This window comes from Myxocyprinus asiaticus, chromosome 12 (assembly GCF_019703515.2).
Source record: "Myxocyprinus asiaticus isolate MX2 ecotype Aquarium Trade chromosome 12, UBuf_Myxa_2, whole genome shotgun sequence".
In the NCBI taxonomy this organism is placed as follows: domain Eukaryota; kingdom Metazoa; phylum Chordata; class Actinopteri; order Cypriniformes; family Catostomidae; genus Myxocyprinus; species Myxocyprinus asiaticus.
In genome coordinates, this window is record NC_059355.1 from 21,560,230 (window position 1) to 21,794,665 (window position 234,436).

General features: G+C 40.8%; 6 protein-coding genes across 17 annotated transcripts; 3 read left to right on the top strand and 3 right to left on the bottom strand.

Moving 5' to 3' along the window:
* Positions 1–3,877: 3,877 nt before the first annotated feature.
* Positions 3,878–11,985, top strand: LOC127448712 (glutamine synthetase-like). Its single transcript, XM_051711459.1, has 7 exons — positions 3,878–4,035; positions 4,627–4,810; positions 7,896–8,057; positions 10,293–10,439; positions 10,535–10,662; positions 10,758–10,957; positions 11,050–11,985. The coding sequence occupies exons 2-7, from the start codon at positions 4,645–4,647 to the stop codon at positions 11,363–11,365; spliced, it is 1,119 nt and encodes a 372-aa protein (XP_051567419.1). The 5' UTR covers positions 3,878–4,035; positions 4,627–4,644; the 3' UTR covers positions 11,366–11,985.
* A 97,238-nt stretch (positions 11,986–109,223) lies between these two features.
* znf648 (zinc finger protein 648) lies at positions 109,224–115,250 on the top strand. Its single transcript, XM_051711458.1, has 2 exons — positions 109,224–109,276; positions 109,789–115,250. Exon 2 carries the CDS (start codon positions 109,905–109,907, stop codon positions 111,315–111,317), a length of 1,413 nt encoding a protein of 470 aa, XP_051567418.1. The 5' UTR covers positions 109,224–109,276; positions 109,789–109,904; the 3' UTR covers positions 111,318–115,250.
* On the bottom strand, positions 111,735–138,006 carry sec16b (SEC16 homolog B, endoplasmic reticulum export factor). 5 transcript variants are annotated; one of them, XM_051711447.1, is made up of 23 exons: positions 137,947–138,006; positions 136,639–136,946; positions 136,381–136,481; positions 136,134–136,236; positions 135,935–136,025; positions 135,719–135,863; positions 134,776–134,921; positions 134,488–134,549; positions 133,904–134,042; positions 133,476–133,718; positions 132,564–132,661; positions 126,774–126,855; positions 126,180–126,297; positions 125,934–126,045; positions 125,642–125,747; positions 125,277–125,414; positions 125,048–125,161; positions 123,438–123,522; positions 122,461–122,790; positions 122,270–122,298; positions 121,824–121,916; positions 121,640–121,732; positions 111,735–113,178 (listed from the first exon to the last, which is right to left on the bottom strand). In XM_051711447.1, the coding sequence occupies exons 2-23, from the start codon at positions 136,905–136,907 to the stop codon at positions 113,170–113,172; spliced, it is 2,706 nt and encodes a 901-aa protein (XP_051567407.1). In that variant the 5' UTR covers positions 136,908–136,946; positions 137,947–138,006; the 3' UTR covers positions 111,735–113,169. The 5 variants fall into 5 exon arrangements, with proteins under 5 accessions (XP_051567407.1, XP_051567410.1, XP_051567409.1 ...); XM_051711450.1 differs by lacking the exon at positions 137,947–138,006 and adding an exon at positions 137,452–137,604 and having other exon boundaries at positions 135,719–135,839; positions 136,639–136,941; XM_051711449.1 differs by lacking the exon at positions 137,947–138,006 and adding an exon at positions 137,452–137,604 and having other exon boundaries at positions 121,824–121,913; positions 136,639–136,941.
* A 4,020-nt stretch (positions 138,007–142,026) lies between these two features.
* On the top strand, positions 142,027–144,549 carry LOC127448715 (growth arrest and DNA damage-inducible protein GADD45 alpha-like). Its single transcript, XM_051711463.1, has 4 exons — positions 142,027–142,201; positions 142,689–142,790; positions 142,902–143,115; positions 143,758–144,549. Exons 1-4 carry the CDS (start codon positions 142,152–142,154, stop codon positions 143,869–143,871), a joined length of 480 nt encoding a protein of 159 aa, XP_051567423.1. The 5' UTR covers positions 142,027–142,151; the 3' UTR covers positions 143,872–144,549.
* A 3,404-nt stretch (positions 144,550–147,953) lies between these two features.
* On the bottom strand, positions 147,954–223,926 carry LOC127448716 (guanine nucleotide-binding protein G(I)/G(S)/G(O) subunit gamma-12-like). 7 transcript variants are annotated; one of them, XM_051711467.1, is made up of 4 exons: positions 223,615–223,926; positions 174,067–174,190; positions 154,738–154,850; positions 147,954–150,148 (listed from the first exon to the last, which is right to left on the bottom strand). In XM_051711467.1, exons 3-4 carry the CDS (start codon positions 154,828–154,830, stop codon positions 150,023–150,025), a joined length of 219 nt encoding a protein of 72 aa, XP_051567427.1. In that variant the 5' UTR covers positions 154,831–154,850; positions 174,067–174,190; positions 223,615–223,926; the 3' UTR covers positions 147,954–150,022. The 7 variants fall into 7 exon arrangements, with proteins under 7 accessions (XP_051567427.1, XP_051567430.1, XP_051567428.1 ...); XM_051711470.1 differs by lacking the exon at positions 174,067–174,190 and adding an exon at positions 196,386–196,502; XM_051711468.1 differs by lacking the exon at positions 174,067–174,190 and adding an exon at positions 221,193–221,352.
* A 1,070-nt stretch (positions 223,927–224,996) lies between these two features.
* On the bottom strand, positions 224,997–232,769 carry LOC127448713 (protein Dr1). 2 transcript variants are annotated; one of them, XM_051711461.1, is made up of 4 exons: positions 232,518–232,769; positions 232,043–232,418; positions 228,325–228,488; positions 224,997–226,179 (listed from the first exon to the last, which is right to left on the bottom strand). In XM_051711461.1, exons 2-4 carry the CDS (start codon positions 232,260–232,262, stop codon positions 226,033–226,035), a joined length of 531 nt encoding a protein of 176 aa, XP_051567421.1. In that variant the 5' UTR covers positions 232,263–232,418; positions 232,518–232,769; the 3' UTR covers positions 224,997–226,032. The 2 variants fall into 2 exon arrangements, with proteins under 2 accessions (XP_051567421.1, XP_051567420.1); XM_051711460.1 differs by having other exon boundaries at positions 232,043–232,769.
* Positions 232,770–234,436: the final 1,667 nt, after the last annotated feature.

The following is a 234,436-nucleotide window of genomic DNA, read 5'->3' on the forward strand; positions in this document are numbered from 1 at the left end:
CAAATTACAGTCGTTGTAATATTCAGAACAATAGTATTCTTGCTCTTGTGATATTGCTTAATTATTCTTTAATTCATCCATCCATAAATAAGCAATGAAAGTTCTCACACCAAATGGCATCATCCGAAGACTAGGATCTAGTTATGTTCTTCATAGACATGTAATACAGTGAAGCAACAGGTTGCACCTGTGATTCGATTTCCCAGTTATGTCAGCCAACACAAAGAAACAAACTCCTCTTTGATTTCACATCAGACTTAAAGCATGCTGTGGGCATTTTCATTGTTGTGGCATTTTGAAAATCCAGTGTGTAACAAAAAACAAACAAATTAACAAACAAAAGCACATAAAAATTAAAAAAAAATAAAATAAAAAAAGCCCATTATTCAAAAATACCATAAGGGTGCAACTTAGTTGGTGTCTATATTTGAAACAAAGCTCTCATGGGAAGCTTCTGTCAGTCTCCACCCTCCCTCAGTATAGGTTATTGTGGTGCATTGCAGGGTCTGATGATGACTCATCCACAGGTTTCACTGATCACAGCAAATTCAGTGGTGTGAGAACATAATTTATTAACATTAGCATTTAAACCTAGAGCATAAAAAATGAGAAACTGATGCTACAAGTCAAAAAGGACAAAGAGTATATACAGTATGTGTGCGAGAGAGAGAGCTGAGAAATGATGCATGTGAGCATAATTATGTATCGTTGTGCAGTTATTATCCACAATCATTTTAAAACCAAACCAGTCTGCAGTGTGTATCAATGTGAGATTCAGAACACAGATTAAAACAGCAAAGTAAAGTCATCCTGGGACAGAAAATCAGCACTTTTGAGTTGTCAATAACTTCCCCACCCAACACACAAGCCCTACTCTTACAATATGTCTAACACCTCTAATTTTTCTGATTCTGTTCGGATTGTTAGTGTGACACTGAGGCTGTGGTTAACTGCACTCAAGTGCTTAAGTTAGTTTACAGAAAGTGTAAACACAGTGCATTGACAGAGTCCTACAATGTGACCACAGCAATATTCATATTCAAACCCAACTAGCTAATTATCCAACAGAAGGTGAATGGGAAAACTGGCCCCTCTACTGTATACTGTATCTACTAACCTCCCTGCTCATTGGTCTCTCTGCATTAATTAAGGAAGTTTGTTCCACACTCTCCTGGGTTCACTGTGTGCAGTCTTCTCTGTAATGCTGAATTGTAACCTTGGTTTTACTAGAAAGCATTATAAAGCTAAGATTGGCACCTTGTGGACACAACATGTAATTGTTGGGTTCTCAAACTGAGAAACATGACCTGTGCAGGCTAAAATTTTGTAAATTAGAAAAAAAATGCCTTGATTTCCTTCCATCAAAACTAATCTTGAGGAAAATGTTTTGAAAGATATGGAGATCTGCAAAAACATTTTCTAACTTTGAATGTATATTGGTACAAATATAAAATTTAAAGGAGAGAACTAAACAGAACTGTGTTCTTCTACCAACATTGTGCCCAATTAAGACATTTAACCCCAGGTGGATCTAGGGAGATTGTCCCTGTATCTGACAAATTTTCTCAATACCGAATAAATAGCTCAAATCAGTGGTATTAAGAGTCATTGCCTGCAATATGGTTTGTAGACTCAGTTTGCTATCCTACCCCAGAATTATGTAAAAAGAGCAATAAAACATCACATAAAAAAGGTAAAGCTCGTTCCACCTATTTAATTTACCATTTACAATAAATCAAGTGTCCTGTTTTGTGGGAAATATTTGCTATATTGTAAAAAGTATTCTTTGAGAACCAGATTTGTGCAAATCTGTAATAATCAGTACAGTAGTTATCAATTATATTGATGCTTTCACTAAAATGAGGAGGCAGAGTGCCATCTCAGCCTTTTTTCTTTCTTTTTTTTACAAGTCCAATATAAATTCCTATTTCAGCTCCAGTTGACTTTTAAATAGCTTTCAGGTTAAACCCATACAAATCTGAAATCAGATTTATCACAACATATGAAATGAAAAAGTAGGCCTGCATAAAAATATATAATATAAAAAGTTACATATTTTCCTTATAAATGCAACAACATAATAACAAAATACTAAAAATGTCTGTTGTTCTATATGTAACATATTTTTCTTAAATCAGTTTATTACTATCAAATTTGTATAGGCTGCTTTCTCTGAGAAATCACAACTGGCCCATTTAGATCCAGGTAATAGTAGCAAAAGTTTGATTCTTTTATCATGTTTGAATGTCATTGAATTAGAAAACCAGTGGCATTTATTTTAAAGCAAGTTATTATAAGTACACATTTCTAGCAAAGCATTTCACAAAAAATAATTTTGTAAGATTTAAATGAGAAAATATTAGATATACTGTTTAAAATAAAGGCAAAAAATATTGTTTCTGGACCAGACACTTTGTGGTCTTAATGGAACATACCCATTTATTTAACATAATGAACTGGTTAACTGACTTCACACATCCACAAAAAATGACCGTAGGACCAGTTGTTTCATTGTAAATACAATAAAAAGGGCTACTAACAGTGAAGTTAGTTCTAATGAATGTGTTACTTGTTTGCAGATGCAATTTGGTTTGATAATTAGTTATCTATACAATTAAATTCATACAAGTGCCATGAAAAAGTGTTTAAATATTTGTAGAGGCACTGTATATGAAAATTAAAAGTTTATTAATTAGCTTTATTAATTATTAAATAGCTACAACATTGATTGATAAGGTGTAGCCTACAATACCTCTATTATTCAATGGACCAATTGAAGGGCTTGCCTGATTTTTGGTCTCAAATCTGAAGTCTAATTGGGTTAATCTTGGTGCAACACACAGTTATGGCTTTTGGGGTTACACCATCAGAGGAGCAGTAATATTGAACCCCATCTGACTCATCAAACTGGCTGAGATAGATAAGTAAGCCACTCTTCTTTTGGGGTCTACAATATAATGTGAAACCAGCCAGCTTCCCGTTTTATATATGTTCCTATAATTCTCCACAGACAGCCTCGGTTTATTATATTATATTATATTTAGTTTAGATTTAATTTTCCTGCTGTAGAAGTGTTGTAGATTACGTGGTGTTTTCCATAACACCGCTAAGAGGCGTGATGGGGCAATGCTTTAGTTTTTTTTTTTTTTTTTTTTTTTAAATCGACTGTGGTTTCACAGGCAGTATGTTGTAAAACAGCATTTCCTCGATGATTAGACGGAAGTGTACGCTCATCTAAATATTAAAAGAGAAGGTGAAGTTTCATCCAGAGATGGCCTTTGTCAGACAAAAGAAGACTCGCTCTAGGGATGGGCGGATCGATCCTTAAGTATCGATACTTCCGATATTGATGTCGATCCTCACACAAAAATATAGATTCTAACATACTTTACCGCTCATCTTAACATACATGCTGAAAGACACAAGCAGACAAGCGCTTGCGCCGTCACAAGGCTCGTGCAGACAAGAGGGATCAGTGCATTGTAGAGGTGTAGATGGTAAATTTTTGCAAGGGTAAACAAAATAGAAGTCTAATAATTTCCTGTTGAGGCTCACAAATGTAAAATAATAATAATAATAATAATAATAATAATGACTTGAATTATGACAAAAAATATATTATATTATATATTATATTACCCATTTACCCCAAGAAATCACACACACACACACACACACAAATCAATTTAATAGAAGTATCGGTATCGACGATATTGGACTTGAAATTATTGGTATCGGATGGAAAAGAAAATAAGTGGTATGGCCCATCACTAACTCAGGAACACGTTTGGAAAGAAACGTCCATTTTTTTGGAGGCATCCAATGAAACACTGCTTACACATTACTACACGCGAATCACGTTTATCTCCATCCAATCAGCAGCAGAGAGTTCTGAGCCCGACTATAAATACTCGCCCAAGGAAACAGTTGCGGTTTAAAGCGGTAGAAGAATGAGAGAGGAACACGCAGGGTTATCATCTAAAACAACCTGGAGATACAGGCACTCATATAGTGATTATTCATACTCGTTGATAGGTATGTATCTGTATGCTTTGACAAAAATATTACATGATCATATACCAGCTTTTTTATTATTGCTTAGTCGCTGTTTATATGATTGTCTTAATCGGAAGGGTTGATTTATCAACACTGCGGTTTGACTAAATGTGTCACCAGGAACTTTTTTTTTTTTTTTGGTAAGCAGTCTGTTGCATCAGTATCGATCGAAGTATTTAAACTGCTTTTTTGTTTACTTTCTAGCATTGATGCCTTTTTAAATATATATATATAATATAACCTATAAGTAATCCGTAGTAGTGATGGCATTAATTTGATCAAATTCACGACCGTGAATACAAGAGTCCTTATTCAACATATTAAGATTAAGAGTGAACAGCTTGCTCTCGGTGCTTCATTGTCTCTGGTCTATTGCGTAATGACCTGATCATCTCTTCTCCGGCCACGTTGTTTCTTACAATAGGGGTTCCCTGTGAAATCCGCTTGAGTGAGATGTGTACGCTTTGGTTTTGGGGACAGATTCTAGATGTGATAGAAGTTCTGTTTCTATATGATGCATTTATTTAAAGAATATGAACCATGTGTTTAAGTAAAAGTGCTTTACCTCAGGTTGGATATAGCCCAAACATGGCCACTTCATCCAGTTCCAAGCTGAGCAAAGCTGTGAAACAGCAGTACATGGCGCTCCCTCAGGGAAACACGGTTCAGGCCATGTACATCTGGATTGATGGAACCGGAGAGGGATTGCGGTGCAAGACTAGGACTCTAGACTCAGAACCCAAGACCATTGAAGGTAGGAACTGTGTACACGGGATTTTTATTATTTGACAAAGTTGTTAACCAAGCCACGATTAGTGTTATTAAAATAATATTCTGGGTTCATTATAAGTAAAGCTCAATTGACATCATTTATGAAAAAAAAGAAAAAAAGAAAAAAAAGAAATCTGACTCGTCCCTCATTTTCTTTGAAGAAAAAAGCAAGAATATAGGTTCCAGTGAGGCACTTACAACGGAAATAAATGGGTCAAATTTTCTGGAGGGTTTAAAGGAAAAAATGTGAAGATTATTATTTTATAAGAATACTTTTATTCTTCTGTTAATACAAATAAAATCACTTTTATTGTCACACAACCATATACACAAGTGCAATAGTGTATATACACAAAATTACACAACACAATATACAAATAATAATACAATGTACATTATACAATACACACAATATAGAATACACATTATACAATAAAAAAATAGTATATATAGTATATATAAAATGTACAGTAGGTTGTATTGTACTGTATTGACATTCAGGCTGTCGGTTGATAGTCAGTTGCCAGTGTGTTGTTAAGAGAGAATATAATTTATGACAGTCCAGTGTGAGATAATAAGATTAAAAAAAAGTGCAGTGCTGATGTATATTGATTGTGAGAGATCAAGAGTTCAAAATTCTGATTGCTTGGGGGAAGAAGCTGTCATGAAGTCTGCTGGTGCGGGTCCTGATGCTGCGACGCTACCATCAGGCAGGTGGTTGTGAGAGCAGCCCGTGGCTGGAGTCTCTGATGATCCTCCGAGCTTTTTTTTTCACACACCGCCTGGTATATATGTCCTGGAGGGAAGGAAGCTCGCCTCCAATGATGTGTCTGGCAGTTCGCACAACCCTTTGCAGGGCTTTGCAGTTGTGGGCGGTGCTATTGCCGTACCAGGCGGAGATGCAGCCAGTCAGGATGCTCTCTACAGTGCTGGTGTAGAACCGTGTGAGGATGTGGCGGTTCATTCCAAACTTCCTCAGCCGTCTCCGGAAGAAGAGGCGCTGATGAGCCTTCACAACGGCCTCGATGTGGATAGACCATGTGAGTTCCTCAGTGATGTGGACATCCAGGAACTTGAAGCTGCTGACTCTCTCCACTGGTGCTCCATTGATGGTGATGGGGCTGTGTTCTCTTTCTCTTCTCTTGAAGTCCACCACAAGCTCCTTTTGTCTTACTGACGTTGAGGGAGAGGTTGTGCTCCTGACACCAGTGTGTCGGAGTGTGCACCTCCTCTCTGTAGGCCGTTTCATCATTGTCAGTGATCAGACCTACCACCGTCGTATCATCCGCAAACTTAATGATGGCATTGGAGCTGTGTGTTGCCACACAGTCATGTGTGTACAGGAGTGGGCTGAGAACACAGCCCTGTGGGACTCCAGTGTTGAGGGTCAGTGATGAGATGTTACTGCCCATTCTAACCACCTGGCGTCTGCTTGACAGGAAGTCCAGGATCCAGCTGCACAGTGAGCTGTTTAAGCACAGAGCCCGGAGTTTCTCATCAAGCTTGGAGGGCACTATGGTGTTGAATGCTGAGCTGTAGTCTACAAACAGAATTCTCACATAAGTGTTCTTTTTTCCAGGTGGGAGAGAGCAGTGTGTATTGTAGATGCAATGGCATCATCAGTGGAACGGTTGTTGCGGTAAGCAAACTGCAATGTGTCCAGTGATGGAGGCAGCACAGAGCAGGTGTAATCTCTGATTAGTCTCTCAAAGCATTTGCTTTCAGAGCAACAAGATGGCAGTCATTTAAGTGATTTTGGATTGCTTTGGTACAGGCACAGTGGTGGACGTTTTAAATCATATGGGGACTACAGACAAGGAGAGGAAAAGGTTGAAAATGTCCTTAAAAACACCAGCCAGTTGGTTCGCACACGCTCTGACGTGGCCCGGAATGCCATCTGGACCCACGGCTTTACGGATATTCACCCGTCGGAAGGATGGGGATACATCTGCTACAGAGACGGAGAGTGAACTAACCTCTGTAGCTTCGGCCGCGAGAGCTCTCTCTGTGAGGGCGGTGTTCCCTTGAACTGTGCATAAAGTATTTAGCTCATCCGGGAGAGAGGCAGCGGTGTACACGGCGGCGTTTTTATTTCCCTTTAAAGTCTGTGATGATATCGATTCCCTGCCACATGCTTTTAGAGTTGGTGGTGTTAAACTGTCCTTCAGTCTTTTTCCTGTACTGGCGTTTTGCTGCTCTGATAGTTTTTCAGAGGGGATAACTGGCTTGTTTATGCTCCTCCGCATTCCCAGAATTAAAAGCGGAGGTCCATGCATTAAGTGCTGCGTGAACATCGCTATTAATCCAAGGTTTCTGGATTGGGTAGATCCGTGTTGTTTTGGACGGAACAACATCCTCTACGCACTTTCTGATGAAACGCGTTACGCTATCAGTGTGAACCTCGATGTCATCATCAGAGGGGACCGGAGCATCTCCCAGTCCGCGTGATCAAAACGGTCTTGTAGCATAGAGTCTGATTGGTCCGACCAGCACTGGATCATTCTGAGGGTCGGTGCTTCCTGTTTCAGTTTCTGCCAGTAAGCAGGCAAAAGCAGAATGGAAGAGTGGCAAATCGGACCAAATGGTGGTCGGGGGAGGGATTTGTAGCCATCCCGGAAGGGAAAGTAGCAATGGTCCAAAACCCAGTCCCCTCGTGTGTTAGAACTGATGTATTGGTGGTATTTTTGGTGCGATTTGATTTGAGATTGGCATTGTTAAAGTCCCTGGTCACAATGAATGCGGCCTCAGGGTGCGCGGTTTCCTGCTTGCTTATAATCCCATACAGTTCCTTGAGTGCCCGGTCTATGTCGGCTTGTGGCAGGATGTACACAGCTGTGATAATGACCGCTGTGAATTCCCTCGGTAGCCAGAATGGTCGACACAGAAGCATGAGAAATTCCAGATCAGGAGAGCAGAAAGACTTGATAGACTGTACGTTCCTCTGATCACACCAGGATTTGTTGATCATAAAACTTACACCACCACCTCTGCTTTTACCTGAGAGGTCTTTAGCTCTGTCCGCTCGGTGCTACATAAGCATTTGTAATTGTTCTGCTGTTTCTCTTTAGAACTCCCTGAGTGGAACTTTGATGGCTCTAGCACATATCAGTCTGAGGGATCCAACAGTGACATGTACCTGATCCCTCAAGCCATGTTCAGAGACCCCTTCAGGAAGGACCCCAACAAACTGGTCTTGTGCGACGTTCTCAAATACAACCACAAACCTGCGGGTGAGTATCTGTCACAAGTACTTTCAGTACAATTGCAGGGTTTCTGCAGGTCTGAAAAAAGCCTTTAAAAGTCTTAAATTGCCCTTTTGCAAATTAAGGCCTTTAAAAGGTCTTAAATCAGAGCAAGAATTCTTAAATTCACAAGGACATGGTATTAAATGTTGCATGAGCAATTGGTTTCTCGTTGCTTTTAAAGTCGTTTTAAAGTGAAGAGTAATTACTGGGCACGAATAGCCCCCATACCAAATTTAGGGTCTTTAGGACACTAGCTCCACCACCAGTTCAAAAATTAACTTCTTTTGCATGTATCTTTTAAAACATTTGTCCTAGAAACAAAATTCTTTGCACACCTCAAGATGATACAAATGGAGCGCATAAATAAAAGCTCTGTCCATTACAGTGGCCGCCATCTTGGATTATGACGTTTATCATTTATTTGCTACTATTCCTTCAAACTTTGCCTAATTTGCCTAGACAATGGCTCAAAATATCTCCAGATTGATCCTCACAGAATGAATAATAGAGAATTTTGATTTTGTTTGAAGTTACGATAATACCCATTTAACAAGGTCGACGAAAAACCGGAAGTGAGGCTATATCTGTGTGTTTTTATTTTTTAGTAAAATGAAACTTTTGTATGCTTCATAAGTACCATGATCTGAGGGTACATGCAAAGTTTGGTGACAGTGCCACCTATGGGTCAAGAAATTAAATGTTGAACTGGTATGTCCTAAAATCATGATGGTATATGGTTTCTTGAGGATTTCAATGATACTCATATCAGCCATATATAATGTTTCCCACGTCAGCCATACTGCATCTCCGGCATATACAGTACTGTGCAAAAGTCTTAGGCACATAAGATGTTTCACAAAAGCATTTGTCTTAAGTTGGTTATTTATATCTTCAGCTTTAGTGTGTCCATAGGAAATATAAATGTTAGACTCCCAAACATTACTTTTGCAAATAGAAAAGATTAGAATAGAAGAACAGGGCGCTCTGCAAGAATTGTAATGGCCCCCACAAATCCCCCCACTGAACATTGTGTCAGTCGGAGATTACATAAAGAGACAGAAGCAATTGAGACAGCCTAAATAGATAGAAGAACTGTGGCGAATTCTCCAAGAAGCTTGGAACATCCTATCTGCCAACAACCAAGAAAAACTGTGTCCAGGTGTACCTAGGTGAATTGGTGTTTAAGGCAAAGGTGGTCACACCAAATATTGATTTAGATTGTATTATGTTTACTGGACTTTGACATTAAGTGATAAATGAAAACTATTTATGTAATTATTTTTGAAGACATCCTCACTATGCAACATTTTTCACAAGTGCTTAAAACTTTTGCACAGTACTGTAGATGTTTATCAAAAAGTTAAATATCTTTTGGATGCATTGTCAAATTTATAAGAAATATGGTATACATCATTGATATGTCCTGAATGTACCGGAGCAGCTTGGACACAGTGCCACCTATTGTTCAAAAGTTAACCCGCACTTATGTGCTGACTCTAACCTTGGCATGTCTCTTTGCCGTTCGTGAATCATGTCAACTGAGTGGCACAGTTTGTACATTTCTGTAAATTCATTTATTATTGGCTAATCTAGGACAAAGGATTTAGATTGCAGAATCATAGGGAGGTTCTTTTAACAAATGAAAATAATCTGTGTATATATATTATTAAAATATATATATATATCTCACACACACACACACACACACACTTTTTGTTGAGATTCTAGATTTAATGACCAAAATGTATTTGAATAAAATATTGCTTTTACATGTTTTTATTGATCACTTATATTTTATTCCATAGCTTTGAGGTATATATTTGGGTGCTGTTTAAACGCTTCAAATGAAACAGAATTGTCATAGAGGAATATAGCTGGTACAATTGGTCCGATCAGAAGGTAAAAGTTATTTCCACATTCTGGTGATTAGGGGCAGAGGTATTCAAGCCATGTTACTTTTTGTAAAATGATTTAAAAAGTAATGGAGGTGTTAAGTTGCATTTTTAAACTTTGAAATGTTACTGCTGTGTACAGTAAATGAGTGAGAACGATGCAATGACATTGTGTTCCCTTGAACTTTTACTTAAATTTTCTTTAGTTGGTCCTAAAAAGGTAGTCTAAAATTTAGCTTCATAAAACATGCAGAAACTCTGAATTGTCATATCAAAACAAAATCAGCTTGTTTTTTACTTATTAATGTTAGTTGTATTTCTCCTTCAGAAACCAATCTACGTAGGACATGTAAAAAGGTCATGGACATGGTGCAAAACCAGCATCCTTGGTTTGGAATGGAGCAGGAGTACACAATTCTCGGCACAGATGGTCATCCATTTGGTTGGCCCTCCAATGGTTTCCCTGGTCCTCAAGGTACGCGTAATGTACTGTATGTTGGCTTAAAGACATTTAAATTGCTTTGAAAACCCTTGCCGGTTCCAGGATGTTAATTAGCTTTGTTTGATTAGGTCCATACTACTGTGGTGTGGGAGCTGATAAGGCCTATGGACGTGATGTTGTTGAGGCCCATTACAGAGCCTGTCTGTATGCTGGAGTAAAAATCTGCGGTACCAATGCTGAAGTCATGCCTGCACAGGTAAAGTTTTCCTATTGGGACAATAGACCGTAATGATTAGATGTTGGATATTTTTGGAAATTAGTTGCTAATATTACTGTCTTGTTGATATTCAGTGGGAATTCCAAGTTGGCCCTTGTGAGGGCATTGAGATGGGAGACCACTTGTGGATTTCCCGTTTCCTCTTGCACAGGGTTTGTGAAGACTTCGGTGTTGTGGCTTCTTTTGACCCTAAGCCCATCCCAGGCAACTGGAATGGAGCTGGCTGCCACACCAACTTCAGCACCAAGGAGATGCGTGAGGAAGGTGGTTTGAAGTAAGTATTTATAAGAAACTGGAGCATTTTTAAAATAGAGCTGACTTCATCAAAAGACTTCTGTTAACTAATCAAACACACTTTCATGTTAGACGCATTGAGGAGGCAATTGATAGGCTGTCCAGGAGACACCAGTACCATATCCATGCCTATGATCCTAAAGGAGGGCTGGACAATGCCAGACGCTTGACTGGTCATCACGAGACCTCCAACATCAATGAGTTCTCTGCTGGAGTGGCAAACCGTGGTGCTAGCATTCGAATCCCACGTTCTGTGGGCCAGGAAATGAAGGGCTACTTTGAAGACCGCCGTCCTTCAGCCAACTGTGATCCATACGCAGTTACCGAAGCTCTTATACGCACATGTCTGCTCAATGAAAAGGGTGAAGAGCCTGTGGAATACAAGTGAATAATTGGACCAAACCAATCATATTTCTACTCCCTTTGCTCTGCGAAGTGACAGAAGTGTCATTTACTTTGAGTACTGAATTATTTTACTGCCACCTTGTTCACTGGTCTGTCTAAAACAAGGGATGTAACTAGATGAATTGCTCACCTATTTGTGGGTTGTCCTTAGAAATGCACATTGGGCCAGTTTGTCCCATATTTCTTAGCTTTCTCTCTACTGGTGTTTTCCTGTTTATTTAGAATTGATTCAGTGGGTCCAATGATGCCAGAATCTGGTATCTGGCAGAAATCTAGTTTCATAGAGACTGAAGTTGCACCTAAGATTACTACTTGGCCTTTATAACTACAGACATTCTTGTGTATTGACCTGTTGTTTTAAGATTTTTATAAACTCACTGTATACATGCATTTTAAGGCTTTTTGTTGTCAATTTGAGAATTTTATTCACTGGTTTGTATATTTTGGTATTCTTTCAGGGACCAACATGCATAGTTTATACAGATATGGCTCTGTTTCTTGGTGTTCAAAGAGCAATTTTTATTATTGCAATTCCAGTCATATTTCAGAAAACATGAATAACTTGTCTCTATACATTAAAAACACTAAAGGATTTGACTAAAATGTGAGTTGTCTGCAGTATTTTTGTCTTCACTGACAAATTCCCTATATATATATATATATATATATATATGCTTTTTGGGAGCATTTGAACAAGAATTGAGGTAAAAATCCACAGCTGTTTAAATATTCTGTGGTAGGCATATTCATTCTGCATGGCTTGGTTTTAAAGACAGGTGAGTAAAAAAAAAAAAAGACGACCATTATGCACTCATTTCATCTTCGTGTTGACACTGAGGTGTTTTATACGGGGAAAAAACCAAACCAACAATATACACCGATTAGCCACAATGTTAAAACCACCTGCCTAATATTGTGTAGGTCCCCCTCGTGCCACCAAAATATGCCGACCCACAATTTTAGCATTCTGAGATGCTATTCCTCTCACCACAATTGTAGAGCAGTTATCTGAGTTACTGTAGACTTTGCCAGTTTGAAACAGTCTGGCCATTGTCTGTTGCCAAAAACAAAAAAACATCCAGTGAGTGGCAGTTCTGTGGACAGAAATGCCTTGATGAGACCGGTCAACAGAGAATGGCCAGACTGGTTCGAACTGACAAAGTCTACTGTAAATCAGATAACCACTCTTTACAATTGTGGTGAGAAGAATAGCATTTCAGAATGCTATTCTGAGATGCAGATTGGCACTGTTTGGCGGCACGAGGGGGACCTACACAATATTATGCAGGTAGTTTTAATGTTGTGGCTGATCGGTGTATTTTATATAGACTCCAACACATGTCTGTTGAACATCAACGGGATGTGTCATCATTTGATATAACTCTTAAATGCATGTGATGTGATGTGATTTCCCAAACACTCTTACATACTCAGGTCTTTAGAGACCTGGCACTTATATCTTAAATATCACAAATGGATCTACAAAATGCCCAGATAGTGTAACATTTTCAAAATATTAAGACAATTAGAAAAAATAGAATAAAATATATTTTGCTGTTTTATTTTTCACAAATCAAAGAGATGCAACAAATCTAGAACAGGATTCATTACTTTCACGCTGAAATTTCATGAGATGCAACTGGCTGTCAAACACATATTGAGCTACACAACATAAGCTACACATAAGTTACACATATGTATTTTCTTAGGCACTCAATGAGTCTTAATAGATGCACAACTTACATAATTTTAGTGGTCCACCCACATGCCAATAGTCATATCATATTGTTCATGTGTTGTATTTGCTATAGTTTACTTTCATGTTGTTTCTTCATCAAATAACAATGTGAAATGTAAATCAAGTCAATCACTGAAAAGTGCATGTATAATATGTATGTGCACACGCATATGGGGTACTGATGATTCACCACTGCTAATAGTTCATTGTTTCACATAAAATCAATGTGATGTATTTATTTGCATGAATATAGCACTTACAGTATTTCTCTTTTAATAAACAAAGAAATAGATATCCTGTGATAGTAACATATAGATATTAAATAATCAAAATATAATTTATGGAAGTGCAGCAAAAAAATACAAAAACAACACTCTTACATACAATGACCCTATACTTTTTCCGAGGTATGCATATAAGGGTTAAACTGTAAACACTTCTCAAAAGGCACCAGGGAGATTTAGCCTGTAAGGAATTATCAAGGTAAGTTAGATGTTTCAATGAACCTGCAAGTTTTTGCATGTGTGGTTTCATACCTTTCACCTAATTTCTTGAAAAGACAGTGGGGTAGAACAGTTATGTTGTAAAGCTGGAAGCATGTGGTTTGTTATTGGAGGGAAGTCCCTAACCTTTTACCTCACGAGGATATGTTGTAGCTATATTGAGATGACCGTGATTTGGCAGACAGTGGAAGCAGAAATACCCTGGCTCTGGACATCATGTTGGACCAAGAGGAAGTCTGTTAGAGCTTGAATTACCACGCTGCATTCCAAAACACATAGGTCTGATTTATATACGGTTAAGTTACATGTTTTCTGGATCACATCTGACAGAGCTTTCACATCCCTTTCATCCCAAGTCACTCAGAAATACTCTTGAGGTTTGTAAAAAATAAAATAAAAAACTGTCTGATATGATTTTGTTTGAACAAACAAGAAGGAAAATTAAAAAGCTTGAAAAACACTGTTTTTTGTTTTTTTAATTTTATTTATTTTTATTTGAAAACAAACACATTTTATTTTGAAGAACATGATGAAAAACGGGATTAAAACCCCTTTTACCTGTTCCAAAGTGAAAACTTTAAGTTTTTACATTTTAAAATGCTAGTCAATAATAAACATTTTTTTGTTACAATACTTTTTGTGAGTCTAATGCTGTAGCTGAATTCAAGAAGGCTTAATAGCATGAAAAATTTAGCAATGATTGATCTGATGTAATTATTTCATATAAAAGCTTATTAGCACAGTGCACTCATTTAAAATACAAACAAAAACATTAATAACAGTTCTTTTATTTTGTTTTAACCAGTTACCCTTTGGAAAGGAGGCCATGGAACATTGGAAGTCCAAAAAAATAAATAAATAAATAAAATACTGTAAAACTACACTTTCTGTTGTTCAAAATACAGGTGACTAAAGACACAAACCAAATGTCCAATAAACAGAGCCACATGTTTGTGAAAATGCACAGCTGCACACCAAATAAAAGTATTTTCATACAAAATTACAACATTCAATGAAGATGATGTCCCAACAGAATTCACAAAATAAACAACAGAAAACTGCTGCACCCACATCAAAATTCCATCATTGACTTTACTTTCTGAACACTACATCTTTCAAACATGATGCACACTTCTAATATTTGATTAGTTAAATTTCCTTTGAATGTCTGTACTGGGTGGTCTTATTCCAAAGACTGAAAATGATGCAGATTGTGTATTAGAGCGGCCAATGTAAATTAATTCACAGTCAGTGTTCATACCTTTTGACAGAAGACAGACTCTACAGTAATCATAAACAATATCGACTGACAATAAAGTTTAATAAATGTGTACTCTGTTGTGCTGGAAACCAAGTATTGGCCTTAAGAAACACTCATGACACACATAAACAGTCTTAAATCAGGCAGGCCGGAGGTTGCTGTAGCTACTGTTTGTCTTGTGGAATACTACATAATGGCACTGTGAGTGTGTCTCAGTTCAGCATGAGCAGTGGAGGTCTCAGGCCTGGACCAGAACAGTCTGGATGAATCTCACCAATCAGCATTCAGTTAGTTTCATGCTCTGAATGATTATCAAGGCTGATTAGGCTTATTAGAATTCTGAACTCCGAGATGGCAGCAGTGCTGACCCATTTGAATCCATTTTCAACCCTGCAGAATTTTGAAAGGTTAGTGCATCTTCTTCTCTCCTGTTTATGGGATACAGAGTTATGGCACAGAGAGTATTGTGTAATGATAATTAAATATTGTGTTCCCTTAGCCTTTTCCACAACTCCTCCCATGCGCATGCACATGGGCATACATATTTACACACACACACACACACACACACACACACACACACACACACACACACACAAAAAGTGGCAGAGCATGGCTGAATGCCATCATGTGCAAATCACATGCAGCATCAGTAAGAGCCATGTGGCAGAAATGCAATTACACTCTTCAGTCCACAAAGACAATTGCCACTAAGTTGGAGAGCCGTGCACACACACATGCAAACATAAAATGCAGGCAATTGTAGGACAAAATGGACTGCAAAAAGTGAGTTTCACAAGATGGTAGAAGTTGTGACAGATGTAACACTGCAAAAATAACAAAAGCAATATGGAGAGAACGAGAGTTTTGGAGCTTAAGGGGAGGTTAAAATGCAAAATGTGGCAGAGGAACAAGGCAGGACCAAATTTGAACAGTTGCCATGGCAGCTGAATAGAGCCAAGACAATGTATGTTTTGTGTAGCAAAGGTGGAAGATGGGGGTGGGGCGTTGGCAGTTATGTAATAAATCTGGGTCAAACACACATTACCCCACTAACAAAGACCTGGTCATCTGCTTGGATGAACAAGCTAAATAAAAATGAGTAAAATATTCAGGAATCATCATTTATGGAAAGCTGCACAAATTAAAACAGGTCCTCGTTGCAAAGGCTATCAATGATCATATCAGTGCTAATTGTACATAATTGGGAGGAGGGAAATCCACTGTAATCAGTCTATAGGTCAACCAAAATGCATATAGCGTGATCTGCATTGGATCCTGGTAATGTCCTTTTACAAACAAATTAATCACCATGCTTAACCAGTTAAGACCTGTTTGCCTACATCCACATCATACGAAGAGCACAAGAACCTTAGTCAGGAGAGATGCCATATTTCATTTGAGGTGAATGAAAATGAGTTTGTGAGGAATATGAGGACAGGCTGTTCAATGGGTTGTACTGTCTTATGGTTCTAGGACACATCCCATTTCCAGAGGTTTTAGTCCACTGAAAATTTTTCGGAAACAGTGTTTTGTCGGCTGAGCAAAAAGCAGCAAGGAACACAATAGAACAACCCACTGAACAGACTGGACTTCTATCCCTCCAGCCTTGTTTTCAATTGAGTCAAATTTAATATAGCATCTACCCTGACTGTGAGGATGAAAATTTTTGGGATAGTCCACCCAAAAATGAAAATTATGTCATCAACATCGAACAACATGAGAGCAAGTAAATGTCACGCAATTTTTAGTTTTGGGTGAACTATCTCTTTAAAACATCTGAATGTAAAGTTGTCTAAAGCTAAAACAAATAGGCAAATAGCAAAAATTATGATATACAACCTTTCAGTATTCTCAGTTGTGCTTTATTTGGGGAAAACATTGGTATGATGCCAAGGACAAGACTGTTTGCAGCTGAAAAAGCAGTTTGCTGGGAGGATAAAACAGGACAAAATGTCCATCATACCCAGTAACCTCTGAGTCCACTGCAGCTCACTAATTATCGGAATGCTCTTTAGAGGAAAGAGACTAAACAGGGGCATGACTGTCCAATAGGCACAGTGGTGACAAAGGTATGTTGTGTGAAACTTTATAAGTTACTATATAAGGTTCCAACCTTTTGAAGAACCTGTATTTTTTCCACATAGAAAACATATTTTGCAGAATATGAATATAAGAAATACATATAGTACATACAGTCAGATATGCAAACACAGGAGCGGCAGGGTTTGTTGTCTCAGCGATGCACTGTTTTGACAGCTGTGCTTTTCCCAAGACTGTCTAATTGAGATCAGACTGTCTGGGAGATGTAGGCTAGAGCAATGAGAAAGATTTCATGAAGTTAGGACTTTTAATTCATTAAAAAGTGGTGATTGAAAAATCAGTCAGTCAATTCAATGTTGAATTTAGGAACAACATTTTGGTGTTCAGCCCCTGTTCTTAAAAGTCTTCATGAGGTTATACAGCATTCGGCTACCATCTTGCCAAATGGCAACAAAAGAAACTGCTGACATTTTAGGTCAAGGCCCAATAAAAAGGGCATGTGAGATCAGAGAACTTTTACTGACATGGAATTAGCATCCAAACAGCATAGATTTATTTACATCAGTCTTTTGTTAACTCTCCACACTTCACACAACAGTATGTTCAAGAGTACTAAGCGAGCTAAGAATCTAAATGTGTACTCACATTTGTTCTGACTTTAAAAATGTTAACTTTTATAAAGTAAGTCATAAGTGGCAATAATAACAGGTCCAGACATAAGACATAAAAGTGCTATTTCATGATTTTAAAATTAGTGAGAGGGCACTCATTAGACATCTGGAATGTCTAACACACCTGTGCCTAGGTCCACATTCACTTTTTGATTGTCAAAACATGAGTAATGATCTAATGAAAATATATACAATAAAAAATAAAATAAAAAAATCAGCACTTACAAGGACATTTCTAGCCTTGAGGTAACAAATGATTACACTCTTTTTTTTACCCTTTCCGAATATTCATGGAAGGCAGAAATATCCCTCTTTTCATCTTGTTTTACTTTTAGGTACAAATATGACCCTTCCTAAGGGTATGTAACCCGGGTTCCATGAGACGGGAATGATATGCTGAGTCAGTAGCTGATGCCATGGGAACACCCCCAGCTGGTCAAGATGGTCTGAAGCCCTATAGAATCACGGCAATTTATCGGCTGACGCCTACTAAAGAGCTGTGTCATGAGCTCCTTTTAAGCGTCCGCTTGGCGCCATTTCCTCAGATGAAACTTGTAGTAAACTTCATTTACTACGGATTGAAATATATGTGATAACTTATTAATCAAACTTTAACTAAAATTACTGAACTCATTTGGATGGAACTACACTAAAACGTTTAATTGCAGAACAGATGACTATAGTGCAAGAACAGTGGCTAACCAGGAGGAATTGGACAACTCCATATGACTTTGCATGTAAGAAATGTGTAAAAATGGGGAGTCACGTGATGCCATGCGAGGTTCGAACGTGTGAACGGTGACCTCTGTATTATTAATGTCATAAACCAGTGAGATTCGATACACTCTGTTCCATAACTGTTCTACGAGGACAATATGTCAAAGAATTCAAAATACTTGGGCTTTGGAGACATTAAAAGACACTTACATGCTCAAGCTGATGTCCCTGAGCAGGAGGCCGCAAGCCCGGGAGTCGATTTGGTCAGAGAAATGAGGGAATTTCGGCGAGAAATGTTGAACATGTCGGCAATGCTGGCAAAGGTCGTTGTTGACTTGGAGGATCTTGCTGTAATACGTTGACCGATCACTGCCATGGAGCCAAAATTCACTGAGGTGGTTACAAGAGTGGGGGATGTCGAGAAACGGACCTATTATCTGGAGTCATCGGAGAGGGAATTATCTGCTAATCCACTGGCGACCAAGGTGGATTTGGAGCATGTCTGGGAGAAGTTGGAAGAAAAGAAACGTAGCCGGCGGAATAACGTCTGTATTGTTGGAATTCCTGAGGGAGCACAGGGTCAGGATATGGTGAAATTCCTGGACGGGCTCTTTCTGAGTCTGCTCGACATAACAGGCCATAAGCTGGAAATCGAGCGAGCTCACAGGGTTCTGACTCAGTGATCCGCTGAGGGAGACAGGCCCTGATCAATTCTGGCTGCATTTTTGAGATCATCCGATAAAGATCTCGTGTTACACGAGGTGAGGAGTAAAGGAAGGCTTTCTTGGAAGAACCACAGCATTTTCTTTTTCCCAGATTTTGAGAATTCGACAAGAAAGAAACATGATCGATTCAAGGAATGCAAGAAACTCTTAAATCAACGGAAGGTCGCTTTTGCACTGACGTTCCCGGCCAAATTAATAATAGATGCTAAGGATGTCCATAAAACATTTACATGTCCACAGCAAGCGATGTCCTTCATAAAGTCAGTGGACTGAGTAAGTTATTTTGTGGTACTTATGTTGCAGCCGAATGGACCGACTCACTGAACATCCACTTGACTGTCAGAAGAAACTGAGCGCCTTTTTTGTTTCTTTTTTTGCTGGTTCCACCTAGCGGCTGGAGTTTGTTTTGTGAAGTAACACTCCTTTGGGACAGTTATGTGGATGAATCTGCACGTTCTTTGTGCTTATGCCTCCTATTGGCTGGAGTTTGTTTTGTGGAGTATTTCTTGCAAATCATTGGAGTGATTAGGTCATTTGTTGCACTCATGTAGCAGCCGAATAGGCCGGCTCACTGAACATTTGTTTGACTGTCCGAGGAAACTTTTTTAATTTTTTTATTTTTTATGCTGGTTCCACCTAGCAGCTGGAGTTTTGTGGAGGACCACACCTTCGGGACAGTTATGTGGATGAATCTACATGTTTTTTGTGTTTATTCCACCTATTGGCTGGAGTTTGTTTTATAGATTATCTTTTGTTGTGTAATTCTGTCTCACAAAATGTTTATAGAAACACAGAACTTGAGCAGTCTGACAGCAGAGTTGGACTGTTTGACTTTAGAGGGATGGACACCAGTTGGTGCTGTCATGCACGGGGTTAATGCGCACGTTTTTCTTTTTTCTGTTTGTTTGGTTCGGGGGGAAGTTTGATTGTTGCACTAATGTTGGAATGTGGTCTTTATAATTTTGCTTTTGACAAACAATCTATTTTTCTAATATGTCAAAATGTCATATGTTAATATGAGTGGATTGTCTCTCTCCATGTGGAATGTGAATTGGTTGGCGCACTCCATAAAAAGAAGGAATGTTATTTCTCTTCTTAAGCGTAAGAAATATGATATAGTGTTTCTTCAAGAAACGCATCTTTTCCCGCAGTAAGCTGAAAAATTTGGGAAGATATGGGGTGGACATGTTTTCTTCATTACACTGGTAAGTAAGCATCTACAATTCAAATATCTCAAACAGATTAAAGATAAATTAGGAAGAGTCATTATTGTTTTAGCAGAAATTCAGGGGCAAAGTCTTATTTTGGCTAATATTTATGCACCTAACGTTGATGATCAGGGTTTTTTTATAGATCTTCAAGGGATGTTGCAAGCCGCTGGCTCCCCTCACGATATAATATTGGGAGGAGACTTTAATCTTTTGATGGACTCAGTCCTTTTTCATAGTGAAGCAAAAGTGTGTAAGCCCCCTAGAGCAACATTGATGTTTCACAGGATGTGTCAAAATCTTGGTCTTACAGATATTTGGACCCATTGAACCCATCTGATAGGGACTATAAATTTTTTTCATCAGTCCATAAGATTTGTTCTAGAATAGATTTATATATATATATAAGACCCTCATTTCATCTGTTGTTGATTGCTCAATTGGAAACATTAGTCTCAGATCATGCCCTGATAAGTTTAGAGGTGTTGCCACATATGGAGAAAAGGAAATCATATAGTTTCCGCTTTAATATATCCCTTTTGCAAAATCCTGAATTCCAACAAATGTTAAAGGCTGAAATCAATGTTTATATGGAGACCAACTGGTCCTCAGTGTCCTCTGTGGGTGTGGCTTGGGAGGCACTTAAAGCGGTTCTTAGGGGCCGGTCATACAGTATGCCTCATTCACCAAAAAATCCACAGCACGAGAACTCGTGGAGTTGGAAGGGAATATTAAAAGTGCAGAGGCTGAGCTGAAGTGCCGATTGTCGTCTGATGGCCTCAGAGAATTGACCTGATTGAAATACAGATAAAATACTATTTTGTCATGGAAGGTGGAGTTTTGGCTATTCAGGGCAAGACAGTTATACTTTGAGTCAGGGGACAAGGCAAGAAAACTTCTGGCTAGATATATAAAACAGAGAGAGTCTTTTTCTACCATTTCCTCAGTGAAATTTGCTGGTGGTGAAATATTTACCTCAGCCATTGATATTAATAATGCTTTTAAAGAATTTTATCTTGATTTCTATAGTTCCACATCTTCGTTTACTGGTGAGGATATTAGAAACTTTGTGGAACCATTAGAACTACCTAAACTGATGGCTGAACGAACATTTTGTATTGACTCTGAGATAACCTTGGAGGAACTTGGCAAGGTAATTGGGCCAGATGGCTTTGCCGCTGAATTTTTTAGATCTTATGCTACAGAATTGGCTCCACATTTGCTATAAGTTTATACAGAATCATTAAAGAATGGAAAGCTTCCGCCAACCATGACGCAAGCCCGGATCAGTCTGATTCTTAAAAAGGACAAAGATCCAAGTGAGTGTAAGAGTTACCATCCAATTTCCCTGATCCAGCTAGATGTTAAAATATTGCCCAAAATTTTGGTTAACCGATTAAGTAAAGTTATGACATTTCTTATACATATAGGTCAGGTGGGGTTTATTTGGGCCATAGCTCTTCTGATAACATTAGACATTTCATCAATATCATGGGGTCAGTGGCGAATGATCAGACTCCGGTTGTGCATAAGCTTTTGCTTTACACAGATGATATTTTATTATTCATCTCCGACCCTACAAGATCTATGCCTTGCCTCCACAGAATTATTAATTCCTTTTCTGAGTTCTCGGGATACAGATTTAATTGGTCTAAATCCGAAGCTTTGGCTCTGACAGCGTACTGCCCGGTAACAGCTTTTCAGCCGGGCGCCTTCCAGTGGCCCAAACATGGCATTAAGTATTTGGGTATTTTATTCCCAGCAAATTTGTGTGATTTAGTTAGAGTTAATTTTGACCCTTTAATACATCAAGCGATGTGGGCAGATGGGCTTCATTACATTTATTTATGATTATGAAGGTTAATGTTATTAAAATGAATTGTATTCCAGAATTCAACTACCTGCTACAGTTTCTCCCTATAGATGTCCTCCTCTCTTATTTCAAGCAATTTGATAGCATAGCGATGTCCTTCATTTGGAATGGTAAACGTACCACATTACATTTCAGTAATCTGCATAGGCCGATTGACAAAGGTGGGCTAGGCCTACCCAAGATTTTGTTTTATTATTATGCATTCGGTCTCAGACATTTGGCTCATTGGACGCTTCCACCTGAGAGAGCCCCTCCCTGGTTTTGTATTGAACAGGAAGTTCTTGCCCCTATTTCGCTTTCTGCTGGTCAGAGTGGATTGTGAGGGGGGTTACTACACTTGGTGACCTATATGAGAGTGTTGAGATCCTTTGAAAATTTGGTTCAACATTTTGGTATTCCCAGATCTCAGTTTTTTAGGTATTTACAGCTGCGCCACCTGCTCTGTACTATTTTTGGGAGTAGCATACACCCCCCTAAAGTGGCAGACACTCTGGGAGTGGTGATTACTACTTTTGGAAAAGGTCATGAGGCATCAGTGTATTACTACCTGCTAATTCAGAATCTGGGGGTCGGAGCTTTAACTTCTATCAAGAGATTCCAAACTTGGTATTGGAGGAGGGAGTGTGGGCTAGGATTCTAAAAAACAACAAGTCTGCATGTAGAGATGCAAAGGTGCGCCTTATGCAATTCAAGATATTACATCGATTCTATTGGACCCCCTCTAGATTGTATAGGCTTGGTCTTAAAGACACACCCACCTGCTGGTGAGGCCAATCAGAAGATGGAGACACAACCCATGTGTTTTGGTGGTGTGTTGAGATCCAAGAATTTTGGTTGAAGGTTCAGAGTTTTATGTTTGATGTATTGGACACTCAAATTTCATTTTGCCCCAGACTCTGTATTTTAGGCAATGGGGTGGTCATCAATATAGAGAATAAACACATAAAAAATTGGGTCCTAACCAGTGTCACGATCGCCAGACATATAGTTTTAAGGGGATGGAAGTCGGCCGGAGTGCCCCCATTTCATGTGTGGTGCTCGGAGATGGGGAGGGTGGCGGCTTTTTGAGGGTCAGGGTGGTGTTGGGAATTTGGAGGGGTAATAGTGGGGGTTAAATATTGATTCTGTGTATATATGTTTTGCGTTTCATTGTTTACAGTTTTTCTCAATTGATTTTACGCATTTCTCTAAACTCAGGTCACTGCTCTCAATACAGTTAACACAGCCATTTGAACACTTTGCAATTGTCCTAAACAGATTGTGCATTTTTCTCGATTTTCCAAATTTTCTCGAAACACTACATACAAATTTCTCTGATCTAAAATTCATGTTTTCAAAACAGTTAACACAAACAACTTAATTAAAGTCATACTCTCAAATGCACATGTCAGGTTGTCAAATGCCTTCATATTGATATCTGCTGTGTTAGTAATGCACACAGCAAAGAAAATGCAGTTTACTAAATGTTTCACACAACTGTCATGACTTTGCTATCTATAAAAGGGGTCAAATATGAAAATTCAGAGCAAACTAACAATGAGGAAGAAGTAGAAGAAGAAGAAGAAGAGGAAGAACAACACAAAATGAGGTGCAAAATGAGAAGAGGTAGAGTGGGTAAAGGAAGAGAAAATAGGAGGAAGACGAGATGAGAAAAGGGGAAGGTTTTCTCAACCCATTCAGGGGTGAGCACTGCATTGAATGAGTTGAGGAAAGACCAAATGGAGATGGTGTAATGATGGTGAACAGAGAGAAAGAGGACAGCAGGGTGGAAGAGTAAATAAGACACAGAAGAGGCTCAAATGATCTGATAGTTCCTCTAATATATCATATTATGAATCACAGTCTCTCTGAGACACACAAAGTGTTCGGCTTAATGTTAGCAGATCTACAGTGACTTCAATCTCAACAAAAAAGAAGAGGGAGAAATGCCATTCCTCTGCATGCAGTCAATCAATGTCCACAATTACTGTACCATCTGTGTTTATAGTGCTGCCTTATGTCCATACAATTGAGCAAAACTGCTATTTTTTTGTTGGTTGGTTTGTTTGTTTGTTTGTTTGTTTGTTTTACAGTAAACTAGAAATTTAGAGACATTTTATGAAAACAGATGGAAAAAGGTCTTTATTGTGATTTTTATGATAAATATGTTATTTCAATCATAGAGTTGTGTGTCTATAGCTGAAAATGTTATGAATTAAATAGAGAACACATCTATAGTTTTGATGTTAGTATTTAGTTTAAATGAATGCATTATCAGGGAAGAATATGTTGCTTCATTATGCAGTGAAATGTAATTGTTTTGCAAAACTGAGTGCCTGTTTCGTTCGCTGTGTGAATTGTTTTGAGAGCACTCATTATAGATTGGAGAAATGTATAAAATCGACTGAGAAAAACTGTAATGTATGAATCAACAAAAAAATTTTAATCACAAAAAAGAAATGTGTAAAAATGGACATGCAAATGTGAATTTTCTGTTTACATGTAACACATTGCTAGTTATGGCACCTTGGCAGGCACTTCAAGAGCATGGGTGCATGACCTGTTTGTGTCTCTACCACTGGTGCCTGAAAATCAGATTTAAGGGATCCTAAATATCAGTATCAAGGGATCCACCTGTGGTGATCCTGAGGTACAGTATGTGTCTCATTAAGGTGTCTTATGTCAGCCTGCCTGTTCCTGGTCCACAGACTTGTTGGTAATGTGATCTTGTGACTCTCTCTCTCTCTCTCTTTCTTTTCTAATAATAATAATAATAATAAAAATAATAATTGAAATGATGATTGATGATTATTGAAATATAGTTGAGCTCATAGGACTTATTATTACTATTCCTTACACTAATCAGCATTCCCTTGATTTCTTGAGTGGAGGTAAGGGGTAATCCCTTCATTGAGGTCATCAGGTGGCACCCTCCTTCATTGGTGTTTCATTGATAAGACAACACAACACCTCCAGAGGGCTCAAGGGCGACATCTAGTGTGCCAGATGTGCCCCCCTCAGCTTTTGCCCCTTCCTATAAGTCAACTTACAGGCCAAAGCCAGTTACTACTACACTCGGCGGCCTCTGACAATGACCCTGTGGCTTGCCTTAGGGCCCTCCCTCGAACTCCCATCTCTTTCAGGAGCCTTTCAGGAGCCCGGTGGTTGATCTGGCCACAAAACATCTGCAACCCACCTGCACTGGTAGCACCCATACTCTCCAGCCCCGCTGCCCTGCTTCAGCTGTAATATGTGTAATATATCCTTTGCTCCGGGATATTTGCTAGTTGCTGGAGTACCTGATTGTGTCTCCAGGTATAGCGGCCTTGGGAAACACTGGTTTTACAGCCGGTAAGGATGTGCCTTAGAGTTGCCATTTCTTTGCAGAGCGGACATGATGGATCTTCTCCCTTTCACTGGTTTAGGTTCATGGGAGTGGGAAGCATGCCATATGTGGCTCTGATGATGAAACTGAATTGAAATATGATGAAAATAGTTACAACGATACCAATAATAATAGTAATGATAATAATAAAGAATCCTAAAAAAATAAGTATGAGATAAAGAGATTGATTATATGTTTGTGTATAGGGTGTTAGATGCAGAATTTAAATTTTTAGAATCATAGGTTAAATAGTATGAAGAAATAATAATAATAATATACAACATTATAGTATATTGTGCTATATCATAATGTCAAATTATAACAGCTCGTTTACATGGACACCAAGCTACGAATATAAGATATGAAAGCGGTGTTCACATTTACATGCACTGTGTTAGCGGCTTTCTCTTTACTCCACATAGAAAGAGATGAATGTCACCCAAACCCCTACTTTTATGGACTAGTAATTAAATACAATTAAATACAAATTAAAAAAATAACAAATATGTCTTATTATTACATACCAGTTATTGCATACAGTATTCCGATTGCTCACTTTTTAATTGTTCAATAGTAGCCTATATTAATTTGTAATAGTACTAAATTATATTAAGCTTTCAATTCAAATATATATAAAAGCTTTAGTCCCACTTTATATTAGGTGCTTTCAACTACTATATACTTAATTATTTGATCAAATGTACTTATTATGTATAAACGTGTTGTTGCATTGTACTTACATTTGAAGTATCTGCATTTAATTACATTTGTAGTTACACTGTTAACCTTACCCATAACCCTAAACCTAACCTAACCCTTACCCTAAAACCTACACTGGTGGCCAAAAGTTTGGAATAATGTACAGATTTTGCTGTTTCGGAAGGAAATTGGTACTTCAATGCACCAAAGTGACATTCAACTGACATTTTTGATCAGATCTAGACAGGCCCCATGTGGCAGCGGGGGCATGGTCAAGCGTCCATACCGGAGAGAGAGAAAGCAGTAAGGGCACTTGCACCAGAGCTAGATTATGTTTAACACCTGTTTCTAATTCCAGTGAGCATGGGGAGAGTGGCATATAAGCAGCCACACCACCAGCAGAAGGAGAGAGAGAGTCTGGCACAAGGAAGGCCATGGTGCTCCTGAAGATGTTACATTTATTCTGTTATGTTTGTGAAGCTAATGAGTTGAAGTTACTACGTGCCTGTGAAGTTGATGGGTTTTGAAGTTGTAAAGCACTGAAGTGGCTGATTAAAAGTCTTACCTGAGCCTGGAAAACCCACTTCCCTGTGTTCTCCTTTCACTCTAACCCCCAATTTCCAGCAGCCATCACTCCAACACCTAATCCTTGAGTAATCATGCTAAATTGCTAATTTGGTACTAGAAAATCACTTGCCATTATATCAAACACTGCTGAAAGCTATTTGGTTCGTTAAATGAAGCTTAACATTGTCTGTGTTTTTTGTTTTTTTAGTTGCCACAGTATGCAATTTCACAGTAACAGCTTTCTCTAGAAACTCATCAGTCAATCATTGGTTTGAGGAATGAAGGCTATTCAATGCTTGAAATTGCCAAAAAACTGAAGATTTCATACAAATGTGTACACTACAGTCTACAAAGTCAAAGGACAACTGGCTCTAAAAAGGACAGAAAGAGATGTGGAAGGCCAGATGTACAACTAAATAAGAGAATAAGTACATCAGAGTCTCTAGTTTGAGAAATAGACACCTCACATGTCCTCAGCTGACAGCTTCATTGAATTCTACCTGCTCAAAACCAGTTTCATGTACAACAGTAAAGAGAAGACTCAGGGGTGCAGGCCTTATGGGAAGAATTGCAAAGAAAAAGCCATTTTTGAAACAGAAAAACAAAAAGAAATGGCTAGAGTGGGCAAAGAAACACAGACATTGAAAACAGATAATTGGAAAAGAGTGTTATAGAATTTAACCCCGTTGAGCTTTTTTGGGATCAGCTAGACTGTAAGGTGCGTTAGAAGTGCCCGACAAGACTACAGAAAGCGTGGGGTGTAATGTCACCTGAGTATGTGGATAAACTGACAGCTAGAATGCCAAGGATCTGCAAAGCTGTCATTGCTACACGTGGAAGATTTTATGATGAGAACTCTTTGAAGTAGTTTAAGTTTTCTTATTTTTTTATTGTAATAGTCATTTTTCATGTTATTAATGTCCTGGCTATACATTGTGATCAGTAGAAATGCCACTTTGGTGAATAAAAGTGCAAATTTCTTTCCATAACACCAAAATCTGTACATTATTCCAAACTTTTGGTCACCTGTGTAACTCTAACCCCTAACCCAAAACCCACCCCTACTCCTAAACCTACCCATACCTCAACCTCAGTAGCAGCAAGTGTGAATCTTGTGAGAATTTTGCAAACAACACGTAGTTACTCAGTAAATACATTGTATTTTATGTATTTTAATGTTAGTACATATTATTTAAAGACACCTAATATGTGAACAAAGCTTTTAAACTTTAAATAAAGCTCCCTTTCGTAGGAACTTGAGCAGCGTAATCGCATTGGGACAAGCCCTGGGTGGTCTGAAGCCCTTGTAAAATCACTCACATTGCCAATGCTCAGCTATGCCTCGTTGGCCACTTCCTTTTTCCCTGGACCTCCATCGTGAGATTTCAAAGTTCCAGGATCAACCTTACTCGACCAGGATCACAAATCAATCGGCCTGGGAATTTTCTAATGTGTGCCGAGCTTCCGGATTTAGACGAGGGAGCTGGACTGGATGCTGAGGCTGTCATGGAATTGCGCTGAGCTTCTGATTTGGCGCTAAGAGCTACCAAATATATTGCTCGTGCGGTTGGTCAGAATATGACGGGCCTTGTGGCGGAAGAATGCCATCTGTGATTACACTCACAGACATGTGTGAAAAGGAGAAGACCTTCCTAATAAATGCCCCTGTGTCACAATCTGGACTGTTTGGTGATGCAGTCCAGTTGGTGGTGGAAAAATTCCACGCTATGAAATAGCAGACTGCTGCGTTCCAGCAAATGCTTCCTCACAGAGAGAAAGAAAATCCCACTGCAGCTCCGGTGCGTTAATGTTTGGTATCATCGCAACGTCCCACCAGAGATCTGCATAAGGTGCCGGACATGAGTTTTACACCTCCTCAGAAGGAATGGGGTCCTCGTTCAATCTCACCATCACCAGCGAACATAGGCATTTAGATGTTGGACCAGCCGGCAGGACACCAGAAGCAAGCCTGACGGACTTGCAGTGAAATGAAGGGTGAGCCCCCATTCGGTGAATGAAACCGGACCGTACAAATGTATCCATGTTGTTCCTGTTTGCCCTTCCAACAGCATCAGGTTGAGTTTGTTGTTTTTCACACCTCGAACACCCGACAGCCAGAATATAGTTCAGTTTCCCCCCGGCAGCTTGCGCTGGGGAGCAAACAATAAGAAATCACATTCCGTATTCAGCTTCTGTCTCCATGACCAAGGGTCTCGAGACATGCATAACATAATTCAATGTCCATCAAGCACACACAGTGAACATAAGCACCACATGTTGTCCCACCATAAAGAATGCTGGGACCATTGTGGCAAACCAGTTTTCTCAAATAAACATTCCCCCCAATGTTCATAAATTTTTCCTCATTTAAAATAGCAGGGAAATGGTTTATTCTGTCAGTGTCCCTGCTGTAGATACATTCCAGGGCACTCATTTTTTATGCCTAGATTCAATAAAGGCAAAAACATTATCAATATCCCTTCAACCAGCCATAGTATTGGAGGAGCGAAGGCCTCTCTCTGCTGTGATGCTGGTTCTGGGGCAGCCACCAAAAGTAAGCCAAGCACACCATCTATTGGTTACAAGTCACACTGCAGGCAAGAGCCATGCATTAATCCCTCTGTCTGCCTGTCTGTCAGCTTGGCAGCAGCTGAAGGGCATTTCTAACTGGATACTTTGAATGATAAAGCATGGTTATATAATTCAGTTCAGGCGAACTCCGCCGGTGTTCAGTGGGGTTGTTCCTAAAGATGTTTCTGTTAGGGAAGCCCCATTTTTGATTCAGAAAATTCATTCTCTCTTAGAAAAAGGTACAATAGAGGAGATTCCCCCCTCTCACAGAGAATGTGGTTTTTACAGCTGTTATTTTCTGGTCTCTAAAAAAGATGGCAGCTTGTGTTCCATTCTGAATTTGAGACATTTGAATTACACTCTGATGAAATGTCAATTCAGAATGCTGACACAGAAGCAAATAATGTCACAAGTGCAGCCAGGGGACTGGTTTGTGATAATAGATTTGAGAACACTTATTTTCTCAGGTGCTTTCTCAGATTCACTTTAGGGGGCAAAGCGTATCAGTTTTGCATCCTTCTGTTCGGACTTGCACTGGCACCACGCATTTTCACAAAATGCATGGATGCAGCTTTGACGTCCTTGATGCTTCAGGGCATCCGTGAGCTGCACAACACTGAGATGTCATTTTCAGCCATTTGAGCAATCTAGGGCTGTGAGTAAACCTAGACGGGAGTGTCCTGTTGCCAAGGCAACACACTTTGTTTCTAGGGGTGGAGCTGGATTCACGGGCGATGCAGGCGCATCTGTCTCCAATTTGCATTCTGTCATACCGTTATGTCTGGCAATGTTCAGAATGGAACGTGTTCTTCCTGTGAGAACATTTTACAGGCTTTTGGGGCTCATGATTGCAGCTTCTGCTGTCATTCCCCTGGACAAGTTGCATGCGAGACCTTTTCAGTGCTGGATGAACTCCACAAAGGGACTTCAACCATTGATGCATGTGTTCCATCTCTTCAAAGTGAAGCATGGGTGCTACCATGGAAATGTACCCACCTTATGTTGTTGGCCATTCTGTTGGGACATGTGTGTCGCTGCAAAGTTATAATGACAGATGCCTCCTCCATGGGTTGGGGTGCTGTATATGAGGGTCATCAAGCCTACGGGGTTTGGACAGGCCAGCGGCAATATTGGTACATAAACTGTCTGGAGATGTTCATGGTGTTGCTGCCGTAAAAGATTTTCCTCCCGGAGATTCAGGGCAGCCATGTCCTCATCCGGTCGGACAACAGGACGGTGGTGTCCTACATAAATCGCCACGAAGGAGTGCGTTCTCATGCCATGCTGAGGCTGGCATGTCACATTCTTCTGTGGGCATGGGACAATGTGCTGTCTCTACGAGCTGTGCATGTCCTGGGAAATTTTAATTTGGGGGCGGATCTCCTGTCCAGACAGGGCTTGATGCCTGGAGAGTGTACATTTCATCCTCAGATTATGGATCAAATCTGGAGAAGGTTCCGCAGAGCGGAAGTGGACCTGTTTGCTTTGTGTGAGACATCACACTGTCCCCTCTGGTTTTCCCTCTCAGCCCCGGTACTGCTGTGCATCGATGTGTTGGCGCATCAGTGGTCGACAACTTATCTTTACGCGTTCCCACCGATCAGTCTGCTGCACACAGTTCTGCAGAGAATTCAGGAGGATCGGGTTTGGCTTCTGTTATTGGCGCCATTTTGGCCATCTCAAGTATGGTTTTTGGCTCTGGTCTCTTTCCTGGAGGAAATGCTTTGGGAGATTCCAGACAGAACAGATATGTTGTCTCAGGCACGGAGCAGCATTTGGCACCCCCGGCCAGACTTGTGTAAGTTATGGGTATGGCCCCTCAATGGGCACTCTTTTGAATGATGGGTTATCCCCCGCTGTGGTTGATACCATTCTGAATGCTATAGAGCTCCAACAACTAGGAAGCTTTATACATTCAAATGGTGTATTTTTGCTTCTTGGTGTACAGCATGAGGTGAAAATCCAGTTCACTGCCCTATTGGTACATTGGTACAGTTTTGCAAGAGCGTTTTGGGGCTGGGGTTGCCCTGGCAATGATTAAAGTCTATGTTAATGCTATAGTGGATGAGCATATCAGTGGAGTATCTGTCGGTAGACATTCTTTTGCCTCTCATTTTATGCACGGAGTATGCAGGCTTAGACCTTTTCAAGCCATCCGCTTTCCCTTATGGGATTTATCTGTTGTTTTAGAGGCGCTCTTGGGTGCTCCGTTTGAGCCCTTGGCAACAGTCGCTGATAAGTTTCTGACTCTTAAAATGGTCCTACTAGTAGCATTGGCATAATTTAAAAGGGTCTGTGATTTTCATGCCCTGTCGATCAATGCCTTATGTATGGATTTTGCGCCAGGGTGTTCAAGAGTGGTCTTAAGACCTTGTTTGGGCTATTTACCCAAGGTCATTTCTACATCATTTCGCATGCAGACTATACATTTCAGGCTATCTATCCTCCCCCATTTGAGTCAGAGGAGCAAGAAAGATTGCATATGTTTTGCCCAGTTCAGACGCTGCGAGTTTATGTTGACAGTACTAGCCAGTGGCATAAGTCAGAGCAGTTGTTTGTGTGCTTTGGTGGCCACAACAGGGGTGTTTTGGTGTCCAAGCAAAGACTGTCTCATTGGCTTAATGATGAAATTTCAAGTGCTTACAAAGCGCTCGGTTTACCTTCGCTTTTGAGTATTCAAGCCCATTCTACAAGGAGCATAACATCCTCATGGGCTTTGGCTAGAGGTGCATCCTTGGAGGACATTTGTATGGCGGCAGGGTGGTCCTCTCTGCAGACATTTGTTAGATTGTATAGTCTGGATGAGGGTTTGACTCCTACTTCTCAGGTTTCCTCTGTTGGAACAGGAGTAAACTCATAATTTTCTCTGTTTTATTTAGACACTTTAGCTTGCTTGTGTGCCGCTATATGCTTTTCACACGGGTGTAGACAGTTGGCAGCTACTGTTCACATGGCATGAATGTATATAGTTCCTAATGCGATTACGCAGTTCGAGTTCCTACAAAAGGGAACGTCTTGGTTTCGTGAAACTTAACCCTGGTTCCCTGAATGGGAACGAGACGCTGCGTAAGCTGGCCATACTCTCTAGCAGCTGCATAGGCTCATGCCTTCCTGCACAGAATCTGACTGGATGGCGCCAAAGCAAGTGCATTTATGGAGCCCATGGCATAGCTCCCTAGGGGCGTTGCTTAAGCGCCACCAGCCAATAAATTGCTGTGATTGTACAAGGGCATCAGACCACTTGACACACAGGGCATGTCCCAATGCGATTATGCAGTGTCTCATTCCCACTCAGGGAGCCAGGGTTACTTTTCATGTAACTGATATGTTTTCAAGATTTAAAAATGAATACGCCTGAGTGTTCTTGTTGTGGGCCATTCTGAATTCACTTACACATTGATATATCTGCTGTTCTATATTTTTATCACATTCAAAATTTGTTTCTAGTCCCTTGAGCTCTCGCAGCAGCCGGGGTGTTTCTTCTCGCTGTGTGAATTTCTTTAATTCCTTCTTAACTGTACAGTAATCCATTGTGCTGTAAATCATGAGTTTTAATTCTTCATGATGTTATGGTAATCTCTTGTGCAGTGTAAATGTGTTTTAATTTTTAATATTTTTATAACAATCTCTTGATGTTCTGTTTAACTGTATTTAAATACTTCATATTTTCATAATGATCATGTTCTCTCTCTCTCGCTCACTCTCAGTTTCATACCACGCTCTCTCTCTCTCTCTCCATGTTTCACACGATTCGTAGCAAAAATCACTCATTCATGTGCGTGCGCATTAACTAGTTGTAAACTCAGGATCAAAACAGAGAATTAAGCCTGATTGGATTGGTTTTGTCAACTCGAAACCAGTCCTGTAACACTGAGTTTGTTTAACTAGCTTCATGGTACAGGCCCCTGGTCTGTAATTTGTGATGGCTGCTCACTCAGGACTGTAAACAGAGGGGATAGAGAGTCTCACCTGTCTTCCCCCAGCAAAGTCTTAACACCCACCATCCCTGTTTCCTGTAGTCCTGTAAACTCCTCCACATCATTGTCAAGTAGCACAAACCCAGAACAAAATGTTCAGGGTTCGTCATTCCCCTGCACGTCATTCCTGAGTTCAGTTCAATGAGTATAAAGTACATGAACAAAAACAAAATATGCCTGATTTCTTATTTTTATTGATGCCATCCTATTTTTTATTTAGGCCTGAAGCCTATGTATAAAACATTTTCTCTTTTGATATTTCTTACACTGGTTTATCATGTGGTTAGAATTACAATACTGTGATGCACTACTGATCTGTTGAGCATTATATAATACATAATGACTCATTATAGAACATTATTTATTTGAATGACAATGAATAAGTAAGGTTAAATGTTCAGTCAGATCATCATTATCGCAAAATAAACCTACACAGGGTGATCCGGACCCCAATGCAATGCTATGACTAAGCCAGATGATCTTCTGAGCTCCTGTTGTTGAACTGACACTATCCAGACTGCCAGGAAAGGTCATTGTTTTTCACTGACACTAACCAAATAGCTAGGAGAGACAGACACATCCATTTGTTCTCTCTTATCCACTCAGATTGAAGACTACGGGTGGAAAAATGCATCGATGCATCTGAACATTCATATTTTCATTAATAATTTCAGCATATTAAATAAGATATAGGGTTTGCCCCACCAGGAACTTTAGTGCTTGTGCATAATCTTCTTATTGTTTGATGAGTGGTCAGTCAACTGTATATGAGTCATGATAAGGTAGAAACTATTCTTTAAACCTTTGTGCACTGTATGCATTTCTGATGCAAGATTGGCCCATGGCATGAAGTACAGGTATATATTCCTTCTTACAACATGGAAAATTGGTGGATGGATGGATGGATTACAAGTCAAATACGGCAAAGGCCAACACACAAAATTGCTTCAGGTGTCTCTCCCAGTCACACACACACAGCACACACTCTCTCCCTCACTCCCTCACTCTATGGACTGGGCACCTTTTATTTCCCTCATCTCTCACTGCGAACATAGAAACAGAAATTACCAGCAACTCATCTCAGGTGAAAACCCTTACTGCTTCCTCTCTTTCTTAAATAAATGTGACTGGTGGGCAGACATTGGCTGTGAACGAAAACACTCACTCGTTAATTAATTGCCTTTATAGTGAATGCTACAGAATGGGGAGCAAATTCAGACTGTTCTGAAGGGAACTGACCAGTTGATTACAGTCACCTGTGATTGGTCAATGACACGCGGCAGCCGCGAAATATAAAAAAAAAAAAATCTTTCACAGTGTGTGCTGCAGACAGAATTCTCGTGAACGGGTTTGACAAGTGGAGGCGTCTCCGTTTAGCTGCTGGCGCCTCTTTTCCTATCCCAAAATGAATAGGGAACTTATGGTTACCACATCCAGTGTTACCGCCTTTACATGCTACTATTAGACAGTTTTTCATTCTATGACCCTCATCGATTAAAACCTGGATCGTATCTGCCTGCATATGACATTTCTTCTGTAATTACTGGTTTCAGATTTCATGTTGCATCACGATGCATTGTAATTGTTAAGTAGCGAATCGCAAACGAATCAAATCATTGTCAGAGCGAATCGTCATACCCTTACTACTGACTTGAAAGGGAACCACAACAAACTAGTTTACAGTACTCTGACACAGCCTTTTGCAGTTCCATTCTCAGTGAAATGATCTCTGATATCCTTAAACACAGCAATGGTGTCAGTGTGAGGCTGATTAGAAATAAAGCTAGTCCATATACAGTCTAGTAATACCAGAGTTGTCTGTTGAATAACACTCAACACAATTTCCAATCTCATGAGCATCTAGTTTTAAGATTTAGCTCCTCAGGAGTGGAACACGGTCTGCATGAGTGAGGCATTCATTTTTAACTCCTCTATGATGTCAGAGAAGAATTGTCCATGAAAAGCTAGACCCTATCTGGAGGAGCCCAGTGAACACACACACACACACACACACACACATATGCAGACACACATACACACAGGATGGTTATTGATGATAAAACACTTGTTGGGGGAAATGTGCAAATTGTGACCGCTGAACTGCGATTTAATGAGCCGGGTCAATTTGACCCGCTAAGGGCTGCTGACATTGCTACTTGATTGCCAAATGCACGGAAGGGTTAAGCAGGTCAGGCAATGACCTTCCAAGGAGTGACGCTGGAGCCCAGCAATAAATATATTAATAAACAGCAAGATATGTAAATTCATGCCATGTCATGTCACTGATAGTGTGATTCATGTTCGGCTTTTCATACAGTCTGTTTTGAATAGAGACAGACAAGAAAGAATGAGAAACATGAGACTACAGCATATTATGTTGACACACAAGTAGATGTACTTTGACAGCAGTAGACAACAGTATTGTATTCAAGCACTCTTCTTACACTCACTCAATGTCTTTTTAAGATTTGCTCCTCATACATTTTCCATACACTCTTAAACTGTAACATATTGAGCAAAGCAAACATATATATTCTTTCAGAATAATTGAATCCTACAAAACAAATTAAGGCTTGTAAACAGTCTTGTAAACATTGTTGCTGCATATTAGAAAATGTTCTGTCATATATTTTTAATGACATCACAAAATCAAAAACATATATATATATATATATATATATATATATATATATATATATAAATCACATCTTAAGCTAGTGTCTCTCTCACTCTTCAGAAAACATGACACATGTCAGATGTAGTTAAGCTTTGTGGCAGGTGTGACTGCATATCCTAGTGAAACCAGTCAATCTGCCCCGGGCGGTTCACGTCACACTAACAAATAGCTGAGCTGTGCACGTCAAACCTAGCCCACATGAATAGCTTACTCTTCAAACAGTATACATTTTCATACTGTAAATTGTTTGAAAAACACTGATACAACTAATAATACATTAAACCACTAATAAAGCACAATTGTAAAACTGTGTGTACAAGTTTATTTCAAATCAGAAACACTATAAGGCACTTTTCACAAATATGCTTCAGTTTGGTGTCCCAATACTTTTTTTTTTTTTTTTTAAAGCATTAGAGGCGCAAAAATCCTATGTTTTTGCTGTAAGAACTATTAGATATGTTAGATAAGCTATTATCGGACATAAAATGAACCTAGCATTAAAAGTAGCTAGCCTTTAACACATCAAATGTCTGTATCCCCAATACCCCCCCCCCCCACCACCACCACCACTACTATTTTGACATAACCTGTTGAACTGATAATCAATATACTGTAGTAAAAAGACAATATTTAACTAATTTTATTTTTGGTTGATTAATGTTGGTCCCAAAACTGGTCCCAAACTAGTTTGCCCCCTATTGTTTTAATTTAACAATGTGCCCATTTAATTTAGATGTTTATTTAGGGTGTATAGATACAAAATACAAATTCACAGAAACCAGGGTTTTAAACTGTATTTATGCCCCAAAATTTCATAATAGGGTTTCAAAAAATTTTAAAACCTCATGCAAAATGAATAGAAAATACAACAACTCATAGTCTGACCCCCGGAATTTTTCTCAAGGTTTAGAACCTTCTTTTACTGACCATTTGTTAATGGACTTCATGCTTATGTACTTAATTTTTTTTAAGTTTCAGGCCTTGTTTTGTGCCCTATTTGTGCAAAGTGCCATAACCAATTTTCCATGGTGTGAGCAGGAATACACTGTACTTCATACCAGGGGCCAATCTTGCATCAGAAAAGCATGCAGTGAACAAATGTTTAAATAATAGTTTCTGACTTATCATGACTCATATTGACTGACCACACAGCAAACAATAAGATATGTTATACGCAAGCACTAAAGTTCCTGGTAGGGGCACACCCTATATCTTATATTATATGCTGAAATTATTTATGAAATTATGAAAGTTCAAAAATCACAATCACAAAGGCAACATCAGCAATGAAATATATATGTTGTTCTTTATATAGCATTCTAATAAACTTCTCTGGTTACTAGTTATTTAATGAGCAAAACACAATAAAAATGATAAAGCTGATAATAAAATGAAATATGCAAATACAAAACAGAAAACAGTATTATGATTAGTAAAATGGCCTCTCTGAAAATTAATACATTATTCTTCCTATTGTGTATACTTCCTCACTCAACACAAAGACACATCATTGAAATTCTGGGTAACAGTCAAAGAATAATTACACAACATAATGCTTTACAGTAAGTATTTTTTTTCCCCAATGATGCTAGTAACCAATCAAAACACAAAAATAAAAAAAAATCACACATTCCATCATGGAACTAATTCAAACTGTAATTTTGCCTATTCATAACACCTCTGCTCTTAAGTCAAAGTCTTTGTGGCAGAAGACTTTATGTAAGAAAAGGTTTAATATTTGACACTTTTGACATCATAGCTTCAGTGCACACCTCACTCATGCCCTCCTGTGACATCACTTTGAGTATGCGTGGATCGACTATTATCATACGTCAGCAGACTTAGTTTGTTTGCTTCTGCCACAGACATCTTATTATATTTATTCTCAGTGAACCGATCCCAGTTATGTTAAGACTTCTCACACCCATTTAGTGAATACAATATAAAGAAGCCACTCAGCCAGGGTTTGACCTAAACAGGCCTTGGCTTTTATTTACAACACACAAATACGCATGCACACACATGGTCCTGCAGCAGAAGTTCATGAATATGTCAACTTGGATCACATTATTTTAGAAACATCAAACTTTCCATGGCTATCTAAGAAAGTGGAATATATGGCCAATCATTATGTTTATGATATAGATTTTTAAAAACTGTCTGAAACGATCTATCTGTCTTAAGATTTACTCAACAAAGGTCAAACTTCAGTTATGCATTTTTAAGCCTCACTTTACATGTTGTGAACTCACTGAATATCACCTTCCCTTGAATAATGTGAAAACAATTTCTCAGTATAAGTTATGACAGCTCCAGAGCTTCATGCTGAAATGTCAGTTTTGTTCATTACTGTTATTACATTCAGTTTCAGCTCAAAGCTCTTTAGCCTTCTATCTACTTTGCCTGTCTTTTACAGGTGCAACATTGCATTCAGAATTGAGTTTATAAAACAAGTGGCACAGATTTAGACAACCCACAATGTCTGACATCAAACCATTTAAGAGTTTAAGAGTTAGAGCTGATTAACAGGTATTAAGAATAAATATGGACTTGGATCCAAATGGATCATTTTGACACTGTTATGAATGGATTAGATGGACACTGTTGGATCTCATGTATGTAGCACAAGTGTAAAATACTTTTACAGTACACTGCCTTAACCATTTACATTGAGGTGGAATCATATTCGGATAGTCAAGATATCCCTTTTAGACACTGTGAAGTCAAACACAGAATACAGTCAAATATTTTGCATGGTAATTTGACTCTGGTGTGGGTGGGGTTTTTGAGGAGGTGCTGTTTAGGCATATGCCAAATATCCACAGAAATGCAGCATTTCATTTTCTGTCTCAGAACTTCTGCTCAACTTCCTCAAGTTCCTCAAGTCTTAAAGACCCCATTAAATGACTTGACAAGTGCAGTTTTCTGTCCTATGTTAATGCATTTCCTATTGAAACAGGGCATTTTGGTGGGACATTTTTTATTGGCTAACAGGCTTTAATTTAATTATAGCCATTAACCATTTGCAGGGGGAGGGATATTCTCATTGTAGAGAGCATTTGATCGGACAAACATCAGTGTAGTGCAAATGCGTATATCAGCTAAAAGTTTCTTCAAAACTAATAGACATCGGCTGCAATAACATTGTAAAAAAAATGTTTTTAAAAAATGATTTTTTACTCACATCTGACACAGATTGGATATTGTTGCACACGTGTAAATAACAAAAACAAAATCCTTGTATTTCTGACATTAAATTAAGCTAAAACAGAGTTTTCATTTATATTTGTGAATGCATGATAACGTTATTCTGGAGGTACGAGGCATTTTTCCCTCGAGGAGTCGGGGCATCATGCAACAATTTTTTTTGAGGGGGCAACAAGGTCAGCCTCTGCAACCCAATCCAGTATAAATCAAGGGAAACAATATTACTTTTTTAAATATACTGTAACTATTAAATTTAAATGAAATTAAATTTGCAGTTGTTTAGTTGGAGTGTATGTCTGATATCTTCAGGTGGTGTTACATATATTTTTTGCGATCTTGCCACCTCTTTTGTGCAGGCAATTCCATACATAACAGGAGGGGAGAGGTGTTGTAAAAGGTGCCAGCACAAAAGCAACGATGCCCACAACTGCTTCAGCTCAATAGAGAGTGAAAACATGTAGCCTACCTCTGAATGTGGCAAAAATATTGTATTCAATATATATTGTAATAAAATGGTTTGTATTTCTCCTAGAGTGTGCTATTTACATTTACATTTATTCATTTGGTAGACGCTTTTATCCAAAGCGACTTACAAAAGAGGAACACATAAGCGAATCATCTTAAGGAGACAGTGGTACAAAGAGTGCCATATTACAAAGTTTCACTAGTATCAGAATAGCATTCAAAACAGATTAAAGTGCAACAAGGTTTTTTTAAAAAAAAAATTTAGTGACTGGTTAAGTGCTCATGGAAAAGATGTGTTTTTAGCCGTTTTTTTGAAGAAAGAAAGTGAGTCAGCTTTACGGATGGAGTTTGGAAGATCATTCCACCAACATGGTATGATGAAGCTGAAAGTCTGGGAAAGTGTTTTGGTGCCTCTTTGTGTTGGTACAACAAGGCAACAAGTGGGCGCATAGCTCATTTCTCCATAAGATAGTTTAACCTCGAATAGAACTCGGCAAAAATGTGAAATCACTCACTCTTCCACTATTCTCGATGTAGTGATTGCCACACAATATGGTGCGATCGATCAGATCAGACTGCTTAAAGGAAAGTTATCTATGTCAGATGGTCAATGACACGCAGCAGCCGCAAAAAAAGATACAATATTTTTATCTTGCGCAGTGTGTGCCATAAGCATTCATGCAAGACTTCGCTAATGGCACAAGCTTTACAAACAGATATTCTTTTTTACATGCAATAATCATTTAATTTAATTATTGAAGGTACAAATACTTTTCTGGTGGTTAAAATAATCCATTCAAAATCCTCTTTTGCCACCTCAGACTTAATGGGCATGATGCCTCTGGCAAGGAGACATTATAAAGATGAAAATAAATTTGCATAGATCAATATACAAACAGGTGAAAGCCTTGAAAATCTATCAGAAAGTTTTATGATACACTCGAGGCTGATTGTGTGCACACATATTTTACCATAGTCTGGAGGACATCGATAATAATTATTTAGTTAAATTACATGTGCAGAATTAGTGAAATGCAGTGTAATAAATGGCAAGAGCAAACCTCTGCTGTATTTCCAGAAGAGAATAGCGGGAAAAGAATGAGCATGTTTTAGTTCATCCATAACCATGTGCACAGGAATATTCTGAACAGATGTACACTGTATGGACCAAGTTAACTTCTTTTTGGAACAAAGGTTTAACCAGGATAATTACCTTAATCAGAAATGTGGATATACATGTGGTCAAAGTTACGTGACAGACAGGCTATGTAATCATCACTCAGTGTCACTCAGGTAATGTTAATGAATGCATGCATGGGAATTCTTACTTGTGAATTGTGGAGAGAGTCGCCTTTGAAGAATTAAATGTTTTCTTGTGATATTTCCAAGAATAACTGCAAGTAAAATGCATGTTCGTTTCCATTCATACAGTACAGTAGTTCTAACAATGCAAAATATTGCTGGGTGACAGCCTAGTGCATCTTGGCGCACACATGTAAACACAATCCAATTAAGTGCATTGGTGCAATAATCCAGTGCATTAAGTGAATGTATACAGGTGGGACCAAAAATCGGATATGGTCAAAAGATCAGATTTGTGCACTAAGCATTGCAGTGTAAATGAAGAGATGGACTAAAAGCAACAAAACTCCAGTTTTGATTTAATGGGATCTTTGGGAACATACTGTTGCAGTAATGTCTGTGCTCAAATGCCTTTTGAAAAAACCACGTCTGAAATATTCCATAAGCATCAGGTTTGGGTATATAACTGAGAAGAATAAATTTTTAGATCCTCTTTTATACTGGCTTCCTTCTTTGATCTAGACTTTCCATGAAAACTATGCTGATCTACAAATTAAAACCGTGGTTCAGGCGTTGACTTTTATGCTGTGGAAAATTCCACTAAAGCATCTCACATTCAGACAAATCTCAGCAGTTGCTTAGTGTAATGTGGGTATGCTTTCTATTAAACTGCTTGCATAACCAGTATCTTCACATCAGTTAAACATAACCCTAATCAAATCTGCCATTGATCCATTATATATACAGAGCTATTTAATTCAGAATTGAAAGGCGAACATTTTCTCCTTTTGTTTTGGTCACACTTTATAAACTAGAGGTATTTGTAGCTTTTGCACTCCTTAATTAGAGTTGGAGTGCAGCATAGAAAAGTCCCCTTTAGTTAATGGATTACAGGGCCAGTTTTACCAAGCATATGCATTTATTTAAGTGTTCTTGATGGGGATAGGACATTTTGTGGCCCCTGACTGGGAAGCTGCTTTTACTTCTATTTAAAGAGTGCATGTGTGAGTTTGCATATGCCTTTTCCCACATAAATTAATGTGATAAAAGGATGTGTTTAAGTGTAGCCTATGCCCTGAGTAATCTCTGTCCTGCTTTTGGATCTGTCATCAAATTTAAAAACAATCACTCCTCAAAGCTACAGTTCTCCAGCTTTTATTGAAAAATAAGAATGGCATGTGAATTTTGCATGTGCACCAGACATGGGTTCAAGACATTTTACAATTTGAATTTGTTTGTTATTGGCCACCAAGCAACATAACCAAGATTAACATAGGTTATACCTGTTAAAAAGAAATTGACAAATTATCATGTAATTGATTGCTTATGTACAAATTACTATTTTTGAATACTGTTTCAATTATATTTGGATTGGTCAGTGTAAGAGTTCTCAGAGTGGGTGGCAAGAAGGAAACAGGAGCCGGCGTCACAGTCCATGTGTGTATTCTTTTATTCTCTAGGCTTAACTCAACATAGGCTTTCCAGCAAGAATTTCAATTTTCACACACAGTTTCAATGATAACTGTCAACAAAACTCAATAATTACATTATTCAAATGGCTTTTCAACATACAGCTTTGGTCTGTGTGATCTGTGTGCGTCTCGAACTCTCTCTCCTGGTCTGGCGTTCCGCCAGCCTTTTAAAGCCCGTCTCCGCCGTCACTGAAATGAGACACAGGTGTTTAGAGTCAACAATCACCAGGGTAGAGTTGCACCAGCTGTGCGTAGGTCTCACTTAAATTGAGACGTAAAGTTCACACTAAGGCTTAGTAACTACTAGTTAGTTCCCTATCTGTCACTCACTTGACGTTGTGTCGATGTAGTAACACTAGGGGTCACTCTTGGGAGCCCGAGACACCTCTGGTCTTTGATAAAAGGCCAATGAAAATTGGTGAGTGGTATTTGCATGCCACTCCCCCAGACATACGGGTATAAAAGGAGCTGGTATGCAACCACTCATTCAGATTTTCTCTTCGGAGCCGAATGGTCATGCTCATTGAGCTGAATCCTACTGTTCATTCACCTCTGCTGGATCTGACGCCGCATTTCAGCGGCTTCTCCCTCCTCTGCACTGGTGCACTGCAGAGAATGCCCCTGGGCACTTCGGCAGAAAAACAAGAGAGTATATTTTCTGAAAGAGCTTTTTTCTTCTAAAAGAGTATATATTTCTTTAAAAGAGCAGCACACACGGAACGTCTTTTTAAAGATGCGTCTTTTTAAAGATGCCTTTCCGATTGTGTGTTATTCCTGGTTGCGGTCGTTATCTCTCAACTTCGGATGGTGATGATCACTGCCTATCGTGTCTGGGCGCGACCCACACGGAGGCAGTGTTTGTGGATAGTTCATGTTCTCATTGCGAGAACATGACCATGGCCACGTTGCGGTCGCGGCTCCCTACCACGGTTCTTCTACCTACGGGTATGAGGCCAGCGCGGCTAGCACTGGGGGCAATTTGGGGACCTCAATGGGATCGTCTCCGCCGGGTATCCCCCTGTGGACCTCCCATTCCCCAGCACGCTCGTCTGCCTCAATCGGGCTTCCAGATGAGTTCGCCGGCTCGTCTCACGGCGAGTCTGGCTTCTTGTTTGGAGTCCGCGAAGATGATGAGCTCTTGAGCGCAGCATCGGAGAGCGGTCTTGTCCAGTCGGATGCAGAAGCCTTCGGGGACGATTGCCCAGTCACAGGCCGATGCAGAAATGATGGACATGCTTTCCCGGGCGGCCGCAAGCGTCTGGTTAGAGTGGAACCCTCCGCTCTCCCCTGAACCCTCGTGGCTTGATGATTGGTTCCTGGGCTGATGAAATTGTGCGAGGCACCTTTTACTGCCCGGCCCCAATTCCGCAGTTCCCCCGCTCTCACTACCCTCGATGGCGGGGCGGCCAGGGGCTATACGGCGATTCCCCTGGTGGATAATGCGCTCGCAGTGCACCTATGCCCGCAGAGCGCCGCCTCCTGGCGCGGACGCCCTAAGCTCCCGTCCAAGCCCTGTTGGCTCACATCGTCCCTGATGGCTAAAGACTACAGCGCTGCTGGACAAGCCACCTCTGCCCTGCACACCATGGCTCTCCTGCAGGTCCACCAAGCCAAGGCGTTGAAAGAAGTTAGGGTAGTTCCGCCACAGATTTGATGCAGGAACTGCGCTCGGTGACCGACCTCGCTCTCCGAGCGACGAAAGTCACGGCGCAGACTCTCGGGCGGACGATGGCCACACTAGTGGTCCGGGAGCACCACCTTTGGCTCAACCTGGTCGAGATGGGGGAGGCCGACAAGACGCGGTTCCTTGCTGCCCCCATTTCCCAGGCTGGCCTATTTGGCAACACCGTTGAGGACTTTGCCCAGCAGTTCTCGGCGGTGAAGCAGCAGACGGAGGCAATTTGGCACATCCTGCCCCGGCGTGGCTCAAGATCCCGCACCCAGTCTGCTTGTCACCAAGGGTGTCCCCCTGCAGTGACTGCACTGGCTCCACCACAGCCCGCCCCATGGAGGTCATCAAAGCGCCCCTGAGACGGGCGACCCAGAGACGAGGGAACCCACTCACTTGGAGCTGGTAAAAAGACCACTCCATACCTGGTGGAGGGCCAGGCGGAAAATCTTTTGTTGCCCTTTTGTTTGATTTCGCCGCATGCCCAAGTGGCTGCGGTACCCAACAGTTCAGCAAAAGAGCGGCTTCTTTCCTCCCTGGGTCACATACCTGGTGTGCACGGTCGTCACCACAACTACCATCCACAGGTTTACTCTTGCAGGATTGGTGGCCTTTCCGCCCCTGAGCGCCCAGCTGTGGCACACAGCCGCCCCCGATGTGGCAGTCTCCACGGGTTACGAGGACAGGCCTCTTCCTCCCCCGTCCCAGGCTGTTCCAGGGGTGGTCACAAGGAGCCAGGTAAGTGCTTCAATGTCCCTAGACTCAGCATGGCCACAATGTGGTGTGGCACCTCGAGCACCACCCCGCCGCGAGGCCCCAACTGCTGGTACGTCCGATGACATTGTCCCGTTGATCCCCCTCACGTGGAACTTGGATGCGTGGCTCGCACTTTCCAATCCGTCACAATGGCTGATCCGGACCGTCCGACTCGGCTACGCGATTCAGTTCGCCAGGCGCCCACCCAGGTTCAGCGGTATTCACTTCACCTTGGTCAAGAGCAAAAATGCTGCTACCTTGCGTGCGGAGATCGCTACCCTCCTACGGAAGGGCGCGATAGAACCTGTCCCTCCAGCCGAGATGAAGAAGGAGTTTTACAGCCCCTACTTCATCATTTTGAAAAAAGGAGGTGGGTTGCGGCCAATCTTGGACCTGCGAGTACTGAACCAGGCCTTACTCAGACTCCCGTTCAAGATGCTGATGCAAAAACTCATTATGGTGAGCGTCCGGCATCAAGATTGGTTCGCACCGGTAGACCTGAAGGATGCGTACTTCCACGTCTCGATCCTTCCTTGACACAGACCCTTCCTGAGGTTTGCATTTGAGGGTCAGGCGTATCAGTACAAAGTCCTCCCTTTCGGCCTGTTCCTGTCTCCTCGCATCTTCACGAAGGTCGCAGAGGCTGCCCTTGCCCCGTTAAGGGAGATGGGCATTCGCATTCTCAACTATCTCGACGACTGGCTAATCCTAGCTCACTCTCGAGACATGTTGTGCGCACACAGGGACCTGGTGCTCTCACACCTCAGCCAACTAGGGCTTCGGGTGAACTGGGAAAAGAGCAAGCTCCTCCCGGTTCAGAGCATCTCTTTTCTTGGTTTGGAGTTGGACTCAGTCTCCTTGACGGCGCGCCTTATGAATGAGTGCGCCCAGTCGGTGCTGGCCTGTTTGAAGGCGTTCAAACAGGGAACAGCGGTTCCACTGAAACTTTTTCAGAGGCTTCTGGGGCATATGGCATCCTCGGCGGTGGCCACCCCCCTCGGGTTGATGCATATGAGGCTGCTTCAGCACTGGCTCCAGACTCGAGTCCCGAGATGGGCATGGCGTCATGGGACACATCGCGTGGTCATCACGCCGGTTTGTCACTGTCTTTTCAGCCCTTGGACCGACCTCTCGTTTCTATGGGCAGGTGTTCCTCTAGAACTGGTCTCCAGGCACGTCATGGTCATGACAGACGCCTCCAAAACGGGCTGGGGCACTGTTTGCAACGGGCACACAGCCGCCGGCCTCTGGACGGGTCCGCAACTGCATTGGCACATGAACTGCCTCAAGTTGTTGGCAATTCTGCTCGCCCTGCGGAGGTTTCGGCCGTTGATCCAGGGCAAGCACGTGTTAGTTCGGACAGACAACACGACAATGGTAGCAAATGTCAAACGCCAAGGTGATCTGCGCTCTCGTTGAATGTCACAACTCGCCCGCTGTCTCCTCCTCTGGAGTCAGCAGCACTTCAAGTCACTACATTGCCGCCATAGCAGCACACCCTGATGCAGTCGACGGTAAGTCCTTAGGGAAGCATGACCTGATTATCAGGTTCCTAAGAGGCGCCAGGAGCATGAATCTCTCCAGACCGTGCCTCGTTCCCTCATGGGACCTCTCTGTAGTTCTTCAGGGTTTACAGAGAGCCCCCTATGAGCCTTTGCAGTCAGCCGAGCTTAAGGCACTCTCTTGAAGACTGCCCTCCTGACTGCACTCACTTCCATCAAAAGGGTAGGAGACCTGCAAGCATTCTCTGTCAGCGAAACGTGCCTAGAGTTCGGTCCGGGTTCCTCTCACGTGATCCTGAGACCCTGACCAGGCTATGTGCCCAAGGTTCCCACCACCCCTTTTAGGTAGCAGGTGGTGAACCTGCAAGCGCTGCCCCAGGAGGAGGCAGACCCAGCCCTGTCGTTGCTGTGTCCGGTGCGTGCTTTACGCATTTATTTGGATTGCACTCAGAGCTTTAGAATCTCTGAGCAGCTCTTTGTCTTCTTTGGTGCACAGCGGAAAGGAAGCGCTGTCTCCAAGCAGAGGATCGCCCACTGGCTCGTTGATGCCATAGCTATGGCACATCTCGCCCAGGACATGCCGACCCCGGTAGGGTCATGAGCCCATTCTACCAGGGGTGTAGCAGCTTCCTAGGCCCTGGCCAGGGGTGCCTTTCTAACAGACATTTGCAGAGTAGCGTGCTGGGCAACACCCAACACCTTTGCAAGGTTCTACAACCTCCTTGTGGAACCAGTTTTGTCCCAGGTAGTGGCACGCAACACAAGCGGATAAGTCTGGAATAGCCGGCCAGGTGTATCGCTTGCACATAGTGCCTTCCACCTCCTTTTGAGCTGAAGATGTGTGCCATTAATTCCCAGTAGTGTTCATAAGTTTGTTCCCTGGTTGACTTCCTCCGAGCCCTGTGGCAGTCGAGTTTTCTGAGAGATTCGCTGCTGGCCCAGTACACGTGCTAACTAAGAGTCCTGTTCTGGGGTAGGTGCTCCACATGTGGCGGTCCCCTGTAAGGCTAACCCCATGCGATATATATCTTCCACTAATTCGTTTCCCTTTTGGCAAACTGCGTCTTCCTTGGGCAGAGCCCCTCTGCCCCAGTCTCCATGTTTGTAATAACTCCTCCCCATTGAGCAGGATCTAGCCTGAAGACTCTCCACATGGTTGGAAAGACCATGTGGTGTATCCTTCCACTTAAATATCCTCCCTCTCTTTGGGCGAGGTTTGTTCTCCACTGTGTCTTCCCCTTGGGAGGGACACCCCCCGACTAGACCTGGCGGCCCAGTTGGATAATCCCCCTTCTTTTTTAGGGAGTGGAAGAGGAGAAGGTGAAAAGAGGCCACGACTGGGTTAAGCCTGTCTCTATCTCTTAGGTAGTCGACTTGTCCCCAAAAAGGGCCGTTCGACACTCATCACTATGCTGGGGGAGGTTACGTGTCGACCTGGTGTGCTGGCTATGAGGCACACAGTAGTCTGCCCACCAGGCACCGCCAGTACATGTAACACAGTTCAGCCAATTGTGGCGTTTCGTATTGGGACCCCTAGTGTCACTACATCGACACAATGTCGAGTGAGTGACAGATAGGGAACGTCATGGTTACTTGTGTAACCTCCGTTCCCTGATGGAGGGAACGAGACATTGTGTCCCTCCTGCCACAATGCTGAACTACCCGCTGAAATGGCCGGACCTTATATTGGTTCCTCAGCATAAAACCTGAATGAGTGGTTGCATACCAGCTCCTTTTATACCCGTATGTCCGGGGGAGTGGCATGCAAATACCACTCGCCAATTTTCATTGGCCTTTTATCAAAGACAAGAGGTGTCTCGGGCTCCCAAGAGTGACCCCTAGTGTCACTACATCGACACAATGTCTCATTCCCTCCATCAGGGAATGGAGGTTACACAAGTAACCATGACATTTGTAACTAAGTCAGAGCTTAATTTGGATGCACCACCTGTTCTTAAGGCAAGACTTAAATAGTAGGTCATAAGCTCTCCGTAAAGTATTGCGGAGTCGCATAATATTATGTTAGCATTTTGCACCCTTGGCCGGACTTATCCCCTTAAGTTGTAGGCCTCTCAATGGGGCACTCTCTTGAATGTTGGTTTATCCACTCTTTGGTTAATACCGTTCTAAATGAGGCAGTGTTTAAGAGGGTTGGTGATTTACATGCCCTGTCGGTCCATCATGTATGAATTTTTCATTAGGCTTATCAAAGTTAGTTTTGAGACTTCACTTGGGTTATTTACCCAAGGTCGTTTCTACCCTGTTCCAATCGCAAGTTATTATTTTGCAGTCCTTCCCTCCTCGCCTAGTTGAGTCAGATGAGAGTGAGAGGTTGCATATGCTGTGCCCTGTCAAAATTTTGTGAGTCTATGTTGAGAACTAAGTTGAACTAGCTAGTGATGTAAGTCAAAACAGCTGTTTGTATGTTTTGGTGGCCGCAACTGAGGGTTTTCGTTCAGTAAGTAGAGGCTGTCTCATCGGACAGCCTCTGCTGTGCAGGCAATCTTGTGCAGGCAATTTAAAGATGCACGAAATTTGCCTTTGCCTGAGTATTTGGGCTCATTCTACAAGGAGCGTGGCATCCTCGTGGGCTTTGGCTAGAGGTGCGTCCTTGGAGGAAATCTGTATGGCGGCATGTTGGGCATTTCCGCATACTTTTGTCAGATTTTATAATCTGGATGAGGGTTTAACTCCTGCTTCCTGCTGAAACAGGGGTGAATTTATAATTACTGCGTGTGTAGTTTTCTTGTGCGGCACTATATAATTGCAACATGGGCTGATACAGTTGGCAGCTACTGGTCATATGCCATTATGGTATACTGTTCCCAATGCATCAGCTCTTACGTGTCGTCGAAGTGAACTATGAAAGGGAATGTCTCGGTTACATATCTAAACCTGGTTCCCTGAATAGGGAAAGAGACCCTGCATAGCTGGCCATGCACCCTGGTTACCGCACTGGCTCGTGCCTCTTGCAAAAAATCTGAGAGTGTGGCACCAAGCAGACACTCATAAGGTCACTAAAATGTGTGTGACTGCATAGGTCTTCAGACCTCATGACAACCTGAGTGCTATTAATGCATAAGCTCTGGCACAGCATCTCATTCCCTAGTCAGGGAACCAGGGTTACATGTGTAACTGAGATGGCTTCCTCCTGACCTGCCTGTCTAAAACTCTTTGACAGTGACCTTCAGGAAAGGCCTTTTCTGCTACAAGTTTAAAGCTGCACTATGTAAGATTTTTTGGGTTAAAAATGAACTTATTGCCATTATTGATTAAGTAAATAAAAAATCAGTGTTCAAAACAATGTCATTACATTTACTACAGTGAGCCTATAAAAATGATTTGTATTTTGAGCTGTCGGTCGTTCGTCATGTCTGAAAACACAGGAAAGAAGGACTGGCTGTCTTGTGTTTCGGTCGAGGGCACTGTTTAGTTCATTCAGCCACAATCACGCAGTTCAGGAGAGCAACGCTACAGTCTGGATGGATGTTTATCTGTTATCCTTTTGGCAAAGTTGTTTACCTGTTATAATGCTTGGATTCAGTATGTTGTCTGGTATGGTAGTCATGCTTTTATGAATTGAACATTACCCATTGTAACAAAGGTCCGGGTTGGGCAGATAAAGGAGGAAGCAAACCGATTTCCACAGTTCACGTGAGTCCATTTTATTAACAAATAAACAGCAATCGCTGTACAGTTTCACTCAAAACACAAGACGGCTTTTCAGCGTCACTCAAATAAACAGTCTGCTTTTCAGCTTCACACAACACAAGACTCTCTCTCTCTCTCTCTCTCTCTCTCTCTCTCTCTCTCGGGCAACAGACACGAAGACTCTGGTCTGACTGTCTCTCTCCTCTCTCTGTGGACTGGCAATATTTTATCATCCCCGACTATCACTGTGAACATAGAGATGGTAATTAGTCACAATTCATCTCATATGAATGTCCTTACCGTTTTCTCTCTCCCCAGACTGGCGCTCAACCATGCTCTTACCTCCACACCCGTGTGTTTACCGATCGCGATGTATCTACGTTGTGCTGTGAAGTTACTGTACATGTTTACTAAATGTATGACTTCTGAAATTGACCTCTTGTCATTGTTATGTTGCATATTTAAGCATATTATTTTCATGTTTAATCAAGCAGGCCTATATTATATCCCCATCATTATTGAATCCTTATTTTATGTTTTTAGTTTAGTGTTATTACAGTTTCACTTGTTTTATCATCTGAAGCTGCCCTAGTGTAAATTTTTTCACAGCTTTTCATTTTAGTCATCGTTTGTCTTTTTACAAAAATGTCCTTTAAAAATAGTCAATATTTCAACCTGTCATATTCATTTATAATTTATAATTTAAGCTAGCGAAAATAATATATTTTACTTGATGATGTGCAAAAGGGACAAAAAAGTGTAAAACTGTAACAGACCAAACTTTAATCAAATACTCAAACATTTAGAAAAACAAATGTATAAAAATTTTATGTAAACATGTATTAAGCATATAGTATAAATGTAGGCTACATGCTGTCCTTACTACATACTGAAATAATAATGTATAGACTTATGTATTAGCTACTTTTTAGAAGTTATCCTACTGTTTTCTGAATTCTTCATGCTTTAGAGACATACATTTTTAGTGAAAGGATATAACATTGCATGTAGTGTGTTTCTTATGGAAACAGCTTATTCACAACGCAAATTGCAAGTATGCAATTATACATATTCTGACTAGTGCGTCGCTTCACTGTGCAGATGTAAGTTGTTCCATAAATGTGGTGGATATATTGATGAATCTCATGTATAAATAGGATATGTTGAATGAGGTATTTTCTCTGTTTTAAAGCGGTTCATTTAGCCAGTGTTAACACGTTCAACTCACGCAGCTTAAGCGGAGAAATGCCCAACAAACTGGAATGGATTAGATGAATCCATATCTCATATCTTCTTCTATATACAGATCCTCAAGATGTTTCTTCTTCTGTTTATACCTTGCACTGTTAATATATTGCAGTATAATTTTTATCATCATATTTTCATCAACAGTATGCTTTAATAAAATAATTTAATAATCTTCATGATGCGCCTTTTTCGTCTCGTCTTTTTAATGCTGACGAAATCAAAAAACCCTTTTCATCAGTGATTTTGTTGACGAGATTAACACTGGGCTTTATATAATGTACAAATAATAGTCTTCCATTGAACTTGTATCAGCCATATCACAATTTTGTTTAACATAACAATATATCAACATGAAAATAGCACATTATGACTCTGGCTCTGAATATCTTCCAGTCATGATCACACACAGGCAATTACAGGTAAGTTCAAATCATGAGATTCATCCACAAGTGGAGCAGTGTCGAAACACGACTGATGTAAATTCCGCAAATTGCTTGTAATTTTAAATTTCAACCACAGATGTCACTAGAGAGCACAAAGTTACGTAGTTCAGCTTTAACAACACTCAGTTAAGTTTACCTATTGTACAGCAGGGTTGCTTACACTTTTATCGCATGAGATCTACTTTTCCATAATGATATTACAATAAGATCTACCATGCACAATTTAAATATACACTGTAGGCAGTGTTGTCACGATACCAACATTTCAGTAGTCGGAACCAATACTGTATTAAAAAAGTGATACAGTAAAAAAAAGTGGGGTGTGCAGGAGTGAGAATGTATGAATAGGGAACAGCTGTTAAGTGTGGTGAGGAAGTATGTGAGAGAGGAAAAGGAGTGGGAAGGAAGGATATCCGTTGACCCACTCGGTCCTTATCCAGGGATTTCTAGAGAGGGAATGATTGGGGGAGCGAAACTATACCAAGATAGGCGTTGGAGGGGTGGTTGACGCAGTCTCACGGCTCACCTCTCACTTGGCTCTCCTACTTAATCTGTTGGGGAATGGGTTTATACATAGGCATCGGTAGGGTGTGGCATCGTCTGGTAGCTTGTCTTTTCTAACAAAGAAGAGAACTTGAATGTAAAGTAGGACTACTCATGGGAGGGAGTGGTTATTGATCCCTGGCTGCATGTTATGATTAATAAAGGAGAAATGTTTTGATGGGAAAGCAAGAATGAATAAGGTATGGATGGAATGGAAGGATACATTGTCCAGCTGCTGGGGTTGACAGGAATACTTCCCTGACCACTGCCTCACCACCAGGAGATGTTCCAGGATTTATGTGGTGAAACATCTATGATGGGTGGCTACTGGCTAATGATCCTGTAGCTGCACGACTGAAGGCACTGGCAGAGATGTGGCTGGCAATAATGTGCAGCACATTGTAACAAGGAAGGACACCGGGAACTGGATTCTTCAAACACAGGTAGGGAACTTTTAATTGACCACTTCTCTGGTTTACAGCTTCACAATAACACATCAGCTTCACACTAACTCATCAGTTTTACACTAACACATCAGCTTCACAATAACACATCAGCTTCACAGTAAGGCTCTCGACCAAATCTCTCTCTCTCGATCTGGCGCTGGCATGGTCCTTTTATGCTGCTCTCCCCAATCTCACTACAATTAGAGACAGGTGTTAGTCATAATTACCGCTCTCTCTCTCCCAACGGACGCTCGACCATGCCCCCGCTGCCACATATCCCCACCGCCTGGCTGGGGAGACAATCAGACTGCCTACCACTCCACCCCCCCCCCCCATTTCTGGACAGGAAGTCGGTGACAGCCACCTGCGCTCCCAGTCCACCTTGAATTTAAAGGGCTAGAGTGACAGATACCACCGGGTGATCCGCGCGTTGGTATCCTTCATGCGGTGGAGCCATTGGAGTGGGGCGGGATCTGAGCAGAGAGTGAAGGCCCGCCCCAGCAGGTAGTAAAGGAGAGTGAGGACCACCCACTTGATGGCCAGACACTCCTTTTCCATGGTGCTGTCCTTTGTTTCCCTCAAGGACAGCTTGCGGCTGATGTACAGCAATGGGCGCTCCTCCCCCTCCACCACCTGCAAGAGTACGGCCCCCAGCACCCTGTCTGAAGCGTCCGTCTGTAATACAAAAGGGAGAGAGAAATTAGGCGCAGAAATTAAAGCGCCCCCCCCCCTGCAAAGTGCGGCTTTACCCTGTGTAAACGCCTGTTTGCACTGATCTGTTCACTGGACCAGGTCTGGAGCTCCCTTTTTAGTGAAATCAGTTAGCGGGCTGGTGACATCTGAATAGTTAGGCAGAAATCTCCTATAGTAGCCAGCCAGCCCCAGGAACTGTCTCACCCCCTTCTTGGTCTTGGGTCTCGGGCAGGTCACAATCACCAATGTTTTGTCAATTTGGAGACGCACCTGCCCGTGGCCCAAGTGGAACCCCAGATACCGTACCTCCACCCGCCCAATCACGCACTTCTTAGTGTCTGCTTTGAGCCCCACCCATTGCAGCGACCTCAGAACCACCCTCAGATGCTGCATATGCCACTGCTAATCATCGTTATAAATGATGATGTTATCCAAATAGGCAGCGGCGTAAGCCGAATGCGGTCTGAGGATTCTGTCCATTAGGCGCTGAAATGTGGCCGGAGCCCCAGACAAACCGAATGGAAGTGTCACAAATTGGTGTAATCCAAACAGTGTGGAGAAAGCCATTTTTCACGGGAAATTGGTGTCAAGGGGATCTGCCAATAACCCTTTGTCAAATCCAGTGTCGAGTAAAAACGAGCAGTGCCCAACCAATCGAGCAACTCATCAATATGAGGCATTGGGTAGGCATCAAATTTAGACACCGCGTTGACTTTTCTATAATCCACACAGAACCGTACAGACCTGTCACTCTAGGGAACCAGAACAACCAGGCTGGACCAGTCACTGTGGGATTCCTCTATTACTCCCTTATCGAGCATTGCATCCAATTCTTCCTGAACTATGTTTTTTTTATGTTTGGGCAATCAGTAGGGATGGGTACGTACCACCACCTCCACCACCCCCAGCTCGGTCTCGATGTGGTGTCGGATGAGGGTTGTGCGACCCGGTAGAGGGGAAAACACATCAGCGAATTCTTGTTGTAGTTTGGCAACATCTGCGAGTTGGTACGGTGAGAGGTAGTCTCCATAAGTGACCAGGGTGATGTGATTGTGTTTTGTGTATACATCCGGCCCGAGCTCCGCCCTCTCCGGAACTACCGTAGCCAACGTAACCGGGGCCGCCTCCCTCCACAATTTCAGGAGGTTGAGGTGATAAATTTGACGTGTGCCCCCTCTATCGGTTCGCTTTACCTCATAATCGAGTTCCCCCACTCATCGGTTTTATTAAATCGCTCCACCAGGCCATCTGTTTGTGGATGGTAAACGCTGGTGCGGATCGATTTAATGCCCAATAATTCGTAAAGCTCGGATAGTGTTCGTGACATAAAGTTTGTGCCCTGATCGGTGAGGATTGCTTTCGGAATCCCCACCTGGGAGATTATTTTGAAGAGTGCCTCCACAACACTTTGTGCTGAGATGTTGTGCAGAGGCACTGCTTCCAGATATCGTGTTGCACATTCCACTAGGACCAATACAAAGCGATGTCCGCATGTTGACCGCTCTAATGGCCCGACGAGGTCCATGACAATTCTCTCAAAGGGGTCCTCGATCAGCAGAAGAGGGCACAATGGCGCTTTTGGGGTGGCTGGTGTATTCACCAGCTGGCATTCACGGCATGCCGCACACCACCTGCGGACATCACTGTCAATGCCCGGCCAATAAATACGGGCTATTAGGCGGTTCAGTGTTTTTCTTTCCCCTAGATGATCCTCCATGGGATTATAATGAGCCGCCTGGAACACCATTTCCTGACGGCTCCGCGGTATTAAGAGCTGGGTTGTATCTTCCATTGTTTGAGCATCCTGCGTCACTCTATACAACCGCTCGTTTATAATTGTGAAATAAGGATATGAAAGTGTGACATTCGGCCGGAGTTGCTGACCATCGATTACTCTCACTTGGTCAAAGGCGTGCTTGAGTGTTTCATCTCACAACTGCTCCAAAGGGAAATCCCCTTCGGGAAATCCCATGAGGATGGGAGGGGATGCAGCCTCTCCCCTCCTCACGTCATCCTGACGTGGAGCTGATGAAGACAGCCCTGGCTCCGCCTCCCCTGCCAGAGCGTCACACATTTCACATCTCGGTGCTTTTGTGCAGGACCGTGAGGCATGGGCGAGGCGGGAACTAACCGCGGCCTCCACTCTATGCTTTGTTCCCCTACATTTAATAACAAGGGTCACCACAGGGTAGTTGTGAATATCCCCATGTACACATTTCACTCTCACACTTTTAGTTGTGCCCAAAGCATCGTGTTGAACCAAGCATTGGTGGACAGTGGTCTGGTTACAACCTGTGTCCACCAAGGCTTGGTGTGTACTCCCCTTGATTCTTACTGGTATCCTGTACCCTCCAGCCTGACCAGGGGCAGCCTGTTGTGCGTCAGGGATCCGGACTACAGTTCCCAGCTCCATCACAAGACACTGATCCCAGAAGTGTTCCAGATCCACGCCAGCAGGCCGGCCCAGGTGCTGCACTCGCACTTGTGGGGGCAGGTACATCCACCTGAGGGGGAGAGCAGGTAGACCCTGAATTCGCTGGGAAAGGGATAAACTGGCACAAGCGAGGAGCCGGCTTCAGCGGCGGGTTTCCATGCCTCCGGGGTGCAGGAACAGGGACTGGAGAGAGGACAGAGTGAGAGGGGAGAGGGGAGTGGAAAGAGACGGGAGAAAACAGGGGAGTGGAGAGAGAGAGAGAGAGCCCTCTTCTGCTCTTGGGTACACCGCCATATGGTCCTCCGCCAGCTGGACCGCTTCCTCCAGCTTTGCCGGGTGATGGCACTGGATCCACTCCGCCATCCCTTCTGGAAGCTGGCGGATCAGCTGCTCCAGCACCACTTGTTCGACCACTCCCTCGACATCGCAGTCCCCTGCCCACAGCCATTTCCAGCAGGCATCACGGAGCTGCTGAGAAAAGGCAAATGGGTGACTGGCCCCTTCCATCTCCATCGAGCGGAACAGTTGATGGTATTACTCTGGGCTCCAGCCGACCCACTGCAGGATGGTCTTCTTCAGGTCGCCGTAGACCAGAAGATTAGCCACCAGTAGTTGTTGTGCTGCAAGCTGGGCTTCCTTGGACAGCAGAGGGATGAGCCGGGCCGCTCACTGAGAATGCGGCCAGCCCCAGATTTCAGCAATACGCTTAAACATGTTCAAGAAAGCTTCAGGGTCGTCTTCAACCCCCATCTTCAACAGCATGGGCGGGGGCAGGGGGCTGCTGTTGTCCGGTGTCGCTGCCGGGGCTTTCTCCTGGGTGAGGAGGCTCTGAATGACCTGCCGGTCCTCTTCCTGAACTCTAAGGACCTCAAGGAAGTGGCGTTCTTGATCCTGGCGGAGTTCAAGCAGAGCCTGTTGGTGGGTGTGATGTAGGTTGGTGAGGGACTTGATGATGTCAGACAGTGGGAAGGACTCCATGGGGTGTGCAGTCTTCAAATCAGATCCCGGGTTTCGGCGCCAGTGTAACAAGGAAGGACACCGGGAACTGGATTCTTGAAACACAGGTAGGGAACGTTTAATTGACCACTTCTCTGGTTTACAGCTTCACAATAACACATCAGCTTCACAATAATTCATCAGCTTCACAATAACACATCAGCTTCACAGTAAGGCTCTCGACCCAGTCTCTCTTTCTTGATCTGGCGCTGGCATGGTCCTTTTATGCCGCTCTCCCCAATCTCACTATAATTAGAGACAGTTGTTAGTCATAATTTGGCTCAGGTTTATGCACCCTTACCCCTCTCTCTCTCTCCTGACGAACGCTCGACCACGCCCCCGCTGCCACACACATTTAGACAGCAACCTGTGTACCTAATTAATATTCTGTGAGACCAGAGATTACTGGGAATAGGGCAGTTGGAGTCTAGGGAAGACTATAGGACAGTCAAGACTGCAGGAAAGTCTGCACAGGGGATGGGCAGGCTAGTTACCTTACACACAGGTTCTCATATAGGGAACACCCAAACCAACTACGAGCATAATACAAGGAAAACAGTTCAGTGGTCCTCCGAGAGGCAGGATGGAAGATGGACCAATTAGGATGGACTCTACAGATAAGACTAGAATGGCCATCGCTAATGAACATCAAGGAAGGATGAAATGTGGCAAGAACAGCCAGACACAACCTTGTGCTGCAGCAGCAAGTCAGGCAAGAAGGATACAGAGCCTGGTTGAACATCACAGCGCTACTGAATCCATTGTTGTGGAGGGACACCAAGAAGACCAGTATCACCAGCAGACAAGTCAAGCCCATGAGGTGAGCTGCAGGAGTATACAACCATCAACCCACAGTCAAACTATACATGTTTAGTGACATTGTTTGTGAGGAATGCATCAGTAGATTTGGCGAAGCATTAGTGAGGAAGAGTGGTCCCAGGGTGATGGGTAAGAGACAGAACAAAATACTCCAGCTGGTGAAAGAGCGCTGGTAGCTTTGCAAGTCATGGAGGAGAGCAGAGGAGCATGAGAATGAGGGCTTGAAGGTATTGTGGCATGCATAAAGCCTAGGTAGGTTTTGAGGAGGGCAGAGTGAATTTGAATGCACAGAAGAAGGAAGGAGTATGAGAGGGTGAAGTTAATCAAGGATCCTTTTCAATTTGCCGAAAAGCTGCTGGAAGAGAAGAGGAGTGGAAAGGTGGTAATGGTGAAGCAAGAACTAGAAGACCACATTAAACTGCAACTTGGTGATCCCCATAAACACAGCCCACTTGGCTTTGATGTAGTGCCACCTAAGTTGAGTAAGATCAGGCAGGTGGTAGAAAGAGCCCATGGCCAAAATGGGATACAGTATAGGCTGTATAAGAAGTGCCCCACAGTTTTTGAACTGTTATGGAGACTACTAAGATTTGCCTTGAATAAGCACTGAATACCCTTGGAGTGGCAAAGGGCAGTGGCCATATTTATACCCAAGGAACAGAAATCCACCAACATTAGTCAGTTTAAGAGCACTGCCCTACTGGATGTGGAGGGAAATATTTACTTTTAGGTGGTAGCAAGAAGCATGTCTGATTATTTTCTGATGCACATCAGTATTTCTGATCATCCTAATTGGTGCTAGACAGATGGCCCAAGGAAACTGTGCACAGTCTGGGGTGAGATTGCCAGCGCTGTGTGGCAATATGGAAAACATCACAAGCATCCTCCAGACTGCTGATTTTGGCATGGGCCAGGATGACGATTAAGCCAACAAAATTGCACAGCCTTTCTATTCCTAAGGGAGTTTGGAATAACCAGATATCATTTGAAGTGGGTGGGGAAAGAATCTGCTGGCAGAGCAGCCTATTCAAAGTTTAGGGAGAGAATACACAGCAGATCTTTCATATAAATACATGGCAGGGTTGGTTTAGAAGCAGCTGACAGAAGGTCTGGATAAGAAAGACAATTGTCATCTTCCAGGCAAATTCAAGGTATGGTGTTACCAATTTACATCGTACCACTGCCTGATGAGGCTGCAAAAAATGTGTGATACCACTGTGGCAGCAGTGGCAAGGATGGAAAACAAGGCCAGCAGTTACACTACCAGTCAAAATCTTAGGGTCACTTACTCATTCTTTATTATTATTATTTTTCACACTTAAGGATAATAGTAAAGTCATTAAAACTATGGAAGAACAGAAATGGAACTATAGGAATTGTGTTGTTTCTTAAAAAAAAAAAATAAATAAATAAAAATCCAAAATAAATCAAATATGTAAAAGTCTTCTATGTAATATTTTAGCATATTCAAAGTAGCTACCCTTTGCATAGACTTTTCAGAAATGTACTCTTGACATTTTCTCAACCAGTTTCTTGAGGTATCACCCTGGGATGATTTTTAAACAGTGTTGAAGGAGTTCCCATCAATACTGGGCACTTATTAGCTGCTTTTCTTAATTATTCGGTCCAAGTCATCCATTTCAAAAACATTTTTTTTAATATAAAATTTTTGTTTGTAATGAAATAAATTAATAAGTTGGCACAATTATATTTTTGTCTACAAAACTAATTTCAAACATGTAAGCATATGCCTTCAAATCAAAAGGTTTTTGAGATCATGAGAATCATTTCAGTCAAGTGACCCCAAACTTTTGAACGGCAGTGTACATCAAGTGGCTGTGCTTGCCACTTTGTCTTTCAGATGTAGCATTGTTTGGAAGAAATGCCTTACAACTGCCACTAAAGACCATCCCCCTGGGCTACAAGCAGGAAAAGACCAGGCTAGTCTTAGAGCTGATTTCATAGACTTAAGAGTCTATGAGGGCTGGTCAAGCCCAGGTCCGAACAGGTTGCACTTGGAATGCAGAGGAGGTTGTGAACAGGGTGGTTTCAAGACTGAAGCATCAAGAGATTGTTGGAAGAACCAAGTCCAGATGATCAGGCCTTGAACAGGGTGGGAGGGTACAGGCCAGGCTAAGTTTTTTTAATAAGATCCAACTATGACACCCTTTCGAGCTCTAAAAATTTGTCACTGTGGAATGGCAAAGAGGAGAGTTGTCCCCTCTATGAAGCCCCAAGAGAAAATCTGCAGCAATTTTTGGCTGGGTGCAAGACTGCTTTGGCACATGGATGGTACAGGTGGTATGATCAGGTCCTGAACAAGCTGGCAGAGATCTGAGGGATGTGCAGAGTAAAGGCAAACAAAAGCCAACATGCTCCTCAAAGGCAGTTTATTAATTTTGTAAAGAAGGGAGGCACCACACAAAGCACTGCACGGAGGCAGGCCAGAAAATCCTTCACCACAGAGAATGTTTCTCAGGCTGTTACTAAATAAGGTAGAACTATCCAGCATATACAGTATCAATCCTGCACACCATCTCAGCTCAGCATATTACATAAGCTTTGGCATCAAGCCCAATACAAAACCATCTCATTATCTTGAGACTTGTGAAGAATTTAGGCCTCTTTATTAAAATTGGAAATTCAGAAAATGGTCAGTAATTCTCAGAACACAAACATCATCAGGTAAGAAGCAGTTTTATACTGGCACAAAGTCAAGCCTTTGCTTTTTCTAAGACTTTAGGTTAAATAGGTTCAAGTTTCCTTTACATATGTAAATACAATAATATTTTTGCTCCTGCTAGATCACTACCTATGTACCTATGTACATTATACACTATACCACAATATAAGGTTGATTCTTCAAAAAGAGGCGCTTTTGACTATTTGAAATCTTGTAAAATTAAACCTTTTCATATATTGTTAAATCTATATATACAGTAAACATTGTCACATGCCCTGGAATAAATATCTTATTAAGGCCTTGATCAACCGTTAAATGAATTTTGGTGCATGATGGAAACAACATTTTTCAGTTTTCGGAAAAGTTTATGACAAGTCCAATATCTGTATCTATTATTTATTAGTTCCCCTAATTGAGGAATAACTCATAAATAACCACAAAATACACAATACATAATGTATGTACAGCAGGCACGTGCCATGGGCTTTGAGACTGGGCAAGCATAAAATATTTTTAATGCATTATTAAATGCTGCACCCAAAACACATTATACAGGTGAATGTAATGTCGTGGAAATGTAATTGATGGTTGCCTTAGAACCCACCAGTCAATGGAAACAAATGTTACAGTGGCAAACTTCATGACCAAATTGTTTTATATTCAAGACAGTAATATTGCTCATATCACACAAATAAAAGATTGTCATATATTGAGCTGAGCATGTTTATGTCCATTAAATCATACAATGAATCATAGTGCCAGAAGAGCTTGTTTTGACATACAACAAAAAGTAAAGATTGCAAGTTACTAGTTTCACTACGTCACTCTTTCCAAAGTTCAGAAACACTGCAACGGACAGCAGTAATTAACTAATTTGACCAAAAAAGACAACAATCTTAACCTGAATGCACAAGGCAAATGTAACATAAACACGGCAGTCATCCCTTAATATATTTTTTTAAACAGACACTGTGCCCTAACGTTATAACTATAAAGCAGACAGAGCATAACACAAGGATATGATTCAGAAGAGAAATGCTCAAGATGGCGCCAAGTATTGCTGCTTCGTTGCGAGCTCTGACCCAATGTTGCAGTTTTTTGTTTGTTTTGTCTACAATTCTTATGTTTTTTGTCTTGGATGTTGTCTGCCTTATTTTCTATGACAGACAAACACTTTTGGACATTGGTTCTGCAATAGCACACCAAAAACCAGACTTTAAATACCTCAATACCGACCCGCTGTTTACAAACACGACAGCGGAGCTCTTTGTCTGGGCAGCCCGGCCACAGAAACACAGCTGGAAAAGGGGAAGGAGAGCCGGCGTTCTCGTTAGACTAAGATGTCATGCAAATCGACCCCCGATACCCAGTATCCTACAGGCAAATGTTCAGTCTCTGGACAAAAATCTCGGTGAGCTGAGAGCACGGATCTCTTTCCAACGAGAGACAAGGGACTGTTGCATTATCTGCCTTACAGAAACTTGTATGTCTGTGGAGATTCCAGACTCAGCCATCGAACCTGTGGGGTTCTCCGTACACCAAGCTGAGAGAGTGAAAGACCTTTCAGGTAAAAGCAGAGGTGGTGGTGTATGTTTAATGATCAACAAATCCTGGTGTGATCAGAGGAACATACATTCTATCAAATCTTTCTGCTCTCCTGATCTGGAATTTCTCATGCTTCTGTGTCAACCATTCTGGCTACCGAGGGAATTCACAGCGGTCATTATCACAGCTGTGTACATCCCGCCACAAGTCGACATAGACCGGGCACTCAAGGAACTGTATGGGAGTATAAGTGAGCAGGAAACCGCACACCCTGAGGCCACGTTCATTGTGACCAGGGACTTTACAAAAGCCAACTTGAAGTCAGTAGCACCAAAATACTACCAACACATCAGTTTCAACACACGAGGGGACTAGGTTTTGGACCATTGCTACTCTCCCTTCCGGGATGGCTACAAATCACTTCCCCACCCACCATTTGGCAATCAGACCACTCTTCCATTCTGCTTCTGCCCACTTACAGGCAGAAACTGAAACAGGAAGCACCTGCCCTCAGAACGATCCAGTGATGGTCGGACCAATCAGATTCTATGCTACAAGACTGTTTTGATCACGTGGACTGGGAGATGTTCAGGTCTGCCTCTGATGACAACATCGAGGTCTACGCTGATACCGTAACGTGTTTCATCAGGAAGTGCATAGATAACATAGTGCCAACAAAAACTATATGGATCTACCCTAACCAGAAACCATGGATTAATAGCGATGTTTGTGCGGCACTTAATGCGCGGACCTCCACTTTTAATTCCGAGAACACGGAGGAGCATAAACAAGCCATTTATGCCCCCCGCAAAACTATCAGAGCAGCGAAACGCCAGTACAGGGACAAGATTGAAGGACAGTTCAACACCACCAACTCTAGAAGCATGTGGCAGGTAATTAATATCATCACGGACTTCAAAGGGAATAAAAACCGCCTCTCTCCCAGATGAGCTAAATACTTTTTAGAGAGAAATAACACCACCCTTGCGGAGAGTGCTCCGAGAGTGTTCACTCTCCATCTCTGTAGCGGATGTAACCCGATCCTTCCGAAGGGTGAATATCCGTAAAGCCGTGGGTCCAGACGGCATTCCGGGCCACGTCATCAGAGCATGCGCGAACCAACTGGCTGGTGTTTTTACGGACATTTTTAACCTTTCCCTCTCCTTGTCTGTATACCGCAACAACCGCTCCACTGATGATGCCATTGCATCTACCCTACACACTGATCTCTCCCACCTGGAAAAAAAGAACACATATGTGAGCATGCTGTTTGTAGGCTACAGCTCAGCATTCAACACCATAGTGCCCTCCAAGCTTGATGAGAAACTCCGGGCTCTGGGCTTAAACAGCTCGCTGTGCAGCTGGATCCTGGACTTCCTGTCAAGCAGACGCCAGGTGGTTAGAATGGGCAGCAACATCTCCTCATCACTGACCCTCAACACTGGAGCCCCACAGGGCTGTGTTCTCAGCCCATTCCTGTATTCCTTGTACACACATGACTGTGTGGCAACACATAGTTCCAATGCCATCATTAAGTTTGCTGATGATACGACGGTGATAGGTCTGATCACTGACAATGATGAAACAGCCTTCAGAGAGGAGGTGCACACTCTGACACATTGGTGTCAGGAGCACAACCTCTCCCTCAACATCAGTAAGACAAAGGAGCTTGTGGTGGACTTCAGGAGAAAAGACAGAGAACACAGCCCCATCACCATCAATGGAGCACCGGTGGAGAGAGTCAGCAGTTTCAAGTTCCTGGGTGTCCACATCACTGAGGAACTCACATGGTCCGTCCACACTGAGGCCGTTGTGAAGAAGGCTCACCAGCGCCTCTTCTTCCTGAGATGGCTGAGGAAGTTTGGAATGAACCACCACATCCTCACACGGTTCTACACCAGCACTGTAGAGAGCATCCTGACTGGCTGCATAACTGCCTGGTACAGCAACAGCACCACCCTCAACCGCAAAGCCCTGCAAAGTGTGGTGCGAACTGCCAGACACATCATCAGATGTGAGCTTCCCTCCCTCCAGGACATATATACCAGGCGGTGTGTGAAAAAAGCTCGGAGGATCATCAGAGACCCAGCCACCCGAGCCATGGGCTGCTCTCACTGCTACCATCAGGCAAGCGGTATCGCACCATCAAGACCCGCACCAGCCGACTTCATGACAGCTTCTTCCCTCAAGCAACCAGAGTTTTGAACTCTTGATCGATCACGATACATATATCAGCACCGCATTAGCCTCAGACTGGACATTTTATACTTCTCTTAATAACACACTGGCAACTGACTATCAACCGACAGCTGAATGTCAACACAACACTTCATATTTATTTTCCCTGATTACATGTGGGGGTGGGTACAGTGTATTTTTGTTGCATACAGTCTTCTTATTTTGTGTATACTGTATATTGTATATTATTGTTATTATTTTTGTATACAGTCATCTTATTTTGTGTATACTGTATATTGTATATTATTAGGTGTTGTGTTGTTTAACAGATGTATAAACTGTGTTATGTGTAAATCAGATGTTTATTGCAATTGTCATACTGCTATGTTGCTTGAAACCGCACCCAAGACTTTCACCCACTGTTGCACTTGTGTATAAGGTTGAGTGACAATAAAGGGATTTGATTTGATTTGATTGATTGATTGCCAGATCACAATTTCATAGCCTTAGACTAATCAGAAACAATGACTTAGTATCTATGACCTATTATCAATAACGCAGATGTTTAATAAACATATTAACTTACCTTTACTGGAACACATCTTTCCTTGCGAATGAACATCTGTGTCACTTTGTTGTAAAAGTCGCCCGCTTGTTAAAGTTTCGATAGCCTCTCTTTCACAATTTTTAATTGAAATTAACTTTGCCAAATCCACGTAGGTCATCGATGCTTACACTATATCCATTTTAGCGCTTAATAACGCATTAGTTACGTGAACTTGAATGTGTTGATGCAAAACAAAAATCTAGCCTATCAGATAGCATGACTGAAGGAAGGAGCTTCTGATTGGCTTACTTGTTTAGGTAAGCATGCTTATCTTGGTCATTTGTAGTAGCAGGCATGATTCAGTTTGAATGAATGTATAATGTTGAATGAAAGGGTAAACAATGCTTTAAATCAGAGAAAGCATAACATAAAGTGCTAATACCTGAGGGTGGCACCAAAGCAAATAAATGAATAACTGTCTGTGCTGCTCAACTGGGATGAAAGATGACAAATTGAAATGAAATCAGTAGTTTATATTAACAGTTGTATTTAAATATTTCATAGTGTCATTTTTCTTTTCACTCTTCTGTTAGGTAAGCACTGCTTACCCTGCTTATATGGACGGCATGTCCCTGGCATACAGTACATCAAGCTGGGTAGGGGTCCCTTCTAGAAAAAAGCTAAGCTTATGAATTCAATGCTAATCCAGCCTGGTTTATGCTGGTTATTGTTTTTTTGTTTTGTTTTTTTTGTTTGTTTTTTTGTTTTTTGTTTTTTCTTTCAGGTGGACAAACACCAAACTGGCAGGTGTTGGTTTACCAGCATGATTTTTCTTGTGAAGTTAGATGAAAAATCACTTTTGCTGCTTAGGCTAGTGAAGCAGCCAGTATTTGCTAGTTAAGTTGTCAAATTTAACTGGGGGTTCTGGGATAGTAGTGACCTCTGCTGGATACAAATGCAATACCAGGATGTTTACTAAATTTGGATTGAGTGTTGATTTTAAACAAAGGCTAGTACATGAGCCAGCATGAGGAAAAAGAACAGAATGTCTTTTTCATATGGAACAGGGCCTCTACATATTCATGTAGTATAATGACCACAATGTTTATTCTGGCCTTCAAAACCATACAAGCTTTAAAAAATGTTTTTTTTAAAAAAAGGCAGAAAAATTTAGAATTTCAAACACATTAAAAATATATATATAATCTATTTATAAGACCAAATAAATGTGGTTCAAAGCAGATTCAAACACCAGTAAAGACTGAATGTATTATATAGTAATTAAGCCCCTTATGACTTAATTTATATCAGTTAAGGTCACATGACAGAGGAAAAAGGAGGACACTTGTTGAATAAAGGAATAATCTTCTTGGGCTTACACCCATCAGTCATTTTAGCTGAATGTCTGATTCACTGAAGTCCTCTGTTTCAGAAAATGTTTTTATACAAACACTCCAGTTCATTCACTTTCACCCTATACGTCTCTTTTAAGTTGCGCTTGGCTAAGGTCACTCAATAAACAACACATCATCATTTGGGTAGGACTATTCTTGCAACCACTAAAGATAGCTTGACTAATAATCTTCCAGATCTGTCCCAAATACTGAGTATGCCAAAAATGTCAGAAGAACTTGATGTAGTCAAAGAAACAATAAATACAGTCTTTTCTAGAACTCTAGATAGTGTCGCTCCGCTTCGATAAAAGAAAGTTAAAGGAAAAAGCCCTGCACCGTTGTTCAATGATTACACTCACGCTCTTAAGAGAGCAGATCGGAAAATGGAACGCAAGTGGAAGAGTACAAAATTAGAGGTGTTTTGCGGAGCATGGAAGAATAGTGTCTCTAGCTAAGCTCTAAAAGATGTCATATCTGCATACTGTAGCATACTCATAGAAAATAACCATAACAATTCCATGGCTAAATTACCAAGGAACAAAGCTTTGACTTTGATTACTCGCAGCATAGTAATAATGACTATATGAATTTCTTTACAAATAAAATTGAGAACATGAGAAAGAAATGTGGAATTATGCAACCATTTGCAACAGCACCTCAGAAGACAGTGTTTCATAGTATTCTCTGCATGGCAGGGCTCGAATGTCGTAATGTTGAATGTCCGTAAAATAAATCAAAGTAGAGGATTGCTCGTTAAGCGCCATCTGCACATTTTTTTATCTGCATCACATTGCACACAGTCAACACTCAGCAGTTCAATGCTATAACTCCCTGGCAGGTGGAATTCACATTCAATATGGCACAGTGTCCCCTAGAGGTTTGGGATAGTATTGCAACCTAGGAATGATAGCACAGATCGCAACATCCCCCTCTTACTTTAAAGCGTTTTACCCATAATAAGGGAATAATTCAGTTTAACTAAATAACAGCAACTTACTGATTAATTATAATTCCAATGACATCACCAGTTATAAATGTACTTTCACATTATGTACTTTCATTTACAGGTTTATTATACAAACAAAACAATTACTCATGCAGTACATTCAATAACAAGAATTCAACACAATAACATTTTAAACAAGCATACTCCAACCTTGTTTTTTATTTTTATTTTTATTTTTTTAAGTGTGGCAGGGAGGAGGGTGGGGTTGGGTCGTGATGCTGCACACCCGGCCCCTAATCAGGCTAATCAAGCCCTGGAGAGGGATAAAGGCAACCGGAGGCAGCAGTTCCAGAGAGAAAGAGTTACGGGCAGCTGCCTGGCAAGTGTAATAAGATAAAATGGAAAAGAGGAGGCGAGAACCGGCTTAACAACATAAATAATAATTTAATGATTAACATAAACAAAAAGACAAACACAAACACATGCCGAGCAGCTGCCCGTAACTCTCTCTCTCTCTGGAACTGCTGCCTCCGGTCGCCTTTATCCCTCTCAAGGCCTTGATTAGCCTGATTAGGGGCCAGATGTGCAGCATCACGACCCAGCCCCGCCCTCCTCCCTGCCACAATAAGTCTCTTATACACCGACAAGAGAGCAGGAAATTTCATTCCAGCTTTTGGTACATGCATTGGTTTTCTTACACGTACTGGGTCTCCACATCTGAAAGGTGGTGGTTTGGTGGCCCACATTTATGATCACAGTGTACTGTTTCCAGTTGGGATCTCTGTACACATTCACACATGCCCTTTTTTGCATTCTCATAAAGCACTGATGTAACATTCAACTTTGTATGCATTTTCCTCCCTCTCAAAAGCTGAAATGGTGAGACCCCCATTATTGCATGTGGGGTAGCTCTATAGTTCTGGAGGAAAGCTGTGACTGCTTTTTTCCAAGGAATTCGAAGTGACTCAGCCACTTGGATACAGTCCTTCAAGACACGATTCCATCGTTCCACAGCACCATTTGCTTGGGGCCAGTAAACGCTTGAACAATGTGTTGTATTCCTCTTTCTGCAAGGAATTTGGCAAACACTGTAGATGTCATCTGAGTACCATTATCAGTAACTAAGGTAAGCTGTTTTCCTTACTTCGCAAACACAGAGGCTAGGAACTTTGTAACAGTGTCTGTCGTAACATTTGAGATGAATGCAACTTCAGACCACTTACTAGAATAATCCACCAGTATGATAGCAAAACGGCAAACATATGTGGCTTTCTCGAAGGGTCCCACAATGTCTATTGTGATTTTTTAAAATGGACCATCTGGCAAGTCAACTGGATGTAAAGGGGCTGGGCAAGTTCAGGCAGTCTTATCACAAGACTGGCAGGCAGAACAAGAGGAGATGATGGAATGTACATAAGAGTCCATGTGCGACTGCCAGTACAATTCTCTTAACCATTGTTTGGTTCGTACCTTTGGTTTGAACCAGCAATTCTCTTAACCATTGTTTGGTGTCCTTCATGTGCCAAGTGAACAAATCTGGGGTACAAAACAACTGGCACAATCAGTCTCTGGCCTCATGATATAAGTGTCATCCACAGCTAATTTGTGTCTAGAATGAAAGTAAGCTGAAATGTCTGAATCAATGTTTTTCTGTGTTTTAGGCCATCCCTCTCATATTTCCGCATGCAGCTTGGATAGTTCTGGGCAGGATTCACAGGTCTGAATGTGTTCCTTAACAGGTAAGGCTCTTGTAATGTCAGTTGAGATCTCCGCATTTTCATGGTCAGTACAGGGAACGAGCAGCGGTAAGCGTGATAAGCAATCAGCAGCAAAGTTTGAGTTACCCAGTCTGTACTCCAGGTTGTAATTGAAACAAAGGAGTCTGGCTGACCAACGAGCAATTCTCATCCCTGCTCTGGTCATTCCTCTAGTGGCCAAGAGTGTGATCAGTGCTTGATGGTCAGTTCTCAAGGTAATCCATCTTCCGGAGGTAGGTTCTTCAACGTTCAACTGCACAGACACAAGCTAATGCCTCTTTTTCTACCCTACTGTATTATCTTTCAGTGTCAATGTCTGGGAGGCAAATGCTAACGGACGATCTGTATGGTCTGGGTTGATCTGTGTGATGACACCTCCAATGCCACAATCTGAAGCATCGGTGGACACATACTGTTGAAGTTAGAAGTTTACATACACCTTAGCCAAATACATTTAAACTCAGTTTTTCACAATTCCTGACATTTCATCATAGAAAACATTCCCTGTCTTAGGTCAGTTAGGATCACTACTTTATTTTAAGAATGTGAAATGTCAGAATAATCGTAGAGAGAATGATTTATTTCAGCTTTTATTTCTTTCATCACATACTAATCCTAAGAACAGCGAAAGCCAAACTGTCCCGGGCCATCAGAGAGGCAAAGTGCGCACACGCCCAGAGAATCCACAGTCACTTCCAGGACAGCGGCGACACGCGGCGCATGTGGCAGGGCATCCAGGCCATCACCAACTACAGGACAACATCAGTTGCCTGTGAAAATGACGCCTCCCTTCCAGATGTGCTGAACGACTTCTATGCTCGGTTTGAGGCGCAGAACGATGTGGCGGCGAGGAAGACCACCCCTCCTCCCAACGACCAAGTGCTATGTCTTACCACGGCTGATGTGAGGAAAACTCTACGTAGAGTCAACCCACAGAAGGCTGCTGGACCAGACAACATTCCTGGCAGAGTGCTCAGAGGATGTGCAGACCAGCTGGCGGATGTTCTTACCGACATCTTCAACATCTCTCTGAGCAGTGCCATCGTTCCAACGTGCTTCAAGGCCACCACCATCGTCCCAATGCCGAAGAAGTCTTCAGTGTCCTGCCTCAACGGCTACCATCCCGTCGCACTCACACCCATCATCATGAAGTGCTTCGAGAGGCTCGTCATGAGGCACATCAAGACCCAGCTGCCCCCTCACAAGACCCACTGCAGTTCGCGTATCGTCCCGACCGTTCAATAGACAACGCCTTCACCACCACCCTCAATCTGGCCCTCACCCACCTGGATAAAAAGGACTCATATGTTCGAATGCTGTTCATAGACTTTAGCTCAGCATTCAACACAATCATTCCTCAGCATCTGATTGGAAAGCTGAACCTGCTGGGCCTGGACACCTCCCTCTGCAGCTGGATCCTGGACTTCCTGACTGGGAGACCTCAGTCAGTCCAGATCGGGAACAGCATCTCCACCGCCACCAAACTGAGCACTGGGGCCCCCCAGGGCTGTGTGCTCAGTCCACTGCTGTTCACTTTGCTGACTCACGACTGTGCAGCAATGCACAGCTCAAACCACATCATCAAGTTCTCTGATGACACGACCGTGGTGGGTCTCATCAGCAAGAACAATGAGTCAGCATACAGAGAGGAAGTGCAGCGGCTGACGGACTGGTGCAGAGCCAACAACCTGTCTCTGAATGTGGACAAAACAAAAGAGATAGTTGTTGACTTCAAGAGAGCACAGAGTGACCACTCTCCACTGAACATCGACAGCTCCTCTGTGGAGATCGTCAATAGCACCAAATTCCTTGGTGTTCACCTGGTGGAGAACCTCACCTGGTCCCTCAACACCAGCTCCATTACCAAGAAAGCCCAGCAGCATCTCTACTTTTTTCGAAGGCTGAGAAAAGTACATCTCCCACCCCCCATCCTCACCACATTCTATAGAGGGACTATTGAGAGCATCCTGAGCAGCTGCATCACTGCCTGGTTTGGGAGTTGCACCGTTTCAGACCGCAAAGCCCTGCTGAGGATAGTGAGGACAGCTGAGAAGATCATCGGGGTCTCCCTTCCCTCCATCAAAGACATTTACACCACACGCTGCATCCGCAAAGCAACCAGCATTGTGGATGACCCCACACACCACTCACACAAACTCTTCACCCTCCTGCCTTCTGGCAAGAGGTACCGAAGCATTCGGGCCCTCATGGCCAGACTGTGTAACAGCTTCTTCCCCCAAGCCATCAGACTCCTCAATACTCAGAAACTGTACTGACACACACACACACACCTGTACACCATCCAACTTTTGCACATGTTCAGAGTTGCACTTAATTCATTGTCACTTTATACCTGGCTGCTACCTCAATAACTGCTATGTCCATAGAACATTATTTCATAGTATGTTATGTTTACATTCAGCATTTTTAGAAAGTGTCATCTTTTTGCACTACTCAGATTAGAAATGTGTACTGGTCGGCGCTGCACTGTCTCTCACTGTCTCTTACTGTGCCTTCCTGTTTCCTTTTTAGTAATTATTGTACTGTCCTGTACTTTTTGCACACACTTGCACGTGCACTTTATGTAGGAATGTGTAGGTCTTATTCAGTCTGTGTAGTCTCATGTGGTTCTGTGTTTGTACTGTGTTGTTTTATGTAGCACCATGGTCCTGGAGGAACGTTGTCTCATTTCGCTGTGTACTGTACTAACTGAATATGGTTGAACGACAATAAAAAAAACACTTGAACTTGAACATTCCCAGTGGGTCAGAAATTTACATACACTTTGTTAGTATTTGGTAGCATTGTCTTTAAATTGTTTAACTTGGGTCAAACGTTTTGGGTAGCCTTCCACAAGCTTCTCACAATAAGTTGTTTACATTTTGGCCCATTCCTCCAGACAGAAATGGTGTAACTGAGTCAGGTTTGTAGGCCTCCTTGCTCGCACACACTTTTTCAGTTCTGCCCACAAATTTTCAATCAGACTGAGGTCAGGGCTTTGTGATGGCTACTACGATTCCTTGACTTAGTTGTCCTTGAGCCATTTTGCTACAACTTTGGTGGTATGCTTGGGGTCATTGTCCATTTGGAAGACCCATTTGCGACCGAGCTTTAACTTCCTGGCTGATATCTTGGGATGTTGCTTCGGATATCCACATAATTTTCCTTCCTCATGATGCCATCTATTTTGTGGGCAGTGACTGGCCATCACTGCTGACCTGCCAACTGGAGGGCATTGTGGTTTAGGGTCGAAATGTCTGATGAAAGTTGGATGCCACCTGATGACATCTTCTCCTGGCTGAAAGCTAGTCATAAACAAGTGACTGAAGGTGTTAACATCTAGATGTATCTAATAGTGTGAAGTGTACCAGTCCCTCCTGCAGCAAAGTACCCCCACAACATGATGCTGCCACCCCCATTCTTCATGGTTGGGATGGTGTTCTTCAGCTTGCAAGCCTCACCCTTCTTCCTCCAAACACAACAATGGTCATTATTGCCAAAAGTTACATTTCTGTTTCATCAGACCAGAGGAAATTTCTCCAAAAAGTAAGATCTTTGTCCCCATGTGCATTTGCAAACTGTAGTCTGGCTCTATTATAACAGTTTTGGAGCAGTGGCTTCTTCCTTACTGAGCAGCCTTTCAGGTTATGTCGATATAGGACTCATTTTACTGTGGATATGTAGATACTTGTCTACCTGTTTCCTCCAGCATCTTCACAAGGTCCTTTGTTATTGTTCTAGGATTGATTTGCACATTTCGCACCAAACTACGTTCATCTCTAGGAAACAAAATGCATCTCTTTCCTGAGCAGTATGATGGCTGCGTGGTCCCATGGTGTTTATACTTGTATGCTATTGTTTGTACAGATGAACGTGGTACCTTCAGCCGTTTGGAAATTGCTTCCAAGGATTAACCAGACTTGTGGGGGTCCACAATTTTTTTCTGAGGTCTTGACTGATTTCTTTTGATTTTCCCATGATGTCAAGCAAAGAGGCACTGAGTTTGAAGGTAGGCCTTAAAATACATCCACAGGTACACCTCCAGTTGACTCCAATTAGCCTATTAGAAGCTAATTGGCTAATTGGCTAAAGGCTTGACATAATTTTCTGGAATTTTCCAAGCTGCTTAAAGGCATAGTTAACTTAGTGTATGTAAACTTCTGACCCACTGGAATTGTAATTTAGTCAATTAAAAGTGAAACAATATGTCTATAAACAATTGTTGGAAAAATTATGTCATGCACAAAGTAGATGTCCTAACCAACTTGCCAAAACTATAGTTTGCTAATATGAAATCTGTGGAGTGGTTAAAAAAACCATTAACCTAAGTGTATGTAAACTTCTGACTTGAACTGTGGGTACATAAGTCCATGTGAGGTATTCTCCACAGGTTAACCTCCCTCTGGTAGGATGTGGTTTCCGTAGTGCCCTCCCTCCTGGAGAGGGAAGAGCACTTCCCAGTGCTATTCTAGAAAGTGCTCGGCGGGAAATTGCTTAACAGCAAAAATCAGCAAAGGCCACTGCCTGTAGCTTCCTTGGGTAAGTGCCTCCTCCCCCCTTAATGGGACTAGGGAGACGCCTTACCTAACTCACTGGAAGGTCACGACGTGGTCGAGCGCTCGCTGCAAGGCACGCAGCAGCTTGCCCATGTCCACTCTTCCGTACCTTGTGACATGGTTCAGCGCCTGCGGCATTTCCTATAGGAACGCCTAGTGTCACTACATCAATGCAACATCGAGTGAGTGACAGACAGGGAATGTCTGAGTTGTGTCCCTCCTGCCGTGGCGCTGAACCGGCCACTGACATGGCTAGGACTCTCTATCGGCTCCTCAGCATAAATCTGAATGAGTGGTGCACGCCATCTCCTTTTATACCCGTATGTCCGGGGCAGAGAGTGGCATGCAAATTCCACTTGCCAATTCTCATTGGCCTTTTCTATTTTAAGCAAAGTGTCACTATATTGACACAACGTCTCGTTCCCTCCATTAGGGAACAGGGGTTACACCAGTAACCCAGACGATTTTTTCTTTTTGATTAAATTAGACACAGAATTGGGCCTGAGAAAGTGGACTTGCTGTGGACTGACTGTTGACACAGGAGATATGGAGAGAGATTTATTTCTAAGGTGACAACATGTCTTTAGAGGGGGCCATGGCCTTCAGAATGAGTCTCACAGCAGACCATGAAAACAAGACAGAGAAGAGGTGAGAAAATCGTTCTAAAACTGAAGTGTCTTTACAAAAAGGAAATTCAAGTGGTTCAGATGTACAGTAGACCACTGAAAGAACATGCAGTAGGTTGATAAAACAGATGCTGCCAAGTACAGATGAAAGACAGGTGACAAATTCCCAAATAATGTGGCCAGACGAACTTTCACTTACTGTACATCTTAGTTACTGATGCTTCCTCACAGAACGCCCCATAGGAATGAACTGGAGATTTACGTGAACAGACTGAATAAGCTTATTCAACTGAGTTAGCTGAAAAGAGAAACACCTAGTGACTAAAACTGATAACATTTGTGATCGTGAAAAGAACATTTGTTAATGGTTCTCTAACATAATCTCAACACTATGACCTGAATCAATATGTAAATTAATTCATGTAAACATCAGATGTGGGTGTCCTTACTTACGTTATAGATTTTCTTTTTGGAGACAGGGCTTACACAATGTGTATTCCACAGCTTACACTACTCAAGTTTTGGTAACTTGTATCACCCTGCAACAAAATTTTACTTTGTTTTTAAGTAATTTCTGTACAAATTCCCACTCTCCAAACACACAGAATAGAAGAGCAAAATCTTGTCTTGAAATGCAACAGCTAATATGAAATGCAACATTTAATGTAGGATTAGCCAGTAATGCTTTAAGGTGGGTCCTAGTAAAGGTTTATTCTGTGACACATTGTCAAAATAAATGTCTAAAGAATGCAACATGATCTCACAGGAGATTGCTGTGTTAATTCAAAAATGTATTCACCCAAATTCGTACTCGATGTGCCAAATTTCAACCGCCACCAGGTGGCAGCTTGTGCCTTTGACATGCAATTCTTTTTGATCTCCAGCTAATACAACATTTGCAAGGAGAAAGTGAAATAACACTGTTTGGTCTCAGTATTGTTACAGTTAGGTTTAGGGTTTGGGTTAGGAGTATATAAATGTAATTACCACGCAAATATTTCACTCGGATGTTTGCTTATGTCTTGCGCTTGTAGAGTGCATCGCATGAATGTATGCACATTCATTCAACTGAAGTTAAAAGTTTTGCCACTGTGGCAGTTTGGACATTCAGAAAGCAGACACTGATTTTAGCACAAAATAACATTTGACCTCCTGCTACCTATTTCCTCCAAGATCCAGTTAAAATTTTAGAAAGTTAATTACAAAGTTAATTAGATATTTAATTGTTGTCAACACAATCTGATTGATTAATCAGTGTGATTTCTTCTTCATCTACATTTGAACAGAAAATAGACTCCAGATTTGGTGAACCTGAAAAAAGCAGCAGAAGTTATTCCAAATATTTACATGCTGTTGATCAGTGGCGCCTGCAGCCGTACGGCAGTATGCACTGTGCATACTATGTGACTGACCTGAGAAACATTTTCTCTCAGAATATTTCAGCTATAATGATGTGTGTCCTGTATTTCTGTTTCCTGTTCAAAACTATAATTAGTAATGCCCAATTCAGGCCCAGAAGGAATATGCACACCTAATCTGCATTTTCAGTGCAAATCTTTTTGGGAAAATCTACGGAATTCTGCGGAAGGGATTTAAAACATAAATGTATTACATGGACCTACACTCTTTCTGGTGTTGGGCCTCGTGTATTCAGATAGAAGACAAAGGCAGGCCTAATACAGTCGTAAAAACCTAACTCAAGCCCCCACCTTCAAAGTCGTAAATCTTACTGATAAAAATTGCACCAAAATCAAATAAATCCAAAGTCCAAAAACAGTCCAAAACAGACTACAAATCCATGAAGCCTTGCTCACTAAAGGATCGAACTCTCAACTCCTATTGGATGAGGCACACAACAGAACGTCCCTCAAACATGACATCATCAGGAGTTGAAATACCTCTGAAATGCTTCGGGGATTTGCTTCCACCAACTTTGTTCACCGAGAATAGACGCAGTTCATTGCTGCTCTCAGGTGCAACCTCGTGGCACAAGGAAGTAACGTCCGACTTGAAACTGTGGCCATACAATCTCCATCTCGCTGGACAAGTTGAGATTACTCTGTGTTCAACCGAACACTCTAACGGATCCGAAGGAGACCGCCGAGCAATTCGCATCCTCATCCGTTTGCCTACAGAAGTGAAGAGATTAAAGATTTCTCTTCCATCTTCAATCAAGTCGACATTTCTGAGTTCTCCGCCAGCCCGCCAAGAATCAACAGCCGTACCGACCGCCGACAGAGCGAGGAAACGGCCTCCCGTCATCACCCGAGCCTCAAGGAACCGGGTCAGAGTTAAAGGACGGAGTAAAACACATTCTACCTGTGTCCTCATGCGATTCAAGTAAGAGGTTTACGTATGGGCAGAGATAGAATATTATAGTGTGTTATTCTTGTGTTTCAAGGTTTTTGCTTGTACAGTGTATGGACCGCCATGTCCGCTCATTATTAATACTCCTGGTATTAATTATCACAAATTTGTTTTGCTGTATTGTGGTCCAACCAAATTGGACTGTTGTAAATTTCGCCATCGCGGGTGAGACAGCAACTGAGTTCATCCATTAAAGAGTCAAATAACGCAGGACTTTTACGAGCCATCCACCGCGTCTCTGAGTGATGAACTAACAGCTGCTTTCTCTCCAACGATCGCAAAATCGGCTTTAGGGCTGTCACTTAATTCTCTCTCTCTCTCTCTCGTACTAACCACACACACATACCTTATGTGTTATAGGATTATTTTTATTTCCATATCTAATCATATCACTGTTTAATTTGTAGTTGTAAGTCAGAAATTTATTGACTGCACTGTATTAATTATTAACTGATATTACTGCATAAATAAACTTTGTTTATATTACAAAGAGAAGTGTTTTGGTTTGTTTTGCATACGCCTGTGTCATGCTGATGGGATGTCAGTGCTCGGATTCAAACCTTCATTCATTGTTTTCTTTTCCGAAAATCGGTATTCTTCAGATGTCGATTTTCCTAAGAAAACAATCTAATATTGAGACTGTTTTACTATTTGGTTATTAGTCCCTGATTTCAGGGTGGTGCCCCGTCAATGTTAATCCTTATTAATATTCTATAGATTTTTGATAATTGATAATTATCTTTGATGATTGTTAAATTTGAATGATCAATAAGCTAATGTTAATTTTAATTAATGTTTCATCGATGTTAACAATTAAGGATTATCTTTGATAACTGTTAATTTAAAGGATTAAAAAAAGCTAACATTGATTCTCATCAATGTTCTATTGATTTTAATAATTAATAATTATCTTTGATAATTATTAATTATTGCTAATAACCAAACTTGCTCCTAAACGTAGCACACTACATTTACTGGAGCCCCATATGAGGTTTTAATGAATTAGATTCAATTGATTAATTTAAATATTAATTCATAACTACAGAAATAATTATTAATTATTTCTGATAGTAACACTGATCTAAACAACCAGTAAAGCCCTACACAGGTAAACAGGACGTTCCCTATCTGTCACTCACTCAACGTTGTGTCGATGTAGTGACACTAGGGATTCCTATACGAAACGCCTCAACTGGCTGAACTGTGTTACATGAACGGGCGGTGTGTGATGGGCAGACCACTGTGTGCCTCGTAGCCAGCACACCAGGCCGACACGTAACCTCCCCCAACGCTGTTATGAGTGTCGAACGGCCCTTTGGGGACAAGTCGACTGCCCAAAAGATAGAGACAGGCTAGCCCAGTTGTGGCCTCTTATCCTCTTTTATTTCCTCTCCCCAATAAAAAAAAGGAATTATCTGACTGGGGCCACCAAGTCTATGTCGGGGGGGGGGGTGTCCCTCCCAAGAGGAAGGCACCACGGAGACCACACCCTGCGTCAATGGCGTCAATGAGCCAGTGGGCAATCCTCTGCTTGGAGACAGCACTTCCTTTCCGCTGTCCACCAAAGCAGACAAAGAGCTGCTCAGAGACTCTAAAGCTCTGTGTGCGATCCAAATAGATGTGTAAAGCGCACACCGGACACAGCAACATCAGGGCTGGGTCTACCTCCTCCTGAGGCAGTGCTTGCAGGTTCACCACCTTGTCCCTAAAAGAGGTCATGGGAACCTTGGACACATAGCCCGGTCGGGGTCTCAGGATCACGTGAGAGTACCCCGGACCGAACTCCAGGCACGTTTCACTGACAGAGAACGCTTGCAGGTCTCCTACCCTCTTGATGGAAGTGAGCGCAGTCAGGAGGGCAGACTTCAAAGAGAGTGCCTTAAGCTCAGCTGACTCCAAGGGCTCAAAGGGGGCTCTCCGTAGACCATGAAGAACTACAGAGAGGTCCCATGAGGGAACGAGACACGGTCTGAAGGGATTCAACCTCCTGGTGCCTCTCAGGAACCTAATGATTAGGTCGTGCTTCCCTAAGGACTTACCATCCACTGTGTCATGGTGTGCCACTATAGCGGCTACATACACCTTCAAGGTGGAGGGGGACAGCCACCCTTCCAACCTCTCCTGCAGGAAGGAAAGCACCGATCCGACTGCACAACTCTGGGGGTCTTCGCGTCGGGAAGAACACCACTTAGCGAACGCACGCCACTTCAAGGCATACAGGCACCTCGTAGAGGGAGCCCTAGCCTGAGTGATCGTGTCTACCACTGCGGGTGGTAGGCTGCTTAAGTCTTCCGCGTCCAGACATGGAGATTCCAGAGGTCTGGTCGCGGGTGCCAGATGGTGCCCCGTTCCTGAGAAAGAAGGTCCTTCCTCAGGGGAATTCACCGGGGGGGCTGTCGCGAGGAGCGTGAGGTCCGAGAACCATGTCTGGGTGGGCCAGTAGGGTGCTACCAGGATGACCTGCTCCTCATCCTCCCTGACCTTGAACAGAGTCTGTGCAAGTAGGCTTACTGGGGGAAACGCATATTTGCACAGTCCAGGGGGCCAGCTGTGTGCCAGCGCGTATATACTGAGAGGTGCCTCGGTCAGGGCATACCAGAGTGGGCAGTGGGAGGATTCTTGGGAAGCGAACAGGTCTACCTGTGCCTGCCCGAATTGACTCCAAATCAGCTGGACCACCTGAGGGTGGAGACTCCACTCTCCCCTGAGGGTAACCTGCCGTGACAGCGCATCCACTGCAGTGTTGAGGTCGACCGGGATGTGTTGAGGTGGCTCATAGTGACTTGAGGTGTTGCTGACTCCAGAGGAGGAGACGGCGGGCGAGTTGTGACATACAATGGGAGCGTAGACCGCCTTGACGGTTGATATATGCTACCGTTGCTGTGTTGTCTGTCCGAACTAACACATGCTTGCCCTGGATCAACGGCCGAAACCACCGCAGGGCGAGCAGAATTGCCAGCAACCCATCCAGGAGTCGGCGGCTGCATGCCCGTTGCATACAGCACCTCAGCCCGTTTTGGAGGCGTCTGTCGTAACCACGACGTGCCTGGAGACCTGCTCTAGGGGAATGCCTTCCCGTAGAAATGCAAGGTCGGTCCAAGGGCTGAAGAGGCGGTGACAGACCGGCGTGATAGCCACGAGATGTGTCCTGCGGCACCATGCCCATCTCGGGACTCGAGTCTGGAGTCAATGCTGAAGCGGTCTCATATGCATCAACTTGAGCGGAGTGGCCACTGCTGAGGATGCCATATGCCCCAGGAGCCTCTGAAACAGTTGTAGCTGTCTTCTGTCTGAATGCCTTCAAACAGGCCAGCACCGACTGTGTGCGCTCATTCATGAGGCGCGCCGTCAACAAGACTGAGTCCAACTCAAGCCGAGAAAAGAGATGCTCTGAACCGGGAGGAGCTTGCTCTTTTCCCAGTTGACCCGAAGCCCTAGTCGGCTGAGTGCTGTGTGCACACAAAACATCCCGAGAGTGAGCTAGGATTAGCCTTAAGGGTCTGTACTGAGGTAGAATTGAGACGTGGAAGTACGCGTCCTTCAGGTCTACCGACGCGAACCAATCTTGATGCCGGACGCTCGCTAGAATGCGGTTTTGCGTCAGCATCTTGAACGGGAGTCTGTGTAAAGCCCGGTTCAGTACTCACAGGTCCAAGATTGGCCGCAACCCACTGCCTTTTTTCGGTACAGTTAAGTAGGGGCTGTAAAACCCCTTCTTCATCTCGGCTGGAGGGACAGGCTCTATTGCATCCTTCAGTAGGAGGGTAGCGATCTCCGCACGCAAGGTAGCGGCGTTCTCACCCTTCACCGAGTTGAAGTGGACGCCACTGAACCTGGGCGGCGCCTGGCAAACTGAATTGCATAGCCGAGTTGGACGGTCCAGACCAGCCATCGCGATGGGTTGGAAAGCACAAGCCACACGTCCAAGCTCCGAGCTCCGGGGACCAAGGGGACAATCTCGTTGGACGTACCGGCCTCGTGGCGGGGCAGAGCCTGAGGTGCCATGCCGTCTCATGGCTGTGCTGAGTTCAGGGACATCGAAGCACTTACCTGGCTCCTTGTGACCACCCCCAGAACAGCCTGGGACAGGGGAGGAAGAGGCCTATCCTTGTGACCCTTGGAGACTGTCACATCGGGGGTGAATTTGTGCCACAGCTGGGCGCGCAGGGGCGGAGACCACCGCTGGAGCACCAAACCTGCCAAAATGGAATGGTGGATGGTGGTCATGATGACCGCAGTGCACACCGGGTATGTGACCCAGGGAACAAGGAAACCGTTCTTTTGCTGAACTCTTGGGTACCGCAGCCACTTGGGCATGCGGCGAAATTAAATGAAAAGGCAACAAAAGATTCTTGGGCAGAGTGGAGGTGGCTTGTCCAGTGGCACTGTAGGCTTTGGCCATCAGGGATGACGTAAACCTACAGGCCTTGGACGGGAGCTTTGGGCGCCCGTGCCAGGAGGCGGCGCTCTTCGGGCATAGGTGCACCGCGAGCACCTTATCCACCGGTGGAATTGCCGATCGGGGGCAGACGAGTGTGCTGGGGAATGGGAGGTCCATGGGGGGATACCCGGCGGAGGTGGTGCCATTGGGGTCCCCAAATCACCCCCAGGCTAGCCGCGCTGGCCTCATACCCATATGTAGAAGGACCGAGGCGGGGAGCCGCTGGGGTGGCTTGCTTTCTTACGAAGGCAAGCCGCGACCACAACGTTGCCATGGTCATGTTCTCGCAATGAGTACATGATCCATTCACGAACGCTGTCTCCGCGTGGGTCGCGCCCAGACATGAAACACAGTGATCGTGACCATCAGAAGGCGAGAGATAACGACCGCAACCACGAATAACACACAAACGGAAAGGCATTTTTAAAAAGATGCGTTTTTAAAAAGACGTTCCGTGTGTGCCGCTCTTTTAGAGAAATATACTCTTTTATTTCTGCCGAAGCGCTCAGTGGCGTTCTCTGCAGTGCACCAGTGCAGAGGAGGGAGAGGCCACTGAAATGCGCCATCAGATCCAGCAGAGGTGAATGAACAGTCGTGGAATTTAGCTCAGTGAACATCAACCGTTCGGCTCCTAAGAGAAAATCTGAATGAGTGGTTGCATACCAGCTCCTTTTATACCCATATGTACGGGGGAGTAGTATGCAAATACCACTCACCAATTTTCATTGCCATTTTATCAAAGACCAGAGGTGTTTCGGGCTCCCAAGAGTGACCTGTAGTGTTACTACATTGACACAATGTTGAGTGAGTGACATATAGGGAACAGGGGATTCTTAAGAACACAGAGAACAAACAGCGCTATATGAAGAGGATATTTACCTACAAGCAACTGAAACAAAAGGCTACCTTTTAGAGAAGTAACTTTGAGAAACTTCAATGAGTGCTGTAACATGTGAATAAGGGGCCATTCACACCAAATGTGTTTTTGCATCCGCCTGTGCAGTTTTTCAATTGTTTTCCAGGTAAACATTTGCTAAATGTATGTCTTTGACCACCTTGCTATGTTCTGCTGTGTTTTTAGCATCTCTCACAGCAGCGCTGTACTTTTAGACACCGTGTCAAGTTAAACTGTTAAAAATGTGTCTTGAGACACTTGGATTCTGCTCTATCTGTTGTGCTGCATCTTGCTTTTTTAGTGCGAGAATATGTTTGTTTTGTTATGGTTACTGTCTTTTAGAAATGCTTTAGCCAATAGTTACATAAATGCTACAGTACATATATTCAATAAAATAGAATAAAAATGCTTCTCTCCAAGTCATCAGAATTGAATACTTTGGGGTTGTTTTTGCATGAATGTCTCCTGGGGGACCAGGCCCTCGGACCCCCCTAGCATATAAGGTTACACTTCTTAGTTCGATTTCTGTGCGTACCCTCAGATGGAATCCTGCAGGTGCTCATGCTGTTGATGTTTCAGAATGATATAAAAGAGAGATCTTACAATTCTTACAATTAAATTCAGAGAGATTCTTCTTCAGATCTGAGGTGATATTCTTAGATCTAACCCTATGCAGGAGTATACAGTATTTGTGTAAAACTAGTGTACACAGTGTGTACAATGATTTATAATTTTAAAAGGTTAAAGAAACAAGCATCATCAGAGGTGAAATATCTTTTACAGTATTTTAAATCTAAAAAATGTGTGTAAATTGTATGAAGTGTTGATTTGTTGGACATTGTTTAGTATTTTTCCATTCAGAACTTATTCAATTTTTAAGATTTAATTGTAAAGAAACAAATAAAACCGAACAAATAGTGAATCTTGAGTAGAGGGAAAATTATGGGATTGTAGTCTTCCAAAGCCAAACTATAGATTATCTGTAAAATGTCTAGTCCACATTGTATCATATTCTGTCCAAGAATCATGTCAGGAAGGGGCCATATGACTGACATGATATGTGATCAATCTCAGTTCCCTTTCAAGTCAGTCACTTTGACGCTGCATCAGTAGCTGATGCTATGAAAGCTCCTCTCAGGATTGACAATTTCTCATACCCTATCAAATCACAGCAATTTCAATTTGTAGGTGCTGTTTCACACTCCACCCCTATGTGTGCGCCATAGGGAGCATATAAACTAGGGCGCAATGTCACATCGCCAGACTTTTTCTCTTCAGTATTGCAGGAATTTCATGCTCTGGAACCCAAATTAACACTAATTGTTGTTTGGATCTGCATCCTTTCAGGGAGTGGATTATCTTTTGAATTATCCCTGTGTGCTCCGATGGACAGCGTATCCTTTAAACACTTCTGTGTTTAAAACGAATTGCATTGTCTTGCTTTGTGTGATTTTCTATCGCTGAAAAAAAAATAAATCAATAAAAGAGCCTTTAACTTAATGACCTCATTTTAAATGTGGCATTTTGCAAATGTTTCCACAAGCACATGAAAATGAGCACTGTTTTATAAGCGGTGCTCAGTGAGATTGTGTTGCCTGCGAGGGCCTGGGTAGCTCAGTGAGTAAAGACGCTGACTACCACCCCTGGAGTCGCGATTTCGAATCCAGGGCTTGCCGTGTGACTCCAGCCAGGTCTCCTAAGCAACCAAATTGGCCCGGTTGCTAGGGAGGGTAGAGTTACATGGGGTAACCACCTTGTGGTCACTATAATGTGGTTTGCTCTCGGTGGGTCACGTGGTGAGTCGTGCATGGATGCCGAGAAGAACAGCGTTAAGCTTCCTCACGCGCTATGTCTGCGCGTTAACGCGCTCAACATGCCGCGTGATAAGATGCGCAGATTGATGGTCTCAGATGCAGAGGCAACTGAGATTCGTCCTCCATCACCCGGATTGAGGCAAGTCACTACACCACCACGAGGACTTAGAGCGCATTGGGAATTGGGCATTCCAAATTGGGGATAAAAAAAAGACTCTCTGCCTGCTTTTGTTTTGAATGCTGAAGCCGTATCCCTCTCCTCCCACTATACTATTTCTGCAGCTTCTGAGGTCCCACATGAGGGAGGCATGCCAGGACAGTATGTAGAGCTTTTTAAAGGATTTGTCGCAGGACCAAGCCTTGCATGCCTTCTCTCCTCCATATCAAGCCGCTTTGCCAGTTTTGTGCAAACACTTTTTATTGCCTGGGCTGTGCCCATGGTGACACAGTGCTTGCTGAGATTGATTATGTTCACTGTGAGCGCATGAAACTCAGAAAGCTTCACCTGCTCAATATGTGCATAATAAAACCATGTACAGCTGCGATAATGATGAAGGGGATGCTATATTGCTGCATATAATCCCTGTTAGGCAAAAGAAGCACTGTTTATCACCTGCACTGAGTCAACCTTGACAAAGCACTCATTGACACATGATATTCAAAATGCTACGCACTCTGCTTGTTTTATGGGAAATCTGACACAGGTCCCCTCTCCTCCCTATGTCTGATGAGGATGGGATACAGAGCACGGAGAGTTTGTGGATGATTTGTCACCGGCTTGAGCCATGCATCTCTCCTCTTCTCCATCTCAAATTCTCTGCCCAGGAATCTGGCAGGTCTGTGGGCGGCCTGGTGTCTGTAGAGTGACGACCCTGGTAAAATGTGTCAAGAATTCGCATCTCGCTTTCCCCTGCTGTGTGAGCCCTGGAACAAGAGCATGTCATTTCCTCTGTAACACAGGATGGTTTTTTTTCTTCTGTTTTTGCTATTGTTTTAAGCATGGCAGAAGTCTGTTGGCTCCATGCCATGTTTGTCATGTTCCAACAAAGTTTTTGGAACCCCATTATGGTTGCATGAGGCACAAAACAACACACAAACAAGAGCAAATTTCAAGCTTTAACTGAAAAGCACAGTTGTGCTAAACGACCACTCCCAAAGGGGGCACAATATGATTGTTGCCGCCAGTGCTTAACAACATACTGCAGGCCAGGGCCCCCTCAACGAGGCAGCTGTATGCCTATCCTTGCCAAAGATGCAATAGTGAACATGGCTTCTACAGCTGCTATTTTCTGGTAGCTCTAAGAAGGACATAGGGCTATGGCCTATACTGGACTTTAGATGCTTTAATTGGGCAAGATGTTTAAGATGGTTACTTAGACACAGATTTTGTCTCACATCCATCCTCTGGACTGGTTCGTGTAGATTAATCTGGAAGACAAAGACAGTCATTTGCAGATAGCCCCTTGTCTCAGGCCATTCTTGAGATTCACCTTTGAGGAGACTGCATACCAGTTCAAAGTCTTGCCCTTTGGTTTGAAGCTGGCTCCACACACATTTATGAAATGTGTAGATGTGGTGCTCGGTCCACTGAGGCTGTGCGGTGACTGCGTATTGAACTACCTCGACGACTGGTTACTTTAAGCATAATCCGAGGAATAAAGATACAAGCACAGGGATTTTCTGCTTACAAATCTGGAGCATTTGGGCCTCAAAGTCAAATGGACGAAAAGTGTGTTGGTGCCCAAGTGGCAAGTTTCCTTCTCTGACCAACAAACAAACTCAATCTATGCTCCAGAGCTTGAAGAGATCAAGTCAGGACAATGCAAAAAGCTAAACCGCTGCAAAATTTCCAGTGGGTTTTGTTTTTTAATGGCTGCTGCATCTGCCATAACCTTACTGGGCTTACTACATATGAGGTCTCTTCAATGTTAGGTCAACTGGAGATTCCCTTATCATGTGTAACATCATGGTCTCTTACATCTCCCAGTAAGAGTTCCAGAAACTGGTAGAGCTGTTGTTGCTCTCCCATGGGCAATTCCTTCAGGAGGCATGTTCTCTCTCAAACTCAAGGCACAATCTGGCATCCCCAGCCAGAGCTCTGGATACTCTATGTCTGGCCCCTGAACGGGGTTCGTTTGGCACAATAGTGTTGTTGCAGCTGGTGCTAACTACAGGCCAGGGCACCCTCAACGAGGTGGCTATATGCTGTAAAATGGCAACTTTTTGCAGACTTGTGTTCCTCCCGTGGTGGGGACCCAACACATCCCCCTGTGCAGCTGATCCTCTGCAGGACTTAGTCCATCCTTAATCCATCCATACTTAGTCTAAGTGTATGATGGTGCTATGCTTGACAGGCCATGACCCCTTGAGTAGTTTGTCTGTGGGCAAACACCCTTTGTTTAGGAAATGTATGCATGCTGCAAGATGGCTGAGACCCTCTCACTCTGTTACCATCCTGGTCTGGGATATAGTGCTGGTAATTAATGCACTAATGGGTTACCCGTTTGAGCTATTAGAAACTGTAAGTTTAAGCATACTTTCTTTGAAGGCTCTCGGGCCACAAACAGCAGTGTTGTCTGTTCAGATAAAATTGTGAACCTGCATGTCTGCTATAAGCATAAATGTTTTATTTCTTGTACCTCTTTTTACATGATTACCACATGCCCATTGTACATAGGGGCCACAGTTTGTTCCTGGCTGGTTGGCAGTGACACTGTTTTCTGTTCCTGTTGCTGCTAGCGCTCGTGTGTGTAGCCTGCTAGCCTGCTTAGCATTGCTTATCTTTCTATTTTCAGCGCTTAATCTTTAATATCTCCCATTTCTTTGTGTGCATTGTTTTTTTTCACTTTCAAACTTTTAATGCAATACAACTACGTGCATTTTACTGCGCACACCTACCTTTCTACTTTTATCGCACTTAAACTGTGAGCCTCGCCACACGCATTTTTTTACATGGATCTTTACATCAATCTCATACCACTGGTGATCAGGAACCACCACAACAACAACAATTACATGAGGGATTCACATTGATCTCAAACCCCTGATGATCAAAAACCACCACCACCCAAAAAAAAAAAAAAAAACATTGCGATTAGTCATGGCATCACCTCATGTTATCGTTACTTGCACCACATATCACATGTTTACTATAGCTTCTGCCATCTGCAGTGAGGGATTACATGTGATAAATGTAATGCTGACAGAGAATATAAATGAGTTAGAGACACGCATCCGAACGCTAGTGGAGGTCAGTGTGAAAGAGAAGCCAGTAGATACTGCTTTGGATGTGGGTAATACAGCAAGCAACTCTTTGGTTCTGGCTGTAGAACCCCTGCAGCAGAGCGTTTGGGTGACGTCTTGGCAGCATACTCATAGGGCAAAGCTACACCACTATCCCATTCCTGTTAGGGTTTCCAGTCAATACTCCCCACTCTCTATTGTAAGGAACGTGGAAATAGAGACTCCAGCCACCATTGTTAAATGCATTTCGGGTGCCAGAATGACTGACATCAGATCAAAGTGCTGGCTAATGCTAAACGTAGATCTAAGATTGTTATTCATGCCAGCACTAAAGATGACCGGCTTCGCCTGTCGGAGATCACTAAAGATAATTGTGATGATGGCGGCATGGTCGTGTGTCTGTCTGCGGGAGAGAGAGTGGTAAGGCTCGTCACCTGGGTTGTCATTATCTCCAACACCTGTTTCTTGTTGTAGTGATGGCGGAGGGAGACATAAAAAAGCACACGAGACCTCAAAGTGACAGAGAGACCAGAGAAAGAGACTGTACCTGTGTGTGCTCGATAGAATTCATTACTCATTTGTGTGTGTGACTACTTGGCCACCGATTGCCTTTTTGTTTATGTTTTATGAATGACACTGAAGAGTAATAAAAATACTCACATTGACAGTTCGCTGCCTCCTGACTCCTTCATTACCCAGCCAATGAACCTTCAACAATTGTTAAAGAGGTGTATGAACTTGCAAAATGTCAGACACTGTAATATGCTCTGGCCCCTCCCTGCTCATCATGGTGAAGAGGTTTATAGTAGATTAGTGTCACTGAATGGCTGGATGTATGAGTGGTGTCCAGAGAATAGCATAGGATCCATAGACAATTGGAAGAGTTTTGGGGAAAGATCTGACCTCTTACCTGGTGGCGCTGTGTATGCAGCAGCCTGTTGCAGCAGCTCTGTGTAGCTTTTATGTTTTATTTTATGTTTTATGTGTTTTAGGGTGTTTTTAGAGTATTTCTTTGTTTTTAAGTAACTACAACACCTAGAGAATCAATAATCGTTTTGAATGAGGCTAAAATGGACATTAAATTGCTTCGCAAATCCTGAGGGAGACAGAACAGACCAAGCAAACATGACTCCATTTTTTACACCAGAGATCAGCTACTCAAGTTGTGGAAACCGGCAGTGTTTATGGGACTAAGAATGGAAATTCCTGGCGAGTTAAAGAAACGTACAATGGGATGCAGAGCAGGGTTGAAGTGTCGGAAGCAGAGAAGAAAGTTTAAACCCACTCTGCCTTCAGTTATTACTGGAAACGTAAAGATGCCTCACTAATAAGATGGAAGAGTTCACGTGGGTCAGTGGCAAGAGTCAGTGGGAATATCGCGAGTGAAGTATCGTGTGCTTCACAGAGACATGGTTGAATGGACTGATCCTGGACGCAAACGTGGACATTGAGGGCTTTCAAATGGTGCGGGCATATCGGAAACCTAAAGAAAGTGGTAAGAGGAGAGGAGGAGGACTGGCAGTGTTTGTGAACAATAAATGGTGTAATCCAGAACACATCACAGTCAAAAAACAACTTTGTACAGTGGACATAGAACTGTTAATGGTAAGCCTATGGCCACACTATCTACCCAGGGAATTTTTGCATGTGTTACTGCAGTGTATGTACCACCTACAGCCGATGCAGCCTTAGTGTATGATGTTATTCATAACCACGCAGCTGGACTACAGACCTTGCATCCACAAGCACTTTTCCTAATAACAGGGTATTTTAATCATGTTTTGCTTGCGTCTGTTCTGCCATCTTTTACCCAGTTTTTAAAATGTCCAACCAGAGACATTAAAACTTTGGACCTTTTATATGCCAATCTCAGTGATGCATACAGTGCCTCTCCACTCCCACTGCTTGGAAAATCTGAGGCTGAGATCTTTTGGAGTTCCGGGGGTAAAGCTCAATTCCTTCTATGAGTCTGTGTTGGCAGCAGTACTCTTTTATGCTGTTGTGTGTTGGGGGAGCAGCATTAGGGCTGGTGACTTGAACAGACTGAACAAACTGATAAGAAGCTCTGTTTTGGGGATCCCTAGAGGTGGTGATGGAGAGAAGAATGCTGGCTAAGTTCTCAGCTATTATGTACAACACCTCTCACCCATTACACAGTATTGTTGATGCACAAAAGAGCACATTTAGTAGGAGATTGATTCCTCCTTGATTTAAGAAAGAACACTACTTTAGGTCCTTTATATCTGCAGCAGTAAGGATGTACAACAGTACACTGAACTGAACATATTAAGCACACTGTTTTAATTGTGTATATACTGTGTAAACTGTTATGAATTTATCTACATACAGTACTGTGCAAAAGTTTTAGGCACTTGTGAAAAATGTTGCATAGTGAGGATGTCTTCAAAAATAATGACATAAATAGTTTTCATTTATAACTTAATGTCATACAAAGTCCAGTAAACATTAAAAAGGAAAATAAGTATTCGGTGTGACCACCTTTGCCTTTAAAACAGCTCCGATTCTCCTAGGGACACCTGGACACAGTTTTTCTTGGTTGTTTGCCGATAGGATATTCCAAGCTTCTTGGAGAATTCGCCACATTTCTTCTATCTGTTTTGACTCTCTCAATTGCTTCTGTCTCTTCATGTAATCTCAGACTGACTCGGTGTTCAGTGGGGGGCACTGTGGGTGCCATGACATCTGTTACAGGGCTCCCTGTTCTTCTATTCTAATCTTTTCTATTTGCAAAATTAATATTTGGGAGTATAACATTTATATTTCCTATTGACACACTAAATCTGAAGATATAAATAATCATCTTAAGACAAATGCTTTTGTGAAACATTTTATGTTCCTAAGACTTTTGCACAGTACTGTATATATATATATATATATATATATATATATATATATATATATATATATATATATATATATATATATATATTTGTCTATATAATTTTTTATATATATATATATTGGGTTGTATGCATTGATTAGCATTATAATGAGCAGCAAGGTTGTTGGATATACAGTATATGGAATGACATTTTGTGTGTGTGGGGGGGGGGGTGGGTGTGTGTGTGTGTGTGTGTGTGTGTGTATGTGATGTGATTTACAAGCACTGTGATTTTTTACAGAAATTAACACTGTCTGCCATGCTTACATAACATTTCTACAAGTTAATTTTTTTTATTCTATTATTATTATTACTGCAGCATGATAAGGTTTGATTATGTATTTATTTAATGGGTGTGTGTGTGTGTGTGTGTGTGTGTGTATATAAATATATATATATTATTATTATTATTATTATTATTATTATTATTATTTATATTTATTATTGTATTTTGTTACATTTATTATATTGCTATTGTTTTGTTTTGTGGTATCTACTGTATGTCTGTGCTGCTGTAATGCCTCAATTTCCCTCCGGGGATAAATAAAGTAGTATTGTATCGTAAAGAGAGACGGACTCCGTCCCTCCAGGGAAGGTGCTGCTCTCCTCTCTAGTAATATAGCTCATAGTCTTAATAGTGATAATATTTGACTAACTGGGGCCCAGGTCAGTTAGCAGACAAACTGGCTAATCAGAACATCTGCTAGTTGCCTTGAAACATCACACAGGTCACATAAACTACAACACATAGAGAATAAATTACCTATATATCACATAACTGTGTCTGTTCCCTGAACTACCAAACACAAAACCCTCATTAAGTAATTTAGAAAAAAAAAAATTAATCATGTCAAACTTGAAAATAACAAAAAAACTAAAGATAAACATCATATAAAAGTACGGCTACTAAACATTAGATCACTTTCATCCAAATCACTAATTGTAAAGGAAATTATTACGGATCATAGTTTGGATTCGTTCTGTTTGACTGAAACCTGGATTAAAACATATGAATACATTAGTTTAATGACTCTACTCCCTCAGATTATTGTTAAAAACATGAGCCTCATCTGAAAGGTTGAGGAGGAGGTGTTGCTACAATTTACAGTGATATTTTTTGTGTTACTGAAAGATCTGGATATAAGTTTAATTCTTTTGAATTGATAATGCCTAATGTGACATCGTCATATATAATATTTTTGTTCAAAATGGCACCGAGTAGGGCTGTTGCGCTGTGAGCTCCGACCCAATATTGCAGTTTTTTTGTTTGTTTTGTCTACAATTCTTATGTTTTTTGTCTTGAATGTTGTCTGCCTTATTGTCTACGATAGACAAACAATTTTGGACATTGGTTCTGTAATAGCACACCGAAAACCGTACTTCCAGTGAGAGTCACACTAAGACATTGTGCAAATCGACCCCCGCTACCCAGCATTCTACTGGCAAATGTTCAGTCTCTAGACAACAAGCTCTGCAAGCTGAGAGCGCGGATCTCTTTCCATTGAGATTCCAGAGTCTGCGGAGATTCCAGACTCAGCCATTGAACCCATGGGGTTCTCTGTGCACCGAGTGAACAGAGTGAAAGACCTTTCGGGTAAAAGCAGAGGTGGTGGTGTATGTTTTATGATCAACAAATCCTGGTGTGATCAGAGGAACGTACATTCTATCAAGTCTTTCTGCTTTCCTGATCTGGAACTTCTGGTGTCGACCATTCTGGCTACCGAGGGAATTCACAGCGGTCATTATCACAGTTGTGGCAGGCTGGGCACTCAAGGAACTGTATGAGAGTATAAATGTAAGGCAGGAAACCGTGCACCCTGAGGCCACGTTCATTATGACCAGGGACTTTGACAAAGCCAACTTCAAGTCAATAGCACCGAAATACTACCAACACATCAGTTTCAACACACGAGGGGACTGGGTTTTGGACCATTGCTACTCTCCCTTCCGGGATGGCTAAAAATCCCTCCCCCGCCCACCATTTGGCAAATCGGACCACTCTTCTGTTCTGCTTCTGCCCGCTTACAGGCAGAAACTGAAACAGGAAGCACCCGCTCTCAGAACAATCCAGTGCTAGTCGGACCAATCAGATTCTACACTACAAGACTGTTTTGATCACGTGGACTGGGAGATGTTCCGGTCCGCCTCTGATGACGACATCGAGGGCTACATTGATACCATAACGTGTTTCATCAGGAAGTGCATAGATGATGTAGTGCCGACCAAAACAACACTTAACGCGCGGACCTCCGCTTTAATTCCGGGAACGCGGAGGAGCATTAACAAGCCAGTTATGCCCTCTGCAAAACTATCAGAGCAGCCAAATGCCAGTACAGAGACAAGATTGAAGGACAGTTCAACACCACTGACTCTATAAGCATGTGGCAGGGAATTAATATCATCACAGACTTCAAAGGGAATAAAAACTCAGCCATGAACACTGCTGCCTCTTCCGGATGAGCTTAATACTTTTTATGCTCGTTTCGAGGGAAATAACACCACCCTCTCATAGAGAGCTCTTTCGGCCTAAGCTACAGAGGTTAGTTCACTCTCCATCTCTGTAGCGGATGTAACATGATCCTTCCGATGGGTGAAGAGCCGTAAAGTCGCGGGTCCAGACGGCATTCTGTGATGCATCATCAGAGCATGCGCAAACCAACTGGCTGGTGTTTTTATAGACATTTTCAACCTTTCCCTCTCCTTGTCTCTGATCCCCACATGCTTTAAAATGTCAACAATTGTGCCTGTACCAAAGCAATCCAAAATCACTTGCTTAAATAACTGGCATCCTGTTGCTCTGTCCCCCATCATCAGCAAATGCTTTGCAAGACTAATTAGAGATTACATCTGCTCTGTGCTGCCTGCCTCACTGGACTTATTGCAGTTTGCATACCGCAACAACCGCTCCACTGATGATGCCATTGCATCTACACAACACACTGCTCTCTCCCACCTGGAAAAAAGGAACACATATGTGAGAATGCTGTTTGTAGACTACAGCTCAGCATTCAACACCATAGTGCCCTTCAGGCTTGATGTGAAACTTCGGGCTCTGGGCTTAAACAGCTCGCTGTGCAGCTGGATCCTGCACTTCCTGTCAAGAAGACACCAGGTGTTTAGAATGGGCAGCAACATCTCCTCATCACTGACCCTCAACACTGGAGCCCCTCAGGGCTGTGTTCTCAGCCCACTCCTGTATTCACTGTACACACATGACTGTGTGGCAACACACTGCTCCAATGCCATCATTAAGTTTGCTGATGATACGACGGTGGTAGGTCTGATCACTGACAGCAGCTTCAAATTCCTCGGTGTCCACATCGCTGAGGAACTCACATGGTCCGTCCACACTGAGGCTGTTGTGAAGAAGGCTCACCAGCGCCTCTTCTTCCTGAGACGGCTGAGGAAGTTTGGAATGAACCACCACATTCTCACATAGTTCTACACCAGCACTGTAGAGAGCATCCTGACTGGCTGCATCATCGCCCTCAACTTCAAAGCCCTGCAAAGGGTGGTGTGAACTGCCAGATACATCATCGGTGGTGAGCTTCCCTCCCTCCAGGACATCTATATCAGGCGGTGTGTGAAAAAAGCTTGGAGGATCATCAGAGACTCCAGCCACCCAAGCCATGGGCTGCTCTCACTGCTACCATCAGGCAGGTGGTATCGCAGCATCAGGATCCGCACCAGGCGACTTCATGACAGCTTCTTCCCCCAAGAAATCAGACTTTTGAACTCTTGATCACTCACGATACATATATCAGCACCGCACTTTATTAGCCTCAGACTGGACGCACATTTTATACTTCTCTTAATAACACACTGGCAACTGACTATCAACCAACAGCTGAATGTCAACACAACACTTCATATTTATTTTCCCTGATTACATGGGGGGAGGGGGAGGGGGGTGGTACAGTGTATTTTTATTGTATACAGTCTTCTTATTTTGTGTATACTGTATATTGTATTTTTATATATACAGTCTTCTTATTTTGTGTATACTACATATTGCATATTATTAGGTGTATATTGTATATTGTGTTGTGTAACAAGATGTGTAAACTGTGTTATGTGTAAATCAGATATTTATTGTAATTGTCATACTGCTATGTTGCTTGGAACTGCACCCAAAACTTTCACCCACTGTTGCACTTGTGTATATGGTTGAGTGACAATAAAGGGACTTGATTTGATTGATAAATAAAAACATGGTTAGGAATTTACCAGGGGCGCCGTATCATGGCTGACCCTGCACTCTGACCCCAGCTTAGCTGGGATATGTGAAAAAAAGAATTTCACTATATATGTGCAAATGTATAATGTGTGATAAATAAATAAAATAAAAATTAATAAAAAAATTTAATTAATTAATTAAATTAAATTAATTTAAAAAAATTATTACAATTATTAAATTAAATTAAAAAATATTTAGTTTTTGCAACAGTATATAGACCACCAGGGCCATATTCTGAATTCCTTTGAGAATTTGCTGATTTTCAGTCTGATCTTCTAGTTACTGTGGATAGAGCTTTGATCGTTGGTGACATCAAAATCCACATAGATAATGAAAATGATACACTGGGATTAGCATTTATCGATATTCTCAACTCTGTTGGGGTTAGACAAAATGTGATAGGTCCAACCCATTTCCAAAATCATACGCTAGATCTAATTTTGTCATATGGAATTGATGTTGATAATATAGATATTCTGCCACAGAGCGATGATATCTCAGATCATTACCTCATCTCTTGAATGCTGCACTTAGCAAAGGTCACTCAATCTATGCAACGTTATCATTCAGGTAGGACTATTCTTTCAACTACTAAAGATAGCTTCACTAATAATCTTCCAGATTTGTCTCAAATACTCAGTATGCCAAAAAGTTCAGAAGAACTTGATTTTGTCACAGAAAATATGGATACAGTCTTCTCTACCACTCTAGATAGTGCCCCCTTCAATTAAAGAAAGTTAAAGAGAAAAATCCCGCACCATGGTACAATGATCACACTCATGCTCTCAAGAGAGCAGCTCAGAAAATGGAACGCAAGTGGAAGAATACAAAATTAGAGGTATTTTGCGATGCATGGAATGAGTGTCTTTAACTATAGTCAGGCTCTAAAAACTGCCAAGTCTGCATATTTGAGCAAACTCGAAGAAAATAACCATAACAATCCTAGATGTTTATTCAGTACTATGGCTAAATTGGTTAGGAATAAAACTTCTACTGAACCAGATATTCCATCGCAGCACAGTAATAATGACTTTATGAATTTCATTACTGATAAAATTGAAATCATCAGAAACAAAATTGGAATTATGCATCCGTCTGCCACAGCACCCCAGAAGACTAAATCTATTCCCTTCATTCCTTCACTGTTATTGGTCAGGAAGAGCTAACAAAAATGATCAAAACATAAAAATCAACAACATGTATATAAGACCAAGCACTGACTAAAATCATAAAAGAGGTGTTTCCTGTAATCTCTGAACCTCTTCTTAATATTATTAACTCCTTATTATCCTTAGGGCATGTCACAAGAAACTTTAAACTGACATTTATCAAACTGCTTATCAAGAAACCACAGCTTGATCCTGGAGAATTAGCTAATTATAGACCAATTTCAAATGTCTCATTGATGTAGAAAATACTAGAAAAGGTAGTGTCCTCCCAACTATATTCATTTTTACAGAGAAATGGTATATATGAAGAATTTCAGTCTGGATTTAGGCCCCATCATAGTACAGAGACTGCACTTATCAGAGTTACAAATGACTTGCTCTTATCATCTGATCGTGGTGGCATTTCTCTTCTAGTGCTCTTAGATCTTAGTGTTTCCTTCAATACCATAGATCATGACATTCTCTTGGATAGGCTTGAAAATAATGTTGGCATTTGTGGACAGGCATTAGCTTGGTTTAGGTCCTATCTCTCTGACCGCTACCACTTTGTATGTGGAACTGCCAGAACAAATTAAAGTTAAGTATGTAGTGTCACAGAGATCAATTTTAGGGCCTCAGCTTTTCTCCCTATATATGCTTCCCACGTGAGACATTATCAGGAACCATGGAATTAGTTTTCACTGTTCTACAGACGATACTAAACTTTATATTTCTTTGAAACCCAACAAATTTTCACAATTTTCCAAATAAACAGAGTGTATAAATGATATCAAAAAGTGGATGGCTATACATTTCCTTCTACTCAATTCAGATAAAACAGAAGTACTAATTACTGGAACAAAAACCTAAAAAAATAAGATGCTAAAATAAAATCTGACTCTTGATGGATGTACTGTATCTTCAGCTTCTACAGCAGAAAATTTTGGTGTTATATCTAACTTATGAAAACAAATTTCCAATATTTGTAGAACTGCATTCCTCCACCTCAAAAAACTGCTAAGTTATGACACATGCTATCTGTTTCTGATGCCGAAAAACTAATTAATGACCTCAAAACTAGATTATTGTGATGCATTACTAGGTGGATGTCCTGCAGGTTTAATAAATAAACTTCAGTTTGTTAAAAATACAGCAGTTAGAGTGCAAACTAGAACCAAGAAATATGATCATATCAGCCCAATTTTATCAGAGTTACTGTATATTGGCTACCTGTTAAGTTTTGTATTAATTTTAAAATTTTGTTAATTACCTATAAAGCTTTGAATGGTTTAGCTCCAAACTATTAAGTGACCTTCTATCACGCTATAATCCATCAAACTCACTACGATCGCAAAATTCCAGCCTGTTAACAATACCGAGAATATCAAAATCCACAAAAGGAGGGAGATCATTTTTATATTTGGCTCCTAAACTATGGAATAGTCTTTCTAGCAGTGTTCGGAACTCAGACACACTCTCTTAGTTTAAGTCAAGACTAAAGACTTATCTATTCAGCCAGGCATACACCTAATTTATCCCTCAATTCATAGTTATTCTGCTTTAGTTAGGTCTGCCAGAAACGAAAACACTTCTCGTATTCTATAACCCTGCTTTAAAGTGAATGGTATCTACACTAATTTTATTCAATTTCTTTCCCTGTCTAAACCTCGGGATTTTATCCTGAGGTTACCAGAGCCTGCCAGATCTATCTCCGATCCTGCCTGATGTCCGATTCCCACTGTGTTGCTGAGTGATTATGACCAACTGCAGCATGCGCCAGCCAGACTTCACTTCAGTCTACTAAGACAGACTTCACAGAGGATGAATTGATTCAAACTCAAAGACAAAGGATTCTTCATGAGACTCTGTCTGAAGCATGGGCTCAGGATGGAGTTCACCAAAATTACCTGCAATGAGTTTACAGACGGACTGCAATGCTCCTCACTGAATTATACCTATATCAACTTGGTCAAAGGAGGGACAAAACTCTCTTATAAAAAAGAACTACATAGAAAATGAATTAACCACTAACAAAAGCCTTCATCGGCCAAAATCAAAGGACAATGCATCTACGTGTATTTCCTCAGTTAATCTGGGATGACTTCAAGGATTTTAACACTAAAACTTATAGATCATACAAAATCATTTTGTTTAACCATTGACCCACAACACTTAATTAGTTTACTAATTTTAACCACTAATAGTTCTAAACATAAATAACTAATATTGGCATTATATTCATTAATTTTCTGCTATACCATAATTTCATGTACAGCTGCTTTGAAGCATTGCCTGTTGTGAAAAACACTATACAAATAAATTTGACTTTACTTGACTCTTCCTTCAGTTTTTCAATACAAAGGCATTAACGCACATAGGGGTGGAGCGTCAATTGCTACTTACTGATTGACATGATTTTATAGGGTTTTTAGTGACAGCGCGTCCGGTGCGGTGTTGAGGTCGCCCAGGATGTGAGTGGCTCGTAGTGACTTGAGGCGCTGCTGACTCCAGAGGAGGTGACGGCGGGCGAGTTGTGACATGCAATGGGAGCGTAGACCGTCTTGGTCAACTCTCGAGAGTGAGCTAAGATTAGCCAGTCATCGAGATAGTTGAGGATGCGAATGCCCACTTCCCTTAGCGGGGCAAGTGTGAAGATGTGAGGGGACAGGCCAAAGGGGAGGCCCTTGTACTGGTACGCCTGGCCTTCGAAGGCAAACCGCAGGAAGGGTCTGTGTCGAGGTAAGACCGAGACGTGAAAGTACACGTCCTTCAGGTCTACCGCCGCGAACCAATCTTGATGCCGGACGCTCACTAGAATGCGTTTTTGCGTCAACATCTTGAATGGGAGTCTGTGCAAATCCCGGTTCAGTACTCGCAGGTCCAGGATTGGTTGCAACCCACCGCCTTTCTTCGGTACGATGAAGTAAGGGCTGTAGAACCCTTTCTTCATCTCGGCTGGAGGGACAGGCTCTATCACACCCTTGCGCAGAAGGGTTGCGACCTCCGCACGCAAGGTAGCGGTGTTCTCGCCCTTCACCGAGGTGAAGCAGATGGCGCTGAACCTGGGCAGGTGCCTGGCGAACTGAATCACGTTGCCGAGTCGGACGGCCAACCTGGGAGATGGGGGCATCAAGGAAACGTGCCTTGTCAGCCTCGCACATCTCAACCAAGTTGAGCCAAAGGAGGCGCTCCTGGACCACCAGGGTGGACATCGCCTGCCCGAGAGACCGCGTCGTGACCTTCATCGCCCAGAGAGCGAGGTCGGTCGCCGAGCACAGTTCCTGCATCAATCCTGGGTCAGAACTACCCTCATGCAGTTCTTTCAGCACCTTGGCTTGGTGTACTTGCAGGAGAGCCATGGGGTGCAGGGCAGAGGCGGCTTGTCCAGCGGCACCGTAGGCTCTAGCCGTCAGGGATGACGTAAACCTACAGGCCCTGGATGGGAATTTCGGGCACCCATGCCAGGTGGCGGCGCTCTGCGGACACAAGTGCACCCCGAGCGCCTTATCCACCTGGGGGATCACCGAATACCCTCTGGCCGCTCTGCCATTGAGGGTAGCGAGAGCGGGGGAGCTTAAAGAGCGGGACCAGGCAGTAAAAGGTGCCTCCCACGATCTTGTCAGCTCCTCATGCACTTCCAGGAAGAAAGGAACGGGGGCGGGGCGTGGCCGTGGGTAGCGACCCGAGCCCAGGAACCAATCGTCGAGCTACGAGGATTCAGGGGAGAGCGGAGGGTTCCACTCTAGCCTGACGCTCGCGGTCGCCCAGGAAAGCATGTCCGTCATTTCCGCGTCGGCCTGGGCGACCAGAGAAAGAGAGCGTGATGGGGAATGGGAAGTCCATGGGGGGATATCCGGTGGAGGTGGTCCCATTGAGGTCCCCAAATCGCCCCCAGTGCTAACCCTGGGCTGGCTTACTTTCTTACAAATGCAAGCCGTGACCGCAACGTTGCCATGGTCATGTTCCCACAATGAGGACAAGACCCATCCATGAACGATGTCTCCGCGTGGGCAGCAACCAGACACATAAGACAGCGATCGTGGCCGTCAGAAACAGAGAGATATCGACCGCAACCAGGAATAACACACAGACGGAAAGGCATCTTTAAAAAGACTTTCCGTGTGTGCCGCTCTTTTAGAAATAAAATATACTCTTTTTTGAATATACTCTTATAGTTGTTTCTGCCGAAGCGCCCAGGGGCGTTCTCTGCACTCCATGGGTGCAGAGAGGGAGAAGCCGCTGAAATGCGCCATAGAATCCAGCAGATGAGGTGAATGAACTTCGCGGATGAATTCAGCTTCAATGAATAGAACCGCTCGGCTCCGAAGAGAAAATCTGAATGAGTGGTTGCATACCAGCTCCTTTTATACCCATATGTCCGGGGGAGTGGCATGCAAATTCTACTCACCAGTTCTCATTGGCCTTTTTCCAAAAAAGCAGAGGTGTTCCAAGAGTGACCCCTAGTGTCACTGCATCGACACATCATCGAGTGAGTGACAGATAGGGAAGCACAAGCACAAGTGTGATATTCATGAAAGTACTGGGACTACACAACAAAATAGCATGGGACCTATGCATGGCCCATCACAACTCATAATGGACAATCCACCATTATATATGCATAGTCTATAATACAAACATTTGGCTGCTGTTGATATACTGTATAGTGAAGTTTACTATATTTTGATATGACTGGATTAGCCATTTTTTGATTGCAAAGGCAGTACAATTAAATGACACCCTTTCACAACATCCATCCATCCATCTTCTAAGAGTATGGTTGATTACATTAAGTGTATGATTCATAATCAAGTGTTTGAAGTAATACAATGTGCAAAGGTGTCATGTCATGAGAAATCAAATTTTCCTTGATATTTTGACATAACTGGTCACAGTACTATAAAAACATACTGTACCTTCTAGAAATTCCTCTCCAGCCCAAAAAGAACATTTATTGTTTCCACCTTGCAAAACGACTCATTTGAAATCTCCCCTCTTGTGATGTAGAAGATAGGATTCATTTGAATAGCCCCGTCTCCATACGTAATCGTTGCACAAATTCAGAGAGAGAGAGTGGATGAGGGACGTCAACAGTGGAAGTTGCACAACTGTTACTATAGTTTGCTGCTTTTAACCAGCGAAAAGATGTGAAGTAACGTACCCAGATGTTATTGTGTTCATGGCTGTGGACAAACTGCATCTCTGCATAGCCTTCTGAAGGATCTTAACATTATGAACGAGTGACTTATTCAAATGAAGCGTCATTGTGGAATTATACCAATTTTTTTGCCACATTTTCTCTATGAATTCTTTTGAGAACCATGATTCAGGCTTTGCAAAGAAACTTGTATTGAAAGATGGAGCAGTGCCAACTATATTGGATATGACAGTAATGCTGTTGAATAACAAATGTAATTCTAATGTTTAATTTGCCTGAGTTTGCTTGATATGTAAGGAATTTTGTATTGCATAATAACCCATGATCAGAACTCAACAGGGAGCGGATCATGCATATTACACGGTTACTCATCAAATAAATACATAATTACTCATGAAGTTTCGATTTGAGATTAAATTATTTATTATGTTAGAAGAAAGCGAAAGGCATAGAAAGACAGTGGTGAAGTATATGCTAGTAAGGCTGCAAGCTGTCTTAACTGTCTCGTGTTAGCAAGGACGTCCTGTATTTTGGCTGAAATTAACATAGCAGTGCACCCTTCGTCCCATGATTAAGCAGCTATTCAATCAAGGGAGACCCCCACTCCAGGTCGACTGGGAAATCGATCATGCAAAGGATTCCCCACCTGGCGAACATCTCTTATTTGTCATATAGGAAGCTGTGGCATGGGGGTGTGGTCATGTGTCAGTCTACGGGAGAGGGAGAGCGGTAAGGCTCGTCACCTGGCTCATAATTATCTCTAACACCTGTCTCTCATTATAGTGATGGCGGAGGGAGACTTAAAAGGCACGCCAAAGCATCAGAGAGGGAGAGAGTGTCCAGAAAGCATGACAGCCCCGAACCGAGAGAGAGAGTGTGTTTGTTTATGATTTGGAATGCTTTCAGTTATTTAAAAAAATATTCCTTTGTTATCGACGGTTGCCGTCGATTGTGTGTGGTTAAGAAAGAGAATAAAAGGACTGACCTTGAACCTGCTTCGCTGTCTCCTTGCCCCGAACTAAGATCCTTTTACAGTGGTGCCGAGAACCCGGCTTTGGAGGAGTACGATGTTATGGAGTCCTCATTGCTGGGCGAGGTCTTCAAGACCCTCACCAGCATCCAGCAGTCACAACATCAGGCCCTCTTGGAGGTATGCCAGGAGCAGGAACAACGCTTCCAAGTCCTGCTCCAGGCACAAGCGGAGGACTGGCAGGTGCTCCGGAGCTTGATCGCCATGGAGGGGGCTGCCACTGCGACCTCCTCGGAGCCTGTTCCACCGGTGGCCCTGAAAAAGATGGTGCCAAATGACGATCCAGAGGCCTTCTTTGACCTCTTTGAAAAGACCACAGAGGTTTGGAGGTGGCCTTCCAATCAGTGGGCGGCCCGCCTGTTGCCCCTGCTCTCCGGGGAGGTGCAGCTGGCAGCACAACAACTTCCCACTGCCAGCCTCCTGGATTACAGCCACCTGAGAAAGGCCATCCAGCAACGGGTCAGTTGGACCCCGGAGCAGAGTCAACAGCTTTTCCACTTTTTGTGTTTCAGGAAGGATGGCCGCCTGTTCACTTTTGCGCAGCAGCTCCGTGACACCTGCCGGAAATGGCTGCTGGTGGGGGAAACCCGCAGCGTCATGGAAGTCGTCGATCTGGTGGTACTGGAGCAGTTCATCTCCCAACTTCCCCGAGGCATGTCCAAGTGGGTCCAGTGCCACCACCCGGCATCATTGGAGGAATACCCCCCTGTACCTCAGGTCCCCTTCCCTCCCCCCATGCCCCTCACACCTGCCCAGTTCCGCCTCCTCGGAGGTGGGGGGTAGCCCCACCCAAACCCCACCCCCGGTCCAGAGGACCCTTCCCCTTGTCTGTCTCTTGTACTCCCCCTGTCTCCCTCCGCTATCCCCTCCAGGTTGGTGAGACTGCCCCCACAAGTGCGGAAGGAAGACCTGGGCCGGTCTGCTGGAGCTGCGGGGAAACTGGACACAGCCAGGAGCGGTGTCCAGTAATGGAGGTGGGGACACAGGTCCAGATCCCCGATGCTCCACAGGCTGCCCCCAATCAGGCAGGGGTGTGTCGGATACCGGTAAGAGTAAAAGGGGATACACATCAAGCTTTGGTGGATACAGATTGTTCTCAAACCTCGATCCACCAATCCTTGGTGCAAGGCGGGGCATTGGATAAAAATAAACTGGTGAGGGTGAGGTGTGTGCATGGTGACATTCACAAGTATCTGGTGGTTACCATTGAGATACGATTCAGGGGAAAACGGCATAGAGTCGAGGCTGCAGTTAATCCCCACCTCACCCATCCACTAATTCTGGGAACCAATTGGCCTGGCTTTAAAAATCTATTGAGGGTAATGTGTGTGGATGGGTCCTGCAAAATAGTGTTGCAGAGTGTGACATGCGATATGATGGCTGGTCAACATCTGCTCCATGTCAGGATGATGCAGACGAGGGAATTCCCATTCTCAGGGGCTTCCCTGAGGGGGATTTCCCTCTGGAGCAGTCATGTGACGAGTCCCTCAAGCACGCCTTTGACCAAGTGAAAGTAATTGATGGTCAACAACTCCAACCCAGTGTTGCGCTCACATACCCGTACTTTTCTATTATCAAAGAGCGGTTGTATCAAGTGATGCAGGACACTCAAACCAAAGAGAATACAACTCAGCTGTTAGTACCAAAGAGCCGTCGGGAAACACTTTTCCAGGTGGCTCACTATAATCAAATTGCTGGCCACTTAGGTCACGAAAAGACTTTGAACTGTATAATGGCCCGTTTCTTTTGGCCGGGCATTCACAGGGACATTTGCAAGTGGTGTGTGGCATCCCGTGAATGTCAGTTGGTAAATCCACCAGCCACCCCAAAAGCGCCATTGCGCACGCTGCCCTTGATCAAGCTCCCCTTTGAGAGAATTTGCATGGATCTTATCGGGCCATTAGAATGGACCACACGTGGCCATTGCTTTGTATTATTTCTGGTGGATTATGCAACGCAATATCCGGAAGCAGTACCCCTGCGCAAAATCTTAGCACGTAGTGTTGTGGAGGCACTCTTCAAAATTATCTCCCGAGTGGGTATTCCAAAGGAAATCCTCACTGATCAAGGCACAAAGTTCATGTCACGTATACTTTGCGAACTATATGAATTATTAGATATTAAATCAATTCATACCAGCGTTTATCAACCGCAAACCGACAGGTTGGTCGAACGATTTAATAAGACCTTAAAAAACATGATTCGTAAGTTTATACACAAAGATGTGAAAAATTGGGATAAGTGGCTCAAACCCCTGCTGTTTGCAGTACAAGAGGTCCCGCAAGCCTCCACCGGGTTTTCCCCATTTGAGCTACTGTATGGGTGCCGCGCAGCGTGTTTGACGTCATACAGGAAGCTTGGGAGGAAGGACCTTCGAATAGTAAAAATTTAATTCAATACGTTCTTGAACATAGAGAAAAACTCCACACTTTGGGGCAGGTAACGCAGGAGAATTTGCTCCAAGTGCAAGAACGTCAACGCCGACTGTACGACAGGGGCACTCGACTACGGGAATTCGCACAGGGAGATAAAGTGCTTGTATTGCTGCCCACTTCGAGCTCCAAATTACTCGCCAAGTGGCAAGGACGCTTTGAGGTCACTCGACGAGTCGGAGATCTCGATTATGAGGTTAGGCGAACAGATAGGGGAGGGGCACGTCAAACCTACCACTTCAACCTCCTCAAACCATGGAGGGAGGCGGTACCTGTAGCCTTGGCAATGGTAGTTACGGAGAGGGCAGAGCTCGGGCCGGAGGTATCTCCCAAATCAAGTTAATCCACCCATAGAGCACCCTTGCGGAGACCACCTCTCACTGTCACAGCTTACAGATATTGCCAGATTGCAAGCGGAATTCGTGGACGTGTTTTCACCCCTACCCGGTCACATGAACCTCATAGAGCACCATATCGAGATCACCCCAGGAGTGATGTTTCGTAGCCACCTCTATCATCTTCCCGAACACAAGAAAAAGATTGTTCATGAAGAATTAGAGGCAATGCTCGAAATGGGCATAATACAAGAGTTGTACAGCGATTGGGTCAGCCCGGTAGTTCTGGTACCGAAGAGCGACGGCTCAGTCCGCTTCTTTGTTGACTACCGGAAAATGAACGTGGTGTCCAAATTTGCCGCTTATCCAATGCCGCGAATTAACGAGTTACTCGATCAATTGGGCACGGCTCAATTTTACTCAATGCTGGACTTAACAAAGGATTATTGGCAGATCCCTTTAACTCTAATGTCCCGAGAAAAGATGGCTTTTTCCACACCGTTCGGATTACACCAATTTGTGACTGAGAGCGCTGAGACAGGCAGGACTCACGGCCAACCCGAAGAAGTGTGCAATTGGGCGGGTGGAAGTTAGGTATCTGGGGTTCCACTTGGGTCACGGGCAGGTGTGTACACAGGTTGACAAAGAACAAAAAGGGGGTAAGGCAGTTTTTGGGGCTGGCTGGCAACTACCAAATGTTTGTGCCTAGTTATTCTGATGTCACCAGCCCGCTGACTGACCTTACTAAAAAGGGGGCTCCCGATCTGGTCCAGTGGACAGAGTCATGCCAACAGGCCTTCCTTAAGGTAAAGTCCGCACTGTGTGGGGGGCCGCTTTTACATGCACAGGCTCATAATTATCTCTAGCACCTGTCTCTCATTATATTGATGGCGGAGGGAGACTTAAAAGGCACGCCAAAGCATCAGAGAGGGAGAGAGTGTCCAGAAAGCACAACAGCCCTGAACCAAGAGAGAGAGTGTTTGTTTATGATTTGGAGTGCTTTCAGTTATTTAAAAAAACTATTCCTTTGTTATCAATGGTTACCATCAATTGTGTGTGGTTAAGAAAGAGAATTAAAGGGCTGACCTTGAACCTGCTTCGTTGTCTCCTGACTCCTCCATTGCCCCAAACTAAGATCCTTTTACAGAAGCGTATAAATGTGGATAAAGAAAGGGGAAACCCGCAACACCACTGTCTCTTATAACTCTCTTTACAGCTGAATACAGATGTATTAGCCTTTCACATTCACTGCTTGTGTTAGTCTGGACTATTTTCACTGTTGTCAGCCTTACATAGCATTATTTTATCACCAAATCTTGTATGTCTGATAATAAAAGTATTAGGGAAGCAACAGTGTGTCGACTTTGTTCAGTTTTAAGTTATTCAGTCGAACAACTGTTGTAATTTGATTGTGTGCTTCACATATATTGGGAAATATAGCCATCAATAATTGTCTGGAGTGCTTTTAGTGGATTTTGTAAATCGCTTGCATGTTTTCATTCTATAATTTTTGGAAAATACAGTTCCACACGTGTAATGGAAGGAGGGTGTTTGCTCTGCAAAGATTTTAGCCAATCAGAACAGTGGGTGTGTCTTAAAGCTGTACTACACGTAAAATGGAGCGTTTTAGACAGAGGGCTAAACACAGGCTATAAAAAGGTCTTGTAATATTACAATATGACTGTTTGTCTTATGCAAGAAAACTTTACTAACATAATAAGTGAAAAAAATCCATGACATGACCCCTTAAGTATAACATAACTACACATACACAGACAGACATTCATTAGCTAATTTACCAGAACTAACAGATATATACTGTACAATACAAAGGCATTAGCGCACATAGAGGTGGAGCGTCAATAGCCACCTACTGATTGGCATGATTTTATAGGGTACATATATATACATATACAGGTGCATCTCAATAAATTAGAATGTCGTGGAAAAGTTCATTTATTTCAGTAATTCAACTCAAATTGTGAAACTCGTGTATTAAATAAATTCAATGCACACAGACTGAAGTAGTTTAAGTCTTTGGTTCATTTAATTGTGATGATTTTGGCTCACATTTAACAAAAACCCACCAATTCACTATCTCAAAAAATTAGAATATGGTGACATGCCAATCAGCTAATCAACTCAAAACACCTGCAAAGGTTTCCTGAGCCTTCAAAATGGTCTCTCAGTTTGGTTCACTAGGCTACACAATCATGGGGAAGACTGCTGATCTGACAGTTGTCCAGAAGACAATCATTGACACCCTTCACAAGGAGGGTAAGCCACAAACATTCATTGCCAAAGAAGCTGGCTGTTCACAGAGTGCTGTATCCAAGCATGTTAACAGAAAGTTGAGTGGAAGGAAAAAGTGTGGAAGAAAAAGATGCACAACCAACCGAGAGAACCGCAGCCTTACGATTGTCAAGCAAAATCGATTCAAGAATTTGGGTGAACTTCACAAGGAATGGACTGAGGCTGGGGTCAAAGCATCAAGAGCCACCACACACAGACATGTCAAGGAATTTGGCTACAGTTGTCGTATTCCTCTTGTTAAGCCACTCCTGAACCACAGACAACGTCAGAGGCGTCTTGCCTGGGCTAAGGAGAAGAAGAACTGGACTGTTGCCCAGTGTTCCAAAGTCCTCTTTTCAGATGAGAGCAAGTTTTGTATTTCATTTGGAAACCAAGGTCCTAGAGTCTGGAGGAAGGGTGGAGAAGCTCATAGCCCAAGTTGCTTGAAGTCCAGTGTTAAGTTTCCACAGTCTGTGATGATTTGGGGTGCAATGTCATCTGCTGGTGTTGGTCCATTGTGTTTTTTGAAAACCAAAGTCACTGCACCCGTTTACCAAGAAATTTTGGAGCACTTCATGCTTCCTTCTGCTGACCAGCTTTTTAAAGATGCTGATTTCATTTTCCAGCAGGATTTGGCACCTGCCCACACTGCCAAAAGCACCAAAAGTTGGTTAAATGACCATGGTGTTGGTGTGATTGACTGGCCAGCAAACTCACCAGATCTGAACCCCATAGAGAATCTATGGGGTATTGTCAAGAGGAAAATGAGAAACAAGAGACCAAAAAATGCAGATGAGCTGAAGGCCACTGTCAAAGAAACCTGGGCTTCCATACCACCTCAGCAGTGCCACAAACTGATCACCTCCATGCCACGCCGAATTGAGGCAGTAATTAAAGCAAAAGGAGCCCCTACCAAGTATTGAGTACATATACAGTAAATAAACATACTTTCCAGAAGGCCAACAATTCACTAAAAATGTTTTTTTTATTGGTCTTATGATGTATTCTAATTTTTTGAGATAGTGAATTGGTGGGTTTTTGTTAAATGTGAGCCAAAATCATCACAATTAAAAGAACCAAAGACTTAAACTACTTCAGTCTGTGTGCACTGAATTTATTTAATACATGAGTTTCACAATTTGAGTTGAATTACTGAAATAAATGAACTTTTCCACGACATTCTAATTTATTGAGATGCACCTGTATGTGTGTGTGTAAAAAAAAAAAAAAAAAAAAAAAAAAACAACACCACTTAATAATTTTTATGGATAAGTTTATTGTTCTAAAAAAATTAAATAAAATACAAATAACATGGTAAAAGTTCTGGGTAAGTTAATAGAAGTATCAAAATAAAAACCAGTAGTAAAATAGTAACACCAGAGTAATTGTTGAGATCTTGTGAGTTATCTTTTTCATGTTCTGACACAAGTAACTCAATGGGCTCTATTTTCATGACCGTGCTTAGGGGCAGCTCTACATGCAACAACCACTCGCTATGTCGTATCCAATAATTGTGACTGAGTTAATTCTAAGAGCAATTTTCGAGTCAACACAAAATGCCAGTGGACATGGGTGGGAGTGTTTGCGTTATCTGTGGGGGTATGCACGCAAACTGTGGGTGTATTGTTTGTTCATGAAGTGGCACAAAGCATAATTTTATATTTTCCTGAGAAAAAAGTAATTGTGCTAAGATGTCTGAGAAGCACGTCTAATCTTGGCGCAAAGTCAAAAATCAGTACCTGCATTTGAAGTTTGGGGATTTCACCAGCAGATGATAGTTAAGAGCTATTGAGCACTTTTAAAACCAATATTTGTACATCAGTAGATCAGTAATAACAATAATTATTAAATTATAATGTATAATATTATATAAAATTTTATAAATAATAAAGTTTGTATAGCGCCTTTCCAAAGCTCAAAGACACTGTACAGAAATAAAACACAATGTATTAAACAGAGAAACATATAACACATATACATTACAAAACAATGAACAATGGGAGAGAAGCAAAACATAATTTCAAGCATGCCATGCCCCCTGACTTTGCGCGTATGACGTATTGCATAGCGCTGTGCTTCAGGCACTCTTAAAATAGGGCCCATATTGTTACTGGAATAGTTTATTTTTTAATTTGAAATGATTCTGTCAATATGCATGGCATAAAAAGTTCCATTACTCTTTAATGTAACCCTAAACAATCCATCTCACAGTCGTATTGGTCCATATAGAGTATGCCTCAATGTCAGGATATCCCTGCTATCAGCATTTACACTGAAGGTCAGATCAAACCTTAAGCAGCAAACAGGTGTCTTGTACTACAGTCCACCAGTTTGCTGATCCACAGTATGTTGTCTTCCTCTCATATTTCTTCTGACACTTATTTTCATGATCTATATGTACTCCTGCCAGTTGGGTATCGGTTACGCCTGGAATAAGCAGGTTATTCCTGCTCTTAAATCCCTCACTCAATAAGTGAACTAAAGAGTGTACAATGTTGATACATCTCCCCTGTCAGATAAAGACCTAAGTATATACCCTTATACTAATGCTAAAATGTGGATAAATAACAATTGAAAATGAATAAGTGAACAATCATAAACACAAAGCTTGCTTTTTTTCAGAGGTCTATTGGCTGAATGAGATGGCTGAAAATGTTTGCATTTTTTAAAAATAGACTAAACCTAAAAAAAAAAAACACAATTTTGTTAGCAGTTAGTCTATTTAAACAACTTTCATTTTAAATATGTGGAATACCTGCATCAGAGATATGCAATTGCCTATACATCTAAAATACATAATTTTTAGCTCACAATTAGTGGGTAGAAATAATCCTGATGAATTGGAATTGTTTCTGTATCTGTTTGTCTTCCTCAGGAAATCTCCCGTAGGCCTTACGCTCAGTATGGTTGCCTGGGTCAATGGGTTAATCTTTCCCGACAGCAAATGGTTTTGCTAAAGTGCTGACTATTGCTATAGTGATGCTGCACTCCCCCATGTGAAACAAGAGTTACACTGTGCTTTGACTCCTCCTATGGTATCTTTAACGTCTGCCTTAAAATCTATCATCAAGAGGAAGTGGATCAATTGCTCTCTGTGAAATCAACATTACTGGACTAGTAGTACCAAGGTAAGAAACTCTTTGCACACGTGGGATGCTTGAATGGTTCTTCAGTATAGTACATACTGGCACACAGTGACAGCTGAGAATACTAACTTCTTCCAGTTAGTATAAATGTATGCTGTACAGTACATCTTAATAGCTCATGTTGTCATTACTCACAGATCCAAAGAAATTAATTTGTAAGCTAAAATAAGGCAAAAAAGAGCCTCATAGAGTTTCATTGACTGTAAATGAGTGATCTGTTGTATAGTGCATGATTGCATCTGTAGCTATACTGATGGTTATTGACATTGTTGGCAGTTTTGGTTAGCATGTGGTCATTGTCTGTCTTGCAGTTTTTTATTTATTTATTTGATGTTCAAAGAAATGTTCTGAAGGATTATAGCATGCCATGTGCAAGATAAGTCTATACAACAATTTTCCTCCACCCATTTTATCAAATTGTGACATTTGATATCAACTGTATATTCTAGACAGCTAAAACTTATCACTAAAATTATGTAAACTCTTGTTTTCAGGCATTGCAAAGGTAGATTATACAAAATCTATCTTAGCACTCTCACTTTGGTAATAAGGGTCAATGCACTAAAACCTGAAAATTCAACCAATAAGGATATCATCTACAATAGCACAAATGAATGATCAGTGGAATTCAGCAGTGTTTACAGATAACGCCTACATATCAAAAAGAAGCATTAGAAAGATTCTCATCCGTAAAAAGCAGTATGTGCCTGTCGAGAGTAACAACACTGACCATGGCACCATGGAAGCGAGCCTTAATCTAGCCAGTGTTGATGAGGGAAATGCTTCTGTCAGCTGTTATGATAGAGAAACCACAAAACCAAGTATCGAGAAAGAGATGGTCTCCCTAAATCTCTCCGAGAGATGTTCTGAGCAGCAGTATATGCTTCTCCCGAAAGAAGTATATGAAGCTGATAAGCCTGGATCTGACCCTAATTCCCTACTGGAAGTGACTAGCTTCTCCAAAATGAAGGTGAAACAGGAGGTAGACATCATTAAGTCATGTGCACTGGCAGTGTCTCCAAAGGAGCAGCAGGGAGCTGCAGAAGACAAATGCAAGGTGGAGGGAGATGAACCAGACAGACCAAACCCTCCACAGAAGAAGCAAAGTCAGTTTGTGTTTGCTGCTATGAAGAAACGAGGAATGGAGGGAGACACGGAAAACCGTCCGTACAAGTGCCCTTATTGTAACTGGGCTTTCAAAAAGTACAGTAACTTGATGAGCCACATTGACACTCACCGTGGCCTTAGGCCTTATGTTTGCAACATGTGTGGAAAGGCCTACTCGCACCAGGGTACTCTTCAGCAGCACAAACGGCTGCACACAGGTGAAAGACCGTACCAATGCCCTTTCTGTGTGAAAAATTACATCTGGTCCTCTGACTTTCGCAAACACATCCGAACTCATACAGGAGAGAAGCCCTACACCTGTGAGGAGTGTGGCAAGGACTTTGTGCGCTCCTCCGACCTACGCAAGCACGAGCGCAATATGCACACAAACAACAAGCCCTTCCTCTGCAAGCAGTGTGGCAAAACCTTCAACAAACCCTTGTCTCTCCTTCGTCACGAGCGCACTCATTTGGGTGATAGGCCCTTCATTTGCCCAGAGTGTGGGAAGGCATTTGCCCTGGCAAGCCGCATGACAGAGCACAGAAAAATCCACAGCGGTGTGCGTCCCTACACCTGCCCAGTTTGCTCCAAAGCATTCACCAAGTCCTCCAACCTTGCCGAACATCTCACAGTTCACAGTGGAGTGCGGCCACACAAGTGCTCAGAGTGTGGGGTGGCATTTGCCATGGCGTCCCGTCTGGTGCGCCACCAGCGTCTTCATGTAGCTGTGCAGCCTTATCGCTGCCAGGGCTGCGACATGTCATTCAGCCACTATGTGGCACTCAAGAGGCATCAGGAGCAGCATGGTGAGGGCATGATCTTTGTTTGTGGGCAGTGCAGTAAATCTTTCCCTCAGAATGAAATGCTTATAGAACACATGCAGAGTCATGCTGACACTCAGATAAGCATTGCGTAAACCTGTCCCTTTCTCCCTTAAGTAACCCAGGGGCTTGTTCAAGTGCACAATGACAACAAGGTTCTCTCAGTTAGATAAGTCAAAGTTCAATGTCTATCCATCCATCCATCCATCTATACTTCAGCTTTAACAACATAGCTATTTCATAAGAAAATGGAAATTCACAACCATTTTTTTTTTTTATGATTTATTTTCACATTTTAAAGATGTTGATAAACTTTGATATCAATTACATCACTGTGTATATTATTAGAATGTAAACACACTGGAGACACATTTATAGAAAATAATTTGGCACATGATGATCTCTTGCCTACTGAAGCAGATTATTTGCATGCGAGTTGGAATAGCGTGAGTGCTACTGGTGGTGCCAAAATGCAAAGTGCTATTTCAAGTTGTCAATAATTTCTTTCTTTCTTTCTTTTTTTCTTTTTTTTTTTTTTTTTTTTTGCTGTCCATTGGTATTACTTGTATTTGGGACTATAAACAAGCAGCAGGACAAAATTGTGTTTCAGATTGTTTTAGATTTGTGTTATATGCTATAAACATGTTTATAGTGATTCAAATAAATGCACAAACTGTTACCCCATATTTTATTAAACTAAAAACCTTTACATTAGATTCTTTGTTGTACAGGAGTGAAAGAGAATATGGCACTGTCAATTAAAAGCAGTATTATTGAGGAGTCATGTGTCCCTGGGTGTGAAATGTGGTGTTGGACATATGCTAGGGTATAAGATGGAATCCTGTTGTTCCCTCTGTATGTCTCTCTTGAGGATGTGTGACCCTAATCCCCAGAGTGCCACACTATTGCTAACATTTGTCCATGTGCTCCAGACCTGCTTACTCATGGTAAAAAGAGATGGCATTCCTCTTGTCAAATTCCACTGCTCCACTTGATTTAACCAGAGTCACTGGCTGACAGTGCCATATTTTTTGTTATATTTTATGTAACTAACATTTATTGTTGTTAATCATATACATTTACATTACTTATACAAATATTACAAAAAAATATTATTATTTAGTACTGCCATCTTTTATTAGAAATAAAAGGTGTGGTCAGATATTTAAAAAAAAAAAAACATCAATGGCTTGAATTACACTTACACAATATAATTGACAGTGCATTAAAAAATATTAAATACTGTAGAAAATACTGTCCCTTAGATAGCATTAGGATATGTAAATTAAATAATAAAACTGGACCTCCATCAGTGTCAGTCATGACCTGATGTCAGTATTATCTTTGGAACATACTGTATGTTCCAAAGATAATCTTTTTTCTCTTACATTTTTCTCAATTTATACATGTCCCATATATGCACTGCTCCTATGGGAAAGCTTTAAATTGTGAAACCACTTACAAATCTATTTGATTTGCTTCTTTCAGTGATGATTAAGCATAATCACTGTTGTTGGGGGTGGATTACAAGTTATACAGTTATATAATTACTGACATTACCAGCTGTGGTGATATTTTAAGTTCATCATTCCATGAGTCACAGCACTTTTGTCCAGCACCCATTGCCATTATGTCCCCTCCTTCCTGCAGGCCAAGATGCAAATCCCAAGAGTCAGCTCCCTGAGCTGTGCTTCAGCTGTTCAATGTCTTCATTTAAGAAAGTAAGTAAACACCAAACATTTAAAAAACTATTTTTAGAACTGTCCTCAGGGTATTTTTGTAGCCTCACTTGCAATATGGAAAAACAGACCATTTAAGGTGAAGTAAAATAAAATAACTGCAGGGGTGGGCTTGGCCTCAGTATGTGCATCAGTCTTGGGGTGCATCAGTCTTGAACACCATGCTGAAGTCCATCAACTGGTGAATACTGCCCAAAGTAGACCTTAATTAGGGACCCTTTAAACAAAACAACAAACCCTGAATATTTGCAAGACCATTACAAACAGTGCTGTGAAAAATTATTTGCTCCCATCAGTATTTCTTCAATTGTGTGTATATCTCACAATAAAAAATAAAAAAAAATCAGATATTCAAACATAATTTTACATAAAACAAAGACAATCTGAGTATACACAAATTATAGTTTTAAATTACAGTGTTATTTACTAAAGCAAAAAAGTTATCCAATACCAATTGACCCATCGCTAAGCCCTGCCATAAAAGCGTTTCTGACCAATCCTGTCTTAGCAACTGTTGACCCGCCGCTATTACTCTGACAAGCGTTTGCCTTTTTACAATGAGAGCCTATGGGAGTGAAGTGTGTTTGAGTAGTTTTAAGTGGGATTTTATCAAAATGATCAAAAAACACAGCTGGGTCACCTGTAACAGTGACATGAGGTACATAGAGAGGATACACTAAGTGTTTTTTTGTTCTTTTTTAACAAATCTTTAAACAAATATTGAGAAGAGCATACTATGGATTAAAGTGTGTCATTCCTCATTCCCAAATGAGCATGTATAACATCGAGGACACCTACATTTCCTCAAAGGTAAATAAAAGCTAACAACTTCACATTAGTTCATTTACGTATTGATTCAGGTCTTAGTAAAGGTTATTGTAAAGAGTTCACAGAATCAAAATGAGTGTGTTATAACTTACACTAATGTTATGAGGTTTATTATCACTATCAAGTGATGCTATTCTCTTTTTATGTGACTGTGATGCTCGTTTGCCTCAATTCTGATTCACAGTCTGTACAGTTTTCAATCAAATTACTGTGTAATTTAGCAATTTATTTTACAAAAAACATCAGATAAATATGCTTTACAATAACGCTCTTCATTCCAGCCCAGGTAATAATACCATCCATTCCGTTTATGAGAATATTTTGCCAAAAACCGCTGCGTTTACGGCAGTCTCCCATTTATTCCTGTGGGGAGTTCTGCAGAGCTTGTCAGGGCAAACAACAGTAACAAAGGGGGCGGAGTTTAGAGAAGGATCAATTGGGCCCAGGGGTGTAAAAAATACTCAAAAATTATACTTAAGTGAAAGTATGGATACTGAGTGAAACTGTTGTTAAATTCAATTGTTTTGAAAGTCGCCTTTTTACTGTCTCCAACGACAGTCATATTTCTCCCCAAGTGGCATTCGCAACCTGGTCAAAGAATCATGTTACAATAACTACATTTTGCAAAATGATTTTTTGGTATGTAACAGCAATTTCCTGGTGGAATGAACACTAGAGGTGCTAAAACAACAATTACTTTTATCCCCTTTCACTCAAATCACAAGTAAAACGGCAGATTATCAGTTCATAAACTTTTTGCTCTGTTCCTCACATAATGCAATCTTATGACATATAAACACTTTTACTATAGCGCATGACTAATTTTAACATTTGGATTACATAACTAACTACATTTACAAGCTTATTTAAGTGTGATCTAATTGCATGGTAGCTCAACTGATAGAGTGTTGCATATGCGATATAAAGGAACAGGGTACGAGTCAACACATAATCCGAAAATGTCATAGAAGTACCACAAAATGACGTGGTTGTTTCAGAAATTTAGTTTTTCATCTCACATTTGCTTTTTCTGACACTATCAGTTAGGTTTAAGGTTTAGGATAGGGAAGTAGGTTTTGTTTTTTTAAATCTTGATAGAACATTAACCTTAAAAACCTCATCTGTTCAGGAGAACATCCACTCACTTTAAGCACCACACAGTGGACATTTCACTTCGGAACTGCCCTGAGACTTGTAATGAACCACATAATTTTTTTTTTTTTTTTTGCAAAAGCTTTGCCACAGTCACACAGTGTTCGTTGCATGGGAGAAGGCACTCATGAACATAGACATAGAGAAAGATCAAAAAATTCAAAATAAGCTTTGGAGAAAGTTAGTAATGTTGTTGGTTTTCTGAATTGTATTCTGAGGTTTGCTACCATACCTTACTGTTGAGCAGATGGATGAATTCAATAAAATTCATAAATAATATTTACTCAAATTCCCTTATTTTTATTATCATCATCATTGTTGTTTTTATAGTTATTATTATAATTAACAGTTGCCTAACAACAACAATAATAATTCAGCAAATAGTAAGTAAAAATTCACTTATATGATTTAAATATGTGATAAGTACACATTTAATTACAAAAGCCTGTTGTTTTTATATATACTGTATATATTTGCAACGTGAATGATAGTTTTTGACTTCATAACCGTCCAATCTGTAGAAGTAGCAGGCGTTTAGAATAAAGTTTAGGACAAAACGTCAATATTTCTTACTTCATGCTCATAGTTTTTAATGAATACATCACATTCAGTCAGGCGGTCACATACGATCTAGTCGCACAAATATTTCAACGTATCAGAAGCTCAAATCAAATCCAAAATTCCACCTCTGCAGATTGTCAGAACTTCACACAGCCGCCATGCGACACTCTGCCGTTTGTCAGTCTGTGATTTGTCAGATGCAGTGAAAAGGCAGCTTCAGTCCAGTAAGATGAAAGAAAACGATCTGCAAAAATGTAGTGAGTACTTTTCAAGTTTAAATAAAATTGTAAGAAATAAAAAGTACTATTTTTTTCTTTGGAAATGTAATTAAGTAAAAGTACAAGTATTCCATTTAAATTTCACTCAAGTAAAGTACAAATCCCAAAAAATTATACTTAAGTATAATACTTAAATATTTTTACTCAATTACTTTACACCCCTGATTGGGCCTGTGTGAAGAAGTATTTTCCCCCTTAATTAACAAATCCCCAAATCTACGAAACTGCACTGATAACTGGGTTCAGGTGGACTAGACACACCCAGGCCTAATTACTGCCAGCCCTGTTCAATCAAATTATTACTTAAAAATAACTTTTTCAACAACATGAAGTTGACTAGAATGTCTCAACCAGTAGCACACTATGCTAAGGTCGAAAGAAATTCCAAAAGAGATGAGGAAAAAGGTGATTGAAATACATCAGTTTGGGAAGGGTTACAAAGCTATTTCAAAGGCTCTGGGACTCCAAAGAACCACAATGAGAGCCATTATCTCAAAATGGAGTAAATTTTGCACAGTAGTAAATCTTCCTAGAAGTGGCCGACCTTCCAAAAGTCCTCCAAGGGCACAGCAACGACTCATCCAGAAAGTAAGAAAATAGCCAAGGACAACACCCAAGGAACTGCAGGGCTGTGTCTAGAAGGTAACAACCCGGAAGCTTAAGTCTCAGCTCTGATACTGACTTTTTTAACCAGATTGGGTATCGTTCCGACAAGACTGATCAAAATCCAGTACAGCATGTTAGTAACGGTCGTTACCATTGAGTTAAAATGTAACAAAAGAACCATTCAAGTAGTCCATCTGACTCATGCATTTTATTCAAAGTCTCTTTAAGACATAAAATATATTTGTGAATCGCAAAAAGGCTGCGTTTAATAAGGGATAATCCATGACTAGGTATGCATTAAACTATTTAAATGCAATACGTGGAGGAGAAGAACCACCCTCCACAAAGTGCACTTAAATTGTTTATTGCACACCTAACCATGGATTATCCCACTTATACCATGGTCACTTTCCAACACTGATTAGTTACAGTTGTTATTGATTTTTGCAGCACAAATTTCAACTGGAAGAATAAAAATAAGTTAACTTTATCTAAGGGTTGTAGTCCAATAATATTACATTTATTTGAATAAATTAAATAAAAAATAAATTAAAAAAAACTGTATGAATAACTAGAAAAATGGACAATAGTTTTTTGCAGACCACACACTCTGTAAAAACTGTGAATTTGAATGCACAATCCAGAAATTCAGAATGTAGAGGTAAGTTTTCTAAAAATAATGTAGAAAGGTTGGCACTGCAAAGAACATGTAATTAATTTCTGTCATTTTCACATTAATGAGGAAAACCAGCTTTATGCACGTGATAGTTGTACAACTGTCATTTACTTTTAATGATGAGGTGAAAAACATCTGCAACACTTTGAAATCTGAAAACTTTGACCTGTGACACATTGGTATGGTATCCATTAGCACAATTGATTGAATTAAGATGAAACTGCCATTTGGCCTTAAACCGCAAAGACTGCATTTTATAAAACAGACTTCATTCAGAGCTTCAGTCTCATATGTGATCAAGAGACACCCTCTAGCGGGTGTCCTGAGCAGATGATATTTATCAAATTACATTTCAAATCACCTTGCCTTGAAAAGCACTTTTGATAGGTCCCAGTTTCCTTTTCTCCTCCTCCATGCAAAACATTGCTGTATGTCAAACCATACATTCCTTACAAGCCTTATGGGTTTGTGGAAAATGTATCTCCAGGTCGGACTCAGTAAAATGGGGCTGATGAATACTGCAGTCTCTTGTCAATTTTTCTCTAGCGCTTCACAATTGATGTAAAGATGCTACTGCATGACTTGATACTGTTGTGTTTTGTGATGTGACGGTTAAATCTGGCTTTGAGGCTCATCGGACTTGTAACACGTCCAGAAGTAGTTTGAACAGAGGCATAAAAATCTTGCAATGTCTCATTACGGAAGACAGCAGAGCAGACGCACCTCTTCAACTCTGTGGACACGCCGGTAGGTCCACAAGGGGGCACTATATCAGGAAAGAAGTTTACACCTAAAATGCTTAAGTCATCGTATACATACGTCAGGCATATGGGGTATTTTTTTAAAGCTTAGAATTCTTTTTTGCATTTATGTAACTTAAAATGACAAAATAAGGCCCTAAATCATCCATGTCTGTTCTGAAAAAAATAATTAGACACATTTTTGGCAATTAGCCCAAAGTATGTGTATATGGTGAGCTTTTAAATTTTAGTGTGAAAAATTGCTGGCGGCAGCCCAAGAATGCTTCAGAGTCGAAGAGGTTAATACAGCACGGCAATTAAAACTGACTGGAATTACCTGTGCATTTAACAGTTTTAACACGCATTCCAACCAATCAAAATTGAGTATTTGAATAGACCATAGTATAAATATATAGTTTTCATGTGCTGCTTGCTAAAGAATGAATGAGTGCTGCTCAGTTGCGTAACACACTCACAGCATGTGTTGGGCTCATGATGTGCTACAGTTTTCAGCTCTCAGAGCAGCTCACACACAAACTACATCTCAGATGTACGTGCTCAATTGTTCGGAATACTAATAACATGCTTTAAGAATGGTGGTTCTTCTGAGGTTTAATGGCGGTTGGCACTTATTCATTTTGATTCATTATCATTTTGAATAAGAAGCAACATAAAATACTGTGAACTAGCGCACAAACAAACACTTAAATGTTTTCCGACAAAATAAAAGCCAGAGGGTTTTAAAGTTAGGAAATTAGGACTGAAATATATTTCTATTGTATAATAAAACAATTTAATTAGTTTTATTATTATTATTATTATTATTATCATTATTATTTTACAAATGAAAAAAAGTTCAAACTGATCAGAAGCATTTGTTTGCGATTGTTGCTGCAAAAGGTGCCACAACCAGCAATTAAGTTTAGGGGGCGGGGGCAATTACATTTTCACATGGGTGATATAGGTGTTGGATAATTGTTACACGCCTGCATCCAAGGAGATGACAGGCTCAGTGAAAATGAAGCAACATAATTACCACTGGATAATGGCTTTTTCAGTGTTTACGGATGAAGAGCAGATGTATATTTACAAATTGAAAGGAGTTTTGTCTCCGTTTCAATAACTGTAAGATAAGAGATAAAATACATTTCAAATGCTAAATTCCTGAGATACTGACACTATTATTGAAATATTTACTGCAGAATACTGCGGTTTATTTTATTTTTTTCTACCCCACACTCAGTGAAAATCTCAATACAGCAATTCTACACTCACGAATTTGTACTTGTAAAATGCTCCGATACCAAAAACTGATACCGTTTGACGTAAGTCGAATGACGAATGCCATTGTGCAAACATTCAGCGCACAAATTAAAATCGCGATATGTCCTAGTGTGATTATTAAACCACAAATGCTGCGATTTAATGAGATAAATATATAGTCTGCACGTGCTGTGTACTTTAAAGTGAATGTGAGACCGGCTGCTCATACACTGACAACACAACATCAGGAGCATCATGACACTCTTGTGTGTTAGATGACAGACAGCAAAGAGTGCATTCACCTTAAAGCATGCAGCACATTTAAACTACATAAGACTATCCACTTTTTCGGATTAATAATCAGACTGGGTCTTGTAGTGACTTGCTTTTCTGGAAGTGTAAAGCTGTCATCAAAAAGTTACAGTACAAACTGACAGGGCATCCCTCAGTTAAGAATAAAAAAAATGTAAATAAAAAAATGACAAATATCACTATTTGACAAACATAACTCCAAAGTTGTATGTTAGTTAGTGCTGTAAGGATCTGCATATGTATACATCATATATATTTTACTATATAAAATATACTTCAAATGCTAAAAATGTTATGTTGGAAATTTAAACTTTTAATGAATAATTGTTTTTAGACACCCTTTTGATGATAATTGATTGAATTAAACTGTCGAATACGGAATCCAGAAAACTGAAAATGAAAACACAAAATTTGTAAAAAAAAATATAATAATAATAATAATATTGAATTTGAAGAAAATATTTCATAATCTGTATTTTTTCATACTTACTGTTCATAAATACACCTGCATCTTAAATTTGCAAAATAATCTTTATTGATAGACAGCCTTTACATTTTAGTTGTTATTATTTATTTGTATAATTAATATTATTTGTTTTAGATTTTTCACCATTTTTGAAAACGTGAGAGCTAAAAATGCCTTTTTTAATTGTCATTTGAGTTACAATTGCTAAAATCAATAAAGTCAAAATTATCAAAAATCACAATTTCACAGGAAAAAAAAATCATATAAAAATAATCATTTGTTTTTGAGTAACTGTTGCTGAAACATAAACATTCTGTCCTCAAATTATAATTTGATAATGGCAACATTATAATAATAAAACAAAAAACTTTCTTACGTTTTTACACTTCTGGAAACGTCTATCTTATCGGCGTATCACTCTCAGTCTCCAAAAAATGGTATAGGACATCCCTAGTAATTTCATAAATAACTAAGCTCAGGCATGCCACTTTAAATGGCACAAGCTGATAGGTTCTTTGAACTTGTTATCTGTTAGCCAATCAGCTTACTTACAGGTGATATCAAACCAATCAGTTCACATGGTGTCAGCTAACAGGTCCTTTAATATGTGATGGGGTAGCCAATCAACTTGCATACTCTATCTTTGCCAAACATTTAAATTTGCTCTTCGAATGTAGGCCAGTTTCATTGCAGTGCGCTGCAAGTTTTCTCTGAAAACGCTATTAGCTCACGTGGTTGCTGGGGTTTTTTCCTCTAACAGCTTGCACGGTAAGGTCTGCTTTTGGGCATGACACATAGAAGTGTGACTTTATCAAGGTAAGCTGTAACCAAATCAGGAACTGGCACACATCACAGTCTAAGGTCATTAGTTTAAAGAAATTCACACATAGCTAGTTATTTAACTAGTGTTATAAGCTCTGGGCTTTTCAGATCAAGGCATACATTATAAGTCATGTCACTAGCCTTTAAGCCATTCGGCCAAGCAGGCACAGGCACACAGAGCTTTAGCTCATTATCATTATGCCAGTTGGCCAAGCAGGCCAAGCACACCTAGCTAGCACAAACTCAGTGCTTCGGAACAAGAGAAGTACACAAGTCTTGGCAGTAGATCTGCTTGTTTGGGGAGGGTATGTTTTGTGTTATGAATTTGTGCAGCTTTGTTGGGGGATTGCATTTATGTCTAATTGTGCAGTAGTATGTCATACATGCTTGATGCAGCATGTCTTTTGTTTTTCTAAATGTGCAGTAGCAGCAGCATATCCAAATGCCTAACTCAGTATGTCTGTGTATGTTCTAGCAGAACCAAGTCTCAGTACTTGCTCTGCAGCAGCAGCAGCGTAGCAGATCAAGTCTGTCAAGATCTATATCCTATCAACATGTCATCAACACTTTAACATGCTAAATCTTTCAGAGTTGACATGACTGAAATAAAGTAAAAAAGAACAGGTCATAAACGGCACTTAAACCGTTAGGGCCCAAACATACTTCACACAAGTATGCAAATGCAGACGCAAGCGCTTAGCCAATGCATGGCTAATCTTTTATCTTAAAATACCGTAGACCATTAGGAGCCGTTCACACCGAACATGTTTTTGCTTCTGCCAGTGCAATTGTTTTTTTTTTTTTTCATTGTTTTTCTACGTAAACATGAGCTAGATGAACGTCTTTGACCATTGCACCACATTTTTTTAGATGCTGTTTCAGGTTAATGAGTGTGAACTTTTAAAAACGCATCTCGAAGCACCAGCTTTCTATTCTTTGTGCTGTGTCAAGCACCTTATTCTATGAACACTTACCCCAGAAGTAGGACTGGAGTCTGGCATTTGTTCTTTTGAGATTTCTTTAGGCTTAGACTTAAACCAGCCACTGAACCATGCAGACTTTGAGCTCTGTTCAAAGAAGGAACAACAACAACAATATTAGAAAAATGTGTGAATAAATGCATATAAAGTCTGTGTAAATATTTTACATAGTACATACCTTTGCGGATTGGGTGTTGGCCTCTCTCTTGTCATCCTCACTTGGAATTGTCTCAACATTCCCAAGTATGGTATGGTTTTCAGGAGCACCCTGCTTGATTTTTTTTTTTTTTTTTTTTTTTTTAATAAAAACATTGACATTCACATTTTAATGTGTGAAACACTTACAAAAGGAGATGTTTGGAAGAAAGTCTCGGTCACCTTTCACTTTCATTGCATCTTTATTTAATACAATTTAAGTTAATGGTGACTGAGGCTGTCAGTCCTTAACATTCTGCCTAACATCTGTTGTGTTTCATGAAATAAAGTCTTAAAAGTATGAAACAACATTAAGGGGATTAAATATTGACAGTATTTTAATTTTGGGGTGAACTAACTTTTTGAATGATTTTGCAGACTAGTAAAAACTTCAAAATGAAAAGGAACTAAAAAGGATGTTTCTCTCACCATCACTCCATCGACAGAATACTCAAAACCTTTAAAAAAAATAATAATAATAATTTACTGGTGTTGCAAATATGTAAACGTAGATTGGTTTTAATTGATTTAGATCAATGATGTAAAATATCAGAACAGTAAATTTAGTAAAACAATGTCATCTTGATGTTAGTAATGACAAAATCAAAAGTCATCTTAACCTATATTATGGCAGCTTCTTTGAGGCAAACTGGATGTAGCAATATCATAATTAGTGCTGCTATCAGGATTAGTGTGACTTTGGTCCACTGAAGCTCGTAGAGGCCCAAACGTCTGCATAGGGAAGACTGGGGGCAGTGTCATTGGCTGCTGAGTAGGGTACAGTGGCACTGGAGCAACGGTCTTAGGAGCCTGTTCTTCAGAAGAGTGCGAGTGGCTCACTGGGGTGGAGGACTTCTGATGCAGGGCATCATTGTGTGGTATCATAAGCTGAGATGGGTATAAGAAATCATCTTCAATATCTTCATGATTAATGGTCTCTGTCTGGGAATCTACAGAAAAGCCAAAAGAAGAAAAGAACATAAAACCCCAGCATACAAACTATTAAAGAAACAGTTAAAAGTTAGTCATTTAGTCACCACCAAGCTGTTTCAGCCCAGTATTTACTTGTCATGAAACACAAAAAGACATCATAGGCAGAATGCCCAAGCAGCACTTTCCCATCCAGCAAACGTGCATGTTAATTTTAAATGGCAAGTTAAAAAAAAATGACAAGAAGCACCATAACGTTTTTTTATATGACCCATGCACTATATTCCATATCTGAAACCATACAATAGCTACGTGAGGAAAAGACTGAAATGTAAGTCTTTTAATTCTTTGATAATCTTCCCCTCCTCCATACCATTGCTCTGTGATGTTTTTATGCTCCTTTTTGAGCTTGGCATTTAAATCACTATGCACTTTCATTTCATGGAAAAGAGCTGCTCGGACATTCTGCCTGAAAAATTATATTGTGTTAAACAACATTCATTAATTTTTTTAGGTTGAACGATTCTTTTAATGGCTTTCTACTGATGCTTTTTACAATTATATTGAAATTGCATGCAATATTCATGGGTTTTCCCAATTATAGTGCCACCTAGTGGTTCACAAGACAGTAGGAGGGCATTTACTCAGATCAGGGACATGTCTTTACCTGAATACTCGTTGCTGTCCTGATAAGCACAAGTACTCTCCACAACTGGTGACTGGTGTGTCCCACTACAATCATAGTTCTCCATCTAAGCAAATATAAAAAGTTATAATACTATAGGCTATAGTAGAATTTGTCAGAGCTTCATAAATCAGGGCAGAGGTCACTGCTCTGTATCATTAAGGAAAGTGGCTGATGTGCTACAGGATGTCTGTGGCCCCTTTTTCCCCTAGTATTAACATTTATCTCGGGTGACAGGATCACAAGTGGTCTCCTAAAAATAGGTACAGGTGTAAACAGGGATCTAAAAATTATGATCAAATCACTCAAACCACATTTGGAGGTAGTCAGAAATGCATGTTACCACAACACATTGTACTGTAAACAACATCCTGATGCATCCTGGACAACAGAGAAAGGCCGCATACTCACCTGTCAATCAATTCGGCCTTGTCTGCCAAAACAAGGGTTAAATCTTTGGTGGTTATGTTTAAAAGAAAATAACCATCCGAAAAAAAAATTGGAAAAGCCATTCAGTAATTATATAAATTACAGTTATTCAACTCAAAATACAGTATGCATTGTGCTTGAACACGTATTTCACTGTTTTGCACTATAAAATGCATTAACACAATGACAATGTAAGTGATGTATGAAATCAGAGAAATCTGATCACAAGTGGTCACAGGAGATGCATGTTAAAAAAAAAAAAAGGTGTAAACTGCTATATGTCTTGGCTTTCAACCGGGATGGATGTTAGTAGCAGGTGTAAACAGGACCTGTAGGTCTGCGAGTGTCACTAATTATGCAAAGGTAAAATGATAGTGTGGTCTGCACATTAAGTTCCATATGGACATCTGGTAGCAGTTCGAAAAATAACTTACAAAGCCCATGTGATAGGGACATCCGCTCAGGCTCATTTTGGCAGTAACAATTTTTTTTTTAATGACTGTCACAGTCAGTCATGTTTTAAAATTGAATGAAGCCCTAAATCATCTGTTCATGTCACACTGAACAAAATCAATTTTGCCCCTACAAAATCCATTAGACTTTTTTTTTTTTTTTTTTTTTTATGTGAACATTTTAATTGCAGCTGCAAATTTTGCAATCCATTAACACCCTGGTATAGGGGCAGATCATATATACAGTAAGAGAAGACAGTTGCAGAGTCACAGATGTGACCACTATATACTGTATGTCTTGCCATAGAGAGTACTGCTAATCTTAAAACTGATGTGTTTAATTTTTCCCATGTTAAATTTCTTTCCGGTATTCCAGCTTAATATGCAGTCAACATAAGCCATTTGAAGGATGATTTCACCAAAAAGTGTAACTTGTGCTGTCAAAAAAATTCCTCTGTCTGATTGAGCTGCCCCATCCTGCTCGACACGGCAACATTCGATCAACAGTGTACGTTTGGGGTGGGACTATCTGTTTGGAAAACCAGTGGAGGACAGGAGGAGTTTTCTGGAATCTGTTTGAAAACGGTTTATTTTTACAATTCCATTAGGTGACGCTAGTGGCACAGAAAATACACACTTCAGCATTAAAGTGGACGAGTGAATAACTGAATATCATCCATTTTAAAGACCCATACAAGCATTTGAATTTACCTGCATGGCCTGGTGTCTGCAGTGAAGCTGCACCAGCCAATCAGGGTCGAGGAAAGGCTGATTGACACCTGTATCTCTGAGCTGTGCCTCAGACAACTTCAGTCTGTCCACTAACTGCAGTAGCAAGCAAAGCAGATATACTGTAAGTAATCACATCATACAACATTTTGGATGCATAAACAACATTAAAACTACATGATTAGTGTTCGCATGTTCAGGTGTGAGTTACTTTGATAAGCTCCTCCAGCAGCACCATGTGGGGTTCCTCAATCCTGAGCAGCACTTTTGCCACCACCTCACAGTAGTGATAGGCCTGAGACACCAGACCACAGTCCAGCAGCCGACATGCATACAGGAATTTAAACACCTACACAGGACACAACACAATCATAATCATACAATAAATAAAACACATCAACCCACACCTAAGCATAATAATACAACTGTCAAATGTGAAAGTCACAGATGATTCCAAAATAACATTTTAGGACTGTATAAAATATCAACCTACAAATCTGACATAAACAATGTATGTGTGATGAAGTGCAGATCTGGCTAAGTACTTTATGCCTGTAGTCTATGTTTAAATTCTACCTGAAATGCAGGGATGATAAATTCAGCATTTCCAAGCCTCTGGCAGTACTCAAACAGTTCAGTGCAGCGAATGGCGGAGTTCTGACAGAACTTGGAAAACGGAAGACTGCAGTCAAAAGAATAATAGAACATCCATGTGAATTTAGGAACTTTGTACAATTAAGATATCTTAAAATGGACCTTAGTCAAGGGAGATGCCATATTTAATTTGGAGTGTTTATTTGCATCCTGGTGTAAATAGCATCTGCCACACAGTGCAGCTACAGTATAAGTGTTCATAGTAAATCCTCACATGTGCTTGCTGCCCAGAAGCACCAGGCGTTCTGATCTGTTTTTGTACCAGCCAAAGGGGGAATGAGCTGTGAGGTAGCAGATATGGGAGGCATAGAGCAGACCCCTGGAGGCTGAGATGGAAACACATTTAAAATCAAGATCGATTCTGAGAATAATATTAATTAGGGCCAATTACATTAAAGCATGAATGAATGGATAGATGAAGGTGGTTTTCGATATGTCTAAAAATTGGACTGGGCATTACCTAGGGTATCACCCAAGGTGATGATGGACCTGTGATGTATGATGGAGTCTCCTGTCTCATTGGACAGCATTACAGCCAAGTGTGTTCTCCAGTCTCCCCACTTCTCACTACTCCAGCACTGAAAAGAGGAGATGGAAGGTCAGCATAAAGAGAACATTTAGATTGGAGGGACATAACCTGCTGAAAAGACCAGCATGAATTGGTTTACACTTGTTTGGTGCTGGTCTAGATAATGGGCCAGCATGGTCATGCTGATCACCGGTAAAAAATGCTGGTAAACTACACATATACATGCACAAGACTTTGGATGCCTGACATCTTGTCATGGTCTTTCTGATGAAGCTGGTTGGCCAATAAAGTCTTGCTGGTTGAAGGATTCAAGAAGCTTGTTGGGGACACCAAAACCCCGGCATCCAAACACAACATACAGTTAGCTGGTGACCAGCATTGCTTGTCTTTTCAACAGGGTAAAGGATGATTTATAGGAACAGAAGAGGAAAAGAAAAGTTTTTATATGAGGAGTGATTGAGAGTATTTGTATCACATTCTGTTTAATAACCTTAAACCCCTAATTAACAGAATGATGTGTGTTACCATGGAAACAGCTGGGATTCTTCCTGAGAGCAGCTGGAAAAGGGTTTGCAAAGGGTCAGTGGGGGCCAGGCTGCCAGTAAATCTGTAAAGCACACATACATACTCTATATAGCCAAAAGACATGACCATTAATCTGCAGTGACATGGGCATATACAGGTGCATCTCAATAAATTAGAATGTCGTGGAAAAGTTCATTTATTTCAGTAATTCAACTCAAATTGTGAAACTTGTGTATTAAATAAATTCAATGCACACAGACTGAAGTAGTTTAAGTCTTTGATTCTTTTAATTGTGATGATTTTGGCTCACATTTAACAAAAACCCACCAATTCACTATCTCAAAAAATTAGAATACATCATAAGACCAATAAAAAAAACATTTTTAGTGAATTGTTGGTCTTCTGGAAAGTATGTTCATTTACTGTATATGTACTCAGTACTTGGTAGGGGCTCCTTTTGCTTTAATTACTGCCTCAATTCGGCGTGGCATGGAGGTGATCAGTTTGTGGCACTGCTGAGGTGGTATGGAAGCCCAGGTTTCTTTGACAGTGGCCTTCAGCTCATCTGCATTTTTTGGTCTCTTGTTTCTCATTTTCCTCTTGACAATACCCCATAGATTCTCTATGGGGTTCAGGTCTGGCGAGTTTGCTGGCCAGTCAAGCACACCAACACCATGGTCATTTAACCAACTTTTGGTGCTTTTGGCAGTGTGGGCAGGTGCCAAATCCTGCTGGAAAATGAAATCAGCATCTTTAAAAAGCTGGTCAGCAGAAGGAAGCATGAAGTGCTCCAAAATGTCTTGGTAAATGGGTGCAGTGACTTTGGTTTTCAAAAAACAAAATGGACCAACACCAGCAGATGACATTGCACCCCAAATCATCACAGACTGTGGAAACTTAACACTGGACTTCAAGCAACTTGGGCTATGAGCTTCTCCACCCTTCCTCCAGACTCTAGGACCTTGGTTTCCAAATGAAATACAAAACTTGCTCTCATCTGAAAAGAGGACTTTGGAACACTGGGCAACAGTCCAGTTCTTCTTCTCCTTAGCCCAGGTAAGACGCCTCTGACGTTGTCTGTGGTTCAGGAGTGGCTTAACAAGAGGAATACGACAACTGTAGCCAAATTCCTTGACATGTCTGTGTGTGGTGGCTCTTGATGCCTTGACCCCAGCCTCAGTCCATTCCTTGTGAAGTTCACCCAAATTCTTGAATCGATTTTGCTTGACAATCATAAGGCTGCGGTTCTCTCGGTTGGTTGTGCATCTTTTTCTTCCACACTTTTTCCTTCCACTCAACTTTCTGTTAACATGCTTGGATACAGCACTCTGTGAACAGCCAGCTTCTTTGGCAATGAATGTTTGTGGCTTACCCTCCTTGTGAAGGGTGTCAATGATTGTCTTCTGGACAACTGTCAGATCAGCAGTCTTCCCCATGATTGTGTAGCCTAGTGAACCAAACTGAGAGACCATTTTGAAGGCTCAGGAAAACTTTGCAGGTGTTTTGAGTTGATTAGCTGATTGGCATGTCACCATATTCTAATTTTTTGAGATAGTGAATTGGTGGGTTTTTGTTAAATGTGAACCAAAATCATCACAATTAAAAGAACAAAAGACTTAAACTACTTCAGTCTGTGTGCATTTAATTTATTTAATACACGAGTTTCACAATTTGAGCTGAATTACTGAAATAAATGAACTTTTCCACGACATTCTAATTTATTGAGATGCACCTATATACAGTGGTGGCCAAAAGTTTGGAATAATGTACAGATTTAGCTGTTTCGGAAAGAAAGTGGTACTTTAATTCATAAAAGTGATATTCAACTGATCACAAAGTATAGTCGGGACATTACTGACGTAAAAAACAGCAACATCACTATTTGAAAAGTCATTTTTGATCAAATCTAGACAGGCCCCATTTCCAGCAGCCATCACTCCAACACCTTATCCTTGAGTAATCATACTAAATTACTAATTTGGTAATAGAAAATCACTTGCCGTTATATAAAACACAGTTGAAAGCTATTTGGTTTGTTAAATTAAGCTAAACATTGTCTTTGTGTTTGTTTTTGAGTTGACACAGTATGCAATAGACTGGCATGTCTTAAGGTCAATATTAGGTCAAAAATGGCAAAAATGAAACTGCTTTCTCTAGAAACTTGTCAGTCAATCATTGTTTTGAGGAATTAAGGCTATACAATGCTTCATACAAAGGTGTACACTACAGTCTTCAAAGACAAAGGACAACTGGCTCTAACAAGCACCGAAAGAGTTGTGGAAGGCCAGATGTACAACTAAACAAGAGGATAAGTACATGAGAGTCTCTAGTTTGAGAAATAGATGCCTCACATCTCAGCTAACAGCTTCATTGAATTCTACCTGCTCAACACCAGTTTTATGTACAACAGTAAAGAGAAGACACAGGAGTACAGGCCTTATGGGAAGATTTGCAAAGAAAAAGCCACTTTTGAAACAGAAAAACAAACAGAAAAGGTTAGTGTGGGCAAAGAAACACAGACATTGGACAGCAGATAACTGGAAAAGTGTGTTATGGATCTTAACCCCATTGAGCTTTTGTAGGATCAGCTAAACTGCAAGGTGCGTGAGAAGTGCCCGACAAGACTCTTTGTAGTTGTTTAAGAAGTTCTGGAAAAAAAAATTCAAATTGTAATAGTAATTTTTCACATCATTAATGTCCTGACTATACATTATGATCAGCTGAATGCAATTTTGTTGAATAAAAGTACCAATTTCTTTCCATAAGAGCAAAATATGTACATTATTTCCAAACTTTTGGCTGCCAGTGTATATATACAGTATATATACAACCACAATTCTGAAAAAGTTGGGACAGTATGAAAGATTTTAATAAAAACAAAAAGGAGTGATTTGTAAATTATATTCACCCTTGATATATTGAAAGCACTAAAAATAGAGGAGAGAGAAAGGGCAAGGCGGAGCGACAGTGAGAGAGAGAGAGAGAGAGAGAAAAACTGCTCGCCGGTTCCCAGACACGCCGTCGCCTGGTCATCGACCACTCCTCCACCCTCTGGTGGATGACAGCCACTCCTCCCCAGGCAGACTGGAGCGTGTCCTCCGACCCCTGGCGGATGGAATGCCCCTCCGCGTTCTGGCGACCGGTAGCGAGGCCCTCCGGTCCTGGCAGTGGCTCCACTGTTCCAGGCGACTGGCCCCTCCTCCCCTCGCAGATGGCGGACGTTCCTCCGCATGCAGGTGGCGGGCAGCGACTCCTCCGTCCCCCGGTGGACGGTCACGGCTGCTCCTTTGGGTGGACGGCAGTGGCGAGGACTCCACCACAGCATATCCCTCCTCCCTCCCAAGTTTCAGAACCAATGTAACAAGGGTTAAAATGGGCAAGGAGGTGGCGGGAACCGGCTGAACAGTCAAAGTAATATTTTAATGAAAACTTAAATAGACACAAAACACAAACACACACACAGCAGCTGCATGTGGCTCTCTCTCTCCCGAACTGCCACATCCGGCTGCATTTATCCCTCTCCTTGGCTGATTAGCCCGCCCCGCCCTCCTCCTCGTCACAGGGTTGTGTGCATATATATATATATATATACACAGTATATACACACTGGTGGCCAAAAGATTTTGCTCTTTTGCCATTTTTGACCTAATATTGACCTTAAGACATGCCAGTCTATTGCATACTGTGGCAACTCAAAAACAAACACAATGTCAAGCTTCACTTAATGAACCAAATAGCTTTCAACTGTGTTTGATATAATGGCAAGTGATATTCTAGTACCAAATTAGCAATTTAGCATGATTACTCAAGGATAAATGTGTGTGTGTGTGTGTGTGTGTATATATATATATATATATATATACACACACACACACATACATACAGGGTTGGGGAGTAACTGAATACATGTAACGGGATTACGTATTTAAAATACAAAATATAAGTAACTGTATTCCACTAGAGTTACAATTTAAATCATTGGTAATTAGAAGAGTTATATTCAAAAAAGCATTTTGATAACTGAATAGATTACTTTGCATTTTATTGTCATTTTTTTCATTTAATATTTAGTCCTTTCAGATGAAAAACATTTATACATATAAATGATGCGATCCAAAGTGCATTTGAACAGCGGTGAAACACTTTCTTATGATGTGTTACATTCATACGAGCAGACAGAGAAGTAAGTTTGAAGTAAGTTTTGAGCAGAAGAAATAGAAATAAACCTTGTGTAAATTGTCAGCTTTACACTAACATGCACATGTTACCTGGCACGATCATATTTTTTTATCAAGAAAATTCATGTTGGTTCATAATTTCTTCTTTTCTAGTAAGACCTTTTGATATTAGGGCAAAAATCTTAATTCTTGATGATAATTTTTTTTTATTGTTTTCCTGTACAAATATCTAAAAATCCTTAAAACAAGATCAGTTTGATTTATCTTGTTTTAGAAACAACACTGCATAAGATATTTAGGTTTTTCAGTGAATGTATTTTTAACATGTGTATTTTGTCTTACTGTACTGTTTTTATAGTCAAAACAAGTGAAAAAGTGCTGAAGAAGTAATCCAAAGTATTTAGAATACGTTACTGACCTTGAGTAATCTAATGGAATACGTTACAAATTACATTTTACAGCATGTATTCTGTAATCTGTAGTGGAATACATTTCAAAAGTAACCCTCCCAACCCTGTATATATATTATAGTGTGTGTGTGCGTGTGCGTGTGCGTGTGTGTGTGTGTGTGTGTGTGTGTGTGTGTGTGTGTGTGTGTGTGAGTGAGAGAGAGAGAGAGTGGAGACAGAGAAAGCTTGACATACATACAATAACTGTATACCGTGATACCCGTACACAGTATATGTACACATACATACAAACTAAAGTGTTCTTTAAATTAATATTCTGGATTCATTACCAATAAAACTCTAATGACAGCATCTGTGGTATGCTGTTGATTTCCACAAAAAACAATTTAAACTAATCAGACTAATAAAAATGTGCTGACAGCTATACACTTACAATAAAATCTTGTTTAAAAAAACAAAATGCCACCTTATTGTCGGGCCGTGTCAACTGTCAACATCAGGTCCTGTACACTAATCAGTGTTCAACCAATATGTTAATACTGTAAATAATGGTTGATTTTTTTAATTATTACATGTGGTCCCCCCAATCCTGAATCCTGTATATGGTTACATCCTTGCATTACTGAAGCTCAATCTACAACCCAAAACAAATGTTAAAATAAAAATAAATTTTGAAACCAGGAACACATCAAAACAGAATGAAAACACACACACACACACACACACACACACACACACACACAAACTACACAGAATGTAAACACCTGCAAAGTAATTCCCACAGTGCTAAAACCTAGCCAATTTGCCAAGTTCGACATGGTTAAGGGACACCAATTAACATGAAAGGGTCTTCTAAGTGAGGCATTTTCAAGGTAAGCCAGTGCTAATAATCACTGCCAGGAGATATATACTGTATATAGCCTGTTCATCCTGTATCTGTGTCTTTGCAACTGTATTCAGTTACTGTATATATGCTCTGCCTCCATGCCAGGGTGTTTATGGAGTGCAAAATGTACAGCTGCAATTAAAATGCTCACATAGAGGGGCATTGTGACACGAACAGATGATTCAGGGATTCATTTGATTTGAAAATATGAATGACTATGGAAATCATTAACAGGAAGTTGTTATTGCCAAAATGAGTATTGACTGATGTCCCTCTGGCATGGGTTATGCCATTTACCTTTCGCACTGCTACAAACCTGCTCAGCACTGTGTTGTAGGATCTGCTGTCCATTTTGCTGGCCAGAAATAAGGCATGACCCCAAAGACAACTCTGCATGGCTGACTCCAGTGCCTCCTGCCGGGAGGGTAAAAAAATGAGGTACAGTGATGATATCAGATGGTAATACCATAAACATTTGAAATATACCATGGTAATAAATCACTGCCATTTTCATATACTGTACCACTGTATTTATTTACATGGTACTTTAAAAAAATACCATGGTTGTACAAAACAGAGCTGAATCCTAGCCCATTCGGCTAGGACCATGGTACTTTTTCATAAGTGTTTCATAAGGTACTGACATCAAACTAAAGTTTTAAAAATGTTTTTAAAATACATTTAAATCTTGTAGGTAGCACAGACAAAGATTAAATCAATGTATACCCGATAAAGGCAATGTATGCAGGAAGATACTAACTGTAAAATGTCAATAAAGCAGATAATTCATAAAGTAGCAAAATAAAAAAAAAGAAAATTCTAGGAAAATTCAAATATGACACAGGAGTCCATGGACTATGTTTATGATGCTTTTGGGTGCGTTTTAACTTTTAAAGTCAGGCAGTATCCACTGCCGTGGTTTTGAAAAGATGGTCCACAATATTCAATAAAGCATCTCCTCCTGTGTTATGCAAAGAAAGAAAGTCATATGGGTTTGGAACGACAGGAAGGTGGTAAATTAAGACAAATTTTTCATTTGAAAAATGAACTATTCCTTTAAGTTTAAGTGAAATAAGTCACAAATTTGAACCATTGTGTTATTTACAAATGAGACAGGGAACTGATAACTCAAAGAACAATCAAAAAATGGAATGGAATAGAATAACGGAAGGAGACACAAATAAAAAGAAGCAAAACAGAGAACAAACAGTTAAGTTAAAACAGCAACCTTTTTCCTGCCAGACAGCAATAGTTTGGTATATTTCTCAAGGTTTTGCTCTTCGGTTTCTTTGTCAGTTGGGGGGTATCCAGTCAGAAGGTCGACAATGTTGATGGTCTCTGTTTCTGGTGTGTGAGTTTCACTCAGATCAATGAGGCTTGCTTCATCTGCAGGTTCACCAGAGACCCCACACACACCCAAAGAACTGGAGTCCCTCATCAGCAGTTCTGCTACGTCTGAGCCCACAATTCTCTTCACAACACCAACACACACTCATATTAACCAGAGACACACATAGCACACAAAGTCTTGATGTTTCTTAGAAAAATTACAATGTAAGCAGAGAAAAAGTACTGGCTTATAGAATTATTATGCAGAATCGTTGTAGCAGTGACATTGTAATCCTGTAATGTAATGAGGTGAGTAATGTGACTTACTCCATTCTGTCTACACAGCAGTATTAATAGATGCCACAAGAGGGCAGCAGAAGTGGCATCTTCTAACTTCTCATCCTTCAGACATTCCTCTGACATTTGAAGGGCAAAGTTAATGGCATCCACCTTGTGCATATCCTCCCTTCACAAAAGAAGAGAAGCAACAATCTAGTTAAGGAGACAGAAAACCTTTCAGCATATTCACCAAATTCAATTATGGCACTGGTTTTAAAACATTTACATCACTGGGTCGGTATACAAAGCGTTTTGATTAAAAGTTGAGGCTAATCATCTAAAACTTGATTATTTGTAACCATCCTCTAAATAAGAACCAAAAAAGACCTAATGCGGCTCTTCATAATGACCCCTAGCAAAGAAGACGATGAATTTCATGGGAATGAGCTATCAAGATTACTGTATGTGATACATATGAATATAGAAGTCCAATCTCACCATCGCAAATGGACCTCAAGATTTATTATATTCTCCCCCTTTGTTACTAATTTCACCAATAATGAGTTTTTGGTGCAATTACGGTTTTGAAACTGAAAGCATATTTGTGAGAGGGATATTTTGTTATATCATACCTGGTCAGTGGCCCAGGAAAGTCTCTCATATCCTGCTGATCCTCTGTATCACACATAATAACCTGAAAAGATGGTATAATCATCCACAAAATACAGTACATATAATAATCCACCACAACACTTCATATGTTTCAGTATAAAAAAAAACTCAAAAAGACTTTTCAACAAGCAATACATTAATTTGGGGACCAAAATGGAGATACTCTTTATTTATGTTTACGCCGTGGGCTCTGGAACAAAGCCAAAGATGCTTTCTCTTAAAATTGATGTTGGTCGTGACTTTCTTACCTCTAGGCTGTGGAGTTCCACTTGAGCAGGGTCACCCTTAGAGGCAAAGGCAGGACTGACCCATACCAGTTGACCTGCAGGCCCAAAGCTCACTGCCACATGGGGGATGCAGAACTTTAGTGGGGCTATGACCGCAGCATCAAAATCTAATAAACGGGATAGTTTAAAAATATATAGTTTATGGAATAGTACCACAACAATAAACAGTGAAGTTCAAAAGTCTGAGACCACACTGAAAATCTGGGATTCAAATTATAAATTGAACCTTGAAATAAACAGAACGTTTTAGGATTTTTAAAATGTAAAGCAAAGAGACATTATGACGTAAGTGAAAAAGAAGTATATCACAATGTGCACTATTTATTGGTCACTAATCAAATAAACAAATTGTGACATTTGCCATGTACATTTATTTTTTTTATTTTTTTATTTTTTTTTTATATAAAGTCAGATTTCCTTGCTTCCACTGAAGTGCACACTCTTAAATATTCTCAAATCATGCTGGTAGAACATGAATCATGAAGTACAGCACAAACTCGTCCATGCCAGTTAGAACGCATGCTGTCATTAAAGCAAAAGGGAAACTTATCTAATCAGAAGACATTCTGACATTCATATTCATTTTTCAATTCAACTTACAGTATGTAACTTGTTTAATTCACTCAAACTGTTATGATTATAATATAATGTTATGGGGGGGGGAAGAAAATCCAAAATCGAAGCATTCAGACTTTTTGACCCCACTGTATTTATCCATTTATTTGTAATCATGAATAAAGAAATAAAAATGAATGAACAAATGCACGAGTGTTAAAGAAAATGTGCCATTCCATTCACATTTTCAAAGAACAATAACCATTACACATCTGCCGTGCAAAAAGAAAAGTGTTCTGAATACTGTAGGTCTTGAGTCTATGACTGTTTTGTCATAGTTCTAACAGACCTATGTGAGATACTGGCTCAGGTTCACTCTGATCAGCTGCATTGATGTACTGGCTGAGCTCATAGCTGCTGGAGGACAGACCTGAGGTTTTAGAGTTGGCAAGAGCTCCATTATCATACAGCTGGAGAAGATGAAACAAAACAGCCTGAGGGTCAACACATTAGAGCTGAAATACTGTATGTATACTGATGTCTACTTTCATTTAAAGACACAAACCTCTCTAGTTCCATCTCCATTTTGCATACTTTCTCTGCGCTGTCTCTCCAATACCCCATGACCATACTGACCATCTGTTCTAAGGTTGTAGCTGTGAAAAATAATGTGTAAAGTCAGTTGCTTGATAATCACTTGATTTTTATAAAGATGTACAGCAGACATAAAAGCAGTAGTGTATGAGTAAAGGTCATAGACAGACCCCTGCTGATCAGGGTATTCAGCTCTTGCAGACTCCTGGTGCAGTCCTCTGACCTGATACCCCTCTCCTCTCCAGCCATCTGCGGGGCTCCACCCACCACCATCTACACATCAGCGATAAAGTCAGCAAGAATCGATTGAACATGAGAATAATGCACACACTTTAGTATATTTAAAGTAATGTGTGTTTTTATGTTATGTTATGTTCATGTGTGATATGCTGCGAGCATGAGATTGAAGTTAAGTACCTGGGGAGCTGTATTGTGCTCTGTGATAACCATGATAATTGTAATACCCATAGTCTAGTCTGTAGGGCCAGTAACTGGGAGCAGAGTAGTCATATTCCTGCCTGAACAGATAAGCAGATAGATCTTCTACTAGACTGTATTATTTAAAGACAAATAACAACAAACTAGAGCATCAGGTATGCCAATAAATTTTTAATATAGAAAAAAGAATAATCCAAAATAATAGATACTGAATGAGTTGCATTAATTCTCATTTACCTGGAATGTGGTCTGTAGTGTAACGGCTGGTCTGATGCAAACCCTTGGCTAGAGAAAGGACGACTGCTATATCCAGTAGTGTTTTCTGGGTTAGGAGGACTGGCCATGTAGCTTCCATACCGGGGATCCACATGGGGCCACTCTCTTTCTCTTGGGTCTGAAGGTGGGTAGTAATATGGTGTTTGGTGGGAGGATCTGTAGTGGTCATCTCTGTCACCAGAGTGGTACTGATGACCTGGCATATGCCAGCCTTGCCCTCTGGGCTCCATCACGAGACACTCTGCAGGTGCAATCTAAAGCAAACTGCACTTACAGAGGAAAGTCACAGTTGTTAGTGAGAAGAGGGGAAGACTCATCTTTGCATTTTGCCTGCTGTTTACACACTGACTAAGTAAAATGTTATCAGTGAGCAGCAATATTAGTGGCTGTTTATCTATCAGGAAGGGAGCAGTAAATCAAAACAACCTTTGTTTTCAGTTCTTTAAGCTCTTCAGATAACTTGTAACTCATGCCATAACTAAAAACAAATCAGAACAAGATTAGAAAAATTTAAGTGCAACATTTTTGTACTTTAACGGGACACATTGAAACCTTGATGTACTGTAACTAACTGTGATACCCTCCAAATATACCAGACATATGATATGGAGGAAGCGTCTAACAGCAATAAAGTCCAATAGTTCTTTTATTCTAATAAAATATCCTTGACAATATCAAACAAGAAAGTATTTCCTCAATACCATTTGTCAAAATCAAATGCCAAATAAAAAGCATTTCCAATTTGAAATGTTTTTCATACATCTTAGTACTCACAGATCACTGCTGTGTAAGCTGTCCTGTCACAGTTTCAAAGTGCACATGCCACATAATTTCAGAGCTCAACACAAACTGAACTAACCCATGGACCTGCTTCACACCAGAACTGAATGCTCAAAGTACAATCCATTATCTTATCCTCTCATTCTCTATCTCTTCTAAACTACAGATGCGGAAATCAAGGGAGTCCAAATATGATACCTTCCCTTTGTCTACTCAAAACAGCTGTTGCCAGTTACACGTAACAGCTGGACATAACGATTATATATATATATATATATATATATATATATATATATATATATATATATATATATATATATATATATTATTATTATTATTATTATTATTATTATTATTTTATTTTTTGTTACTATAAATGTATAAAGAGATACAGAATATACTAATAACCGTTTCAAACGTATACAATATCTTCTTCAAACATCTAACGCTAAACGTGAAAAAAAAAAAAAAAATCAAAGCAGGACTTACAGTGTGTTTGCATGTAGTTTGACAGGAACTGTACGCTCATTCTCATGTTTGCAATATTTGAAGTTGCCACGTTGTGCGGAACCATCGCACAGAGACGCTGCGCTGTCCGGACATCCATCAGAGGAGCACATAAAGCATAATTTAAACGCGTGTTCATCAAACCGCACACTGGTGACAATGATGACTCTAACACATTACAGACATTACAGCTTCATTTCCGGTTATAGCATAATTTTCTGTGAAGCTTGTGCGATTTTGTGAAGGGAATTGGTCAAATTTCCAACGCAATCTTGCATTCAGATTACTACAGAAAAAAAAAAGTATCATTTATTTACTGATTTATAAGTTATTAAATTGTTGTGATTTTATTTTATTTTTTAAATTTGTGATGGTGATTTAGAAATGATTTTTTAATTATGATTGTGACACGTTTTTACATACGTTTTACGTCATACATCTTTTTATTTATTTTTTATTTCAGGGTGACTGTTTTAAGAATATTTGTGCAAATAACTGTCTACCACTCGATTCAGATCAGGCCTTGGTCATTAATATCAGTCAACAAAACGAGAATGTGAGTGGACAGAGTTTTCTTATAGTCTTTCTCTAAATATTTTTCACTATAGTTTTCTTTCATTGTATATTAATGTATTAAATAAACTTGATTCGTTAACGTTCTCGTTATTTTAAGTGCCACAGATTTTTTTTTTTTTTTTTTTTTTTTTAATCCCAAGCTCAGTGAAAGTGCAGATATCTTTTAAATGATGTATACATTAACTAGATATAAAGTATTTATAGAGACGTTATTATGACAACTTACAGCCTACTTGTAGCTCAGCAGGAAATCTGGCAGATATTTAAACGCTTTTATGATACGGCTTCTATGCAAATACTTGTACTCTGTATACAGTGTGTGGGTAAATCATAAAACTACTTACAACATCATTATTGAATAGTAAATTAACCTAAATCCAGCACATGCAAGTTTCCACATTTCTACTTACGTGAAATGTGAATTCACTACACCGCCACACGATGTCACTTTAACCTTTCCACTCACGGAGCCTTATTTCAAATTCGCAAGTTTGGAAAGATTATGGCTGGCTCGAACCCGAATAGTTTATTTATTTTGTTACTGTCAGTGCAACACATTTTTCGGGCGTGACACTGAATATATGTATCTGTATATATCAGAATCAGAATCAGAATGAGCTTTATTGCCAAGTATGCTTACACATACAAGGAATTTGTCTTGGTGACAGGAGCTTCCAGTGTACAACAGTACAAAAACAATACAAAAACAGCAGCAAGACATAGATAATAATAAAAAATAATTATACACATACGTACAGACACACACATATATACATACACACATGCACATGGGTAGTGCAATTCTAATACAATCTGTTATGTACAGTGTAAATACAAATCTGTTATGTACAGTGCAAATGTTTTTTTTTTTTTTTGTTTGTTTGTTTTTTTCAGAGGAATGAAATGGCAGAAGAGGTTGGATGTGTTGGATAAATATAAGAAAGACTAAACTGTGTATTGCACATAGTTATTGCTCAATGGGGCAGTTTAACTGTTCATGAGATAGATAGCCTGAGGGAAAAACTGTTCCTGTGCCTGACGGTTCTGGTGCTCAGAGCTCTGAAGCGTCGGCCAGAAGGCAACAGTTCAAAAAGGTAGAGGGCAGGGTGAGTGGGGTCCAGAGTGATTTGTCCAGCCTTTTTCCTCACTCTGGAAGTGTATAGTTCTTGAAGGTGGGGCAGGGGGCAACCAATAATCATAATCTCGGATGAGGCCGTTGACAGTGGTGTCATCTGCAAACTTCAGGAGCTTGACAGAGGGGTCCTTGGCGATGCAGTCATTGGTGTAGAGGGAGAAGAGTAGTGGGGAGAGCACACATCCCTGGGGGGCACCAGTGCTGATTGTACAGGTGCTGGAAGTGAGTTTCCCCTGTCTCACAAGCTGCTCCCTGTCCGTCAGAAAGCTGGTAATCCACTGACAGATAGACATGGGAACAGAGAGTTGGTGTAATTTATTCTGGAGTATAGCTGGGATGATGGTGTTGAAAGCCGAACTGAAGTCCACAAAAAGGATCCTTGCATATGTCCCTTGTCTGTCCAGATGTTGCAGGATATGATGCAATCCCATGTTGACTGCATCATCCACAGACCTGTTTGCTCGATAAGCAAATTGAAGGGGATCTAGAAAAGGTCCAGTGATGTTCTTCAGGTGGGCCAACACCAGTCTCTAAAATTATTTCATGACCTCAGATGTCAGGGCGACAGGTCTGTAGACTGTAGACAGTCCTGTGATTTTTGGTTTCTTTGGGATGGGGATGATAGTGGAACATTTGAAGCAGCATGGGACTTCACACTGCTCCAGTGATCTATTGAAGATATGTGTGAAGATGGGGGCCAGCTGGTTAGCACCGGATCTAAGACATGCAGGTGAAACGCCATCTGAGCCCTGTGCTTTCCTTATCCTTTGTTGTCGAAAGATGTGGCTCACATCATCTTCACAGATCTTAAGTGCAGGTTGAGTAGCAGGAGGGGGGAGGAGGGGGGTTGCAGGAGGTGTTTGTGTGAAGTGAAGGTCAGAGTGGGTGTGGGGTGTGAGATTGGGCCTTTCAGATCTACAGTAGAACACATTCAGGTCATCAGCCAGTTGTTGGTCCACAACAGGGTTGGGGGAGGAGTCCTGTAATTCGTAAGTTGTTTCATGCCACTCCACACTGATGCAGGGTCGTTAGCTGAAAACTTGTTTTTCAGCTTCTCAGAGTATCTTCTTTTAGCCACTCTGATTCCCTTATTCAGTGTGTTGCAGGCCTGATTGTACAAGACTTTATCCCCAACTCTGTAAGCATCCTCTTTGGCCTGATGATATATACACACACACACACACACACATATTATATATATATATATATATATATGTTCAAAAAGGTAGTGGGCAGGGTGAGTGGGGTCCAGCGTGATTTTTCCAGACTTTTTCCTCACTCTGGAAGTGTACAGTTCATGAAGGGAGGGCAGGGGGCAACCAATAATCCTCTCAGTAGTCCGAACTGTCCTTTGTAGTCTTCTGATATCCGATTCCGTAGCTGAACCAAACCAGACAGTTAGAGAAGTGCAGAGGACAGACTCAGTGACTGCTGAGTAGAACTGTATCAGCAGCGCCTGTGGCAGGTTGAACTTCCTCAACTGGTGAAGGAAGTACACCCCCTGCTGGGCCTTTTTTGCAATGGAGTCAATGTGGTTCTCCCTATATATATATATATATATATATATATACACACACACACACACACTACCGGTCAAAAGTTTTGAAACACTTGACTGAAATGTTTCTCATGATCTTAAAAATCTTTTGATCTGAAGGCGTATGCTTAAATGTTTGAAATTAGTTTTGTAGACAAAAATATAATTGTGCCACCATATTAATTTATTTCATTGTAAAACTAAAATGTAAAAAAAAAAAATATTTTTTTTTAAGTTTTTGAAATTGATGACTTGGACCAAATAATAAAGAAAAGCAGCCAATAAGTGCCCAACATAGACTGTAACTCCTTCAATACCTCAAGAAGTTGGTTGAGAAAATGTCGAGTACATGTCTGCAAATTCTAGGTAAAGGGTGACTACTTTGAAGATGTTAAAATATAACACAGTTTTGATTTATTTTGGATTTTGTTTAGTCATAACATAATTCCCATAGTTCCATTTATGTAATTCCATAGTTTTGATGACTTTACTATTATTCTACAATGTGAAGGGGAAAAAAACTATAATAAAGAATGAGTGTTTCAAAACTTTTGACAGGTAGTGTGTGTGTGTATGTATATATATATATATATATACATATATTTGAATATATGTGTGTGTGTGTGTGTGTGTTATATGTATCTTTTAATTATAATTATCAATTAGCGTGTGTGCAGCATGTCAAGACATTTTTTTCAGATGTGTGAATGTATTTGTCACTGACTGTCCTTGTGCATGTATGCGCGTTCACGTCCGCTGACCAATCAGAGACGTATCATGTAAATTAGACGGGAGTGAATGAGTACTCAACAGTCTTCTGATGTGAGCAACAGACAGTTTTTATTCAACTCAGTCGCACGCTCATATGTCTGCATTGCACGGGAACACACTCCGTCAGAGAACAGTGCGCGATACATACCTTAAGGATATCCGTCTCTAATGTGCAATATGACTTTTGAAGAATCTTGTGGAGACAACGCCACGGAAAGGTATGTTTTCACATGAATATCGCTGGTATATTGTCTCAAGGCGAGTTGTCTGTTCTCGCGCACATAAAGATACCCCATAGGTTCCCGAAACTGTCTTATACCGATTGTTTTAAAGGTGCCTCCCAGATGAACTGCCCGTGCATTTTTACGTGTTTCTAGCCCTCAGAGTTATATGTCATTGCACATTTGTCTCCTTGGTTACTTAAGAAAAAAACGCTTGCATCGCGTGCAGAGATTACCAATCAAACGAACGACTACTTTTTGAAATGAAACGTACAGGTGACTGCGTTGTAGCTGATGAAAGATCGAATCCGCATTATATTCATTAAACTTCCACAATTCCTTTGCAAACCGCGCTCATGCACAGCACTTTCCTTCATTTTGTTCTGTATGAGAAGTTTCTGTTTCATTATACATGAAGGATCGCCTGAAAATAGACACTTGTTTCTGATACGAGCGAGCTAATGAGTTCTTCTTCATCTCACAGAATGGACTCGGTGGAAAAGGCACTGGAAGAGGTACTGACTGCTGCATTACCACAGGGTTGCATCACTGTTGGAGTTTATGAGGCAGCCAAGTTACTCAATGTGTAAGTGATCATCGCAGATCCTGTCCAATCCATAAGATTCACGTATGGTTCACTAAATGTATTACTGCTTTTTGCACATTCTTAAATGCACTTTCATAAACTCTTTCTCAGGGACCCAGACAACGTGGTCTTGTGTCTGTTGGCCACAGATGAAGAAGATGTGAAAGATGTCGCTCTTCAGATACATTTTACCTTGATCCAGGCGTTCTGTTGCGAGAATGACATCAACATCTTGCGAGTGAACAACATGAGACGTCTGGCAGAGATCCTCGAGGGGGTGAAACCGGGAGGAGATTCAATGGACCTTCACTGTGTATTAGTCACCGTATGTGTCATTTCGTTCTCTTAAACAGTCTTGCTTTTGGCACAGGTTTTGCTTGCATCAGGGATATTAGTCTAAGCTATTGCAGTGCCAGTTTATTGCTTGCACACAAGGCAACCTCCAGCTTTATTGTGAATTTCACTGCTGTTAACAGCTGCATAATTCTTAATGCATATTCACAACTGGCAGCCTTGCACACAAGTAGTTTAGGTTGAGATTGGAAGGTTTCATTAAACTCTTTGAGGGCGGCTCGACTGAAGGAATTTAAAGTTCAATGATCCAGAGTGTCTGTGATGTGGAATTCCAACCCATCTGGGGCTGCAGTAAACTGTTGAACTTCTGTGGCTGCCTGGTATTCACAGACCTTCCTGTGCAACAGTGGGGCATTTCTGCAAATAGAGTTTCCTGGAAGAAAAGCTCTGTGAAGTGACCATCTTTAACAAATTAGAGAGAGGCCCTTTGAAAACAAGTGCTTGTCAGTTAGCCAGTAGCTGTTAAAACCACTCACTGCCAGACCCATGCTCTGGACTTTCTGAATGTACCCTGATTACACAATAGGATGCATGAGAAATTCATAAACGGATCTAGAATGCATGCAATGTACAGTACAAGCAGACTTCATGATATTTCTCCTCTCTCTTGCAGAATCCACAGTCGTCCGTGTGGGAAGATCTGGCCCTCAGCAAACTGAATCGATTCTGCAGAGACAGTCGGTGTCTGGACCAGTGGGTGCCGGTTATCAATCTACCCGAGCGATGAGCAAAAGCAGACAAACTTTGTCAGCTTTTTCAAGCTACTGCACTAGTTTTGTATTCTGCCCTGGAAGAAGCCAAATGTTATCACTGAGAATGAGACATAAGAGGGATTAATGAAATGTAATGGATAATGAAATGTATTCCAGCAAACCCAATGATAAGAAGTGTGGATTTTGTGTTCGACTGGATAGGCGATTCATGGTTTGCCCCAGAGCAGGAAGAATGACTCAGCACTATGTTCACAGTGCTGCCAGGGAACAACGAGTCCCGCAGTTTGCTGGGAAAAGACTGTACAGGAAACTGAATCATGTGACTGCTCACATGCTGCACAAGTGTACTAAGAGCGAGCTGAGTGACTGGAGTACCGGTATGTTCAACTGGACTCTAAGAAATGTGATCAGACTGTCAGTCTAATGGACTGTTGAGCAAAAGTTGGGCATGACCCTTTTGCAGACACTGCAATTTAAAGACCATAATTTATTATCCTAAAGCTATCCTTTTATTAAAATTATTTCAAAGGGAATATACAACAGACTTTTGTTTTAGAAATAAGTAACTTGTTTTTAATTCAATGATTCTGGAATAGATTCTATGTATTTGAAACTGTTAATTTATTCATTGTATTTATATTGTTCTGTTCATCCTCAAATTGTTAGAAAATAAAATATCTGACCCATCTGCATCTGTTGTTGGCTGTGTCGCTAATGGATTTATGCATATGTCATTGTCATAATGCCTTGAAAGAGCATGTACGATAAGCCTGTCTAACTGGAATCATACTCATAAAACAGAAACTAAGAAGACATTATCACCCTCACATTTATCCTGACTTTGCAACTTTATATCATTTGGTATCATTATAAATGCACTACATGCAAAATGTTTTGTGGGGCAGGCACATTTTGACGTAGAGGGCAGATTAGAAGTGTTATCGGGCTTTTGTTTTGTCAACAGCCTTGTAAAAACCATCCAATTGCTGTCTTCTCTTGAACAGCTAAATGTAGAAGACAACAGAGAATTCCATTACGTTCCCTACGGCAGCTGGGAGACGCATGACGTCTGGTCATTATGGCCTTGTGTCTTTACACAAAACAGGAGATAAACTGGGCCCTGACCAAGCCAGAAATAGAAACGCCACTGAGACAGTGAATCACACCTGACAGCATTAGCATACTCACGGGGTGGGGACATACAAAATGATAGCTGAGTTTAGATGTGGACTAAGAAAACAAAATAGAGAGAGAGTGAGTTAAGGCCATTCAAGGCTGCAGCAGGAGAGCTGACAAATAAAAATAGCTCTCTGTTCATTGTGCAAGAGAGAGAAAGAACAATGAGGGAGAATACTGGAAAGGCTATTACGGATAAAATACCAGTGTAAACTGTCATTTCATTTCTGGCTAAAGCTGAATTGTTCAAACAGCTGATTTGGTGTGCTTGGAGCTCCCCTTATGTCTGCTGTCAAGAGCCTATGATGCTGGGAGGCAGAATTTAGACTTCAAATACAGAGGAATTGGGTTAGTATATAGATCACTTGCAGAGAAAGGGAAGAATGCAGTAGTGTTTGAGCTGAGGAATACAATTTGAAGCTATAGGGTCTTACCATGGTCAGAAATTAAAGGGGCCTTGGAGCAAAAATGTCACCCAAAAGTAAAAAAAGAAAAAAGTTAATTTTAGATATTTGTATGTACAGTATGTTTGTATTTTTGGTATATTTTTGTATTTAGATATTTCCTAAACTATTCTAAGTCTAGTTAATTATCTGTAATACATAATAATGAATAGTTTTCTAATTAATCTAAAGAATTTATTATGAATTAACTTTGAAATAAGAATGATGACACAAAATAAGTTTCGTATGGTTAGAAAATGCCATCGTAAAGGTAAATAAAGCACCTAAAAATCAACAAGACGCATAAGGTAAGGTGCGTCAAACAGCCCCTTAATTATCTAAAAAAGTTAATGTCTGAAACTGGGTCTTACCTAGTTCGCATCATGCTGTATCTGCAATGCAAATGTCCTGTCAGGTAGCTAGGCTGAGCCATTATGTGAGGAGACTGGGGTATTTCTGAATAAGCAAACAGTGCTTACATTATGCTCCTGCTGCAGTGACCCCGGCCTTCCATTAACCTCATCCTGATAAATATAGGAACGCAGTCACAGGGCATAGGAGGGGGAGCAGGTAAGTGGAGTGATACAGTGGTACTTTCTCCCTGAAAGTGCCTAAAGGTGAGGAACTCCAGGTTTATGGGTTTGGGGCCGTGATTTTTGGTGGATGTGAGATTTTTACTGTTCCCACGCATGCACAAGGAATGCAAATGTTTCTGAATGGACTGGTTGCAATGCCACAAATCAAACCCAGTGAGCATATAGGGGAATTTAAGGTCAAGTTTGCAGAAGGGTTAAAAAGCTTTTGTTTAAATGATTGTTTAATTGCATTATCATGTACTATTATGCAATATTACTTAAAAATGTTGCGTCAGCAGTATAAAATCAGGGCAAACATTAGTGTCCTACCTCCCATTAATGGGCACATGCACCTGTGGTCTCACAAAGCTCTAGTACTCCTAATCTCACAATATAGCTGCAAAATAATAAATAAATAATAGATGATATAGCTCCTCAGCTCCCCCATACCGGATTACTGGGTTTATCATGGAGCTTTTCCGCCAAGGTGACAGGTAACTCTATCCCTAAAAATGACATGACCACTAAGCCAGTTCATCAATCATATGCAAGAAGCTCCAGTGATTGCATCGATATGGGCCAGTAAATACAGCCTGACCTGTTTCTAAGTGTAGAGAATATGAGAGAAGCTCTACTGGGATCATTGCACAACAACAGGGCTTTGACCTGGAGCCCTATATAAAACAGTCTAACAGAAAATTAGAGCAAGTGGAAATGTTGAGAGCCTGAACACCTGGCTGCTGGGGGTGAATATGACTATGAGGCAGTGATTACATTCACAATACACACTCCTGACTGTCCCCCAAAATATGCTGATATGTTTAAATATGCTGGCTGTGAAATAGTGAGATTGTGAACATGTATTTACAGTGCTTGCAAGGCAGCATTGTATTGAAATTCCTCAAAGATTCTCGTTAGAGGTTTGTTTTAAACCCCTAACTCTGATTTTTAAACTTCTGCAATTAATGTAACATAAACACAACGCACAGACTCCTTCCATGTGCAATCTGTTTTGCTTTATGTAAACTTAATATTTCTTAAGAAATGTAATATTAAGAGTTTGAAAATCTCCCACTGTCTTGCAGTATATTGACAGAATGTTGCCATTCAAATTGCAACCGGTAGTGATGGCATCATTTTTGCATAATGAATTGCTATGGCAGTTCTTTCTTACATCTACGTGCATACTGAATTGTGATTTTTCATATTTGTTTCTTGCACTTATGTTACCCTTTATAACCAATTGTCTTATTTCTTTCTTGCATCTTTGTATCCATTTATAGCCATGATAAAACTGCAAAGAATGCTGCATTTGGTGTTTTTTCACCCTGCAGAACAGCATGATCATATGGGAGGTAGACATGTTGCGACCGAATGTTACAGTACCCTGACATCAACCTCATTCTGCTGAGTTGGGCAGAACCAATTTACTTTAAAATAAGGTTGAGTTCATTAGCATTAGTTAACTACATTAGTTAAAACAATACTTTTACCACATGTATTAATCTTGATTAATGTTCATTTCAACATATACTAATAATTAAAAATTGTATAAGTTAAAATTAGTTAATGCATTATGAACTAACAATTGTGTTTTTATACACTAACATTAACCAAGGTTAATAAATGCTGTAAAAATACATTGTTCATTATTAGTTCATGATACCTAACGCAATTATTAATATTAACATATAGAACCTCGTTGTAAAGTGAATCCACTCCACTGACGGTTAGTGTTAGGGCGTATGATTAATAAAACATGCATTCCTATTGCTGTCGTGCAAGTACTGGTGTTTCTTTCAGGAAATACAAATATATTTAGTATAAACATGTCATGTGTGCCTGCCCTGTAACAAATGAGATAGGAGTATGAAGAGAACAAACATAAACAAGACAACAATGTTGAGAATAAAACTATATTTATCTTCAGTTGGGAAAAAAAAGACAACACAAGAAGTTCTTTTTAGAAGATGGAAAATTCACTCAAAAATGGTGACACTGAATACTCTTCATATTAAAACATTTTTAAAGGCAAAAAAGATTTAAGAGGGCTGACTGAAGAGCTTGAGCATGACATTTACAATCCAAAAGCACCTTTAGAAATTACCATAGCATAAAGAAAAACACAACTGTCCGAATAACAATAGGTCACTGTGACAAATATAATTTTGAATGCATTACTTAGTGGACAACACGAAAGCAAGGCTGCATACTTATTTATAAATGTGGATTTGCAGAAAGCATACTGTTAAAAAGAGGACTGCATTACAGCCGATACAGGAAAATCAGGATTCTGCTGTTTTCCTGTGCAGTTCAGTTGCATGTGAAATCATTACTGATGCACAGTCATTAACACTTAGGAATCAAATATGTAATGATGAGGACACAGTAAAGAGTCTGTGGGAAGCATTGCTGCTGGTTCACAGTATTTGGTTCACTCTGGTTGTAGTGTTAGGACAGTAGCACGGCAGTGAACAAGTCAGAGCAGGAATACTTCATTAAGGCTTTTCTGGTTCAGCTGGTCTGGTGGAGTTGTTTTCTGCCAGCTTTGTGATGAAGGCTTTACACACTCACTTTCAACACACACTCATATGCTTTAACTGCATGGTAATTCTCAGAGTGTTAAAAAATAGGCACAGGGAATGTAAACATGGAATGGTGTCAAAATGCATGATTATAACAGTCACAAAAATAACAACCCTTATAGAATTCATCATCTTCTCACCATATGTATACAGACAAATCATACAAAGCATTGATAATTACCCTACATGAGTTTCTATTGCTGGTCAGATCCAAGAATAAGATGGCACAATTACATTTAAACTTTATTATAGAAAAAGAGGGAAAAGATGGAAACAATCAAAATCAGTGTTTACATTGACATAAAGCATCTTGTAAATAATCATTAAAGGGTTGCAATATATTACCGTACCATTATCTGCAATAAAGTATTGCTACTGTATCTATCACACACAGGGCAAAAACGCAAGTCAAAATATTCTAATGTGATCCTGCAGCATCTAATGAAAGTGGGCATTCAAAGAATGGGTGTCAAAAAGTGGACTGAGTCAAATAAACACATTTTGTTTGGCTGAATGAAAAAAGAAACAAATAAAATGGCAGCATTTCAGATGAATACATGAACACAGAATGTTGTATCACTACAGAAATGCTGATCTGCAAGTTTTTGGCAGCTGTTGAGTCCCCCTGGTTTACTGAGAGAAAAAGAAAATGGCACAATCTTGTGTGTAGTGACTTGACAGGAAAAGTTAGCTTTCTTTCATGCCATTGTTCACACAGAGTGAGTTAAGGAGGGAGGGAAGGAGTAGTATTGCGTCAGTATGACGCCTCCACAGACACCTGTTTACCCCTCCACTGAGCACAAGCACCCTTTACACATTAGTGATGCTGACATTTCAACTCTCACATCAGCCCCTCACACTCCCTGTGACTGGATGCATTAAAAAGTCACATGGGGTCAAAGCACCACTGATGAGGCTTTGCTTATCTGGAGTTATATATTACAGCCTGCAGTCATTCAAAATGATCGCTTCCTGTGCTTCGTGATACTAGCAAGGTTTGGAACTGCCCACTCTGACCTCACCCTTTATTTGCAGAAGTCACCGGTCCCGACCACATCAGTGAGGAGCATCACAAAGCAAACAAGTCATTTGTGCTGAGTCCAAAGCTAAAATTTCATTCATGGGTTGGCATTGTCGTTGCACCACAAATGATTTTGTTTACTAAGTGCTTTGACTCTTCTTTTTATAGTTTAAACAAGAAGAATATTTCTAGACAGGAGATTTGTTTAGTTTCAGCCTTAAAGCCAGTGGATACAATCAGATAATGGCTTGGGGTTTAGTTCACTTTAAGGTGAATAGTAAGTGAATGTTTGAAGATCATATTCTCTCTTTAAAGGAAAAAATAAAGGACACATCAAAACACATATCAAGAGTTCAAGCATCCCACTACAATATAGTGCAGGGCTTTTTATCTTTAAAAGGGTTTTCTGAAGTAGGGATACCCATTAGCAGAGGATCGTATTTGGCATGTTCACTACAGTAATGCATGAGGTCTGCAGAAGCTTTAGACACCTGCAGATAAGACAAAGAGAAAAAATATGAAAAATAATACATTAGTGTGGGAGAAGCAATATATAACTAAAGTCATCATTAATTAGTAATTTAGCTGATATATTGCATTCATCTGGAGTTACAATACACTTATTTTAGGGTCAACCTATTTGGAGTACCCTGATTTTAAGTGTACTATTCAAGGACACACTGGTGATACTTGACTGACAACCTTTTGGTCTTGCTCAATTCTTTATAATATACAATTTCTTCTTATGTAAAAAATAAAGCACTGGCTTTAACGTAAAAATATTAAAATATTCCCAGACTAGTACACTAACAGAGTTCCAAAACAGTCCATTATATGTTTTTTGGAAATGGTGCCATGACAATACCATGCTTTTTTAACATGTACCATGGAAATAATATGGTTTTCTTCTACATGTGCCACAGTAGTTCCAGGGTATTATTTGGAACGCCTTAGGTACACATACCATGCTACAGTATATGAATATGGCATTTAATTAGTCATCCTGGGACCGGTTGCATAAATCTGTTTTAGATTAGTCTAAATTAGTTTAGATTAAGTTAGTTGTCTAAAATGTTTATTTAAGACTGGTCTTAACTTTTTCAGTCAGATTGGTCTAATTTGAGACCAGAATGGAAGTCTGCATTCCCTAGGCAAAGTTTTGTTTACAGTCTATGTTGCCATGGAAAATAACTGTCAGCTGAACTTGTGGGGGCTTCAGTTGTGGGCTAAAAGAGATTTAAAGCTGAAGTATGAACTTTTTGGTGTTAAATTACCTTCTCCTGTCCTATCCCAGCTTAATATGCAGAGACAGCTACTGTATAAGTAAGCCATTCATAGGTTAAGTTTCTTAAGTCTTTCTGTGGCACTTTGAAAATTGCTGTGTTTGCTTTCAACGATCCACTTAGACCCGCCCCAACAATATTTTGTTTTCCCAGGTAAAAAGAAAGAAAAAGAAAAAAAAAACCTTTAGAAAGTGCTTTTTTTTTTCTAAAGATTGTTCTTACATTTACATTTACATTTATTCATTTAGCAGACGCTTTTATCCAAAGCGACTTACAAGAGAGGAAAACATAAGCGAATCATCTTAGGAGACAGTGGTATGAAAAGTGCTGTATTACAAAGTATCACTAGCATCATAATAGTATTCAAAACAGAATAAAGTGCAACAATTTTTTAATGACTGGTTAAGTGCTCATTGAAAAGATGTGTTTTTAGTCGTTTTTTGAAGACAGAGAGTGAGTCAGCTTCACGGATGGAGTTGGGAAGGTCATTCCACCAACGTGGTATGATGAAGCTGAAAGTCAGGGAAAGTGTTTTGGTGCCTCTTTGTGTTGGTACAACAAGGCGACGTTCCTTAGCCGACCGCAGACTTCTAGTCTTAAGAAAAGTCTTATTCAAAAAAATTCTTACTCTTAAAAATCATTGTAAATAACATCTTAAAGTTAGCATAACATCACACTTGTCTTGATAAAATGTTTAATGAATTTACTGGGTTGTTTCAAATGTGACACGTTCTATCATGTTGAGTCGGAAGTCTCAATGGGCTGTTTATGTAGAAACGTGATATTAGACCAACACACATTTTTGACTGTTTTGTGGTTTATGTTACTTTTATTTTCAGCTATCAAACCATGTACATTTGATCACGAAATTTAAACAATAAATGTGACCAATCACACTAGTCAATTCAAATGGATGTGCTGCACAGCGCTCTCTCTCTCTCTCTCTCTCTCTCTCTCTCTCTCTGTCTCTCTCTCTCTCTCTGTGATCTTTAGAGTCCATCAAAAATGTAATAATTATATCATTAGAAAGCTAAAACTGTGGTGCATAAAACTATGATGGTTACTGTCATTAAACTAACATACCTCACACACTTTTCATTCCAAAAATGAATTGCAAAGTGCTTGCTATTTAAAAAAAAAAAAAAAACAGATAGATACATTTATCATTATGATTTACCAGTGTTAAAGTATTGAATTTGTTGTATTAGACAAGGCAGCCTCATGAGCAGGCTAGTATAACCAGACAATGTCAAAACCTGTCATTTTCTTCTTAAGAAAAAAAAAAAAAAACTAAGACATTCTTCAGAAAATATTTGAGAACTTCTTAAGAATTTGTTAAGAATTACAAATAGTTGTTTATGACATGATCAATAGCTCATGTTAGATTTGTCCGTCTTATCCTGGTGTAAATCGCACAAACAGAGGAATGTGTCTTCATTCATTTATTCTAATCTGTCTCTTTCCACTGTTGTTTCTCTCATTGGCCTGGTGGTCTCGGGGTAACCCGTACTGTACAGTCCGGAGAGAGCACACTGTTTAACAGCAGCAGGCTCCACTGGGACACGATGCAATGGCTTAATGCTCTCTACACTGGACACGTCGACACTAACACTGTTGGCAGTAGTAGCACCAGTGCGTGGAACGCGACACCTGTTTACTGCTGGTGGGACATGATGCACCACAATGGTTCCAGTGTAGATAGCATCATTGATCATAAGTGCGGTTATCACTTGTCAATCATCAAAATTGCAGGAGACAGTCCTGTATTCCGTACACACATGGAATGAAAACGTAGGGGTTTCACTCCCGCATTTAAATGCAGTTTTCACTCCCGAAACTTTGTAGTGTGTACGTGGCCATAGTAAAAAGTTACTCTTACTACTTTTTTGCAAAATGATTTTTACATTCCTCTTTCTCCGTATTGCTGCAGTTTTATAGTTAAATAAACACTAGAGGCGCTACAACAACGAGTTTTATTCACTTTCACACATATCACGAGTAACGGCAGATTAACACTTTATAAACAGTTATTTTTCTATTACATCAAAACACTTTTACTACACGCATAATTAAAAAAAAAAGGATGATGCATTTTAACACTTGCATTACATAACCACCTGCATATAATATCTTATTCAAGCATGACTGACTTGCACAGTGGTGCAGCTGATACAGCATTGAACTTTGCATAAGGAAGATCAGAGTTCAGAGTTTACACGTGAGCTGAAAGTGTCATAGAAGCACCACAGAATGATGTTCAGCTATTGTGTTTTTCATCCCACGTTTGCTTTTTATGACAATATCGGCTAGGTTTAGGTGTCGGGTTTAGGGTAAGGATATCTGTTTTGTTCAACTCACATTTGCTTTAATGACAGTATCGGTTAGGTTTAGATGCAGCAGTTAGGGTAGGGACATTGGCTTTGTTAATTTCAAAACAGAAAAACAGATAATATCACATTTGCTTTATAGGATACTATTGTTAGGTTTCAGTTAAAGGTTTAGGTTAGGGAGGTAGGTTTTATTAATTTAAAACTCCATAGATCATTAGGGCCCAAACATACTTCACGCAAGTACGCAAACGCAGACGCGAGCGCTTCGCCAATGCATCGCCAACTCGTGGTCCCGTTGTACATACATTACGTGCACTCGTGCTGCTCTGGCAGTTACAAACCTCGAACAAGGGGACAAAAGATTTTTTTAGGTGCCACGAAACCAGATGTGGTGGAGTTAACATGTCGACAGTTGAGGAGTGTGTGCTTTTGTATTTGCTGAAAAGACCACAGCAAATATGTTTGTATAATCTAACTTGTTCGGCAAAACTCTCCTCAGATTGATGCTCTGCCATGACAGTTGCTGACTGAAAAAAGAAAATCTGCTGTAGCGCCCCTTGCGGCAACGCTGAGAATACAGTGCGTACTTGCGTTAGGTTATGAATTGCACTCTGACACATTTCACAATGCAACGATATATTGCAAGTATTTACGTAGCGTGTGTATGGGTCTTTAACCTTTAAAACGTCATCTTTTTGGGAGAATGTTAAACTTGCTTTTAGCACCCCTCAGTGGACATTTCACCTCGAAACTGCAGTGAAACTTGTAATGATCCACGTTATTAGTTTTTGCTAAACATGTTACCACAGTCACTTAATTTTTGTGAGATCAGGCTGCAATTAGTAGCATACACAAACTAGTCAAAGTTTGGACGCATTTACTATTTTTATAAATTCTTTTTTTCACACCATTTTAAAATAATAGTAAAGACATCAAAGCGTCAATAACATGCAAGCAAGGGAGTTATGTAGTGACGAAAACATGTTAAACAAATCAAAATTATCTTATGTTTTCACTTCTTCAATGTTGTCACCCTTTGCCTAGGTTTAAGCACTGCACTGGTCATTCTTTCAACCAACTTTATGAGGTATCCATCTGGGATGCTTTTTAAACAGTATTGTAGGAGTTCCCATGGACACTGGGCACTGGTTGGCTGCTTTTCTTTCATCATCTGGTCCAACTTATCCATTACAAAATATAATTAAAATTGTAGTCTTGTAAAGATATTTATACGCATGCACAATTTATATTAGTCAACGAAACAAATTTCAAGCACTTAAGTATAAGTATTTAGGTAAAAGGTCATGAGAAACATAAATTCGGTCAAGTGTGTCCAAACTTTTCATTCGTATATTGGTGTACATCAAAGTAACATGACATATCTAATACCTTCACAGTAGAGTGGTACAGCCACTGTTATTCATCAGCTATGTTTATTGGTTATTATGACATGCACTAGTATTGTACCTTTATCCTCTCTGTGTTAGCTTCTATCCGTAGCTGTTGAACAGTCCTTCTGGCCTGGGCTATATTATTCGAACTTTGCATCTTAGATGACATTTTAGATAATCTTCAGAGACCTGTGTGGAAAACAAATGCAAAATTAATACAGACAAATGTTCTGTGTTACCGATGAGCAGTCAGCAGTGCAGATCAACATAACAAGTACACATCAGTCCACTCTCATGAATCTAGTGGTATAAATCGGCAGTTTCATCTTTTTTTGTTTTGTTGATTTTTTCCTCTTTTTCACCCAATTTGGAATGCCCAATTCCCAGTGCTCGTGGTCACGTAGTGATTCGCCTCAATCCGGGTGGCGGAGGATGAATCCCAGTTGCCTCTGCGTCTGAGACCATCAACCCGCGCATCTTATCACGTGGCTTGTTGAACGCGTTGCCACGGAGACATAGCGCATGTGGAGGCTTCACGCCATCCACCGCAGCATTCGCGCTCAACTCACCACGCGCCCCACCGAGAACGAACCACATTATAGCGACCACAAGGAGGTTACCCCATGTGACTCTACCCTCCCTAGCAACCGGGCCAATTTGGCACTAATTAAGCCCTGCTAGTTGCCCCAAGAATTGCTTATCACACATTAATCATAAAACAGGTTTATCTGTTGACATCCATGTTTTTTTTGTTTTTGTTTGTTTGTTTGTTTACAGCCGCAAAACATCAAAACGATGCTATGATTATCACCACGCCAACCACAGCAAATTCGGGGTAGTAGTAGAAATTACAACTTCACTCCTGCAATTAAATGTTTTTGACACTCCCAAAATTTTGCAGTGTACGTGGCCATTGTGTAAACACATTATGTGTTTACATTGTGGCATTTTCTTAAACAATAGGCAAGTGTTAATTTGTGCAAAGACAGCTTTGATTGCATTCAGCTGATGTCAAGTTCAATCAAGGTTTATTAAGAATGCAAGCACAAAAAAAGAGGCATCCATTCTGAGAAAGGCTAGATCTTGTTCAGTCTGTTCCCTCAGAGTGGCTTCTGAATAATGAGAGTCAATTTTCCGCAGAAACAGCACAGAGCTGAACTTTGACGTAGACAGACACGCTCAAGAGCAGAGCAAATCAAAATCCACTCACTACTCGCTCACTTCAGCACAACGACCTCTGACCCCTCGGTAGGCTAGCCATGGGTCCGCATCCACTCATGCTGGCCAAGCAGAGGTTCACGTGTAGAGAAAAGAGCATTATGACAGTATGATTAACTGCCAAAAACCAGTGCGCAGCAAGCCTACCAGGAACCCACATCCGTTTCATTAACCCACTCACTCACTCCTCTCCTCTCCCTGCAGTATGTATAAATGATTAAAGATGTGTATGAATGTATAAATAGCAAAGGAACAGGAAGAGAGGGGGAGTGTGTCAGAGCAGGATACACCCCAATCTCAGACCAGAACCAAAGCCTTAGCTTAGCAGAGAAAAGGCTCACTAACTACTGTATAGCTGGGCCTGTGGGATTTTATTCATTACTCTCATATTTATAACAATGTCGTGATAAAACACAGAAGGGAATTCACTTACACCCTGTCTATACCGGGCGTGTCCATTAACGTGACGCAACGTAACAGCTTGACATTGTCTACACTGGACACGAATGTTCTAAACGGTTTATTTGTGTTGTTGGCAGTTGTAGCATCATCGCGTGCAGCGCAAAATGGAATGGGACGCTCGTTTACTGTCGACACGCCGCGCCGAAATGGACACTTCCAGTGTAGACAGCATCATTGATTATAATATGTTCTATTGCTTTTGAAGCGAAGCACCACTCGTGTCCGGTGAGGACAGGTTGTAAGAATGAATTGTGCCTGTTGACAGCATGGTTTATTTGCATAGTGCATCTGTGTTTTCTTAGAACCTGAATCAGTAATAATTTATGCAAATCAGGCAATGGCGCAATTTGCACAAGGTGATTTAGAAGTTTTCATCCCGACCCGGGCCTGACAGTCCTTACAAAAATCGAGAGTTTATGGCAAATTCACCACTAATGTGGGTGGCAGTGGCTCAGGTGGTAGAGCATGTTGTCCACTAATCGTAGGGTTAGCAGTTCGATTCCTGGCCCATATGACTCCACATGCTGAAGTGTCCTTGGGCAAGACACTGAACCCCAAGTTGCTCCCAATGGCAGGCTAGCACCTTGCATGGCAGCTCTGCTGTCATTGATGTGTGAGTGTGTGTGTGAATGGGTGAATGAGACACAGTGTAAAGTGCTTTGTAGAACTGCTAAGGTTAAAAAGGCACTATATAAGTGCAGACCATTCACTGATCAATTTCACATGCAAATGAGCATTGTAGCAAACTGTGCATTGTTGCCAGAGGTTTGCTGCAGGTTCACTTCTGGCAAACATTTACAGCAAATCACAAGCTCATTTGCATGTGAAAATAATGAGTGGCAAATTTGCAATAAACTTTCAATTTTTGTAAGGGAGGGCCGGAGAAACCACGGAGTTTCTGGCCGGGTTCAGGTCAGTTTTTCAAGCTTCTTCAGGTTCAGGTTGGGTTTTTAATTAAAGAAAAAATAAACAGGCCTACCCAACTTGTTTCGCCCACATGCTCTCTCACAGACACGTGCAAATGGACAAGTTAGGGGCCTGTTCACACTGGACGTCTTTTTGTGTGCGTCTGCTCTGTTTTTCCATTGTTTTCCTTTGTAAACACATGCTGGACTAATGTCTGTGACTGTGGCACCACGTTTTGCTGTTTCTTCAGCGTCTCTTTTGACAGCGAACTTCAAATTTCCAAAGTTTCATTTGTTGCACTGCGTCTAGCTTGTTTTTAGTGCAGGTGTCTCAAAGATTCAACATTCTGAACAATTTTACATAAAATACAGCCTATTGCAAAAATACTCACTAGGAGAAGAAATCATAAAGCAAGCGATTTCTAGTTCCGGTCGGTGTGGGGCTTAAAATCTGACAATACCATTTGGGCCGGGTAGGGTCGGGCCACACGGTCTCAGGTACAGGTCAGATTCGGGTTTCATTTTGAGGCATGTGCGGACCTCTAAGGTTATTCCAGATCTTGCAGGTTGGTTCTCGGTCACAAAAAAGCCCTATAAAAATTCCAAACAACTTAGGTTGCATTTATAGACTTCTGAAACCATATGATAGCTCTGTGTGAGGAAAAGAATCAAATTTAAGGTTTAAATCGCTGAAAATTTTCCTCTCAAAAACAAACATCCAAACATTAGAATGTGACACAAGAGAGCCAATAACACTTGACATCACTGACTTCAAAGCTGTCATAACACTTTTTGAGGCGGCAATTTTGAATGTTTAAATGAGCACGGTTGGGATGTGAGTCTTTCAGCGGATGGGGCGCTGATTGTTGCACAAAGCAGATACTTAAATTTAGATCTGTTCCCCAGAAAAAGAAGAAAAAATAACATCACAAGGCTTCGGAAGATATGGAATATAGCGCACAAATTGCATGGATCATTTAATGATCACTTTCTATAGTTCTTTTCTAATTTCTTGAGCTGCAACCCAGACATTGTGAAACTTCTTTCAAGTCCCACCGCAAACAAAACAATGAGCAAACAAGCAATAAATAAATAAAGCAATGAGCAACTGATGACAGAATTTTCATTCATTTCATTTAAAAATGTACCTTTGAGTAAAGTATTGAAATCCTCCAAAATGAATAAGTTGAATAAATGGCAATAGAATGACATTTTAAATACGCACAAAAGATTATGTTCTGGTGATGCAGGCAACAGACCAAGGAGGACGTTTTGGTGGTGCAGGCAAAAAATCTCATCAGGGATGTATAGTTGTAAGAGTGTGCTTCTATTTAAGTGCATTTATACTTAAACCGAATTGCGACTGTTTAGTGAATTCACAGAAACAGACTCTTCCATTTTCTCAAGAACTTGTTTATCCTTTTCATGCTGAGAAAGCAGTGTGTGGTGTTTCCACCACGCATGACTGCAGTCACTGAAGTGCTGTTAGCATATGCCCTGTGCTATCTACGCAACAGCAACTTAACAGCAACAGCAAGCTAACCACTACACTGGCTTAAGTGTAGAGTAGACACAGGGGGTGTTTCTCAATTCTAAGAATGCAGAGAACAAACTTGTGCTATTATGAAGACCAGTCTTGCCAAGCTACCTTGGAAGAACGAACTCGGAAGGACAGGAGGACGCAGAACGCATCTATTGCGAGCTTTGAGATGTGCTGCGATCTTCCTGTTGCGCAATTAACCATCACAGCACATTTGAATCCAGTGAGAGAAATACTGGCATTATCACACCAGTGACAGCATTAATATCATCACACCAGTAAGGTTTTGCAGGACTAGTGACACATTAAAAGAATAAAGTCTTTAAACACTTGTTTTCTCCATATTTATTACTGTATTAAAATGATGCCCAAAAAAAACAACAAATATTGACGGAATATAACGACTTCGCAAGCTTTCAGCGGGAAACTCTTTAGGAAAAAACAAAACAAAACGATAAATGTCCTTCGTCTGCCACCGTTGCACCGAGTTCTTGCCCACAAGTCACCATCTGATGCATCCTCGATTTCAAGGACACATTTGGGTAATTTCCTGCGTTCTCTGTATTTGCGTTCTTGAGGACTGGAATCAGACTTCGGCAGTGGATGATGACATAGAACGAGTCCACGAGAACGTAAGAACACAAAAGAATGCACATTGAGAAACAGCCAGGGTGCTGACCAGTACTGGAGAGCTGAGCCAGACAGAGTCGAAGCTCTCGTGCTAGCAGCTATGCAAAGAGAAAGGACACTCGAGGTGCTCTGAACTGTGCCAGGCAGCTCATCTTGGTGTCTCAATTGTAATTACAGCTTTAGATAGAGACCTATGAATCAGTCAAGCACACTCCAAGCCCGGGCTGATGCTGCACCCTTCAGTCTTTTGTTACATCTCCGTCACCTCTGCCCTTACTGTGACCCTGCCCCACTAAAACAACTGTGCTGAAAAGAAGACATAATACAGACTGAATGAAAGGGGAGACTGCATAGGATAGTTGTCACCCTCTAAGGATGGACCCAGGGGGAGCAAGAGAGTGTGAGCTGAGAGAAAGAGAGGGGACTATAACCAGCTTTGAAGTGTGTGATTCAAGCTGAATTACTAACAAACAAGAACAAGGGAAAAATTTGTAAGACCACCAAAATGCAGAGCAGGGACCACCTCTGGGCACAGAGCAATATTGCTGCCACTGACTGAGCTGCCCACCGGGCCACCCACACCTCCCTCCCTCTCTGGCATTGCCTCTGCCTGTCTGGATCTCAGCCAGGACAAAACGGCTCCAGCCATCACCCCAGCTTCTGATGTAGCACTCCAGGAATAGCAGAGCACTGGCAAACTGAGACCACCACAGCAGCAGCACAGAGAGCGGGAAATTACTTTTAAATTTGTTACACATCGAAAAGAAACAAATAATTAATTAGAAACTAGATTTTTTCATTTTATGAAGATAATGTGGAAGCTGTCTGTTTGAAAAATACCATAATTTGCTAGATGGTTTCTAGGGTGTTCCCTGTGGTATTCACATCCCTAAATATGCAACCTGGTCTCATAGAAATCACTTTACTATAAATATTAGCAAAATAATTTTTATGTGGCTCGTTGGATGTATCGCGGCAGTTTCCTGGTGAAATAAACACTAGAGGCACTTCAACAGCGAGTTACATTCACTACTAGTACGATGTCAGATTATCAGTTCATGAACACTTTTTACTGTAGCACATGACTATTATATTATTGTACTATTGTATTATATTTTTATACTATTATATTATAGTAAATATGTCTGTCCTAAATTCTTCACTTTCATATGTTATTTTAAGGCACTCCTATTAAACCCATGAGCCCTTATTTTGTATGAAGGAAGACCTTTCAGATTCACTGTGTGTATGTTTCTTCATTCTGTCATCTCCACAGATATAAAGTAGGCATCTCCTCCTCTGTGTCACTGCGTGTCATTAACAATGTGCATATGATCCCGCAACGACCAAGAACAAATGCCATTATAGAGGATCATTAAACTAAAGTGAAACTGGAGCACTTCACTATCAAAACCCTTGTTTATATTTGTTTGCGGGAATCTGGCGCAAGTTTTCCAGACAGCACGCATTAGAGTGCTTGAGTTGGGGGGGGGGGTAAGGTGTTTGTTTAAGTCATTTACCCTAAGTATGAGCAATATTATTAGTGGTGCTTGCTAAGGCAACCTCCACTGACTTGAAGCATGAAAAAATATTTGAAATGCATTCCTTGCGACTACTATAAATACCGCAAAAGTATTTGATGATTTGTGCACTACAGTAAGCATTTCACAGTAATATTATTCATATTCAGAAACTAGGCTTGGGAGGTAGAAACCTTTACGAGAATCAAGGAGGATTATGTAAACAGCTGCATTTTCAATGGTAAGACAGGAATTTTATGGCTGGTCATACCTCACATGGGAACCCTTGACCAGAGCAACAGCCCATGGCCAAACTGGACCAACAGAAGCAGCTTCTTGTCTTACCACCAGCAAGCATGTCTTAAGACATGCTGTATAAGAATTAAGCATTGATTTCTTTAAGGACTGGGTGGCAGGATGGGTTAAAAAGTTCTAAGAGATCAAGCTATTTTCTATTCCTCTGTCCCACAATGTTCTTTTCACAGGTCTATTATCTCTCCTTTATGCAGACCAATTGCTAAGCAACTGTTGTGCCTAAAATTGCACCTTGTGCTGCTGAAACACAATAAGGCCATTGAGTTCTCAGAACACCCAGTGCACAGCAAGGACAATGAAGACTGTGCTATCAGAGGACCTACACACTCCAGCTTGTAGAGTGGGAGATAGGGTACGACCAAACAGCAAAAAATTGTTGACTGAGGTAGCCAGGGCCAGTTTAACAGCACCCTCATGAGACGTAATCTCCTAGAGCTTGATGTTATCAGACAGACAGTCTGAAGCCATGAGGCGTGGGGAAGAAGGGAGACAGTCTCTCTCACAGTGACACAGGGCTTTGGGAGAAGAAAGGAGGGGGGAGAGGAGTGCTGATAGAGGTGAATAAGTGCTTGTGAATGTGTTTAAATGGAGAGCTGGGAGTCGAAGAATAGATAGTCTCGCGAAGCAAGACATTTGACTAAACGGCGTGATCCACAATGCAGCTTATTCTGGCCAAGAACCGGACATTTACACAGGAAGAGGCCATCTGACTGATATGCAAAGTGACCAACCACAGTTCATATTGTTTTTAAGTTCCATTTAGTGACAGGTATATATGAAATAGATAACACCACAATAATAGGCTGGCACTGAAACATTCATTTAAAAAATGGCATGACAGTCTACACAAACGGTTGTACAGAAAACAATGGAAAAATAGGGGGGAATTTTTTGCTGTCTAAAAATAAAAAAGTACAGACTATTTCACACACATAATACAGAAACACTGAATATCTTCAAAAGATTTGAATACACTAACCTGGCAAACTTTGGTAAAATCCGGTGATTATTTTACCCCCAAAAGTGCGCATTGTGTCAACCGGTACCCTGACTTTGTGCAAAACTTTGTTTCCTGACTGATAGAAAAATATGTGTGCCCTTATTGCCGGAAGTAGGGGTGGGTATCGTAATGAATTTAACGATTTTGCTTCTTCATAAAGATTCTGGTTCCTTTACGATGCTTTACTTTTGAGGAAGAAATTTTGGAAAGAAAGCAATCGTTATTGCATTCACTACACTTAGCTGTCTGTTCTGTTGCCATATAATGACTTATGTGCTGCCATATGAGACTTATTGACTTTTCAGACTTATTTTTTGCATAGGCTGCATCAATACAATTTAATAATTGGTCCTATATACTATATATTAAATAAAATTACTAAAACTAAAATGTGGTAGTACATTTCTTTAATTAATTTTGTTTTATAAAATACCACTGATTACAACAAAAGTCATAGAGTCATTCACTCAGGAATCGGACTACACTGGTTGCACTGTATGTTTTTGATTTACTTAAAACAGGGATGTCAAACTCATTTTAGGTTGAGGGCCGGATTGGACTAAGCATCACTGTATGCTGGCCAAATTGTTAATACATGCATATATATAATTTTTAAAAATTAGAAATCCATTTATTACAAAAACTGTGTATCTTAACTTATTTTTATCATTTGAAAAATAAGTGTAATGACAGAATTACGTTTTTGTACACAACACAGTTCTTGTTTAATTTTACCGTGACAGAGAGCAAAGACTTGCAGTTTAAGTGAATCAGACATAATTCAGCTGCTGTGTTTCAGTGGGTTCATTCAGTGAAGGATTCATCAGACTGATTAAAACCAATAACTCGTGAGTTGGCCGAAGTAAAAATAATTATTCTGGAAATAATTGAAAAGTTATTACCTCTAATATTTATCCTTATACCGATCCATGTTGTCATTATTGCTGTGAAAAACGTGCACAAACTTCACAGTGGGATGTGTTGTCCTGGGAATGTTGTGGATATATGCGGGGCATTTACTGATCGGCGTGAATCTGCGAGCACTGAATTTCATGCATAATTACATGAATTTTCACAGATGATGAAAGTTATAACATTCACGCAACACTTCAAGTTAAAATGTTTTCTGCCCTACTGTAGCTTAACAAATATCATTATACCAATATAACAGGTTAAATCAACGTGAATGTTTTTAAGCATTGTTTTTTCCTCAAATCATCCCCACGGGCCAGACTGGAGTCCTTTGCAGGCCACATTTGACACCCCTGACTTAAAAGAATTGGCACATAAGAGTCATTTGTTCGGGAATCAGACTACACGGGTTGCGATGTCTGTTATGATTCACTTAAAAGAACCACTTAATAAGTGTCATTCATTTAGGAATCAGACTACACTGGTCACGCTATGTGCTTCAGCAGTGCAGGAACAGTGCCTGTCCCCGGCGACAGAAGGCACGCTCAAGAACAGTTAATGAAAATAACCTTATGAAAATAATTTCATTAAAAAATGGATCTTACTCCGAACCGGTTCTCAGTTTCCTAAACATGTTGTGTAAAATCAGGCAATAAAAGCTGAGCTTACTAGATCAGAAAGTGATTTCCAGTTCTGTGTGTAATATGCATCAAATCATCAGTAAATAGACTGTGGAAGGTCCGTGTAAGGTCTGTGGGCATGAAGTCTGGAGCTGAGATGAAAGAATGATGCCCAGGGAGACACAAAGAGACTAACCTCTCCTCCCACATAAAACTGCCAAACTACAGCAAACACTACAGCACCAACTATGAAAGCAAGTCTACCGATAAGAGCCAATTAAAAGACAAGTATACTTAATCTTGTCAGACAAAAGATGACAGATTGCTGCATGAATACCTCAGAGGTGTCATGTTCAGGTGCTCAGCAGAAGTTGTTTTACTTACAGTGTGTAGTCAGGACATTTAGCCAGTGAGTCACAGCCTGTTTCTCCCATGTCTCCGCAGTGTCTCAGACTGAGGGAATGTGGGAAAGAGGTGAAAATCAAACGCACACATAGATCCCTGATACATCCGGGAAAATAAGGTACCAACGGCAACCTGGACAATTCTCAGTGAGGACTTGGCAAGGAAGTCTCTATAATACCAGGAGAGAGATGTCTGCTTCCATTCATCTCAATGGCAGTTGGTTGGCTAGCCCCCAGAATATGAGATATGAAGGGACCCATCTTTGCTCATGGCATTAAGTTTCAGCACCAGTTGTCATGTGACTCTTTAATCGTCAATGATAAGGAGAAATATTTCACACTTTTTAGAGCCGTCCATAAACAAATATCTGTTACTGGTAAAACATCTCCTAAAATACAATTAAATACTTACAGTTTATATATTATTTGGACAACAAATTTATTTTAGAATACATGATTACTTTTGAATGGCCTTCAAAGGGAAACATGCTTTTTGCCATCATAACGGTGTTGTTCCAGCATTTTCCACCAGGAGCTAAGGCGGGTGATGCTAATTTATGAAACCCTGATATTTGGCACTGTTTTTTTCTTTTCTTTCTTTGCGCACCTGCATGAGCACAAACTTTGCCTTCTTTTCTTACTTCACTCTGATTTTTTCTACTTTTGGCACACTAATTCTGTGATCAAGATCCAGTGTAAGTGGGCTAGATAGTGCTGGATTAAGTAAAACCACAGCGCTACAATGCGTTTGATCTCCACACAGTCACCAGTTGTACACAAGAGACATCAGATCTCTCCCTCCCTGCACATTCCTTGTGTGGCCCACACACAACTCTCCCAAATGCCTGTGAATGAGCCAGGCAAGAGACTTCAGAGACACCGGCTTCATTTTAAAGTGTGTGAGCATCACGCCACATCTGCATGGCAGAGTGAGGGCAAAAGCAGAGAATGACCATCAAATGTGGTGCAGCTGAGCAGGGAGGAAGGATGTTTGCATTTGGAATGTGTGGCCCTTCAGAGGTATGGCAGGACAGGAATTGGGGCGGCAAGGGAGGGAGAGTTCAGTCAGGAACAACCAGATGCAACATCAATGAATTAACCCACCATCTGCTACTATTAATACACCATACCAGGATAAAGAGAGATGGGTTGGGGGAGAGCATGCAAACCTGCTGCATGAAGTCTGTTTGCTTTTAGACCATGCCTATTGTACGATACAATCTAAAAATAAATGGGTTGAGGGTAAGCATGCACCTTGTAGTGGCCTCATTTGGCCTGTTAAGTCAAGGTTTCTTGCCCAAAAATGTTTTGTTCAGTAGAGCCTATTTACAGTACTTTACTATCCTAATTATGCATGATTATGGTGTATGGTTAGTTGCATTCTATTATTTGCATTTAGCATTGTTTTTTACTGCTCTCTGTCACCCAATCAGGGATGTGAGTTGCGACCCACCATTTGAGAACCACTGTGTTCAAGAAATGTTAAAGGTTCCATCCAAATCGACAGCATTTGTGTCATGTGTATTTTGTTGATTCATGTCTTTTATTTTGAAATGTTTAGTTCCTGTTTCCCTTGTCATGTGATTCCTGTTTTCCCTCCATGTTCATGTGTAATGTTTTCATTGGTTTATTGTTTAATTATCTTGTTATCAGTTCTGTTTGTTCATTGGTTTATGTTCTCCCATGTCTTGTTTTTAAGCCCTCATGTTTTCCATTGTCCCTTGAATGTATGTGGATGTGTTTTGTTCTAGCCAAGTCAAGCCATGTTATGTTATGTTATGTTATGTATGTTTATGTCAAGTCAAGTTTTAAGTTCAGTCAAGTTCATGTTTATGTTTTATGTTTCGCATTTGTAGTTAGGGTTATTGGTTTCACTTTTGTAAATAAACTGCACTTGGGTTCTTCTAATCTTCACGTCATCGTCATAATCATTGCCAGTGCCAGCATCGTTACAGAATACTTGACCCAACTATGAACCCAGCAATTAAGCTCATACGGCTACGTCAGGGGAATCGTCCCCTGGAGGAGTACGTAGAGGACTTTTGCGCTTTGGCCAGCCAGGTGGATTTTAATGTGGTCGCCCTCAAGGACATTTTTAGGGTGGGGTTAAGTGAGCCGATCTCCTCCTTGATGCCTGGCGGTCACAGTTCCCTCAGCCTGGCTCAATATATCGACCTCGCCCTAGAGATCATTGGTTCCACGTTCACTGTAGGGGAGGTGGATGCCGAGTCAGAGTTCCACAACATGGCCGCCGCCGAGTCAGAGTTCCACGACATGGCCGCCGCCGAGCCAGATTTCCACGACATGGCCGCCGCCGAGCCAGAATTCTGCGTCATGGCCGCCACCGAGCCAGAATTCTGCGTCATGGCCGCCGCCGAGCCAGCGTTCCGCATCATGGCCGCCGCCGAGCCAGCGTTCCGCATCATGGCCGCCGCCGAGCCAGAGTTCCGCGACATGGCCGCTGCCGAGCCAGAGTTCCGCGACATGGCCGCTGCCGAGCCAGCGTTCCGCGACATGGCCGCCGCTGAGCCAGAGTTCTGAAATCTTATTTCAAACGAGCTGGGAAAATCTTGATGTCCATGGTATGGCACCTTTGGAACTTAATAAAGTAAAACTAGTGCAAATAATTTGTTGTTTTGTATTAGTTTATGAACGCTAACCCTGTAGGATATTTGCCCAATAACTGCATAAACATTCAAGTGATCTGCAGATCAAATGTTATTATGACTGGTACAACAAAGGGAAAATGTGTTATGAACTGCAAAAACAAACCTCAGGAACAGGTAACTACAAAAATCGACTCGGCTTTTATCCTCCCTGCCAGTGACTCCACTGTGTAAAGTGCACTGACATGCCCAGAATACAAACACTTTAAATCACTTGGCATCCTCAGAGCTGCTGGTGGCCACTCAACTTTTCTTCACCAACTGTTTTGTTATTTCTGTGCACATCTTTGAAGAGATGAAAGAAGGCTCATGAGTCAAGTGGAGGTCTATAATGACAGTGTGGATGCTCACCTTCACTGAGAGCCAGTATTAGAAGATCATGATAGGGCTTTTGTTTGGGTCTCTCTTGAGGTGTTTTATCTTGGAATAGTTTTCATTATGGGCTCTTTGTGTGGCGAGAAAGTAGAAAGGCTTCACTCTCTGTACAAACAATAAGTGCACTGTGTAGCACTGACTCACCTTTATAGACCTGATAACACATACCAGACATGAAGACGAGCAGTCTGTCTGAGCTCTGTGTGTTCTTCAATGATGCACAACAGACACTTTCATTTTTCAAAGTCATTGCATGGTTCAAAGCAGATCCTTATTTTCTGTGATCTTTGCATTCAGGGTAGACGATGAGGAAGTTGTGGTTACTTGTGCACATGCTTCAGTATTCAAAATACAAAGAAACAAGAGTGGCACACGGAAGGATCTCTGTTCCTCAAAATCAAACAAATTCATTGACCTGCTCAGAATATGTTAGGAGGACTCTACCTACCTATCTCAGGTCTATATTTACCTCATGGAACCAGAAGAATCTCTAATTCTCAGCCAAGCATGCTCTTGCTAGGAAGAAACACTAAAGCAAGCAACTTATAGCACATATACAAGTATGGATAAAATGCAAACCTAAAATGTGGGACAAAATTCTTTCACTATGCTTTTTTTATAAATTGCCTGAAATTAAACAAATAGTTAATCCAAAAATGACAATTCTGCAATGATTTACTCACCCTCATTTGCGCATGCATTCAATTAAAAATATTCAAACACGTCGTGTTGTGATTGGTGGCAAGACCAATGATGTCTTGGAGTGGTGGTGTAGTGGACTAAAGCACTGAACTGGTAAGTGGAACTGGTAAGTGGAAGGTTGTTGGTTCAATCCCCACAGCCACCACCATTGTGTCCTTGAGCAAGGCACTTAACTCAAGGTTGCTCCAGGGGGATTGTCCCTGTAATCAGTGCGCTGTAAGTCGCTTTGGATAAAAGCATCAGCCAAATGCATAAACGTAAATGTCTGATCTCATTGCCGTCACAACACATCTTGAGATGCAATGTTTGCAAAAAGATTTTTAGCCAATAACTTTCGTTTGTTTGGACGTTTTTGATTAATTTTGATCTTTTAGTAACATAAAGCTATATTATGTCTTCAGAAGACTTGGAATATGGAGCATGAGTCGTATGGATTATATTTATGATACTTTTATGGTAGTAAAAGCTTTTTTTGGGGGGGGGGGGGGAGGTTGGAAACCACATCCACATTAACTTTCAATGTACGGAAAAGTGCACTATAGATATTTTACAAAACATCTTTTGTGTAGCATAAAAGAAACGGTTGGAATGACCATTTTTTTCATTCCAGAAAGAAAAAAAAGAAGAAAAAAAACATTATCACTATCATTTACAGGAATTTTTTTACTACAGAATTGCGTACAGACTGAGGAAGAACCATTGAGTATTAGAGTATTTCATGTTAAGCTGCTCTACCCTCTGTTTCCTGCTGTGCAACAGTACAGATTTCACACAATTCTGACGTTCGTCGGTCATGCAACGCTCCGAGAGAGTTGGAGGGGATGTCATAATTTCACAGCAGAGTAAATATGAGGGACAGAATCTCCCCAGCAAGCCTCCACACAGGAAAGCTGCAACAGGAAGAACGTGTCTCTTACGCTCAAGTGGAGTGATCTGGCCACAGTACCCTCCCCAGGGTCAACAGAGGAGGGGCTGATGCTGACTGGAGCTCAATCCCATTCTTTCCCTTCACACATACCACTTCCTGGAGCCCTGAGCTCTGGAGTAGGCTATTTTTGTGCTGGCCGAGCACACACATTTAGGTTCTGCCAGTGAATCCAGTCCATGTCTAGAATCCAGGCCAGGCTGAAGTCATATCACAAGAATCTGGTTCAGAATCAGAATCAGAATCAGAATGAGCTTTATTGCCAAGTATGCTTACACATACAAGGAATTTGTCTTGGTGACAGGAGCTTCCAGTGTACAACAATACAAAAATAATACAAAAACAGCAGCAAGACATAGATAATAATAAAAAATAAAAAATAATTATACACATACATACATACACACATGCCCATGGGTAGTGCAAATCTAATACAATCTGTTATGTACAGTGTAAATACAAATCTGTTATGTACAGTGCAAATGTTTTTTTTTTTTTTTTTTTTTTTTTTTTCAGAGGAATGAAATGGCAGATAAATATAAGAAAGACTAAACTGTGTACTGCACATAGTTATTGCTCAATGGGGCAGTTTTAACTGTTCATTAGATGGATAGCCTGAGGGAAAAAACTGTTCCTGTGCCTGACAGTTCTGGTGCTCAGTGCTCTGAAGCGTTGACCAGAAGGCAACAGTTCAAAAAGGTAGTGGGCAGGGTGAGTGGGGTCCAGAGTGATTTGTCTAGCCTTTTTCCTCACTCTGGAAGTGTATAGTTCTTGAAGGGGGGGCAGGGGGCAACTAATAATCCTCTCAGCAGTCCGAACTGTCCTTTGCAGTCTTCTGATGTCTGATTTCATAGCTGAACCAAACCAGACAGTTATTGAAGTGCAGAGGACAGACTCAGTGACTGCTGAGTAGAGCTGTATCAGCAGTGCCTGTGGCAGGTTGAACTTCCTCAACTGGTGAAGGAAGTACAACCTCTGCTGGGCCTTTTTCACAATGGAGTCAATTTGGAGTTCAAATGGTTCCTCCCATTAACAAAGTCCTCACCATAAAATTAAAGCCACCGTACGTTACAACCACAATGGATTGCTTTTATTTCCTACATAATAAAGACATCAAATGCTCCCAGGCCATTCAGATCCAAAAGTTTTTGTTACAGCCCGTCTTTGCATGTAAACTTTGTTTATTCTCAGTATATCTATGCACAAACCTAAATCCCTCTGTAAATGGTCACAGTGAAAGAGCAAAGTAAAGATTTGTATGTGTGCGCAGGCAGTGTGTGCGTATGTATGAAGCACAATGGTTCATAACGTAAGCAAAAGCAGCCTGGAATCAAGTAATTGCTGCAGATGCAAGTACAGTAAAGCTTTGGGTGTGTTCCTGAAACTGCCACTTTAAGGATGCAGGGGAAGGATCAGTCATCTTTCAGTCACCTTTTACCTTCTTTCTTTTTAAAATTCCTCTTTAGGCAGTAAGAATAGATGCATAAATTCTTGACATAACAGAGCTGTAAAAACACCACAACAAATGTGCACAGACAGAGATTTAGCAACTACGGTAATGCACCTAATAACAACATACTGTATACTGTCCAATGTTTGCTACTGTATATGCATTACTGTTCTGTTCAGAGTTAAGCAAACAAGCATAAGCCTGCTTAGCAGTCTCGATCTGTGCGTCAACAGCTTTGATAGTATCACATCACATTTCTATGCAAATCTATGTTTACACTTTGGATATGAATGTACCTCATTCTGTCAACTATGTGCCAAGAATAACAAAGATGGAAGTCATTATTGACGAATTCACTATTTAAAATATGCAAAAATCACCCTGATTTACTATCTCAATCGATTTAAATCTCTAAACCATCCTTATGACTTTAGTTAACGCAAGAAAATACAATCCTAAAACTGTTTTGTTGTTTCTTAAAAAGAGTTATTTTAACAAGCAACCAGAAGAGAAAGAGCAAGATCCATAAACAGACAGCAGGGATGAGACATGGAATGTGAGGAACAGCTCTACAGACACACACATCTTTACAATAGAAGAGCATGTTCTTATCTGTGAAACATGGTGTCACATGTACACTGTGAGGTTATGTGTGCTTTTTATCTTCTAAACGGCATCAGTCTCTCACACACCCATTGAAAAAAAAAATCAAAAAAGTGTCATCTTAATTGTTTCTCCTAGAAAGCAATGATAATAAATGGGGAGCAAATGAAGACTTTTGCTTAAAGGAATAGTTCACCAAAAAATGAAAGTTTTCTCATCATTTATTCTCATGCCATCCCAGATGTGTGTCTTTCTTTCTTCTGCAGAACACAAATGAAATTTTTTAGAAGAATATCTCAGCTCTGTAGGTCCATACAATGCAAGTGAATGGAGACCAAAACTTTGAAGCTCCAACAAGCACATAAAGGCAGCATAAAAGTAATCCATAAGACTCCAGTGGTTTAATCCATGCCTTCTGAAGCGATCTAATCGGTTATGGGTGAGAACAGACCAAAATATAACTCCTTTTTCAGTGTACATCTTGCCATTGTAGTCGCTAGGCATGATTATGATTTCAAGCTTGATTACTCTTCCTAGTGCTTGCTGCATGCACAGAGCGCTAGATGGTGCTAGGAAGTGTAATCAAGCTTGAAATCATAATCGCCAAGGAGACAGTTGATTTCAAATTTATAGTAAAACAAAGTAGTTATGTTTTGGTCTATTCTCATCCCAAATCTATTTGATAGCTACAGAAGACATTAATTAAACCACTGGAGACGTCTGGTTTACTTTAATGCTACCTTTATGTGCTTTTCGGAGCTTCAAAGTTTTGGTCACCATTCAATTGCATTTTATGGGCCTACAGAGCTGAGATTTTCTTTCAGAAATATTTGTTTGTGTTCTGCAGAACAGAGAAAGTCATACACATCTGGGATGGTATAAGGGTGAGTAAATGATGAAAGAATTTTCAGTTCACTTTAAGTCTTCTGATTCTCAGATTTGTCTCCTGAGAAAAAGACCTTAAAAGATACATTTGCAGGGTGCAAATGCTGTTGGCTAATAACTGTGGCCTATGGAAACAACAGGCTCTTGATCAAAGGGACGTTTACTGGCCAGACAAGCCTAATCCTCTGTTGGGCTGCATTCAAATTTTGAGTGCTAATTTTGTCTTAAATAGGGAAATCTGCACGCCAAAAAGTATGCTTATGCTTGTTTAAATCTATTAGTTCCAAAGATTGGTACCTGATATACACATGGACGCCCGGCCCTGCAATCTATAGAAAATGATAAAATCAAATGCCCTATCTATCCTGTAATCGCAAATTATTCTGATTGGTCCATCTGGTCCATCGCTGCCAGTGCTGAGAAAAGTAACATGTATTATGCCACCACATGCTCGTAAATGTTCACTTTATCAGTTGTCTGTATAACCACATCAATAATACTTAAGAATATATTTAATCTAATCAAACAAATAATCTGTCTGTGCATAAATCATGATGACTTTCATCAAACTCTTTCAAATGCAACACACAAACACAGCAGGTACTATCTGTGCATATACTGTTTTATCAGCATTTAAATTAATGCATGCATGCACAAGGAGATGGAGAGTGACAGTGAGAAACATTCTACTCACTTTATGTGCTCCTGTAACTCAAACGGTAGAGAATGTTACTAGCCTACGGTGTCACCTAGCCATGCAGAATTATTCTAAGACAATGGAAGTCAACAACACCCTCCTCATTTGAACAATGGCTGGAGCTTATGTCTAATATTGCCAATTATGAATAAGTTGCATTTAGAATCTCATGATCTGTTTGTGAAATCATGGGGTCACTTTCTAGAATTTATTAAGACTCTACTAAGAAGCAATGCACAGTAAGAATTCTTCATTCCGTTTCTGTGCTGATAATTCTTTACACTGTAAGGTCCAAGATAAATATACATATGCACACAGATGTATTTCATATCATGTACTGTATATACAGTATATATTTTTACTTTGTGTGTGATTTTTTAAGTAGAATTACTGGGGTGGGAGAGGGTCAAAAGTAGGATGAAAGTAAGAACATGTCACTGTAAACCTTGTTATGATTATTGTCATTCTTGTTTATGTAAAAAAAAAAAAAAAAAAAAAGTACATAAAAAAGTGAATGTTGCTAGCAATGCCAAGATCCTGGGTTTGATTACCAGGGAACCACTTACTGATAAAAACTATAGCTTGCATGCACTGTAAATCGCTAGCTAAAAAAAGGCATCTGCCAAATGCATCAATGCAAACATGCTTCTATTCACAGGTGCGTCTGCAACTAATACAGGAGTTTGCTTGAGTGTCATGCAGCTAGACGAATTTGATGAATGAAAGGAGATGTGTGTTCAGAGCAGCTACAGATGGATAAAAAAAAGGAGAAACTGCTCACAGTGTCTCAAGACCACACACAGGTCCACCCCTCTAAACGGAAATCGGAGTGAGAAACTTCTGTGAAAAATCTGTGTGAACGGTCATTAGGTAACAAATTTCTGTGGGAAATTTGCTTAACACCTGAATCACCATGCACAGCATGTTTGAGATATTTCAGTGTGACTGAAAGGAGGAACTGAAAAAAAATGTCCTCATCATGGCATTATCTTCAGTGTCCCTCAACAATGGCGTGTATGCACAAGCAAAAAGCTCTGCATCACAGATGCATGAATGACTACACACTGTCCCTACTGGCCAGAGAGAGAGAGAGAGAGAGAGAGAGAGAGAGAGAGAGAGAGAGAGAGAGAGAGAGAGAGAGAGAGAGAGGGAGGAGGGGGGGGTTGGACACAGAATGTGTAGGAGGAAGAGAAAGAGGATTTCTGTGTGTCTGTGTGTGTTTCAGGGTCATGGTGACCTCAGTGGGTAGGGTGAGGTAACACAGGGAAATCAAGCTGGATTCTCAAACATTTCCATGACTGATGTGAAGGCACCTGACCAGGGAACACATTCCTGCACAATTAGTTGCCTCCTTAGTACATAGTCCAAACACTCTCTCACACAAACACATGCACATGTAAGCACCAAACATGCAACTTCCATGATGTAAAACTCACATTAAAGATTTCTACTGTTGCATGTAAATACAAATAATGCTGTTCCTCACACACTAATCTACACAATGCCTGTGCTTTTTTTTTTTTTTTTTTTTGGCAGAAGGGGCCTCAGTGCAGAGAATTCAGAGTTAATGCTTAACTGGAAGTCGGGCTTTAGGCATCAGCTCAGCTTAGTTCCTCCCTTGATTCTTGGAAGTTCCAGCACTGCTTCCAGTGAATTGAAATTGAAAGACTTCTCTGAACAGGTGTAGAAGGTTCAGCCTCCTGAAAAAAACAAAAACAAAAAACAAAACTGCTTGCAGGGCCAAGGACAAGAGCGGGGGTTACTTGCAGTGTTATTGAGCAACGACATGTCCGTTAAGAGGAGGAAAATCTAAAGGGGATATTTCAGAGAAACAGTTGTCCATAAAGGGGATGTGATTCTCTAACAATCAGGCTGAGCAATTTGAGATATAACTGAACATAAAACCTTAAAATGGAAACATCTGTTAAAAGATTGTTTACCCAAAAATGAAAATTCTGTCATCATTTGCTCACCCTCATGTCTTTCCAAACCTGTAAGACTTTCTTCTGCGGAACACTAAAGGAGGAATTTTAAAGGGTGCCTTGTTCGCTGATTTCAATAATAAAGCAGTGGATATTGACTTAAACAAGGACCCAACAGTGTCATAAAAGTAGTTCATGAAACTCTTGCATCATATTTCAAGTAATCTGAGTGCAAATTATAGGTTTTGGTGAGAAACAAGCCAAAATTAATTTTCATGAGAGTTCATGAGAGAAGCTCACTCACAATGGCGCATAAACCTTGTGAAAGCAAAAACAGCACAAGTTCCCACATGAACAATGCAAATTTTTATTTGAACATGCCTCTCTCACGCACTCATGGATGTGTTGTTTCTCACCAAAATCTACTGAATGCCTTTAGAAGACTTGGAATGTGACGCACGATTCACACAGGCCACTTTTTATGACACTTTGGGTCCAGTGAACAAGACTTCCTTTAAAATTCCTCCTTTAGTGATCTGCAAAAGAAAGATAGTCAAACAGGTTTGGAACGACATGAGGGTGAGACAGAATTGTAATTTTTGGGTCAACTATTCCTTTCAGCTGCAGCCCATGTTAAAGATAATTGCAGCGGGTCAAATAATCAAACCTGAGGATGATGCCAGGATGATGCCTGAGTATGAAAATCAGACACTAACACAAATATTCCAATGCACTAAAAATACACACACACACAACTGTCTTATTCTGTACTCGCACATGTCCTTCACTGCTCAATCTCTTACCATGACAGAGATGCACACAGGGTCGTCCGCCTTGCTCTGGTGGGAGGACAGGACAAGGTATGGGTGAGTGTATGTTCCCTATCTGTCACTCACTCGACATTGTGTCGATGTAGTGACACTAGGGGTCACTCTTGGGAGCCTCAAACACCTCTGCTTTTTTGAAAAAAGGCCAATGAGAATTGGTGCGTGGAATTTGCATGCCACTCCCCCGGACATACGGGTATAAAAGGAGCTGGTATACAACCACTCATTCAGATTTTCTCTTCGGAGCCGAGCGGTTCTATTAATTGAAGCTGAATTCATCCGCGAAGTTCATTCACCTCATCTGCTGGATTTTACGGCGCATTTCAGCGACTTCTCCCCCTCTGCACCCGTGGAGTGCAGAGAAAGCCCCTGGGCACTTTGGCAGAACAACAAAAGTGTATATTCTAAAAAAAGGAGTATATTTTCATTCTAAAAGAGTGGCACACACGGAACGTCTTTTTAAAGATGTCTTTCCATTTGTGTGTTATTCCTGGTTGCGGTCGTTATCTCTCCGCTTCTGACGGCTACGATCGCTGTCTTACGTGTCTGGGCACTGCCCACGCGGAGACATCGTTCATGGATGGGTCTTGTGCTCATTGTGAGAACATGACCATGGCAACGTTGCGGTCGCGGCTTGCATTCGTAAGAAATCAAGCCACCCCTGCGGCACCCCGCCTTGGTCCTTCTACCTTCGGGTATGAGGCCATGCCGGTTAGCACTGGGGGCGATTTGGGGACATCAATGGGACCACCTCCACCAGGTATCCCCCCACGGACCTCCCATTCCCCAGCACGCTCGCTTGCCCCGGTCGGGCACTCGGACGAGACCGCCGACTCATCTCAGGGCGAGTTCGACCTCTTGTTCGGAGCCCGGGAAGACGACGAGTTAGAGCGCAGCATTGGAGAGTGGGCTCGTCCAGAGTCTCTCTACTTTCCAAAACATCAGTAATCTCTGCCCATCGACTGCTACTGCCACTGCAATTAATCTCCACTTATTTATGGCCAGGCAAATATTTCCTTTTCCTCTGTCTGCCAAGAGACACGGCATCAAACAAACCTCAAAAAACAAAACAAAAAAGAGGACACAAAAAGTGGAAAGCATGGAAAAACAGGTTGGGAGCAGAATTCCAGGCATGTGGAGATTTTTCCAGTGAGGCCAGAGGAATTGGTCACATGCTTTTGTACTGTGATCATTGCATGTCTAACCTCACTTCCCGCAGTGGATGTCATTTCTGAATTGCAAGTAATGACCAAACAGGTCCCTATTTGCACTCCCTGTCTACCATAGTTGGACAAACAGGTAGTCCCTGCCAAATCTCACACTATTAATTAAGCAGAAGTTGACATCTAATTGCTCAAACAAACAGAGCAATGTTTTGAAGGCTCCACTATAAGTCAATCTACTTCTAATTGTCTCAGCATATTAAATTGCGAAAAAATGATTACACGCTTTTTTTAAGAGAAGACCTTTTAAGAGAAGATGATTGCACGGTGTCACCATAGAGGTATGTGTTGAAAAACATTCCTTACATATACAAAATATGATAAAAATGTCTCCACACACCTCTACACCCCCACACCACCTTAAGTTCCTCTAAGGTATGAAAGAAGATTAATGCAGCGCAAGTATTTCCAGAAAATGTTACTGATGCAGCTGAGACTAAATGTAATGGGTATTCTGCATCATACCAATAGGAAAGATAAAATAAAGCATTAAAAGAATACAAAAAGATTTACAATCCTTCAGCAATAAACACTTACATATTCCCAAACACACACACACACACAGAGAACAAAAGTAACATGCATATCTCATATGATCCCATGCCTTGCACACATTGTCACTGTGAGAAAGAAAGCCTGAGCTCAGGGAATGTGATCTGAGCTGACCCACTTAAAGGATGTGAAATAGGCCAGTGTGACAAGGGGCACCACACACCACATCTGATACTACTCAGATAAACTCGCTTCTGCAAAGCAGGAAAAAAATGGCCTTCCATAGTCAGAGCACCAGGCCAGAGTGGACAATGCCTTCATAAAGATTACTTCCTGTCTCCTGCAGCTATTAATGACTGTAAGATTTGAATGGGTTCTTTCCCCAAGAGGAGAGAGCTATATATGGAACACAGCAACACAGGATTCAGACAGTCTTATCAGAGGTATCACAGTTTAACAAATCTGACTGCTGTCAGGAGACCATAACTGCACGAATGGGTTATCTAACAAGCAGTATAATTATGAGCCATTTGAAACCTAATTTGCATCTGAAGCCCACCTATGTCGTTTAGGTCGGCAGCTCACTAGGTTTTAGAACAGAGTTACTGTGTGTGCGCAACTGAATATGACTGACCCAGGCAGCAGGCACACGGGTAGATGTAGATATACACACACTAGGTTGTCTTCTCTCTGTTTATGCATCAATTAGTTCTATTGTTTTGCAGTTGCTCTCTCCCTTCCAGGGTTTCTCCATTTTCCCCCCAAATGAGGGCTTGAGCAGCAAGAATTGAACAAAGTGCAATTGCTGGCATGATGTACAACACCTGTAAAATCCCACAGAAGAATCCAATATGAACAAACAAACACACAAACATGTTTATTTTCTATTATGATAGGGAATTTATAGTTTTCAAACTGGGCTAATGATATTTTCTATAACCTAACCCTACCTTTATCTTTAAACCATTAGAAACCATTACACAAACCTTTCTGCATTTTCAGATTTTTATTAAAACATTATGGAGTATGTTAATTAAGCGTTTTTCCTTGTGGGGGCCATTGGTTGGTTCCCACAATGTAGGTGATTTCCAACCTTGTGTGCACATTTAGTCCCCAAAATGTAGGAAGTCCCCCCCCCACCCCAAACACACACACACACACACACACACACACACACACTAGGGCTGGGTATCGCCAGCCAGCACGTGTTGCGATACATAAGTCACAATTCGATATATCGTGATACATCACGATACATATTTCACAGTTTGATATATCATGATAAAGAATCGATTCTGATTAGCATACTTTCAATTGCAATTCATTTGGGCATACAGTATTTCAGTTATATTGTTCATTTTGCTTAAAGTATTAAAGAAACTCTATTTCAGCTAACACCCTGTCTACCCTGGGCGCGTCACAACGGCTTGAGGCAGTCTACACTGGACACGTCGACACGAACATTCTAAACCATTTAATTTGTGTAGTAGCGCCAGTGTGTGCAGTGCAAAATGAAACGTGATGCCCGTTTATTGTCGGCGCGACGGACACGCCACAACGGATACTTCCAGTGATGACAGCATCATTGATTATAATGGGGTTCTATTGCTTTTGATGCGATGTGCCGTTCATGTCTAGTGTAGACACAATGCTGTTCCCTATCTGTCACTCACTCGACGTTGTGTCGATGTAGTGACACTAGGGTTCACTCTTGGGAGCCCCAAACACCTCTGATCTTTTTTTTTTTTAAAAGGCCAATGAGAATTGGCGAGTGGAATTTGCATGCCACTCCCCCGGACATACAAAGGAGCTGGTATGCAACCACTCATTCAGATTTTCTCTTCGGAGCTGAGCGGTTCTATTCATTGAACTGGATTCATCCGCCGAGTTCATTCACCTCTCTCTGCTGGATTTTATGGCGCATTTCAGCGGCTTCTCCCCCTCTGCATCTGTGGTTTGCAGAGAATGCCCCTGGGCATTTCGGCAGAACATATTAAAAGAGTATATTCTAATAGGAGTATATTTTCCTTCTAAAAGAGCGGCACACACGAAACGTCTTTTTAACGACACGTCTTTTTAAAGATGCCTTTCCGTTTGTGTGTTATTTCTGGTTGCGTTCATTATCTCTCCGCTTCTGATGGCTACGATCGCTGTCTTACGTGTCTGGGTGCTGCCCATGCGGAGACATCGTTCGTGGATGGATCATGTCCTCATTGCGAAAACATGACCATGGCAATGTTGCGGTCACAGCTTGCATTCATAAGAAAGCAAGCCACCCCAGCGGCTCCCCGCGCTGGGCCTTCTACCTACGGGTTTGAGGCCATGCACTGGGGGTGTTTTGGGGACCTCAATGGGACCACCTCCGCCGGGTATCCCCCCACGGACCTCCCATTCCCCAGCACGCTCGCTTGCCCTGATCACGCGCTCGGACGAGATCGCCAGCTCGTCTCAGGGCGAGTTCGACCTCTCGTTCAGAGCCCGGGAAGTGGATGAGTTATCGAACGCAGCATTGGAGAGTGGGCTCATCCAGTCGGACACGGAGGCTTTGACTGGGCTTCCCCTTCGGGGATGGTTGCCCTATCCCGGGCGGCCACGAGCATCAGGTTAGAGTGGGACCCTCCACTCCCCCCCTGAACCCTCGTGGCTCAACGATAGGTTCCTGGGCTCAGGATGACGCACATGGCCACGCCCCGCCCCCGTTCCTTTCTTTCCCGGAAGTGCATGAGGAGCTGACAAGATCGTGGGAGGCACCTTTTACTGCCCAGTCCCGATCATTCAGCTCCCCCGCTCTCGCTGCCCTCGATGGCGGAGAGGCCATGGGGTATTCGGTGATCCACCAGGTGGATAAGGCGCTCGCGGTGCACTTATGACCGCAGAGTGTCGCCACCTGGCGCGGGCGCCCGAAACTCCCGTCCACGGCCTGTAGGTTTATGTCATCCCTGACGGCTAAGGCCTACGGTGCCGCTGGACAAGCCGCCTCCACCCTGCACACCATGGCTCTCCTGCAAGTACACCAAGCCAAGGCGCTAAAAGAACTGCACAAGGGTAGTTCTGTCCCGGGATTGATGCAGGAACTGCGCTCGTTGACCGACCTCGCTCTCTGGGCGATGAAGGTCACGGCGCGGTCTCTCGGGCAGGCGATGTCCACCCTGGTGGTCCAGGAGTGCCACCTTTGGTTCAACTTGGTCGAGATGGGAGAGGCGGACAAGGCGCGGTTCCTTGATGCCCCCATTTCCCAGGTAGGCCTGTTTGGCAACACCGTTGAGGACTTTGCCCAGCAGTTCTTGGCGGTGAAAAAGCAGACGGAGGCCTTACAACATATCCTGCCCCGGCGCGGCTTAAGACCCTGCACCCCGTCTGCTTGTCGCCAAGGGCGTCATCCTGCAGCAGCAATAACACCGGCTCCGCTGCAGCCCGCTACTGTGGCCTGGCTCCGGCGTGGAGCCCTCTGCAGGAAACAGACGCCGCCTGTCTCGCAGCCGGCCGTTAAGAACCCCGAGAAAGTCTTCGAAGCACCCCCGAGACGGGTGACCCAGGGGCGAGGAGACCCACTTCTCTAGAGTTGGCGAACAGACCACTCCATCCCCCGTTGGAGGGCTGGGATGAGAATCTTTTGTCGCCCCAGAGGCTGCGGTACCCAGAAGTTTGACAAAAGTGTGGTTTTCTCGTTTCCTGGGTCACAGGTCCGGTGCGCACGCCCGTCCTCATGACCACCGTCCTGCTTTTGCAGGTATGGCGCTCCACCAGCGGACCCTCCGCCCCTGTGCGCCCAGCTGTGGCACAAACACGCTCACACAGGGTTGGTTCCGGTGGACTACAGGGACAAGGTTCCTCCTCCCCCCCCTTGGCCAATCTTATGGTGGGCGGCAGGAGCCAGGTAATTGCTTCGATGTCCCTGGACTCAGCACGGCCACGGGGCTCGAATCCCCTCGACGTGGCACCTCAAGCTCCGCCCCGCCACGAGGCCCCACCTGCCGGTACGTCTGACGTGATCATTTCCTTGGTCCCCCTCGCCTGAAGTTTGGCTACGCGATTCGGCTACACGATTCAGTTCACCAGGCGCCCACCCATGTTCAGTGGTGTCTTTTTCACCTCGGTAAAGGGTGAGAACCTTGCGTGCGGAGATCGCTACCCTTCTGCACAAGGGTGCGATAGAGCCTGTCCCTCCAGCCGAGGTGAAGAAAGGGTTCTACAGCCCTTACTTCATTGTACCAAAGAGTTCAAGATGCTGACTCAAAAGCACATTCTAGCAAGCGTTCAGCATCAATATTGGTTCGCGGCGGTAGACCTGAAGGACGCGGACTTCCACGTCTCAGTCTTACATTGACACACACCCTTCCTTCGGTTTTGCCTTCAAAGACCAGGCGTACCAGTACAAGGTCCTCCCCTTCAGCCTGTCCCTGTCCCCTCGCGTGTTCACGAAGGTCGCAGAGGCAGCCCTTGCCCCGCCAAGGGAAGTGGGCATCCGCATCCTCAACTATCTTGACAACTAGCTGATCCTAGCTCACTCTCGAGAGTCACTGTGCGCACACAGGGACCGCGTGCTTCAGCACCTCAGCCGACTGGGGCTTCGGGTCAACTGGGAAAAGAGCAAGCTCTCCCCGGTTCAGAGCATCTCTTTTCTCGGTTTGGAGTTGGATTCAGTCTCGATGACAGCACGCCTCATGAACAAGCACGCACAGTCAGTGCTGAACTGTCTGAAGGCGTTCAGATGGAGAACAGAAGTTTCAGAGGCTCCTGGGGCATATGGCACCCTCAGCGGCGGCCACACCGCTCGGGTTGATGCAAATGAGACTGCTTCAGCACTGGCTTCAGACTCGAGTTCCGAGATGGGCAAGGCGCCACGGGACACATCGCGTGATCATCATGCCGGTCTGTCGCCGCCTCTTCAGCCTTTGGATCGATCTTGCATTTCTACAGGCAGGAATTCCCTTAGAGCAGGTCTCCAGGTGCGTCGTGGTTACAACAGACACCTCCAAGACGGGCAAGGGCACCGTATGCAATGGGTACACAGCTGCCGGCTCTTGGACTGGCCCGCGGCTGCGTTGACACATCAACTGCCTAGAGTTGTTGGCAGTACTGCTCGCCCTGCGGAGGTTTCGGCCGCTGATCCAGGGCAAGCACGTGTTGGTCCGGACGGACAACACAGCGACGATAGCATACATCAACCGCCAAGGCGGTCTACACTCCCATTGCATGTCACAACTCGCCCGCCGTCTCCTCCTCTGGAATCAGCAGCGCCTCAAGTCGCTACGAGCCACTCACATCCCGGGCGACCTCAACACTGCAGCGGACACGCTGTCACATCAGGTTACCCTCTGGGGAGAGTGGAGACTCCACCCTCAGGTGGTCCAGCTGATTTGGAGTCGATTCGGTCGAGCACAGGTAGAGCTGTTTGCTTCCCGTGAATCCTCCCACTGCCCACTTTGGTACGCTCTGACTGAAGCACCTCTCTGTATAGACGCATTGGCACACAGCTGGCCCCCTGCACTACGCAAGTATGCTTTTCCCCCAGTGAGCCTGCTTGCACAGACCCAGTGCAAGGTCAGGGAGGACGGGGAGCAAGTCATCCTAGTAGCACCCTACTATGCATTTTTAACTGCATACTCGCATTGTAGAGTGTAGAATAAAAGAGCAAACTTGGGATTTTAAGAATCGATATATAGGTATTTGATTGTATTGACACAGCCCTCGACACACACACACACACACACACACAAACACACACATGTTAGTGCGGCTATCCTTATGAGGACTCTCCATAGACATAATGATTTTTATACTATATGAACTATAGATTCTATTCCCTAACCCTACCCCTAAACCTAACCCTCAAAAAAAAAAAAAAAACTTTCTGCATTTTTACATTTTCAAAAAAACATCGTTTAGTATGTTTTTTAAGCGATTTGACTTATGGGGACACTTGAAATGTCCTCTTAAACCACACAAACCTGCCCACACACACACACACACACACAAACACACACTAAAAGGAACAAGAAACTTCATGCATATTCTTTTTAACAAGCAATTACAAAGTTATCTGTGGTCAGCCCCTGCACTAACATAAACAGTGATAACAAATCCAAACTGAAACACTTCCTCATTTTCCTGTTAGGTACATTACAACACACATTATCAAAAAGACCAGTCCTACAGAGCCAAGTAACATCATGTCCTGCCAGGCCACGCCTGTCTGAGCTTTGGGACGGTTTGCACGGATGTTGAGTGTGCGGGACTGTGCGGAGGATGTGGGTGAGTGCAAGTCTACATGCTTGTGGAGGGGGAGCTTGTAGTATGTTGGACGGAAGTATGCCACGTTCATGTAACTTAATGCCCATATTTGTGCAAGTGCTTACGAAACAGGAAGGTAGAAATGCCATTAATGGCAAACGCCTAAAATAAAGCAATAATGAGGTAATGTAGGCCAAATGCATAATTTCTCACTTTCCTCTCTTGTATTTTGCTAGAGGGCATCTGGTACAAACCTTGAACACATAAACACTCATGTAAACTTGTGCAAACAAATTGACTAATACACACACATATGTATCTCCTGCAGGCACACAAAAGCATTCCTAACCACACATTCTGCTTAAAAACAGCCGACGGACACTCAGAGTTGCTTTCCAGTTCTCTTACAGTTAGAACATTTCCTAATGACGAATGTCATAATTCGGCATGTCCGTTAGATTCTAGCGTATCATTATGCAAGCCTCTCAGCCACATGGGCCACACAGGCCTTGAGCACCGAGGCAGTGAGCCAGTGATCTGCACAAAAGTAGGACTGAAACTAAACCTGCTGCTCTTGTTGTCCTGTTAGGGGAAGGAATTTTTCCCACAATTCCTTCATCTAGCAACAGTGAAAACAACCTTTCTCAGCCAAGAGCCTCCCTTCTTCCAAACCAGCTAAATATGACACTCCATCACAGATTATATTACAATTGATGCATTCCAGCCCGCTTTCTGTTTAAGCATTCAACAAATCCACTTTAGTTCTGAAGCCATTCATGTGAACTACAGCTGTGTTCTGAGTTACTCTCTGTGATATCAGAAACTATTTAGCAGAGACTGGCCACTTCAATTAAAACGAATGGGAGAAATTGGAACGCCCAACCAAGGAGCTTGTGCCCAATGGTCAACGGATGTAAAAAGGAAGTCCCGCCTTACAGGTAAAAGAGCCAATCATCTTTTAGATACAGACCTTGCCTGTCAATCAATTCGAGAATGCACATGAACATTAGTTATACAAGCTGGGAAAATTGCTTTTTTGTGTGCGTAATATGAGGTAAAGAAGCACAATTTATGATACCAGTTTTATCAGATTTTACTGCTGATTTAAAATATGCTCTTTTATCGTAATCTTGACCAACCATTTTTTAGATTTCAGTTTTCTCCCATTCAAGTAGATAGGACTTGCACTGGCACGACTGAAAATAGCCTCCTGGGAGCGTTCCAAAGATGGCCGACAGTGGACTGACTTGCTAGAAAGACTTTGGCGAGATGCACACCTGACCTGCCCTCAGTGCTATGCTGAGTATGTTATTACAACACTAGGCTACTTCTGACATTGAAACATCAAATTTTCTCAAAAACTCTTGTTTTTTTAAAGGAGCAGGAACCCCACAGCAGGACTTCAGCACTGAAAACAGTATTTCTCTGTATGGGTGCTGTCAGTGGAGAGAAGTGCTCACCTGAAGCATCACAGTTGGATCATAATCATTCCAACATGCAAATAATCCCAAATAATCTGACATGATGCCTGGTAATGGTGGGATTAGATAACCGAAAAAATTAAGTCTTTCTTGTGGCTGGCTATGAAAATAAATTGTATAAATTGGGTTGATATAAGCCCATCTAACACATGACTACAAAACTTATAAAAAATTATGTTACTGCAACTCGTACACCCTGTTACACGTGCATTGAAGAGAATATAAAGGACAAAAAAAAAAAAAAATGTTTTAAAGAGGTCAGTCTGAAGTCAGACCGATGTTGTTAATGGAAACATACTGTTATTTGTTGCAGGAACATAACCTTTTCCCAGTTCAGTGGCTCCCCCTAGTGACTAAAGTAAACCGTTAAAGGGTTAGGTTCACCCAAAAATGAAAATTCTCTCATTATTTACTCACCCTCATGCCATCCCAGATGTGTATGACTTACTTTCTTCTGCTGAACACAATCGAAGATTTTTAGAAGAATTTCTTAGCTCTTTAGGTCCATACAATGCAAGTAAATGGGTGCCAAAATTTTGAAGCTCCAAAATTCACATAAGGGCAAAATAAAAGTACTCCAGACGACTCTAGTGGTTAAATCCATATACTCTGAAGTGATATGATAGGTGTGGGTGAGAAAAAAATCAATAGGTAAGTCCTTTTTTACTATAAATTCTCCTCTCTGCTCAGTCAATTTCCACTTCACTTTCTCATTCTCCTTCTTCTGTTTTAGGTGATTCACATCCTTCTTACATTTCGGCCCCCTAATGGGCAGGGAGGAGAATTTATGACAAAAAATTACTTAAAGATTGATCTGTTTCTCACCCACATCAATCATACCGTGCCTGAACACATGGATTTAACCACTGGAGTCCTATGGATTACATTTGGCACCCATTCACCTGCATTGTGAGGACCTAAAAATAGTTCACCCAAAAATAAAATTCTCTCATAATTTACTCACCCTCTTACCATCCCAGATGTTTATGACTTTCTTTCTTCTGCAGAACACAAATGAAGATTTTTAGAATAATATTTAAGCTCTGGAAGTCCATAAAATGCAATTGAATTGTGGCCAGATCTTTCAATATCCAAAAATTCAGCATGAAAGTAATCCGTAAGACTCCAGTGGTTAAATCCATGTCTTCAGAAGCAATATGACAGGTGTGGGTGAGAAACAAATCAATAGATAAGTCCTTTTTACTATAAATTCTCCACTTTTGACCAGCCCTGACCAGTAAGTGGTGATATGCTCGAAGAATCGCCAAAAAAACAAAAGAAGAATGTGGAAGTGAAAGTGAAACTGAAGATTTATAGTAAAAAAGGACTTAAATATTGATCTGTATCTAACCCACACCTATCATATCACTTCTGAACACATTGATTTAACCACTGGAGTCATATGGCTTTCTTTTATGCTGCTAACTTTATGTGATTTTTGAATATTCAAAGTTCTGGTCACCATTCACTTGAATTGTATGGACCTACGGAGCTGAGATATTCTTATAAAAATCTTAATTTGTGTTCTGCAGAAGAAAGAAAGTCATACACATCTGGGAAGCCATGAGGGTGAGCAAATAATGAGAGAATTTTCATTTTTGGGAGAACTACCTTTTTAATCCGAGTCAAGGCACCCAGGTCATTAGTTTCTAATGACATCCATTGCAGCTACATCTCTGAACATCTGGACAAACTAATCTTATGCCAAATAAATTAAAACAGTCCAAGAAGCAAGCATTTCTATGTACTGGTAATTCCAAGTATACAACACTTATTTGCAGATGAGCAGGTTGTGATCTTCACTCAAACACAATTTGAGAAAAATACAATTAAAAACCTTTACAAACTAAGCCGTCAGTCACACACTGTGAATAATGTCTTTTTAAAACTGGCCATCTGCAATAGTCTGAAAACAGTTCAAAGTTAAACACCCATTTTAAAGAACATACTGTATAATCATTGTATTTTGGATAATGCTTAGAAATAGTTTAATAATTATGTAACACTACATTCCTGTGTGTCGATTTCAAAACAATTACATTTTTCAGTGCTGTACGGATGGCCCAATGGCCTGGGGCCAGTATGTGAGTGTTCTGCTGCGTTGTCACATCAACTTACATACGGCATGTGCGTAACATTTACATGCATTTTTATGCCTTGCAAACTTTAAACATTTGGATTTCTGTTATGTTTTTTGTTGTGTGTTCTGTAATTTGTGAAGGAGGCATCATTTGATCAGAATGGGTTGGAAAATAATAAATAAATCACTGTATGCCATCATTTTCCAGCAATAGTGCATTACAAAGCTATAATGTAACTCCATCTACATTTATAGCACTACACGGAGTTTACATTGCTGCTGTTTAATTTCCAGATATAATTTAAAATATTGCAAATCAAAAACCAAAATACATTATTTGTTGAAGAATTTAATTTAATGAAGAATACATGTATCATTTTTTTCTTCTGATACATATATTTTTTCTGATACATATTTTGTGGTGATGCCAGTGAAAACGTTACCAGGGCATGTAAAAGTCTGAACAAATGGCCCAACTTGGCCAGCAGAGAAAAAACAAACAAACAAACATCAACAACAACAAAAAATCCTCATTGTTGAACCCTGCTTTTTCAACTGTTTAAATAATCTAAATGTAATTGCACGCAGTACTTTCAACCACTAGACGGCAGTGTTACCTAACAGTAACATTTTGATATCCAGCCCACAGGACAAGGTTATAGCTGCAGGCATTGCTCCAAAAAGGGGCGGTCGCTCCAAAATGCCATTGAAGATATAGGGAGCCCCTTACCTAACCTCCCATATGCAGTTGGCACAACCCCCATTTGGAGAAACCATACCCCCTTTTGGGGTAACCCCACCCTCTTTTTTAGATTCCGCCCCCATTTGAAGGTCTCCGGCCTGCAGCTATACCTACTTGGACCACAGGGGGAAAAGGGTTGTAATGACAAGATGCATTGTTGATTTGGCTGGTCAGTCAGTTATCTGATCCTCATACAAAACCCTCAAACATGGTAAAAGATGACCTCTTCACTGTATAAAACATTACCAACACACAGTACACGTCACTGCCAGCACTGAATATTCAGCAGGCTTCAGTCCAACATAAAGTGAAAGTTATGTCTTGTTTACTGGATTCGTAGGTTCAGGATTCGTCATTATTAAACTCTGCTCTTTGAATGTTGGAATACGGACCTCTCTGAATGTGTCATGGAATGAACAGACAGTGTGTTACAGGAGCAGAAGGGCTTCAAACGCTATGTGACTGCATCTCTTTGAGGGAGTAAAGGTCTGTATGCTTGTGCAATTAGGCCTAGTTCTGTCTTCAACATATTTTAGATACACTAAGGTGATAGACATTCCAACTGCATTGATTTTAGCAACATTTAAACATACCTTTTGGATTGAATGGAAGTTAGGAGTTAAAAAAAAAAACAAAAAAAACAGAACAAAAAAAACCATTTATATGTTTTTAAAATTTTCTATGCTTGAGAAAAAAGATTCGAGGGGGGATGCTGGTCACATTGCTCTGATGTTTTACATACTCATGATGAGGTAATAAGATAACTTAAAATTCCATGTCTTATTTGGCTATGTCTTATAATCCCATGACATATTACTACAGCTGGAGAAAAAAAAAAAAAAGAACTATGAAAAGGGAGGGAAACTCTGATTAGCTGGCTTTAAATGGTTGTCAGATTGGATTGTTATCAAATAGTATCCGACCACATTCTAGTAAAACCAGTTTAACCTCTAAGGCTCACTAATCAACAGATGCAGGTTAACATAAACTACAGCAGCGTGACAAAGCCTGAGAAACAAAGGAATAACACATTCTTGGAAAACCCTAATGGTCTTTATTTCCTCTAACGCTCTTGTGTTAGAGGCTGTCTTGTTCACATTTGGCATGATTTCAATATTGGCATAATATGCATTGACAAAACTGTTGGTAGATTTTGGAATTGAGTAGAATTACCACTTTTTGTTAATTGGCTAATCAGGTGCAGTTATCGTCAGATGCAGTATCTCAGCTGATTAATTGGCCTGGCCAGTATACACTCACCGATCACTTTATTAGGAACACTATGGTTCTAATAAAGTGCCCGACGTGGTCATCTGCTGTTGTAGTCCATCCGCCTAAAGGTTCGATGTGTTGTGCATTCTGATATGCTATTCTGCTGACTACAATTGTACAGAGGGATTATCTGTGTTACCGTAGCCTTTCTGTCAGCTCGAACCAGTCTGGCCATTCTCTGTTGACCTCTCTCATCAACAAGGCATTTCCGTGCGCAGAACTGCCGCTCACTGGATGTTTTTGGCACCATTCTGGTTGCGCTTGAAAATCCCAGGAGATCAGCAGTTACAGAAATAGTCACACCAGTCCGTCTGGCACCAACAATAATGCCATGATTGTAATCACTGAGATCAAAATTTTTCCCCATTCTAATGGTTGATGTGAACATTAACTGAAGCTCCTGACCCATCTCTGCATTATTTTATGCATTGCACTGCTGCCACACGATTGGCTGATTAGATAATCGTATTAATAATTAGGTGTACAGGTGTTCCTCGGTGAGTGTATATGGACCTATCACTACAACTCGTCTATTAGATGAACTGTTCTTAATCAACAGATCTGTAAAACGTGCATGCATGCAACACTTGAGCACATTGCAAAAGCAGTAAAAATGGCAGTAAATGGCAAAAATCTATGTGTGCAGATCGTTTTTTGTTTAACCCGTTTATAACCTGTTGGGCCTCATGTATTCAGATAGAAGACAAAGGCAGGCCTAACAGTCAAAAACATTCCTCAAGCCCCCTCCTAAGTCGTAAATTGTACTGACAAAAATCGCGCCAAAATCAAACAAAGGGAGTCCAAAACAGACTACAGATCCACGAAGCCTTGCCCACTAAAGGATCGAGCACTCAACTCCTATTGGATGAGGCACACAACAGAACGTCCCTCAAACATGACATCATCAGGAGTTCAAATAATTCTGAAATGCTTCCAAAGTTGCTTCCGGCTACTTCGTTCACCGAATACGGACGTAGCTTTTTGCTGCTCTCCGGTGTAACCTCGTGGCATAAGGAAGTAATGTCCGACTTGAAACTGTAGCCATACAATCTCCATCTCGCTGGACGAGTTGAGATTACTCTGTGTTCAACCAAACACTCTAACGGATCCGAAGGAGACCGCCGAGCAATTCGCATCTTCATCCATTGGCCTACAGAAGTGAAGAGATTAAAGATTTCTCTTCCATCTTCAATCAAGTCGACATTTCTGAGTTCTCCGCCAGCCTGCCGAGAATCAACAGCCGTACCGCCCTCTGAGAATCAACAGCCGTACCGGCCGCCGACAGCGCGAGGAAACGGCTCTCGTCATCACACGAGCCTCAAGAAACCGGGTCAGAGTTAAAGGACGGAGGAAAACACATTCTACCTGTGTCCTCATGCGATTCAAGTAAGAGGTTACGTCTGGGCAGAGATAGAATATTATAGCGTGTTATTCTTGTGTTTCAAGGTTTTTGCTTGTACAGTTTACGGACCGCCATGTCCGCTCATTATTAATACTCAGGGTATTAATTATCACGAATTTGTTTTGCTGTATTGTGGTCCAACCAGATTGGACTGTTGTGCATTTTCGCCATCGCGGGTGAGACAGCAACTGAGTTCATCCATTAAAGAGTCAAATAACAAGGGACTTTTACGAGCCCCGCTCGTAAAACCGCGTCTCTGAGTGATGAACGCGGCAGCTTTATCTCCAGCTATCGCGAAATCAGCTTTCGTGCTGTCACTTAATAATCTCTCTCTCTCTCTCTCTCTCTCACTAACCACACTGACACACACACACTGATACACACACATCTTATGTGTTATAGGATTCTTTTTATTTCCATATCTAATCATATCACTGTTTAGTTTGTAGTTGTAAGTCGGAAGTTTATTGACTGCATTGTATTAATTATTAATTATTACTGCATAAATAAACTTTGTTTATATTACAAAGAGAAGTGTTTTGGTTTGTTTTGCATACGCCTGTGTCGTGCTGACGGGATGTCAGTGCTCGGATTCAAACCTTCATTCATTCTTTTTATTCGAAAATCGATATTCTTCGGATGTCGATTTTCCTAAGAAAACAATCTAATATTGAGACTGTTTTAATATTCGGTTATTAGTCCCTGATTTCAGGGTGGTGCCCCGTCAATGTTAATCCTTATTAATATTCTATTGATTTTTGATAATTGATAATTATCTTTGATTGAATTAGAATGATCAATAAGCTAGTGTTAATTTTAATGTTTCATCGATGTTAACAATTGATGTGTTGATTTTAAAGGATTAAAAAAAAAGTTAACATTGATTCTCATCAATGTTCTATTGATTTTAATAATAATTATCTTTGATAATTATTAATTATTGCTAATAACCAAACTTGCTCCTAAACGTAGCACACTACATTTACTGGAGTCCTATATGAGGTTTTAATGAGTTAGATCCAATTAATTAATTTAAATATTGATTAATAACTACAGAAATAATTATTAATTATTTCTGATAGTAACACTGATCTAAACAACCAGTAAAGCCCTACAAACCTTACCCTATTAAAGGAAATGCATTCATGGCGTGCCATGATATATCATGCATTCCTACTGAAAACGTTTTTAAGATGACATTAAAGCTAATAGATATGGACTAAAAGCAGCACAACTTTAAATTTAATTTTACTGGGTCTGTAAGGAATCTCTTTCCAGCCTCAACAAGTCTTCTAAGTGCCAGGTTTCCTTTTGGACTTCATTAATCTGTCTTCAAACTTCAGTCTGTTTGGTTTGGACTGTTATCAGTATGAGATGTTAAATTTATTACAGTTTCATGTAAGCAATTGGAGGGGTCATGGTCCGGATTTAGACATTGCCTGGCAACAGGCGGTCAGCCTCCCAGATGGATACCTAGTATACAAGTCAATGGCTGCTTTACTAAAGACAAATAGTTTCCAGATTCAACACAGACATTATCTAAAACTGAATTTCAACATATTCAACAAGCAGTGAGCTGGTACTTAAGGTGTGAGATCTTGGTTATCATTTAAACAATCAATGCTAAGATGTGTACACCGAGATGTAATGAGCTTGTAATAGCGAAGTCTGAATGCTGGCAGTAAACTAATTATAGTAAGTACAACAACAGCGACATAAAACGGTGAGTGTGGCTCTAAATGAATAGAGAATCTTTAGACAGGGGCTGCAGCCAATTCAGGGTTTATAGATCGCTAAGCAACAAAGCAGGACACTCGTCATGGAGACAGGAGGTGGGGGACAGAAAGCACTCCACATGAAATGGCTTAATAAAACAAGAAGCCATAAAATAGAGGCAAAGTCTAAATACTACATCTCAGTCCTGATTTAATGTGTGTACAAATCACTACAGTGTTTATCAGCTTAAAAAAGCAGCAAATTCATTTTAGGCTGATTTTTCCTCAAAGTCTGCAGTTTGCATAATGTAGTTGTCACATCACAGGGCCCATGACAGGAGATAAGAGCTACTGAAGGGTGAGAATTATGAGTCCTGAGATTGTTCATGGGATCAGGCTTACACAAAACAGGAGCTCAGGATATGTGCACATTTCGAGGGAAATCATGGCATGTCAGCACAAACCCGATATTCAAACATAGGCATAAAGTCTATTAATAGTCTAGTCAAACTGAGAGAATTGTGTTTGGTATCTGTTTTCTTGAAACCCCATCCACAAGTTCTAAGGTGCTGAACTTATGTTGTTTCTTTATTGCCTACTATGTTCTACAGTTGCTAGGCAACCTGTTACTTCCCTAGCCAGTGAGTTTGTGCAGAATCACAGAGTTCTTATTTTTCTGGGTTCCATGTAGGCGATAACATGACCACAGCATTCATCTGGTGAAACCTAATTAACCAGCCCTCAGCAAGTGGCCCTATGCATGTTCCTTATAAGTGATTTCTGCAGTTGATGTGCCTCTCTTTCTGCAAGATGCTTAGAGGTCTGCAACTGGCTTCTCAGATGACACAGACATCTGGTATGTTAGGGTCGTCGGATGTAGTCCATTGACTGGGACCAAAATGGGCTCTGTGGGATTAAAGGGATAGTTCAGCAAAAATTTTAATCATTTACTTAACCTCTTGTTGTTCCAAACCTGCATTGTACAACTTTCTTCCATGGAACACAAAAGGAGATGTTAGGCAGAATGTTCACCTCAATCAACATTCACTTTCACTGTAAAAAAAATAAATACAAAATTGGTTATTGAGACTAACATGTTGCAGAACATCTCTTATGTTCTATGGAAGAAAGTCAAACAGATTTGATCAGGAGGAGTAAATGATGAGAGAATTTTCTTTATTTTTTTGTATGAACTATCCCTTTAAGGGAAACAACTGGGGCTGATTCGATAATCAGCATTTGTGCACGTCATGCAATGATTATTTCACAGGTGTTGTCTTCTCTGTGGTAACCATGGAAGCAAGACTATAGAAGCTGCTTTTATAAAATATTTTGAAGTTCACAACACAACACACAACAATTTCTATAAGGAGTTGGAGCTTTTGAATAGGTGTGATGCTGTAAGTGCCTTGCAGGGCGGAGTCATCAGTATGTCCACCAGACCGAGAACAGCAAAGCCTTCAGGGATATTAATGAAAAGTCAATGAGTGAAGGAAAGTATTCTCTGATGGATAGGCTTATGTGGTTTACTTTCAATCCCGTGAACCAGGGTGAGCCTGGACCTACTCAAATACTCAGATCCAGGCCCACCAAGAATATTAGTTAAAAAATGCATAAATTATGATTTCTGAAAGTGTGAAAGAACTGTTTGAATGTGCCACTTCTCTGTTGATAAAATTTGGTAAAAATAAATTTGGGTGAAAACTTGGCCCATCCATTTTTATTGAGGCCCACCCAAAAATAATTTCCTGGCTACGCCCTTGCCGTGAACCACCAGAACAGCTGAAGAGAGCCACAGTGGGGACCAAGGGCCTGATGTATAAACTTTGCATACACACAAAATGGGTGTTGAAATGTGTGTATGCGCAAATATCGGGATTTATAAAAATAAACTTGGCTTGAATATGTGCACACCATCCGCACAATCTTGACTGTTCATACGCACTCTTTTACTGGTTTGTGTGAACTGGTGACTCCAACTGAAAAAGTAATGAACTGAACAGGCTGATTCTAAATGTATTTAAAACATTTAGAATAAAAAAGTATGGAGTTAAGCACTTAAATAATAAGTAATTGTTATCCAGTCAATATAAGGCTATATTAATTTTACATAATTAATTAAAATGACATTAAAATATAAACTGTAAAAATGAAATATTGGTGGTGTAGCAGTGTTTTTTGCTTAATTAGTTGAATTTAGAATAAAACATAAGCTTACACATTTTATTTTTGAGTGATCTGATGTCAGACAACAGTGTTTTCACTGCAGAAATATTTCTTGTGTCCAGTAAAGAGTATGTTACTTTTAAGGATCTATAAAATCATACACAATTTTAAAAATGATCTAAGAATCAAAGTAGCTTAAGGTTAGATTTAACTCAGATTAGATCTACTTACAAAAAAAATGAGGTGAGAATAATACTTTGCCTATAGCCTATTTAAGATGTCTTCTCTGAAAACATGTTATAATCAGGGGTTAATATGAGATTTCGGAGGTGGGGGAACCCTAAAATTGGGTGATGTCGCAATCATGCCACCCGCCCACGTATTTTATAAACATTTAATAAAATACGTGGGTGTCTGAATATGGATTTATTAATATGCCCATATGTAATTCATAGAATACGTTTTTTTCTTTTAGATTAATCAATTTTACTGTGATAATGATTTGTCTGTCTTTATTTATGTATCATGTAATTAATCAAATGAATTGTGAAAAAATACATAATAACATGGAATATTTGGTTTAGTGTTTTACACTAGATTGCTTAATATAATGATTGATTAATTCTTGATTAAGAATGATATCAAATGTATTTTATACATTTTATAAAAAATCAAATGACAGCTAGGACAATTTACCTTCTTCTTGCCCTAGATTCATCTTATAGAACAAGCTAAATTTAGGCCTAAATCTAATTATGATACAATTTAAAAGTAAATGCACATTGTTCTTAATGGGGGAAACAAACACAACTATCTTTTACTAAAATTTTACTAAAATTGTTATTCTGATAATATCATTTGTAATGAAAATATTTTCATTAAATTATAAAAGAGTTTAAAATTAAAAAGAAGCATTTTCACTAGTGAATCACACTGTATATTTGCTAGATAAAAAAACAAAAAAACAACAAAATAAAAAATAAAAAAAATGCTGAATCAACATTTATTGGAGCACACACACATAAATATAAAAATAACAGTGAAACCTTTTACAATGTGTTGGTCAAGTGATCTTTTGATCTCGAGTGATATTTTGATTTACAAAACCCCTTCGTGTATACAGCTTTTTAATAAACTAAGCAAACTCACTACTGCATATCAGTGGATCTAAGAAAAGAGTGAGCAGCTGATTCCATTATACATGATTTCTATGAAACAGAGATCGGCCCACGGTGCGAAACAGAAACGAAAAGCGTGTCTGTATGCAGGGGCTCACGGTCTTGTGCCGCTCTCGAAAATGCAGCCTCCACCAGCGTCCGCAACTAACTAGCGCGAAGCCTAATGAGCTTGAAATATTTTTGAACAAGCACTCTTGCTAAATAGAGACAGAATGGATCAACAAAAACCGCATTGGAGAATATAATAAATGGAATGGATTGACAAACAAGCCTTTTTATTTATTTTTTGAGGAATCGAAGGTGCTGGAATGCCGTTTGGACCATACCGGCCCAATTTAACCCCTGGTTAAAATATCTTATAAAATAATCTTTCTCAAGTAAATTGATCTTGTTTAAAGGATGTTTAGACTTTTTACTCTAAAACAAGATAAAGATTAAGAAATTATTTTTTGTAGCATTTTCTATCTTCAAGTCACATGAGACATTTACAGTCTGTATTATAGTCTATTCTCCTAGTTTTTTGTACTGTTAAACGCGGTAGTATCACGTGTGTGGATTGTAACATGCACATGAAAATTACATACAGATTAGATTATGCATAGTAAAAACAGGCATTGTATGCTCCATATATGGTTTATTTGGGGAGGAGACGGGGTGGGGTATAAATCACGTGCAAGTACGCACAATCTTCCGCTAACTGGGATTTATAAAATGAACTTTGTGATGGTTCTTGCGTATGTACGGTTTTAGAAATCTGAAAACTTTTGCGTGTATGCATACTTTTAGGATGAAATCTATGTCAAGTTTTATACATGAGGCCCCAGATCACGTGGAGCACTTTGAAGCTTTATAACATCTCTGATCTTGGCTCTATCTCTGAGGGTCAACTATGGTTATGATAAACTCATCAGAGCCTATGTTTTTTTGGTGTAAATCTATTTGGGTGAAAAGCCCAGATGAGATAAAGGGCTTTCACACAAGAGCTTTGGGAAAATACTTGAATACGTTTCATGCCAGAGTATGGTTAGTTTGGTTTGTGCACCAAGGATCAGGACCCAGGACTGCTTCAGAATGGTTCCAGTATGATATGCCACTGTTATGAAAGCAATCTGGCCAAATTTGCAGAAACTGCTGTTAATGATGAATAGCTTGTTCACTAACCTTCCTGACAAGCGGAACTGGGAAGCAGAGAAGCAAATGCATATCTTAATGCTGCTTGTCTCTGGAGAAATTGCCTTCGGCAAGCAGCTCGCTTTCTTTGCACCTTTTTCAATACATCTGCAACCAACATATGCAAGTGTCATTCTGTGCATTTTAAGTTTTGCCAGTAAAACCAAGAGCACAAAAGTATGAGAAAAAGTGAGTGCATTGAGCCAAGGGAACACTGCATGACTCAAGCATGTCTCCTTTAATGTTTTGAGTCAGCGACTAGTGTGCAAAAAGAAGTGTCAGATCGCACAACCACAAATCACAGACGCTATGACAGAAACCTGCATACTTGAAATCTGGCTGACGAGTTGTCAGGTGTGCGCACTGTCCCATAAAGCGAGAGGCCGGAAATGATCAACAGCCAATGGTCTTGTAGTTGATACACCCATTCAGCAATCACTTGTGTACTGTGGGCACCAACGCAACCAAACAATCAAAAGAATGTGTATTGCAGGCTGCCGACTGAAAGTTATGCAGTGTGCACTTGGTTTACCAGTACAGCATAGGCATGGCCCCAACGTGTAATCTGTTCCAAACAGTGAGCAGCAACACTATGATTGCATGTATCCTCCATGGATAAGGTAATCCTAAAATGCAATGTGCCATAGTCAATGTCCCTTATCATATATAACAATATTCTCTTCAGAACTGAAAAGCATCAATAAAAAAATACTTAATTAAAATGATCAAACTATTTCACTCAATTTATGTCTGTGCTATGCACTTTTTGTGCTTTTTAAACTATCAAGTCTGTGATTAAGTGTTAATGGAGATGCTACCTTAGAAGGTGGCTGCCTATGTAGACAGTAAGGCATCTTACTAGGGTTTGCAACAGAGACATCATCTCTTGCACATGTCCCTGTACTGTTACAGTGAGCTGACATAATTCTCAATTTAATTTCAATATTGCTTTGTGATGCCTCTGGTATTAAAATTATGAAATTAAAATAAGTTTACCACATCTTATAAAAAGTGCTGCCCCAACTTCGAATTTAGTTTTCATGGCAAGACTGAGAAGAAAAAAATGCTCTTCCTGGTCATACTCAGGCAATCATTTCAAATCACAATAGGGCTGGACGATAGGACGATGTAATCGGATATCGACGATACCTTACAACTATGACAATGCCAATTGCGACACTCATTGACAGACGATGATCAACAATATCGGGAAATGGCAAAACCATGGATCTGGGAAGTTATATATTAAACACTCTATTTATAATAATATAGTATATATTGTTATATATTAAACAGTAGCCCAGGGTATGAAACTAGCACCCACCACCCGCCAAATGCAAAGAGGCTGAATCCAGTTTGCGAGCTCCTCGTCCAAATGCAGCAATTTCATGTGTGTGTAATTTTGCTCATCTATCAGAAACAGGTGGGCAACCTGTAAGACGTCTCGGAGTGACACATAACAAGAAAATATAGCAAAGAGGGTCAATTGCATGGTGTCAATTTATATATTTATATATTATTATTAAATTTAATTTATAAATATACTAATAATCCATTCAATCCTAAAAGTATCTTTAAATAACAGTTTAATATGATACAAAAGTGACTATTTTACCCAAAATGTGTGTGCGCTGTGCATATTTATGCTCATTAGAGGATCGTGTTGTTTCTCTCTCGTCACCTGTAAGGAAATTTGCTGCGATCCGAATCTCCCGTGCGCTGCATGTGAGGAGTGCTATTTGAATGACGCATGGAGCTGCCGTCTCTGCAGAGCGTTCCAAATCATTCTCTTATGAGGCATAATTTCAGGTAGGACACTGCCATTGAAGACAGTTGCCTAAGTAGGCAGGAGACAGCGAGGCAGTTCACTAAGTTTTGGAACAGACGCGATGTATGCGCACTCTGGTTCTGCTGAACCATGTGGGACACATGCCTGTTTCCAAATAAGGACTCTAACACTCTCTAGACATTCATTTAGGATGATCTAATATATCTATTACGTGAAGGATCATGTTTCAGTGAATCGATCCCAGAGAAACCGTCACTATAGAGTGATATTAGCGATAAAGGGATAAACAGAATAAGCGATAACCACCATAGCTGTTTTGAAACTCTTTGAGTAATATTTTAGCATCTAATCATCATATTATGTTGAGTGTGGGCGTTTTTGATTCAGAAGTGTCTGCTGTAAGTTGTGATATGCCATTTTCAATGTTTTATAAACCAAAATGTGATGAAGCTTCTGTTTATCTGTTTATTATACATGTGAATTTCACACGCTAATACTCACTGCAGTTTAATCTTTGAGTGAAACAAATTTGCTCGTTATATTGTACTAATCAAGACCTTTTCAAAAATATACGAAACTTTTTTTTTTTTTTCGTTTTACTGGTTCAAAATATGATTGTTGTGATTGCAAATTTGTGAATTCATAAAATAGAACTGTTCTAATTCATTAGAAAATTAAAAAAACAGTATTTTAGAATTGGTCAAATCAGCTATATTCGCTGTAAAGATAAGAGTCTAAGCTTTGAAACGACACCTATTTTGTGCAAATTAAGCTTGTGGTTGTTGAATAAGACCATTAAATATATTTTTTTTCATGATCTGCGTCCCCTAGAGGGCCCGATACCGGGCCTCTCTGGGTTTAAGAGATCACACTAGGACACATCACTATTTTAATTTGATTAATTGTGCATTTCAGTGTAAAATGAGTAACAGAGCACACACTCAAATAAGCATGTGAGCATTTGAAAGCAGTCGTGTGTCAGTCAGACAGTGTGAAGGTATTGAATTGAGTTGGTGCTCATACTACACAGTAATCGGTACTGCAGAAACTCTGGTATAGTGACATCTTTTTTATTTTAGTATCGACTTGGTAACGATACCGGTACTTTTGACATCACTAAGTCCGGGCATACTTCATCCAGGAACTTGGGTATTGTCCCGAGACCCGAATATATGTTGTAATAAAAACAACCATAAAAATAATCCACTCTGGTTTTGTTAAACAAGCGCAATTTAAGCACAAGGAACAACTTTGTTGGTACAGTTAAAGAGAGCCACCCAACTCGCAGTTTTATGCCGTGTTTTTTTTTTTTTTTTTAATTCAACATTTTGAACATTTTGAACATCTCCTCTCCTCAGCTCTTGAGACATTATGGGATAGTTAAGTGTCCAGTCGATCCACACTTCAGAATCTTGCCAGACATAGTAGGTCATTTCTCACATACTATTTTATGAATACTGAGGATTTTAACACACTACTCCATTGGCATACTGTTTTTTGCTAGGGTTGAGCACAAGTAATCGAGTAATCTAGTACTCGTTCTGCACCAGATACTCGAGATATTACTAGAATATCGCAAATTCATTTTCCTTTCCACATATGCCTGCCGTGAGCAGCGCAGAATTACATGGTATTTTGCTTCTGAATCTCTTGACAGATCTCGCAGTTACAATTGAGTCCACTGAGGGGTGCTGTGGATGTGTGTCATCGAGGTGAGAGAAGAAGATATCGTGGTGTCTGTGCTTTTAAAATGTGGAAATGCTTTTAATGTTTTGATTCTTATTGAATTCTACTCTATTTGTATTTGGTTCTTGTTGGAGTCATGCAAATGTGCAAATGTTTTTTACTGATATTTTTAAAATATTTCTTTTGTTTTCCATTTTTATTAATGCATGTTAATTAAATTTTTCCTAAAAGAAAAGCATTTTTTGTTAAAAGCATTGTTTGAAATCATTCTTGGTAATGTTTGTGAATAAAACAAATATAAATTTCACATACGTGTAATTTGTGCTATTTTTAACATGCATTTTAGTTTACACGTAATCCGTTACTCGTTAGAGTACTCGACTACAAAATTAATAGAAAATGCCCATCCCTATTTTTGGCATTCTATATTCTTGGAAAGTATGGCTATTCAAACGCAGGGAATGTAACACTGCTGATGGTTAATTCGAAAAATAACAGTCTCCAACAGTCTCCCTCCCCCTCCAGACCTGGTACAAGCTGTTCCCTGAGGAATAGCTCCTATAGGTACAACTCTGGAGAACAGTATGCAATTTCCATTAAAACTCCAGTGTCAAGCAACTGCATGTGACACACAGGCTCATGTCAGTTCTGAAGGACTGAAAATGGCAGAGCTAAACAAGGCCTACAAGGGTTTAACTGGGTCAATGTCCTGTCAACAAAAGGCAAGTCTAATCGGAGAGTTTGATGTACAGGAGGAAGAAACATAAACTGTCAAAGATCTAAAAATTCCTTGTTTAATACTTCTTGAACACAGCAGCCACAAAGATCCTGAAAGTCTTTTCTGTGGTGAAATCAGTCATCCACTTAATCACAGTCTTGTGTTTGCTATGGAATGGAGGACAATCTATGATTACTAAGGATGGGCATTTTCGAGTAACTTTGTAGTCGAGAACTCTAACCCACAAAAAATGAGTACCCGATTACTCATAAATTTAAATGCACGTTGAAAAAACATGTATGACACATACGTGAAACTTATATTTAGTTTTCTTCACAACGTCACCAAGAATGGTTTCAAAACAAGATAACAAACTTTTCTTTTCTTTTGGGAAAAAAATATTTAATGAACAATATGCATGAAAAAAATATATATTTTTTTATTATTATTTTTAAATAAAGTAAAAAAGCATTTGCACTCACCCGGAGCTTACAAAACCAATACTGACGGCATGAGGGTAATTCACATACATAAATGTTCATAAATAATATGTATAATAATAAAACATACATAAATAATATGATATAAAAAAAGTGGCACATTTTCACCATAATAGAAGATCCTAGACTGCTGATTTGCATAACTCCAACATAGGAATGTCACGATTATGAAATTTGGCTAATGATTAATTGTCTGTTCCCCTTCTGTCACTCACTCGACGTTGTGTCAATGTAGTGACACTATGGGTCGCCCTTGGGAGCCCCAAACACCTCAGATCTTTGAGAAAAGGCCAATGGGAATTGGTGAGTGGAATTTGCATGCCACTCCCCCGGACATACGGGTATAAAAGGAGCTGGCTTGCAACCACTCATTCAGATTTTGTTTTGGAGCCGAGCGGTCGTGTTCAGTGAGCTGAATTACTCTGCCGATCCATTCACCTCTATATCGAGTGAAGCTGTTGGATTTATGACGCATTACAGCGGTTTATCCCCCTCTTGCCCCTGGGCGCTTCAGCAGCTAAAAGAGTATATTCTTTCCTCATAAAGAGTATATTTTCTACTAAAAGAGGGGCACTTACAAAAGGGTCTTTTTCAAGGTTTGTGTATTATTCCTGGTTATGGTCGCTATCTCTCCGCTTCTGACGGCCATGATCGCTGTCTCATGTGTTTGGGTGCTTCCCACGTGGAGACATCTTTCGTGGATGGTTCGTGTCCTCATTGCGAGAACATGACCATGGCAATGTTGTGGTCGCGGCTTTCTTTCGTCGGAGGGAAAGCCATCCCAGCGGCTCCCCACCTCGGTCCTTCTATCTACGGGTATGGGGCAGAGACAGTTAGCACTGGGGGCAATTTGGGGACCTCAATGGGAGCTTCTCCGCCGGGAAACCCCCAGTGGACCTCCCATTCGCCAGCACGCTCGTGTGCCCCGGTCGGGTTCTGGGATGAGACCGCGGGCTCATCGCAGGGCGAGTTCGCGATCTCATTTGGAGCACGCGAAGAGGATGAGTTATCGATAGCAGCATCGGAGAGCGGGTTCGTCCAGTCCGGCACGGAGGACTCGGCTGGGATCCCACCCTTGGGTGTGGTAGCCCAGTCGCAGGCTTATGCAGAACTGGCAGCTGTGCTTGCCCGGGTGGCTGTGAGCGTCGGGCTGGAGTGGAATCCTCCACTTCCCCCTGAACCCTCGTGGCTCGATTATTCGTTCCTGGGCCCAGAGTGCCACTCACGGCCGTGCCCTGTCCCGGTACCTTTCTTCCCAGAGGTGCATGATGAGCTCACGTGATCGTGTAGGGCACCTTTTACTGCCTGGATCCGGTCCGCAGGCTTCTCCACTCTCACTACCCTCGATGGTGGGGCGGCCATGGGATACTCGGCGATTCCCCAGGTGGATCAGGCCGTCACGGTGCACTTGTGCCCGCAGAGCGCCACCACCTGGCAGAACCGTCCGAGGCTCCCGTCCAGGGCCTGTAGGCTTACATCGTCACTGGCAGCTAAGGCCTATGGTGCTGCTGGACAGGCTGCCTCTGCCCTGCATACCATGGCTCGCCTGCAAGTGCACCAAGCCAAGGCACTCAAAGAACTGCACGAGGGTAGTCCTGACCCGGGATTGATGCAGGAGCTGAGCTCGGCGAATGATCACGGGTGATGAAGGTCACGGCACGGTCTCTCGGGCAGGCGATGTCCACCCTGGTGGTCCAGGAGCACCACCTTTGGCTCAACCTGGTCGAGTCAAGGGAGGCTGACAAGGTACGATTCCTTGACGTCCCCATCTTCCAGGTAGGCCTATTCAGTGACACTGTCGGAGACTTTACCCAGCAGTTTTCGACGGTGAGGAAGCAGACGGAGGCCATCCAACATATCCTGCCCCGGCGCGGCTCAAGATCGCGTTTATGGAGAAACTCGCTTCCGGCCCAGTACTTGTGCTTATTTGGGCCTGTACTGGGGTAGGTGCTCCACAAGCGCTGGTTGCCCATACGTAACAACGTGTGATGTATCTTCCGCAAAAAAAAGATTCCCTGTTGGTAAACTGCGTCTTCCTTGGGCAGAGGTCTCTCTGCCCCAGTCACTGTGTTTGTAGAACTCCTCCCCCCTCGGGTAGGACCTACCACGGGACTTCTCCACATGAGATGCTTCCGACAAGACTCGGTAAGACCATGTGACGTATTTCCACCCCGGGCGGGGTGTGGTCTCCGCAGTGTCCTCCCCTTGGGAGGGACACCCCCCGATGAATGGACCCTATATGGCCCCTAGCTGAATGATTTAATTCCTTTTGGGGAGAAAAAAGAGAAGAGGCCGTGGCTGGGTCAGCCGGTCCCTAATTTTGGGCAGTCAACTTGTCCCTGAGGTGCAGGGGACTGTTTGACGCCTGTAAGAGCATTGGGGGAGGTTACGTGATGGCCGGGTGCACTGGCTTCGAAGCACGCAGAAGTCTGCCCGTCTTGCACCGCCAGTGGTCGTGGTGTTCTGTATAGGGACCCCTAGTGTCACTACATCGACACAACGTTGAGTGAGTGACAGAAGGGGAACATCTCAGTTACTGTCGTAACATCCATTCCCTGATGGAGGGAACGAGACGTTGTGTCCCTCCTGCCACAACACTGAACTACCCGCTGAAATGGCCGGGACCTTGTCTCGGCTCCTCAGCACAAAACCTGAATGAGTGGTTGCAAGCCAGCTCCTTTTATACCCATATGTCCAGGGGAGTGGCATGCAAATTCCACTCGCCCAAACCCATTGGCCTTTTCTCAAAGATCAGAGGTGTTTGGGGCTCCCAATGGTGAAATGTCTTTTTAGGGCTTTCACGATTAATTGTCATATAAATTGTCATATTATTTTAAGGTGCATGTGTGCTTCATACATCTTAAGAAGTAATTATACTTATTTAAAATTATATCAATTATATAATAAAGTAGGGATATGATTTCCTTTTAAGGCTTTAAAAACTTATGAATGACATGAAAAAAATTTTAATATCAAAATATTTCTTAATACTTAAAATATGTCTCTCTTTTTGGTTAACTTTAGTTTTGTCAATTTTACATTTAGTTACACTGTTATTTTTGGAACTCATATATATATATATATATATATATATATATATATATATATATATATATATATATATATATATATATATATATATTATAAAAAATATACATATTTTTATAGATTTTTTTTTTTTACATATTATATTATATTATATTTTGCAATAGTAAAATAGTTCTTTCCTAATTTGTTCACTTTCACACGTTATTTAATTGCTCTTTGATTAAATCCACAAGCCTTCTTTCTCATCAATCGTTTTATCACTCCACAGGAATAGAGTAAGCATGTGTCTCCTCTGTATCATTCTGCGTGTCATTAACACTCACTATCAAAGTCTATATTTGTTTGTTTATATTCTCGCAGAAGTTTGGCAAGAGCCTCTGCTGACAGCATGCGCATCAGAGCACTTGAGAAGTGCTTAACATACTCTTCTGGACAGGAGCTGAACTGGGTAGGGTTACACCAGCTGTGCATAAATTCTCACGTAAGTTAGGATTTAAAGTTCACACTAAGGGCTTAGTAACTACTAGTTAGTTTGTAACTAAGTCAGTTCTTAATTTGGTTGCATCACCTGTTCTTAAGGCAAGACTTAACTAGTATGTCGAAAGCTCTCCGTAAAGCGTAGTCGCATAATATGACGTTTACCTGTGCTGATCCAATAAACAGCTTCAATTTGATCTTGTTACGGTTTACGTTCAAACCTTGTTTGCTCATGTAACTGTCAGCTGTAATAAATTATATCCCCATTAAAATATGAAACATAATAAAAGTAGATTTGATAAATAGTATATTTGCCCTGTATAACTAACAATATATTGTAACTATCTAAACTAAATAAGGGGTGATAAATAAATACTAATACAGAAGGCTGTAAAAATAGACATTTATTCATTTTAATATCATATATATATATTTTAAATATGTTGAAACTTGACACCGGGTGACACATCCTGAAAACTGCACCGTTAAATTGGTTTCATGCTGAAGAGCCGCTTAAAAGTTTTTTTCTCTCTCGTAAATGTAAACGAGTGTAAATGTCAACATCATAATGTATGTTGAAAGGATTGATGCCTGTCACACAAAACATGAGCTCATTTATGTCATTAAATATCAGTCTGCTTTTTTATTCCATCTGTTACTCCTGGTCAGAGGCTTATAGTACGTAAATATTTAGTTCATACGTAGGGTTAAGTTCTACCTAAGTTTAATGGTGCAACGCTCAAATATTTTGTACTGCGTAAATTGTGACTTAGTGCCCATTTACGCCACAACCTGGCCAAGTTGTAACTTACGTATAGCTAGTGCAACCGGCCCCAGGTTGACATCTGCAGTGTGGCTCAGTGATGCTTGGAGTTAAACTGAATGACACACAAAAGTGCTGTTGATGACATTTATATATTTGCTTAAAATTCTCTTATTTGGGCATTAAAATGTGATTGAATTTCAAATGCACAATAATTGCGGTTATCTCAAATAACCGCGGTTAGATCAAATAACCAAGATCAGACGATTATTTAATAATTACGACAGGCCTACTCCAACAAGAACCAAATCAAAATAGAGTAGAATTCAATAAGAATCACAATATTACAAGTATTGCATTGATCTGTAATATTACTTTGCTTTACCAGAACCCTTCTAAAAGGGGAGCCTACAAGTTTAGCCTAAAATAGCATAACGCAGCGCTCCCATAGACATTCTTTGGCGGTACACTGGCGAGGAGACAAGAGGCCGTTCTTTTTGAATGGATGTCTATGGAGGAGATGCTCCAGTGTGCTGAATAAACTGCTTTTGTGAGGAAACAGCTCATCGCTTAATGAACTGACTGCCTTTCAGCTAATCTTCAACATGTTTTACACTAAACAATGCTTTTAGAATGAACTATGTGTGGAGTTTACTACAATAAATTGATGTTTTATAAGAGAAGTCACGGACAATTTTGCAACAGTTAGGTGTCACTTTACGGCTCAACCCACTCATTCATATCGTATCCGCAAATGGTGACTTAGTGTTGTAGCAGGCTAGTTGACTGTTACACTCTCTCCTATTGTAGAGCCATGGAGGTTGTTATCTCAATATATGTATAAAAGAATCTCTGGCTTTACTTTAGAAGCACAGACATCAGGTCTTCTTCTCTCATCCAACACCTCAAGGGCACACATCCATAGCACCCCCAAGTGGACTCAATTGTAACTGCATGATTTGGTGAGAGATTCAGAGGGAAAACAGTGTGATTCAGCAATGCTCACGGCATGCAAATGCAGAAAGGAAAATTAATTTGTGATATTCGAGTAGAGTTTTTAATACTTGAGTAGCTGGTGCAAAACGAGTAATCTATGACTTGATTATTCGTGCACATCCCTAATGATTGCGTAGCTCTGTAAAAGAACCAATGATGTACAGTGACAGATCTGCATGTTTGCACTCATGCAAACTATAGGTTCAAGCAACTGGGTTGCTGGGTTGTCCACGAAACAACCCTTTATTTAAAAAATAAAGGTTAGTCTCTGCCTGATTAGCCTATTGCTTATGGCTATTTAAGAATAGACAGCAACAAACCATCTGAGCTCAAAGCTGAACACTAACTATGCAGTGTCATGCAGCCTTAGCCTGTGGCCCTTACATAAAAGAATGTAACAAGAAAAACTCAGCGATGGAGGAGACTGGTAAATGTGATGTTCCGTGCTGCAGTCACTGATTTTTGATGTCATCGTTGTGTGTCACGTTAAAAGTGACGCAAAAGACCATTTGAAATCCGATTTGAGCAGCCAGAGCGTCCGGACTGAGACGCATCTGAAAAAATCAGATTTCAATCGCATTTGAAACCACTCCCGATGTGGTTTGAATCAGATTCTGAAAAATCCGATTTCATGTGGTTTTTTGCTGTCCAGACTATCAAAAACTCATCTGGATACAATCTGGATATGAAAAAAATCTGATTTTTAGTGGTAGTCTGAACAAGGCCAAAGAATATACAAACTAGTCAGTCCACTTGAGCCTTCTCCCATTCTGCCCATCACAACCACTTCCAGGGCTGGGAAAGTGGAAGGTCTAGTTTTTCGAACCTTCTATGCTCCCCCTTTTGTATGCTTCTATGACAATACAAACTCAGTATCCCATCTTGCATTGCAACGAAAATATGGCGGTGCGCATTGTATCTTATCTATCATAATCATTATAAACATCTAAAAACCACCTATATGTTTGATAATATATAATCTGATATTCAGTGCACCTGCTGTGATATAATCTGTCCTCCAGTGCATCTGCTGTAAAGTGTAACGTAAGATTTATTTTAATTACAGTGCGCTTGAAAGAACTCATGCTGGGAGATCCGTCAGTACATGAGAAACTCACATGTGAAAAGGTTAAGATAAAGATATGGTTATCACTATTCACCTCATAACTATTTGTACGAGTCAGACTGTTATTATTCCAAGTAGTGTTTTTCCTCCCATAACTTACGCCTATTCCTTTCCTAAACACCATGAACACGAGTCACCACAAGTAATTGTTAGTCACAAACACACTTCCAGTAAACTGTTGTAATTTTGAGATGACTTCTCACAGGACTTGTGGCAACCTAAACCTCAACACTCACTAATGTACTTATGACAAAATGGGCAAGTCAGTGATGACCAGCTAACAAACAATTAAATTAGACAACAGAGACTTATTTGGACAAAACACCAGAGTCCTTCTATCAAGCGGAGCCTACAAGGTTAGCCAAGAAATGCATAACACTGCGGTCCCATAGACATTCTATGGGTGGTACACCTGCGAGGAGACCAGGAGGCCAGTTTTTTTAAAGGATGTCTATGGAGGAGATGCTTCAGTGTGCTGAATAAACTGCTTTTGTGAGGAAACAGCTCATCACTTAATGAATTGACCACTTGCCCGCTAATCCTCAAAATGTTTTACACTATACAATAGTTTTGGAATGAACTGTGGAGAGTTTACTACAATAATATTGCTCTTTTATAAGAGAGGACACTGACAATTTTGTGACAGGTAGGTGTCAGTTTAAGGTCCTCCCCATTTATTTGTATGGTATCCGCAAATGGTGAAAAATGGCTCTCACCTATGGTAAAAACGCAGATGTTGTTATCTCAGTACAGAAGATCTCTGAAAACACTATAAAACACCCACAGCAGGACAAAAATACTCCTAACAAGATTACAAGCCCTATTAAACATGACTAAACATGGGTCATTCCAACACATTGTAAAGTCTCTGAGATGACTACAGTGGGTGTGAGTTCTGGAAAGAGTTAAAGCTAAATGGATATAAAAATATACTGCACTTCACTTGGGGAAACTAAAGTACCTTTCAAGGCAAGTCAGTCCACTAGTGGCCATCTTTGGAACACTCTTGGGCAGGCTAGGCAGCAAGCAGCATACAAGTGTTATACAAGTACAGCTCCTATCTACTTGAATGGGGAAAGACCCAAATCTCCAAAAAGATTAGTCAAGATTACGATCAAAGAACATATTTAAAATCAGAAGTAAAATCTGAAAACACTGATATCATAAATTGTGCTTCTTTAGCTCTGATCATGCAAAAAATAAAAAATAAAAATCTATTTTTCCAGCTAGTGTAGCAAATTTGTATGCGCGTTCTCGAGTTGATCGTATCTAAAAGGTGATAAGGCAGGAATTCCTTTTCAACATCTGTTGGCCATTCCAATTTCTCCCATTTTAATAGAAGTGGCCCTTCTCTCCTAAATAGTCTCTGGGCAAACTTAAAGGTAAGCAAAAAGCCACTAGCGCCAAACTAAATTGCATAAGGAATTATCGTTTCCAAATAGGTTTCCAAGACACTCCTACTACGCCTTCCCACCCGCCCCCATCTTCTGTTGTTTAGAGACAAACAGATTGTCATGCCCCAAACTCCAGCCATTTTTCACACCAAAATTTGATTATGTCAAACTGCTCAGATAAATAGGGCTGGTTTTCCCAATAACATAGCAACTTACGCTTTCAAGTTCATCTTAATTAACATTGTACATTATTTAATAATGCAATAATGCCTTTTTCCCAAACCAGCACGTATATCGCCCGTTATTAAGTAGAATTTAAGTGTGTCATTAAGGAGGCTGTCAGGTCAAAAAGTGCTGAACTAAAGCCAAACCTTTTGCCAGGGTCACATGTCTTCTTGTGAAATAAATATAATTAATAAGTACATATCGTCTTAATTGCCACTGGTTATGCTTATCAAAGTAGGCCAGCATAAGTAATACAGTAGACCAGCGGTCATCAATTGCCCCATCTTACTGTTTCAAAATCTTAAATGAGCAGCGCATCACAATGAAGTTGTACACACCACAAGCACTCAGAGGCATAGATAGTGCTGATCTTTCTGCGCTACATCCTCAATTTTTCCTAGCACCAAACGCTATTCTTTCCTGTTCTGCGCACGTTGCCTTTCTCTTGCGATAGACATGAGGTGCCGCTTAAAGACTGATTTACTGAATGTAGAGTTACAAGCGCAGTTATTTTAACAACAGCAGCGGAGACACGATGAGCAGCAATATAATAATAATAATAATAATAATAATAATACATTACATTTATATAGTGCTTTTCTAGGCACTCAAAGTGCTTTACATAGTAGAGGGGGAATCTCCTCAACCACCACCAGTGTGCAGCATCCACCTGGATGATGCGACAGCAGCTATAGTGCGCCAGAACGCCCACCACTCACCAGCTATTGGTGGAAAGGAGAGAGTAGAGTTATAGTCAATTAATCGATGGAGATTATTAGGAGGCCATGATTGAGAAGGGCCAATAGGGGGAATTTGGCCAGGTTATATCCCTACTCTTTACGAGAAGTGTCCTGGGATTTTTAATGACCACAGTTTAACAGGACCTCGGTTTAACGTCTCATCCGAAAGATGGAATATAGATGGATACTGGTATCTTTTGCAAAAATACACTGCAGAAAATGAGAATGAAGCAAAGTGAAACTGTCTTCATCTGTCTGATATATGACGGTTCAGCTAATGCCAGGTTTGTGACAGGACAAGCTAATGTATTTAGACTATAACAATTGTACAACTATAGCTTGATTAATCAGAATGTTACAAGCCTTTCATAATAAACAAACAAGTTTTTGTTCTAATTTTTTGAAAATTAATTAGAGATGTCATCATCTCTAGCATGGATAGCAAAGAAAGACAACCAAAACTTGAAATTATTTGTTAGCCTAACAGAGTTTTCTGCTTGTGATGAGAATGTTCCCATTATTTCATAGTTAGCCCATTTATACTTATCTTAAGTATATATTATTTTGTATGATTGAGTGATCAGATTGGTTTTCACATCATTTTGAAAAGGCTACAAGAGTTCTCAAAAGTCTTGTGAACAAATGTTTAGTATGTGTTATATGGCCTTATTTCAGTGACTTTTTGTTTTTCAAAAACCACACATAAACATTATTTTCTCAAAAATACAAACATGTACATACATGTTGTTCACATATTATTGTAGCCAGTTTGGGCTGAATACAGTGTTATCAGACTTTAGCCATTAATATGTTTTTAAGCAACTGTAAAAAGCACAAATGTCAAGGCATGTCAAAACTTCTCCAGGGCCCAAAACACCCACAGACCCCAGGGGGTTAATTTCTAAATGTTTTTACATGTTTCTTAAATAACAATGCCTTTGGGAAACGTGCCATAAAGGTTAAGCACTACTTACATGAGACTAACATTCTACTTAGTGCTTCGGGAAACCCAGCCCAGAGCAATGTTTTGAAAGTTGAACAGAGCCACACTTTTTGCAAAGCCAACCAACAAATGGATTACTTATAGTTGTAGTATAGTTTTGTATAGTATTATTTAATTGTATAGTATCTCTGCTCATTAAACAGGTATTTTCACATAAAAAATTACACACTTCACCTTGAAAGGTCAACAATTGTACAAGGAAACAACTTTGTCAGGACACACAACTATGGAAAAAAAAAACTAGATGGTGTACGTCTACCAAGCAAGACTGCTTAATTAGGAGTATAGCAACCATTTAGAGATTACACCAAGTCTTCACAAGCCAGTGGCAGAATGTGTCACATCTTTGTTAGTGTTTGTGTGTGTGTGTGTGTGTGTGTGTGTGTGTGTGTGTGTGCACGTGCGCGCGAACATGCAGGATGCATTTGTGACAGAGGGCAACTCTGTCATTTCATGTCTGTCATTACACATTTAATGCCCTGTGCAGGTTAATCATATATTGATGAAAGAAAGATCATGAGCTGAGATGATCATTTCATCCCGGCCTGCTCTTTGGATCAGCCGCCCTTCATAGGGAGTGGGCAGGAGAGAGGAGGGGTGCAGTGACTTTTTGGCAGTGCATGATGGGGCGCACCCAAACTCAAAAAAAGGGCCTCATCACCGCTGTCTTTAAAAACTGAGCACACCTCTACTTGGGAGACCGGTCTCTTCATGCTGACGTCCTCGCATGTCCGTGAACAGAGCTCCCCACACCCCAGACCACAGGGGCGAATAAGATGTGACTAGAGCACCCGTTGCAGGTGGCGGGCCACAATTCTCCTCACATGCCACAATCCTGGGAAGCCGAGCCACTTGGATGAAGCCGCCGCCACTCGTGCCCCGGACCAAGGAGGGGGAAGCGCGTCACAGCCGCCGGTCACTGCCCATTTTACCTGGACCTTACCCTGTCATCAACACCCATCCTTCACATAACCCCAGCGTACAGCGAGGATGCCAGATTCCCCTTTTTTTTGGAAAGTTTTCCCTTTGGACAATTTATTCTCCATTTACTTTGTTTTATTCTTTTAAATAAATGCCACTCCAAGGCCTGACATCACACCCACTGTGTCTGTCTCTTGCTCACCTGCCACAACATACAGGATGAAACTGAGATTCAATGACAATTCAAAACTTGAACTAAATGGACACCACATTGTTTTGACAGGCTAAAATTAGCTCTAAACATTGACTGACATCTGTCCTTGAGAAGACTGACACGTAGGCAAACAGCCCACCCCTTAGTCCAAGCATCACACTGTAGCGACTTGCTATATGTAATCAGTTTTGGAATTTCCCACATTCCTCCACCAATTATATGTTAGGAATTAGCGACTTTGTGACAGGGTATATTTACGACTGCCAGTATTTATCACTAATAGATGTATGGAACATGCATAATGGTTGGCTTATGGTTTTAAGCTAATGTCTATGTCATTCTCCAACCATAAATGTAAGGAATTTAGCTCAAAAAAGGAAATATCAATTAATTCAAGGAATATTGCTAGAGTTCATGTTTAAGTCCGATCAAAGTCTTCAGCCAGTGATGAGTTAATCGGAACGTAAGGTTAATTCTTACAGTAATACTACTTTCATGGCCAATTTGGAAGTTTATACTTGTGTAAGTTGCATTGCTTTGGTTCTTTGGCTGGGTCCAAAGGAAGTCCTGTCACGGTTGGGGGGTGGGGGAGGATAAAGGACCCAAAAGCAGAAATGACAAATATATAGTATTTATTGACAGAGAATGTGAAGTAACTGAATGACGATCCCGTCACCAGCTGCTGACGGCTGATCCAACAAGCCGCACTAGTAGAATGAGAGTCACAGGAAGGCGCTTCCAGTGCCGGCCGCAGACGGCTGATCCAACAAGCCAAACTAGTAGAGTGAGAGTCACAGAAAGGCACTTTCAGCACCGGCCGCAGATGGCTGATCCAACAAGCCGCTGGTAGGAATTAATGTGTTCATGAGATGAGTGTGTGCATTGTGGTAGTCTGGAGCAATCCGAAGAGAGTCCGTTGAAGCTGGTGTGGTGCGAAGCGGGCAGATACCGAGGAATCCTCCTCCACAACACTGGGCACCAACTGGTGAGAGCGACTGCAAGCAGGCAGGTAACCGTACCTCTATAAACAGGCAACCAACAGATACACGAGCACGCTCAAACTACACAAGAGAGAAATGTTAGACATGACAGCAAACAGCGAACAGTAACAGCAAACAATAAACTGGCAAAGAAAGAGGGGAAACAAGGAATAAGTAGGGAGTGCAATCAGAGGGAAGCAGGTGGAAGCGGGCAAGTAATTCATCACCGTGATCATCATCTCCCCGGGATCGATCAACATTCCCATGGAAATGCTGATCACACGTGCAGGCTCCACCTGTGAGACACGAGGGAGAAAAAAAACAAATAATAGTCTGAGCCGGCATGCATGCCAGAACCGTGGCAAGTCCTTCTCTGTTGCGTCGATGTTTTGGAATTCTGCTGAAGATTGTGTATGCAGGATGGGTGAAGTAAGGAAGTAGGGACTGCCGCACGGGAGAACTCGGGATTCGCCAGAAAAGAAGTCAAAAGTGTGTGTAAGAAGATGCGCCGAGCCGAAGATACGTTCGTTCGAGGCGGGGAGGTTTTGTTGAGTTGAGATTGGCCGCACCCCAAAGGTGTCTTAAGCAAATCAGAAGTGTCTATTGCTATGTCACCTGGTCACCTCTTTCCCTCTTTTTCAAGTTTATTTATTATTTATTTATTTCAAGTTTTTGTTCTTTGTTTCCCACTCAAAAATTACATATTTTAGTCATGAACTTTATATCTTAAGTACAACAGAATATATCAATAAAATGAATTAACCCAATATTCTCCCCATGGAAAGATATGTTTCATATCAGACACAATATATTTGCTCTGAATAATAGTTAACTAACTATTTCAACATGGATAATACAAGATAAAAAATCATTATCATCAGTTTGTTTGTTATTAAAGTGATTGCAAGTCATAACACATGTTTTACAGGTTACAATCAGGTTAAACTTTGTGAGTTTCCCACACTTTGGCAAGTTCGTACACATGGTTGTGTATTTGTTCAGTGTAAAATGATCATAATGCAAGCCTTATGATTGTGTCGAAGTTCATAGCTTAAGCTGATATATCCTACTTGTAGATCTGTTATTTGAAATTAGGGCTGAAATGATTAGTCAACGTTATCGACAACGTCAACATTAAAAAATTGTCGACAAAAGTTGTCGAATAGTCGTTTGATCTCATTGAATGTAACATGAATTACACAGCTCACAGCCCAGATGCACTCTGACCTTTACAAACAGCTTCAGGTGATGTAGATCACAAAGTATGAGGGAATTATAATGCAAAAATACAAAATAAGTATATACAGAAGCACTCTCGTTGTGGAATAAGTGGAGCTGGAGCTGCCGCTCTGCTGAAGCAAAACTTGTGTGATGAGCATCTTTAAAGGAAACACCCTAAGAAACATTCTCTTAAAGCAAGTCTAAATATCTTATATTTTGCTTCTCAAGTAAATATATCTTGTTTTAAGGATTTTTAGACAATTTTAAATGGAAAACAAGACAAAAACACTTGATAACAGGATTTTTTGCAGTGAATTTCTTTACTGAATTAAACTTAATAAAAAGTATTTTTTCCCCTTTAATTCAGTGAATGCCATTTATAGGTATTTTTAAAAGATGATTTTGTCCTCTTTATTGTTAGTAAGCATGTTTAATACAGCCTTTTAAGTCGGGGCACAAGCTGAATAATTGGTTAAGAACTAATGATTAATCGTTGCAATAATCAGCAAATAGTTGAATAATCGTTCTAATAAACGTTAGATTAATCGATTATCAAAATAATCGTTAGTTGCAGCCCTATTCGAAATTCAAATAAAAGTTCAATCTGTGGATTTATGAAGTGGGAATAAGAAACTCCATCTAAGGTTTCTTTCACTGATAAGAGTTTCTTTGTTCAGACATCTCATGGTTTCTGTGGCAACCATGGGGGAGTTTCTTTTGCAAATGGCCTTATCAATCATGTGATGAGTTGGGGGTTTATCTGATAAAAAAAAAAAAAAAAAAGACATATCTGTCTTTGTTTTCAAGGCAGTCAACTTTAGACAACGTTATTCTCTCATTTTTCTTCTGCCTCCAAGCACTACAACACTGTTGGTCATGAGAAGTGGTGCTTTTATGAATGCACCACTTCTACAGCTGAGCTGTGGCCCTTGCCAATGCACAAGCTAACACATTGTAGGTGTTGTGTCTGGTTGTCCAGTTCCAAGTGAAATTTGAGAGAAGCCTTCATCACCTGGAAAACACTTACAACATTTGTTGAAGAGACTTTTGTTTTGTTCCATCCACCTTTTTCCTGAATGCGGAAGTATTCCACGATTCAGAACAGATTCCTGTTTTCATTTTCCAGTCTGTAGTGTTTTCACTTGCATTGGTGTAAACTCTAGCAGATATGTAATGTTAAACGTGTTCAATTTGTAAAAAATAAAAAAGGGTATGTGGCTCAGTAGTACTGATACTTTACAAAGTTACAATGACTGTTTTCTGACAGTGCCTCACACATCAAAGTTTAAAGACCAGATGGATGACGTGAAGCTATGAACCGAGGTTTGTTGCACTGATATCATAAACTACTTTGAGTTATGACAGCCAAGAAATTAACACATTAAAGGTGCACTTGAAACACATGTATAAAACCATGAGCACTTACATGAGATTAAGACTATAGTTATACCAGTAAACTTAGAAAAGCTGTTTGATTCTACATGGAGAGGGTCTCCTCATGGGGGCTGCCATGTTAGGATCACATGACCAGCCAAATACTATTCTTTTAATCACAGTAACTGCCTGTCATTGGACAGAAAGCTGTGATCCCCCCCCACCCCACCCACCCCACCCCTCCAGTGTGCAAAATATGTTCACCAATCAGAATGCAGCGTGCCTAAAATATCGAGTATGAGAACAGAACAGAGTGAGCTAACAACCAACGAGATACAGAAACAGGGAAGATGAATTCAGGACAGAATAATGATTTGGTGCCAGAAAAAAAAGAAAAAAATGACCTCTGTGGTTTGGCAATATTTTGAATACAGGAGAGAAAATGTGTCACAGACCCAGGTAATTTGCAAGTACTGTCAAACTATTATTGCGACTAAACAGAGTAACACCACAGATCTGTTCCAACACCTGAGCAATACATGGTGACAAAGTCCTTCGAACAAAAGCACATCCCAAACCCAGTCTGAACCAGGTGAACAAAAATTATCCAGGCATTTGCAAGCTGCACACCATGCGAGAGGAGCTCAAAAAGGTATAAAAAAATAACCAACACCATCACGTATCATTTAAGCAAATACATGGTGCCCACGTACACCGTCAGTAAAGACAGCTTCCAAAATAATTATACAAACACTCAACAAGAGATACCAACTGCCATTGCAAGATTATATTTCACGGGGTGCCATCCCTGAAATGTATGCCAGATGCAAGGCCGGTGTTGAATCAGAGCTAAAACAAGTGAAATATTATGCAGCAACGATGCAAATTAAAGGGGGTCTCAGATGCTTTGGCTTCCTGGGGACTTTGTGAGGTGCAGAATGTGTCAATCGCCACAGCCAATGGCTCAAACATAGTGTCAAACATAGTGAAGGCTGTCGCTTTGAACAAATGGACATGATTACAATACTTTGGACACAGACTGCATCTTGCAAGTGGTAACTGTTTTCCTAGTTAGATTTATAAGTAAATAAGATATTCATAAGTGAATATTGTTGCCATATTTTCTGTCCTGTTTGGCCATTTTATTCATTTAACCCCAGTTCCCTTTAAAATATCTCAAAACAAAACCAGACAGGGTGAACAGTCTTGTCTCACATTGAAGGGGACATTTTACAATGATGACTGTACACTATCCCAATTATTAAAAGGTTTCCTGGCATTACATTTAAAAAATGGACTTTAAATATTGCTTTGCGTTGAAAATATTGATTTGTGTATTTTTTATGTAAGAATAAATAGATCACGGAGTGTTTAGAAACCTCTAATTTTCACCTTCGGTTTTCGTTCGAGTTCTGTAGGTGTTTATTTACTGTATTAATGACTGTCTGACTGCTCAATACACCCAATACAAGAATACTTGTCAAATAAATGAATGCACATGAAACATTAATTTGAGAAATGTTTTATTATTTTATTACCTTGAAAAGATCACAGAGTGATGGAATAAAAAAGATGACCAGTCTGATTTAACTTAATCCCCAGATGTGCGGTAGTTAAGAAATAGACAGCTAGATTGTGCTATTGACCAATCAGATTCGAGTATTGTAGAGCGCTTTGTAATAATTGCCTTTAATAATCATATAATTTAGAAGTGAGAAACAGAACAAGGGCCACTTTTAAATATAAACATCAATGTAAAATCTATTTGTCGAAACACTATTTTGTTTTATAACTTCGTAGTTTTATCTTATTTAAATGTAAGAAATAAGATCCATGATGCTATTAAAAATGCATATTGTCTTATTTTTTTAGAAAATGCAGTAAAGGATGAACCTTGCATTTCCCAGGCCACACTTTTGTGCAAAAAGTTAGTGGGGCATTGCTCCCACAGTTGGAAGAAAAAGATGGCGTTAACTGAATCCCAGGAAGACCTTCAGCTTCCAAAGCATGTGCTCAGGAGTTCACAGTTGCCCTTTCCAGTGATGATTATGTCAGTGTGTCATATTTGAAACCAGTCCTTCATCTATTCAATGCAAAGATTTTGGCTGTGGAGAATGAGAACTCTGACCTGACCAAGACAATAAAATGCAAAATTCTTGACTACATCAATAAAAATGATGATGATGAAGATACCCAAGAACTGCTGGATATGGCATAATTCCTAGACCCAAGATTCAAGACAAGCTACATCACTGTAGATAAACTTTCAAACATCAAGGCCAGGGTGATGTCTTATATGAAATGGGTAAATTGGGTGGGATACTCACTTAATACTAGATAAACACTGTGTAATATAACTTTTCTATTATCTGTTCTGTTCGTTCTCATTGGATGCAATTAATTCAGAGAGAACCACAGGCAGAGAGAATGTAGACACAGATCTACCACCACCAGCAAAAAAAGCAGTTTTTGTCTACCTCAACCATGCCAGCATCTCTGCAACTTGAAATCATACCTGCTGAGATGAACAGCTAACTGCTTACTCTCTCCACTGACGGCGAGGAAGATCATCTGCTATGGTGGAAACTACATCAGATAAACTTCCCAAGAATGAGCAGGCTTGCACAAAAGTATCTCTTCGCCATCAGAGAGGTTGTTTAGCACAGGAGGAAATGTGGTGACATGTCAGCGTTCATGCTTGAAACCAGAAATGGTACACATGCTGGTTTTCTTGGCAAAATAAATAAATAAATAAATAATAAATAAAATAAAAAACGTTGAAACTGTAAACTAGCTAGTTTATGTCATTGTTCTAGTGTCTGTTATTTGAGAGATTGTTCAGTTTGGGTTAGTTGTTTTTTAATGTTTTGTTTTGGTGGTTTTGATTACCTGCATTTATATTTGCTTTGCCTTATGTCTGTTCTCGAGACATAATGTGACAGCTTTATTGATCAAGCTCTAATTGTTTTCCTTCTGAAATACTGTATGTGTTTGAAAACTGAAATGTATTTATGAATGGTAAATGTGTGAATAAGGAAACATTTTGCCAAAATCGCAACATCTATCAAAAAATCCTGATAGTATTTTTTGTCCATGTTGCATAGCCCTAGTAACCACAGAACTCAGACTGTAGCTATTTTATGAAACAAGAAATGTGATTTGTGTTAAAGTTTCTTAAAGTAATGAGTTGTTTACATTTCAAATTTTTTTATTGTTATTTTTGTTAACATTTATAATTGCATTTATGATCTTCATTTGTATTGGTAAATTTACACCTTTTGTCATAGATAGATTTACATCACACCAAATGGGGCAGGTGGAGGAAGTTGGAGAATGTAAATGGTTGGATTTAGGTAAGTGGTTATCTTTGATTTGTTAGACCATTTTGGGGTTTTTCTTTTTTATTGCTTTTTCATTTAGTTTGAAGTGTAATTTGAATTTAGAATTTTTTTGGGGTTTTCCCATTTCAATAAATTAATTTAATCTTTAATAGGAAAACTGTCATGGTTCCGGTGGGTCTATCTGGTTTTTTCCTGTGTGTCTGTGTGTTTCCCTTCCACTCTTGCGTTTAACATGGCAACGTGGGTGGAGTGACTGGCATTTCTATGGGAACGTTAATTCACACCGCTCATGAGTTGACTGTCCTCATCTGTTCCTTGTTACCTCTCCCTATATTAGCTCCCTCGTGTGTGTTTCCGTCGCCACATTGTTTTGTGAAGCGAGATAATCAGGATCTGGAGAGGGTGTCCTGCGCTGCATGGCTTCCCAGTAACCATTGTCTTAGAGTTCCAAATTGAGTCGAGTACGCACATAATTGCTTTCCCGTCTCGCCTAAGGGTCTGTCGCCCTTCCAGTACTGTTTAGGCTACTAGCCCCAATTATTCACCTCCCAAGAACCCGGCGCTGTAGTTCCTTCCACTCACGCTTTCATCCAAAGGTGACGGCACACCTGGAGGATCGCCAGAGAATCCCTTTGTCAGACTGGCGATTGGAACAAAGTGTTGTGGACTTACTCCTGTTCGGATTATGACCATTTTCTGGACCGTTACCTTATTTCACTGGGGAATTTACTCACCTGTTTCTTATCCAGTCTGTTGCCACTTACCTCTCCTCACTGGGGTGTCCCATGCTGCCATCATCTCCATGCCATTCCTTATCCCCGTCGCCGGTTCACCGCTGCAGCCTGAGCCCGGTTGTTTCTCTCTGCTTTGCTCATTCTATTCCAATATACTTTTGACTATTTAAATGAAGACTGACTCTTTGATGTCCTCTGCACTTGAGTCCTCCTTACAACAGACCGCGACAAAAACTGACTGGTGGAAATAAAGTGCTGTGCAAAAATTATTACTGACACATTTAAGTCAAAAACTCGTAAATAACCACCTCCCCAAATCCAAACATTTACGGTCTCCAACTTCCTCCACCTGCCCCATTTGCCGTGACATAAGTATCCATCTATGAAGACAGTTGGAAATTTACCAATAAAAATGAAGTTCATACAGACAATTATAAATGTAAACTAAAATATTAATAATAATAATAATTGAAATGTAAACAACCCATTACTTTAAGAAAGTTAAAATTCTCAAGTAAACCAATGTTGAATTAAACTTCTGGGTTAAAAAAACAAAACAAGCACACATCCATTTTTAGATAGACCACCTAAACCCAAATATTCTGCCATTTTTCGAACAGTGGATACTCTAATATAAACTGTGTAATACTTCACAATGTTACAATAACACGCCTATTTATTATGATAGCTCTGTTCACTTAACAGTGGAATAGAAATATAAAATGTGGCCATAGCAGAATAATCAGAGTATGTTAAAAAAAGGTCAGTCTTACAGAAAACTTACTCCTCCAACATATCTGAAGGTTTAAGTTATGCATATGGCCAGCCTTATGTGGACCTGAAGCTAAGCCAAACTTGTAAATCCACATTCACTGGTTTACTTCCCCCATTCCTGACATGAATCTGGCCTCATAGCATCTAGTGATCGTACTGTAATTCTCTGAATTCCCTTATATAAACATTCACTGTGACTTAAATTCTTTAAACATACTAAAGATTTCCTATCTGTAAAACATAAACAATCAAAGTGAACATGATGTAACCTGAAATTCTGTTGTACACATGTGACTAGAATTGTCGACATTCTTCCAGCAAAATACGGGACAACCAAATTTTGCCCAAGTCCGGCCCTGAGTACAAGTCTTAGTAATGTCTTAAGCAACCTTGTATTATAATGGGTATTTATGGTAGAGAAAATGCTTAACATGGAATAGTGTTGGTTATTTTTCCTTAGATCACAGTGATGTAGTCTTGGCAGTATAGTGTTTATCACAAGGGAAATGTAAGAAAATCACATTAAGTGTTTTAACAACACATGTGCTGTACTTTTGTTAAACATTTTTCTCACCGTCATTTGTCTGAGTCTCTCTCTCTTTCAGAAAGAGCACTGACATGACATATGAAATGTAATGTCATGTCATGAATAGGTGCGTGGTATTTTGGAATCACAATGGTAGGAAAAAATTATCATGCACTTGAACGCTATATTTTTGACCAAATTATCATGCTTTTAATGGAAAAAAACATGCTGACTGTCATTGATCTTACTTGATCTTCCCTCAGCCTCTTCTGTCAAGTGTAGTATCCGCGTAAAGCAACAGCTGATATCTCACGAAAGATGACTGTGTTTCAGTTCTATTTCTCTCGGTGTGTGAAATGTTCCCAACAGTATGGGTGTGAGATGCTAAAATACTGGACAAACGGCTTCCTGTATGGATTCAATACAGAACACAATTTTGTCAGCTTATAAACAGGATGATTCGGTATTACACGGGACGGTTGGCAACCCTTCATTTAACCAAACAAATTGCAATGTAGGTGCCATTAAATTTTTGTTTTATGAGCCATTAGGTCCAAACAGAAAGGTAAATATAGGCTAATGGTTCAGACAAAAACAGCTATTAAAGATTTAAGTAGTGATGTAAAAAATACCAGTACTTTGGTACCAAGTCAATACTAAAGATGTCACAACACCAGTGCTTCTGCAGTACCAGTAGTATCGAGCACAGACTTAATTTGGTCCCAGCGCGCAGTCTGACAGACACACGACTGCTTTCAAATGCTCACGCTTATTTGAGCGTGTGCTCTGTTACTTCTTTTATGTTGAAATGGACAATTAATCAAATTAAAACCATAATATGTAATTGTGTGATTTTTAAACCGTAAAACATGATTTAAATGAATGTATGAAGCCGCTCATAAACTGGAAACTCCACAGACCTTAAGAATGATTCACATTGTATGAGATGACAAAGCAGAGCACTCATCTACTGTAAAGTGTGCAGCACATGCAGAATTTATATTTATATAATGAAATCACAGCATTTGCACTTTATCGATCACACAGGGCCAAGTTGTGAACTGTTTATCTGGAGAAGTGAAGCTTCCATCAAAAATACATGTCAAAATAAAAGCTCATGTCATAATAAAAGCTAGACGAATTAAATTGAAGAAATTGCAACAGAAATATCTTACAACTGTATAGTAAAATGTAATATTCACTTTATTAGTATTCATAATAATAAATAATGGTTAACAAAGAAAAAGAAGAAATAATGGTTAATAAAGAAAAGATTTAAGGGGGGGCCTGGGTAGCTCAGTGAGAACTGACGCTGACTACCACCCCTGGAGTCGCGAGTTCGAATCCAGGGTGTGCTGAGTGACTCCAGCCAGGTCTCCTAAGCAACCAAATTGGCCCGGTTGCTAGGGAGGGTAGAGTCACATTGGGTAACCTCCTCGTGGTCGCAATTAGGGGTTCTCGCTCTCAATGGGGCTCATGGTATGTTGTGCCTGGATTGCAGAGAGTAGCATGAGCCTCCCATGCTGTGAGTCTCCGCGGTGTCATGCACAACAAGCCACATGATAAGATGCGCGGATTGACTGTCTCAGAAGCGGAGGCTTGTCCTCTATCACCCAGATTGATCGCGCAACCACAAGCGTCTACTAAGTAGTGGGAATTGGGCATTCCAAATTGAGAGAAAAAGGGGATAAAATAAAATAAAATAAAAAAGATTTAAGAGGCACTAATATTGACAAAACACTTCACAGACTTGAAACATTCATTCAATCACTGTTCTTACGCGTATGTCAATGAAAAAATGTCTGATATTAAGCAAAGATCAAAGACTCATGGCTGATGTCAGCTCTTGTTTTTTCTTCATTGAAATGCATTGCCTGAATTTGACAGCTCAATGTACAAAGTCCTGTTACAGCAAGTTTAGATTCAGACTCTTGTATTGTCATTGTTCAGTTTTAGCAGTGCAGAGAATTCAACTAAATCTTGCAACACAGATTACAGATTCAGTTCACGTCAATCGGAATGAATGAGTGTGCAATTGCTTTAGTTTAAACTCTGTAACAAGATTTTGTTGACTACTAAGGAGCACTACCTGTACCAAATAAATTAACCAAGAGTGGTTTTATTTCCTGTGATATGCATCACGTCTTGGTTTGATATTTCAGAACACTGATTGTCAATAACTCATAAAGAATAGAATAAAAGTGCCATGTAGTACCCAAACATGATTTCAAAAGGTCTTCTATTCCTTAATATTACCAAATGTAATCTGGAAATATAAAGAGGATACAGTTATATCTCAATTCACAACACATTCTCAAAAATATAAAATTGTCAAAAACACACCGTTCATTATGTATAACATTGCAGAAGGTCGATTTATACACTAAGGCTGCCAATACACCCAACTTAAATAAATAAACACCACACGTCAACAGCAATGGCAACAATGTATCTTTCTTGTTCAATGTCTGGTTACAAATATAGCAAAAATCACCCACGACACAGACAGCAACCTGAACACCACAACACACTGTCATAAAGAAATCAACCGTGCAACAGTGTTTAAAATCACTGACAAGATTGTTTACAAGTGGACGGAACGGCACTTATTGAGAGTGATGCAGTTCATATTTGCATTCACATACAGTATATTGTCAGTTTGACTCTTACCGTATTTTAGCTCAGTGTGGGTTTAGGAAGTCGATGGAAAACGGGAATAGAAGAACAAACTTGGTGTAATACTGTTAAAAAGAGTCCAATCTGCCGACGACAATTCTTTACAAGTACATAAAGTTCTCCTTTTAACAACTGTCACCTCATAAACTCATATTATGGAGCAGACTGCTCTAAAAATGCCTGTGTTTATATGAGACACCCGAGCTCCGACACGGATCGACCTTTCACTTCTGTACGAGTAAATTAGGCGGAATGGTAGGAACGGTGGAGGACTGAAGCGCAACAGTTTATCCACACGTCCGCGGTGCAAATTTACAAAGGATACTATGGCAAAAGAATATCTCATGAATATTAATCATGTCTTACTGACGTTGCTTGGTAACCTTCCGGTAGCGTCCACTCATGAAATTAATAATATTCATGAGCCAAGCCTTCAGCAAATCTCTTAGGTTTACTGAAAGAACGTCAAGTAATTATTATTAATAAGCCAAGCCATAGTAGGGTTTGTAAACTCGTCTCCACGTCGCGAGTACAGGAGCGCCACTTGTCGGTGAGATGCAACTTCTCAGTTCGAAAACTGGGAAAAGAGGCATTGGAACGATAACAGTTCAAGCGTGCGTTGAATCGTTTTTGCTTTATAATTGTGACTTTACTTAAATGCTTTGTTTGTTTTTCCTTCTTCCAATAATTCACTTATTTCATGTTGTATTTGTCTGGCTCTTTGCTGTATTTATATCCCGTTCTTTTTCTAAATTAAAAAAACAAAAAAAAAAAAAAAAAACACACACACACACTAGGCAAAAGCACGTATAACCAATCGCAAAAAAGCTCGGTGTAGTCGCCCGACTAAAAATGGAGAACACTTTTTTTTTTTTTTTTAAAGAAAACGTCGGCACACCAAAGCTCTAAGGAATAATTTAATATAAACCCACCTTGTCCTCATCAGACAAGAAATATAATAAATAATAATCAATATTCTGTTTACTATTAATCTAAAATAAATTCATAAATCATATTTAAAAAAAATAAAATGAGATTGCTATATTTCCACTCAGTTATGCAGTATCAAGGTTTACCAGATGTTGAAAATTATTTGTTGTCAAATCTTGTTTAGCTGCTGCTCAATTTGATTTAAGTGTCAAACATATCACAAGAAAAAAAAATAAAACACCTTAAACTAGGTACTGATTATATAAATAAATAAAAGTCCTGTAAGCACAGTTATGAACACTTAATTTAGTGAACTAAGAATTAATAAACTGTAAAACCACAGAGAGGATTCATGGACTAAAATATATTATTTATGGAAATTACGTGAAAAAGAATCAAACTATATTAAACCTGTGAATAAAAAAGGGAATAACAAGGACTAGGTTTATAAAACTGGTTGAATTTATTGCTTAGAGAATACAGCTTACAGCTTTTGCAAAGGCATGTGAATACCTTCTCAACTACACCTTACCAATCATGACAAGATAAGAATTAACCACACATTCACAATGCAACTGTTACACATTGCACCTGGGGGGAAAAATCTGCTATCAAAACACTGTACAAAGTGAGAGTACCCACCAATAGGTTTACAGAGCCTTCAGTGTGGTCTGCACCCAAGCACATATTTCAAACAGAGAGGAAATACCATGAGTAGATTTCTGAAGCCTATCCATTGACTGGAGTTTTATAGTTTCTTGTATCTTTGGTACTATAACACGTATATTATTTCTGAAAATGTTAATCTTTTCCTTGGAATACTGTTCTTAGCACAGGGCAGGTAAAAGCCTATCTACTTATAATCTATCATGATCCTCACATAACTTAAAAAAAAAAAAACACATTACAAATCACACTTTCTCAGATCTCACTCAGCAGAACAAAAAAAAAAAAAAAAAATACATAAGCGGGGATGAACTGCTGTAAAAATCACTTTCCAAAAATGTGTCTCTTTAAGCTATTTTACAAGCACAAATATAAGAGAAATATGCAAATCACCTAAAATAAGAGGCAGTTAGGTAAAAAGTTGGCTCCTGAACTTAACCAAGCACAATATATGTGGTGCACGTCACAGCCACATTAAATGACTCAACATCCTTACCACACACATACAAAATGGTGAAACTTATGACAACTGCCTTCAATTAACTCAGGAATAAATGTGAAAGAAAAGAGGGTTTTTCAAGACCTAATAATTCTAGTTAACAATTTAAATCACAGGAGAACACCCATGATTGTTCCTGAACCATCAGTATGAATTTATACTGATGAGCTTGATTTAAAAGTTTGTTTAGGAAACAACACTGCAGACGTCCCTCTCTGCTAAGGTTTAAGGAGGACAAAGTGTTCAGGAGATCATTTACATATCTGTAAATACATATGTCAATCTATCGGTGTGCCTCAGGGAAAGCCTGTCGGGATTCACATGTCGTCCTCTTCATCTTCATCCTGGGAAGATCCAGCCTGCTGAGCTGAACTGGCTGAAGCTGCCGCTAACTGTGCCTGTTGGGCAGCCTGTTGCATCTGTAACCACTCCTGTTGTGCTAACTCAGCCTGCTGCTGCCGTGCCTGTAACACAGCAGAGCTTATCAGAAAAGCCACTCAAAACCACAGCTTCTACGTAGTCGCACAAACACAAGGAACTAGTAACTGCATTTCCACAGATCCATTTTTTTATGTTTTACTTGAAGGAATAGTTCCCCCGAAAAAGAAAATTCTTTGATCATTTACTCACCTTCATACCATGTATATGACTTTTTTTCTGCAGAACACAAAGATTTTTAGAAGAAAATCTCAGCTCTGTACGTCCATACAATGCAAATCAACAGGGTCAAAACTTTGAAGCTCAAAAAGCACATACGGGCAGCATAAACATTATCCATATGACTCCAGAGGTTAAATCCATGTCTTCAGAAGTAATCCGATAGGTGTGGGTGAGAAACAGATAAATATTTAAGTCCTTTTTTTTTTGACCACTGGAGATAAATAAAAATGGATAACAGTTATGCTGCCTCTATGTGCTTTTATGAGCTTTAAAGTTTTGGATCCTGTTGACTTGCATTGCATGGACCTACAGAGCCGAGATATTCTTCTAAAAATCTTCGTTTGTGTTCAGCAAAAGAAAGAAAGTCATACACATCTGGGATAGCATTAGGGTGACAAAATGATGATAGAATTTTCATTTTCAGTTGAACTATTCCTTTAAAACTGGTGTGTGATTTCTTTTAATGTTAACATTTTTCACAAATTCCAGCTTAATATGCAGAGTCCAATAAAAGTAAGCCATATATTGGCTGAGTTAGGAGCGGAACTATCTGTTTGTGCAACAACATTTGGTGATGCTATTGGTGCAGAACTGACACACTTTAAGAGCTAAACACCCTTTTAAAGTTATTTTTTCTCTCATAAAAACTTAAACAGTGATACACTATATTGCCAAAAGTATTCGCTCATCTGCCTTTAGACGCATATGAACTTAAGTGACATCCCATTCTTAATATGATGTCGGCCCACCCTTTGCAGCTATAACAGCTTCAACTCTTCTGGGAAGGCTTTCCACAAGGTTTAGGAGTGTGTTTATGGGAATTTTTGACCATTCTTCCAGAAGCGCATTTGTGAGGTCAGACACTGATGTTGGACGAGAAGGCCTGGCTCACAGTCTTCGCTCTAATTCATCCCAAAGGTGCTCTGTCAGGTTGAGGTCAGGACTCTGTGCAGGCCAGTCAAGTTCTTCCACACCAAACTCGATCATCCATGTCTTTATGGACCTTGCTTTGTGCACTGGTGCGCAGTCATGTTGGAACAGGAAGGGGCCATCCCCAAACTGTTCCCACAAAGTTGGGAGCATGGAATTGTCCAAAATCTCTTGGTATGCTGAAGCATTCAGAGTTCCTTTCACTGGAACTAAGGGGTCAAGCCCAGCTCCTGAAAAACAACCCCAACACCATAATCCCCCTCCACCACACTTCACAGTTGGCACAATGCAGTCAGACAAGTACCATTCTCCTGGCAACCGCCAAACCCAAACTCGTCCATCAGATTGCCAGATGGAGTAGCGTGATTCGTCACTCCAGAGAACGCGTCTCCACTGCTCTAGAGTCCAGTGGCGGCGCGCTTTACACCACTGCATCCGACGCTTTGCATTGCACTTGGTGATGTATGGCTTGGATGCAGCTGCTCGGCCATGGAAACTCATTCCATGAAGCTCTCTACACACTGTTCTTGAGCTAATCTGAAGGCCACATGAACTTTGGAGGTCTGTAGCGATTGACTCTGCAGAAAGTTGGCGACCTCTGCGCACTATGCGCCTCAGCATCCGCTGACCCAGCTCTGTCATTTTACGTGGCCTATCACTTCATGGCTGAGTTGCTGTCATTCCCAATCGCTTCCACTTTGTTATAATACCACTGACAGTTGACTGTGGAATAGTAGTGGAATAGTGGAAAAGTAGCGAGAAAATTTCATGACTGGACTTGTTACACAGGTGGCATCCTATCACAGTACCACGCTGGAATTCACTGAGCTCCTGAGAGCGGCCCATTCTTTCACAAATGTTTGTAGAAGCAGTCTGCATGCCTAGGTGCTTCATTTTATACACCTGTGGCCATGGAAGTGATTGGAACACCTGAATTCAATTATTTGGATGGGTGAGCGAATACTTTTGGCAATATAGTGTATGTGCTTGAGCTGAAGATCACCTAAAGCTTCTTTTACCTTGGCAAATAATTCCTGCTGTTGACGGAGAAGTTCCTCCTCAGGAATGCCAAGGTTCTCTAGTCGTGAGCTGGCCTTCCTCCGTTTAAGTGCTACCGTTTTACACTCCTGTAGAACATCTTTTACCTCTGCAATATACGACCCAAAACCTAAACTTTCAAGTGCTACAGGAAAAAAAAGAAGAAGAAAAAAAAAATTCAGTTAATTAGCAGAGTTTTTTCCAAGAGACATGCCTGCAAAACCAGCATACATGATATCATTATATACACACTGTAAATCTTCAAAGGGACAGTTCTCTCAAAAATTTTAATTGTCGTAATATTTGCCTTCGTCTTTCTTCAGTGAAACATAGATGATGATGTTGTTAGGCAGAATGTTAAAGGAATAGTACACCCAAAAATTTAAATTCTCTCAATTTACTCACCTCATGCCATCCAAGGTGCGTTTTACTTACTTTCTTCAGCAGAACTTAAATTAAGATTTTTAGAAGAATTTTTCAACTCTGTAGGTCCATACATTGCAAGTGAATTGGTGCCAAAATTTTGAAGCTCCAAAAAGTACATGTAGCCATCATAAAAATAATATATACAATTCCAGTGGTGTAATTAATGTCTTCTGAAGCGAAACGCTAGGTGTAAGAAATAGATCAATATTTAAAACTTTTTTTACTAAAAAGTATCGCTTCCAGCCAGCTTGAGGATTGTATGTTGACGAGGGTGGAGTTCAAACTGCCTCTGCATAGATATTAGGCTCGTTTTAGGGTACGTTTACACGGCATACTAAAAACAGAAACGTTTTTCCTTTGCGTTTTTGAAAAGTTTCGCGTACAGACGACAACGTTGTCAAAATGATCCCCGTTCAAACGGATCCGCAAAAACGACTAAAAGCACTGTATTATGCATGCCAGGCCAGTAGTTAGCGATGTCACTTTTTAAGAAACACTACGCGCCTGCGCACATAAGCATTCTTCCACAGAGCGGTGAATACAAACAATGAAGATGGCGAAAGCGTCGAGCGATTTTGTCTGGACGGACAATGAGGTTGCTTTATTACTACAATTACTTTGCTGGAGAAGCGTCAATAAACTCAAAATCTTGAGCAGCACAAACACAGTCCTGTAGTCCGCCATTATAGTTTTGAATGTCTCGCATGTTGTTTTGAAGTACTCACGCGCATGCCTATAGACTGAACTCTCAAGATTATTCAATAAATTCTGCTCATTTTTACCATCACTTCGTCTCCTGCCTTCTTCTGTATTCCCCCTTCTGACTCTTGGGCTGGTAGGAGAGTGAGTTAACATAACAAGCTGTTGATGTTGACTGGTTCTGGATATCAGACAGAACTCTGATATATGGATATCTTCTGACAGAAAGGGAGGTCTTGTGTACACTATATCTAACATGCATTTTCACTGCCTCATGTTTTCATATTCTAAGCATATCATTGAATACTGTACATGGCATCACATCTCTGTCTATAGGCTATATACATAAGCGGTGGGTGAATGAATTGCAGGGTAAAGGTACATCAAATAAAAGTAAATAAATAACATTTAAAATACAAATACATTTTTCCCATCTGAATCCATACATTAATTTCAAGATTTTCAAACTGCAGGTTCTGCCTACTGTACAATGTTCACACTCCATACAAAACACTCCAAATGAATAAATTGTTGATTATTGTTATTTGCACAGACATCAGTATTCATATTGATAATTATACATCTAAAATTGATGACTATCAATCCATCATTCTTTATATAACACGTAATACGAGTGCGCATGACATCATCGTTTTCAGAAACTTGCACTTTGAAACCTGTTTTCAAAAGTTTGCGTTTCCAGGCCCCAAAACGCCGTTGTCGTGTAAACGAACAGCCAAAACGCATAACATTTTTCTGTTTTTATTTGAAAACATTGTCGTGTAACGAACAGCCAAAACGCATAAAATTCTGTTTTTATTTGAAAACATTGTCATGTAAACGGCCCCTTAGATGCCAAATGCCTCACCTTGAAAGTAGACTAGAGAAGCCAGCTGCAGTCAGGTAAGGAGCTAAATAAGAGCTGTCAAGTCAGACAGTTCTCACTTCTTGTAGTGGATCACCCGCCACGAGATCAAAGGCAGATATCGCGGGATTCATATTCATGTGCTTTTTGTTAATAAAGTGGAAGCTATTTAAATTCTGTTGCTTTTAAATGATAATAAATTGGATGAACAAGACACTCAATGTACCTGTCATTTAATTCCACCCATAAGACGTGTCTTTCCATCCATTTTTAGTTGAATAAAGACACGTATTTTAGATATTTCAGAAATATGATACCAATCACATATCCCATACAGACTTCACAATGTCAGAATGTTTAGAATATTCACATATAATTTATACACATAAAAACATGATATTAGAGATATATATATATATATATTTTTTAAATCAAACATTTTAGAAAAGAACGAAACATCACAGTTGTTTAAGCCAATGAGCATCAAGCTGTGTAGTCATTTACCATCGTGCTTGCAGTTCGCACAGCTCGGAAAAAGCAACCGCGCCACCTCGCTCTCGTGGCACGTTTCGACATATGTTGTCATGACATCACAGCAAGTCAGACAGATGTCTAACCGGCATGCACCTGCTGGTGATCACCGGTGATCGGTTCTGCGTAAAACTTGCTCATCTCAAACGAGCCTATTGATAAGTAGATCCCTTATTAGCAGCTTTTTCCATGGACCGCTGTACTTTTTTGAAACAAAATGAGTATATGCAGCAGTCTGAGCAAGGACCTCAGTCTGAGGCATCTCCCCCACTCACTCTCTTGCATTCAAACCAATTCAAACAGCTCTCCTTGTTCACCGTTCCAAGATGGCGCAGCAGTTGACGTATCCAAACCAGCCGAATGAGGCATCTATGTATTTATCTATGCTCCTCTATTGTAAACAACACCGCGCTTCCATTTTTCCCCCATATTTCACGCGTAAGTTCTCACGTGAACTTGCCAACGCGCTTGACCTTGTGAATTTTTTGTAAAAAAAAGTTTTAAATATTGATCCATTTCTTACACAAACCTAGCGTTTCACTTCAGAATACATTAAGTAATCCACTGGAGTCGAACAGATTACTTTTATGATGGCTATATGTGCTTGTTGGAGCTTCAAAAATGTGGCACCCATTCACTTGCATTGTATGGACCATGAGAGCTGAAATATTCTTCTAAAAATAGTCATTTGTGTTCTGAAGAAGAATTTAAGTCATACACATGAGATGGCATGAGGGGGAGTAAATTATGAGACAATTTTCATTTTTGGGTGAACTAATCCTTTAACCTCAGTCACCATTCACTTTTATTGCATGGAACAAATGTGCAATGAAAGTGAATGGTGACTGAAGCAACAAACTTGCCTAGCATCTCCTTTTTTTTCCCCTTTAACACGACAGTAATAAGGCCATAACTATCTGCCCTGATGCGTAAAGGCACACTGAATGCAGAAATGTAAAAAAGACTTTGTGCATTAATGCAGCCAGGTCAAAAATCTGAGCAGATGACTATAAGGTTGCAAGTTAAACCCTCAAAGATTGATCCATCCCCATTGTGCCCTTGATTAAACACTCCACCTCAGGTTACTACAAGAGCACTGTCCCTGTAGTGTACTGTAATTAGTTATTAGCAAGCAGAAGCACACTGCACACCAGGCAGAAACGTGTGCACATTCTCACCGTTTATGACATGCTCCGGAGATATAGTCTTCTTCTCTGATTTATTGCAGATCTCGTTGGCTTCTGATGAGATTAGGTGAATGAACTCAGTGCAGCAGTTCACCACCAGCTCTCTGGCATCGTTCGCCACTCGCACGTTGGGAAGCGTTTCTTTGATCATTTTATTGATCGCCGCCCTCGGGATCGTCAGGTCATCGTCGTTCCCTGATGAAGAGGCCATAAGGGATGAGCAGCAGAGACTCTTCAGAGTTTCAGAAGGATCGAAACCAGGAAAGGAGGTTCAACGGGTTGAGGATGATGAAACGCCTACAACGGCTGCTTTGTGTGGAGCTCCAGATGATTTTGCCGGCTTTCTTCTATGCCGATCAGCAAAACACTGTCAGAAGGAATGTTTGATTTAAATATAGAGTGGAACTGAAGCCGGGGAGAGTGTGCGTGTTAGAGAGAAGCAAGGGAGGATGGAAGGAGTCAGTACCTTTCGCTTGATTAGTTTACGAGGATTCTCCACATCCACACATCAGTGCTGCTGCTGTTCCCGTTAGCGTTTATAAACATGGTTTAACTCCAAGCATTCATTCTGAATCAAATTCACTGTCTGGATAATCTTACATGCGCTTCAGCTGAAGCACGAAACGGATATTTATAAGCGACCGAAGCTCTTAATTCATTGTTTCACCCATTCGATTAGGGATCGACGAGACGAAGCCCACAATGCAACACTTCCGGATATCCGGTAATTCTTCTGCTTGTTATTGTTTGGTGGAATTGCTCGGTTCTGCCATCTAGTGGACGAAAAGGAAATGGCAAGCTCATCGATTGGGGAAAGTCACGTGGTTACTAAGTGGACTTGGAGGCTCGAGCATTTTTTTTTTTCATTGATGCAAAATAGAAGAAAATGCCAGGGTATGCACTGTAAAACATTCAATTACATATTATAGAAGTATAAAAAACATTATAAAGAATATAGCTGAGAGCAGCAATTATCGGGGTTCAAGCGGTATAAGGCCTTTAAGCACATGCGTAAAAAGGTATTATGTTTTATTTAGCAAGCATGTAACCACCTAGGTCATAGATGGAATAGACCATTTACAGCCAATACAGGCAATTTACTAAGGAAATACATGGTTTTTAAAGCTTTTTAAAGCTCATAGCGCCACCTATGGTGGAGAATTCATTGCGCGCCAGTGATTATAGGATTTTTTGGATAGAAATTGCGAATTACATTTTTATTATATATATATATATATATATATATATATATATATATATATATATATATATATATATATATATATAATATCTAATGATACAAACTTTAAAGTGGTTCAAATGTTGACATATATTACTAAGATGTGATTATATATAGTTTATACTCTTTATTATATACAGAAATGGACTATGGTGAAAATATCAGACTAACGGTTGCGTAGTTAGAGCTGTTTTCATGTTTTTTCCTGTTATAGCACCAACAAGTGGCCAAACTCTGCGTTTTTTTTTATTTTTTATTTTTTATACTGTAACCTCAGATTGAGCTCATACACATGTATACTGAGTTTGGTGAAAATATCTCATTTTGTTCGGGCGTTATAGCCATTTTAGAAAAAATGGCCCGCCCTTTTCAAATGTTTTGGCACCCGTTAGTGACCGTGAGTCGAAATGTCAACTTTTTTTGATAATTATTGATAATCAGACTCCAGAGTATATTTCTGCACTGGATTGCTTCTGATCGGGTGAAAAAACTAGGAATAGTTCACAAAAGTAGGTTTTTAACATTATCTGGAATATTTACCGAATGGTTTGACAGACACCAATGCTTCTTGAGGCAAAGTTGTTTAGAATGAGAAGAGCTATCAGGTGACATATATTACTTGTGTTTTTTCACAACACTACATTATATACAACCATTAACACCTACAAAAATCGTGATAGCAAAACTTTGCACAACCCTCTCAGACCAAGAGTCAAATAGGTTCACCAAGTTTCATTCCGATCGGTCATTGTTAACCTTGTGTAATAGCTGCTGAAATTTTATTGGCCGATGGCGGCCATGTTTTTCAACATATGTGAATGTCCATATAGACAATGATGTCAGCTGAGACAGAGACAATGTATGCAAATTTTGAAGTCAATAGGATTAACAGATTCATAGTTACAGCCAATTTCATGTTTTTTTGGTATTACAGCGCCACCATGTGGCAAAACCGCGCCAAAGATTGACCTCTTAGATAAGTTTGCCAAGTTTGGTGAAGATATCTCATTTCCTTCAAGAGTTATAGCCATTTACGTAAAATTGGCCACTCCTACTTCCCATGTTTTCACATACCGTAGCTAGCTCGAGTCGAAAATTAAAACTTTTTTTGATAACTTTTGATATTAAGACTCCATAGAATCGTT

Bases quoted from the DNA above. Each gene is read 5' to 3' on its own strand.
- LOC127448712 (XM_051711459.1), top strand. From the start codon at position 4,645: ATGGCCACTTCATCCAGTTCCAAGCTGAGCAAAGCTGTGAAACAGCAG. The intron at 8,058-10,292 runs GTGAGTATCTGT...TTTCTCCTTCAG, and splicing joins ATACAACCACAAACCTGCGG to AAACCAATCTACGTAGGACA. The intron at 10,663-10,757 runs GTAAAGTTTTCC...GTTGATATTCAG, and splicing joins CTGAAGTCATGCCTGCACAG to TGGGAATTCCAAGTTGGCCC.
- LOC127448716 (XM_051711464.1), bottom strand. From the start codon at position 154,830: ATGTCATCTAAGATGCAAAGTTCGAATAATATAGCCCAGGCCAGAAGG. The intron at 150,149-154,737 runs GTACAATACTAG...TCTTATCTGCAG, and splicing joins CTAACACAGAGAGGATAAAG to GTGTCTAAAGCTTCTGCAGA.
- LOC127448713 (XM_051711461.1), bottom strand. From the start codon at position 232,262: ATGGCCTCTTCATCAGGGAACGACGATGACCTGACGATCCCGAGGGCG. The intron at 228,489-232,042 runs GTGAGAATGTGC...TTTTTCCTGTAG, and splicing joins TCCGGAGCATGTCATAAACG to CACTTGAAAGTTTAGGTTTT. The intron at 226,180-228,324 runs GTAAAAGAAGCT...GCTGTGTTACAG, and splicing joins AGCAGGAATTATTTGCCAAG to GCACGGCAGCAGCAGGCTGA.
- LOC127448715 (XM_051711463.1), top strand. From the start codon at position 142,152: ATGTGCAATATGACTTTTGAAGAATCTTGTGGAGACAACGCCACGGAA. The intron at 142,202-142,688 runs GTATGTTTTCAC...TTCATCTCACAG, and splicing joins GGAGACAACGCCACGGAAAG to AATGGACTCGGTGGAAAAGG. The intron at 143,116-143,757 runs GTATGTGTCATT...TCTCTCTTGCAG, and splicing joins TTCACTGTGTATTAGTCACC to AATCCACAGTCGTCCGTGTG.
- znf648 (XM_051711458.1), top strand. From the start codon at position 109,905: ATGAATGATCAGTGGAATTCAGCAGTGTTTACAGATAACGCCTACATA.
- sec16b (XM_051711447.1), bottom strand. From the start codon at position 136,907: ATGGAGCCCAGAGGGCAAGGCTGGCATATGCCAGGTCATCAGTACCAC. The intron at 132,662-133,475 runs GTTGCTGTTTTA...CCCTCCCGGCAG, and splicing joins TGCTGTCTGGCAGGAAAAAG to GAGGCACTGGAGTCAGCCAT. The intron at 123,523-125,047 runs GTAAATTCAAAT...ATATTTGCTTAG, and splicing joins GCAGACACCAGGCCATGCAG to ATGGAGAACTATGATTGTAG.